This window comes from Notamacropus eugenii, chromosome 2 (genome assembly GCF_028372415.1).
Source record: "Notamacropus eugenii isolate mMacEug1 chromosome 2, mMacEug1.pri_v2, whole genome shotgun sequence".
NCBI classification, from domain to species: Eukaryota; Metazoa; Chordata; class Mammalia; order Diprotodontia; family Macropodidae; genus Notamacropus; species Notamacropus eugenii.
In genome coordinates, this window is record NC_092873.1 from 115,482,545 (window position 1) to 115,770,902 (window position 288,358).

Below are 288,358 nucleotides of genomic sequence, written 5' to 3' on the forward strand. Positions count from 1 at the left end.
CTTCTCTCTCTTTCTCTCTCTCTCTCTCTCTCTCTCTCTCTCTCTCTCTCTCTCTCTCTCTCTCTTTTTCTTTCTCTGTCTCTGTCTCTCAAGTTGCCTACTATATGCCCCAAACTGTGCTGAGTTGGATTTAAATACTAAAAAATACCCCAGTCATCAAGGTACTCATATTTTAATGGTGGACACACTGAATATACAAATATACTCATTGTATGTCACCCATTTTATATATATATATATATATATATATATATATATGTTTAGGTATGTGTATATGTATAAACACACATATACACACACATATATACACATATATGTGTATATATACATGTACACACATAGACATATACATATATATGTATGTATGTATGTATATACATATTAGAGGCTTAGTTTCCTCATCTATTAAATGGAGATGACATTATTATCTATACCACAGAGTTCTGTGAGGATCCAATGAAATGATATGTGGGTAATATCCCCCCTCTAATCTCATGTCCCAAACCATTGGCATTTTGGGTCCACAGAGGAATAGCTGCTAATATTCTCAGAGTCCTTGGAGTTGTCCTATGAGTCCTATATCCTCCATCTTCACAATCTGCTAGTAGACTCATATAACTCTTAGCAAAATATTTACTCAAATGGCAAAGCAAGAATAATAGTTATAAATATTTCCCCAAATAATCTGAACATACTCTCCCACAAGTACATGCAAAGTCCATGAGAGGAATAGTGTATATAAACTTATGAGAAAATGGGAGTGAGTTCCCATAAAGAGAACATACATGGACAGAGTAATACCTACCCCCAAAACTACAGGACCTTGATGTCCTTTCTTTCTCCAGAAGGTTCTCAGTTTTCTATGGAGGATAGAATTTGTGAAAAATAAGGTGCTCTTGGTTCATCTGGCCTGGTTCCTCAGAGGGCAGAGCATTTCAGATAGACAGATAAATTTGATGATAAGCTGGTTAAAATATTTCATTTAGATGAAAACTTGACTCTGATCTATTGATAGTATACTGAACTGAAAATGTTACTGGTCCTCACTCTCAAACTACTTTGGAGTTAACCACTTTGAATTCATCTGTATTTATTAACTAATAAATAATAGATAAAATATTATATATTGTTTCCTCCACTCAGATTCTTATGAGTAAAGATTATTTCATTTATTTTGTCTCCCTAGCACCTAGCATAGTTTCTGGGAAACAGTAAGTACTTAATGATTCTTGTAGATTGGTATATCTATCCATACTGATGTCCTAATACCTTCCAGTAACTTACACCCAAATAGAAGTTTCCATGAGAAATGATGGGCAAGTGTTGGAGGATATAGAAAATTATGCAAATAGGGATGAAGTTCCACTCTGGTACATCCTAGTTGACTGCCCTTGGATAAGTTACTAAATCTCTCTTGGCCTTGTTTTTCTTATTTGTAAAATGGGAGGGTTAGATTAAATTACCCCTGAGGTCCCTTTCCTATCTAAGTGCCTGATTTTCTTCTTCTCCATGAAGTCAGTGTTAAATCCCTTCACCTTTTTTTTTGTAGCATTTACTAAAAAAACAATTCTTCAGCATTTACCACTATTGATCACCATTCTTGGAAATTCCTCATTTTGTTTTAGTAATATTGCACTCTTGGCATTCTCTTCTCATCTCTCTTATGTGTTCTCAAAGAATCATAACCATAGGATTTCAGAGTTGGAAATGACCCGAGAAGTCAACTATCCCAACTTATGCCCAATGTATCCCATCTGCAATATACCCAAGAAGTCACTCAGATTTTTTTTGAATACCTCTAGTGATGGGAAACCCACCATTTCCTGAAGCAGTCTATTCCATTTTTGAATAGTTCTACAGGAGTTATTTCTATAGTTAGGAAACTTTTCAATCCACCAAACCTAAATTCTCCTCTCCCTTATGTCTACTCACTGCTCTCAATTTTGTCATCTGGGGCCAAGTAGAGTATGTCTAAAAACTCTTCCATATCTCAGATTTTCAAATACTCAACACATCTATAATACCTGAATCTTCTTTAATCTCCTCTTATACCCATCAGACATGCCTAGATCCTTCAAATGATCTTCATGTGACATAAAATTCTCTATTTGCATCTCTCACTCAACTGAACTTCAATCTCACATCACCAAACAACTTTCAGATATATCCATGGGCATGTCCCATTGAGAGCTCACAGTAAATATTTGCAAAAATGGATTCCTTATCTTTCACCAAGGAAGAGTTAAAAAAAGTGGCATTGGGAACAGTGTGCTAAGATTTTAAAACCTCCCTCCTTAATACGAAGGGCAATGAACAGCTAGAAGAGGAAGGAGCAGGCAAGAGAGATTTACTTGTATATCTTCCTTCCTCCATATGATTTTCCCCTCCCCCCTGCCTCCATACACATAATTGTGAGGGAGAAGTATGTGGATCTTCATATTCTTTCCTCTTTGCCATTCTAGTTTGATTTTCAGAAAATGTAGGAGCCCTCTAAAGACTAGAGCAGCTGAAGAGGGAAGAGACCTGCTTTTTTGCAAAATATAAAAAGGAAAGTACTTAAAGAGCTGATAAGAGTTTATGTGATTTTAAAAATAACAAGTAATGCATCTCCTTTGGGAATTTTTAAAATTCTCTAAACCTATTGAAAAATAGTTATTGAATACATAAAGGAATGAATGAATGAATGAATGAATGAATGAATGAATGAATGAAGTGTCCTGTTAATTCCACCTCTATAACCTCTTTAAATGAATTACTTTTCTCTGTGTCCCTATGAGACAAAACACTGTGTACCAGTAATGCTGGTACAAGCCTACATCACCTGAGATCTGCATTACTTCCGTTGCCTCCCAAAAAGGTCTTCTTCCCTGTGATCTGTTTTTCTTTCCTATTCCATTCTTTATCTGGCTGCTAAAATAATATTTCTTCTTTACAGGATTGATCCTATTACTTCTTTACACCAAAACCTTCAGCGGCATTTTATTGCTTGCCAAGAAAATTTCAAACTACTTTGCCTGGCATTTGGGGTTCTTTGCAACTTGGCACCTTCATCCCTTTCTAATGTAATATTACTTACCTACCATGCATAGTATGTTACTGTTAAACTGAACATCCCCTCCAAATATCCTTTGCTCACACAATTTCATTTAATTTGGAATAGTCTTTCTCACTGTTTACTTCCTCATCCAAGAAGACTTATCTATTCTCTTGGGTCACAAAAGAAAGTTGCTGTGAAATTCTATTTTCTGACTTAATGTCATATTCTCCCACTACAATATAAACTCCAAGAGTTCAGTGACCATGTTTTATAAAAACTTTGCAGCTCCTTCAATTTTTAAAACTAGGTTCTGTACACAATAGGTGCTTAGTAAATGTTTGAATGAATATGGAAGGCTTTTATCAAGCTATAGAACGATCTACAAGGGAGGCTAGAGATTTGCTCCTGGTTTCAGCAGCTACTCTTTCTTGGTTGTCACTAAGACAGAAGTTGCATTATTTCTCCCTATTATATCTCAAAAAAAATCTTCTAATAAATCTGAGTAAGTGAGGGAGAGGAGTAGTATGTGAGTAAATACATTGACGAACTGGGTAATATGCCCCAATCTTACAGTTATCTCACTGAAGAGTTGCAGGGTTTTTTTTAATTTGTTTGTTGGCTTTTGCTTCTGTCATCTAAGCAAAACTTCTAAGTAACCAGGATGAAGCACAGTCAAAGATAACTTAGATAGAAACATTGAATTCTGTCTCTAGACTTGTCCAGTCATACTAATGAGCCTTAATTGGCTTTACACATGTCCTTTAATCTCCATGGGCCTCTATTCTCTCATTTCTTGAATGAGAAAAATGGACTAGATAGTCTCTTAAGATCCCCGTTATTTCCAACGTTCTATCATCTCATATGCCTTAAGGAGAGAATTTCAAAACGAAAGTGAGCAGAATCCAATTTTATAAAATATATGATGTGCCAACATCTCTTATGAAAAATCACACCCTCTGCATAGTTCTGTTGTCCTTAGAATAGAGAAAAGAGTAATAACTGACATATAAAAACTCAATGAAATTCATCTGCCATCAAATTTTAGAAATTTATATTCAAATACTGTTGGCCAGAGAATCCTCAATTTTGGATCCATTCACTGGAGAAAAGAGATGAATCTGCATATTTTTATATCATTCTAAGTCAGCAACCTTTTACCAGAATATGGTGATTAGAAGCAGCCCTGATCTCATCTACAATGCTTTGCTTCTGATAAATGTTGCCAGATGAAATGATATGTCAACCTCCTGTTTCCTTTCCCTTTAACTGCAAATTTCTGATCCCTTCTCCCACCCAGCACTGAAGATACTGAAGAAAGATCTGTGCATTACCTGGTGTAATACTGATTCCATAGAAGAGCAGGAAAAAAATAAAGAAAAACATCTTCATGGTAGATGATTTCTTAGTAGAAAAACAAATATATAGATCAGCTTAAATCAGAAATTACTGTTGCAAAGAATTGGAGAGGCCTTTCATTTATAGAATTTCTGTAGAGTTCAAGTAGTTCTAACCACTGGAGCTTATCAAGGCGAGGACACAGTTCATGCATAGCTAAACATTATTATGGTCTAAGGATTCAAGAGTGGGTCCCTTAACTATCTGAATAAGACTACTTCATTATCTTTATCATTTTTCTACTACTACCACTACTACTACTACTAAAAATAATAAACGTCAGGAGCAGTGGTCACAGTTGTAGTAGTGTTCAGTAGTTTCAGTTATGTCTGACTTTTCATAACTTCAAACCGGATTTTCTTGGAAAAGATACTGGAGAGGTTTACCATTTCCTTCTCCAGCCCATTTTACAGATGATGAAACTGAGGCAAAAAGGATTGAATGACTTCACCAAGGTGATACAACTAGTAAGTGTCTGAGGCCAGGTTTGAACTTAGGTCCTCAACTCCAGGGTTGGCACTCTTTCCACTATGCCAACTAATTGCCACAATAATAGTAGTCATCTCCCTTTAAGTACTTTAAGATTTATATACAACTTTGTGGTGTAATTAAATAATTATTATTCCTACTTTTACAAATAATTAAATTAATATTAAGTGACTTTCCCATGATGCCACAGTTATTAAATATTACAAGGTCTCCAAACACAATTCAATTTCTGATCATTTATCTTGAACAATTAATTTTTCAGGAATCAAAATGAGTAATGTATCTTCAAATGTCAAAACATAAAGCTAAAAAGTGATGGGAAAGAGAGATTATAAAAACTCATTCAAACTTCTGAGTATTGTTTTCCTACAATCCTCAAGATTATGTTTCCCAGTATCTAAATGTTGAGTGCTATGTACAAAGACATGCTGAATAGGTCCCTTCGTTAGTTTGGCTGAGATTTAGACACAAAATAAATACCAAACTCCTCAATTTTTGTGTCTAAGGCTTCCCTCCATAAAAGGCGGAGGTAAGAAAGAGGGATACACTGGGGGAAGTGGAAAGGGAGATGTAGAATGGGGTAAATTACTTGATAAGAAAGAAGTGTGAAGAGAGTAAAGGAGAAGATGGGGAAATAGAGGGAAACACGTGGATTCTCATCAGAATTGGCTGAAGGAAGGAATAACGTACACCCTCAGAAATCTATCTTGCCCAATAGCAAAGTAGCAGGGCAAGGAGAAAAGAGAAGGGAGGGATGGGAGGCTGATAGAAGGGAGGGCATATTGGGGGAGGTAAAAGTCAGAAGCAAAGCACCTTTAAGAATGGACAGTGTGAAAGGACAAAGAGAGACTAGGAAACACTAGGGAAAAATATGAGGGGGGAAAACATAGTTAGTGATCATGACTGTGAAAAAGTTACTCTCAGATAAAGGCCTCATTTCTCAAATATGTAGAGAACTAACTCAAATTTATAGAAATTAGAACCATTCCTCAGTTAAGAAAGGGAGAAAGGATATTAACCAGGCAGTTTTCAGATAAAGTAATTAAAACTGTAAATACATGAAAAATGCTCTAAATCACAATTGATTAGAGGAATGCAAATTGATTAAAGGAATGCAAAGGTCTGTATCCCAAAGAGATTATAAAAAAGGGAAAAGGACCTACAAGTAGAAAAATATTTATAGCAGCTCTTTTTGTCATGGTGAAGAATTGGAAATTAAAGGGATGTCCATCAACGGAGAAATGCTGAACAAGCAATGGTTATATGATTGTTGTGGAATACTATTGTGGAATAGTATGTAAGATATGACAAGCATAACACTTTCACAAAAGCCTGGAAAGACTTACATGAACTGATGCAAAATCAAGTGAGCACAACTAGGACTGTCCACAGTGAGAACAATATTTGAAACTAATCAACTGTGACTGATATGGCTAATCTGAGCCATACAGTGATCTAAGACAATTCCGAAATATTCATGATGCAAAATACTATCAACCTCCAGAGAAAGATCTGAGAAAGTCTGAATGCAGATCAAAGCATCCTTGGAAAAAACTCCACAACTTTCTTTTCCTTTTTCTTTTTTTTTTTGTTCTGTGTTGACTTTTACAATATGACTAATATAGAACTATGTCTTGGATGACTGTGCATGTATAACCTGTATCAAATTGCTTGCCTTCTCAATGAAGGGAGAAGGGTGAAAAAGAAGGAGATAATTTGCAACTAAATACTTTTTAAAAAGTTTAAAAATTTATATGTAACTGGAAAAATAATAAATATTTGAATAAAATTAGAAAGGAATTCAATTCAGAAAGATTTTGTTGTTTCACAGTTCTTCATGTGAGATTCAAAATTAGGTAGTACTGGGGAAATAAAAATACTTCCCTTCACTTTGTATAATTAAACCTTTGATAAAGAAGTGACTGGGATTCCTATAAAAATACTTTGATCAAGCTCTGTGGACTTGCACTAAACACAATTCAATTCAATATGTATATAATGAATGTCTATAGTGTGCCCAACCCTCCTAATGAAGTCAGTATATAAAGAATAAAAACCACATGTACTTTCAGGACAGAGATTGTTTCCTTTTTATTTTCCTGGGGATGGGGGTGTGTGGCTTTGTAGACTCAACATTAGTATACCTCAACCATTACTCCTGATTACTGGTGTGCCTTTAGACATGTATTTTCTTTTTTTTTTATTATTATTTCTTTTAAGGTTTAAATTTATTTATTTATTTTTACTTTTGAACATTCATTTCCACAAGATTTTGAGTTCCAAATTTTCTCCCCATCTTTCCCCTCTCCCCAGCATGAGATGACATGCATTCTGATTACCCCTTCCCCCAGTTTGCCATCCCTTTCATCACATCCGTATCCTCTTCCCCTTTACTTTCTTGAAGGGTAGATTTCTATACCCCATTGCCTATATTTCCCAGTTGGATGGAAAAACATTTTTTAATGTTCATTTTTAAAACTTTGTATTCAAAATTTTCTCCCTTCCTCCCTCCCTACCCATCTCCATTGAGAAGGCAAGCAATTCAATACAGGCTATACATGTGTATATCCATGTACATCTCCCATAATAGTCATGTTCTGAAAAACTAACTATATTTCCCTCCATTCTATCCCATTCCCAATGATTCTATTTTCTCCTTTGACCCTGTCACTTTCCTGAAGTGTTTGCTTAATCTATCCCCTCTCTCCATCTGCCCTCCTTTGTATCACAAACTTTCTATGGTCTTCCCCTCTACTTTCCTGTAGGGTAAGATACACAATGGCATGCATATATTATTCCCTCCATAAGCCAATTCCAGTGAAGGGTAAGGTTCACTCACTCCTTCTCAGATTCTCCCCTTTTCCCCTTCATTGTGATACCTTTTTCTTGCTTCTTTTATGTGAGATATTTTACCCCATTTTATATCTCCCTTTCTCCTTCTCCAAATATGTTCCTATCTCTCTCGTTAATTTAATTTTTATATATCATCCCTTCATATTCAACTCATCCTGTGCCATCTATCTATCTATCTATCTATCTATCTATCTATCTATCTATCTATCTATCTATCTATCTATCTATCTATCTATCTATGTATCTGTCTGTCTGTCTGTCTGTCTATCTATCTATCTATCTATCTATCTATCTATCTATCTATCTATCTATCTATCTATCTATCATCTATCTATTTATCTTTCTATTTTCTCCAACCACCCTAATACTGAGAAAGTTCTCATGAGTCACAAATATCATCTTCCCATGTAGGAATGTAAACAGTTCAACTTTAATAAGTCTCTTAAGATTTCTCTTTCCTGTTTGCCTTTTCATGCTTCTTTCGATTCTTATATTTGAAAGTCTAATTTTCTATTTAGCTCTGGTCTTTTCATCAAGAATGCTTGAAAGTCCTTTATTTCATTGAATTTCCTTTTTCCCCTGAAGGATTATGCTCATTTTTTCTGGGTAGGTGATTTTCAGTTTTCATCCTAGTTCCTTTAATTTCTGGAATATCATATTCCAAGCCCTTTGATCCCTTAATGTAGAAGTTGCTAGAACTTGTGTTATCCTGATTGTATTTTCACAATACTTGAATTGTTTCTTTTTGGCTGCTTTCAGTATTATCTACTTGACTTAGGAACTGTGGAATTTGGCTACAATATTCCTAGTAGTTTTTCTTTTAGGATCTCTTTCCATAGGCAATTGGTGGATTTTTTCAATTTCTATTTTACCCTCTAGTTCTAGAATATCAGGGCAGTTTCCCTTGATAATTTCTTGAAAGATGATGTCTAGGCTCTTTTTTGGATCATGGATTTCAGGTAGTCCAATAATTTGTAAGTTATCTCTCCTGAATCTATTTTCTAGGTTAATGGGTTTTTTCCAATGAGATATTTCACATTGTTTTCTATTTTCTTTTCATTCTTTTGGTTTTGTTTAATAGTTTCTTGATTTTCCATAAAGTCATTAGTTTCTATCTGCTCCATTCTAATTTTGAAGGAATTATTTTCTTCAATGAGCTCTTTGGACCTCCTTTACATTTGTCCAATTCTGGTTTTTAAGGCATTCTTCTTCTCATTGGCTTTTTGGACTTCTTTTGCCTTTTGGGTTAGTCTATTTCTAAGGTATTATTATTTTCTGTATTTTTTTGCATCTCCTTTAGTAAGCTATTGACTAGATTTTCATAATTTTCTTGCTTCACTATCATTTCTCTTTCCAATTTTTCCTCTACTTATCTTACTTGATTTTCAACATCATTTTTGAGCTCTGCCATAGCCTACAACCAATTCATATTCCTCTTGGAGGCTTTGGATATAGCAGCTTTGACCCTGCTGTCTTCCTCTGGTTGCATACCCTGATCTTCATTGTCACCAAAGTAAGACTCTATAGCCTGATTTCTTTTATGGTATTTACTTATCTGCCCAGCCAAATACTTGTCTTTCTAACTCTTTGTCAAAGAAGGACTCTGCTTCCAGTGGGGGTGGGGGTAGGGGTTGGTATACTGTTCCAGGCTTCAGGTATTTTGTATCAGCTGCTTGATCCCCCACCACTTTTGGGCCCATAACTCCAGAATCAGTCTCTGCTTCTGCTGCTGTCACCACTGCCACCACTGGTCTAAATCCATGGGGCTGGTGCTAAGGCTGGTCCCTGCAAGACCTTGTGTTCCTCTTTTACCCAGGTCCCACAAAGTTTTCCCACTGCCTTTTTTAGTGTTTGTAGGTTATGCCTAAAAACTGCCACAGCAGCCAATGATTCAGTCCCATGAGGCCTGCCTTGGCCAGTCTGCCCAGATGCAGCCCATGCCAGACTGTGCTCTACTAGTGTGAAAGACCCTTCCTGGATATTTTCAGGATTTTCCTGAATTGGGGATTTGTTTCACTCTGTCATTTTGTGGGTTCTATAGCTCTAGAATTTGTTTAGAGTCATTTTTACAGATTATTTTGTGGGAGTTGGAGGAGAGTGCAGGCAAGTCCCTGCTTTTACTTCACCATCTTGGCTCCAACCCCCTGCTCCCTCCCACCTCACTATTTTTCTGAAGTTTCTAAAGAACTTATACCCTCTGATTCAAGAGGCATGTTTTATTTTCCACTTCACCATACCTTCTCCTAGCACACACAAGTGGTTGTCTGTTCCATCTACCTTGTTGACCCTACCTACCCCTAACACTGATCTGATGGACAGAATAATTTTTCATAAAAGATTCTTTTTGATTCAGAACTTTGGCTCTATAGTCTGAAATCAGGCTACACATTTCTTAATATCTACACACACACACACACACACACACACACACACACACACACACACATACACACCCTACATTTTCCCTAACACTCTTTTATCAAGGCTGGTATCTGCTCAGACAAAATTATGGATAAATAATCCTCATTAATTTCCTATCCCCATTTTATTAATTGGTGCTACATATTGTTCCATCTTTCCTAACACTATTCTTTGCTCCTCAGTTTTTCTCTTCATGCTGTACTTTGGCCCCCAGCAAGCCAAGGCTGTCATATAATACACATCTACTTTCAAATCAGTTGATGAATTAGATTCAGAGAATTGAAGAATTTTGAGTCAGAGAACCAAGATTCAAATCCTTACTTTGCGACTTATTGCTCATTTGACCATGGACAAATCATTTAACATCTCTGGAACTCAGCTCCTCATATTTAAAATAAGGATGGGTAGGATGGACTAGAATTCAGGAGAACCTGTGGCCTTGAGGTCACCTGTGGCCTTCTAGATCCTTAACTGTGGCTTTTTGACTGAATTCAAGTTTTATAAAACAAATCCTTTTATTAAGGGGATTTTTTCTGGGAAGCAGATTCAGTCCTCAAGACCACAGGTTCCCCTGCTGGATGAGATGATTTATTAAGATTCCATCCAGATCTAAATCTGGTCCTAAAACTAAAAGAACAAAAAAAACAACATGATATACTTCCTGCCCTCAAGTGGCTTTCATTCTACATGGTGGATTAAATATGGTGACAAACACATTTCTATTCTCAGGATTGCACTTCAGGGAAGAATGACAACTGTGGTGTAGGTTCACTCTAACTACTTCTCTGGATTTGCCTGTTTGACCCAAACAGAAAGGGATTCTTGAAAGAAGCTCTAATTTCCAGTCAAGTTTTAAAAAACAAAACCAAACCGTGGTTTTCAGGAGGAGTTGAGGAGGTGTCAAGTACAGAACAAACCCGGGGGAAGAAGCCAGAGACTGGAAAGAAGGACATGGGCTTCTTTCTATTTTGTCCTAAAGTCAAAGACTATGAATCTAATCATTGTAGGTGGAAGTTCCTACCTTGTTTCAGATGAGTAGTTATAACTCTTTCCTAACACCAAAATTACCATGGTTTAAGCTCATGATTTCCTAATTATTTAGTTCCTCATATTTTCAACATAACCTCTCTTTGATTAAAAAAAAGAAAGAGAGAGTAGACAAAAATTAAGAATCTTTATGGGAGAATTTGGTGGTCTTAGCTACATTCTCTGTCAAATGCATAACTGTTAAATTACCAAACCTATTATTGTAGTATATGTACGCAATGCACCTGCAAATGAGTGTAAAAAATAAATGATCAATGCAATCCTTTTTTTTTTTTTGCCATCCTGGCTTACAGTATCCTCTAAACTTCATCTCCTTCCATGAATGAACTAATGACTTAGTTCATCCTTTTCAGTAATATCCCAATATTTGGAGGGGTGGGGGAAGAGAGGAGCAGGCAATTTGTATATGTAGAAGCTGAGAGTTGTGGATAGCTATTATTCCTGGAATACTAGTTTCCTGCTCTTGAGTCAAAAGACAACATTTTATATATTAATTTTATGTATACTTATTCATGAACATATTTGCCCATCCCTACCAAATGTAAAATTGTTAAAGGTTTAGGCAATCTTATTCATTTTGTTGTGTACTTAAGAGCATGCTAGGCTCATGGTAGCTGCATAAAATATTTATTGGTGTGTGTGTGTGTGTGTGTGCGTGCATGTGTGTGTGTGTGTGTGTGTGTGTGTGCATTCAGAGATGAGGAGAATTTTCATGGTGACTTAGGTACTTTTGTTAATTTCCATTGTGCCATAATTTGCTACTTACTCATCACTCAGATAATGTCCATCAATATGGTGAAAAAGAAAATTTGAAATTTTAAAATTCAACCCTGACCACTGCAGCTTTTCTAAGCAACATTAGGAGAGATGTATACTGGTTGCATTCCAGTGAAGAAATTCCTTATAGCACTGGATTTATGCTTCATCAACATCCCTGCTCTGGCACTGGAAATCACATAATGGACAGTCCTAGAGATCTTAGTGTCTTTCTCCTTTGAGTGACCCTTTCTACTCAGGTTCATGTGTCTGGAGCAAATTCACTTGCTGTTTATGAAAACAGAGGAAGATAGTTTCTCTCTCTTATTGCCTTAGACTGGCATTTTTGCTCTTTTTGTTTATCATAATGACCTTATTTAAGGAACTTCTTAATGGAGGAATCTACTGAGAATTTCAAATGGGTCATTGAATTTATTTGATTAAAACTCTCTTGCTGAAACTCAGAGAGAAGCATGACTCATGAAATGAGGTAAGGAAACATTTCTCTAGTAGAGCTAACTTGACAAACTCCTCATGCACTAGATATAGATGCAACATTAGAATAGTCACATCTGGATGTGGGTGGAGTCATAGGGGAATTATGAGAATGGATCCTTAAGGACTATTTCCTTGATAATATACATACTATAGGAAAATAGGAATGTCCCATAAAGCTGGCACCAGTAAAAGGGCCCATCCATTTCTAACTCTTATTGCATCTTAGACTTCAGCAAAACTGGTCTACCTAGTCTTCCTAGTATATAAAATTCCATCTCTCACAACTAACTTTATCAACTCTGTGGTTGGAATATTCTTCTTCTTGTCTTTTAATTCACAGAAACCCTATTTTCCTTCTAACATCAATACAAACTTTCCTAATCTCCCCAGTTATTGGTCTACACCTAAAATATCTATCTATCTATCTATCTATCTATCTATCTATCTATCTATCTATCTATCTATCTATCTATCTATCATCTATCATCTACCTATCAATATCTATCTGTCTTTCTATCTACCTATCATCTATATCTATCTATCTAATCTATATATAGACATGTACATAGAGATATCTATGTCTATATAGGGGTGTGTGTGTGTGTGTGTGTGTGTGTGTGTGTGTGTGTGTGGAGGGGGGGCATTTTCCCCACATGCAATGTTGTCTTGATTTGATTTACAGAAAGTCAAAATATAGATCACTAACCTCTTCTCCCCAACTTTCTCCAATGGAAATTTTTAATTCTTGCCAGGGGTAGGGGGTAAACAGTAGTTTGAGGCCAGAGAGAGCTGCTCTGCTTTTCTTCAGAGAGGATAAAATATTAGAATTATATCAGCCTGTATCCTTAAATATTATTAATATGGGGATGTGATTTTTAGGTTAATTCAAACTCCTTATTACGGTTTATTAGTGGGGAAAGGAGGACCCAAGCTTTATATTCCAAATTTCACTACCATCCCACCAAATACCAGTTTTACAAATAACATGCAGAAAATAGAAAAGAAATCTCTTCATTGAAATTGATAGAAAAATAGAAATCAGAGAAATATACATTTGCTAATATATGCATATATATGTATGTGTGTATACAGACACACCTATACATATACATACATATGTATGTGTACATATGTGTATGTGTGTATACCAGTCAATATAGACTGAATGAACTCTCCTATTGGGAGTGAAATAGCTCAGTTAAACTACAAGAAAAAGAGAGAAAGAGAGAGAGAATCCTAGAATAAGGGAAAAATTCCCTGAAGATTCCAGTGTAGCAAGGGTAAAAAAAAGAAATGATTGAAGTGCTACATGTCAGCTTCTTCCTGGTGTCCTTCTCCCTTCCTGTCCCCAAAGACAGTTTCCTGCATCTCTTCTCTCTCAACACTGACAGCTAACAAGGCAGAAATGAATGCAGAACCCAAAGAAACTCAAGAGCTCTGATTTCTCTTCTCTCATGCTCTGGCCAAATCTGCCCTGAACCTCACACAGGTTCAGGGGATTGATCTTCAACAAGGGAGATCTCATAGCAATAGGCTTTGGAGTTAAATTACAGATGTACAGATGTACAGATATGCATATATACACATACATATGCATGCAGAAATACACATATATGCATGTAAACATGCATATACATTAAATCATGCTTGTCTATTATCTTTGCAACTTCAAATGCACACTGGACTCTTTACTCTCCCACTTCCATTTCCAATTAGCTGCTAACATATTTTTAACCCCTCAAAATGTATCATGTCTGCTGCTGTTTTTTTTCTGCCACCCTAAGAACTCTTATTTATTCTCACCTGGAATATTCCAAATGCCTGGTGGTTGGTCTCCCTGGCTCAAGTGTGTTCCCTCTCTAATCCACCAACCACACAAGTGCCATACTGATAGTTTCAAAGCATTTCTGATGTTACTTCTTTGTTCAAGAAATTTCTGTCTCCCTATTGTCTGTAGGATAAAATATACGCTCCTTTGTTTGACATGGTAAATTTTTGACATTCTGGTTCCATCTTATCTTTCCAAAATGATTTCATATTATACCTTCTCATGATTCAATATTTCAGTTAAATTGATCTTCTTGCTAGTGATATATGTACATGATAATCCATCTTCCGCCCTACCGACTGCTATGATTGGAATACTTTCCCTTCTCACCATCACCTCTTGAATCTGTTGTTCCCTTCAAGGTCAAATTTAAATGTTACCTGTTGCATTCTACTTTCCCTAATCTCTCCAGTTGTCAGTGCTCTCTCCCTTTGTCCCTCCCAACAAGTTACTTCGTATTTGTATTGGATGTATTTTCCATTTTCTTATCTGTTTATATGTTATTTATTCCCAGTTTCATGAAGTCCCTTTGAGGAAAGGAACTGTTTCCTTTCATCATTGTATATGGAAAATATTGTATATAAAATTTTGTGTGTGGTACATAGTAGACACTTAGTACCTGTTTACTGAATCGATTTGAAGTGACCTTCTTAGAGCACCTGTTGAGTAAGATTTAAATTTCTTAGCCTTATGTCATTCAAGGTTTTCCATACTCTAACATTATCTGATCTTCTCAGCCTTCTCTCATATTTTTTCCTTCTCCTATTCTATGCTCAACTATATAAAATTACATTCTATTCCCCATTAGTGTCCATGTTTTCCTGCACAAAGGCAGATGGATCTAGTACCTTTCTTTTTAAATTTACATCATAAATAGTAGTTTATCCACCAGGAAAACCTCAAGGGAAGAAACAATTATTTTCATTCTGAAATCACTATGGATCTGAAAATAAATACATGGATGATACAAACACCTTTCTGATTAAGAAATCTAGTATCCCTGCTAATTACTTCTTGTTTTAAACTTGTCCATGATGATTAGTAATGTTTGTAATTATTACGCCTCTCCACTTTGTTTCAATTCATATTTTCTCCCGAGAGTTATTTAGCAGTTACAAGAAACTGCATGCATCACCCATGGGTACATGTAGGAAACAACTGTCCATTGCTATTAGAACTTCCATGTTACTTTACAGTTAAAATGCATTCTTAAAAAATCTTTTTCCAAAGAAGACATATGAAGTAATAAGTCATTTTTCTGACAGTTCTGATATATCAATCCTTCAAACATAAGGCTGACCCTGTAAGATCTGTATTTCTCATATTTCTCATATATTCTCATATTCTCATATGACTCCATTTTCCCACAAGTAATTACTCGTATTTGGATCACTGGTGCCTCCTCCTGGTTGCTTGTTGCCCTTACTTCTACTTTATAACCTACTCTTCCAACACCCACATGATGGGACTTTTTTTTTCCTGACTGCCTTGCATATTTCTCTGAAAATGCTTCACAATTCTTCTTTATGGTTTTTATTTATTTGTGTTTATAAAAATATTTTTAGTTTGGTATTGTCTCTCAGGTTTATTTCTCTTTGGAAGTTATCTTTTCCCCTTAAATAAGAAAACAGATATGATATCTCGCACTTGAACTCCTCAAATTCCTAGCTAAGACAGTAAAAGTTGACTGGACCCAAAATACAATAGCTTGTTTGAATAAGATAATGAATACAACAACACTAGAGATGGCTAAGATGTACATGAAAGATCAGTTCTTCCCCAAGAAATGTGTTATTCAGTATTTAGGAAGGAATTAGATGACCTGACCTCTGTACTCCAATATAAAGCAGAATTTTATAATTGTGAATGGGACCTCTAAAGCAGCAGACTACATATTAAATAAACTTGCCTCCATTTCTTCAAGCAAAAATAGCATCCCAGGTCATTCCTCCACAAAATATATTAAATGTTGCGTGTGATGGGTTGTATTGGTTTCACAAAAAATGCCATCATACTTATTCTCATAGTATTGGACCTATTTCCAACCATTAGTGCATACACACACGTGTAACAGTAAAACATTAAAGTCTAAACTAGTGATAAGCATGAGCAGAGAATAATGGACTTTAGACTTAGCAGTCCTTGGTTTGAAACTTGGATCATGGAAACAAAACTGAATTTTCTGTCAGAAAGCCAGGTTTCAAATCATGCCTCTGATCCTTTCTACCTGTTGTATCACCAAGGCAATATTCACAGCACCAATGGAGACTATGAATATGCCAGCACAGTTCTGAATCACAAAGTATAATAGACTCTCCATATAGAAGGAAGAAGAAAAACATTTATTTAGACACCAAAAAGTCAAATCTCCACACCAGAAAGCCAAATCCATCACAGCAACGAAGAAATCCATCGTAGTAACTAAGAAGCATTTACATATTATCAGACCTTCCCACAAACAGGCTCCCCTAAGCAAAATGCCCTTCTCTCACAGCCAGCTGCCTGCTTCCTCTGTCCTTCCCAGCTCTGACTAGTCTAACTTCCTCTCACTGTGTTCCAGCTCTGCCTCTTCCTATTTCACCCTTCCTGCTCCACTCCTTCCTGGGTAGAGGAAGCTCCTCCTCCCACAGGCTTCATGTGACTCAGACTCATGTGACTTAGGCTTCCATGTGACTTGAGCAGGTCACATAGTCTTATTATTGCCTGGAAAAGATCTTCCCATTCCATTAAAAATATTAATTCCATTAAAAATGCATTAACAATACACCTGTGTGATATTAAATAATTTACCTAACTTTTTCAGACCTTATTTTCTTCAACTGTAAAGTGAATAAGTTGGACTAAATGATCTAGATGGAGTGGTATGGTATAATTATTAAAGAATTAGATCTAGAGACGGGAAGCCTTGGGCTCAAATTCCACCCCAGTTACTCAGTGGTGTGACTAGTGGCACATCACTTAAATCTTAAGAGCCTTAGTTTTCTTATTTGTAAATGAGGGGGTTAGAATTGATGATCTCTATGATTCTTTCTACCTCTAGACCTATATTCTATTTTAAATAAATATCTCTTTCAATAGGCCATAGATGAGCTTCCTAAGAAAAAAAGCATCAGGATTAGATGGATTTACAAATGAATTCAATTAAACATTTAAAAATCAACTGATTCTACCACTAAATAAATTATTTGGAATTCTACCAAACTCCTTTTATGAAATATATATGGTGCTCTTACCTAAACAAGGAAGAGCAAAAACAGAGAAAGAAAATTGTAGACCAGTTTCACTAATAAATATAGATGAAAATTTCTAAATGAAACACTAGCTAGGAGATTACAACAATATATCAAAAATATTATATTTTGTGATCATGTATAAACACACAAATTAACTATAAAGGACCTATGAAGTAGGATGCTATCTACCCCCAGAGAAGGAAGTGGTAGAAAAAAGCATGCACAGTATAATTTTGCATACATACACATAGATCTATATGAATATATACACATATAAATATGTATATACATACATTATGTCTGGGTGTGTGTTTGAAATGGTCAAATGGTGGTCTTTTCTAGAGCAAGATAGGCTGGAGGGAGACAGTTTGGAACTTACAATGTAACAAAAATAGATTAAATTAAATTTTAAAATCTCTTCCAGCTCTAGCTCTAATGATATTTTTTCATTAGTAAATATAAAAATGACACTTTGATCAGGTAGGATTTATACATGGAATGCAGGTTTGGTTCAAGATTAGGAAATAATTGATCATATCGACAACAAAACTGACACAAACCATATGATTATCTCAATAGATGCAGAAAAAGCTTTTGACAAAATAAAACACCCATTCGTATTGAAAACAGTGCACAGCTTAGGAATAAATGGAGCTTTCCTCAAAATAATAAGCAATATCTACCTAAAACCATCTGCAAGCATTCTATGTAACGGAGATAAGCTAGATGCATTTCAGATAAGATCAAGGATGAACGAGGATGTCCATCATCACCATTGTTATACAATACGGTACTAGAAATGTTAGTTTTAGAAATAAGAGAAGGAAGTAATTGAAGGAATCAGAATAGGTAAAGAAGAAACTAAGTTATGACTCTTTTCAGATGAGATGATGGTATACTTAGAGAATCCTACAGAATCAAGTTAAAAACTACTTGAAATAATAAACAACTTCAGCAAAATACAGGATACATCATAAACTCACATAAATTATCTGCATTTCTTTATATTACTAAAAAAGCCCAATAGCAAGAGAAAGAAAGAGAAATCCCATTTAAAGTTACTGTAGACACTAAAATATTTGGGAGTTAACCCACCAAAACAAACTCAGGGACTATATGAAGACAATTACAGAACACTTTTCACCCAAATAAAGTCAGATCTAAATAACTGGACAAGCATCAGTTGCTTGTGGGTAGACTGAGCTAATAAAATAAAAATGACAATCCTGCCTAAATTAATTTACTTATACAGTGCCAAATCAATCAAACTACCAAAAAATCATTTTATAGAGGTAGAAAAAAAAATCATCTGGAAGAACAAAAGTTCCAGAATATCAAGGGAATTAATGAAAGAAATGCTAGTGAAGGTAGTCTAGCTATACCAGATCTCAAATTGTATTATAAAGCTGCAATTATCAAAACCACTTGGTACTCCCTAAGAAATAGAGGGGTAGATCAGTGGAATAGCTTAGCTACACAAGACACAGTATTCAATGGTTATAGCAGTCTACTGTTTGACAACCCCAAGGACCTCAGCTTCTGGGATAAGAACTCACTGCTTGACAAAAACTGCTGGGAAAAGTAGAAAATAGCATGGCAGAAACCATTTCAGGTTTTTTTTCTTGTAGTTTCTCCCATTCATTTTAATTCTTCCATGCAACACGAGTAATGCAAAAATGTGTTTAATAAGAATGTATGTGTGGAAACCCCTTAAATATATAAAAATGACCAAGACTTAGCAGTAAAAAAAAAGTTTAATTTTCCTTGCCCCTAAGTATTACCTAAATGTGATGTTGTTAGAACTCCAACAAAACTGAAGTCAAAAGATTTGTGTTCTAGTTCTCTTTATACCTCTGCCATTAATTAGATTTGTAATCTTGGGCAAGAAACTTGATCTCACTGAAACTCAATTTGTTCATCAGTAAAAGGACAGAGTTGAGCCAAATGATATCCAATGTCCATTTTAGTTCTTGTCCTCTCTTATTCTCTTGAAAAACAAAATATTAATCTATGATACACACTCATCAACATGGGATAGTTAGCTGATGTTGACATTTCATCATCAGTGACAGGAGGACAAGAAGTCTGAATTGTCCAGTTTACCCAGCTTCAATTAATTGAATCATTGCCATAGCTTTCCTCTTAGTGTCTGTACCCAATCTCATTCTTTCGACTCCTTTGCATGTCAGGCTCCTTGGGCTGGATTATGATATTGAAGTTGCTTTCTGATATTCCAATGGATCTATAATCTCACTGATGTAATTATTCTGTCCTGTGGTGGAGACTGTAGACATTCATGCCTGTGCATTCTGTGTGACTCACATTCATACATTGCCACCACTTCAGTTTAGGCACTGATTTTCTCCCTTGGGCTATTTAATTTCCTTCTTTTTGTTCATCCCTTGCTCAAGCCTCTCCATACTCCAATCCAGTCATCACCCAGTTGCCAAAATGCTTTTCTTAAAACATAGATCTCAACATGTCACCCCTTTTTTCAATAACTGTCAGTGGCTCTCTTTTACCTTCAAGATTAAACATAAACACCTCTCTTGGGTATCTGAAGGTCATCTTAGCTTGATACCTCCCTATGGTTCCAGACTTCTTATACTTTTACTCAGTGTCTCTCCTCCACAGTTAGCTGTGCCTTCCTCTCTGAGATTACTTTCTATCTATTCAGTTTATATCTTGTGTGTATCCAATTATTTACATGGTGTTTTCACCATTCAAATTTGAACTATTACAGGACAGAAACTTTTTTGCTTTGCTTTGTACCCAAGCCTTTACCTACTGCTTTTCACATAGTAAGTACTTAATAAATGCTTTTTTGATGACCACCTGACAGAATCTGGGGGGTTGGGGATGTGCTTCCTTCCAATATCATTACCTCAAGAAGATTTCAGTGAAATATATAGATTACAGATTAAATATCTCTCACTCATTAAATCAGATAAATTAAGTCATATATGAAACTGATTACAATTCAATTTTTGATGGACATAAGAATTTAATTCCTAAATTTCTGAAGAAGAAAGGCATTTAATAATGAAGGAAAAGAATGACAAAACAAAACTATTTTCCTTTATTTTATCATGGTTGGATCAGCCCTGTTTGTTCCAGGGTACTTCTTTCTGTATAAGTTTGATGACATAGATTTCTTGAACTTTATCAGATGCTGGAGTTTGGGAAGAAACAGTAGTCATGAAGTCACTCTGTTTTTTGCTCCTAGATAACAAGGTTCCTAAAAGAGACAATATAAAATATATCACTTAAAATCTGAAGTCATTGAAAAACTACTGTTCTCTCCCAGGTTTTTACCTTGGAATCTAATTTTATTCCTTTCTGCCTTTCTCTTATTCTAAGAGAGAGGCAGTGTGTCAGAATGGATAAGGGAACAGCATTCAAGTCAAGAAGACCTACCTCATGTATATCATATGTGAGCTATGTGACTTTGAGTATGTCACATAATTGCATGGTATCCCTGGAAACTCTCTATAATAAGAATTTCCAGATAAGTCATCAATCAGTAATGGTTTAAAGAAATTATATGTATAGACAGTTCACCTCCAAATAAATAGAGATAGATAAAACTGAAGAGATCAGTCACTGGACAAACTGTAAGGAGAATATCTGTAGGAGAAGTAGGAGGAGAGGGAATTGAGGAGAAAATAAAAAAGTTCACCTCTATTTTCCTCTGTCATACAAGGGGTTCCTAAGGTCCCTTTTGTGTTTAACCATCTATAATTTATAATTTGATAATATACATGTGTGCAGAGAGCTTTGCTCATGTGATGAATCAAGAAGAGCCAAAGACAGTATTTTTTCAAACGATAAGATTTCAGTTTTTCTTCCTAGATAAGTCTATCTTATCAAAACATAGGTTATCTATCTATCTATCTATCTACCTGACTATCTGGCTAATGTTATCAATATATTTTACTTCTCTATGTCACAGTTTCTCTACTTATTTGCATACTTATTTGGACTAGATTAGATATCTATTGGTTGAAGACCCTTTCTGTTTAGTAATTTTTCAGGAATAAATTGTCATCCAACATAAGATAAATTTCCTCAGCCCTAACCATTGACCATTTCTTCATTATGATCAACTTTGTCTTCCACAGCACTCTCCTCTTATGGATCTACTACCTTCTTGGTCCTTTGCAGTTCCTTTTGCTGGATCAATATCTAGTTCCCACTATGTATTTACCTTCTTTTCTTCTCTATCCCCTCTCCCTTGATGACTTCATCAGCTCCCATGAGTTCCGTTATGGTCTCTATACAAATGACTCCCAAACCTATATATTGGACGCAGATCTCTCCCCTGAGCTCCAGTCTCACATTAGCAGTCTGCTGGAAATATTCACCTAGATGTCATGTTGACATCTTAAAATCAACATAATTGAACATAACATTATATTTGCCTCTAAACCTATCCCTTCAACACAATTCCCTATATTCATAGAAGATATTAATATTTTTCCAGTCAACTTGGTTTGTAAGATTGGAATTTTCCTTTGATCTTTCCCTCTTCATCACTTGTAGTAATATATCACTTACTCTGTCCTGTCCATTTTATTTCCATAATAGCTTTTGCATGTGTCTTTTCCCCATTCTCAGCCTTTACTTTTGTTTAAAACCTGTCACCTCTCCCTTCTACTATTACAATAGCTTTCTCATTGGTCTCCCTGTTTCCAGTCTTTGTCTTCTCTAACCTATTTAACAAGCAACCAAATTTATATTTCTAATATTTGGTCTGACCAAATCACTCCTGTACTCAAAAATCTTCAATAATTTTCTGTTGATTCTGAAATAAAATGCAAAAATATTTACCCTCCCCTTCCCACTTTGTCCTCAAAATGGTGCTAATTTATCTTCCATTTGAAATTATTTCCCTCATACATTTACCTTCACTCACTAACTATTCCTCATACAGTACATTGCATCCCTCTCTTCAGTAACTTTATAGACATGCTCTATACCTGGAATACACTCCATCTTCTTCTCTGCTTTGTAGAATCCTTAATTTACTTCAAAGAACAACTCTGGTATTGCTTTTTAAATAAAACCTTTCCCTAGCTCCCAGTTAGGAGGACTCCCTCCTTCTTGAAATTACTTTAAAGATACTTCATGTAAACTTTCTGCATATATATCATGTTCCCTCATCCTTGCAGGCAGACTATTTCGTTTGCGTTGGTGTATCTTTACCACCAATCGTAGTGTTTTGCACATCATATTGTTTCATATATGCTTGTTGAATCGAAATAAATTGAATGTTAGATCAATCCCTGTCAGAGCAACTGAGCAATTTCCCACTCTTCCCCCATCATCACTCCCATCTACCCATCCAAATTACCTGGTGGACCTTGAATTAGAAGGAAGAGAGCAAGCAAACTAGAGAGAAGGAGGTTCATGCCTGGAGTAATAAGACAGCAGGGCTGACAGGCTTGGAGAATAATGGTGTGGTTCAGAAGTACTCTTGGTAAGTAGAGTTTATGAAGATAAAAGGAAGCATGCACGCATCAGTGAACAGAATTGTAAGAACAAAGAGACCACAATTTCCACTCCTTCCTGTCCCCACCTACCCTTTCATCTGCCCTTCCTGCCATCACAGCCTCCACAGTTCCCTCAGGATGGGAACTGAATGGAAATGATCCAAAATATCCCCACCCCACACAGAAAACTTACAAAGTGTGGTGTCACATGGGTAGAAACTTAGCCTACTTCCAAAATTTTGTGACAATTGAGGATGTATGAATCAGACCACCTTCGTTTATATTATATGCTGACATCATTTTTTATAGAAGTAATTAGAAAAGCAACAAACAAAGCAGATAGTGTATTATCTCTGAAGTCAGAGAAACTAGATTTTTGACCCACTTTTGATGCATATTCTGATGTGACCTGGTGAAAATCACTTAACCTGTCTTGGACTTGCTTTTCTCATCTGTACATAAGTAGATTGTTACTTCTGAGGACCCTTACCATTTTAGATTTATGATCCTATAATCCCAGAAATGAAGGTTATTAGCCTAACCCTAGTCTGAAGAGGAACACTTTCTAGACTATCCCTAATGCACTGTGATTCATTCTTCACCTGAAGACCTTCTGCAAAAAGAGTACTCACAGTCTTCCAAAGTAACCAATGCCACTTGGAAAACCTCTCATTATTAGGACATATTTCTTTCCATAAACCATTAATCTTCCTGTCTGCAGTTTCTACCTAGTGTTACTAGTCTTTTCTTCTAGGGCTAACAGTATAATTCTAGTCTCTTATGTGTTTGGCATCTTTTTGATTACTTTAAAACAGCTATTATTTCAAAGAATCACAACATAACAATGCCTTAACAGTCATATGATAACCGGAATTTATATAGCACTTTAAAGTTTGCAAATTACTTAACAAATATCTCATTGAATCATTTTATTCCCATTTTACAAATGAGGAATCTAAGGCAAAAAAAGGTAAACAACTTGCTCAGGATTAAACAGCTAGTATTTAAGGGTAGATTTGAAATGATGTCTTCATGAATTCAAGCCACCATTCTATGGACTGTGCCACTGTTGATTCTTTCAACAACCTGAGATTGAATTCATATGGGCCTATTGACTTGGCTTTTCAAAGGCAAATACATGCCATATTACTATTTCCTCATCTTCAACTCCCTGTTAATTAGTTTCAAATATAGCCTATCAAACACTGAAATCACAGTACTTGGAAAAATAGAAACAAAAGGAGTTGAGTAGTTTTGGCTTCTCTTGAACATCTGTAATTCTTACTGATGTGTTTGTCCTTCATTGCCAAAGAAGACCATGACACAATCTGTGAGTAGACCTAGTTGTAACCACCTCTCCTCTCTGTGTCCCCCTCTCCTTCCTTCTCCTATGCAAAGGAAAGTAAATCTGGATGGGCAGAAGATGACTAGTTAACTTGGGGTTTACTGGCTAGATTTCTTCTTTTCCTTCTCCCTCTCCCTCTCCCTCTCCCTCTCCCTCTCCCTCTCCCTCTCCCTTTCCCTCTCCCTCTCCTCTCCTTCCTTTTCCCAAAACCTTAAACCTACTACACTCTGAAGTCCATAGATTTAACAGCACTAGGCCCCTGCCCAAGCTTCACTTAAGGACTATTTTCTGGACCCTCCTGGCTTAAAAGTGATTATCAGTAGTAACTGTTGCTGTTTCCCTCCCAGCTTGATTTAATTATTTTTTCTTTGACTCATTAAAGGTGCTATCCACTGACTACTTCTTAAAAGGGTCTATTCACTGAATGAGCATTACTTCTAAGTGAGAACCTGAATAGACCTTGACCTAAAGATGTCAAGGTCTCCCATTACATCCTGGGACATCTCCAGTCATACTAATGAATATCTGGTCACTGGATCCAGATGGCTCAGGAGGAGAAAGTGAGTCTGATGACCTTGGACAGCCCTCCCTCCCTCAAAACAAAGTCAAGTGCAAGTCATGTCATCATTTCTCTGATGGCATGGTCTTTTTCAGCAAAGAAGGACAAACACAGCAAGCAATTTTTATTGCTACCCCAAGTAAAACTTTAATACTCTCTTTTATCTCCTTGAATTCAAAGTAGCATTATTTTGTTGCTGTTTTTTTCCTCTTGGAATTCACTACCAGACTCTTCTTTTTGGAAATTATCATCAGTTTTTAACTCTTTCTAAGCTTCTAATACCCTTCTTGTAAGTCTTCTAAGATCATGCCACCAGTGCACTCTTGTATCATCCACAGCTACCCTTTCTTACTTCCATCTTCTATGTTATAAAGCAAAATAAAGATGTCAACTGATTTATGAAATCTTTATAACTAGGGTTTGTAAACTTTTATAAGATATTTTGGTTACTCTTTCAATATAATAGATTTCCTTTGTAATTTTACATATTATGATTTGTGCATTTAACAAAACATTCTGAGAGGTGGTGGGTGAGTTAGAAGGAAGAGACAAAATGACCTAGCAATCTTTATCTCAAGTATTTTGCTCAAACTGGCTACCAGATGAAAAAGGCAGAAAGATGCTCTGGGATTGAAGGGCTTAGGACAACCTGTGAGATTGAACTGAGATATCAAAATTATTAGGAGTTGCAAAATTTTAAAGGAGCAACAAGAAATACTACTGCATAGCCACAGGGTTATTTATGGATATATTACTCACTTTAAATCCCACTTTTTCCTTCGATCCATGACATTGTGCTGTCTGTCTCTAACTAAGTCATAAGGGTGGTTGAGTTTCATTGAATAGTGTAAAATGATGAAAGTCATTTTGATGGAAAGAAGCTGAATAGATTGATCAAGGCAAGAATGCCATAAAGGCTCAAAGAGAAATTAGAAAAAAAGATAGGAAGTAAACTGAAAACCAAGATTACTATCTCTTTCATGGATAGTTATTTCAAAACTAACTAAAAGTGTTATTTCTTTAAGCATATCTTATTTATTATGTTTCTAATTTCCTGAACTGAAAAGACCTTTGCTCTCCCCTATTTTTCTTTCTCTATTCTACTCAGTCTCACTGCTTAATTTGTGAACTCGTTCATACAGAAATGTCTGCCCCTGCCCCAGAGTCAAATAGTTGTCAGATTTACATATTAGAGTATTATCACTCACCTCACAATGTTGTTAATAAGAAAGCATTTTGAAAAATGTAAAGCTATATAAATCTAGATCACTGTATTTATGTGTAGTACTATTGTTATGAGAAAGCAAAACGTCTATGGCGGCAGCATGATGTAATGAGTAGATATCTTGCCTGAGAGTCAGAAAGGCTTGGGTTCATGGCTTGCCTCTGACATATATTTGCTGTTTGATCCTGACACATAAGTTGACCTCTTCGCATGAGCAGATTGCTAAGGCTCTCTGTTGTACAGCAAGGGCCAAACTTCGTCAGTGGGAGGAATTAGCTCTTTGGTAGGTCTCTACCCATAAACTTACAGTTCTGATACAAAGTAAATACGTAAATAAATGACTATATTGCTGGCCTGGCAATTAGGGGCAAGAATTATGGCCAGGAGGTGTACAGGACAGGTTAGGAAAAAATGTGAGGATTCTGTGCCTTTCTTAATTCCACAGGCCCCAAACTATCAGTAGACAGAAGAGTCCTGGGAAGTTCTAAACTATACTGACGCTCTTCACCCTGAACATTCTGTGAATACATATAACCCTCAGAGCCTGAAGGACCAGAAGAAATGATCTGAGGCTTCATGTTTTCTTTCTTTCTTTATTTTTACATATTCCTCAGTATTGTTGTTCAGTAGTGTCCAACTCTAAGTCCATGAGTTTTCTTGGCAAAGATAATGGAGTAGTTTGCCATTTCTTTTTCTAGTGTGTCCCCATTTTACAGGTGAATAATGAAGGCAAATAGGGGTTAAGTGATTTGCCCAGGGTCACACAGCTAGTGTGGCTAACACTGAACTAGTTCTAGGCCTGGTGCTCTATCCACTGAGCCACCCAGGAATACCTGTATTTTTAAGCACCCTTAACTAAAAGCTCACTAAATCTGACTAACTAATCATTATCAGATGATAATTAAGAGAGGAAGCACATCTATAGTGGCAGAGGGTCATAAAGGACAACATTAAAAAGATACTTCCAAGACCTAAGAGTCACCCCCTTGAAAGGAAAAAAGTTGCCTGCTACTCTTTGGAGATCCAACCTACCCATGTAAACAGAGGTTCAGAGAGTATCTCCAGAGTCTGTACTGCCTATAAATAAACTATCTATGAGACTTTTAATACATGTTAAAAGAAAATTGTGTAGAACTATGAGGAAAATAATAAGACAAAGGATCTTCTTCTCAAGGGCTAGTTTAAGCTACTATGTTTTAGAGGAAGAGAAAGAATGAATTATTGTGTGATCCCTTCTCATTATAGAGTCTAAGATCCATTCCATAGCCAATCTGCCTCTTTCATCCAGTTCTACTGCTTCCTTCCTTAGTATCAAGTGACCTTATTAGCAAGGTCACAGTGGGTCTGTGCAGAAGTCCTCTTCTGGATCTTGGTCTGCTCATATGTAAAATGAGATGGTTCAGACAGGATTACCTCTGAAGTCCTTTTCTGCACTTTAAATCTATGCCCCCCTTCAGATGAAGTTATAGGGGTGCCTTGAGGTTTGAAAGATGAAGTTTTAATCTGTTCAGAACATTTTGAAAATATCTAAAGCTCCATAATTTTTCCCTGCAATATGGGAAGGGGTGAGTGACTTTGTCCTTCCTTTTGTCAGAAAGGTCAAGTGCCTTCACAGAACCTTAATTCAAGGGGGGAAAAAGGCAGTATGAAAAACACAACAACATTATTTTATCAGTTGAAATTACTCTAAAGTCTTCTGTCAACTCCAGGAATTAGTTTAAAAGTGTTGACTGTTTTCATTCAGTCTGCCAACCAGCATGAAGCAGACCACCTGCTGTGAAATAAGGCAGTAGAGACCAGCAGTTATTATAGCAGTAGCCATAAGTTTATTGCTTATTGGTACTAAACTTAAATCTTAGTAATTTTGAATTACTGAGTTAGCTTAGATTTATGGAGATGCACAATCATTTAGAACGGCATTCATTCCAGAAGGGTATATTATCTAAACCAATTTTCTTATAGTGATACAATTGCAATACCATAGTTACGGTTGTATCAGCGTTTCCATTATAAAGTCCTATTTTCAGGGTTTTATAATTTGGCCATAAAAATTCTCTCCTTGTGAAAACTTGGCAAACAAGGTCTGAGTCAGAAAACTGAGATTTTGTTTGTTTGTTTGTTTAAAAGAAATCTGAAGATGGGGGAGTCGGGGTGGGAATTTGATCTAATCTGCCATCTTTGCGGTCAAAGTGTGAAAAATGCAGCAAAATATGATAAACCACAACTGTCCACCAATAAAGGCAAAATGAAATGCCAAGTTAAAATATTCATAAGTGTAGTTGGTAGAAATGGATGATGATTTAGACATGAAGTCTTCAAGATGAAGTGTTCTCAAGGGGGAAAATGATGATCTGGTATTGTGGATCCAAGCTGATGATTTTTCCAGGTGTCTAGGCAGTGTGCCTGGTGTGTGTGTGTGTGTGTGTGTGGGTCTGTCTGCGTGTCTCTCTGTCTTTGTCCTTCTGTCTCTCTGTCTCTCTGCCTTTGTCTCTATCTCTGTTTTTGTCTCTTTGTCTCTGCATCTGTCTCTGTCCTCTCTTAAGTTTCTTCATCTCTGTAAACTGAAATGATAATACATCTACCCCATAAGGTTGTTTTGAGGATCAAAGTAAATGATATGAACATGCTTTGAATAGTTAAAAAATACTGTACAAATATTACAACCCACGTTTACACGTCCTCAGGACTCTTGTACCAGAAAGGCAGCACTGCGGCTATTGTCAATAGTTCATGGGATAGGAACTCACAAAGACGTGGGTTGTTTTCTACTACTTGCTGACTGAGTGACAATGAGCAAGTCTCTTGTCCTTTCCAAGTCACAAGTCTCTCATCTGTAAAATGGTAATAATAATAGCTCTCAGTAGAGGACATTGATAGTTCCTCCCTCTCTCTCCTTTCCTTTTCTGTGCTGAGTATGCTCAGGCTTCAGAAGACACTTGCCTCTAGCATCCTTTGACATAGAAAGAAGATATGGCTTGACCCCAATGATATCAATGAAATTGCCAACACCAATTCCTGTCAGCAGATGTGGAAGCTAATTAAAGATGGGCTTGTCATCCAGAAGTCCTTTACTCTGCACTCTCTGCCAGATGCCAGAAAAATACTCTAGCTCCACGGAAGGGCAGGCACATGGGTATTGGTAAGAGAAAGGGTACTGCCAATGCTTATATGCCTGAGAAGGTGACCTGGATGAGGCAAATGAGGATTCTGTACCATCTGCTCTGAAGATATCATGAATTAAAAAAGACTGACCACCATACATACCACAGCCTGTACTTGAATGTAAAGGGAAATTTGTTCAAGAATAAATGGATCCTCATGGAACACATTCATAAACTGCAGGCAGACAAGGTCTGGAAGAAGTTCTTGGTTGACCAAGCATAAGGTCTCTGGTCCAAGACTAAGGAAGCATGAGAGTGTTGGGAAGAGCGTCGGCAAGCTAAGAAAGGAGATCACCAAGAATTTGTCCAAGGAGGAGGAGACTAAGAAATGATCCTCCCCATCTCCTCTATACACTGTACCCTTCTATTTGGCTTATACAATAAAACTTGACAGACTGTTCAAAAGCAAAAAAAAAAAAGAAAGAAAAGAAAAAAGAAAAGAAAGTTTCTCACTTGAAGTTCCCTGGAAGTTACATTGCAAAATCTTTTGCCACCCAACATTTCACACATTGTCTTCTATTGCTAATTCAAGAAAGAACTTTGAATTTGAAGTCAGGAAACCTAAGTTTGGATCTCAGTTGTTATTTGCTACCTATTAAGCACCATCTTGGGCAGGCATTATAGAAAACTCTTATCTGTCAGCCAGAGGACTCACTGCACTGTCTGCTGAGCAAGAACTCAGTGGGTATAATAGTAATAAAATGTTTTAATATCCTTCTTTCTCTTTGCTATTGACCACAAGGTGTGAAGACAACTCTCTGAATTTGGGAAGGCCAGTGGGGTAAGTTGCCCTTTTCCCAACTAAGTCATTCTCTGAGTGAATGGCTTCCTACTCAAATCTGTATCTGAGATGGAGATATCTCCTCTTTGTCAGTCAGTCAGTCATTTATTAAATTATTATAATTAAGTTATTAACATTTATTAAATGCCTACTGTGGCAGACATTGTGTTTGTGTCTTCCTTCCTTCAGGACAAGGGATTGTGAGATTTCAAAAGGTAGCTAGCATGTTCCCTCTTCCCAGGCACCTAAGCAGTTGGATTTAGGCTATCACAGGAGTTGTGACAGGAACAATGAGTAGCAAAAGGCAGCTGGGAGAAGAGATTTAGCCAGAAATAGAGTAATCAAGAGTAAGAAGAGTCCGTTTGACATTGTTCACTTTGTACTCAATGGAGGTAAAATACAAAATAATTAATTAGAACCCCTGGAGCAAACATCCCAAGCAAACTTATAATTAGCCTTTCAGCTCAATGTAAATTAATTATTTTATGATTTTATTTCTTAGTGTTTTCTTTCTGTGTAGAAATAAAATAGCCTGCCTCATATAGAATTCATGTTTATATTCTAGGTACTTATTTATTTCTTCTCATAAGCTAAAAACTCTTTGGGTAGTGCCAAAAATAGAATCTGAGGTGCATACGTGTGTGTGTGTCTTTATGTGTGTGTGTGTGTGTGTGTGTCTATGTGTGTGTGTGTGTGTGTGTGTGTGTGTGTGTCTGGATGGGGAAGGGTAACTGAAGACCTGGGAGCCTAGTTTCCTTATTGAGGAGACAGACAAGGATAGGGCAGTTAAACTAGATGTTGTGATGAAAGAGAGAGAGAGAGAGAGAGAGAGAGAGAGAGACAGACAGACAGACAGACAGACAGAGACAGAGAGAGACAGAGAGAGAGAAGGAAAGAAAGAAAGAAAGAAAGAAAGAAAGAAAGAAAGAAAGAAAGAAAGAAAGAAAGAAAGAAAGAAAGAAAGAAAGAAAGAAAAAGAAAGAAAGAGAGAGAGAGAGAGAGAGAGGGAGGAAGGAAGGAAGGAAGGAAGAAGAGAAGGAAGGCATATTTATTATCTTCTATGTTCTAGACATCACACAAATTGCCTAGGATATCTCTGCTGAGTATGGAGTGAATGATGTCAAATGGACTCTTTTTACTGTTCTTTACTCTCTTTCTGGCTAAATCTCTTCAACCAACTGCCTTTTGCTACTGTCATTGTTCCTGTCACAACTACTCTGATACAAAAATTAGGATCTTTCACTTAAAAGGCATGTATTGTAAAAGGAGAAGGCAAGGCGAGTTAATTAGGGGAGTTGTGGCCATGAAAGGGTATATTGATCTGGGAAATCATAGGGATGGTGAACGAAATTTTAGGGCCGATGATGGTTATATTCTTACCAGGAATGATGCTGCTGATTAGATTACTGTTCAGAAAGTAAGAGTAAAAGACAAAGAGAAAAGAGGAGGTGCTACTCAGCAGTATGAAAGAAAGGTGGCCAGAGTGCAACATTAATAATATTAACAATAATAATGCAATAGATGACATATGTTATGATTTTAAGATTTGCAAAATGCTTTACAAATATCATCGCATTTTATCCTTACAACAACCCTGGGAAATTAGTGTTATTATTACCCCAACCTTACAAATGAGTAAACTGAGATAGACAGAAGTGAAGTGACTTACAGAGTCACACTAGTAATAACTATCTAAGGCTGGAACTCAATTCAAATCTTCCTGATTCTAAATCAAGCACTCTGTCCACTGCAGCACCTGGTGCTAGCTGGATACAGTGAATTTTCACCAGTCAGGTGTGCTGGAGCCCAGTGTTGTAGTGCTGTGTCAGAGGTAAAAGGTGGAGTCCAACAGGAACGTTATGCAAGAACACAACTTTCTCCAAACTGATTCTCATCTCTGAGCCACAGTTATATTGTCTATAACAGGAAGAGGTCTGGAAAATAATGATTTCTAAGATCACTTTTATTTTTAAAAATCCGACGTCTATCTTGTCTGTATATTTAAGAAGATAGTGTGCCTTACCTATTTCTTCTATATTACTAGCAATTTCTAATTTAGTGTAGTGCAGATAGTGTAAGGATAGGGACTTAACTGTGGTTTTTTTGGTATAGGGAATTGAAGATAAGGAACCTCTCTTTAGCAATGCAGATTGGTACAGTATAGTCTGGGGGTGGTGGTGCCAGTATGTGTCTTTTGACAGGAAAGAAAATCTAGGTTCATGTTTCACCATTGACACATACTGGCACATACACATATTATGTAAGACAATAAAGAGTATGTCATGGTTGGGGAACTGATTGGTTTTATAACTTCATCCATTGGGGTACTTAGTACGGAAACAATATTCAATCAAATTGTACAACATTTAAGACACTTTCATTGTCTGGGACCAATCCTTGGGAGAGAAGCAAAATGAATCAACACCTCTGATATTACTGAGATTACTCCCAAGATTACATCTGAATTGCAGCTAAAAGCCATCCATATGTGTTATCCGTCCCAGTAGAATGAGTTCCATGAGAACAGGGCAATCCTATTTTCTCTTATCTGTACCTTCAGCATTCAGTACAATGCTTTGCACATACTAAGTGCTTTATTCGTTGAGAAGTGGAGCTTTCACCAACTGTCTACCCAGTAGTTTCTCAATTTCTGGGACATCCTACACAGAAAGTAGACTGAAAGCAGTTCTGCTCTGGCTTGGCTTTATCCATTGTTGCAGTCGAGAGGTACTAGGAATGGGAGCTTTGATGAGCAAGTGAATCTTAATGACTTGGAATTGCTGCCTGATTAGTCTTGATTGTTTCCTTCATTGATGTGTAATCATTTTAGACTCTCCTCTAAAGGGGCGATCAGGCTGCTATTGCTTATAATTTACTTGCTCCATATACATTACTCTACTTTAATATTCCCTTTTAAGATGAATGCCCCCAAAATGTTAATGTTTTCTAATTATCATCGTGTTCCTCTCTGCTCTATTTTGGTAATGAGGCTTGGAGTGGAAAAGAGGGGAGGGGAGGGGAGGGGAAAGAAATACTAAAACAAATAAATAATGCAAGTAAACATCATTTCTAAAATTAATGATTTCATAGACGGAAATAGGTTTTATTAAAGGTAGCTGTGATTACTTGGGGCCTTCTTTTTGTCTGGTAATAGATTAACATAGAAACAATGACATTCTGGTCAATGGAAAATTTACTAGTTTGGCTTTAACATTAAACCAAATTAATACTGATTATTTTGCCTCTGGCTGCTAATTATCACTGTTCTTCTGAAATACTTAAAGTTATAGTGTGTGCTGATCTACATCTATGTCACATTAAACTGTCTTTTTTTTTCAGTCCCTTTTTACTTTCTAGTATATGTATGCCATTAAAATTCAATGAATAGTAGAAAGAGGAAAGAGAACAAGTTTAGGGGGCGGATGGTATTCATTAGATGCTAATTTGGGGGGCATCAAGCATTTCAAGACCTTGGGGGTTTGCTAAATTCTGGGGGGAAAATCATAGAATAGTAACTTTGTGGAATTGTTTCACAATGTCTCTGAAGGTTGTGTGTTTCTCTACTTTGGTTGCTTTCTTTCTTCACACCTCTAAACTATATCTCATCTCCTTGGAAGAGCTAATCCCCTCAATTTTGGAACTCCACTCTGGGACACGACTATTATTATTGGTAAGTGAGCATAAACACATCCAGCCCATTATATATAATATGCCTGCCCCAGACCATGCTTTTTGTCTGGCTGCCAGAGGGAACCTTCACTCTCACCTCTACGTTCTTCCTCTTCCTCTGGGAACAATAATTAAATCCAACTCCCATCTCTTCTGGAAAGGGTGATTGCTTTATTTCTCTATTAATGATCCTTGGGATTCCCTAAGATAAAACTTCCTTCTGCAGCTACCATGTAATTGTATGTGTTACTTTCTATCACCAGTACCTAGCTTCGTGCTGGTACATAATAGGCCCTTAAAGCATTTTTTCCATTCATTTATTTATTCAGTTTATATTACCACCAAACTTGGAGTCAAATGACTCCAGTTCCTTCATCAATTAGTATGTTGCCTTCAGCACTTCACTTACCATTTTTTTGTGTCTCAGTTGCAAAATTGAAAGCTTCCTATTAGGTACTTCCTCTGCCAAAATACAGATGACTGGACACTGAGAGATGAGGTGATTTACCCCCAAACTGTACAGGTTTTGGTTGAGATTTATCCTTTGTTCTTGAAAAGGACCATGACATTAGGAAGATTATGACAGGACGTGCCATGCAATTGGATTTGGATTGAAGGAGAGATGTGCAACATCATTAGTCTCACTTTCTCCTCCAGAGTCATCTGGGTCCAGAAACCAGACACACTAGGTTTCAGAGGTGGACTGGAATATGTGGTCTTCCAGTGTCTCATTCTAACCACTACAGGATGCCTTCCCTACCTCCCCCAAGGGCCTCTTAGAATTCAACCTTAGCAGATTATCTCCATTATTTGACACTGCATCTCAATACATTTCTTTTTAAATGCAAATATATTTGGGCTCTCACTTTATGTAATTATCAGTCATTAACACCTCTAGTAGGATTCAAAAACTGCTTTCATCATCTTCCTGAGGCAGGTATATGCTAACATTTTGTCCCAAGAAAGGCAATTTCTAATGGCCAAAAGCTACTTAGTTGCCCAAGGGTTTACCGGCTAGATTTCTTTCTCAAAGACCAAGCCTTATACCTGATTCACTCTGGATCTCAGGGATTGGACAAAGATAGATCCCTGCCCAAGCACCTCTTGATGGTTATTTTTTGGGCTCTCTTGGCTCAGAGTGAATGTAAATTGTAACTGTTTCTCTATAGCCAGCAACCCTGAGGATCTTCCCCTCCTAATTTATTTGTTTGTTTTCATTAAATCCCTTAATTCACTTCTTAAAGAATTCTATTTACTGAATGGGCATTGCCTCACTCAAAATGAGAACTTGAAAGGACCTTAGCTTAAAAGGACCAAGGTCTCCTATTGCATTCCAGGCCATCTCCACTTACCTGATCAGTATCTGGCCATGGGATGGAGATGGCTGTGGAGCACAAAGTGAGGCTGGTGATTTTACACAGTCCTCCCTCAAATCAAAGTCAATTGCAAGTCATGTCATCATCTCCTTTCCAGAAGGAACGATGAACCATAACCACAGCTCCAGGTAAATGTTGATAGGGTAGAGATCAAGGAGGGAAAGAACTGGACTGTGACAATGCTGAGGTAGATGTTGATAGGATCATAGAACTTAGAATTAAATGAGACTTTGGAGAGACTTCTAACTTGTCACCATTTTACAGATAATAAAACTGTATTCCAAATGGGAAGTGATTGAACCAAGGTCACATAGGTCATGAACAAAAGACTCAGGAGTTCTGCTGTCTCCAAATAAACAATTTTCCTTTTATACTCTAGGAGGTGTAATGTTAATGGGAGTTAAAGATCTTCCCCACCCATTAATGGGCCTGTTGATCTGCGATGTATACCTTATGGTCAGACAGCTGGAAGCCCTGTCTGTCGGTTTTTATTTCTCTGTAGTTTCTCTGAAGTTCAGGATGCTGATTTTCCCCCTGATCTAAGTGAACAATATATGTGCTTGATTAAAGTAGATTGCTGACCACTCAAAAGTTGCTTTTCTTTTAGAAAAGCAGATCTAAACATCTGTAAAGTAGGGCCTCCTGTTATGTCAGGGTCCTTGCTGTTACAGGAGGCAATCTTGTTGAGGAACAGTTTGCACTAAAAGGCCTCTCCAGTGTCCTCCATCTGATATATTGTAGTTTTGTGACTCCAAATTCTGTATCCTTTCTACAAATAAATGCTACCTCTTCTGTCAGGCATTGAAGTATGTGCAGGTAGAGAGTGTAGCGAGAAGCCTGGATATTTTGTACAGAGGATACAAAGATCACAGAGCACGGTGGTAGTGAGAGAATTAAGAGGACACTCAAGACGAATTCTACGTCCTTAATGATCTTTCCTATTGTGGGTCTTCTACCCAATTTTCATGCAGTCAGCCACAGGAATCTGTCTCTTCACTGTTAACTCCCATTTGGTAGTCATCTATATTAGCTCCTGAGATCTCATATATTCTCTCCTCCTTTCTCTCCCTCAGCCTCAGAAGAAGAGTTGGCCCTCCTCCTTGCAACAATCAATATGGTATAATGGAAAGAGGTTGAGATTTGAAGTTAGAGGATATGAATTCGAATCTTTTTCTTCTACTTACAGACTGTGTGATTATAAGTCAATCATTTCACTTCCCCAGACCTCAGCTTCTTAATTTTTTAAACCATGGATTCTAAACCTGAGGGTCCATGAACTCCTAAGAGATTGTGGATGGATTTCAAGGAGTCCATGAAAAAGGGATCGGAAAAAAATGCATCTATATTTTCCCTAACATCTAAAATGAATTTAGCATTCCTTTTAGTGACATATTAGAATGAATAAATATGCACATACAAATGCCACACACTTATATGTATGTATATATACATGTATGTATATATGTGTGTGTACACATACACACACACACAATGTTACGAACTCTACCTTTAAATTTATGAAGAACTAGCCTCTCCCTCCCATACCTAACACCCACCATTGGAATGCAAGCATTATTAACCAGTTCTAGTCTTACTTTCTCCTGCTAATGGGCAATTCCAACTTCATAATTACTATCCTGAACTTAACCTTGGCAAAAAAATTTCTCTGAAGTCGGAGGGGAAAGTGGTGGTAGCGAGATTGAATGAGGAAAAATGAATAATGTTTCCCTGACAGCAAAATAGTACCCTGACTTGCTATTAGTTTATACAAAAAGTAGCATAAACAACTCAGTTTAGTTCTACTTTTTGGAAAGTTTATAAAAAATATTAATAATTACCTCATGAGTTAGCTCAGCCCTAGCCAGTCACTTTTGACCTACAACTTGAACCTTAGCACTTCCTTGGTCTCTGTCTACCATTACCAAACACTGTTCTGTTTCCTCGCAGCTCTACCCTACCTCTTCATAATTAGGGACAAGTGTGAGTTAAAAGTAGTTAAGATTGATCTTATTTTTTATCTGAAAATAGCCAATTTTGAAACACTATTTAAGTCAGCAAATAAGTAGCATAAAAGATCAAATAAGCTTTGGGTTTACCATATGATCTCCCAGTGGGGGGAAGAATTGAGGAAGGCAGGAACAAAAAAGATATGAAGAGATGCCCCCTAATCTCCACCTCCCTTTGCAGAGGTCAGCTTCTATGGATATGGAACATTGCATATAACATAGATTTTACTTTGCTTTAATCCCTTTATTAGTCTTACTGATTTATTTTCTCTTCTTATTTTTCTCTCTTTAAAAATTATCTGTAATAAAGGATGACTTTCTGTGATTAGGGAAGGCGAGAGAGACAAGGGTGAGATAAAGATGATATAAAAATAAAAGACAGCAATGTAAAAAAACCTACTAAAAATTAAAGTGGAAGAAAGGAAAGAAAATTACATCATCTGTATCAATCTTCTTTCAGCGTAGGTTCAATAGTGACCTCAACTGTCCCAAGACAGGAAAAGGTAAAGGGGGCTCATACCAAACTCCTCTAATGCTTTGCTAATGGACTGTAGTCTCCAAGTCAGGTATCCATTCCATCTTCTTTTGATATTTCTCATTCACTTATCTCACTTTCTCTCATATTGTAATTACTGACTCAAATACTCTGACAACTGTTTAAATAGCCTTTTCTTAAAACACGAAGGACATCCATTAAAGTTTAATCTGAATTACTAAGATTTTCTCCATCAGGGTTTTAGGTCAAGCCAGTCAACAAAACACAGCCTGATTAGTGGCATTTGCTGATTGCTGAGATATAAAATACTTACACTGAAAATTTAACAGTCAGGTCTGGGGTATGAGTTGACTTCAGTATACCTCTGGTAGAATATATTTATTCTTTTCTCCCTACCTCCACAGTGCAAGCTTCTAGAAGGTAAGACTTCTGTCATATCCACTTTGGTAGTAAACAACATTTAGAGGGTCACTTGTATTAAGTAGGTGATTAAACAAATGTAGGTTTAATTTAATTGAATATCTAGTTCTTTAGCTTAAATGGATTAAGGAAGGGTGAGGAATATTTTAGAGACAAAGACTCCATCCCAGTACAGTTTCAGAAATGGAATATGCTGTTCACCCAGCCCTTCATTGCTCTGTTTTTATTTCTCTCCTTTTATCTTGATTCTGTTGTAACAGATGCTGATGGAGTTTTTGACATTGAGAGTGCCAGATCTATCATTAATGTGTTGCCAAACTGGTGAAGATTTACTAACAATATGTTTTGCCTGTATCCGTTTACTGCTTTTAATAGAGAGACTAATTTGAATAACATCTGAATAAGAAAGATAATAATAGTACCCTAGAAGGGAGAACCAGATTGGAGTAATGAGGGACTGACCTGAATCTTCACCCTGAATGAAAACTGAATGTATTAGAATAATTTGGGAAGCTTAAAAAGTCCTGTCAATCTCCCTGCCTCCCCTGCGCCCCCATTTATATTTGACTTGCTTCTGTACCTCCTGGTTTAGGTGGAATCATGGGATATAATCATAAACTGGCATGCAAAAAGCATCAGAAATTGTGCAGTTCCAATCATGTTTTTGAGGAGTCTGAAAAGCAGACAGTTGCTAAATTCTCATTTTTGTGTACGTATATTGAATCATCCTGAAGCAGCTAAGATAGATAAAATGTTCATTAAGTTCTCACTATTTGCCAGGCACTATGGTTAGTTGAGAGATTCAGTTGCAAGCAAATAAGACAGTCCTTGACCTCAGGAAGCTTATATCAAAATGAGAGAAGAAAACACGTGAAGAGGAAATGGAAAGGGGTTGGGTGCCTTCTTGGTAGTATAGCATTAAGACAGACAGGAAATGAAATAGAAACTCTACTATTAAGGCCCAGGATGGTTTCAGGACAGAAACTAAAGATCTGGAGAAGAGATTAATAGCTAGAATGGAGATTTCGTGGTGTGGAGAGGGAAGGCAAATGGGAAGGGACAAGGAGAACTAACCTCCTCAGTTTCTCCCAGATATTGTCTCAGGACCGTTTTATTAAATTAAAGATTCTTTGGGGTTGCTAAAACTTTCTCTTTGAAAGAATCAAGTATTATTTTAAATGAAAATGAAAATAAATGCTGCAAAAGAAGGATGATGAAGCTTGACCCAAAGAAGAGATACAAGAATGCAGCTCCCTTCCTTCCTTGAAGAGGTGAAGGACTACTGCTCTGGAATGTTGCATATAATGTGATTTTGATGTATTGATTAGTTTCACTGAACATGCTCTGTCTCTGTCTCTGTCTGTCTGTCTGTCTGTCTCTCTCCCTCTCCCTCCTTTGTATCAGGGATAATTGACTGGGTGAAAGAGAGGAAAGAGCCAGATAATGGTATATGTAGGTGATATAATAGCAAAACAAAAGATATTAAAATGAATTTTAAACCAAAACACAATTACAAAAACTGATTTAATAAGAGCAAAAGAAAAATAAAAAGCCGGTGCTATCTGTCCTTAGAGTGAGATTCAACTTATCTTGTTCCTACTACCTAGTGAAGAACTAGGGGTGGGAGTTTTCTTTCAGCTGAATGAGAAAGAAGAGTGAGCTAACTTTGGAATACCTATCCAAAGAGAACTGCAGAGAGAACAGCCCTATGGGAGGTGGCATAGTTGGGGGTCCTTGGACAGTCAGATAGCCTCATGAGGGCACCAAACATTTGATTAGAGGGAAGAATGGTACAATATAATGTGGGAGAAGACAAGTTGAAGAGAGGCTGCCAAAGGCAACCTTTACCTATTTGACAACTTTGCTAAGAACCAATTGACCTGAATAAAGTTCACCTCCTGAGTCAAAGATTATTGATGCTTGGTCTACATTCAGAGAATTATGAGCACATGCATGGACCAATTTGAACATATTTGCCAATGTTTTCATTTTATGGTGTCACCATTAGAGGGTAAAGCCAGAGTTTAAAGTGGTTATAAAACTCAAGCTGTAACATGTACCAGAAAAGACCTATATTTATTTCCATATATGTTTTCTTTCATATATTACTAATCTCCATTGGGAGAAGATAATCTTAAAAATGTCTCTGAATTCTCTCTGAGACACAGACATGCACACATGTATGTCTATATCAAGGAGGTATTATTAAAGCCAGAAGGGCTTTACCCCCAGAAGGGTATAATGTAAAGCTGGCATGAGAGTCATAATGACCTGTATTTAAGCCCTGTCTTCAATCCAAGTTAGCTGGATAAGCCTGGGTTAGCCAGTTAACCTTGAATGCTCTAGACCAGTGATATGAAAGTCAAAAAGAAATGGGGACCATTGATCTATTCATAAGCGTTACATCCTGGATTCGTTTTAAAATGTAATATTATCTATTTTCAACCATATTTTTTTTTATTTTGTAAATATTTCCAAATTATATTCTAATCTGGTTTGGAGGTATGTGAAATGTTGTGGACCTGTGCACTAGCAGGTCACTTGTTTGACGCTTTTGATCTAAGCAGCTAACTCTCTGGGAAAGTAAGAATATAAGTTTCTGAATAGTTCCTGAGCTCCATTGGAAGAGGGAGACTCTTCCCTAGAAGTTCTTTACATCCATGAAATCATAGAGGTATAGGGGTAGTGAAGGAGACAGAGAGAGACAGAGAGACAGAAAGAGGCACAGAGACAGAGAGAGACAGACAGACAGAGACAGACAAAGGGAGAGAAATGGAGAATGGGGTAAAGGGAGGAAGAAGGGAAGGCAGTGAAGGGAGAGAGAAAAAGAGGGAAGAGAGAAAGAAGAAGAATGTCAGAGATGGAGAGAAGAAGGAATTAGAGAGGAGAGAGGGACAGGGGAAGAGATGTGAGGAGTGAGAGAAAGGAAGGAAGAAAGGGAAAGAGAGAAAATCACAGAATCTAATCATAGATTTGGAGTTGGAAGAAAACTTAGAGGTCCTCTAGTCCAGTGGTTTCATTTACAGATGACAAAATTGTGGACCAAGAAGTATGAGTGACTTACTCAAGATTACACAAGTATACATTGGCTGGCATAGCATTATAATAGTGCCCCAACCAGACAATGGTATGAACATCATTGTTATTGCAATAATAATTGTTCACAATTATATTTTCAATTTATAGCTTAAAACACACTTTTCCCCCTCAACCTTTCAAAATAGGTAGTATAAATAATAGTATTGCTATTTTAAAGTTATTCGTCTAACCCAAAGGTCATACAACAGGTAATTTGGGGGTCAGGGGCATGATTCTTCTGAGACTTAGCACAGTCAAAGGGTACACTATTTCTTCTGAACTGAACCATCCTGTAAAATGTCTGTAGGGTGGCCATCCAACATGCCTAATGCCAGAGAATTTCACCATTGTCAGACAGTGGACACAGGAAATCTGACTCGTCAGAAAATGATTGTAGGCATGGAGGGTTTGAAGGCTGAGGTGGGAGTTAATTCTCAGTGTTTCCCTATACTCCTTCCACCTCTGATTGCTTCAATTCCTTACCTTGCCTCAGCAATCTGATTAACACCACCCATGTTTTGGGCTTTCCTTTCTGTTCAACACCTGTGGTTCATTTCAGACCCAATCTCCATGTTTTTGCACCCTAATTTAGTAATATGAACCTATTTCCTCATTGCTCACTAGATTTATTACAATATCCTTGACCTTGAACTGCACTCTAAAAGTAATTAAGCCAGTATAAAGATCTATAAGAAGGGCCTTGATCTTGGATATCCAGAGTGCTAATACCATTCACCGTAATTCCAACTTAAATTTTTTTCTCCCTAATCCTAGGACAAAAGAAAAAAAAAGATGTTGGGAAATCTAGATTCTAATTAACTTTGCCCTCTATTTAAGAAAGGGCTATTTAACTTCTGAAGAATAGCTGGTAAGTTATTGTAGTAGCTAGTTAGTAAGGGGAAAATACTGAAACATAATGGCAGCACCAATTAAATATCAATGAAAATGCAATACAAAATTTCAAGTTAAAATGTTAGTAAGAAAGAGAGGAAAGATGACAATAACGTCGCAGTTTTATGGCCCCCACATGGACCTTTGAAAAAGATGACTGATTGGGTCGATATGAAGCAGTGCTAGTGGTGATTGGTTTTTTGTTTGTTTGTTTGTTTGTTTTTACCAACTTGTCAGTTTATCTTAAGTTGAAATTTGCTGAAGTACCTTATTTCAACGCATAATCATTACTACTGCATAATTGTTGTACTCTGTTTTTTCAGTCCAAAAATTGGTTTATAACCTTTCATTGTGTAATGATCCCATGGAATAATTCTGTTCATCACACTGCTTAAAAGGTAAACTGAGTATCAGTGTGTTCACTAGTGGCATATGGATATGCCTATCTCTCGTGAATTGGGAGCGATGAGCCTAGAATTCTCAGCACACACACATTGTCATTCTGAGAGCTGACTGGTATGATTTGTTTAGAGTACTGCAGTACTAAGGGTACTGTCACTCAATGCAATGAAGAGCCATGGACGAAATGGGAGTGGGTGAGCAGGTGAAGCTGCCATGAGTAAGTCACACGATATGGTAAGACTTGCAACTTTCTAATTTTAATGTATATTCATGAGTTTTCCATGCATCCTAATCTTGCACCAAAGATAGTTTAATAATAAATGATTTTTAAGTAATACTGGCATGATTTTTTGAAGCTTCACGTAATGGTAACATCCCAAATTTTTGCAAAAAAAATAAAAATTGGCAGAAAGATCCAGTGAAATATGGGATTTTTTTATTCCATCATCCCTTGTCCTCTCAGAGATATAGTATAAATAATAGAAATAATATTGGACCTGGATTTACAATCCTGGCTTGATAATTTATAAGATTTATGGCCATTAGGCCACACTGTTTTCCTTCTGAGTTATAGTGTCCATATCTATTAAATGAGGATAAAATAAATGGAGCAACACCTAACAAGGTCATTATGAGGCAAGTACATAAATAAACCTTAAAGTACTGTATAAAAATGAGTTTTATTACCTCCGTACAGGAAATGTTTGAAAAGACATAGGATTTTAAAGGCCCATTATGTATATTTTGGAGACTTAAATTTTCTAGTATCAAAGAAGACTACAAGATACTTCTGAGATGACAATATAGCAAAGGAATGGACAAGAGAGTAAATGACTTACTCAAGGTAACACTGATATTTGCTCATAGGATTGTAGATCTAAAGCTTTTAGTGACTGTTGAGTCAAACCTTTAATTCTGAGTGGATGAAAACTGAAGCCCAAGGAAATTAAATAATTTGCCTGAGGTCACACAGTAAGTATCAGTGGCAGGATTTGAACACATGTCTTCCAAATTCAGAGCAAGTATGTTTTTCGTTATATTACATTGTCTCCATGGTTTGAACCTTCTAATCCGAAACTCTTGTCACTATATAAATCCTTAATATACTGTGAATGGGACCAAAGCTTCCATTAGAGACGTCTGGTAGTATAATAGATAGGACACAGAGCCTGGAGTTAGGAGGACCTGAATTCAAATTTGACCTTAGACACTGTGTGATACTGGACAAGTCACTTAATCTGTTTTTCTCAACTTCCCTAACGATAAAATGAGTATAATAATAACCCCAGTTTACACAGATGTTGTGAGGAGTGAATGAAATAATATCTGTATTTAGAAGAGGCTTAGCACAGTGTCTGGCACATAGTAGGCAATTTCTAAATACGAATTCTTTTATTCTTCCCTACAGATGTACTTCAGTACAAAGAAAGCACTGATTTCCATAAAAGAACTAATCCAATGCATAATTCTGAAGTAAGGGAGGTTTGTTTTTAGGGCCCCATAAGCTCCCCTTCTTTGTACATCCAATTCCTATCTCCCATCACCCTTCCCCTTCACATCAGGTTGCAGGTGGTCGTATAAATACTCATTATCATGTTTTGCTCATTGTAGGTCCTTATTGTTGTGTTAACTGAATTAAATCTTTAATCAATACTATCTCCCAGTCAGGACACTTCAGCAGGAATTCATTCAATGTCTTTCCCTTCCTAAATAATACTTAAGGTGTGTCACATGAGATAAGAATACAAAAATTTTCTTACATTGAAACTTGAGACAACATAAGCCCGTCCTCCCCACATGATAAACTTGGGGCAATAGTACATTAAATCATTTGATATCGACAGCCATCAATTTTGTGTAATTAATCAACAAACATTTATTAAGTGCCAATTATGTAACGGACACTGTGTCAGGTATTAAGGATAAAGTCAAACCCCAAAGTCCCTATGTTCATGTAGTTTGAATTCTATAGGAGAAGACAATATATACACTTGTAGGAATATATAAAATATCCTTAGATTTCTCTCTGAGATATTTCCCCAACTTTCACTGGAAAAGAGGATAGCACAGTCATCTTGACTGTGAGGGCACAGTCAAGATGGTGGAGTGAAAGCAGGGACTTCCCTGAGTTCTCCCCCAAAGCTCCCCAAATACCTGTAAAAATGACTCTAAACAAATTCTAGAACTACAGAATCCACAAAATTACAGAGTGAAACAAATCCCCAGCCAACAACCTGGAAAGTCAACAGGAAGGGTATTTCACACTGGGCAGAGAGCAGAGCTCAGTCCAGAGTGGGCCCAACCAGCATAGAGGGACTAGCCAAAAAAAGCCTTGGGGGCTAAATCATTGGCAGCGGAGGTAGCTTCCAGACTTCTCAACACACAAATGCCAAAAAGGTCAGTGGGAAAACTCTGCGGACCCGGGAGTATGAAGTCTGGTAGGGTCCAACCCCAGGCCCAGGGTGGGGTAGGGGTGGGGTGGCAGCAGCAACAGCAGTAGCAAAGGCTTCCTCTGGAGCTCTGTACCCACAGATGTTGAAGGATCAAGAAGCTGATAAAAAAAATCACTGAAACCTGGGACAATACACCAACCCCACTTCCCACACCCACTGGAAACAGAGTCTTGCTTTGATAAAGAGTTAAAATGTGAAATGTTTGGTTGGGAAGAAGAGTAAACAGTAAAAAGAACTCAGACTATAGAATCTTACTTTAATGACAAGGAAGATCAGGGCATACAAGCAGAGATGGACAGCAGAGTCAAAGCTTCTACATCAAAAGCCTCCAAGAAGAATATGAATTGGTCACAGGCCATGGAGGAGCTCAAAAAGGATTTTGGAAATCAAGCAAGAGAAGTAGAGGAAAACAGGAGAAATGAGAGTGATACAAGAAAATCATGAAAATCAAGTAAATAGCTTGGTAAAGGAGACCCCCAAAATATGAAAAAAATAACATCTTAAAAAAATAGACTAACCCAAAAGACGAAAGAAGTCCAAAAAGCCAATGAGGAGAAGAATGCCTTAAAAAGCAGAATTGGTCAAGTGGAAAAGGAGGTCCAAAAGTTCACTGAAGAAAATAATTCCATCAAAACTAGAATGGACCAAATTGAAGCTAATGACTTTATGAGAAATCCATAAATTATAAAACAAAAGCAAAAAGATGAAAAAATAGAAGACAATGTGAAATATCTCAATTTTATTCAATCAGTAAAAAAACCACTGATCTAGAAGATAGATCCAGTAGAAGTAATTTAAAAATTATTGCACTACCTGAAAACCATGATGAAAAAGAGCCTAGACATTATCTTTCAAGAAATTATTAAGGAAAACTGTCCTGGTATTCTAGAACCATAGGGTAGAATAAATTTAAAGAATCCACCAATAGCCTCTTGAAAGGTATCCTAAAAGGAAAACTCCAAGGAATATTGTACCAAATTCCAGAGTTTCTAGGTCAAGGAGAAAATATTGCAAGCAGCCAGAAAGAAACAAATCAAGTACTGTCGAAAAACAATCAGGATAACACAAGATCTAGCAGTTTCTGCATTAAAGGATAGTTGGACTTGGGATATGATATTCCATTGGGCAAAGGAGCTAGGATTAAAACCAAGAATCACTTACCTAGCAAAGCTGAGTATAATCCTTTAGGAAGAAAAAATGGATATTCAATGAAATAAAGGACTTTCAAGTATCACTGATGAAAAGAACAGAGCTGAATAGAAAATTTGACTTTCAAATACAAGAATCAAGAGAAGCATGGAAAGGTAAGCAGGAAAGATGAATCATAAGAGACTTAGTAAAGTTGAACTGTTTCCATTCCTACATGGAAAGATTAGATAGACAGATAGATCAATAGATAGATGGATGGATGGATGGCACAAAGTGAGCTGAATATGAAGGAATGGTATCTAAAAAATAGAATTAAGTGGTGAGAGAGGCACATATTGGGAGGAGAAAGGGGGAGATAGAATGGGGTAAATTATCTCATGTAAAAGAGGTAAGAAAAAGGCTTCACAAGTGAGGGGTAAAGGGAGGAGGTGAAAAGGAATGAGTGAACCTTACTCTCATTGGATTTGGTTTAAAGAGGGAATATCGTATGCACCCAATTTTGTATGTTGCCCTACAGGAAAGTAGTGGGGAATGGGATAAGGGGTGAAATGATATAAGGGAGGGCAGATGGGGGAGGGGGTAGTGAGAAGCAAACATTTTACCCCCAGGTATGAAACTAAAGCATTTGTCTTGGTGCTTTTCTAAAAAACACAGAACGGCCAGGTCAGGGGACTATGATTTAATCCTGAAGTGGGGTAGGACTGGATTTCTTCAGAGATCCCTTCAACACACCAAGGATCCAGCTACAAGTCTGAATTCATTCCTCAATAAGACAAGAATGTCAACCTTAAAAGGAAAACCAGTTCAGAAATGCATCCAAGAAGCATAGGACTGCTAAAAGAGGGCTAAGTAATACGAACTAATTACTAGACCATGTAACAAACCTTACCCTGACTCAACCACATGAATGAAAATGAAGTTTTGAGGAGTATCTCAGTTTCATATACAAAAAACATATAGAGTATTTTGGGAAGGGAAGGACATTATCTGAGAAGATCTGGAAAAGTCTTCATATAGAAAGTGGCCATTGCTTAGGCTTGAAGGAAACTAAGGACTAAAAGAGGAAGTGATGAAGAAATGCTTCACAGACATAGGGACAGCCAGTGGAAATCTATGGAGAAGTGATATAGAATGTGGTATGTAAAGTAAGAAAGTCGATTTTGCTAAATTTTAGAATAAATGAAGGGGAATAATTTATAATAGGAATAGAAACACAGATTGCAGTCAATTTGCATTTGATCCTAACAATAATTGGGAATCAATTCAGTTTCTTTAGCAGAGAAGTAATGAGTATTAGGAATTTCACTTTGGCAGCCATGTGGCAAATGAACTAAAGAGAGGAAAATCAAGATGGGAGACCAATAGGAGACAATTGCAACAGTCCAGGCAGGAAGTGATGAGGGCATAAATTCAGGAATTGTAAATGTGTGTAGAAAGAGGTGTACTGACGTAAGAGGTTGTGTGGAGGTAGAATTGGCAAAACTTAACAAGCACTTGGGTATGTGGGGTAAAGGACAGACAAGTAACAAAGATGATTCTGACTTTGTTAACCTGAGTGACTGTAAGAATGATGGTACCTTAAAAGGTAATAGGAAAGTTTGGAAGAAGAAAGAATTTGAGGGAAATCAATGAGTTTCATTTTGTATATGTTTGCCTTTTAATAAAATTGACCCTGGTTACAAATCTCCCCTTTTGAGTCTCAGCGTGAAATGAAACAAAGGGAAGATGGGCATTAAAGATCCTTCTATGCAAACCAATCTCTGAATAAGTTGAAATAAAAAATACTTCTTAAAGTTTGGGCTGTACTGAGATACAAGAGAACTTTTTTTAAGGGATCATCATTATTTTTAGTCACAAATTTGACTAATGAAGCCACTAAAGCTGAACCTCCGCAATGGGAAAAGCAGCAGAAGAGAGCAAAAGATGCCTAGAGCAATAAACAGATTTTAATTTAAAAAAAATAATAGACCAGCAACTATCCATCTCTCCAGTGTCTATTTATGATGGATGGTCTGACAGGAGAATCCTCACAAAATTCAAAGTAATAAACAAAGCAGTGTTCTTAATATTGCCCAGTGACTTGACTGACTTTGACTTTCAGTGTTCTTTCGATTCAAAAAGCTGCAAGCATTGTTTAAAAACAAGATGATGGAGAAGACTTTTTGCCACCATTTCTTTGATTCCCTGTATTGGCCATTTCTTTCAGAACAATATTTTAATGACTCCTCAGCTTATAGCGGAACTTTTGATGGTGATACTTGATTTCCAGAATCTGAGCATTATTATTACTCTAATAATTGTGTGATCAAAGATTTATATTTAAACTTTACAATTAGAAGTTATGACAATGATAGATTAATATCTTGAAGTTACTTTAGTCCCTCAGTTCATGTACTACAACCCTTTCAATATGCTGAAAAGGAAACTGAGGCTCAGAGAGGTAAGATCTTGATCAATTTTGGGTAGTGGTAGAGATAAGACTCACCCTGGAGTCCCATGACTCTTAAGCCCACAGCTTTTTCTACTATACTATATCAGCTTCTAACATAAGCACTAACTGTTATGCATTTTCATACTATCTTTCAGTACAATCCAAGTTCAATGAGTCTTCTCAAATTTCAGATATATTGCTTCACATTCAGCTCAGCCTTCCTGCCTTTGTTCATGAAACCCTTCTCAGCATGTGAATTGCCCTTTCTTAACTTATTCATCTCTGCTTCATGAAATTCTACCCATTCTTTAAGATCCAATGCAGATACCACCTCTTCTTTCACCTTTCTCTGATCTCCTAGACAAAAGTAATCCCTCTTGTCACAGATCCTTTGCTTGTACCTCTCTCATGCAGTTATCACGTGCTGTTTCATATTGTAATTATTTCTGTATATATTTGATCACCACTATTAGATTAGATTGTCTTCAAGTGAAAAGGCTATGTCTCATTTTTTTTTTTCCTTTTCATCTAACCTAAAATACCCAGTATAAAGTTTTGAACACAGGAAGTACTCAATAAATGTTTGTTGAATTTTAATCTCTTTTCAATTAATTTTTTTTTATTTTTAGCGTATCATTCATCAACAAACAACATTTCAAAGTATGAAAAACCCCAAGACTTACATAAGAAATTCAGTTTATGTTGCATATAGATTGCTTCTGAAGAAGTTAATTTCTATTGTATTTAGCAAGGTAGTGAAAAAAAAAACTGTTCAATTTGTATTGTTTCCCATTTTGTTTTTTGTAGGTTTATTTTTAAATATAATTCCATATGAACTTTATTTTTCTGTGTAATCCCTTATTGTGTTTACTTCATGATTAGGGCTGTGGAATAAGCAGGTCATACCATTCCTGCATAATGATTGCAAAGAAGCAAAAGAGTTCAAAGTGTGAGAGGAAATGAGAAATTATATTAATGGCTAATTTCAAATTCCCACTAGCAGAAAGTAAAATTTTACCAGGTTTTACTTTCATCCCTATGAGCAGCTTACTCAGTTCATTGTCTACTTTTCAATACGCTATGTTTTTGTTTATCTCCCTATTCAAATCCCTCACACTCTTTGCCCCATTAAAACTGACAATAAAGCCATCAGATAGTATGTTTCTTTCTTATTATTACCACCTTTTCAAAATGTCTGACCATTCCCTTCCCACCTGCTCTGTTCCTGGATTCTTCCAATTGATCCTCTGTTAATTAGCAAAACTAAAAGAATAAGTCTATTCTTTGCACCAAGTTTCTTATTTCAGAAATTGCTTCCTGACCTACTGTGTTCCCTTATGAATTCAAAATCCTGGTAATATTAGAGTTCCTGCCATTCTCTTGGGTTTTTCAGGCAGCTGACTGTCAACTTAGGTATCTGTCACGAGATATGAAAAGGAACCATATCCCTGATAAGACCAGCACTTAAAATGTTATATAATGCAGAGAAATTCACAGTAAATCTTGGTGCTCAAGTCAATCGATCAACAAGACGGATTGAGTGTCCACTTCCTGTGGAATATTGGGCACTATGGGGATGGCGCAAATTATTGCCCTGATAAATTTATTCTACATAGCCATTGGATTTTATGTAATTCTTATTGTTTGCTATGTGTACTTTGTTTTACTACTATTCTCTTAATACTTTTGACTTATAAATTATTTTCTTAGTCCCCTAGTATTCAGGAATTACCAATAACCTACCTCCCAAACAGAATAAATTACTTCATACTCAACAAAAAGATAAGGCCTCTTTAATCAATAAATGTTTGAGGAAAAAAGGAAGGGAGGGAGGAGAAGGAAGGAAGGAGGAAAGGAAGGAAGGAAGGAAGGAAGGAAGGAAGGAAGGAAGGAAGGAAGGAAGGAAGGAAGGGAAGAAGGAAAAGAAGAGAGTGGAGGGAGAGAGGAAAACTTCATTGGTTTCCTGAAGATGTGAAGATAATTCAAGGAAAGAACAAGAGGAAGGAGGACCCTTTGTAGCAAATTTATGGAAAGACATAGACAAAAGTGGCACAGTATAATCAGGATTTCTTTTTACTTTTTCCTTCCTTCCTTCCTTCCTTTCCTTCCTTCCTTCCTTCCTTCCTTCCTTCCTTCCTTCCTTCCTTCCTTCCTTCCTTCCTTCCTTCCTTCCTTCCTTCCTTCCTTTCTTCCTCCTTCCTTTCTTCCTTCTTTCCTTCTTTTCTTCCTCTTCTTTCTTGCTTTTATGTAACCACATCCACAAAAACACAAATCTATAAGAGTAGAAGGAACTTCAAAGTCATAAAACGGGTTCTATAATTACATATAACAATCAATCTTGCAACTTTTGAGTTATACTAGGACACGACATTGTGTGGGTTCCTCTCTAACCTAGAATTATTTAAATGAAAATTACAATCAAATTATTTCAAATTTTCTGGTATTAATTCTGATGAGCAAATAATTTCATTGTCCTTATAAGCAGAGTAGTAGTAGTAGTAGTCGTAGTAGTAGTAGAAGTAACAGTAATAGTAGTAATAGTAGTAGTAGTGGTAGTAGCAGCAGCAGCAGCAGCAGCAGCAGCAGCAGCAATAGTAGTAGTGGTATGCTATCTGGATGTTTTTCTTTTGGTGTCAAACTTAAATTGCACTGACCTTGGAATTACAACTAGTTTCAAGTCCCAACTGTAGTACTTACTGATAATGTGAGAACATGCATAATTAACAAACATTTTGATTTCTAGTATACTGTCTTTATACTGTTGCTACTACTTGTTTTCCCTGTCTATAGGGTAGATTTGATATTATATTGAAAGATAAAGAGAAAACCCACATAAGTGATGATTAAATGAACTGTTCATTCTGGTCCTATGTGTGCAATGTTACACAAAAATAATATTCATAATAAGAGATTACAAGCAAGGAAAGAAATGCTTGAATTAAATGGAATGCATGTGGTACCCCCCATCCATCTGCTTGTGTATATGAATGTATTATGACACATTTGATTACTTATTTTACTCCTTAAGTGGGTTTTCTTTCCAGCAATCCCTAATCCCAATTTCATACCACATAGAATTTATGCAAAATATAAGTAGTAATCTTAAACACCCATTCAAGACTAACCCATCAAAAGAGCTCTTTACACTTATTTAACCATTTTTAGAGGTATCACCTTATCTTTTCACGTTCTCTTTTTCCAGTTTATATGCAGGAAAGTCCAAAGTAGGAAGCCAGAAACACTAAGACATAAAGGCACAAAGACTGGGCCACTAAATATAATATCTTTGCCCATAGAGGCTTTTTAATTTTATGTTGCTATAGAACAAAAAACCATATATAGTAGTGCCACCTGAGAAAAGTAGAAAGACATTTACTAGGTACAGTAAAAAGAAGATCACCAAAGGAAATATTTTCTTAATTTCGGACTAGCAAACCATATCACTCATACACCTGATGTGTTAAGGAATTAAAACTAAAACTAAATAAAATTGATATTAACACAAGAATAACTTAAGTGCATGTGCCTTTCATGTCAGTGTTAAAAGGAGCATAGTTGATTTGTTTTTGTTATATTTGTTTGCTTGATATAAGGCGTATATCCTTCAGTGGTGGACCTGACCTTGGCACACAATGAGCATAGTGTTCCTTACTTACTGCTACTTGATAACATAGAACGTAGAGTCCTACTCCGGTTGCATAATGTATTTAAAATTCTGTGCAAACTTAAAGCATTATTTAAGTTAATTGTTGATGGTATAACAATAGCAGCAACAGTATCTGTAGCAACAGCACTACCTTAATCTCCATCTTTACTGTCCTTTTAATTTTAATATTCTGATGATTGGTAACCAACATCAGGCTCCATAACTGCAAAGTTTTCTGTGTTTCTAGGAATCAAGATCTTTAAATACACCTTTGTCGTTTTAGGTTAACCTATATAGCATAGAATATTACATTATTTGTTTGACAGAATTGGGGGATTGGAAAAGACTTAATTCAATCCACAAACAGAAAGAATCACCACAGTAACACACCTCAGCAGCTGTCACCCAGCCTTTGCTTGAAGACCTCCAAGGAGTAGGAACCCATAATCTCCCTAGGTATTCCATTCTACATTGGGGAACTTCAAATTGTTAGGAAGTTTTCCATCTTTGTACTTCCCACTCATTTTTCCCAGTTGAAATTACAATGTTGCACAATCCTAACTTGTTCTTGTCCTAAGAGGATAGGGGTAACTTCCTTTGACTGACTACCTGCATCTTTAAAATTGATAAGACTTAACCATTTGTCCCTTTATCATGCTAAGTTTTGAACATGATTCCCTTTACCTTGGGGTAAACTGGTTGGTATACTGTATAGAAGTTGATCCTGGAGTCAGGAAGACCCAATTTCAAATTCAGCCTCAAATACTTACTCGTTATGTGACCCAGAGCCAGTCTTCCTTTGTTTCCTCAACTGTAAAGTGGGGATTATAGCACCTACCTTACAGGGTTGTGGTGAAAATCAAAAGATATAATATATAAATAAAGCACTGTCTAAATACTGGTTTCCTTCTCTTCCCTTCTCCTCTTCTCTTCCCCAGAGGTCAAGATGGGAAAGGAGAAGGATTATGCCTCCCATGTATTGGAGGAGTAAATTTATATGTTTGTGATTATGTCTTCTGAAGTAAACTTTTTTTGTGTAAAAAGCCAATAGGACTGTTAATAGGCAAATTTAACTGGGGCACTGGGGAACACTCCCTACAAGTGAGAGAACATCATCAGTGGGAACTGAACCCCTTTTGCAGAAAGCCTAGATACTACCCAATTTCCTTAAAAGCATAAAGAACCCTGGGTATGAAATATAACCTTTCTGGACTATAGGTGGTAGGTCCAGGGTAGACCATGTTACATACACATACACCACACATATATACATATGCGTATATACATTTACATGTACATATAGAAAATGGAGTTAGATATATGTGTATATAGACATATAATTGGAGATACATGTGTTTGAAATATAAATTAAAGCATTATGTTTATATATATATATATATGTGTAAAATTGGAGGTGTGAATAAATCCATATATAACTCAGAGATACTTAGAGATATATATTACCTATGTGCACAAATTAGAGATATATCACATACACACAGATGTATATGTATAAATATAAATTAAAGATATGCATATATATATACACATATGCAGAGAGAGAGAGAGGGAGAAATTGTAGATACTTATGAACCCTTCTGGCTTGTATTTCTGTTGACTGTGAGGAGATTAGAACACTAAGTGGTAGTGGGAACTGAGAGAGCCACATTGACTCAATTCTGTGAGACAACCTTATTCAGTTGTGGGAATCTTGAACAACAATAAAACACCAACAGTAATAATAGAATTGCATTCTTTGAACCTAGCCCTGTGTGTCTGGGAAGCTGGACTGCCTTGCCAGCTGTTTAGACACCATGCTAACCAGAAACTTGGTCAGATCACAAGATTAGAAATCAGATTACCCAAATGGGTATAGAAATCCATTTTACCCTATAAGACAGTAGGAGGGGAAGGGGATGAGAGAAGGGAGGGGATGACAGAAAGCATAACAGATTGGGGGAGGAGGTAGTCAGAAGCAAAACACTCTTGAGAAGGAACACAGTGAAAGGACAGAGAGAATAGATCAAAAGGGGCACAGAAATAAGATAGAAGGAAATACAATAGCAGTAGTAACTGAAAAAAATGAAACAAATTTCTCTGATAAAGGTGTCATTTCTCAAACATATAGAGAACTGAGTCACATTTACAAAAATAAGAGCCATTCCCCAAATGACAAATGATCAAAAGATATGAACAATTTTCAGATGAAGTAATCAAAACTGTCTTTAACCATATTAAAAAAAATGTTCTAACTATTGATTGGAGACATGCATGTTAAAACAGGTCTGAGGTACTGCTTCATACCTATTAGACTGGCTAATAGTACAGAAAAGGAAAATGATGGATGGTGGAGGGGAGGTGGGAAAAATGAAACATTATTGCCCTACAATGGAGTTGTGAACTGATTCAAACATTCCGGAGAGCAATTGGGAACTATGCCCAAAGTGCTATAAAACCATGCATACCCTTTGACCTAGCAATACCACTACTAGATCTGTATCCCAAAAGAGAGGAAAAAGAAGAAAGGAAAAAAAAAACCTATACGTACAAAAAATATTTATAGTAGCTCTCTTCTGGTGGCAAAGAATTAGAAATTGAGGGGATGCCCATCAATTGGGGAATAGCTGAATAAATTGTGGTATGTGATTATGATGTAATACTATTGTACTACAAGAAATGATGAGCAGAATGCTCTCAGGAAAACCTGGAAAGACTTGCATGAGCTGAGAAAAAATGAAATGTACTGTGTACAAAGTAACAACAATATTGTGCAATGATCAACTGTGAATGACGTAGCTATTCTTGGAAATTCAGTGATCCGAGACAATAAGTCTGAAGGACTTATGATAAAAAGTGCTGTCCATCCCCAGAGAAAGAACTGATGGTGTCCAAAGACAGATTGAAAAAGACTTTTTTTAAAAAAAACTTTATTTTTCTTGAGGTTTTTTGTTTTGCTTTTTGATCTATGTTTTCTTTTACAACATGACTATTATGGAAATGTTTTGGATGATTATACATGTGTAACCTATATTGAATTTCTTGTTTTCTTAATGGAGAGAGAGAAGGGAGGAAGGGAAAGAATTTGGAACTCAAGGTTTTAAAAGCAAATGTTAAAAATTGTTTTTACATGTAGTTGGATAAAAAATATAATACTAAATGAATCAAAACAGAAATCAGGTTACTTAAATTTGTGTCCTGGTTAATTGTTTTCTCTTAATTTATTGGTCCTATTTGATTAATTATTTTTATTGTATAAAAATCTGCTCCCCCCTATATTTGAGGTTCAACTTCAACTGAGGAGGTCTGGTTCCAATTTGTTATGCAATTGGCATGTGTTGCTTAATAAACTGACATGTTCAGAAGCTTGAACATTTGTTCCCTCAGTTAGTGGGCACCACTATCTTCTTAGACAATACTACTTCTAACTCTCATCCCTCTGTCAAATCAGTTGTCTAGTCCTGTTTCTTATAACTTCATAAAATCTCATGTATATGACCCATTCTCATCTTTGGCACAGCCACCACCTTGGTGGCAGACTGAATCCCCTCACATCTAGAATATTGCAGTAGCCTACTGGTTGGTTTCTCTGCTTTAAATTTCTCCCCACTCCAATCCATCTTCAGTTCTACTACCAAACTTGCCTTCCTAAAATGCAGACATGACCATATCATCACCCCATTCAATGAATTCCAGTGGCTCAGGAACATCTAAGAGCAACCCCAACCACCAGAGTTCCCCATAATCTACCCATCCCACAGCAAGGCTGTATCCCACACCCTAGGGCTATACCCCACACCCTAGGATGATACTTAGCTATGAGGCTACAGGGAAATCCTAAACAAGGGAAATCACCCAGAAGAAACTTCAAAGATATTCCATTCTGGTCCCATGGAAGTGGCTGATGCCTTCAGGTTTATACCAACCATCATACCTACCCACTCCCTTTTCCCACATACATAGAGGTATACCTAACCACATAGGCTTTCTGACAGACTCCATTTTGTCTGTAACTAAATTCTCAGCCTTTTCATAATTTTAGGATGAAATTCATATACTAAAAAAAGAAAGCTTTTCCCTTTCCATCTGAAAAAAATTGTGAAGTCCTATGACTTATCATTGGGGGAGGAGAATGAACTTAAAAAGTCAGATATCTTCTACAATCCATTCCTATCCCCAAGAAAGCAGTATCCATTATCCATCTGGGACCTGACAAATAAAAATCATCTCCACGGTCTTTTTTGTCCTATTATAACAGAATCTGCCCTGGTTCCAGGTTTTAACACTGACAAGTGACCTGCCTTTCTGTGGACAGGGTTTTATTCTTGGAATTGTAGGAGATAGGAGGAGAAAGAATTCGAGGGCTAATAGGTTTTCCAAGAAGGAGCTAGAAATCTGATTACTGAAAACTCAGTCTCCATCCCTGTAGTCCTCATTCTAGACTGATGAAAGAACCACAACAAAACTATGGGAGCTTCCCTAACTACTCTCCCAATCAGTTCTTCCCAAGAACAAAAGAGAATAGTTTCCGTTAGATGTTGGAAGCTTCACAGGTCATAAGTCTTGCACATGGTAAAGATCTCTCTTGCCATATGCTGAGCATCTGACTATGTCGTGCACTATGCTAAGAATTCTGGATATTCAGTGAAACCACAGTACAATCCAGTTTAGTGGTAAATTATTGAAAAATTTCAGCTGCTTTTATTTGTTTGTTTTCACACAACTCCCTCTTAGTTCTGCAAAAAATAAGAGTTAAAAAGGAGTTCCAAAAACATTTTAGAGCCAGTATTATTTTTTGTAATTATTTGTGAGAATTGTACCTTACACACCTTTTCCACAACACTTTCAATGAAAGCCGGGTTCACATTCATGAACTTGCTGAAAGGGCATGATTTAAAATTTTAAATAAAGTTTGAATCCTTACACAGAGGTATGTCTCGAGAGAGGGGGGCAGAGCCAAGATGGCAGAGTGAAAGCAACGACTCACCTAAGCTCCTGGACAAACTCCTCTGGATATTTCTGAAAGGAGAATCTGACCAGACTTTGGAGGTGTAGAATCCAGTGGGTGACAGACGTTAACAGATTCGGAACCCAGGTTGGACTGGAAGGTCCACGGGAAGGATCTGTTCCGCGGGGGTAAGCCCCCAGCGCACAGCGCAGCGTGGTCAGCGCAGCAGGGCGGAAGGGACCTGAGAAACCCGAGAGTGGCGGGTGAAACCAGTGGAGCAGGAGACAAGCCAAACCGAGCCGGTGAGAGCTGATGAGCGCCAGATATCAGCGCAGCAGCCCTTGAAACCTTCAGCCTGAAGACTAAACTTCGGTAAGTCACCTTTTGGAACTTCCGGGAGCTAGGATGGCGGAGTGATCAGTAAATGCTCTCTCCTCCCCCCTGATGACCGTGAAAGAACCATAAAATTCTTCCCCAGATAAATCCTGGATCAGCGGGAACAGCAGAAGGGGGCAAATAGTCTCATAACACCAGAGGCTAGAAAAATAGCAAAGGGGGATTCTTCCTATTGTGGTGGAGGCGATCTGGAAGGACAGATGACCCAGGGCAGAGAAAATTCGCACTGAGACCCAGGCAAGCCTCAGCGCCGGGAGATGGGCCCCAGGAGGGGCGGGAACATGCATTAGCTTCTAGGTGTGCCCCAGCTCTCCAGGGGAAAAGGGAAGACAATAGGGAAGCTGGGATCACCATCCCCTGACCTTGCCTTTTCCTCAGGTCAGCTGAGGAGATCTCCTGAGACCAGACCACCCCTCCCACACACCTAACAAGCTAACCCCAGGGTTGATCTGGGAAACAACAACAACAAAAAAAAAGCCTGCTTTTAGCCTAGACACATCAGCTCAATTTAAAGATCTGTACCTTCTGACTGAAAGAACCAGAAGCTACAGGACTCAGTCAACATCATGAATCGGAAAAAGCAGACGAAAAGTGAAAAATCCATAGAATCTTTCTATGGGGATAAGGACCAAAACACAAACACCAAAGAGGTCAGAGCTGAGACTGTACTTCCATCTGAAAACTCAGATGGGACTATGAATTTCTCGCAAGCACAACTAGATTACCTGGAACATCTGAAGAAGGATATAAAAGAAAAACTGGCCAATGATCTTAAAATTATAAAAAAAGAATTCACTGATGAGAACATCACTCTGAAAAGGAAAATTGAACAAATGGAAAAGGAAGTTCAAAAATTAACTGGAGAGAATAATTCCCTAAAAGGAAGAGTTAATCAAACGGAAAAGGAAACCCAAAACCTAATTGGGAAAATTGATCACATGGAAAAGGAAACCCAAAACCTAACTGGGAAAATTGGTCGAATGGAAAAAGAAGTACAAAAATTAAATGGAGAAAATATTTTCTCCATTGGTCAGATGGAAAAGGAGATGCAAAAGCTAACTGAAGAAAACAACACAGAAGTATGTCTCAAAATATTTCCACCTTGACCTTGGGCAAGTCTCTAGGCTCTAGTTTTTTTGTTTTGTTTTTTTTCATTTATAAAATAAGGGAGTTGAAATAGATGAACTCTAATATTCCTCCCATCTCTTTCTCTCTGTGAGCCTATGAATTTGTAGGAACAGAAAATGTCATTGAAATAGTCTCCAAAGTACTCTTTTCTGTGATTTGGAATTTGGAATTTCAGGACTTGAAGCCATAAAGATACTGAAGAGGAGGATTCATTGACCTCCATACATTTTTAGAGAGTTTTCTCCTTTTGACTCTTCCTAAAGTTGCAGAAGGATCAGTGACAGAAGAATTATGACAAACAATAAAATATTGAATTAGGTTAAATGAATGATTGGTGATCTTTTGTTATCAGAGCTTTTCAAGATTTGAGTGCAAGGTTGCTGATATTAATTTAAATACTGATCACAACTAGGTCAATTATGCAAGCATATGGGATGGGGGTGGGACAAAATATACCCTTTTTTCCTCCCTGAACACACACACACACACAAACACACACACACACAAGCTGCAGGCATCCTTCACTTGTACATGTGTTTGCTAGCTGTCTCTAATATATATTCAGATGTTATGCTATTTTAGATTGGTTTAATATGTCACAGAGTTTATGTAACGAGACAGGAAGTGTCACTCACATACAACTTTGGTAACCACTTTCCGCACCCCAAACACACATCTTGTAGCACACCAGGCTGTTTGGGAAATCAATCAGGTTGCTACTTGATCTCAGCATCTGAATTGCCATTGGATTCCTCTTCAAGAGGCCCATGTACTCCTTAATCTCTGAGTTGTGCAGTCCACGTAGGGCTAATCATCACATTCATCTTCCAAAGCCTAGAGTCATTTGCCAATTACCATCTGCTGCACATTTTAAAGTCATTCCTGTAATAGAGTGGCCAGACTGGGACACATTACTCTAAAAGTGTCATGTCTATGTGTCAGAGATAGTTTTAATAAGTTGAATCTAAAGGGATTCATTTAAAGGGATGCTGTATGTAGGCATTTCAACCAGGACAGCTGCATTCCTTTCTTTTGTCTACATTTATATTTTCTTTAAACTCTTATACTCATTCATGAGATTCCCAGACAGATTAAAACTTAAAATGAACTAAGAGATAAAATTAATAGTACCTCACATTGATCCAGAAGTCCACAGAATTCTAGACTACTTGATAGAATTCATGAATTAGAAACAATCTCACAGATCATCTAGTTCAAAGGATGATGTTATCTCATAAAATCCTTTCTTCCAGAGGCAACCCATCCCATTATTGAACTACTTCATTGATTAAGAGTAATAAATTATTTCTAACTATTATTATTAAGAAATTATTAATAAATAAATCACTCTGCACTTGTAAAAAAAAGCAACTAAGTGGTGTATTGGATAGAGTGTTGGGACTGAAGTGACCTTCCTGAATTCAAATCTGATCTCAGACACTTATTAGCTGTGTGACCTTGTACCAGTGACTTAACTCTACTTGCCTCAGTTTCCTCATCTGTAAAATGAGCTGGAGAAGGAAATAAGAAACCACTCCAGTATCTTTGCCAAGAAAAGTCCAAATGGGGTCACAAAGAGTTGGTCATAACTAAAACAACTAAACAATGACAACAAGAAATGTATTAAGAAGTTCTCCCTGGTATTAAGCCAAAATCTATTTCCCTCTAACTTCTACCCATTGCTCTTAGTTCTTTTCCCTGGAATCACATAGATTAAATGCAATCCTTCACATGTTAAAGGGATATTTTGACAAATGTTTCATAGAAATCAAGTTCCAGCAGTGTTTTGTTTTGTTTTGTTTTTACTATAAAATCATATGAAAAAGACCACCAGGAAGAAAAAAAAAAGATCTCACATCCTATTTTAAGATATGCTGAACAGAAAAGTACAGTCTGAGGGAGATCCAGTTCTAATTAAACAGAGAAATGTCACTGACCTTATGAGAAAGACACATTTGTGGAGCAGAGGAAAGTAAGAAAGCTTTCCAGAATTCCCTTTGCCCTTCTGTGAATCTGATCAGAATACTATATATCTGGTTACTATAGTTAACATTTCTGCAGAAACAGAAAATTTATTTTAGTTTATCACAGTCTCACAAGTATCCTGTTCCTTTACCCACCACCACACTCCATGCACACACAGCTTGGCTGTGTATTGTGGTGGCCAATGATGCCTGACTCTCTTGCCTTCATTCATTCACAAAGGCCCCCATGACTACAAAGCACTCCCTTCTCCATCTCTGCTGTTCAAAATTTTCTCTTCCTCTAAACCCTAGTCCCTCTAATCTGGGCATCTGAATGTAATGATTCTTACCTCATCCCCAAATTTTCTTACAGTTCTCTGTCTGTACCTGCCCTTTCCCCCATTACATTCTCCCTTACATCATATTTATCTATATGCATGTCATATCCATCTTATTCAATTTCCTTGAAAGTTGGGGCCATGTGGTTTTTCGTTTTTGTGGTCTTCAACACTTTAAAGAAAGCCCTGTCAATTAAGAGTATTTAATAAATATGTCATAAAGCAAACACTGGAGCAGCAAGGTGACACAGTGGATAGAATGCTGTGTCTGGAGTGAGGAAAGCTCATCTTCCTGAACTCAAATCCATTCTCACACACTTACTAGTTATGTGGCCCTGGGCAAGTCACTTAACCCTGTTTGCCTCAGTTTCCTCATCTGCAAAATGAGCTGGAGAAGGAAATGACAAACCACTCTCGTATCTTTGCTAAGAAAAACTCAAATGAATAATGAAAAGTTTGGGGAAAGAATGATTAAACAGCGATAAAGTGAATGCTACATGCAAATACAGTATTTTGTAGACCTTAGACAAAGAATCATAGTTAGAACTTGATAGAATCTTAGAGGTTACCTAGTAGAACTCCTTCATTTTAGAATTATGAAACAGAGTCAGAGTTTATGGTTCAGCTCAGAAGAGTCTATTGTTAAGTGTTCACATGAGCATATACTAATAATAATAGCAAACAATTATATAACATTTATTCTGTATCAGGCATGATGCTAAGCACTTTACAATTACTATCTCATTGGACACTCTAAAGAATCCAGGGAGATAGATGTTATTATAATCACTACTTTATAGATGCAGAAATAAGGCAAGCAAGTTAAATGACTTGCTAAGTATACACAGCTAGCAAACGTCCTAGGCTAGACTTGAAATCAGGTCTTCCTGACTCTAGGCTAGACATTCTATTTAATATGCCTCAGAAATATGTCAACCCTACGTATCAGAGGCTTTTAAATATATTTTCTTGATTTCTAGGATTAAGAAAGTGATGGAGACAATTTAACCATTCAGAGTGGAGAACCAGTAGTTAAACATTTATCAGTCTACCACTGCTAAGGTAGTGAGAGGCAACATTTGAACCAAGGTTTTCTGACTCCAAATTCAGCACTCTTTCCAGGGTGGTATACCCGAGAACACTCTCTAAATATCCTTGTTAAATTAATGTAAGTTGTAAGCATCACCACTGTGATTTCCAGGCTGATTTCACAGGACTCTTTCATACTCTGGAACAAATACCCTTCAAAATTTGATTGTGTCATGGCTGCATTGATGACTAGGAACCTGGTTGCTTTTAGTTGTCCCATCAAGAAGTGATGCATAACATTATTTTTTTTTCTTTTTTCTATATATGAAATTAGCACTCAGCACTAAAAACATTCAATCACATAAAACATGGGTCAAGATCTTGCCCCAGATTTTAGCCTTTATTGTGGTACAAAGAATTTTAGAAACTAGCCAAGAATGTGCTTTCAGGACAAAAGGAGTGAATCACAAACTTTTTAATTCTATCTTATCTCTGCTCTCCCAGTGAGCTCTGACATGACTGATAAGCTGGGGCTAGGAGAAAGGGAGGGAAGGCAGAGGTCTAACTAACTCCCAGGGGAATTTAGGTAAGTCTGGTTGCTGGGAGGAATACTGAGAGGAAAGTTAAGTGATCTTGTCTGTATGAAAAGGTTTTGCTTTTTTTTCTATGGGGAGAGAAAATGTCTGGAATTTGGAACATCATTATATATGTGAATCTATGGGGGCTGAGGACAAATTATAAGCATTTATTTGGGAATAATTTTTTTGGGTTCTGTTTGTTTATTTTTCCTCACTGTACTTAGATTAAAAGGAGTGGGACTTATTCATGGTAACACTGAATGAACATCTAAAAGAAAAGAAACAGGCATTTCTTTCAGAGAAATTCAGTGATTCTGTCATGGTGCCTTTTTTTTTTAACTTTCCCCTTCCTTCACCCCAGTGTGATAGGTTCGTTCAGAATAGGCCCCAGTGAATTCAATTGACTTTAAAAGGGTTTTTGTGTTTTATATTAACTATAGTTATACCTCCTTGGCATTTATACAGCACCTTTTCTCTAAGGAGATTAAGGTGTTTTATAAAACTGAACTAATCTCAGAATCACATGATAATGGATGTTCAATCACTCATTTTTCCATTTAGCCACTCTGTTAGTTCATCTTTCTTCTTTTTTAATCTCTCCCCACTGCCTCTCACTCCTTAATATATCAATTATACACAAACCTCACAGGGCCTCTGCCATCTGAATAAAAATTCATTAACTTTTACTTTCTAGCTTATTAACTCAGTCTTCCCCTTCCCTTGCTCCTCACTCCCCTACTATGTATAATCAGTAGTCATAATAATTTGAAATTCAGTTAAAATAAACATTTATAATTATACAAATATTACATTCCATTGAGATAATTAGCACAATGACTAGCCTATAGTTCTGTGGCAGTTCCATTATGGAATCTATGGATCTTTTCAACTTTAGTTTTGCTTCCTTTCTTGTTTATTCCCTGCTTTTTAGGGAGTAGGTTCTGTTTCCTTCTTAATTTTGTGCCAAAGCTGAATTAGTTCATAAGGTTGGCTGGTCCTGTCTGATGGGCAGGAGAGACCTGGGCCTCTTACATTTCGATTCAGGGTCCCTGCTTTTTAGGATGGTGCTTCTTCTGATCATGTTTCTACCAGGATCTTTTCCCCTTTCCTGTCTAAGTAACTACATAGTGACAATGTTTTATATTCATATATTGTCTCTCTCTTCCAACGAGTTTGTATGTTTCATGAATCATGAGTCCATATCCTTCTTGCCACATAGGGAGGGGATGGCCTAAGAAATGCTTTCTAATATGGACAATATATGTTTCCTCTGGTAACAGATAAATACACTGCTACCAAAGACATAATCTTCATGGTGAAAAAAATCAACATATTTCTGAGAATGTTCAAACCCCTGAGATGGAATGTCTTAGCCAAATATGGGGAAGACCAATGGAATTGGTCTTCCGCGCTAACTTGCTATATATTCATTTCCACTATTCAAGTAACTTTTTGCTGCATGCAAAAGATGCTATTTTCATGTAACTGGTAATGGTGGTAGTCATCTATCTGAAGAAGTAGTAGTAGACCTGGAACACCACTGCCTCTGAAAAACTAAATGTAAGCATCAGGAAGAGGCACTTAAAAGACACAAGAAGGATGTTTGTTTGTGTTCCTCCTTCGTTGTCGAAGAAGACCATGCATGCCATCAGAGAAATGATGACATGACTTGCACTTGACTTTGTTTTTGAGTGAGGGCTGTGCAGGTCACCAGTCTCACTTCTCCTCCAGAGCCATCTGAATCCAGTGACCAGATATTCATCAGGATGATTGGAGATGACCCAGGATGCACTGGAAGACCTTGGGCCCTTTAGGTCAAGGTCTTTGCAGGTACTCACTTAGGGTGAGATAATACCCACTGATTGAATAAGCTGTTTAAGAAGTAGCCAGGGAATGGCCCATTTAATGAGGTCAAGAAAAAGAAAGATGTCAGGCTGGGAGGGAAACAGCCACAGATACTATTGATAATCGCTCTAAAGCCAGGATAGTCCAGAAGAGCCCTTAGGCAGGGAGACATTGGTGCCCCAAGCTGTGAACAGTCCACAATATGTAAATGACAAGGAATTCCCCCCCCCCCAAAAGCCAAGAGTAATGGATCATGTTATTATTTACACTCATGCATAAATATCCTCAGAGAAGTTTGTTTGAAACAATAGAGGTTGAATGACTTGCCCAGGGTCACACTGCTAATAAATTTCTGAGGCTGGATTTGAACTCAGTTCCTCCTGATTTCAGGGCCAGTAATCTATCCACTGCTCTACTCATTACCCAGAAAATATTGAGAGAAATGAAACTAAGTTGGAATCTCTACTAGTTACCCTTAGATGCATCAAGCTAATTTCCAAAGTTTCGAATACTTTCTGGTTTTAGTTTAAGAAAATTAGGAAGTTATCCTCCAACTCTTTTCAGTGCTAAAGGAACAGGAATCTAGGAAGTAAAAAAGAGCAAACAGATGTCATTCTTACCTGGGGTTTTATCTTCTTCCCAACGTGATCAATTGTTTTCTTAAAAAAAGAGTATTGCTGAAGAATAGTCATTCCCAGATATAAGAAGCATCATTTTCCTCATTCTGTCCATCATGGTCTTGAATTTCTTATAACAAATAAAAGCATTTAGGTAACACTCCTGACAAAATATTCTGCCCAAGTTGTCCTCACCATCCCCCACTGAAACGCTGAGAGAAAGGAAGTGTTTCCTTATCCATAGTCAGCAGTTTTCTTTTTTTATTGAATCTACTCAGACTTCAACTTTTTAGTGACTTTTTTTAATTTACATTTTCATTGGGTGCATTATTCTTCCAGCTCTGATTATTCTACCTTACATCAGTTCATATAAATATGTCCAGTCCCTGGTTTTCTGAATTCTGCATATTCATCGTTTCTTACTACACAATATTTCACTACACTTATACATTACAGTTCTTTAGGTTACTTCCCAGCCAGTGGGAACTCATCTAGTTTCTACTTCTTTGCTGCCACAAAAGTGGTACTACATGAAATTTTGAGTTTACTTGATTATTATATTTTAGCACCAAAAAGCTTTTGGATATCTAGGGATGCCCTTCTTTCTTGAAATGTCACATCCAAAAACAAAAACAAAGTACGCTTTTACAAAGGATTACGACTTAAATTGAAACAGGAAAAACAAAACATACTTATAGGTTGCAAAATTGTCCAAACGAATACAGGACAAAGAAATCTTTCTCTGAGATCCACAGTCTAGCTAACTTGTTATAAGCTTCTGGGCTAAGTGTCCCCTTGCCCACATGACTAGTATTTCAGCAGAGGGGACAGTAGGTGGATTAAAATAACTAGGTAGCTTAATGAAAAATGTGCTGGACCTGGATTCTGGAAGAACTGAATTTAAATCCATCCTTGGCAAGATGTTTAACTTCTCCCTGCCTCATTTTCTTCATCTATAAAATAAAGACAATAATAGTATGTACTTCTTCCAGCAATGTCTACACCCACTGCTTAATCCAAAGCCAATATTCTCCCTTTTCCTTTTCTTTGTTATGCTATAACTACACTCCCAAGGAGAGCAAAGTATGCATACAAAATCAGTGTATTCAAAGTCATGCTGACATAAATTTTTCCTATTGTCATGAGTCTGGTCTTTTCTGACAATGATCCCTTCCACATTAACTCCAGGTTACAACAAAGCTGTAACAAAAAACAAAACTTTTCCCCCTCCATTTTTGTTCAGCTCTCTTCCATCTCCGTAATTTTGATCACTTTGTCCCCCTTGCCTGAAATAAAATCTCTTCCACCATCCCTTTCTACTCACCTATCTTTCTATTGTCCTTCACAGTTCAACTTAAGGGCTAATTTCTCTTCAAAGCCTTCCTTGATCTCCCATGCTAAACCACCATTCCCATAGTACTCTGTCTAGAATTCTCCTTTGCATTTATCACCTATGTCATAATTATACATGTCCATGTCTTCTCTAACTATCCCTTTCCTCATTAGATTATAAATTTCTTGAGGGTAGGGTCTATGTTGGAGCAATGTTAATACCTTCACCACTTGGTACAGAGTTTACAAAGTAGGGCACTCATCTGCATCTGCCTTCCTGCCTCCCTACTTCTCTCACTCCCACCACTCCCACCACTCCCTTGGTTTGCATAAGGACTCATACCCTTACCTGCAGGTGCTCTGTCCAAAGGAATATAAATTTTGATCACAGAAATCTCAAAAGTTTTCTTGGGGTTTATAGGTTAAATTTCTTTTTTTAAGGACCTTGCCTTAAACCCAAGTCACTCTGGCCAATAGGTCCCAGTCAAAGCCTCATTTGGTCATTCCCTGGGCCTTTGATGGCTCAGAGTGAATGCAAATAGCAATTGTTTCTGTTTTGACCAGAAACCCTGAAGGTCTTTCCCTCCCAGATTGATTTCTTTTTCTTTGAATAGGTAAAAGAGGCTGTTTTTGCCTCATTAGGGAGTTGCCTCAGACAAACTGAGATCTGGGAAAGACTTTAGGCTAATGAATCTAGGGATATTTCTAGGCATCCTGGTCTACATCTTGCCACAGAACCCACATTGTTCTAGAGGAGAAAATGATGCTCTTAACTTTGCATGGCTCTACCTCACTTAAATCCAATTCACTTGTAAGTCATGACGTCACCTTCCTGATGTCATAGTTCTCTTCGTGAAGGAAAGATAAACAGCAATCTGTATCCAGAGACAGAACTGATAAATAGAAGTATGTATAGGATGATTTTGCATATATACCTATTTGTGTCTAATGGTAGACATCTCTAGGGTGAAGAGGAGTGAAAAAGGGAAAAAAAAAATTCATAAGTTTATTATATATTAAAAGGTATAGCAAATTGCACATAGTAATTTTGCCATTTCTCATACAACCATCTTTTTTTTTAAAAAAAAAATACTGTTATGGAAATGCTTGTTTTATTATATAAATTAAAAATAAATAATATTTTAAAAAAGGAATAGGAAAATAATGTACCTTCTCTGAGAGAAAAATACCCCCAAAACATGTTAATGACTCTAAAGCGTATTATAATGGTACTTCCCCCCCATCAAATTCCCTCCTCTACTCCAGATCTCTAAGATAATATTAAAGGGTATTGACCAAGGTCAGTGGTAGAGGGAGTGAGTATCACCGCCAATGTATTGCCCCTAGAACTTCTAGAACTCCTAGATTTTCTTAATTCACTAAAAACAAACAAACAAAATAAAAAACTGACTGCTGAGTATTCATAATGACCATGCTGTGATTTCAGTAATACGGGTAAAAAAACATTTTCAGCCAAGGCAGGACAGACCCTTCTCTGCACCTTATCTTCTTAGAGAAGGGGTTGTTGTTGTTGTGTTTGACCTTCGTTGGCTAAGAAGGCCATGCCATCAGAGAAATGGTGACATGACTTGCACTTGACTTTGCTTTGAGTGAGGGAGGGCTGTGCAGGTCACCAGCCTCACTTCTCCGCCAGAGCCATCTGGATCCAGTGACCAAATATTCCTCAGGATGACTGGAGATGACCCAGGATGCACTGGGAGACTTTGGCCCCTGTAAGCCAAGGCCAATTCAGGTACTCACTTAGGGTGAGGTAAGGTCCATTCAGTGAATAGATCTATTTAAGAAGTAGTTGGGGGATGGTCCCTTTAATGAGGCAAAGAAAAATAATTAATAAGGCTGAGAGGGAAACAGCAACAGTTACTACTGATAATCACTCTTAAGTCAGAGGGTCCAGAAAATAGCCCTTAAGTGTAGCTTGGGCAGGGATTTAGTGTGGTACAATTTATGGGCTTCAGATGAGGAAACTTGTGTCTATGTTTTCTCTGAGCTAATGGAGTATCTGTTTTGAGGGTGGGAGGGGCCTTGAGAGTTGATAGAGACTGAAGAGTTTGAGGGTGTGTATGGATTTGTGTGTGTGGAGCATGCGCTGTTGGACCGTGGAAGTGTTAGGGATCGTGTGTTTAGAGTATATGTATGGCAAGGGAGTGGTGGAGTGTGGTATTGAGATGGCCCTCAAGGTTCTCAAGTGTGGCCCTTTGACTGAATCCAGACTTCACAGAACAAAGATTTGTTCTGTCTTAGAGAGTTGCCTAGAGCAATGAAGGGTTAAGTGCCTTGCTTAGGGTCAAACAGCCAGTAAGAGTCAGAGGAGAAATTTAAACTTAGATCCAACAGGTTTTCAGGTCATCTCTCTTCTAGTAGCCCTGCAGTCCGGCACATATTAGGTGTTTAATAACTTTTTTTGTTGATAGACAGAATACTCTGTTATTTGAAATTCACTGCAATGGGACTCCAACCTACAACTAGCCTTCTTATAATTTCTTTCCCCTTTGTAATATCTATGTTCCAGTCAAACTCTACCAGCAACTGTTCCTTAATGGTAATATGTATACATTCAGGCCATCCTCAATACCTAGAATGCACTCCCTCTTCATTTTCACTTTTAAGAATCTTTTTAAAAATAGCTTTGTCAAGGCTCAAGCTAGGTGCCACACATCCTTAATAAAGCCCTTCCTGATTGTATTTTCTTCCCCTTCAGTCTTCCTATTTCACTTTTGTCTGAATTGTTTGATGATGCACTAGACTTTATTTCAGTTCTGGAATAGGAAGTGATGGATTCAGATTCTCACTCTGATACCTACTGCTTGTATGACCATGGGAAAATCACTTAATGTCCCTAGGTCTCAGTTCTCTCATCAGTAAAATGGGGTTATCTGTTTAGATGGCCTCTTGGATACCTTCCAGCTTTGAAACTATGATTCTATGTAAACCCCAGCTAATTTCACTAGTTTCTCCATAGAAGGAAGAATGTTTCAATCTGTGTTGACATATGGAGTGCCCTGGTCAACAGAATCAAAGATCGTTGAAATATTAAATTTCCTATGTATATTTGGAATATGTGAAAGATTTAGGTGGGTCTGTATATAGTGTAGAGATGGCAAAGTTTTCATATCTTATTGAATCTTTAAGACATGAAGGTGATGATTATGTAATTATACAATAATTATACAATAATTAATTACGCAGTAACGTGTCTAAGATTTTTATATAGTGATGGTCTAAAAAAGCAGTGAAGGATATATTCATAATGTTAGTATATAAAAAAAGAGAGAGAGCAGGTGGATTTGGAATGAGGAAGCAGGAGAATCTGGAAAATGATGATGGACAATGAGAGAAATGTCTGTCCATCAGGAATAGAAGAAATGGTCCCCAGACACATAGTTTTCATTCTGGGAGCTGCTCTTGACATGCTTGCAAACTGCTTTAACTATGTATGGTGAATGCCTAGAATGCACTGCCTCCTTCCTTCCATGTGAGGAAATAATTAGCTTCCTTCAAAGAACAGCTCAGATGCCAGCTACCATAGGATTACTCTTCCTATTCTTTTTTGTTAGCACTCATACTTCTCACTAAAAATGCTTTGTATGTATTTTCTGTATTATCTATCATCTCCACAGAAACATTAAGTGCCATATATCATATATTTTGTTGTTTCTTCCAAGTCAACGCAAGCTCCTTGAGAAGGGAGTCTGTTTTGGGTTTTGTCTTTGAATCCACAGTACCTAGCACATAAACAATAAATGCTTCTTGAATTGTGGGCGTGAGGAGGGGAGGGGAGTATAGTTTGAAATAAGCCATTTCTTTTCTTTTTTAATCAGTTTGATACGTGCCTTTTGTTTTTTCCATCATAGGTACTTCTGGAAATGCTACAAACTCTACCTTCTCAAGTCCATCTCCACACTCCTATTGACATCCAATTCAGAGACATTGCTTGACAACATGTATACAATATTCTGCACTAGTAATCCCCTATCTCACTGCCAAGAGGAAGGAGGCACACTTCATTTGTTCTCCAAGATGCATTTTATTTTATATATTTCATATTTTTTCTTTCAATAGAAAAGTAAGACAAAGAGTCATTTCTGTCTCACTTCGTCAATGCTCTGCTTTGTGCCAAGTTCACAGTTGCATTTGAAGCCCAACCCAAGAAAATAGCAGGGGTAAGATGGACTCTGCTTTCCACATTATCTGCCACATACAGACGATATGTCCCATGTAAAAGACAGTAGAATTATAGAATGAAAGAGCTAGAAGAGACTCTTAGAGATTATCAAGTCCAACCATCCCATTTTCTGGACAATGAAACTCAAAGGGAAAATTAGAAAATTATTTCCCAAAAAGTCATACAGTAAGAAGACAGGGAGAAGAATGAAGGTTTCTTTATTACCAATTCAATACTTTTTCCTAGTATATGCATGCTTCTTGTTTATTATTATTAATATATTTGTATGAATAAGAACATCAGTACTGATAGAAAAAGCCTTGCTGAATGATGAATTTGCAAATCTGGCAGAGAAATTAAAGCAAATATGGACACACTGAGAAAGAGAAAAAAAGTTGATTATCATCACAACAACTGGAGTGATAACACATTATTATTAGTTAGATACATTGTAACTGGAAATCAGATTTGGTAACAATTCAGCAGGTGGTACTTGTGGACTTCTGCCACGTTGTGGGGAGATTTCTATTCCAATAATAAATCCCTGAAATTGCTTGGCCAAAGTAACCCATCTTGTGAGTTTAGACCATATTTGGCTGAATTATTACACAATAACTACTACTAATTTTTTTTTCTCCCTTTATGGGTTGGGGTATTCTCTTCGGGACAGCTGAGTGTTTTATTTGGCTAGCGAATCAGCCTGCCCTATCCAGTTTCTGGGATGCTTATCATCCCCTCAATGATTTTGGCTGTTTCTAGTTCCACTGAAAACTATTCAACAACCTTTTAGTAATCTCAACATCATGTTTTGCTAATTTCACTTCCAAAAATCAGCCACCCTGTGGATTTCCAATAACATTTTTTCTTTTTTTTTTTAAATCTGATCTGAGACTTATCACATAAACATTTCACAGCAGACATTGCCAGAATTAGGAATCTAGGACTATGCATGTGGTTGAGATTTGGCAAAATGTTTTCCAACACAAGACGCTTGGGCTAAGCTATTGCAAAACTTTTGTGCTTTAACCATTCAAATTAGCTTTCAAAATCAAAGCTGGAAAAGCAGTTAATGTATGTCTACAAACTTAAACTGATATTCATATGTGTTAAACTATGTTTAATTGATTTTCCACTTTGGACACTGAGAAATAGGATTTTTGATGCTCTTGAATAATTCAGAAGTTTTATTCCTAAGGCCAGTAAAAGAAGGAGGGCATGGAATGAAAAAAAAAAAAAGAAAAGAAAACAACCATAATTATTCTTATAGCAAAGGTCAAAAGGACAAGCTGGCCACAAGTTGGTAATAAGGTGGCAAAGCTGGACTCAGTGTGGTTTTAACTAACTGTGTTACATTACCTTGTTGAATTCTTTTTGCTTAAAAAAATGCATTGCTAGGCAGTTAGCTGAAAAAAAAGAAATGGGGGAAGTGTTAATTTTTAAGCAAGTTTGACAAAGATTGAGTTTCATATGACAAATATTGTCAGCAAGACAGGATTCTGTCAGGGGAAGAAGTTTAAACATTAACAATTTCTGTCAGGCTGTTGACACAATCATGGCAGACGTTTCCCAAGATGCCGAGATGACTGCTGGCATTTGTCAACAATCCTGTCATAGTGACAGCAATAAGACCATGTCTGGAAATGTGACAGTTTTGGCTTTGTGCTCCCCTGAGCAATAGCCCAGGTGTTCAGAGAAAGTGTGGGAAAACCCATATTTCTGCATTGTCATTCGAACGCAGAAAACACAGGAGGAAAATGAGCTGTCACTCCAATTCCCATGATGCCTTGCTGCTTAGCATAACTCCACAGTGCGGCCCTGGGTCCACTGGTCCATACTCTGACAGATAATTAAGAAAGCAGCAGCTTTTTCTAGACGGCTCTTCCTCATGATTTGCATTTTAGCCAGAGGCGACCAGTTATAAAAAAAACATGATGGAAAGATGGTAAGAAGCCAATTAGATGGATGGATGGCTGACTGACAGCTCTCTGGTAATACTACTCCAGATTTCAGACTACATAGCCTGGCAGTTTTCTACAAGAACCAACTTTTTTGCAGGTTGGTAAAGCTGTTAAATGTGGGGCTATATATAGAGCTAAATAATTTTTGCAAAGTTGTACATTTTCCTTAAATAAGCATGTATTCTTTTCAATCAGAGTTTGCATTAAACAAGTTTTCACAATTTAATCACAAGTTGCGTCACTGAATTTGAGCAATATTAAAATTCTAGACAACTTGTAGGCACATTAGCTGCGCCAGTGGAGAAGTGATTAAAAAACTGAGAACCACATTGGGCCAGCAAAGATAAAGTAAGTTGATGATTAGTGTCTGTGCAAATATGTCTTTTTAAACTTTGAAATGTGCATTATTTTGTTTGGAGAAATAAGAACTTAAACCCTAAACTTACCTCCCCCTCAAGCCCCAGACTCCACATACATACATTTTCTTATTTTGGCTTTTACTTTTAAGGTATAAAATATGCTTGTTTTATTTTTTTTAAGTTATTCTAGCTAATTTAGGAATATACAATAAACTGTTAGTCTCTGCCTTCCAGTTTGGCCATGATATTTCAATACCTCCTAGCCAATCGGATTCTTCTTCTCTCCTAGTGTTGTCCAAGCGCTCCGTATACCGCCATAGAATTGGAGCACTAACCATGTTTTCTGTTTGCTTTGAGTTCACATTTTATTTCATTTTTAAGCAGACTATTTGGTATAGCAATGACACTTCTCCATCTGTAGTTTGCAATGGGAGGATTCTCTTTCAAAGTCGAAAGATCCCCCAGCTTTGCTTGGGATTCAGAGCTACGGAGGGCAGGCAATTATTTCTTGATAAATGGATGTTTCAGCAAGGAACATTAACCCAAACTAGGGTTGTGATGCGTATTTTCTTCCTGTCAATAGGGAATTATCTACAAACTGAGATTGAACATTAAACCTGTAGGGGGAAGGGGAAGAGGAGGCTGATGAATAGATTTAAAAGCACATAGTTCATGTTCATTTTCTGATTTATAGTTAATGTCAAAATGTGCAAAATATATAAATCATATCCCCAAATGACAATGCTTAATGTATATTTCAACCCGTTCATGTTTTTTTCCTTCTTCCTTCCTTCCCTCCTTTCTCTCTCTCTGTCTTTCTTTCCTTGCTTTCTCATAATTTTTCTTTAATTGCTTTATTTTATTTTTATAATTATTTCAACTCTTTTCTTTTATTCTTTTTTTAATAATATACTGGTTTGGGTTTAGGATTATTGTTCTGTGGGGTTGTTTGGCCTTAAAAATTATTTTCATCTCCCCAAATGGTTTGGAATAAATGCAAGGATATACTTGTCATGTTCACTATTACTACTATGAGTACATCTTATGTAAATAGATGTAAAACTTTCAATAGCACTTGAGATTTTTTTCAACTCTATAAATTGGACTTTAAATTAGGTTGAGCTAAACAGATATAGTTTGCCATTAGAAACTGCAAGATTTGCCTGTTATGTGCAATGGAATCCAAATTGAGCAGCAATATATCTTGAAGAGATTGTGCCAGGTTGAGTTTTTCCAAAAAAAAATACACTGCATGTCTATATCCTTATAAAACCCTCATAAAATTGTTTTTATTCATCAACATATGCATTATGTCACAACTAATTTCTAATATGGGAGATAAATCCTAGCAAAAGGGACATTGTGACCAATCAATCTACCCACCCCCATCATTATTAAAATCATGTACTCAAAATTTCTGGTTTTGTGGTTCTCTCTTCTCACTTTACATTTTATTCCTGTTGAATGGTCTTCATTGTTTTCCTTAAAATGCAGTTCACTTTTTAATTCTTAGGATACAATCTTTTTATGTTTCATTTTTTAAAAGGAATGGAGGAAGTTTTTTATCTCTTAAAAACTGTCTTTTATGGAAGTTTAAGGGAATTATGAAAAGTTATTCCTGTTAAGTTTTTAAAATATAAATTTCCCTTCCTTTATAAAAATCATCCTTTTGTTTTGAATTTAATTGAATTTTTCTTTTAAAAAAAGTACTCCCTTGTAAGCAGTGGATTTTTAGAAAGAAGAGCATGCTGGCATTATTATTTATGAAAATATGTCCATTGCTTTGTGGCCAGGCATACTTGCCTGAAAAAAAATGAGAATATCGGACGCAAAATTCAAAGGCAGCTTATAAATGGTAATCATCTCAACGTTGATATTCTAGGTATCAGTCTAAGGTTTCAAGGAAGTCTGATGTTGAGAGAAATATCAACAAAGTCCTAAAAGGAAAATATCTAGTCTGTAGCCCTAAGTTTAGATCTATGTCCAGAAATATGACCTTTCACATATTTGAGCACAAAAAAAATGAGACACAGATACAGAGAGAGAGAGAGAGAGAGAGAGAGAGAGAGAGAGAGAGAGAGAGAGAGACAGAGAGAGAGAGAGAGAGAGAGAGAGAGAGACACACACAGACAGACACACAGACAGACAGACAGACAGAGACAGAGAGAGACAGACAGACAGACAGAGACAGAGAGACAGAGAAAGAGAGAGAGAGAGAGAGAGAGAGAGAGAGAGAGAGAGAGAGAGAGAGAGAGAGAGAGAGAGAGAGAGTTTTTTATGTAGTAAGCAGAAATGAAATTATTCTAGATTTGTCTCAGGTAGAGATGAGAAGAAAAATGGAAAATGAGATGATAAAATAAAAGTAACTTCTGTACACTAATAAAAGACAGTGAAACTTGTCAGGTAGGTACATTTACATAAAATCCATTGCTAAGAAGGTTCAGAATAAAAAGCTATCCCCATGTCCTAACAGATGGCCCATAGAAAAAAAGCATTGTGGATCCAGTATGTAAATGTTATATAACAAATATAAGCGTTTTTTTCCTGGTCCTTGCCATTCTCTTTAAAGAAAAAAATTCATAAATTTATATTTCTTTTGCCATCACATCATGCTTTAATTACTCTTCAAATTTTCTTAACTCCATCACAACAATCTGAACCCTCAAATAGCAATACCACATAATGATTCAGTAGATAAGAGCCTGTGAGAAACACCTCTCTCCTGCTACAGTTATGTCCAAATAATTGTGAATTGATTCTTCATTAGGAATCCTGAGTACCCATTCTGCTTTACCAATAGGTGTGATACATCAGGAATGGAATTTTACCAATTCATATTTTTTCAACAAAATTCCATAAAAAAGTAAAACAAATTGACTCAATTTTGTAGTTCATTAATTAGTCTGAAGCCCATCTAACTATTAGTTATGAATTACACATAAAAGTTTTCCACCTCTCAAGTGTAAGGAAAATCCTTGGAGCCCAAGAAAACATGTAGAAGTACCACCTGGTTTTGTGTTCAACTTTTCTTATGTCTGTGTTCATCATTCAATTCAATCTAATAACCATTTATTAAATAATGACCATATGCAGGACACTGTGCTAGGACAAGGCTAAAATAAAGCATACCTCCCCTCCTCCATCTTGAAGGAGTTTACAGTATAATAGGGAAAGGATGGAATGTGAATAATTAACTATAATGCAAGATAAGATGTGGTATATATAAGACAAGTTTGGACAAAGTTCAATGATATATTTTAGGAGGGAGAGATCAGTTATTGCTTGGATGATTAGAAAGCACTTTATAGAGGTAGGAAGTAGCACCTGAATCTGTTCTTTAAGGCAAGGAAGACTTCAGTAGGCAGAGATGGGGGACAAGATGGGGGTAAGTAGGGGCAAATAAATTTAATTTGATTATAGGATCATAGATTTTAGAGTTGAGAAAAATCTGAGGCTTTATTTAATCAAATCCTCTCATTTTACAGATGAGGAAACTGAACCCAAGAGAGTTTAAATTGTTTGTCCAAGGTCATAGAGCTCTTTACAGAGCAAAATCAGGTTCTTCTGACATCATCCAATTTTCATTTCAGGTAGAAGGTGATATGAACAAAGGGGAAAAAATAAAACAGAAGATCATCAGACAAGAATATAGGATAATTAAAAATCCAGTTTGCTGGACTAAAGTTATTTCCCTTGGATACAGCAGGGTAGATGCTAAAGTCAGGAATTTGGCCAATGGCTGTACCAGTCTTTGGCTTTGTTCCATTGCCACAGACTGTCCCCTCCTTCCTACCAACTCTAAAAAGTTATCTTGGAAATACATTCCATATGTCACAAAGGAGAATAGATGAGAGAGCGTGGGTGGCTCAAAAGCATTTTAAAGCTCACAAACTGGTTTCCTCTCTTAACCCTTTGAGTTAGGTAGTTATAATTTTAGAAAGAATCATAACAATCGTAGTGATAGCTGGCAATTATTTTTAAATGTATAAGATTTTTAAGGCTTGTAAATACTTCACATTCACTTGAGATTCACCACAGTCCTGTGATGTAGGTGCTATTATTACTTCCATATTTCAGAAGAGAAATTTGAGGCTCCAGAAGGGTTAAGTAACTTACCCTGAGCCACACTGCTAATCTGTGACAGAGGTAGGATTTGAACCAAGGTTTTTCATTAGACCACCATTGATAGTTTAAAAAACATGTGAGTTACCTTTGGTCAGAAAGCATATAAGTGGCAGAACTGAGATTCAGACCATAACTCCAAGTCCAGTCTTCTTTGAAAATCCATTTTTGTTGTTGAAATAAAAACAAAAAAAATCAGTGTATATTCCTATGTGAAACACAAAATTTTTTTTGACATGGTTTTGTTGGATGACTACTCTAATGCTAAATAAATCAGTCCAACACTTGTATCTTCAACTTCTCCTTCAGAGTGTTTAGCTTTGCAACTTGTAAAGATCTCATACTCAGAGAGGGAAAGAGAAGGCTAGTTTGGGTCACTGGGCAAATCAGCTGAAGCTTAAATGAATATAAACTAACTACTACTCTATTGCATCAGTTTAAGGCATATAATAGAATGCAACCAGGCTATTAACTTAAGTCTTGTGTTCACTCTTTTTATCTAAATATTAAACAGTGAATAAAACAGCGGTTATCTCCACTGATTTAGACTTTCAATTCAGTGAAAGGCAACTGTCCATTTGTGGTAGGGCTAAATCCTTTGCTAATAGTAATGGGAGACAGAGCAGTAGAATGGGCCAGCCTTGGAGGCAGGAAGATATGGGTTTCCTTCCTCTAATAACTACTAGTTGTGTGGCCCCTGGCAAGTCAAATAATTTCCAAAGGCCCAGGTAACTCTAAGACTTTATGTGATAGATGAGTTATTGGTAAAGAAAGTTACTTACCTCTGTTAAAAGTGGTAATCAGTGGAGGCATATATTATGCAGAAAGGGACAGATTAGTAAAGCAAAATAATAATAACAGTTATTATTATTAAGAATTTTTCTATGGAAAAATCCAATTTTTAAAAATAATCTTCATAGTCCTATTTGGATTTATTTAGCATAAGGTTATATGTATATATGTATACACACACACACACACACACACACACACACACACACACATATTTTGGTACGGCAGTCACAGACATTGTCAGACTATCCAGATGCCAAGCGGACATGAAGAAGCCCTTGACTTCTTTGTGAAACAAGGATGTTGCTCCTTCTTATTCACACAGAGTAATTTGGGACAATTCATAATAAATGCAGGTTTAAAGCTGGTTAAGAAATTGAGGATAGATAGGCTATTTAGTGAGAGGTGCAGGAATTACAATGCAATCATTATTCAAATTGGGATGTTATAATAAAAAAGCATAGCCCATAGAGAGGAGGGCAAAGGACAGTGAAACCAGTGCTGCCTCCTTTTCCATTTTTCTCCCCAGTGTCAAAGACTTGCGCTATTGAATCACTTTCTATTCTGTTCCTAGTCCTTGGAATGCCAAAGAACCTGTAATATATTTTGACTAGCTAGAGTGGTTTGGGGGATTTGTACTCAGTCTCTATTGTACAGCTGCAGAGATGCTAAAACATAAATTCTCTTAATGCTAGGATTAACTGCCAGTAGTACAAGTCAAAGCTTGTTACAACAAACTCCATCATGATAAAAATTTCTATGTAACAACAACAAAAACAAAGATTTTTCAAACCCCAGCTGATGAACAAATAAAATCTTAGGCATTCATTAAATGCCTAGTTTAACTACTGAAATTTAGACAGTCATCTTCATGTTCATGGAATGGGATTTGGCCATAATGAAAATGTTACTTCCTTTGAAAGTTTAGAAAAATAATCCCTTCAAAATTTAATTTCAGGTATAAATATGTGTCTAATTTGATCTGTGGTCAAATTAAGAGGGGGAAGCCCTGGGTTCTACTAGCTTCTGTCATGTTCCAACCCCATTTTTGTCTTTCCTTCCTCTCACCTGGACTATACTGTACAGTTTCCTAATTGATCATCTTCAAGTCTTACTACATCCTTCACAAAGCTACCAAAGCAATTTTCCTAAAGTTCAGTCTGCCCATGTAATTCTATTTAATAAATTCCACTAACTCCCTATTACCTCTAGAAATGAATCTGATCTTTTGACATTTAAGGTGTTTCACAACCCCCTTCCCATTTTATATGGTCCAGTAAAATTAGCCTGTTGTAACTTTTCCCACCTAACACTCTATTTCCCATATTCATGCCTCTGAACTGGCTACCTCTGTTCTAAGAACATACTCTCCTTCCACATCTTAGAATCCCTAGTTTCCTTCCAAACTCACTTTACTTACTACCGTCTATAGGAAGCCTTTCCTAATTCTTGAGCTACTAATTCCTTTCCCTCCAATTTACCTTGTATGTATTGTGTACTTTTTTGTATATACACGTATTTCCTGAAATAATGCTAGTTCTTTGAGAGTTAAGACTTACATCTTGTCTTTATATCCCCCAAATATAGCACAATGGCCTGGCACGTAGTAGGTGGTTAATAAAACCTTGTTGATTAATTGATTGACAATGACCTTTAAGATCTATTCTTGTTCTCATATGAGTATCTCCTTCCTTCTTCCTCTACTGAAGCTAATCAAAGATATGAAATATCTAGGCAAGAGAGCTAGAGTTTACTTGTAAATTTTAATGTCTAAAGTTTTACTTTGTTTTAAAAGGACAATTCATTTAAAACAATGCTCATGTTTTACCTTGGTATAGTGTTTAAATCTTTGCAAAGCATTTTATATATCTTATCTCATTTGATCCAAATTAACATCAATTTTCTACAACTTATAATTTATATCTGAGCCTTATTGAAAAATAGCAGAAGGAATGATGATGGTGATGGTGACCATGATGATAGATTAACTTACATTCTAATAATACTTTTATTCAACCACTAGAAGTTAACATTTATTTTGCCCACCAGTGCAATAGTTCATAGAGCATCAACTATAAAAGAAAAATATCAAGATATTTACTTGTCACCTGAACCACTTCAAATTAAAATAATAACAAGATGATGATGAAAATAAAACTCTTTATATACATCATTTCACTTAACACACAAAATAATCCAAAGTGATAGATGATGAAAGTAGTATGCCCATTTTACAGATGCAGATGTAATAACCAAAATTTTAACCCAGGTCTTCTGCTTTCAGTTTTGGCTCTGATGCTATTCTGAGCTAATATAGTGGTCTTTGCTCCATATTTAAATTTGGGCTCAAGAAGACACAATAAGCACTTGAACTATCAAAGAAATATTCTAATTCTTTTGATTACAAGCCATTTCCCAAATCCCAAATGAACTAGTTTGTTTTAGAAAGGTTTGCCAGGAGATCAGCCTTTGGTTTACCAGAAAATCCAGTTACATAAAACACCTTATTCCCCAGAATTTCCTAGTTGACCAAAGTTTTGTTGTTTGTTTTGCTTGTTTATTTTCATTTACAGGTTTAAGAGATGGAAGAAGAGCTTCTCTGAAGTATTTTTAAAATATTTACCATGGGAATGATAATGTTTTCACTACCTTCCTCACAGACTTGTTGTGAAGAAAGACTTTGGATAACCCTGAAGAGTCAAAGAGATAGTATGAACTGTTGGATATTCTGCTGGATTTGATTTGAGGAAATATGGGCTTAAATTTCACCCAAGTACTCATTAGTTACGTGACCTCAGACAATTCTCTTAACCTCTCTTGGCCACAATTCCCCCTCTATAACATGAGAGGGTAGATCCTATCTAACTGTGAGCCTTTTATATAATGTGAGTTATTATTAGATCAAAGAAAATGTTTTTGAAGACACATCGTGACCCCTTGTTAAATGATGGTATTTTCTCCTACAAACACTTGTTCTATCCAATCATTCCCTTCATTGTTCACCTCAGTACATCACCTTCCCCACCTAAGTAAGCCATTCACAGAAATTTTAACTATGTCAATATTTGGTAGTTTCATCTCCTTCCATTTACTTATATAATTTCCTAAGCACAGTCTGTTCTCTCCATGTTACTCCATCTCTACTCAAACATCTATCTCCCCTGCATAGGCATATGGGATTTTACCCCCGGGTGGGGTCTGAGCTTTTATCTTATTATGATATACTTTACTCCATGAACCTACTTCCTTCATAGGTCAGAAATTATTCTCTTTCTTACACATTGTATAACATTGTGTACAGTTCTTATTTATTTATTCTACCAAGTGTTACTGGTCATTTATATGTGGAGAGAGAGAGAGAGAGAGAGAGAGAGAGAGAGAGAGAGAGAGAGAGAGAGAGAGAGAGAGAGAAAGAGAAAGAAAGAGAGAGAGAGAGATAAACAGAATTGCAAGATTATAAGTTCAATGAGAGAACCTAACATATATGACTTGGGAAAACCATAAAGTGTCCCTTGTGTGTTCAAGTCTCACTTCTGACCCATACTGACTATATTTCCTTGGTCAAGTTATTTAGCCTTTCAGTGCCCCCAAGCAACTCTGGAAGACTATAACTTGGGGACCAGTTGCTGATCTGCATGGGTAAAAGACATTTCTTCACCAAGAACCTCCCTACACCAAAATCTCCACCAACTATAGCCCAGTGTTGAAAACATATTAGATATTCAATAAATGCTTATTGAATTGAATCAAATTATGCAAATATATGTGAATTAGGGATCTATAGTTGCCTCCATTCAATATGTACTCAAGTCAGGGAGATGGCACATATTCAAAATAAAAATAACTGTACACAGATGTTAGGAAAAAATAGAACATATTCAATGTGTGATAGTTGCATATGACTATGAGAATTCTATATGGGGGAATTAATGAATCAATTGATAAACATTTGTTAGGAGCTTCTAGAAGACAGGCACCATCTTGGTTCTAAGTTTTATACAAATACAAAAGCAAAAGTCTCTTGTTTCAAAAGACTTCATGGAGAAGACATTTTAGAAAGAAATTTTAGGTTCTTCAGAAAGGTTTAATCTGCCAATTAAAATGCATTTATCGATGTACAGGGAAAATATTAACAAACAGTAAGAAGAGTAAAGAATTCCAGATAAAAGGAACTATGTGGGTCATGAGAGGATAAGAGATGGGAAACCATTGTAAACATCTATGAATAGTTTTACAGAGTTTGTGCATGCAAGTCAGCATGATGGCACAAGTTTCTGAAAGTAAGTTGGAAACTTGTAATGGGAGATCAGGAGGGAAGAAAGTTTTATGCAACCAGAACTTTTCTCCAAAACCCCTCAAATCTTACCTGATCTATCCTTGATAAGAGGACCTGACATTCTCTGATTCTCCAACTTAATCTGAACTTATGGCTTTGAGATAAAAATTCTTGCTCAGAATTCTGTCCAGAAGTAGGAAAGCATGTCTACACCAGCCTTGATCACAAGGAATTTTCAGGGTGGCAACTGAGGATCACAGGCAACCCTAATTGGCTGACCCATCTGAACAAGAAAAATTCAGAGTTCTAAGAGTAGAAAAAAAATAAGAGAGAACAAGACCAAGGAGGCATTGAAATACGAAGATAAAATCAATGCAGAATTGTCTGGAAAATCAATGAAAGGATAAAGGACTTGCAGGGTAGAAAAAAATACATGTCCTGTCTGCAGTACAAGTGAAAACTCTGGCAGGCCTGTTTTGAACATGATGCAATGCTGTAATTAAAGCTCAAGGGAGGCATGCATAGAAGGATTCTTAATAATCAAGTATAAGAGATGCCATAGAAAAAAGTGACTTCCTGTCAGTGAAACAATTTCACAGGCACATGCTAATTTTAAATAATATATGTTCTGCAGATTCTTTGTTGAGTATGAGACTGCATCCTAGAAGCATAAAATAGTTGCAGCTGCCCACCATGCAACAGGTCAGTATTTTCTTGAATAATGACTGGGAACTGATCTAACCAGTCTGGAAAGTAATTTGGTATTATGTACTAACAGTTGTTCGTAAACTCTGACCAAGTTGAGAAAAGTACTTTTCTTATCTCAAGGTTGATTTAAAAAAATATTAACTAATTTTATATACTTTTAAAATATATTTGTTTAGCCAAAGCAATCCTACCAGTCTCCACAAAGTAGAAATTTCCCAAAACAGTTAAGCAAAACTGTCAAATAGTGTGACTATGACAGTGCATGTGAACTTCTACTTTTGTAGTTCAGTGACTGGTGACAGATAAAGAATTTATGCTTTGGCTTTGATAATGTGGTGAGACTATTATATTTTTTCTGAGTTTTATTGTCATTTACTATCATTTTTTGGTTCCATTTTATTCTACATCACTTTATCTGCATATCTCTCTGAATTGTTCATCTTCATCACTCCTCATATTGGTAATATTTTATTATAGATCATAATTTATAGTTACTCCCTCATCATTAGTCACTAATTGTTTTTCCATTTTTATATTAAAATGTTATCATTTAATGCTACATATATTTCTATACATATATAGGGCATTGTGTTCTATTGGTGACTACTTGGGAATATAACCTCAGTGGTGGAACTCTGAGGCAAAGTGTGTGAACATTTTTGTTATTATTGTTAACGATAATAATAATAATTAATAAAAATAATAATGTATTCTCAGTGATACAGGTTAGATCAATTCACAGCTCCAGCAATAGTGAACTAGCATGGATGTTGCCAACACGGTATTTTCCCATCTTTTAACGGCTACTAATTTGATTAGTATAAATTGACAGCTTTAGGCCGTTGTAAGTTTCAGTTCTCTAAATGAAAGTGATTTTGAACAATTTTTTCAGATGGTTGCTGGAAGTTTTCATCTCTTGAAACTGTTCATATGCTTTGACCATTTGGTGAATGCCTTTTTAATCTTATAAATTTGAGTCAATTCTCTGTAGATTTTGAATGTCAGATTTTTTTAAATGAAGTTTAATGCTGAGATTTTCCCTTCCAATCTATTTTTCTTCTAAGTCTATCTGTATTGACTTAATTGTGCAAAGTTTTTTTATTATACCTACCTGATGATTTATTTTTTCTCTTTTAATTTTTTTTTACTAATTGCTTCATTGCAAATTCTTTCACTATGAATTAATAAACATGTATTAAGAAATTATGTCTCTCTTTTATGAGGATAATTATGATGATACAAAGACCAAAATGAAACACTTTCTGTCCACAAGGAATTTACGTTCTGAAAAAAAGAAAAAGTTCTGATAACATATGTAACTACTAAGTACACAACTAAGTATATACAAACAAGGCAATTTGGGAAAAGTCATTAGCAGCTAAAAATAAGGAAAGGCCTCTATACTTTCCCCTACAATACATATCCAATTAAGACCTACAAGCTCTTAAGTCACCTCTGCTACTAGAACTATGTCTGTTTCTCACTTTGTCTCTTCTTCCGCTATCTACCCTATAGCTCTCCATTTCCAGAGTCTTAAATAGTGGTCCACACATCCAAACAAGGTAGTTGCAGCTTAATCTCCCTTCCCCAAACAGTGACAGGCTCCTCCATTTCTTCCCCCATTACCTTATCTCCATATTATTTGGAAAATCAGATCCACAATGAGATGTGTCCAAGGATCTAGTTTTGAAAAAGAAACTCTCTAGAAATTTTCTTGAGGGCAAAACTGATGTGTCTTTTCAGATCCTATTGTCACTCCCAAAGCTGACTTTTATATATGAACCACAAACAAGGGGCACTTCAGAAAAGAAAATCCCTGAAAGGATCCCAAAAGTAAATGATAGTTACCCAAGCTGTAAAACTACAGCCAAAAAATTCCACTTAGAAAATTAAAACAAAACCATAGAAACAGCTACAAAGCAGAAGAATAAGAAGCCTTAAAGGTAGGTGAAAGAGAACTGCAATTTCCTTACTTCAAACGGAAGACACTGATAATGAAAGCAACTCTTGTTGATATACTGCTCTAGGGTTTGCAATGTGCTTTCCTCGCCATAACCCCTAAAGTCAAGTAATAGGAAGAAAACTGTTATCTACTTTTTATAGAAGAGGAAACTGAGGTTCTGGGAAATTAAATGACTTGCCCAAGATCACAGAATTTATGTGTGTTTGAATCAGAATTTGAACTCAGGTGTCCTGACTACCCTGTGATGGGGAACTCTGTTCCAATTCCTCCTCTTAAGAGAAGAACATCTAGTCTTCTTACTCAAAAGTCTAGTTACTTATGTCTCTAAAGAGCTCCATTTCTCCCAGGAACCTTTTCAGTCCTCCAGATTCCTAGTAGTAAACCAAGGTTGAGGACCATGAAGAGAAAATACAAAGAGCAGTTAATTGTATTACCAGATCTTTCTAGTTCTAAAGCCCTGTGCCTTTGAAAGAAACGTTCTGCTATGCCCAAAGGGCTACAAAAATGTGCATACCCTTTGACCCAGCAATATCGCTTCTAGGACTGTATCTCCACGAGATCATAAAAATGGAAAAGGGTCCCACATGTACAAAAATATTTATAGCACCACTTTTTGTAGTTGCCAAAAACTGGAGATCAAGGGGATTCCCATCAATTGAGGAATGGCTGAATAAATTATGGTATATGAATGTAATGGAATACTGTTGTGCTATAGGAAATGATGAACAAGAAGACTTCAGAGAGGCCTGGAAGGACTTATATGATCTGATGCTGAGCGAAAGGAGCAGAACCAGGAGAACTTTGTGCACAGCAAGGACCACAGAGTGCGAGAGTTTTTTTTGGTAGACTTGGAACTTCGTAACAACACAAGAACTAAAAAAAAAAAATTTCCCAATGGTCTTCTAAGGCAAAATGCCTTCCACACTCAGAGAAAGAACTATGGAATTCATTCGCAGAATGTAGCAGATCATTTGTGTGTGTGTATTATATTTTGATTTGTTATATGATTTCTTCCATTTTTTTAGTTCGTCTACACAGCATGACTATAGTGAAAATGTATTCAATAGAAAAGTATGTGTAGATCCTATATAGAATTGTATGCCATCTTGGGGAGGGAGAGGGGTGGTGGAGGGCAGGTAGGGGAGATAAAAAATCCAAGTTTTATGGTAGTGATTGTAGAACATTAAAAATAAAAAAAAATTTAAAAAGAAATGTTCTAGACAGCTACTTCTTATCATATCCACTTCCTTCTTGATCCAAGGTTCTTCATGTGACCGTGAATGCCACCTATTCTTCCAGAGACTTGTCCAGAAATTTTTCTACAGAGTCTGTATTCTACAGAGTCTACTCTGTAGGAGTAACATTCCTTTACTGCTACTTAACAGTCTCTAAACACCAAGGTCTTCCCAGAAACTCCCCCTTTATCTATTCACTGTCATTTATGGGGGCATCTGGTTCCCTGAAGAAGTCAACTTAGATATACAAGTTTCTTTCTGGGGAACTAAATCTTTTGTCTAGGTGTACACTGTCTCCCATTTTTTTTTCAGATTTGGTACTTCATCAGTCTATCTGTACCTGCTCTCATTGTAAAGGTCAAGTTCAAGTGAGAATCCAAACATGAAATAGCTATGATTCAATTGATTCTTTTCCTGAAAGTGGTATGAAAAAGACAACTTCCAGGTAAATTCATATCTTATCAAAAAAGTCACCTTTGATAGAAGAGGGAATCATGAAGGACTTACTGAAAACTTCCAGAATATTCGCTCTTCTAGTTATTTCTTCCCTTTTTCTCTCTTTCATCATATATTTGTAATTCATACATATGTTGTTTATATTTCGTCATGTTTATATTTAACATATAAAAAGTAATTTATATACATGAAAAATGATGGGTGGTATGGTTTATCTGTTAGAAAGATAGCCCTAGAGCCACGAAGATTTGAGTTCAAGTTATTCCTCTGTCAAACTTCACCCTAACAAATCACCTAATCCTTCAGTGATCAAAGTAACTATCTGAAACCATAAATTGAAGAGGAGGTACTGAGTATGCTACAGGCAGGGGGACAGCCTCTGAGGCCATGTGGACCCTACCAATCATTTTCATCAATATTAATGGACAAAATCTGAACATTCCGTAACTGCATAGTACAAAAATAGAATCAATAAAAGCTTATAATAGAATCACCAAGTCTCAGGTTCAAAAAGGACATCAGAGCTCACCCTATACCTGACCAAAAATTCTGTCTATGACAGCTTCAACATAAATCATCCTCCACTTGAACATCATTAACCATGTTGTATACAAAATGTACTCTAATTTCACATTGCTTTTTTTGACTGCCACATTATACCCAAAACTCATGTGAAGCTTCTAGTCCAATAAAACCTCTAAATCTTTTTTATATGAAAGACTTGTCAACTACTTTTCCCTCTATTTAGGAAGATGAAATATAGTTTTACAAGTTAAACATAGCTTATTGTCATTAAATTGAAACATCTCAGGTTTGTCCCACAATTCTAGAATGTTGAGATTTTTTAATCTTGATTCTAGTATTAGAATTATAATACATTATAGTGCATTATTATAGTACATTAGTTATTCATGACAGATTCACAGAAGCTGAAAACTGTATAATAATGCCACCTATGCTTTCACCTAAACACCAGTGAAACAAAATTGGACCAAAGGCAGAGGTCTATGACAGTCTACTCAAAACTTGCAATGCTGATATTGATCAGAACCACTTTTTCTTGTTGTTGTTTCTAAGTCATGCAGCCAGTTCCAAATTGATGTAACTTCACTGTCATCCAAGCCAATCACTCTGTCTTATGAAAAAGAATTTTATCTTTTTTAAATAGCTGATATTCATATAGTCTTTTAATGATTAAAAAGCATTTTCATCTAATTTGATCCTTCAAGCTAGGACTTATATTGATTATTATCTCTCTTTTAAATATAAGCAAACTGAAGATTGAGAACAAGCGACTTTTTGAAGTTCACACAGTTTATGAGCATCCAAGGCATGATTGCAACCTCCATCTTCCTAACCCCAAAGTTCTACACACATTGTACCAGACTTCTGAGACCTTGTGAATAACTAAGACTACTTTATGTTTATCCCCTGTTATTTCAGTCAATTAACCCTAATTTAAAAAAAAAAATGAAGTGAGATTTGTGTAACAGGGATCTACTATTAGTCCTTGTTCTTAGGGAGTTCGTAGTAAGAGAAATTCAAATAGAATCAAAATGTTCCCAAGAAGTTACTGGGAATGTATGAAATGATCTATAAGGGATATAGTATTTTCTTTTCTTCTTGTATTTCAATTTTAGATAGCTAAGAGGGTATAGTAATAACCTGATGAATCCTGAAAATTCAGCCTAGTGGTCTGACATCATGTAAATCTGCTTTATGACTATCATACAAATATGAGCTTCAGGGAACTACTTTTTGATTTAGACTCTTCTACCTTTTATTCTACCTGTACTTCATATGCCTACTGATGAAACGTTCAATGGGGAGTGGGGGCAGTCAGCAAAGTGCCTCTCTTTAAATGCTAAGGCAAGGGTGTCTTTAAAATGCCTACTGTTTTAACTAATTCCCTATTGTCAAGTCTCAACTTTCAGAAGAGCACTAATGAATTGGAAGACCAACAGAGTGACATGAAGACTCAAAATTAATTGGCACTGAAGGATCTGAGGCTTTTTCAAACACTGTGATATATTGATTAACAAATCCTTTCAGAAGAGAACCTCTTTTAGTGAAATTTCCCTCAGTGAAGAAGGGACTGGCTGGTTGGGATGCTGAAGAAGAAGATGAAATAGTGATGCTGCCTCAAGTAAATTTTTCCTCAGAGCAAGCTGTGGCTCACACATATGTGTGGATCTATCTGGAAAACTCACATAGTGCTGTCACTTGGGAATGGGAGAAAATACAAGGTGAGGAAGACAGAAATGTCTTCCAGGAAGGTCAAAAAGGAGGAAAAGCCAACACCTTTCATTTCCTTTTGGGTAGGAAAAGAAGGAGAATGCCAGTGCAATGCCCCTATGATATTTAGCATTTTTATTAATAACTTGTATAAATATATGGATGGCATGCTTATTACATTTTTAGATGACAAAACCCTCAAAGGAATAGATAAGACACTGTTTGACAGAATGAAGATTTAGAAAGTGCTTGTCAAGCTAGAAAATGGGGCTGAATTAAATAAAATTTATTAAGAATGAATGTAACATTTTACACTGAGATTCAACCAATCTACTTCAAAGACACAACATAGTAGACGTGTGGCCAAAAATCTGTTCATATGAAAAAGACCTACAGGTCTTAGTGGACGGTAAACTCAACATAAGTCAACAGCATGATATTATCGTCATGAAAACTAAGACTCTTTCTGACTGCATGAAGAGAATCAGGATACTAAATGAGGGAGATAAGAGTCTGATACATTCTTTTCGGGTTATATTGTGGATGGAAGACTATATTCTCTTCTAGGTATGATATTTTAGGAAGATTCTTTATAGAGTACACTGAGTAGATATAACAGCAAGTGCCCTAACAAACCTAGGATGACTTGCTAGCACAGATCCTTGGATCTGCTTTTCTTAAAATAAGCAACTTTTAAGGGGTCAACAATCTTTTTTAAATACTAGTTCAGGGAAAAAGTCAGCACCCTGAACATCAGAGAAAATACAAGTAGAGAAAATACAAACAGAGAAAATACAAGCAAAGAAATTAGCATGAAGACCAATAAACAGGGCTCTGACTGACTGAATCAAAGCAGTATTGCTACACACTTTACACACACCACGGGATCAAGAGGGCCTTTACATCTCAGCATTTGGAGGGTCTGAACACATGGCTACTCAAAGTCTCAACCAGGGAATCATAAAGTCCTTCTCATAAGCAACCTCCCAAAACAAAATATCAACTTTAATGTTAATGAAATTTATGTTCATGAAAGATCTTCCCTACCCAATATAGGACCTCAGATTAGGTGAGGCTTGTTTTGCAGGAAAGCCTACATCTTTTGTTAATTACTAATGAGTAATCATGAGGTTCATGCCCTCCAGGAAAAGTGTGTATTACTCTGAGGTGAGGTTTTGCTTTGGGGGGCTTCTTTGGAATAAGGTTCCTGTGGCAGATGAGGCTCTGGGTAGCTGTGTACTCCCTCTTGGTTTTGAAAACCCAGATGTTGGTGCTTCTCTCTCTGGTAGCTGTGTATATATGTACTGGTCAGATGGTTGGATTTATCTGTTGATCTGTGATGTTTATATTGCTTATGGTCAGACAATTAGGAACCCTGTCTGTTTGTCTTTATTTCTTTGCTTGTATTATCTCTGTTGGTGAATGTAACTAAAGTAAATTGTTGACTCCTCAAAAGTTGCTTTCCTTTTAGAAAAGCAGATCAACAAACCTATACAGCGGGCCCTCCTGTGCATGCCGAAGTACTTCCCGATATACCAACTCAGAGTATGTATACACTTCTCTGAGCCAGAAGGCATCACAAGACTCATGATACAATGCCTAATCAACTTAGTACCAAAAGTGTGAAAGCCTTCCCACAAGCAATCCTCCCCTAAGCAAGCTTCCCTTAATGGGCTCCACGTGAGGCCTATTAATGGACAGGGAAGATCTTAAATCCCATTAACATTACGTTAATAGGCCTCGGAACCCATTAAGGGAAGCTTGCTTAGGGGAGGACTTGCTCCTAGCAAGGCTAATTTTTTTTTTTTTTTGTAATTTCTAATCAGGCACTGAGTCACGAGGGTTGTTATGCCTTTTGGCTCTGAGAATTTTATATATATTCTGAATTGGTAATTTGCTTTGGGGTTTTGCTTATGAGAAGGACATTTTGATTCCCTGGATGGGACTGTGAGGAGACCTTTGTTAAGAGCCCCCTAACTACTCAGATGCTGTTGGTGCTCCCCCATCCAGTAGTGTATGTAGTTGATAGTATTACTTTGTCAGAGAGTTGGAACCCTGTCTGTTGGTCTTTATGCTAATTTTCTCTGTATTTTCTCTAAGTTTAGGGTGCTGATTGTTCCCCTGAACTAGTGAATGTAATTAAAATAGATTGTTTAACCCTTTAAAAGTTGCCTTTCTTTTAAGAAAAGCAGATCAAAGGACCTGTGCTAGCAGCCACCCTGGGTGTGCTAGAGTGCTTGCTACTACAGTAGGATAATCAATAAAATGATCTTGATGTCATTACTAATGAGGATTGATAGAAGGAACTGTGGCTGTTTCACCTATAAAATGAAAGATTTTTTATTAGAGAGGGGGGAACCATCTCTGATGACATCAATTATTATCATTTTCAAAAGGAATTCGACTCCTCTTGTTTGATCCCAGAGAAAGGAAACAGGAGCAACAGGTTGAAGTTGAAAAATATGCTTAGTATAAATATAAATATACATTCTTGTGAGATACTTTGTTCTGTGAAGTTCAGATGAATAGTAGAGCAAGTTGCCCATCAGAGATAGTGGTGGGTTCTACCCCATACTGAACTTCATGAAGTTTTTGGAAGAAAAAAGAATGTCAAAGCCCTCAATTCCTGAGTTGTGAGTTGTCTTGGACAGATCTATTCCTTACATATGTACTTTGCCAACAATGTATTTTAAGTTTGTATTGACTCTTTCCCCTTAGACTCTATATCATTGAGGGAGAGAACATCTCAAGATTCTTAGAGGCTGGATTTTTTTAAGTGAAATCTCTAGAGTAAATGCATTTTTTCAAGAGTTATTTGAGTCTATAGGCTCATTATTAATGGAAAAAAACAGTGGAAGTTCATGAGATACAGCATTAGCAGTAAACATCTATTGATTTATCCCTATGATCTGATTCAGCAGCTAACCTTCAGGGACTGTTGGAGTGCAAATTGGGTTAGTGGTCTCAATGGAGTGACCCTTCTTGGACATTTCTAAACCATGCTGCCTGTACTCTAGCCACCACCCTCAACCCCTCTTCCTCTACGAGTGGAAGCTTTGACTCTGCCCCTGGGATACCTCAGTTCTGATAGGTGAACTTTTGCTCTTTTTTGCCCAGAAGCAGGTTTCCATTCCTCTTCCTTGTCATCTACACACAATGCTGATGCAATTTACATTCCTCCCTTTTCCAACTACCTGGACTAGCTTCCATATTTTGTCTTTTCCTACTAGCTCCTTGAGGCCAAGTACTATATTGCTTCCTTATTGTGGTATCACTAATACTTAGCACAGTTTTATTGGTAAACCACTCCAATATCTTTGCCAAGAAAACCCTAGAGGGGTCATGAAGAGCACAGTTTATCCTTTATCTCTGTAAGTCTGTCCATCTATTATCTATTTTTCTACCTATGATATATCTGCTTATGTAAGGAAAAACATATATAAATGTACTTACATGAATCTGTATACACATAAATATGTTTATGTGTGTATGTGAATTCATGTCTATGTATATATGTATATCTACATGTGTGTATGTGTGTATTTTGCCAAGGAATGGGGGTGAGAGAGGGGGTATTGTTGGAAGTCACAGCTTGTGCTTTCATTGGTATAGAAAGCTCTCTGATGTGAAAATTCCCTTCAACAATACCATTTGGAAAGCCATCGGTAAACTCTAGTTTTAAAGAAGTGCCTGCAACACTGAAAGATTAAGTGACTTATCCAGGGTTAGTGAAACCATAACTAACATGAACAACATTTATTATATGTCAGAGGCAGGAATGGACCTTAGTTTTTCTTAACTTCATCTTGGATCCTCTGTCTGTTAAGATATCCTGTCTCTCATTGATTCCCCAATACAGCCATGCAAATATGGAATTAATTTCCAAAAGAGATAGCAGGTCCTGACTCACAGTAAGTCCTCTGACAAAAACTGGATGATCAGTTTTGGGTAGATCCTAGAAGAGAAACTTACACAAGTTTAGCTTGGACTGTTTGACCTTTCAACTCATAATTCAAATGGAGGTTGGATGAGTAGGATTCGTTGGTGGGGGAGTGATTATGATAAGTGCAATTCATTATTTGGTAAGGTTTGGGCTACATGGTTTCCATGACCTTTGGAGATTTCATAATGCTAAATAAGATAGTTGAGCCTTGCTATCAGTAATGGAGAATGGAGAGAAATTGGAAGAGCTACTCAGTGGTGTTACTTGAGAGAAAGCATGTTGGATTACAACGAAACCTGGACTGAGCCCTGAATCTGGAGGCTTGAGAGCTAGGCCCATAATTGCTACTTGGTACCTGTTTCATCTTGGAAAGGGCCCTCATTCCAGAGTCAGAAGACCTTGGTTCTAATCATACCATGGAAGAGAAATACCTGTATGAGTAACCATGATCAAATCTCTTCACCTCTCTGGGCTTCAGGTTCCTTGACTACAAAATGAGGGGGTTGGACTAGACAGTCTCTCAGTTCTCTTCCAGTTTGAGATCTATGATCCTTTCATTGTAGCCATATAATTCTTTGACTTCTTCACTGGGTCAATATATTTGTACCCCTCCATTCTACCAAAAAAAGAAAGGAAGCAAGGAAGGAAGGAAGGAAGGAAGGAAGGAAGGAAGGAACGAAGGAACGAAGGAAGGAACGAAAAGAAAGAAGAAAAGACAAGAGACAGGTCTTTTATCTTTAATTTATTTTTCTATACCCTTACCTATATCAAATCATTTGATTACATATCAAATCTTTCTAAGCTTCATAGGTGTTTTTACATCTTGCCTTCAGTGAACATTACTTAACATTAAGTTTCATCAAATACTCAACAACCTAGATAAACTCAAAATCTCTGCTACTGTTTGCAATGACCAAATGGAAAATCTAATTGTCAACCATGAAAGTCCCATATTGTCCTATTTTAAAATTCATTGATTCCCTATCCTGTAGCTAATCAATCAAGGGCTATATTCTTGTATCTCTGACTTTAAAATGATAGAATCACTACACATCTAAAATACTCTATTTGGTTTTCAGCAGAAGGAAGTATATCTATCTATCTATCTATCTTTATATGCATCTCCCATGAGTTTCAGCATCATACCACTTAGTGTGTGTGTATTTTTGTGTGTATGTGTGCTTTTCTCCTATTGATTCAAATCTCAATATCCTTAAAGGAATTTTGATTTCAGACCTGATCTAAGAAATATGCTTTGTGTAGACTCTTACAAAAGGAGTTTGAACTGATAGTTTTAGACATCATGACACTAAGTCAATAGTTGTTGTGACAATCCTGCTGAAGGCAATGATTTCCTCATTGTAGACATGAAATCATGAGTGGGTTTACTATCCTCTTTTCTATATAGTTGCTTTTTCAGCATTTTCTTTAATGGTCTTTCATGGATACCCTTAAACTGACAGTGGGTAGCACCCAGGTCTCCATTACAAGTCCTCTATTTTTTCCCTGTTTACCTCTCTATTATGTGCATTTCCCTGTTAAATATTTTCCCTTTGAAAAAGAAAATTGACCAGTTTCTCAGTAGAGGCTATAAGTGGAGGATGGAGTGTTCTAAAATCATGAGAAACTATCATTTTATGCAGGCCTATGCATATAGGATGGCTGTAGGAAATTCTTGGTCTATATATCAACTTAACAGAAAGAGATTCATGTTCATGAAGCTAGTTGGAGGGAATGTGGAAATGAACTATCTCCTGACTTTAGAGTTTCTCCCAATCTGCCCTCCCTTCTATCATATCCCTTCTTTTTCTTATTCTCACCCCCTCTATTTTCTTGTGGAGCAAGGTAAACTTCTACACCTCACTGCTTGTATGTTTTACTTTCCAATTATATGTAAAAACAATTTTTAACATTCATTTTTTAAAACTTTGTGTTCCAAACACCTTCCCTTCCTCCCTTCCCACCCATACTCACTGAGAAGGCAAGCAATTCAATATAGGTTATACATGTGCAGTTATGTAAAACTCTTCCATAAAAGTCATATTATGAAAGACTAACTATATTTACCTCCATCCTATCCTGCCCCCATTTATCCTATTCTCTCTTTTGACCCTATCCCTCTTCAAAAGTGTTTACTCCTAATTATTCCATCCTCCCATTTGCCCTCCCTTCTATCATTTCTCTCACCTTTTGCTTAGTTCCCTCCCCCTACTTTCCTGTAGTGTAAGAAAGATTGTCATACCAAATTGAGTGTGCGTGTTATTCCATCCTTAAACCAATTGTGATGAGAGTAAGGTTCACTCTTTCCTTTCCATCCCTCTTCCTCTCCATTGAAAAAACTATATCTTGCCTCTTTTATGTGAGAGATAATTTAACTCATTCTATTTCTCCCTTTCTCCTCCCAATATATTCCTCTCTCTTCCCTTAACTTTATTTTTTAGATATCATCCCTACCTACTCAACTCTCTTTTACGCTGTGTCTATATGAATATAGTCCCTCCAACTACCCTAATAGTGAGAAAAATCTCAAGAGTTACAACTATTATCTTTCCACGTAAGAATGTAAACAGTTCAATTTTAGTAAGTCCTTTATGATTTCTCTTTCCTGTTTACTTTTTCATGATTCTCTTGATTCTTGTGTTTGAAAGTCAGATTTTCCATTCAGTTATAGTCATTTTAACACGGATGCTTGAAAGTTTTCTATTTCATTGAATGACCATTTTTTTCCCTTTATGTATTATACTCGGTTTTGCTGGGTAAGTGATTCTTGGTTTTAATCCTAGCTCATTTGACCTCTGGAATATCATATTCCAATCCCTCATAATGCAGAAGCTGCTAGATCTTGTGTTATCCTGATTATATATCCACAATACTTGAATTATTTCTTTCTGACTGCTTGCAATATTTTTTTCCTTGACCTGGGAGCTCTAGAATTTGGCTACAATACTCTTAGGAGTTTTATTTTTGGGATCTCTTTCAGTAGGCTATTGGTGGATTCTTTCAATACTTTTTCACCTTCTGGCTCTACAATATCAGGACACTTTTCCTTGATAATTTCTTGAAAGATGATGTTTAGGCTCTTTTTTTGATCATGACATTCAGGTAGCCCAATAACTTTTAAATTGTTTCTCCTTAAATATTTTAAATTAAATATTTTCCAGGTCAGTTGTTTTTCCAATGAGATATTTCAAATTGTCTGCTATTTTTTTCATTCCTTTAGCTTCATTTTATAATTTCTTTATTTTTCATAAAATCATTAGCTTTCTTCTGCTCCATTCTAGTATTTAAGGAACTACATTCTTCAGTGAGCTTTTGGGACTCCTTTGTCATGTGGCTCATTCTGCTTTTTAAGGCATTCTTCTCCTAACTGGCTCTTTTGGATCTCTTTAGGATTAGTCTATTTTTTGAAGTATGTAGTGTGAAAGTCTTCAGTATTTTTTGGGTTTCCTTTAGCAATCATGTGACTTGTTTTTCATTATTTCCTTGCCTCATTCTCATTTCTCTTCCCAATTTTTTCTCTGCTTCTCTTACTTGATTTTCAAAATCTTCTTTGGGCTCATCCATGGCCTGAGACCCATTAATATTCTTCCTGGAAGCTTTGGATAGAGAAGCTTTGACTTTGTTTTCTTCTGTTTGTATACTTTGGTTTTCCTTGTCACCAAAGTAAGATTCTATAGTCCGATTCTTTTTCTGTTTTTTGCTCATTTTCCCAGCCATTTACTTGGCTTTTGAGCTCTTTGTCAAGGTCGTTCTTTGCTTCCAGTGCAAGTGGGAGGTGTACTATCAGCTGTTCAAGTGCCTCACAATCTGTGGGCCTAGAGTTCCAGAAAAAGTGACTACTGCTACTGCCCCTGCCACTACTGCTGCTTTCCCAGGCTCCTCCTCAGAGTACTCCTCCACCCCCTCCACCCAACCTTGGAGTTGGGGCCTGACAACTCTACTCCCACAGGTTTTTTCCACTGACCTTCTAATTTGTCCATAGGGTTTTGGAGTTGTAAAGTCTGGAAACCACCATAAGTGCCTGAGATTCAATCCCCCAAGGTCTGCTGAGGTCCTTTCTGTGCCCATGCAGCCCACGATGGACTTCCCTGCACTCTGCTTCCAGCATGGTGACCTTCAAGGCTGTCTTGGGCTGGATATTTGCTTCACTCTGTCATTCTGTGGGTTGTGTAGCTCCAAAATTTGTTTAGAGTTATTTTTTACAAGTATTTGCTGGGTCTGTGGGGAGCAGTAGCAAGTCCATGCTGTTACTTTGCCATCTTGTTTATGCCCCCTCCCTTACAATAACTGTTGAATAAATTCCCATCATTTCCTAATTTCTCTAATATCTACCATAAGCTTTTCAAATTAGCTTTTAAAAACCATTCATAACCTTTACTCAGTCTTTTTGTTTTCCCAGTCTTATTGCACATTACTCCCATTCCAACCTCTCCAGCCAAACCAACATCCTATCTGTTCCTCATACACACCACTCAATTTCCTTCTCTGTGTCTTTGCATTGACTGGACCTCATGCCTGGAATGCACTCCCTTTACCTTCCACTCATCAAACCTCTTTCTTTGTGAGGCAGAGCCAAGATGGCAGAGTAGAAGGATGGACTTTCTCTAGCTCTATGCCCGTAGCCCATAAAATACTTGTAAAAATCACACTAAACAAATTTTAGAGCAGCAGAAGTCACAAAACAGCAGAGTGAAAGAGATTTCCTGCCCAAGACAGCCTGTAAGACTGACAGGAAAAGTCTATCACACCAGGTTCAGAGCAGAGCACAGCCCAGCCTTGACTGCACTGCTCAGCATGGACAAGACTGGAGCAGGCTTCAAGGTGCAGAGTCAAGGGTAGCAGCTGCAGTTCCCAGATTGCTTAACCCACAAATAACAAAGATAGCTTCAAAGATCAGTGAGAAAGCTCTTTCACCTGCACGAGAAGGGAGCAGGGTTCAGCCCTAGCCCTGGCCCTGGGACAGTAGCAGCCACTGAGGCAACAGCGTCCATTTTTGGAGCCCATGGCCAAAAGACCCTGGGGGTATTGGACAGCTGATGTGTGTCTCAGTTCTGAGTGGGGGCCAGGGGTGAGGAGGAGAGTTGGCATGGTGGAGCTAGTGGAGGCTCTGGAGAGGGAATCCTACTTGCAGATCCTGGGCAGCAGAAAAACTTGTGGTGGTTCCCAGAGGAGAAGAGTAAACTCTTCTCCCTTGATTGTGCCACCTTGGAGGAACTGAGAACTTGCAGATCCTTCGAGTATACCCTTCACTTGACAAAGGACTCAAAAGTCAAGTACCTGGCTGGGAAAATGCCCAAAAAAGTGAAAAAAAATAATATTAAGGAAGGTTACTTTTTTGGTGAAAAGGTATTTTCTTCCAACCTTTCTGAGGAGGAAGAAATAAAAGTCAAAGCTTCTACATCCAATACCTCCAAAAAAATATGCAATGGTCTCAGGCCATGGAAGAGCTCAAAAAAGATTTTGAAAATCAAGTAAGAGAGGTGGACGAAAAAGTTGAGGAGATAAATGAGAGCAATACAAGAAAATCATGAAAAGAAAGTCAATAGTTTGCTAAAGGAAACCCCCCCAAAAAATTCTGAAGAAAATAACATCTTTACAAATAGTCTAGCCCAAATGGCAAAAGAGGTCCAAAAAGTCAATAAGGAGAAGAGTGCCTTAAAAAGCAGAATTAGTTAAATGGAAAAGGAGGTTCAAAAGCTCACTGAAGAAAATAGCTCTTTCAAATTAGAATGGAGCAGATGGAATTTAATGACTTAATGAGAAACCAAGAAATTACAAAACAAAACCAAAAGAATGAAAAAAAAGAGAAGACAATGTTAAATACCTGGAAAATAGATCCAGGAGAGGCAATTTAAAAACTATGGGATTACCTGAAAGCCATGATAAAAAAAAGACCCTAGACATCATCTTTCATGAAATTATCAAGGAAAACTGCCCTGATATTCTAGAACCAGAGGGTAAAATAAATATTGAAGGAATCCACAATCACCTTCTGAAAGAGAGCTGCAAAGAAAAACTCCTAGGAATATTGTAGCCAAATTCCAGAGCTCCCATGTCAAGGAGAAAACATTGCAAGCAGGTAGAAAGAAACAATTTGAGTATTGTGGAAATACAATCAGGATAACACAAGATCTAGCAGCTTCTACATTAAGGGATCAAAGGGCTTGGAACATGATATTCTAGAAGTTAAAGGGACTAGGATTAAAACCAAGAATTACCTATCCAGCAAAATAATATAATACTTAAGGGGAAAAAATGGTCATTCAATGAAATAGAGGACTTTCAAGTATTCTTGATGAAAAGACCAGAGCTGAATAGAAAATCTGACTTTCAAACACAAGAATCAAGAGAAGCATGAAGAGGTAAACAGGAAATAAGGACTTACTAAAGGTGAACTGTTTACATTCCTACATGGAAAGATAATATTTGTAACGCTTGAGACTTTTCTCAGTATTTGGGTAGTTGGAGGGATTATATCTATATCAACAGAAAGCACAGGATGAGTTGAATAGGAAGGGATGATATTTAAAGAATAAAATTAAGTGGTGAAAGAGGAATATATTGGGAGGAGAAAGGGAGAAATGTAACAGAGCAAATTATCTCTCATAAAAGAAGCAAGAAAAAGCTTTTTCAATAGAGGGGAAAAAAGAGCTAGGTGAGAGAGAAAAATTGAAATTTACTCTCATCACATTTGGCTTAAGGAGGGAATATAACATTCATACTCAATTTCAAAAATCTATTTACACTACAGGAAAGTAGGGGAGAAGGGGATAAGTGGGGTGTGGGGGGATGATAAAAGGGATGGCAAATGGGAGGAGGGAGTAATTTGAAGAAAACACTTCTGAGGAGCAACAAGGTCAAAAGAGAGAAAACAATAAATAGGAGGCAGGGTAGAATGGAGGGAAATATAGTTCTTCTTTCACACCATGACTACTATGGAAGTGTTTTGCATAACTACATATGTACAACCTATATTGAATTGCTTGCCTTCTCAGTGAGGATGGTGGGGAGGGAGGAAGGGAGAGAAGTTGGAACTCAAAGTTTTAGGAATGAATGTTGAGAATTGTTTTTGCATGAAACTGGGAAATAAGAAATATAGGTAATGGGTATAGAAATCTATCTTGCCTTACAAGAAAAGAGAGAATATGGGGATAAGGGAAGGGAGGGGTGTGATAGAAGAGAAGGCAGATTGGAAGTAGGGGTAATCAGAATGCATGGAGTCTTGGGGTAGGGGAAAGCAAGAGATGGGGAGAAAATTTGGAGCTAAAAATCTTATGGAAATGCATGTTGAAAACTAAAAATAAATATACAAATGAACAAACAAACAAATAAATAGATAAAGAACTCTCTCTTCCTTCAAGTTCAATCTTTCTCAGCACCACTTTCTGCATGAATCTTTTCCTGATCTCAACTTCTAATTCCCTCCTTTCTAAACTGCTTTGAATTTAAATACTTTGTATTAATTTGTTATCATTTTATTTATACTAATCAACATATAATTCAATCAGTCAACTAGAATGTATTAAGAATTTGTTATGTGCCAGGAATTGTGTTAAGTACTGAACATACAATATGTACTTGACATTTCCATTAGAATGGAAGCTAATAGAGACTAAAGATTATTTCATTTTTTACGTCTGTTTTCTTGCACCTTGCAGTGTCTGGACTATATTAGACACAGTTTTTCAGTAATAGATGCAGTCAAGTATTCACTTAATTTCTCAGTTTCTCATTCTTCATTTGTAAAATAAGAATAATAATATTCAAATTAACATAATTGGGAATATTAGGAAAACAATCTTATAACCTTTTAGTGCTGTATGCATGTGAATTACCATCATCATCTTCTTTTCCTTCGCCTCCCTTCCTTCCTTCCTTCCTTCCGTCCTTCTTTCCTTCTTTCCTTCCTTCCTTCCTTCTTTCCTTCCTTCCTTCCTTCTTTCCTTCCTTCCTTCCTCCCCTCCATCCTCCGCCTCTCTTCCCAATCCTGACACTAATCTTAGCTGTATTATATAAACTATTCTTCCCTCCCTCTCCTTGGTTCCTCAATTAATAAATGTTTCCCTTCCCACATACAAGCAAAAGAAGCAAAATTCCTCTTGAATATATATATATATATGTATATATATATGTATGTATGTATGTATGTATGTATATATATTCGTATACTCCTACACATTCACATACTCCCCTTCCCAAGCCTTTTATTCTCTAGGCTAAACATTCACTATTCAATTAATCCTCATTGAGAAGAAAATCAAGATCCTTTGAAAAGCTATTATCTGTATACATTCAGTCATAATCATTATTCACTTCTTCAGTTGTCCATTAATTCCATGTAGTTCTCTTGAGTTTTTGTACATGCAGAATGTGGCGAAGTTGAAGGATATTCTAGATAACACTTTGTCATGAAAAAAATATAAAATTGCTTCTGAAATATTGAGGAAAATGGAAGAGTTATATCAAAAATTCAAGCCAAACTGATTCTGATTAATGAAGAAAATGAGGGGATTTACAGTACATTCCCACATCAGTGTTGTGAGAATGGGGGCACTGTCCTCATGGATCCTGCTCACTTCATAACTCCAACCACTGTGGCATCTTTTTTATCCACAGCCTCCATCTAAAAGCCAGGAAAAACAAACTCATTTTATATCTTCTTATTGACAGAATTCATGCTAAAGACCCTTCATGCTTTGTGTCTGTTTAAAATGGACTGAAATCCTCCTATGGGGGAGAAGAAAGAATCTCCCCAAAGTCATGGAATTTAAACAGAAATTTAGATCAGATGTTCATAATCACTGCCTCCGTTTTTCTGGCTGTTGAGGTGAAGATCAATGTTTGTGAACAGCTGGTATTTTTCTGCTACTGAGGTTTGTTTTTAGCACATCTCTGGGTATTTCGACCAGCAATCAACAGGTCTTGCTCCCCCTTTAAAATAAAATTCTCTCTCTTTCTCATGTTAGCTAGAAGATACATTAATGCAGTGCCAGCCTGAGTTATGAATTTATTAGATCTTTGTATCATTAGAGTTATAAGGCACCTTAGATATTATCTAATCCAGTCCCTTAAATTCTGTGAGGCAGCATAGATAATTGTTAGCTGTGGTGATTGTCGAAGAGTCACTTTATATTTCTGAATTCATTTTCCTCTGAATGTGAAATGGGCATGAGAGTCATAGCGTCAACCTCATGGGGGTATTGTGAGAATCAAAGGAGAAGACCATATTAAATATGTTTTGCAAACATACATTGAAGAACCAAGGCCCTAAAATAATCTATCCAATGTCACAAAAATAATTAGTTTTCACTGAGACTACTTCGGACATGTCAACTTTCTAAAGTTAACTTAATGAAACGACTAGATTTCTTCTCCCCAATTTTTCTTGTTTATATCTTGTTTGTACATAGTTGTTGGTCCATTGTGTAATTCCTATTAGACTGTGAGCTCCTTGAGAATAGGGACTTTGGGAATCTTTTTGTTGTTGGTTGTTGTTTTCATTTCTTTGGGTACCCAGTATTACCAGAGTGACTGGCATATAGTAGGAGCTTAATAAATACTAGCTATCAGTCAATGAACAGGCATTTATTAAATGCCTAATGCTGATTGATTGATTGAAGTCATTTAAATGTTTTAATTATTAAATGCCTGGCATTGTACTATGTGCAATACAGGAACTCACAGTCCCTGATTCTTCATTCACTACACCTTCCATTAAGCTACTCAGAAACACTGATTTTCGCTTAAGGAAAAGAGTGTGTTATAGGAAATAATCATATCATTTAACCCTCCCAAAACTGGTACCAATCAATCAGGAGAGAATGGCATATGTTGAGTTATATATTCATTCAAGTACTAATAAGTACCAATTATGTTCATAAAACTATGTCAAAAAGTGACAGGTACAGAAAGAAGTATAAGATGCAAGGCTGGTTTACACAGCAGAAGTATTTGCATAACCACTATTTCCACTTCACAAAGTTGTTCTGAATATCAGGAGGATCAAATAGTAAAATATATTTAAAGTGCTCTATGACCTAAAGAATTATTTATTTTTCAACTCAGGGAGAATGAGAATGCACAACAACCTCCCTAGTGAGTAGTATAATAGTATGTTATAGTGGAGAGGAAAAAAACGTTCTGATGGGCTGCAGAAGTTTTAAAAAAAAATGAGAAGTACGCAGAAAGGGCAAAGTTATAGTGGTAAGGCTGAGCATGGCATGTTTAAGAGAAAACAAGGAGAAAGATTCACCTAGAACAGATAATTCACTCTGAGTTTATTGTTATAGAAGGCTGAAAAAGCAAGCTAGATTCAGATTATGGATACCTTTCATTAGCTAATGATATCGTAATTATTCCTTCTTCATCCATTAAATGACAAATACTTATTGAAGACAGAACCCTGCACCTGGAACTTAACCCATTCTGCCTCTGTCTCCCCTTTGAGTACAGGAAACTATGAGCAATACATCATCTTAGGGAAATAGAATAACTCAAAAGGAAGCTCTAGAAGACATGTAACCTCAATTTTATTTACAATTTTGCTTTCAGTTCATCAAAGGATCCTAGATCCAGAGACTGAAGGGGCCATCTAGTCCAATCATTCCACTGTAGATAAAGATTTTGGGTTTCAGGTTTACCAAAAGTAAGAGAGGTAGTAGTGGCAGAGTAAAGATTCAACCTATGGCTTCCTAGTTCATCACATATTTTTTTCCATTCTACCATGGTTCCCTCCCACCTGGCAAGGTCCTTAACTTCTTTGGTTCTTATTCGTCTTATTTAAAAATGAGAGACTTGGAATAGATGTTTATTAAGGGCCTTTTTGGGTGAGTCTGAGGATTGGAGGGAAAATGTAAGAGGTATCTCTAATCCATAAGAGTTTGATAATCATTGGCTACAGTGGAACATTCAAAATATTTTTTTAAATCACTGCATTATCTTTATGATCATTCTGTCTGTTACCAAGCTTCTGATTATTTGAAAACATCCAGGTTATTTGATGAATGTTTCAGTAACCTGAAACCCTAAAGGGTTTACTGTGTGGGAGCCTGCACATAGTCACAGATTCATCTCTCAGAAATCAAAGCACAACTGATATGGTTTGTTATTATTATCATCAGATCACAAATCTAGAGATGGAATGGTCCTTAGGGACCCTCTGTCTAATTTCCTCATTTTACATATGAGTAAACTGAGGCCCAGGGACATTAAATGTCTTGCTCAAATAACAAAAGTAATAAAAATTAGAAGATTGGGAGCCAGGTCCCCTTATTTCAGTCAGTGCTATTTCTACATACTATATTTTTTGAATGGTTTATTTCATTTGTTTGCTTTTTTTACAGATAAGAAAACTGAGGCCCAGTATGGTTAAAGGATTTGTCCAAATCTACAAAGCTAGTTAGTATCCAAGATAGGATTTGAACCTGGATCCTCTGATGCCAGAGCCAGCACAGTACTATATCTTTGAGTGGTTCACTTAGTTCGATTGTATTGAATGTTGCTTTTTTTTTCTCAGAAGACAATTGCATAACTGTTACTACTCAAGCAAAACAAAGGCAGGTTACCTGATGATTTGCAGAAGTGGTAAGTAATTGTTTCTCATATCACAGCATTAGGCTTTCACTTAGCTAGTTAGTGGCAGAGCCAGGTCTAGAACTCTGGTCTCCTGATCCTGTAGTCCATTGCCTCACTTATTGGTCTTTTTCCTTTAATGGTCAAAGTCTTCAGAATTCTTAACAGGCATTTTTCACAGCTGTCATTTCACTGAGCTTCTCAAGTACAGATTTAAGCTAGGGATTCCCATTTCATGAATCGTGTTCTTTTGTCTTTTCATCCCTGGAAAGGCTTTCCTAATGCTTGCACCCCAACCCATCTCTCTAGTTTCCAAAATGAGATACCAGTAGGTGAATTTAGTCCTTCGAAAGGAAGCCCTCCTTTATTGGAAAGAGATCTTATCACCTTCCTGTTCGGTGACATGAGAGCTCTCTATCTGCATCCCCAAATAGCATTAGCCTTTTCTGATTCAATATCACATCTCCACCCAACTTGCAATATCATGCTGTAAATGATCCACCCTCCTCCTATAAAACTCTTTGACACTATCATTTTCCTGGTTTTCTTTTTGACTAATAGAAACCAAACACTCGAGTATGTTGTCGCCTTTTTTTTTTTTTTGTCCAAATGAAATCTCATTTTGTCATTTCCAACTCCTACTTAAAATCACATTGGATGGGAACATAATGAGGGTCTCTTAATCTGTTGCTGCATATTTCTTTGCATCTGTCTAAGCTGGGTAGAGCTCAGAGGAAATACTTTTCTGGTAAGGGATATTTTTTCCACTAAAAAAAAGAAAAAGGGACAGAGAGAGAGAAGAACCAGAAAAAAAAATCTGGTGCCATGTTTTATAAATTGACCTGACTTTTTAAAAAATACATGCAGCAAATCCAGCCCAATTACAGAAATAGGAAGCTCATACCAGCCACTCGCTCCAGCTTGTTTTACTGCATGTAGGCAGTCTGATAAGCATCAGCAGGACAACTGTTATATATTTTATAGGGGAGGAAGAACCTGCTTTGGATGACTGTGGGCATCTTGTTACATCCCATTCCTAAATCTGTCAAACATCTAATGACAGCTGGAGCAGAAAACAATATTTCACTTGTTCAAGAACAACAAGGTCCACAAGTTTTTTTTAAAGCTATTTTTTCCAAGCTTTTGAATGGTAAGGGGGCAAGCTACAGGATATACCACATGTTCTTGTAAACCATCATAAAATATCAGGCATGTTCATCTTCCCCAGGACCAGTCTGCTCTATTCTATATTTCAGTTCCATGTAACACAAATACTTCTACTAGAGAAGTTTAACAAAAGTTGTACCTGTTTGAAGTTATTTCAACTGCCATAATGCAGGTGCTCCTCAGGAAAGCTGAGCCATTGTGATAATAAATTTGAGTGAGCTGGAAGTCCATCTCTTGTCTCTTGATGTCATTAAAAATGTCAGCGCATAGACTTCTGAATTAATATTTTAGCCAGAGTTTCTTTCTTTGTTTCCTTGTTTCTTTCTTTCCCTTCCTTCCTTCCTTCCTTCCTTCCTTCCTTCCTTCCTTCCTTCCTTTCTGTCTTTCTTCCTTCCTTCCTCCTTTCAAATTTGTCTCCAAAAGCATCTATTAAGTATCAATTTGGAAAGAAGCAGAATGGGACAATGAAGTCATAGGTCTAAATCCCAATAAAAACCCAAAAATTCTGTGTGTATAAACACATACAAGATGTTAGAGGGGATGCAAAGATGAAATGATACAATGTCTGATATCAAGAAATTTATAATCTAATAACACTACAATAAAAGGCAGAATGTGATAACTGTAAAAAAGAGATCCAAACAAAATGTTATGAGAAGTTTGAGAGAGAAGAAATTACTTCCAACTGGGTAGTATCAAAGGGAACTTCAATGAGACAATCACAACTGAATTGAGTCTTAAAGGATAAGAGGAATGAAGGGGTCCATAATTCTTTTTTGAGTTTCAACAAGTATTCATGTGCTATAATTTCTTGCCTCTTCAAACACCCGACACAGACTTCATGTTATGTTATCAAGTTTCACATAGATGCCAAACTAATAATCATAAACATAGAACAGATAATGTCACTATCCTTCTCTAAGAAGAGACAATGACTCTCTATCCTTTCCAGGATAATACAAAAATTTGTTAGCATAGCATTAAAGCATTTTAAAATTTGCCTTTCTACTTAACTTTCTAGTCTCATTTCATATTTCACAGTGGCAATATGTAACAGTAGTACCCCAACCTATACAGGGAGCCTGCTATCACAGGTTCTTAGATTGTAGATGATAAAAGGAAAGGCAACTTTTGAGGGGTTAACAATCACTTTAATCAAGCACAGATATCAGAGAAAATCAAAATCAAAATTTCAGAAAAATCAAAAATCAACAGACATCATCACAATGGTTCTTTCTACCTTCCAAACTACCTGACCATTGACATACATATATCTTTACCAGAGAGGGAAACACCAACATCTAGGTTTTCAAAAAGTGGCAGGGGGGAGGGGGGAGGTCTGTTTAGCTGCTTCTCAGAGTCTCATCTGGCACACAGACCTTCCAAAAACTATGCCCCAAAGTAAAACCTCATGCTCAGAGTATTTATACACTTTTCAGAGCCAGAGAACATAACCCTCTAACCCACTACTTCAGTAGAAAAAAAAAATGTACTTGGAACCCTCCTACAAAACAATTCCCCTAATCAAGCTTCCCTCAATGGGCAGACCCATCAATGAGTGGGGAAGACCTTCTTTAATAACATTATTCAGTCAGAGGCACTTTTAGTAAAGCAAAACCAGCAAAATATCCTAATTTGATTGCTATAACATGACAGCAGAATGGAAGTTGTATGGAGTAAAGAAGCCCTGGGTTTGAATTCTGTATCAAGCTTTTACTAACTGGGTGACCCTGAACAAGTTAATTAACCTCTCTGAGTCACAGTTTTATAATGACTCTAATTTGTAGGGTCATTATGAGGATCAAATGAGATAATATCTCTATATTGCTTTGAAGACCCTAAAGTAATAAAGAAATATTAGCATCATCATCATCACCATTCTTCCCTTCATCATCATCATTATTGTTATACTTAACTTACTGTAGTCTCTTTATTCAATTGGAATGGCCTTCTGACTTTTCCCTATGCACACTATTCCATATCTCTTCTATTTGTGTATATTCTCCATGTCTGGAATGCACTATCTCCTCATATCTCTCTGGTAGAATCACTAACTTCCTTAAATATATCAGCTACAACTTCCTACACTTGGCTTTTCTTGATTGTTTCAGTTAATGGCACACTATCTCAAAATCACTTGATTTCTATAATACTTTGCATTATTTCCTGAATACTTTTATTTACTTAGGCATTTACATACCTAATTGATTTATAATCAATCTTTTTATTGGAATGTAAGCTATTTTAGGGCAGGAATTCTTTTTTTTTTTCTTTTTTTTTGGCTGTATTTCTAACACTCAACTCTATCCTTTACACTTTGTGGGCAATCAATAAATATCTGTTGAATGTAATTAAATGGATATAAAGACTGAATTTTTCCATATAAACACTTGGGAAAGCATCAGTTAGGCTGAAAGGATAGCCATTTGGGACACTTCTCAGGGTGAAAAGCTAAAGCACTCATTGATGCACAAAGGTTATACTAGAGAGTTGCCACTGGCTACAAGCTAAATAAAGAATACAATCCATCTCCTGCTGTTCCAGGAAACTACTCACCCTGAGTATAGTTGATGTAATGTCGAGAACAGCTGATGTAATGTTGAGAACACTTGATAGGGAATTAAAGAACCGGGGATCAAACTTTGAGACTTAATACCTGTATAACTTTGTCTAGATTATTGCCCCTTTTGGGGCCTCAGTTTTTCTGTAAATTGAGGAGGTTGAACTAGCTGATCTCTAAAGAACCTTCCAGCTGTATGGCTGATGATCTTACTTGTTGTAAAACACATTCTGTACCCCACCCTTCCTTTCTATAAAACATCTCAGCATCCTGGACACAGAAAACCTTGGAAATCTTCATTTTTATGAAGCCCACATTTTAAAGTGCATAGTATTAAAGACCTTTCTGTGATGAACTTTTTGGAAAATATGGACAAGATTCACATAGTATGGTCATACACGAATGGGGCATGGTCTATAATTCAGGAATGTAGAACCTGTGGTCTCAAAGCCACAAGTGGTGGAGAAAACATCCAAATGGATTAGATTGCATATTCATTTGAGCATATGGGTGTTAAAAACAAACATTTTCAGAAAAAATTGAGACTCTCTTCCTCGTTTTTTACTTAAATCCTGAGAAAGAATTCCCCAAAAGTTCAAATCGGGTAGCCCTGCCATAATATAAGATCAGCTCCCCAATAGTCCACCGAGCCAAACTTTCTTTCTTTCTTTCTCTCTTTCTCTCTCTTTCTTTCCTTCCTTCCTTCCTTCCTTCCTTCCTTCCTTCCTTCCTTCCTTCCTTTCCTTCCTTCCTTCCTTTCCTTCCTTCTTTCCTTCCTTCCTTCCTTCCTTCCTTCCTTCCTTCCTTCCCTCCTTTCTTTCTTTCCTTCTTTCTTTCCTTCTTTCTTTCCTTCTTTCTTTTCTTTCTTTCTTTCTTTCTTTCTTTCTTTCTTTCTTTCTTTCTTTCTTTCTTTCTTTCTTTCTTTCTTTCTTTCTTTTTCTTCTCTCTCTGTCTCTTCCATCCCAAATCATACCAATATTTTACTAATGAAATATTCACGCTCAGGGGATGAATAACTTGCCCATATTACTGCCAACTCTTGAAGTAACATCTTCTGATTATCAGTGTATATTATTTCCATTATACAACAGTTGTAGAAAGAAGATGTTCTTCAGTGCACATTGTCCTGCTTTGTCTAGGTGGAAAAAGAGAATCAGGCAGATGTGAACCCAGTAGATTTTAGGCTTATAGATAAGCAGCCTCTAAAGGACTTGTATGACTTTATACTATATACTGAGGACACAAACTCAATTATCTGATAACTCCTAGAGCAGGTTGCAGTTCTATTTCCTTCCCTGTCATACTCTTTCATTGTGTTCCTCTAGTCTTCATAGAGATAGTAGTTCTAACCAAACAGGAGAAGCCATTCAGTTCATAGATGACCCCAACATGCAAATGAAGCTGCTTAGCTGAGGTACTCATCTCAGAGAACCAGTTGTCCCTGGAGATACTGAGATCTTTGAATATGCCACTGGCCCAGGGTCAGGCAGGCTGTTAAGTTCATTTTCCTTGCCTGTAAAATTAAGAAGACAGTGTAGATGATTTTTAAGGTGCTTTGTAACTCTCCAGTTTGAGAATTCCATGAATGCTTTAACAAAATCCTTACATTATCCTTTTTTGTCCTCTCAATTTTGTATCTTTTTCTCTCTTCATTTATGTCCCTTTTCTCTCCATGTATCTTCAAATCTCTCTCTCATATGTCAAGGACAAAAATCATCCAACAAAATTCCACCGGAATTACTCCCTCCTTACCTTTGTACACTGACATTGCTAGCTAATAGAAAGAAATTGCATGAAGATAACTATTAATCAGGTGACATCACCACTCCATAATCTCCTCAGTCAATTCAGGCCAGCGGAAAGAGATCTGAATATGAAGTGAGAGAATCCTGCTTTTCATCCCCTCTCCAATATTTATTAAAGACCTATGTGACGCTGGGCAAGTCATTTAACCTTACTTGACCTTAGTCTCCTCATCTCTAAAATGGAAATAATAACAGCACCTCCCTCTTAAGGGTGTTGTGAGGATCAAATGAAATAATGTTTGTAAAGTGCTTTGTAAATTTTAAAGTGACATACATATACACACATATATTAGGTATTATTATATTGCATCTATGATCCTTTGAACTTCCATTTGTTTGAGGCAGTCTGTTTCAGGAGAAAGAGTACTATGAATTAAAGTTCTAAGACCTAGACTCCAAACTATATTATACTACTTGCTGTCTAAACATTGCCTTGATACCCTCTAATACTCACATTCTGAATGTATAAATTGGGGGTGTTGATAATTGAGGCAGCTAAGTAGCACAATGGATAAAGTGACAGACTGGAATCATGAAAACCTTAGATCAAATGTAGCTTCAGTTGGTATCTGTGTTACTCCAGGAAAGTCACTTAATCTCTCTGCCTCATTGGTAAAAAAGGTAGATGATAATAACAATTTACTTTCTGGGGTTGTTCTGAGGACTGAATGAGATAGCATATGTAAAGCTGAAGTGCCAACATGATATTCACGGCACCTACAGCAGCCATGAATATCCCGGCACAGTTCTGAATCGCAAAATACCACAGACTTTTCACATGGAAGACAGAACTAAAACATTTATTCAGATATCAGAAAGCCAAATCTATCATAGTAACAAAACTCTATGCACAATAACAATGCAGAGAACAACACCATCCCCAAGCCTTCCCCTTGCTAGGCTTCCCATAAACCAGCTCCATTAAACAAATCACAAACAGACTGCCTTAACCAAAATGCCCTTCTGAAACTCACAACCAGCTGCCAACTGCCTGCATCCTTCCCAGCTCTAATTGCTGTCATGATTAACTTCTCTCAGCTATGCTCTAGCTCTGCCTCTTCCTCTTCCACCCATTCAGCAAATGCCTCCCACCACAGACTCAGGCTTGTGACTTAGGCTTCCATGTGACCTGGGTCACATGGACATTAATGAATATGAAAATCTCCCCATTTAAATTACTGTTGCAAAAGTGTTTCACAAAACTTAAAGCACTGTATAAAAGTCAGTTTTATTATTATTATAGGCTTATTTAATGTCATTGTTGGAAAGTGCTTTCTACTCTACTTCATACTTGAATAACAATAACCTCTATGAAGTATGTGCTAAATCCTTTTGGGTAGCTAGCTCAAGGCTAATTGTTACTGATGCAGAACTGTAACCCTTTGGGAAATTATTTCTTACCAGAATTTGTTTCCAGAGCTCTGGGTCAGGAAATGTTTCTGCAGCATCTGGTGAAGAGATTGCTTGGGACTCCAAAGCAGACTAGAGGTTTCAGGTGCTGCTAATACAGAGGTTAGTGAACACAGGTACCATCTCACCTCGGTTTCAAGAACATCAGTGAGGGGAAAGGTGTGTACTTCGGTTCAAACACATCCTTCTTTTGACTACTTCTAATTATTAGAAAGGTCTTCCCCTCATCACTAGATAAAATCTGCTTCCTTTTAGCACCATTTTAACATCTCACTTCCTCTGGGAGGTGAGTTCAATCCTCTGGGACCAAGAAGTATTACCTTGAAGACTGTTGCAGACATCAAATGAGATCATGCTTGCTAAAATCCTGTAAGTTATAAAGCCTCACAAAACTACTGGCCATTATCAATAAATGCAAAATATGACAATGAAATAAGAGAGATCTTTCTTTTGCAAGTGACTTATAGAATAGATTTCAAGGCTTCACTCTGCAAAGTCAATGAAGTAATCTTGGAAAGTTTTCTTAATAAAGTCCACAGAAATCACATTTAGTGTACTGATGCTTGCATTGAACTTTGTTTCATTTACCATGGCCACTCATTCTCTATCGAACCTTTTCTCTATCTTCTACTGCTCTTGAAACAAAGGGAAACAGAGACTTTGACCACATATAAATAATATTTTCCTGGAAGGCAAGTGGGAATAGAAAGGGCAGGCAGATTACATATTACTTTTCTTTAAAATAGGCTTTTTGATTTCCTTAGGAATCCTTTCTGCTTTGCATTAAGTGTACTTATAGTTATTGTTCTCCAAATACACTGCACTACTCAGTTGGCACGTGTACCAAATTGTCTTTTGTTGTTTACCTTTATTGCAGACCTTATTTGTATGTACACATAACTTAATTCCCCAATTTGACTTTCTTAAGGATAGTTAATACCTATCAGATATCTAGGTGGTACTGTGGATGGAAAGCTGATCCTAGAATGAAGAAAACTTGAATTCAAATCCAACCTCAGATACTTGCTAGGTGTGTGACCCTGGGCCAATCCCTTAACCTCTGTTTAACTCATTTTCCTTAAATGTTAAATGAGGTTAATAATAGCATTTACCTCTTAGTGTTGTTGTCAGGATCAAATGAAATTTTATTTGTAAAAGTGTTTAGCACAGTGCCTGACGTGTAGTAGGTGCTATATAAATATTTATTTTTTTCTACCTCCACTATGTCTGTCTTCCTGTTTCCCAATCTCTCTCTTTATATACTTCTTCATATATCCCACATTATCTTTGTGATAGCATGCAATAAGTACCCAATAACTCTTAAAAATACCTTGATTTGTGATCCTCATAGGGTCTCATCATATCTCTTTTTAGTACTTAAGTACACAAATATATTTATTTTCAGGCCTGATATCCTGAACACCATATTTTAGGAAGGATGAGAATAATAAAAAATTTGTCACCATAAGAAGTCCACCATAAATGTCCTTGAGACCATAACATATGAAGATAAGTTGAAACAAATAGATATGTTTAGCCTGGAGAAGACTTAGAGTTGGTCATATAGTCCAAACTCTTCATTGACAGATTAGAAAGGAGAGGCTCAGAGAGTTGTTATTTGCCCGAGGTCATAGAGATAAGGAGGTATAATTCTAAAGAGAGTTAAAGATCTTCCCCACCTATTTATGGCCCTGCCCATTAAGGGAAGCTAGATTAGAGGAGTTTTGTTGTTGGAAGGCCCACACCTTTTGTTAATGAGGCACTAGTTCTCTAGGGTTGTGATGCCCTCTGGCTCTGAAAAGTGTATAAATATTCTGAGATGAGGCTTAACTTTGGGGTTTAGTTTTTGGAAGACAGTTTGTGTGCCAGATGAAACTCTGGGAAGCCAGTAAGGAGGCCCCCAGCTTTGCAAACCCAGATGTTGGTGCTTCTCTCTCTGGTAACTATGTATGTATATAACGGTCAAACAGTTGGATCTGTCTGTTGATCAGTTATGTATGTATTGCTTATGGTCAGACAATTGGAAGCCCTGTCTGTTGATCTTTGCTTCTCTGTATTTTCTCTGAAGTTCAAGGTGCTGACTTTTCCCCCTGAACTAAGTGAATGATACATGTACTTGATTAAAGTGATTGTTGACCCTTCAAAAGTTGCTTTTCTTTTAGAAAAACAGGTCTAAGAACCTGTACAGCAGGCCCTCCTCTGTATGTTGGGGGAGACTGGAGGGAAAGAGCTAGGGTTAGAATCCAAGTCCTCTAACTGAAGATCTTAGACTTTGCCCACTTTTTCATTTCATATGGTTAGTGGCTTTAAAGACTGTTAAGTGGAAGGAATAGAATTAAATGCTAGAATTTGCCGATGCACATTTAGAAGCAATGTAAAAAAGCACTTTATAAAATTATAACCTTCCAACAATGGAATTGAGTGACTTGGGAAGTAGTTGCATCCCTTTCTATATAGGTCCTCCAATGAAGGATAAATAGTCACTTATTGGAAATGTTATAGGAAGAATTCTGGTTCAAGTACAGTTCATACTTTCAAGTCTTTGAGATCTGATAAAAGCACACATAGTATGTGGCCAGAGCTAAATCATGAAATCTAATTTTCCATCTCAAACCATGCCTGGTTGTGGGCTCTGAGGGAAGACAATGAATCCCAGTATACATTTGTTTCTTCATCCCAGCAAGTTTAGACAAAAGAAAAATGGCTCAAAAGTGAAATGTGGTACTTTTGAGATCTTTGTGAAGAAGTTAATTTTGCAAGCCTTTACTATTCCTATATTGTTATACGCATTTGTAGATAACATCTGTGCATTTGTATCCCAGTACCAAGAATTCTAAATAAACACTAGGATTACCAAGGCAAAAAACAAATTCTTTACCTTCTAAGGAGCTTATCTTCTCTGGGTGAAAAGGCTGGCTAAATGGATAAGTAAATAGAAAACATTTGCAGAGTAATTTATATATAAGATGGAATCCTGACAACTTTCTCACAACTTGGGGTGGGGGAGGGCAGAGAAGAGGAAGAAAAGTCTTTGGCCTCAAATGGCACTTGAGCCGAACCTTTAAGGGAACTAGAAATTCCAGGAGATGAGATGAGAAGAGAGAGTATTTCATGCACAGGGAACAAATAGCCAGTGTGCATAGACTGATACTACGTGTATGGAAAAAAGAAAGTGAACCAGTTTGAGTAGAAGGCAAAGTTCATGATGGGGAGTAACATAGATAGACCAGTTTAGATTTATGTGGCACCACAAGGTTTACAAAGAAAGCACTTAGTGGAAATATTTCTACAGAATGGTGTTAGATAATAGAACTTAGAGTTAGAAAAAAAAAATTGAGACCGTTTAGTCCTAACTCCTCATTTTACATTTAGGGAAACTGAGATCCAGAATGACAATATGAATTCCTTAACTTCAGATGGGGATCAGAGCTGAGATCTGATTCCAAGTCCTCTGACTCCAAATCTGGGGTTTTTTTCTCCCCTCACAGTATCATTTGTTTCTAATTGATCAATTGCTAAGGAAATTCGAAATTCTTTATAAAACTCACCAGGGAAGAAAATCCTAGAACTCATCATTCTGTCAAGTTGCACTTCCCATGTGGTCCACAGAGGTTTGGTAGATAGATTTGTCTTCAATCTTCTGTGTAAATTTTTTGTGTAATTTTTGTGCAATGTATCTAAGCTGGAGAAACCTTTACAAATCAATAGATATCTGTACTGGCAATACAAAAGTGTTTTTTGTTTTTGTTTTTTTAAGAGAATCTGACCCGAAGAGCTTATACTCTGATAAATGTGACACAAGGTAGGATGTGAGAGACAGAGAAGAGATCCAGACAAATCACTTAAAGTATTCGAAGTTATAGATAATCAAAATTCAATTTAACTCAATTGTGGTATTCTCTGGTAGAGGCAATTCAACATGGTGCCATTAGCATCAGGAAATCAAAAACCAAAAACAAACAAACAACAACAGAAAATACCCTTGACTTTCAATCCAATGTGACCCTGGGCAAGTCTTTTAACTGTCCTGGACCTCAGACTACTTCTTAAATCATAGATGATAATGATATGTTTACATATGAATACAGTATAACGTCTTCTATACTTTTCATTCTTTGAATGTTTATAGTCTGATAGATTTAAAAGATTTATTAATCTCTTATTAACTAGGTTTAAACAATAACAAATGAGTAATTTACAAGTTTTTTTCTTCTTTTTGACTTTTCAGAAAACAAAATTTAGCATATTGCTGTTCGAGCAAGGTGGGAATATAATTCTAACATAAAATTTAAATGGTCATACAATAAAAACTGACCACTGTAGCTAATGTAAAACTTAATTAATTGGTACTAAATTAGTTTAGAATTTATTGTAATTTGGACCAGGCTTTGGTGCCAGTTTATCTTTGAATTATCTACAGGAGGAGGAAAAGAGTCATTACTTGAGTAAAATAAATCAGATTTTTAGTGGTGTCACAGTTAGTCTTAAGAGAATGAATTGGTTTTAACAGCCTTACAAGTCTGCAATGGCATTCAAAACAATTACTATGTCAAGGTAAACATTATTTGCTCTTCATTAAAGCCATTCTAAATTTCTCTTTTCTGACAAAGCATTTTGGCAACATACTACTGCATAAGTGGAACAAAATTGAATTAAAATAACAAAATTGCATCAAAATTATGCAATTTATACCTCATGAATAGAAAGAGACTCTTCTCCTATTATTGATAATCTAGGAGAAACTTCTTTTATTAGACTGATTTCCCCAATGCCTCATTTTTAATAAGGAGAATTGATACAATGATACATCCAAATGCAAGACCTCCGTATTTGTACCATCTAGTCCAACCCTCTCATTTTTCAGATAAGGAAATGTAGGGCAAGAGAAACTAAATATCTTCCCCAAGATCACAAAAAGAGTAAACAAAAGAGCTTAAATGTAAAGCCAAGTCCAAAGTAAAAATAATACAGAATTTGTTTGGGTTTTTTAATAGAAGCTCTCACTTATATAACTTAAGAGGAACACACATTTCCCCCACATAAACAATGAAGCTATCATAAGAAATAATTCTAGAAATTCGGTTTTGAAATTTGGCAAACTATTCTACTTTTGAGGTGATCTAACTTCAACACAAATTCCAGTTTTGAAACTCCTACCTAGTTTTAAGTGCTGTAAAATACTCAGATGAAACACTAGGTGGCACTGTTGTCACAACGAAAACACTTTATCAGGTCACTTTTACATATCGCACAGAAAGTGGAACAGATCTCTTCCAGCTCCATGTAAGTTCACATCTCATTAGGAGCTTTTCTCTCCCTTCCTTTTCAAATTTGATTTAAAAAGTATCTATAATCACCAGAAACTAGATTAAAATTTGTATTTAAATCTGCTGTTCAATAAGAGGTATGAGCTTAAAAACTTCTGTAATAACTTTTTAAGGAAGCAATTGCTATGCTGCAGTAAAATTTCTATAGAGAATTTTTAGCCATTATGAAAGAATACTGTAGATTCTTCAGTTCACCCTTCCCCTCCAGTCTCAGCTGATGTCCAATAATGACCTATATTTTTCATTTGTTTACTTGGATTTCCCCCCCAGGAGCCCTGGCTAAAATTTGATGAGATGTTTTATAATCTCAGAAGCAGGCCTCAATTCTTTAATGATATGAGAAGAAGTTAATTCATCATATCTTTTGACTGCTACAGAAGAAAGCAGACCAGGAGCATCGACTATGACAGCAGCCACAACCAAACCTTGAACCAGTGGAGTTTCAATGAAGAAGAGGCAGCCATATTCATCAAATGATCTAAGGAAACAAAGCACTTATTGCATCATCCCTAAATTGGGAAAGCAGGACTGACATAACTTTGCAGATACGCCAGCCTTCTCCTCTGAATTTGAGAGAAACTTAGTCATTGGTATATAAAAGGTTATATAAACCTATGTTTATCTCAAAGCAGGATCTTAAAGTAAATTGAACAATGAATCTCAAAATAGAAACAAAACCATTAAACATTCAAAGAAATCAAAGTGTCAAATTACTATTTTTTTAATTGAACCATGCATGGAACTTGCTTATTAGCCCCACCCCAAGTATCAAGTGACTCAGATGCAGGCATCAAACCAGCCTTCTTGCCATCCATCCTGCCAGCTCTCTTCTTACCTAACCCTCCACCTTTTTCCATATTTTGCTCTGGTCAAAGTAATCAAGTCAGTAAAAATAGTGGTTTTTGCTCTTGTTTTGGGAAATGGCACATCAATTGATTGTCCACAATATGAGCTCACCATCACTGGAACTTCAAAGACCAAAACACCCTTCCCAAGGCTCTAATTCCTGTATGTGTTGTCTTTCCTTATTAGAATGTCAGTTCCGTGAGGATAAGGACTTAACTCCATGACTGGCACACATTAAGTGCCTGATAAATATTCACCCAACCCCAACCTTTAATATCTTCTCCAACTGATGAACTCAGATGTCAAAATTTCCTCCAAAATTAAAAAAAAGATAATGGAACAAGTTTGGAGAACTTTTACAGGGAGAGATTCTTTCTGTCCTTATAAATGGACATGGAATCAAACTTCATCCATAGACACTCTCATGAGCTGATCTCCAGGGGTCCTCTAGATATCTCTCAAACAGAAGCTTCTTCCTGGAGTTTCATGCCCACATAGGCTTCAGTCTACTAACTTTCCGCAAATGTGAGATGGTATCATATTTTTTTTAATTAGTCTTTAATGGTGGGTGAGGAAGAGGATTTTAAAACTGATAGTTTAATCTATGTTATCACCCCCTACTTCTCCATTTTGTATATTCATAACTGATTGGCTTATGTTCTGTACTTTGAGCACTGTAATTTAATGTGATTCAGTGACAAAGGGCACAGCTTTATACGAATTAAATGAATAAGTAAAAGTAGATATTTCTACTCAATGATTTTAATCCTTCTGAAAAGACATATATGCCCCTGAATACTTTTTTTTTGTTTTGTCATGATCATAATTATTTTTGTGTGTATTTGAATATAAAACTTTAAGGAATGTTTGGTGATTTGTTCAATGTATAATACAACAATAATTAATTAAATTTTCAAGTGTATATTAAAAAGCTGCTATGTTCCAAGCACTTTATTAAGAGCATGAGATATGAAAAAACACAGTAAAGCAATCCCTGTCTTCAAGAAAATTATATTCTACTAGGAAAGATACAATATCTGCATGACAAGCAAATAGGAGAGAACGTTAATAAGTAGAGGGGGGAAGTCAACAGAGCTCTAACAAGAAAGATGTTTCTTTCTAGGAACCTTGAAGGAAGATAAAGATCCAATACCTTGTAGGGAGCTAGACAAAAGGGTCACTTAACTAGGCATTCTGTGTGAATGCGAAGTGGAAATCAGGAGGAGGAATCAAAGGACAACAAGTGGGAATATAAAAATGAGAATTCTTGTTCTCTATCACATCATTCTCCAGGCAGAGATAGAATGGTCTCTGGACGTTCCTTTTTCTGCCTTTCTTGAGGTGCAGCAATTAGAAGTTGAAATATAAGCACACACTTTATTTTTGTAAAAGGTGTCCATCAATCAATCGATTAAGAACATTTCTTATGTCCTGTGTTCTAGATGTTGCTCCAGGTGCTAAGGATCCAAAGACAAAAAATGAAACAGGCCCTGCTGTTGAATACCTTATAACCTAGTTACAGGATAATATTGGAAAAAAGAAACTGGCAGCTAGGGAATGGAGAGGGGGAATCACAGGATAAAGTTTCATACAAAGAGTTGAGTTTTAGCTGAAGCTTAAAAGAAACTAGAAATTCTAAGAGTTGAAGGTGATAAGTGAGCTCATTCCAGCCATAGGAGCCAGTGAGAACACAGTCACAGATGTAGAAAATGGAATACCATATATGAGGTTTGGCATATACTGTGTATAAGGTCAATTTGGCTGTCCCTTAATGTGCATGAAGTGATCACTCAATTAACTGAACATAATCTCATGGGAAAGGTACTAGTATTAATGTAGACTTTCTTCCAGAAGGTAGAAATTTAGCCAAAATTTGAAGGAAGCCAGAAAAGCCAAGAGATGGAGGTGAGGAGGCAGAACAACACAGGCATAGCAGACAGTCAATGAAAATGTACAGATTCGAAAGTGCGTTGTTTAAGGAAGAGCACAGAGCCTAGTGATATTGTATTGTAAGGTTTGTGGAAGATAATAAAATAGGGGAAAAAGAGAATGTAAAGTTATCAGGTTATAAAGGATGTTTGATCTTGGAGGTAATGGGGAGTCATTGTGGTTTATTGATCAGGGGAGTGCCATGGTCAGACTTGGCATTGTGTCCAAGTTGTGAAAGACATTAAATTCCAAACAGAAATTTATATTTGATCATAGATGCCTTAGCAAGCCATTTGGGCTAAATGAGTAGGGGACAGCTATAGTCAGATTTGTGCTTTAGAAAAACTTCCTTGTCCATTGCATGGAAGATGGAAGAAGGATCATAATGAGGGTCTGAACTAAGGTGATGTCCACGTGAGTGGAAAAAAGTGAACTGTTATGAGACATGTTTTGGGGTTAGAAATGACAAAATTTACAAACCTGGTAGAAGAGTGATTACCATTTTGTTCCCAATATTATTCCTGATGAAGTTCAGTATTTTGTCAGTCTCCTAAGGAACAACATCAGTTTGTGTTGGTGTCTGGAGAGTAGAGTTCTAGTCTCCTACTGAATAAGCTGTAAGACCATGGTCAATTCAATTAACTAGGGACTGACTGAGTCTTAGTTTCTTCATTTGTGTAATGAGGAAGTTAGACTAAATAATCACCACAACCCATTCTAATGCCTGGTTATATGAGTTCTCTTGTAGTTCACAACCTATTTGCATACAAATGCAATTTAGGTTATATTTCTATTATTATTTAAACACACTGAAGCATAACTGCTACTGTTCTGCTTCTATGAGATTGTCTTGATTCCATTGCCTTCCCCACTAACCCTTCCCTTGCCCCCACCAATCTTGAGTCATCTCAGAACCCATTCTAGAGGACAGAGTAGCATGAAGAGCTGCCACCACTTGGGAAAGGGGCACCCTCCCTATTACCTTTCCCTTCCACTCTGGCTATCTAACTGCTCACATGCCTTGGATAGCATGAGGATCAACAATCTCATTTCTTCTGATGAGAAGGTGAGGCAGCAAAATTTAGCATTTGCCTTACTTCTTTGCCTTGAAGTTCCTTCACTCTGGATAACAAACTAATGAAGTCTGATTTTATAAGTTTAAAGAAGTCCTGATATGGAAACTCTTCACCAATGTAGATCAGCAACTCATCTGCAAGTTAGCCTTATAGATTTGTCACAGGGACCACTGAGAAATTAAGTGACTCATTGATGATAACACAAATACCATATGCTTTAAAAGCAAGGCTTAAACCCAGGCCTTCCTGTCTCTAAATTTAGTTTACTCTCTGCAATTACACAGCAACTTTCAAACTCTCTTCTCTTTATTATAGATTGTATCAGGTAGATTCAACTAATCTCAATACCATATATTTAGAGAAAGGTTCTACAACAGAGGCACAGGGGAGACCAAGAGGATTGACCTCCTAATCAAAGCTAGTATTTATTTCCTCTCAGGTTCTTTTTTTTTCTTTTTCAAATAAAGGCATTTATTTCAGATAACACATACCCAACAGACTCCTTTGCCCCTGAAGGGAGATGCAGCCAGAGGGAGACCCCAGCTTAAGGGGGGCTGGCAGCTCCCTAAGGGAGGGAGAGACCACTCAAGGGAGAGGGAGTAGCCCCCCAAGGAACTGGGCTGCTTAAGGGGGACGTCCATTAAAGAGAGATGCCCATTAGGGCAGGCCCCCATTAAGGGGGCTTCCTCTTAGCCTCTTGAAGCACTGAATACTAAGAAAATATAATATAGAATTTGATATATTTTTTTCTGTTTTCACCACTTTCTGATTAGCAGAGTTTTTCTCCTTGAGCAAGGCTTGATTTAAGACCAAGATGAGACCCATAGATCTCAGTTGAAAAGCTATTCTTACATCCTAATACAAACAAGAGATACCTTCCGCACTGATAGAAACACCACCATTACCACACCACCGCCACTGCAACAACAGCAGCAGAAGTAAAATAATGATGAGACAGAATATTGGACAGCAGAATAAGTGAATGCCAAATGGGCAGGACCATAATTAGCTTTATATAATAGCCAAAGCTTAGACATTGCAGACAACCACCTAGATTTTTTCCAAGGTTCGCCTTTGGGGGGCAGGAGGAAGGGGTGAAGGGAGGAATTGTTAGAATTGTCAGGAACAAGATGTAAAATGAGTTGTTGATGCTAGAAATGTGTTACTGTCCTGGCATAATGAGCATTGTTCCCAGTCAGCTTTCTAGTGATGACCATTTCTGGCCATAGTTCAGAAAGCTAAAGTGATCTTAGTCTACACTGAGAGGCAAAACCTCTAGGAATAAGGAGGTGATAATCTCACTATACTTTTCCATAGGCCTGTCACATCTGGAATAATTTGTTTGGGTCTGGGCACCAAATTTATGATAGGATTTTATAAAATGGAGCATCCAGAAAAGGGGGATCAGGTTAGTGAAAGCCATAAGTCCATATTATATGAGAACCCATTGAAGAAACCTTTAGAAATATTTAGCCTGAGTAAGACTCAGGGATGTGCTTTAGATGAAAGGGGAAGAGATTGAGGAGAATGACAGCAGTCTTCAAGCAAATTTAGGTTTAATGATTGGGGTTGGGAAGTAAGGAGTAAACAACTTCTCAGCAACTAGGGCTTTCTGAAAATGGAATAGGAAGCTTTGAGAATTAATAGCTTCCTCCTAATGACAGCTGTTCAAACAATTGCTGGACAACAATTTGATAAGAGTGTTGAGGTGGGGAATTCTGTTTAGGCATGGATTGGACCAGATGGCTGCTGTGGTCTCTTTCAAATCATAAGTTCTATGGTTCTGATGTTTAAACATTCTAATATACCAAAGACTCTGGTACAGACTATACACATTTCTATGGATGGCAGCTACAAAGATTGATTGCCACAATTAAAATAACACAGAAAATAAATTCTTGAGATACATTGGTAATTCAAATGGTTTCAACATCTGAAACTTACATGACTTTGCAGTAGAAAGAACATTTGACAAAGGTATATTATCATATACTTTGCCACCATATACGAAGGAACATAGGACCTTTCCATTTGACTTGTGGATGAATCCTCCTATATGTGTTGCCCTCCTTCATTAGAATGTGAGCTCCTTGTGAGCAAACAATGTCTTTTCTTATTTTTTTTAAATCTGTAGCTAGCACTTTGCACAAAATAACGGCTTCATAAATGATCAGTCGTTTATTCATTGTCTTCACATTAACTTTAGACCTCCTTTCGGTAAGCTTCATTCACTTCAGGAATAAGCCATTGGCTCTCAGTGTTTAGCTTAGACATTTGAGAAGGAAGCTATTGAAATACAGGCCTTATCAATGTGCTGAGAGTAAAGTAATGTCACTGAAGAAAAAAATTAATCAAAGTGAATGAGCTAGGTTATATTATTTTGACTCCAACTCCCACAGCATGTGTCTAAGCCGCCTGCCTGCTTTCCCCCTTTATCCATGCTCTGTTCAGCTCCATCTTTTATCAGCTTCATCGGTCAGGAAAGTAAGTGGCTGTTGTATCAATATATTTCTTATATTAAGACCATCTGCCAGCTCAATTACTTGAATAGATTTTCACAGTGTGGGATTTCTCAGAGGAGTAATTCTATCGTAAAGCTGAAGAAATTATATAAATGGCCTTCTATGAGACTGAGAAGAGAGAAAAATTCAGGTTGGCAGTTGCTTTACAAGGTGATGTTCCAATGTATTATTTTTTTTTTTACCCCCTCCATCCCTAGTCCTAGTCTAGCCACTTTAAAGTAGATGTGGGGGGATATCATTTAGTGGGATAAAAGAGTGGAAGAAACCACAGCTAGGAGTTTCAATCCTGCCCATGAAATTCGTTTTATGACTTTAACCAATTTGAACCTTGTAGCAAAACTGGCACATATTTCCAGTAGCCCTTTTCACACGTTTATCACTAAATTGTCATTTTATCTCCTAGCCTCTAGTATCAGAATCATAGACCTTCTGATTTGAAGAGGGCCACCGCAGCCATCTGGTCCAGCCCGTGCCTGAACAAAAATCCTCACTACAACACTCTTAACAAATTGCTATCCAGCAATTGCTTAAATAACTAATCAGGAGAAATCCATTAATTCTCAAGGAAGTCTATTCCACTTTTGGATAGCTCTAGCATTACTCATTCCTCTAGACCACACACTCAGTGGTCCAGCCATACCAATCTGCTTGTTATTTCCCTCACCCAATGCTCTAATTCCCTTCTCTGAACCTCTACACTATACCTCTCCCCCTAACCCAACTCTCCCTCTCTTCACCTCTGTCTCTTGGAAACTCTAGTTTCTATCATGAATGAGATCAAGTGCTACCTTCTGTGTAGGCTTTTTCTTCATTACCTTAGCTGTTGTAGCTTTCCTTTTTAAGGTTACTTTTTAATTGTGTGTGTGTGTGTGCTTGATATATACATGCATACATGCACATACATATATACACATATATTTGTATATATATATGAACATGCTATATATATATATACATATATATATACACACACACACACATATAGAAACTGTCTCTTTCTTTAGCATAAATACTTTTGTAGCCTCAGTGCCTAGTATATAGTAGGCACTTAATACATACGTACATGGATAGAGTTCTTGATTGCTTATAAGGAAAGAGCTTTAGATGTAGTATATAGAAAGCTGAGCCAAATGTAAGTACGATCAACACTTAGTTGCTATATAATCATTCATGAGTCACCTACTTTTAGTCTCAGTTTCCTCATCTGTAAAAGGGTGATGGTGGTAATGATGTCCCTAGTACAGAATTTTGGGGACTATTTTGAAGAACATATGAGATAATTAGGAAGCATTTTAAGGTTTTACTGTATGCCAGAAACATTTAAAGCACGGTGCAGGCTTTAAATTCCTATGTAGATTTTAGTCATTATTACTTAAGGAATAGCTGAATAAATGAAAGAATAAATATTGAATTAATCAGCAGTAAAAAAAAAAAACAACATACTGTACAATAGAGGTTCTCATATGTTTTGATCTCAAGACCTTTTAATGCTCTTAAGATTTATTTAGGACTGCTCAAAGAGCATATTCATGTGAGCTGTATCTATTGATATGTACTATTTCAGAAATTTTTAAATGATAATTCTTAAAATATAAATTTATTTATAAAAGAACAGTAATAAATCCATTAAATGTTGATAGAAATGATATATTTTATGAAAAATAATTTCATTTTCCAAAACAAAAATATTGAGAAAAATGACTTTGTTTTACATGGTTTATAAATATGTTTAATGTCTGAATTATTAAAAAGTCGGCTATATTTTCATATCTTCTTTTGAACTCAGTTGGTCGTTTTGGTTAAAGAAGATGAAAAAAACCTGAGACTGCTCATTTAGAAGAAAGAATAATGGACCTGGAGTCCGGAGAAACTTGAGTTTGAAGCTGCCTCTTCTATTTAACAGGTGTGTGACTAAGGGTAAGTCACAAAGACTCTCTGCATCTTTCTTTCATTATCAGGAAAACAAACATAACAATGCCTGGAGTAGCCATCTCACAGTTTTCCAGTGAGGAGGTAAATGCAATGAGTTTTAAAGGCTGCAATTCAAGTTTTCGCTCTACCTGAATTCTACTTACTTACATTTGCAATTCCATGCATACATGTAGGTCTCTAGACTCTCTCCCACTGTGAAGATGGCAAAGAATAATTCTGTACCATGAGGGAAAAAAATAGAGTTTGAGAAACACGGTGGTGATGTATTTAATGTGCTTTGAAAACTTTGAAGTAGTATACAAATGTCGGTTATTATTAATATATCTTAGCACCTTTCCAGCTCTTTTATTTCCAGTCACCTCCAAATGTTGGGGAAATATGAAGCCATTTTTACAAGAGGCCTGCGAGATACGAAGTCAGAGTTAGAAAAGAGGACTTATGAGGAAAGGCTAAAGGAATCAGGGTTATTTAACCTGTCTGAAAAGAAACAATTTGTATGTATAGGAGGGATTAAGACATAGTTGTTCTTTGGGAAAGAACAAGAGGAAATGGGCTCAAATAGAAGCAGAAGAGATTTAGGTTGGGCATACAAAATTATGCATTGGATTTCAGACTTGTAAAAACGGTAGGCAAGATTACTGATAGAGACTCTGGAATTGCCTTTCTTAGACATTTTTAACCAACTATTTGAACCAAATAGAATGTCAGTTCCTATTTGTTTCAAAGAATACTTTGATACTCCAGTGTTATACTTCAGGAATATGTACATTTATATAAATTTAATACTGTTCAAATTGGTTCATTAGTGTTAGGGTAAGCCTGTTCATCTGTTTGATGGTACCCTATTTGATGTTAGAATGAAATGAGGCATTAGTAGGTCATTTAACAATTAACTAAAGAAGGTTTGCTTAGCCATAGTGTAGAAAGTAAATTCCACATGGCTATTCCATTAGGATATTGATAGTCAAAAGGTCTTGAGGTCCCTAATTCTATTGAGGTGAGTCTTTATGCCCTAAAATGATGAGGAAGCAACACCAGTATTGCCAAAGGTTATCAGGAAACTGCATCAAGACAGGCACAGATTGAGCCATAGACCAGTCCATTCCTGGGGACAGCATTGTCACCAGTGAGAGGGGAAATAATAAACTAGCTTAACTGATCCAAGGCAAAGAGGCAGAAGGAGACTATTATAGATAGTAGTCCTATCAGAAGCAAATACTATATCCAAAACAAAACAACCTAAAACCCCCAAACAAACAAAACCTTCTGTTTTGAAGGTAGTTTAACAAATTAACAAACATATTAATGGTTCAGAGTTGAACAAATTACTGTAACCCGTCAACTTTTATTTTAAATAATTTTGTTCAAATAAAATATTAAAGAAAGTATTACTGAATACTGAAGAGCTTGCTTTGATATAAGAGAATATTTACTAACAATTTACTAACTCAGGTGTTGCAGTGAACAAAGCACTGGTCTTGAAATCAGGAAGACTCATCTTCATGAGTTCAAATCTAGCCCCAGACACTTAGTGAGTGACCCTGTGTAAGTAATTTAACCTTGTTTGCCTCAGTTCTTCATCTGTAAAATGAGCTGGGGAAGAAAATGACAAACCACACCAGCATCTTTGCCAAGAAAACCCCCAAATGGGATCATTAAGAGTTGACATGACTGAAACAGCTGAAGGCCAACACCAACAATAATGAGTTAGTCCAAAGGATTTCTCTTAGGAGGTGGCAGGTTCACCTTCACTGGAGACTTTGAAACTAAGATTAGATGACTCCTTGCTATAGATGATGGAGAGGATATTTCATTTTACAATAAAACAATACTTTTCAACGTTTTTTGTTCCACAGAAACCTCCCAAATGCTGGAGAAATTGTAAGCTATTTTCAGAATAGCCTCATGAGATAGAGCTGGATTCTTCTCTAACTCTGAGATTGTCCCATTTTCTCTCAAAACACTATAAAATCCTTGAGGGCAGGGATGGTTTTATTGTTATCTTTGTATCTTTAGCACCATTCGTTGCAGTACTTAATAAATGCACATTGATGGATTGATTCCTCTTTTAAGAAATGAATAAATGACCATCTGCCTAGGGTGGTGTCAATGCAGATCTGCCTTAAAATAGAGATATGAAGCAGCCAATCTACTATAACAGAATTTAGAATCATTGGAGACCCTAGAGGAATCCATCCAACTCCACTTTTCCCTTAAAAAAGAATTCCAAGAAAGAAGAAGTAATATGATTAAGGTCACATAGATATGAAAGTAGCAAAAGGCAGGATTCGAACTTAAGCCTTCTGACTGCAAGTCCAGTGCTCTTTCCAGGTGCATTCATTAAGAAGCTAGCATGTTTAAAGTATTCTATTTGGAGAACACACATTTTTTTGGGCAGAGGTTACCAAAAAAATCAGTTAATGAAGAGACTTTGTCATATCCTTTTGCATTCCCCAATTTTGCTCAGGCTAGAGTTGTAACTAGCACAGGACTTTGGCCTAGGGAGTCTTACAACTGAGGGGCATGAGTCCTACATGCTCTCATCTAGCTTTCATCTCCAACTGGACATCTCCAATGTCCAGTTGCCATAATGTTCCTCTCTTGGGGCCATCCCTGTCTTAACTCCTATAAAGATAAATGGAGATAAGGGTCCTGGTGCAACCACACTTTTGGCTAGACTTTGTTCGTCCCCACTGCAGAACACACTAACACCCCTGCTTAACTATTTTTAAGCCTAGGTTTATATATAGATATAGATATATACATACACACATGTTATTATATATTATATATATATGCATAACACTCACATATGTATGTATATATACATATACATATATATACATGTATATATATAAATAAAATCCACACCACTATACACAGGGAAATGCCTACATTTATGTGTGCATATATAATATAGATGTATATATATGTGTATGTTACATATACATATATAGATACACATTCATATATGTGTAGGTATGTATTTTCTAGTTACCATTCTAGCTCAGTTATGTACTCAAGTGATATAAAGTAGAGAAGACAAACCTCTTATGTCCAAAACTAGAGAGAGCTCTGTGCAGGTTCAAGCATCTGACAATGTTACTCCTTTAAGAGACTTTAAAGGGACATGGTTGACACATGAACACCTATCAACATAGGACAAACTGTCATTTCATGATAGGCTCTGCTTCCAGCTTCATTTCATATCCCCAAGTTTCCTGACAACTCTGCCTCATCCCCATGATACCGCACAGCTTGACTTCTACTTTTATCTCCTGGTTCCAACACAGTAGACCAAGCCTCTGCTGCCACACTTGCTACTCCCACTGGAGGCGTAACTCAATAATACTTAGTACTTGATGGTTTACAGAGAACTTATCTTACAACAACTCTCTGAAGCAGGTTGTGCAATGATTATCCTCATTTTATTGTAGATGAGAAAGTTTAGGCTCAGAGAGGTACAACTGGAGAGTACAGAACTTTGCCCCAAGTCCCTATATCTGCTAGCACATTTCCTCTCCAAGGTTACCATGTACCTGTTCTGAATATGCCTGGTAAATTATAAATACCAAAAGTTTTATTTGCAAAAGAAATTCCAAGCAGATATAAAGTAACTTGCCATCTGTGTAAACATATGCATACATGTGTACATCACATGAAAATATACATGTGTATGAATGTGCACATGCACATGCACAACATACATATGAGGTATACACATGCAGCAGGAGGTGTTCAGATACAAGACCCTCTCTTTTACATTTCAACGTGTGAGTCTTTGTCTCTTCCAACCTTCAATTTTATTGAAGTCTTAAATAGGGCACATCTTTTCATATGCTATATAAGTACATGCTGCCTTAATCTTCTATAGAATGTTAGCTTTTTAAATGAAGGGACATTTTCATTTTTGTCTCCCTGGCATTTAGCACGGTGTCTGGCATATAATAGGCTCCTAGTAAACGTTTGTTGTTCGATTCTACAGAAGCTTTTCCCAACCCTTTTGACTTTTAGAGCTTTCTGTCTGTTGTTTCCTATACATATGTATACTGTAAAAAGCTTGTTTATATGTACTTTTTTGTCTGTCATCTGTCCCATTATTGTGAGAAGGGACTGTCTTTTACTTCTGCTCTCCCTCCCTCCTCCAGTGTTTAACAAGTGCCTGGGACACAGTAAGTGGTTAATGAATGCTTACGGAGTGAGTGATTAATACGGAGGTGGGGCGGATGCCCTTCCTTTAGACAAGGGAGTGCTCCTCACCCCCAACCAATACACTTGAGAAAGAGACAGAGCCAAGTAGTGGACAGAGAGCTAACACTGGAGTGGGGAAGAACTGGGTTTTCACTCTGCTTTAGATATTTAGAAGCTGTGCTACCCTCAGCACATGGGTTTGACTAGATAACCTCAAAACTCTCTGTTATCTCAAAATCTGTTAGTTGTATGATCCTACCTATGATTTTTCTAGTTCTAAAACTAAGATTTATGATCTTCCAGAGAAGAGTAGCTGTCATGTCATTTTTCTGGTGTCCCCTTTCCACTGAGAAATACTGGCTGTGACACCTGACCTGGTGCCCAGTGCATTCAGGAGAGATGATAAGATAGAATATGAAACATTTATTAAACAAGTACTATATGCCAGTTGTTTATGGGCTAAGATCTAGGGATACAAATGAGAAAAAGAAAGATAACCTTTGCCATCAAGGAGCTTAAAATCCAAAGGGAGAAGATGACATGTGATAGGAAACTGAAAAGGAGGTAGGTAGAGAGAGGGTGCCTGGCATGTATGCATGAATGATGATGACGACGATGACGACGACGATGGAGACAAAACCAACCAAATCAACACGTGGCAAATGAGCAGCTGGTTGGGATTTGGAGTCTTCTATAAACAAAAGCTACAGGAAGTGGTTTTGTTCTCCATACCTTCCCCCATCCCCACTCCAATCTTTTAATTAGAGGGTCAGAAGTAACTAAGGGTACTGAAGAGGTAAGGAGAGTCAGGATTAGTATGGTGAATCAGTGGTAAAATGTTGGCCAAATGACAAACTCAATCCCTATCCCATGCTCTTTTGCCATCTCCACACCTTTTCCATTCTTTTCTTTGTATACATCCTCATAGGATCACAGCTCGAGCTAGAAGGGATGTAATGGGTCATCTAGATAAAACTCTCCTTTTACACATGAAGAAAATGAGACCTAGGGAGGTTAAGAAATGTCCCCAAGGTTACACTGTTGAGATTTGACCTGAGATTTAAACCCAGTTACTCTAACTTCAGAGTCAGTGATCTTTCCCTTGTATCATACCATCTCAACCAATGACAGGAAACTCCCTTTTATCCTCTGTCTCCTCTTTAAATGTATCTTCCTTTGCCTAGTCCTCATAGAAACTTGACTTACTTCTGAAAACAGCACATCTTTTGGCATCCTCTGCAAGTATATTTGTTCCTTTTCTCACACCCTTCTCTGGCATATAAGGCCAGAAGTCAACACAATACTTGCTCCTAAGTGTAATTTTCAAATCTTCTGTTTCTCATCCTCATTTAGTAGCCACCTCTCCTTTTCATCCATTCAGGTTCATAGTTACTGTCACTGACTGTTCTCAACTCCAACACTTGTCCCCTTCAAATACCCTGGACTTCTGGTGTCTCAGCCTCCCAAAATTCCATTCTTCTTTCCCTCTCTAATCTATCTCAGTCTTGCACAGGAATGGGAAGACCTCTCAAACCCTTTTCAATTGAGTTTGTTCTACGTACAGAATTCCTAATCATGATTCTGAAGAAGGCTTATATCATTCATTCAGGGATAAACAACTAGAAAATTCAGGGTCTGAGATTCAAAGCTTGGTTCTTTATGACTCTAAATTCAGCACCTTTTGTGCTATAATGCACTGCCTCTCTGTTCCTGGTCTCTTCATTTGCTGTCCTTCATCTTTATACATCCAAGAGTGGGTACAGACTACAACATGCAGACAAGGCTACATGTGGCTCTCTAGGTGCTCAAGTGTGGCCCTTTGACTGAATCCGAACCTATTTGTCCTGTGAAGTCTAGATCCAGTCAAAGGGCTGCACTTGAGGACCTAGAGGGCCATGTGACCTAGAGGCTGGATTTTTCCCACTCCTGCATCAACTATTGCTTATTTTCCTCATTGTTGTTTCTGATCCCAAGTTCCAACTCCTATACAATAGTCAGCCACTTTTGACCACTAATTGGTTGTGTGGTTATGAGCCCCTTGCGTAGCTGTCAGGTTTTCCAGGGAAAATATGCCATGATAAAACCATAAACTTCAATTATTCATTCTTTTCGTTCATTCATTCAATAAATAGTTATTCAGTAGCTACCATATGAATGAGAAAAGTAATGTGTCATCATCAAAAGTGGTCTCATCATCATAAAGACCAGGGTTGTGTCTGGTTATATGATTCTGGGTAAGTTAATTAACCTCAGTGCTTTATACACATCTCTAAGACAAAGTTGTAGTTGTGGTTCAGTCATTTGTCCTTCAAGTGCAACCATTTGTGATCCCATTTTGGGGTTTTCTTGGCAGAGGTACTGGGGTAATTTGCCATTTCCTTCTCTCTACCATTTTATAGATGAGGGAACAGAACTAAACAGGATTCAGTGACTTGCCCAATGCTACACAGCTAGCTGTCTAAGGCCAAATTTGAACTCAGGAAGATGAGTCTCCCTAACTCCAGGCCTAGCATTCTATCCACTGCATCACCTAGCCACCCTAAAGTTACAGAGAAGATAGTAAGGCACTTGCTAGGGATTCTCTATACCACTGATATCACATGTCCAGTTAGAAAAGCAATAACAAGTTGGCTTTAAAGTTATACTAATACATTAATAGAAAAACAACTAAATACTGTGTCTGATAGTCAGACACACCTGTACAAAGGGAAAAATTGAATGGATGTCCCAGTAGCTCTACTCTTGACTACATATTGCTTGTTTCAATCTCTATTTTTTTGTTGTTGTTGTTTTAAAGAATAGAAAAAAGCAAGAATGTGTTTGGGATTTTTTTAGCGTATTCTTGCCTAGAAGCAGAAACAGGAAGTAGACAGCTGAATGAATGTCCATTAGAGATAAATACAGAGAATTAACTTTATTCAACGGTTCAGTGAATAAATAGCATGAATCTTAAGTTGTATCCTAAAAAAGCGTTTTTTTTTTTTACTGAGATACAAGTATATGCTTTTATAGATGCCAAAAAGGCTCATATAACCCCAAATTTCTTCTACCAGTACCCCCTGTGGTAAAAAGTTCTCTTTTATATTTGGTTTGAAATTGTCACTACTTTCTCTTTTCTAAGATGTATAAGGAATTAATTCAAATGTATAAGAATAAGAATTCTTTAACTGAAAAAATGATCAAAGAAAACACAAAAAGTACATTTTCAAAGCAAAAAATGTAAGGCTATCTCTGTCAATATAAAATGCACTAAACCACTAATAATTAAATAAATACAACTAATCTTAAACCTGAGGTTTTATGTTAAAACCATCAGATTGGAAGGCAAATTTTAAAAAAGGAAAATCACACATGAATGTTGGTGAGTGTGGTAACGTACTGTTAAAAGAATTATGGATTGGTACAGGCCTTTGGGAAATACATTTTTAACTATACCCCTAATGTTACTAAACTTTAAATATGTTGTAACCCAGTGATATGACTACTAGACCTATTTTGCTGAAAGAAAGGAAAGGAAGAGGGAAAACTGTAAAAAAATATTTATAGAAACATTTTAATAGGAGCAAAGAACTGGAAACTAAGAAGGTCTCCATAGACTGAGGAATGTCTAAAAAAGTATAGTATATAAATGCAATGGAATAGCATGTGGCTTAAGGAATGATGAAAGAGACGGTTTCAGGAAAACCTGGGAAAATTTGTATGAACTTACACAGAGTAAGAAAAAAAGGAAAATAATTTATATAGTAGCACATTGTGAAATGCAAACAACTTTGGAAGACTTAAGAAACTGATGAATTTAATAACCAACCACTATTTAAAAGGACCCAATGATGATACATGCTGCTGTTTTGTTCATCCTTTGTTTTAAAAGAAGACTATTGCTATCACAGGGTGATGTCTTGACTTGTGCATGAACTGTATTTAGGTGAGGCAGAGTTGCACAAAGTCATCAGTCTTACTCTCTATTCCAGTCATCTAAGGCCAGTAGAAGAAAAGTCAAGATGAGAGCCAACAGCCTGGGATGTAGTGGATGACCAAGCTCTAAGTGTTCCATAGCACCTGTTTCATCTGAGTTTCTGGCCATTAAAACAAATTGTTCTCATCTGCCCACTATTCAGGGGGAGTCTTGAAATGATTGGGACAGACATCCTCCTAACTCACCAATGGGTTTAAGGGCTGCTGGTTATCTTCAACCTGTTTTAGCTCATTGTAATGGGAGTTAAAAAGTCTTCCCTGCCCATTAATAGCACTCTGTTGGGGCTATTAAGGAAAACTTGATTAGGGGAAGCTTGTTTTGCATGAAGGTGTACATCTTTTGTTAATTGCTAATGAGTCCCTGGGTCATGAGGGTCATGCTGTCATAAGGACAGATCCCCCCACCCCTTTGAAACATCGGCGCTTCTTTCTCTGGTAATGACGCATGTATCGTCTCTGGTCAGACAGTTGGAAGCCCTGTCTGTTGGTCTTTCTGTTTGTAATTTCTGCTTGTATTCTCTCTGAAGTTCAGGGTGCTGCTGACTTTTTCCTCTGAACTAAATGAATGATATGTGCTTGATTAAAGTAAGACTGTTTATCTCTTTTAAGGTTGCTTTCCTTAGAAAAGTAGATCTAAGAACCTGTATCAGACTGTCATCTGGGTATGTCAGCATGTTTGCTGTAGCACCCATCTATTGATACATTTTGCCACAGTATGGGTTGCCGTGTAGGCTACTGCTTCTTATAGCCACAGGTGAGAGTTGGGTGACCAAATGTGGATGAATAGCCATGGAAAGGGCTCTGCAAAGTCTCACAGCAGAAATGTTAGTCCTCCCTGGAAACCCCTTACATCTAGCCACGTGTTAAAAGAGAACAGAGGCTTTTAACATGCAAAATGATACACACACACACACACACACACACACACACACACACACACACATATATCTCCAGAACAAAGGAAGTTGAACTAAATGATTTTCCAGTTTCCTTCCAACCCTAAATCCTATTATTCTATTCTACCATGGAAGAAATTGGCAACATATCCCATTGGTCCCTAAGAGGATGAGATAGAGGGAAAAAAACATTGATCTGTGTATGTATAGGAAGGGTGAGAAAAGGCTTTTGTAGAGGAAATGAATATGGACAAGAAGAGCAAGAATAAAGTACTAGGGATGTCTATTTATTGGAGAGAGAGAGAGAGACAGACAGACAGACAGAGACAGAGAGACAGAGAGAGAGACAGAGAGACAGAGACAGACAGAGACAGACACAGAGAGAAGAGGGATAAGGTTATCAGTTCAAAGCCATACAGTGCATTTATAACTATCAGATCCACCTCCCCCATTTTACAGATGAAGAAACCAAGGCCCACAGAAGTTATGCAATTTGTCCAACATCATACAGGTTCTAAATGACAGAGCTGGCATTTGAACCCATAGCCACTGATTCCAAATGCAATATGACTTTCCTATCCCTTAATTTCCTTAATTTATTTCCTTAATTATCCTTAATTTCCCCTCCCTCATATATTTGCCTGGGATTAGTCCTGTCCTGGCAACTTTACTCCCTGTCACTTCCTCTAGCCATGCTTCCTTCTTAGGTGTTTCCCTATTCTTTATAGATGCATGAATACACAACAGTTATGTCAGCAAAGATTTGTTAATTAATCATGAATGGCAATTTAGAGCAGAACTTTGGAAGCTTGTAGTTTGACACAAAGAAAGTAGGGGAGGATGAGTACTCTAGGCAGGGTTTAAAATAAGCAGGAGCTATTGAATGTGGGTCAATCAAGTTTGCCTGCCTGGAGAAAGAGTACTTAAATAGGTTGTTATAAATAAAGAAAGTCAGGTGGAAGGTGGAAGTAAAAGGCAATTAGGGACCAACTCAAAGGTCATATATCTAGACCCTTGATCATGTTTGCTTAAGGATAACATGTATTAATTGTCCTGAGCAAGATTACACAGTTAATTTTTGAATACCTTTTTTAAGACCACTGATGGCTCATTAGGGTACCTCTAGTTCCACTGATCCTATTGGGGTCAGCAATACTGAGATCAATCACATGTAATTCCTAAATGATCAGCTATTTAAAATATTATCACCTAGAGAAGTCAAAGAATAGGGTTTTTCATCTGAGGTTAGATTTCAGGGGGTCCAAGAACTTGGATAGAAAAACAAATTTTTATTTCTATGTTTTCTTTTGTAACTATATATGTATGTATGTATATATGTATGTATGTATATATGTATGTATGTATGTATATACATGTATATTATTTTATGCAGTTTAAAGACATTATTCTGGAAAGAGGTCCATAGACATCATGAGACTGCTCAAGGTGTCCATGAAACAAAAAGAAAAAAAAAGATAAGAACCCCTACATTAGAAGCTTCATGCCTTGTATATTTTTTTCTAACAAAAATTTCTAAGTTCTTGATGGAAGGAAGAATTTTTTAAACCTAATTACTATAAAGTTATCTCAGACTAATGGAATTCACCATTTTTCACCCTAAATCATTACAAATGTTGTGACATGTCTAAAAATGTTTCTATCTAAAAATGTTTCTGTCTCTCCTGTTTTATCTTGCCCTTAAACTATTTTCCTCTATAATTCAACCATGCTCTTTCAAAAAGTGGATTGTCCTTTTCCTTTCTAGAGCACAATTATTATTGTTTCAACCTTGACCTTGACTTCATCAAGGAGTCAAAAGCAGATAGTCTGGACCTGATCCTTTTGGGGAAACTTTATAACAGTCATACACATAGATCAGGGAAAATTAAATTGGTTGGGGGTGGGGAGACAGAAAAACAGTTTGTCACTCACATCAACATATAATTATGTTATCTTGGTCAAATTCTTTTAGCCTCTCTCAATGATCTCTTGGGCCCCTTCCAGCTATAAATTTACAATTCTGTGATTTTTGTGAGTTTAAAATGATCTCTCAGTGTGGGGTGGTTGGAAGGAATCCTGGACAAGAAATCTAGAAATCTGGATTATAGCCCTGGCTCTGACACTAACCATGTGTATGATTTGAAGCCAGTGACTTCACTTTTGTAGTCATCAATTTTCTCATCTGAAAAAAATTAGGAGACTAGAATATGTAAATCCCTATCGACCAAGAGTATGCTGGAGCCTGATCAAATCGGCTCTGAAGAACTAGCCAATTGCTGAATTTTCTAGCATAAGCATTAATACTTTGGAAATCAAAAAATTCTATGAATTAAGGCTTAATTTTTTTAAATTAATTTATTTGGTTTCAGTTTTCAGCAATCACTTCCATAAGTCTTAAATTTTCTCCCCCTTCCTCAGCACTCCCTCCCTGAGATAGCATGCAGTCTTATATGGGTTCTACACATACATTCTTATTAAATACATTTTCACATTAGTCATGTTACATAGGAGAATTAAAATGAATAGGAGGAACCATGAGAGAAACCAAAACAAAACATAACACAAGAGAAAATAGTCTGCTTCATTCTGTGTTCTGATTCTATAGTTCTTTCTCTGGATATGGATGGTATTTTGCATCATGAGTCCTTTGAAAATGTTAACTTTTTGTTCTGTTGGCCAGTTGGACTTAAGAAAGTGATGAAGAAAATGTTAATCATGCTAATATCATAATAATAAAATTGGAAGTATGATATATGCATGTGTATGTACATAAAATGTGTACACTAGATATCATGTGCATATTTATGTGTCAATATATTTACACATGTACATGCATACATATGTGTGCATGTGTATATATATGTATATATGTGTGTATATATATATATATTCAATAGCCTCTGGCAACTTGCCCCTTGAAACAATTTTTTATTACTACATGTTATAGGTCCTCATTGGTATTTCAGAAGTTTAGGGTATAGCACAAAAATACTGAACTCTGAATCAGATGATATTGGTTGTAATCCCAGTTTTAATGGATGTTAAATTAACCAACTGCACAATGGATAGAGGGTTGGAGTCAAAAAGACCTGAGTTCAAATCCATCTTCAGATACGTAATAGCTGTATGATCCTAGGTAAATAATTTCAGTTCTCTCAGATTCAATTTCTCCATCTGTAAAATGAAGCACTATGCTAAGTTCTGAGAATACCTGCCCTCCTCTCCCCCTAAAAAGGCAGAAGATAGTTCCTGCCTCAGAGAACTCTCACAATTTAACAGGAGAGACAAAATGCAAACAAACATACAAAGACAAATAATATAAAGGATAAATAAGAAACAATTAGTAGAGGGAAGACACTAGAATTAAGAAGGGTCAAGAATATTTAAAGGAAACTAGAGAAGTCACTAGACAGAGGTAAGGGAAAGTATTTCACACATGGGAGAAAGCCATCTATCTATCTATCTATTTATTTATCTATCTATCTGTCTGTCTGTCTATCTACATCTTTATAGATGTTATATTATTATTGTCTGGGAAAATATCTTCATTTTTGTGATCTTATTTCCTCATCTATAAAATTAAGGGAATAGGTTAGATATAGAGGTTCTCAACCTAGGGTCCACAAACTTTCCAGAAATATATATTTTGATAAATAATTCAACATAGTTATGTTCTTTTTTTACTCCTAAGCATTTGATTTTATTGATTTAAAAAATATCATTCTTAGACTGGCTTCAGAGGCTTTACCAGATGGCCAAATGTGTTTAAGACACACACAAAATAATGCAAGAAATTCTGGAATAGATGGTCTCAAACTTCCTTTCCAGTTATAAAATACTTTAGTATGAAGAGGAGAATTGTGTATACGACCTTAAGATCAACATTATTTGGCTCAGTTTCTTTCTTTGGGGTTCATTTGATCTCAGGATCATGGAATTTGGACTTTAGAGATTATTTAGTCCAGTCCTCATATGGTACAAATCAACTCTAAAATGGGGATAATAATAGCACCTAATTCTCAGGATTGTTGTGAGGATCAAATCTGATAATACTTGAAAGGTGCTTATTTAGCTTACATCTTGTGTTGTCTAACCATAGAGATATATTGAATGAACATTTAAGTGACTACATAATTATAACAAATAGCATGTATGTAGTACATTAAGGCAGAGTATCAAGCTAACATGTGTGATCTCATTTAATTAAAAATAGTAGTAGCATTTAAGGTTTGAAAAGAACTTTACAAAAATTAACACTTCTGACCTCATTTGATCCTTCTAACAAACCTGTGAAGTAGGTGCTATTATCATCCTCATTTTACAGATGAGGAAATTTAGACAAAGAGAAGGTAAGTGACTTACCTAATATCACAAAACTGATGTCTGCTTGAAACTCATGTCTTTCCGATACCAAGTGCAACACTCAGCCATATAGCTATCTGTTACCTTCAGTCTACTATGTTTTGAGGATACAGTAATGGAAAGCAACAAAGTCCTTATCCTTAAGGATCATGTAGACTCAAAGGGGAACCAGGGCTGGTAACAAAGAACTATAATAAAAGTTAAACTGTGATAAGTGCAAAGAAGATTCTGAATAGAGAAGACTGAGAGTTGAATCTGCATGCTCAACTGAGGGCTCCTGAATTCCAATGTGCATGTCAGTTTAGTAGACAAAATTGCCCACGGGGGGTAACACATTGCACTTTGATTTATGCTTTGTGCTGGATGACTTATTCCTGCCACTGCAAAGTTGGTTTCCAGAAAAGTCCAACATGTTCACTATAGTGTCCTAAAGGTACTAGGCTGATTTCATACTTTCCCCTACAGAAGTATGAAACATGGTATCTCTTCAGGAATTTTTCAGACTGCTAGATTCTATCTTTTGAGATTTATATTTATTAAAAATATTTAGGAAAAAAAGGAGTTTTGAAGCCCCTATCTGAGCTTTTGCAAGCTGCTATGGCATGTTTTGTCAGTTTGCATCCATTACCATGAGTTTTGTCAGCAATATCTAAGATAAGTCAATTCAAAATCTGTTTCTCAAGTAGAGAAAAAAATACATTTTTTAATTGCTCCTTTTTCTGCTACAGGACTCAAATAAATGATAATCTCAGAAAATGCCAAAAGAGTCTAAGAACTCCTAAAGCTAGCTCTGCCACAATGATTAATAAAAAATCAAACTCTGCAAAGGAAGACTGATTCTTGGAAAGAATGGCCAAGGTTAAAAAAAATTGTAAATTCTATGGAGAATAACTGCCAGAAAACATTAATGAGATTTCCAAATGGAATTTCCAAATAACATGCAAAGAATTTCTATAATATTAAACTGAATAGACACAAGATATATATATATATATATATATATATATATATATATATATATATATATATATATATATATATGTATAAAAGGCAAATGTGTGTGTGTGTATATATGTACATTTTCCCTAATTGAACCCCTCCTTTTTCTTTCCTAAACTCGCCATCTCTGATACTCATGTGACAGATCATGGAGGAATTATTATTTGAATAATCTCATAGGAGCTATTTTCTTTTCTGGTCCTCTAAATTGATCAGATTATCTGTTCTCAAATTCATCCAGCCTTCTCCTACTTTTGTGCTTTTGCTCATCTCCTCTTTTGTCCATTCCATTGCTTGGAATTTCATCTTCTCCTATCTCCACCTGACTTTAATTCCCACAAAGGTGCCACCTCCTCTATACTTCCTCTGTGCTCCCCAGCTGAAATTTCTCCTATCTCAGAACATTCATAGCCTTTTATGTAAGTCTCTCTGCTTTGAATTCATCACTACATGTCATGGCTATTTTCATCCTGTCTTATGTCTTGTATTAGACTGTAAGCTTGCAACTTGAAAAGAAATTATATAGCTACTTCTCTTTTGCATTGATATTATTCTATTTTGCATTATAGTTATATTTTCTTCCTCTCATCCCTCTTATTAGATTGCAAGTTCCTTGAAGCAGGAACTGTGTGTTAATCTTTTTCAGCTCATGGATGGTACGTAGTAGTAGTAGTAGTAGTAGTAGTAGTAGTAGTAGTAGTAGTAGTAGTAGTAGTAGTAGTGGTGGTAGTAGTAGTAGTAGTAGTAGTAGTAGTAGTAGTAGCAGCAGTAGCAGTAGCAGTAGCAGTAGTAGTAGTAGTAGTAGCAGTAGCAGTAGCAGTAGTAGTAGTAGTAGTAGTAGTAGTAGTGGTAGTAGTAGTAGTAGCAGTAGTAGTAGTAATAGTAGTGGTAGTAGTAGTAGCAGTAGTAGTAGTAGTAATAGTAGTAGTAGTAGCAGTAGTAGTAGTAGTAATAGTAGTGGTAGTAGTAGTAGTAGCAATAGTGGTAGTAGTAATAGTAGTGGTAGTAGTAGTAGTAGTAGCAGTAGTGGTAGTAGTAATAGTAATAGTAGTAGCAGTAGTAGCAGTAGTGGTAGTAGTACTAGTAATAGTAGTAGCAGTAGTAGCAGTAGTGGTAGTAGTACTAGTAATAGTAGTAGTACTAGTAATAGTAGTAGCAGTAGTGGTAGTAGTACTAGTAATAGTAGTAGTAGTAGTAGTAGTAGTAGTAGTAGTAGTAGCAGTAGTGGTAGTAGTACTAGTAATAGTAGTAGCAGTAGTAGCAGTAGTGGTAGTAGTACTAGTAATAGTAGTAGCAGTAGTAGCAGTAGTGGTAGTAGTACTAGTAATAGTAGTACTAGTAATAGTAGTAGTAGTAGTAGTAGTGGTAGTAGTACTAGTAATAGTAGTACTAGTAATAGTAGTAGTAGTAGTAGTGGTAGTAGTACTAGTAATAGTAGTAGTAGTAGTAGTAGTGGTAGTAGTACTAGTAATAGTAGTACTAGTAATAGTAGTAGTAGTAGTAGTGGTAGTAGTACTAGTAATAGTAGTAGTAGTAGTAGTGGTAGTAGTACTAGTAATAGTAGTAATAGCAGTAGCAATTTATATAATACTTTAAAGTTTACAAAGTGTTTTAAATATATTTCACTAGATCCTCACAATAACCTTATAACGTAAATGTTATCATTTTTTCTTAATCAATAGGTAAGGAAATGGAACCTGAGAGAAGTTAAATAAATTGCATAGGACCACATAGCTAGTATGTGTCATAGGGAAGACCCAAACTCATCTTCCTGACTCAAAGGTGAACACATTAGAAAATTAATAAATATTTAATTTAATACTATGAATGTTAAATAATGTTAATATATCTGTCACATAAATTTTATAAATGTTATTCATCTCACATAGATTATGGTAATGATGGCATTTATTGTGACAGCCAGTATGTCCTAGTAGAAAGAACTTTGAACCTGGTATCAGAAGAGCTGTGATCAAATCCCGGCTTTGCCACCAATAAGCTTTGAGACCACAGGCAAACCTCATCACGTTCCTAAGTCTCATTTCCTTGTTTATAAAAGATATAAAAATATCTAGTCTATTTCACAAGGTTATTGTAAGGAAAGCACCCTGTAGATGTGAGCCATCATCCCCTTAATGCTAGTGTTCATGTTTAATTAGCACAGTGCCACATGCAAAATAAAGTACTTAAGAAAGTCTCAGGACTGGTATGGTCATCTGTGTTCTTTCTCTTAAGTATGAACTTTGTTAGGGCTTGATTGTGCTTCTGGATTACATCTAATCAGCCATCAGTACTAATTAGGGTGTGTTATAAACCTTAGAAAGAGTGAAAAGAGTTTGTCTAATGTTGTTAGCTCTGTACCTCAATCCCTACAGTAATATCCAGGAAACTGCCATTAATCTGCTATAAAGAACAAACCTTTAAGGAATATCAGTGGTCCACTTTTCTCACCATCAGACATTTTCTTGTCTCTGGTTTTTCAGAACACTGCCTCTCAGATGGAAGCTTCAGCCCTTTGCAAACGTCTGTCAGATGTACTTGGGTCATGCAGAAAAACACTCAACTTCAGTGATATTTACACCCCAGTGGCAAACTTCAAGTATGATCCAGTAGTGATGTTCCCCAAACAGGGCTGAAACTGCCTTCAGAAGCCTGCTAATGCTGCTTCATTACCAGGTCCAATGAGGGAGACAGACCAGTTATCTTTGACAGTTCAAATGGCATATTTTTTTTGTCATTGTGTTTAATTCAAAACTATACGTGGACAAAACTATCCAAACCTTTCCCAAACCCTTATTATGGGTTTATTGTGGGTTTCAGTGTTGTCGCTGGTATTTTTCCCCCTCTTTAATAGGTGAGGCAGCTGACAACTGAATTAGTACTCTCTTCTTAGTATGCCAGTGGCTCATGACAATAGCCTAAGGGGGAAGATATAGATAACTGAGGAGATTTTTCACTGTTGTGATATATTTTTTCATATGGCTAATAAGGCAATTGAAATGACATTCTGTCACAGTGGTAGAATTTAGGAAGTTTGTGATTTTCTGTGGTGCTGCCACTAGGAGGAGATACAAAGAAAAAAAGAAGGAAAGGAAGACAGAAAGAAAGAAAGAAAGAAAGAAAGAAAGAAAGAAAGAAAGAAAGAAAGAAAGAAAGAAAGAAAGAAAGAAAGAAAGAAAGAAAGAAAGAAAGAAAGAAAGAAAGAAAGAAAGAAAGAAAGAAAGAAAGAAAGAAAGAAGGAAAGAAGGAAGGAAAGAAGGAAGGAAAGAAGGAAAGGAGGAAGGAAAGGAGGAAAGAAAGAAGGAAAGAAAGAAGGAAAGGAGGAAAGGAGGAAAGAAAGAAGAAGGGAAGAAGGAAAGAAAGAAAGGAAGAAAGAAAGAAAAAAGAGGAAGAAAGAAAGAAGGAAGGAAGAAAGGAAGGAAGAAAGGAAGGAAGGAAGGAAGGAAGAAAGGAGGAAGAGAAGGAAAGAAGGAAAGGAGGGAAAAAAGAGTGAAGGAAGGGACAGGTAAAGAAAAAGAGAGCCAGAGTTGGAGGGAAGAAGGAAATGAAGAAAGAAAAAAGAGAAGCGGACAAAGGAGGATAGAGAGAGGGGGGAGGGAAGGTGAAAGGGCAAAGAAAAAAGAAGAGAGATTTAAAAATGGATGCGACATTCTGTAAACTTGAATATGTTTCAGATTTGATAAAATTAGCTCTGTGCTGCAAAAGATCATCTATGTTTAATGTATGTAAATGTGGAGGAAATGTTCAATGTACCAAATCTGCTATAGGGGAAAAAAGAGGTTAAGTTTAAACTTGCTTTTCTAAAAAAAAAAAAAAAATGTCTTGAATATGAAATCAGAGAACTAATAATTGGGTTTCTTTTTTTCTTTTTTGACTTTTTAAATTAATCAATCAATTTTAAGTTTTCAGCATTCATTTCCACAAGATTATGAGTTCCAAACTTTCTCCCCATCTTTTCCCTCCCCCCACCCAAGACCCTGTGCATTCTGATTACCCCTTTCCCCAATATGCCTTCCCTTCTATTACACCTCTCCTTTCCCTTATCCCCATCTTCTCTTTTTTCTTGTAAAGCAAGATAGATTTCTATACTCCATTGCATGTATTTCTTATTTCCCCATTGTATGCAAAAACAATTCTCAACATTTGTTCCTAAAACTCTGAGTTCCAACTTCTCTCCCTTCTTCCCTGCCCATCCCCACTGAGAAGGTAAGCCATTCAATATAGGTTATATATGTGCAGTTATGCAAGACTTTCATAATAGTCATGTTGTGACAGATTAACTATATTTTCCTCCATCCTATCCTGCCCCCCATTTATTCTATTATCTTTTAGGACTAATAATTTCTTACTAGTTCTTCTACTTGTGTTCATCCTTGGCTAAGTCCCAAACAGGATGGCGAAAAGCTTTTAGTTCACGTTATATAAAAATATGTTGAAAGAAGCAATGATATTAAGTCTGGAGACTTAATAGGTCTGATGTGGAAGGTGGAGAGAAAAGGCAGGCAGAATGAATGCCATATTCAATTATTTGAAGGGTTTTTATATGGAAGAGCAGTTAACTTGTTTAGTTTGTCCTGAGATAAAACCAGGAAGACTAACTAAAAGGCGTAAAGAGGCAAATTAAGTTTTGACATATGAGAGCAGTCCAAAAACAGAATAAGTTGCCTTGGGAGGTATTGGGTTCCCCCTTATTGAAGGTCTTCAAGCAATGATAGAGTAGGGATTCATTTTAGTTATGAGTTAGATTAGATGGCTTCCTAAGTCACTTCCAAATATCTATGATGTTGTAAATTTTCTGGACTTTAATTTTTTCATCAATGAATTAAGGACATTATATTGCTCAATATCTAAAACATCTTTCAGTTCTAAATCAGTAATCCTAGCCTATAAAGTAGACTTTATACATATACCCCCTTCTCTTTTCTGATCCTATCACCACCATGGTGTAGGTCTTCATCACTTCAAGGATAGATTATTTAATATAATAGCCTTTTGGCTTGTCTGTCTGCCACAAATCTCTCTCCACTTCAGTCCATTCTATACAGTTATTAAAATGATCTTCCCAAAGCCCAGGTATGATCATGTCACCTTGTCTACTCAGTAAACTCTAGTGGTTCCTTATCACCACCAGGATCAAATACAAAATCCTTTGTTTGGCATTGAAAGTGCTTCACAATCTTCCTGCTTCTTATATCTTACTTTCCACTCCCCCATGTTCTCTTTGATCCAATAACACTAGCCTCATAGCAGTTACTCATACACGACACTATCTCCCGACTATGGGCATTTTCACGTGCTCTCTCCCATACCTGGAATACTTTCCCCCCCTCATTTCCACTTCTTTACTTACTTCTAATTCCAGCTGAAATTACACATTCTATAGGAAATCTTTTATGGTCCCCTCATTCTTAGTGCCTTTCCTCTGAGATTATCTATAATTTATCTGGTATTAGCTCTGTGCTGCAAAAGATCAGTTATGTTTAATGTCCTTATATCTCCAACACCTATCATGATTCCTGGACATTATATATTCTTTAAAAAATTACTGATGATTACTCAAACGAATTAGCTGAAAAATTCTTCAGCATTTTCTTTGCAAGTTCAAGATCTAATGTACACTACAAAGACCTTGTCCTGGGCTTTCTCATATTCTCTCTCTACACTCTCAGTGATCTCATTCCCCCACCCCTCCCCACTGGATTCAACTATCATATCTGTGTAGATGATTTCCAGCATCTCTTGAGTTTTAGTCATTCATCTCCAACTGCCTACTAAGTATCTCTACTGGGCTACCCTATGGGCACCTTAAATCCAACATGTACACAACAGAACATTGTCTTTTTCCCTTCTAAACTTACACATCCTTCTGACTTTCCTTTTTCTGTTGAAGGTACCACCATCCTGATAGTGATCCAGGTTCACAACTTTAGATTTATCTTTGACTTTATTCTCTATTCTGTCCATATCTAATCAGTTACCATGTCTTTATGATATTATCTTCTCAACATTTCTCAAATCTGTTCCCTCCTCTTTACTCACATAGCTGACACCCTGGTTCAGTCTCTCCTCAATTCTTGTCTGCTTTGACATTTGCATTTACATGACAATAGTCTACTACTGGATCTTTTTGCATACATCTTTCCCCATTTTCATTCCATCTTCCACCAAACTTTCAAAATGATATTCCCAAAGCATAGGTCTGATTACATTGTCCCAAACTCAAGAAGCTCCAGTGGTTCACTATCATCATTAGGATTAAATATAAACTTATCATGTTCCCATGTAGAGAAATTCAATAAGTGGCCCCAGCTATCTTTCCAAGGTGACTAGATCTTGATAGTCCCATCATATATATACAACATCTACATTCCAGTCAGACTGAACTATCATTGCCCTCCCTATGGGCTTCTATAGCACCAAGCAAGTTTGGATCAACAGAAGCACAAAAATACTCAATTCCCATGTTGCAAATAGTGACTAAAAATTCTAATAATTAGTGCTAGAACTAGAGTGGAGCCACAGTCACTTTGCTCCAGGATACCAAATGCAGAAGGTGTAAAATAGACTAGGAGATTTTTCAGCAGCACAGAAATGAAATGTCACATAGGGAGGGCAGCAATAGTTCAGTCTGACTGGAATATAGATGTTGTATGTATGTGATGGTTCTGAGTGTTTTTGTGCTTCTGTTGATCCAAACTTGCTTGGTGCTACAAAAGCCCATCTTTCAACACCATATTCTCCCAATGGTTCTAAGCGATTGTGGATTATGGAGCTCTATGATCTCAAAGGAATCAAACTGCAGGCAACCCCAAACTACAATTTAATGATGTGTGGTCTAGAGCCTATTGTCTCTTATGGCTTTCATCTATGACATAAAAGAAGTCATTATGTATAGACATAATCAGAAAAGTGGTTGATCAGTCACATATTAAGAAACGTGGATTACATATGGACTGATCTAATGTTGCACTGATATTCATGAAAAAATACTAATTTAGAAACAATTTCTACTCTTTTGTTTTGGGTAGATCTTCTATAATGGATTAATAGGGGCAAGAATCCTACAGAATGAGAAGGCATGGATGCTTGGTAATCTTTACCCAATGGAAGAAGTCCACACATGGATGAGGCATTGATCTACTTCAATATTATAGTAAACCTTAATAAACACAGTTGTCAGGTATGCATAAGAAATAGGAAACCAAATGTTGTCTCCTATTCTTCGTTTAAGGAAATGTCATTCTGTGGATCACATTAGTTTTCTTTTAGATGCACAGTAAGTTTCAGTGTAACCATCTTTATGAGATATTTACACACAAAACTTCAAAACATAAGAACCTCAAAATAATAAAGAATGTAACAATCTAAAAATGAGTGAGAAGTAAGAATGCTGCAGAACATTCATGAGAGGTTGCAAAAGTTAATGTATTAGAAGGATTCATATGCATACATATCATGTGAATTAACTCCTTACAACTATTAAATAATGGTACTAAATCTCTTCTCTGAGTCTGGTTATCACTGGATGAGCCAGAAAGTGCCCCTCTTCATGCTTTCAGTTCTAACTTATATATAAACTAGCTGGAACTATGGTATAGTAAAAAAAAAAAAAAATAAAGCGTGAGGTTTGCAGATGGAGAATTTGAGTCTGGAAACCTAGAACCCAGGTTCTATTCCCTTTGTGAATTTGGGCAAGTCATTTTATCTTCCTAAGCCCTATCTGCTAAATGAAAGAATTGGATTAGGTGATCTCAAAACTTCCCTTCCACTATTACCTTATCATTATTTATCTATTTATTATTAAATTATTTGACAAATTATTAATCTACTATGTGTTAGATGCATAGCTTCCCAAAGGAGCTTACATACTAATGACAGAAAACAACACGTAGATGGAACATTTATAATATCTATACAAAAGACTTTTTAGAGGACAGTACCAGCAACTGTGAGTGCAAGGATAGGTATGGGGTCTTGTAGGAGGAAAAACTTGAGCAGAGCTTTGTTATTCTTTATGAAGCTAGGGAGTCTGTGGTGCAAGATGGAGTATGAGTATGTACTGAACATGGGGGGACAGCCTGTGTGAATGGATAGAGATGGATGGTGGAATGTTAAGTACAAGAACCATAAAACAGGCCATGTTGACTAGAACATAGAAGCATGGAGGACACCATAATTAGCCTGAAAAGGTAGATTGGATCTAGATTGTGAAGGGTTTCAAAAGGCAGAGAAATTTGCATTTTCTCCTAGAGATAAGAGGAAGTTGTTGAAGATTCTTGAGAAGGGAATTAATATGGTGAGACTTGTGCTGAAGGACTGGCAATTTGGTAACCATATTGGAGAATAGAACGGAGAGGTGAGAGACTTGAGATGTAACAGGGTCCTGGACTAAGATGGTACCAATGTGATGGGAGAGAAATTGACTGATGTGAGAAGTGTTGTGAAGTTAGAAATGACAAGATTAGAATCTTGGTAGAACTACGATTAACATTTCATACCCAACAGTCTTCCTCTTGATGTCCAATAGAGTTTGGAAGGGATATCAGAGGCCATCTATTCTATCCTCTCTTTCCTTTCCCTTATTTTACAGTTGAGGAAACTGAGACTCAGAGAGTTAAGTGATTTATCCAAGATCACTCAGGTAATATGCAACAAAGATAAGATCTGAAATCAGATCCTCTAATTTCAGAACCATGGTGTTTTCCACTGTATCATGCAGATTCCCCTATCCTAATATTAGCTCTACTTCATTTCTAATTTCATTATGAACTGAACTATTCATGAACTACTTTGTCAACCAGGGAAGTAACTGAATAAGCTGCAAATATCAACTCTACTGCTTATTTTTGTGTGATTCAGGGCAAATCAGTTCATATCTCTGGGCTTCTATTTTGGAATCTGTAAAATGAGGAGGACTGACTAGATAATTATTTTAAAATCTACAGTCCAATGATGCTGACAACATGACTTTTGGAAAGAATCATCCATTCAGTATATCGGTCAGGTACAAATCTGAATAAAAGTAAAACAGTTTGGAGTACAAACTTCTGAGTTCTAAGCACTGTTTGGAACAAAGTGGGACCGTGAGCTCACCATTACTTTTGTAATGCATTAATTGTTTTACTTTCTTCCGTGCTGTACATAACCTAGAGACATACCAAATTCCTGCCCTCAAGGACCTTGTACTCTTTCTTAAAATTTGGAAGCTACATTAGCATTTTAATGATGCAATAATTCTGTGATGCTCTGAGAATTGCATTGCTCAAATGGGTACAACAGCTACATTTTATTGTAATGTACATTCAATGACAATCTGGATTGACATTAACACAACATTTGCCAGTAGGAAGTGGCTATTAACATTGATATATGTGTACAAAAACACCATACTCATACAGAGACCATGTTTCCTTAAAGCAAACATTCCAACGACTGCACTTTTCAGACAGCACCTTGTGTCTCATATTTTTTGGAATTATCTAAGTTTTAGTGCTCAGAATTGCATTAATGTGGCAGAATACAAAGGTAATCCTTGTTTCCAAATAAGAAGAAGTTTAAATCTTGTCTAATGGATAATATCACATTTGAAAGTTCTGATTCAGCATTCTGAAAGCAAACTAACTTAATGCTTTACTCTTTGACAATAATAAGATATTTTCCTTGGAAACACACTGATATGACAAGACCTTTGATTTCACTGTGATAGGGGGCTCCCTATGAGGAATTTCCCCTACCAATACAGATAAGTATCTTCTCTGAAATTTATAAGTTTAGATAGGTGCCCAGACTATTTGAGAGGTTAAAAGACTTCACAGACATTTTTCCAAAGTCATACAGCCAATATATGGTAGAGGGAGAGTTTGGACAGATATCTTCTTGAATCTAAGGCCAGAACTCTAACCACTGTACCATTGCCTTCCTTTATAGAGGGCAGAAATAATTTCCACAGTAATCAAACAATCATTAGTCCACAGGATTGTTTTCTTCCATATACATATAGCCACAAAATCATACAAACCTCCCAATTTATAAACATTCATAATATTAAAACACAACTAACAATTATATATCTTATTGGCTAGAGAGTACTTTCTGAAACATAATTTCATGTAATGTTTACAACAACCCTGCAAGGTTCAGGTACATAGTGTTCTTTCAGTGAAAGAGGATGCTGTAGTTCAGAGAAACTATTTAACTTTCAAAAGGTCATACATTTAGTAGTTGGTAAAGTCAAGATTTGAACCCTGAATTTCTAATTCCAAGTGCAATGCTTTGACACTCCCAACCAACCACACTGGCACATTGCATGAGAAATGCAGGGAGTTGAAAAGCCTTAGCGTCATTTTGCTATAAATTTATTTTACCAAAGTAAAGAAGTAAAGTACAGCAAACTGGTGCTAAGACTTTTGGGACACTATGTATAGGAATGGGTAGGAACTATAATTTCTGTTGTATGGTAAAATCCTGAATGAAGACACTCTGCCCCTCTCCAAACAACAAGCTTGCATCTTCTCTGAAACTTATAGTCTTACATGGTTGCCTAAGGCATTCAGAAGTTAAATGACTTGCCCTGCCTGATGCAATCAGTATATGTCAAAAACAGGACTTGAACCCGTATCTTCCTGACTGAAATCAGCTCTCTGTCCTCTTCATGGCTGCCTCTGTCTCTGTCTGTCTGTCTGTCTGTCTCTCTCTCTCACACACACACACATACACACACACACACACACACGTGTGCACATACCCCCCCACACACACTCGTATTTTTTTCTTTAGAAAAATATATTATCATATACATCATGTACACAAGCATTTTAAATGGATATTTTATATGAACATTTGTTACCAATAGATTACAGAAGGAAATCAAATGAAGTAAGAAAATAAAATTAACAGTCATTCCCCATCCCATCCTCATGGGAAGTAGCACTCATACCTGATTTTCTGTCTATAGGGTGTAGCTCAGGTTACAGACAATGGCAGCAGCAGGGCAGCTCCTGTTTATTTCGAAGGGTTACCTCTGCAGCCAAATCCTCCAGCCCCCTGACACCACCTTCCATTTCAATGGACTTCTTTTTGTTTGTTGTTTCTCTGCTCATCTTTCTTATTCTTGTGAGCTTTGATGTCTCTAATCCTACTGATCCAAGCAGGTGACCAAACTTTCATCCATAATCTGTAGCATTCAAATTAAAGGAATGGTTTATAGATTCTGGGATTTTCTGCGCACCTCGGGTAAATCCCTCTCAGGCCCCTCATGAATGGATAAACCCAAGAGCAGAGTGTGAAGTTAAATTGATCCCAATCAATGTGCCATATAAAATCAGATTGTTTCCACTGCAAGTCAACAAACAAATGAACTCTTTTTCTTTCTTTCTTTCTTTCTTTCTTTCTTTCTTTCTTTCTTTCTTTCTTTCTTTCTTTCTTTCTTTCTTCCTTCCTTCCTTCCTTCCTTCCTTCCTTCCTTCCTTCCTTCCTTCCTTCCTTTCTTTCTTTCTTTCTTTCTTTCTTTCTTTCTTTCTTTCTTTCTTTCTTTCTTTCTTCCTTTCCCCTTCCCTTGCTCCCTCCTTCCTTTCCTTTCTTTCTTCCTTTTTTCTTTTTTCTCTCTCCCTTTCATCCTTACTTTTTTCTGTCTTCTTTCCTTCTTTTATCCTCCTTCCATCTTTCCTTTGTTTCTTTCCATCAATATTCCTTCTTTCCCTTTTTTATTTTTTCCCTCATTTGCTTTTTTTAACTGCTTTCTTCCTCTGTTTAATCATCCTTTCATCCTTCATACCTTTTTCCTTCTTTCTTTCCTTTTCTCATAACTTTAGGCTGAAATGCTATTTCCATCATAAAATATGACTGAAAATTAAAATATTATTATTGTTAAAGAAACATTAAGCTTTTACCATGTTCCAGACTCTGTGCTAAAATGCTAAGGATACAATGCAACACAAACGCATGGTTACTGCACTTTAGGATCTCACTTTCTAATGGGTAGACAATATGCATCAATGACTAAATTAATGAAGCATGTATTAAGCTCTTACTATGTGCACACTAGTATATAAATGACTAGGTACACATAAAGGTAAATGGAAGACCATGTCTGAAGGGATAGCACTAGCACATGGGGTTACTAGGAAATGTGTTCTTCAGTACTTGGGATTGCAGTTGTGCCTTGAAGGAAGCTGCAGAAACTGGGAAGTAAGAGTTGAGGGCGTACAGCCTAACATCCTTCATTAAGTATGATACCATCTTTACTTTTCCACAAAATCCATTTTCATATCTTTCCCTTCTATTGAACACTTCTGAAACACACATGCCCAGGTTTGTGTTACACTAAGAACAAATATGATCATTTTCACAGGAAAGTTGTATACATCTTTAAAGAAAACAGATAGGATGGAAATAAGTTCTCTTTCTCCCAGTCACATTAAACAAAAAGGTTAAGCCCCTACTGACAGGAAAGATGTATTTGCAAGTGATTAGTTATATTTCTATCATAGTGCTTGCCTGTGTTCTTCGTTTGATGTTTAAACAAAGCTCGTGAACATGCTGGGTTGTATTCTCTGATGTTGATTTATAGGTAGAACTGAATTCTAAACACTAAGTCGGTAGGCAGGCTTTAATAAAAGGCACAGACTTTCTTCCCGCTGGTTAGTGTGTGAGGGAGCTATATTGTTTTAGGGCCTCAATCTGTCAAGAGCAGGTGTATAATAGGGGAGTCCTTCAGGCACAAAGACCTCAGCTATCCACAGAGGGCTAGCTGCATTTTGCTATATCCGAGGCCAACTTGTATTCAAACACCTATAATAAGAGATGGACAGGGGTAGATTTGATTTTAAAATATTTTTACTAAATGATGATACAGACCCATAATTTGGGCTAGATAGAGCCACAAGGTGCTACAAAAAGGCATTGTGAGACTAGGACTTTCCATGGAAAGTGTTAGAAGGAATACTAGTAAATGAGATTCAAACTAGGAGAGTCTAATACACATCAGAAAGAACAGTTTAATAAGTCCTCATCCATGCTGATCTAATGGTTTGCTGGTTGACATATCTCAGTGAGTCAGTGGGTAGAAATCTAGGCATCATTGTGCCTGACCAGAGAACAAAACTAGTTGAAGATAAAGCAACAGAGATGTTGGACTAAATTAGGAGAGGCATCCACATCTGGCAAAACCCAGGGAAGCATATATTGCTATTATCATCATGTAAGTATGATAAATGGCCTTCCTTAACATTTAACTGTGGGTGCATCAGCTCACAGGAAATGGATCAGGCTGTGTATCCATGATACCCAGTAACCACATAAAGAAATAGCCAGGCATCAAGATTTTGCCATATAAGTGTCTGCCAGATATTTTCACTTTTAGTCTAAATTGTTGGCACTTAAATGCACTGATATGAATGATTTTTTTTCCTTCTCAACTCATTGTAAAATAGGGATAATAAGAGTACCCTCCTCACCAGGGTTGTTGTAAAGATCAAATTAGAAAATATACAAAAAGAGCTTTGATAACCTTAAGCACTCAGCCAGTATCAGTTATTATTTTTGAAGCCCCTCCAATATCCTAAACTCCATGAGAATCGAAGCAGTCATAAATTCTGAGAAGTTTCAGTGTTTCCACCAAACTAAATTTAGCTGGATATATGTGCGTATATACACATTTGTATACATATCATTTCTTTATATATAAACATATACATAGATATACATATACCAATATATGTGTATATACATTTATACTTACATAAACATATACTTAGTAATGACCTGTTATCCTTTCCTGTTCATCTCCATTCCCCATCCTCATCATGTCAATAGGTTACAAGAACATATATTATTTGCCTGTTGCCAATATATTGATAATTCCCACAGAAAGTTTCCCTTGAAAATGAAGATCAAAATGGAATATAAATGAGTAGCTTAAATTTCTTTTATTCTTGCTTATTGGTTAGTACCAGACCCAGGACTTCTTGATTTTTAGCCTTCAGCATGTGGCTGCAACATTATTATTTTTTTTCAGTTAGTGGCATGTCTATGAAGGGAAGACTTTCCTGACTGTCAACAAAGCAAAGTCTCTCTTCATTTCTATTTTCAAAATTTTAAGAACTGGGACTAGACAACAAATCACTGTTTTTCTGACAGCTTAATCATTGGTAATAATTTGTTCTCTTTTTTTGGTGTGTTATTATTGTTAATTTGTTAGAAGGCTGGGAGACTTCACTTCTAAAATTAAATTAATTTTCATTAATTATTAGTAAACATTTATTAAGCATTTGCAACTTGCCAATGATCACGCTATTAGGGGAGACAATATAAGCAGCATAAATATTTATAAGGACATAGAAGATATGTTCAGAGTAGGTAGAATATAGCCTTATGGGGGAGAGTAAATTTATTAAAAATAATAAAATTCTAGTAAATAGAGGAGGCAGAAAGGCGATATTTGACCTAAAAACTGAAGGAAGTCAGGGATTCTGAAGAGGCAGAAATGAGAATGGAAAGCATTTCAGGGAGGGGGACAACTGTGTAAAGGCAGATGTGAGAATCATCATGTATATGAGGACCATTAAGTAGTCTAGTAGAGCTGTAGGGAGTAGAGAAATGCATAAAAAGACAGGAAGGATAGGGGGTGACTAGATTTTAAAGAGCTTGAAGTGTCAAATGAACCACTTTATAACTGACCCTTGAAGTATTAGGGGACTACTGAAATTCATTGAGTGTATGTTGGTGGAGATAGGAGGAATCAAAGCCATACATTAAGGAAGTCACTTTTCTGACTGTATGATGGAGTGACTGAAAGGCAAAGACATTTTGGCAGATCAATTAGATGGTTACTTCAGTGGTCCAGATGAGAAAAGTGAGGGAGGGCCTAAAGTAGGAAGGTGACTCGGAGTGGAGTCTTACATGAGAAATGTTGCAGAGGTAGAAATGGCAAAATTTGGCAAAAAGTTTCGCTTCATAGAGTGAGTAACAGGCTCTTGTGCATTCAGGATACCAAGAAAAAAAGAGGATGACATATATTCTATCCCATTTCCTCTTTTTTTCTCTTCTAGATCCCCTTACTGAGAATCCAGAAGCTGTCCTAATTTGTCTTTAGACTTTAAAGTTATCGTAAAATGTATCCACATGGGCATGAATTTTCACAATCTCCTCAATGCTCAATATCTTAGATGAGCAGTTCAACGAAGTGTGTACATGTAAAACGGTCTTGAATAATAAAGTCATTTAGAAGATTCATTAATACACAAGTAGATGTTACTTTATGTATATGCACTGTTTAATGCAAACATTTCTATCTGCAATTGAACTTTGCTATACATGGATATTGCACTTCTAGTTACATGACCCACAAAACACATAGCTAACTTAACAGTGATTCATCTGACAAAGCCTCTTAGGATATGGGCAAGTATTTTGCATACTTAATATGCTGGGTTATAATGTTTTAGCCAATACAAGTCGAACCCTATAATTTTATAGCTGGAAAAACAGTTATTGTTGTTAGTCATGTTTGCCTTGTCATAACCCTGCTTGGTGTTTTCTTGGCAAAGATATTGGAGTGGTTTGCCATTTCCTTCCCCAGCTCATTTTGCAGATGATGAAACTGAAGCAGTGTTAAGTCACTTTCCTAGGGCCACATAGCTAGCAAGTCACTGAGGTCAGAACTGAATTTGGGAATATAAGTCTTCCTGACCTCAGGTCCAGAACTCTCTCCACTGTGCCACCTAAGTGACCTAAGCAAAGCTACTTAACTAGATAGTAGCCACAATGAGAGGTTTAGTTTCGAATGGACAGAATTCTGTGCATGTGGGTCAGTCTGTACAAAAGCACAGTTAAGGTAAAAAAGAAGTATGCTAATAAGGCTGGACCATAGGGTATGTGGATTGAAGTAAAGTATAAGAAGATTGGAAAAGTCAGAAGGGATGAGGTTATAAAGAGCTTTATTCACCATGCAAAGTAATTTCTAATTAAACCGAGAGGTAATTGGGAAGCAATGGAATTTGAGTAGGGGAGAAATACAGAAAAACCTAGGTTCTAGGAAAATCACTTTCATAGTGTTGTGCAAAGGATTTCTTTTATTAGATCTCTAATTTTGAAAGCTTTTCAATCCATATATTTGGTAGATTAAAAAGTTCTATATTTCCACATCTATTTAAAATATTTTTGAAGTTTTGTTTTGTTTTTTTTTTCGATGGATCAATGTCAAAACCTGGAAGTTATGGACAATATTTCTATTTATAATGATGATCCAAATTCAGTACACTATATTTGTCATCCATTAACTTATAAAGGATAATGAGTTTCCAGTGTATAATCAGTCACTTAATCATGCTTTTCTAGTATCATGTACTTTGTACTTGTACCTTGAAATAAGAGTTGGCACAGTTTCTTCTATTTAGTTTCTCATTGTATATTGATTAATAGCTATTGTTATTATTATAATTTTTATTATTAATAAAAATACATGGTATTAATATAGGCCTTAAATATGTTTTCAAAACATCTTTTTCTACATTATTTCAAATCGTGTGTGTGTATGTGAGAGAGCCTGTGTGTGATCCTAAACAGACAAATAGGATTTTTGGACTAGACCAACATTTTGTCCTCCTTGCCAAACTGACCTCCTTGCCAAATGGTCATTGGCATAAGCAAAATCTGTGTTGAAAATCTTTTAATCTGATCTCATGTGCAAGCCCTAGCCCCAATCTTTGGCTGATGATTAGTTTGTTTTGACTAAGCCATTCACCCTGGAACTTCTCTCAGCACCTGGAATTTTCTCACCCTGGAATATCTCTTTGCCTTCTTGGGCCTTTCTCCCATTGGTGAGTTCCCTTCCTAAAAATGGAGGCCCGCATTTTTGAGATGGCCTCAGACTTGCCATGTTTCATTCCATTCCTGGTTGTGCTTCTGACTCTTTGGACCTTGCCACCTCACCCCTCACAACCTTTTTCAGTTCCCTTGTATGTGTAATCTTCCCCTGGTGGAATAAATATTATCAATTAATATATACTTATTCATTATTAATTAATTAGAATTTATTAAACTCCTTGAAAGGACAGTATTTCTTTTTTGCTATTATTTAAACCCCCAGTGCTTAGCACTGTGCCTGGCACATATGGATAACTTTATAAATATTTTTTATTTAAATATCTGCCTGGTAGTTCTAACCAACATGTTATAATGAAGTTGGAATGGATAACAGAACAAGTAGACAGGGTGTAAATCTTTTTTAGTTTACTCCCCACCATTTTCATACAGCTCCCTAGAAACATTATACCATAGTGGTATTTTTATTAAGGTTGCCCAGGGGAATAGAAGTACTCATTTCTCAGAGCCACAGAAAAGTGACAATCTCAAACACTTTAGTTTATAAACAACAATGTACGTGTCTATTTTTAAAGCTTTCCTATTTAATGTTTCAATTAAGCCACTTAATTTCATAACAAAGTATGCCTTAGGGTCCTTTATTAACTAAAGTGTTCCCTACTTACTCCTAACTCCAAGATTTATTCTGGATGCCAGGTGATTTAGAAACCCCATATCTTGAATTAGTCTTCTCTCGAACATCCCTCAATCTGACATTACTAGGGTGATATTTTCCCCCACGGTAATTTGGATATGGGAGATCTAAAAGTCTGCTTGTATTAAACTAGTTAGAGGAATGGACTTCAGACTTCTAAAATTCTGCAAAGAAATCAAATCAGGAATGGGGAAAAATAATGAGAAAGTCAGGATGCCTTAGTGAGCAGCCAGAGTCGTTTTATGAGGAGGTTTCCCTCAAGCAACCAAACCGAGCCCAAACAAGCCTATTTCTCTGAAACTTTCTCTTCTCGCCATTCTGTCGCAAAATACATTGTAATAATATCATAAAACAGCTTGAGACGAAGAAGGATTCTGATTGACTGTTCAACATTCCAAAAGGGTAGATTAATATCTGTGAATCCCACAGCTGAAGCATTTTAATGCAAACTTGCAGTTTGAAGGAATTGAAACAGTCCGCCAAAATCATTTATTTATATATAGAAAATAGGGTGGGGGGAATAGACATTTCATAATAGCAATGATTCCAAGGGATGCTGTTATCATGAGATAATCACATCCCATGGGCATAGCAGCACTCGACTGTGTCCCCCTGCCTTGCATTGCTCCAGAGGACTGATTATCTCATGATAATAACCCTTATCGTGCTTTCGTGGGTAACAAAAAATATATATATATACTTTCTTCCAAGTTCTTTGGGCATCATCTAACTTTGTTTTCACCTTTGAGTTTTGGTCACATGCGACTTTACTCCTTGGAAGAAAAAAGTTATACTATTCACTTAGTGCTTTTCTCTTTCAGAAAAGTGCAAAGGGATATTGTGGCTCTATTGATCTTACCGTAAAAAAGCAGAATTTCAGACAAGCACAGGTCTCCTGAGGCCTGTGCATGGAACATCCATACCCACAGCGACATTTTCTAAGACATCTAGGCTGGCTGACCAGCTAATCCATTTTGGAGAAATATATATTGTGTAGCATAAAAAAAAAAAAAAAAGAGAGAAACAACACACACACACACACATACATATACATATTATATATATTTGCCAACCAGTCAATTTGTATTTTCTATACACACATACATATGTATATATGTATACACTATATGTACATAATATGTAATATAAAATTCATGCACACATTTGTATATACAACTACATATACTTAAGTCTATATGTCTCTCTGTATTTGTCTCTCTGTCTCTCTGTCTCTGCCTCTCTCTCACTGTCTCTGTCAGTCTCTGTCTCTCTCTCCTATATTCAGAGGCTAAGTGCTATCATGTCCAAAAACCTTAGCAACACTTTTCATTGCCAACATCAACCCTATGCTATTCAAAACATGGTATGAACCAATTTAAGACAACTTCCTCCCAAGTTGCCATCACTCTGCCCAAATGCCAGCAATTTCTTCAACAAATCGAACCCATATTGGAGCTACTATAGCTGGAGTATAATTATGTCTCTGAAGGCATAATAGGAAAGAAATGTTGAAAGGCACTAGCAGAAAAGCGTGGAGGAATAAAACATAGCAAGCAAAAGACTTGAAGTTGGAGATAAAGACTTCTTAAAGAAAAGGATAAAGAAAGGGCAACATGGTGGATAAGGGAACAGTCAGTGCAGGAAGACCGGAGTCCAAATCCTGCTTTTCATGCTTCCTGGCCATGTAACCTTTGACAAGCATACATAATCTCTCAGGGTCCTATGCAAATCTCCAAAGCTATGAATTAGTTTCATAGGAATTACAAATCTCTTTTAGTGGACAGAATTCCACAATCATGAAATCACAGGTTTACTTCAAGGCACGGAAAAAAAATTAGCTAACTGACATATTATATAAATCAAATGGTTGTCAGACCATGCTCCAGGCAGCCTCATGTTATAAGAAATGTGAAACAAGTTGGGAGAAAATGTCTATGCCAGTAAAACTAAACTATACACACATATGCATAAATACGCATGAGCGTAGAACACATACACACAGACTTGGTACATACAATAACTTTTCAGGATTCAATTGAGTTTTATTTCCTCTATTTTCTTTCCAAATTTCCCAAACCTTACCTTAACTCAAAACACAACAGTATTTATTGCATGCGCTGAGGTTCCTAAGACCAGAAATTATCAATTATATTAATATGTTTGATGCTAGAAAGACTTTTATGCTCAAATATATTTGTAAAAAAACGTAATAAGTCTTCCATGAAGGATTCTGATATACTGGAAGCTTTCCTCTTATTTTTTTTTAATATCTTTGTGGTACTTTGGAGCTGTCTGAATTTTTAAAGGCCATGCTAGCTGAAAGCAGCCTTCAAGTGTGGTCTTTTGTTATTGTCAGATGTTTTTCAATTATGCCTGAAACTTCATGACCCCATTTGGGGTTTTCTTGGCAAGGGATACTGGAGTGGTTTGCCATTTCCTTCTCTAGATCATGAGGAAACCAGGATCACACAGCTAGTAAGTGTCTGAGGCCAGATCTGAACTCATGAGAATGAGTTTTCCTGACTCTAGGCCCACTTCTCTATTCAATGCCACCTAGATGTACCAATTATGGTCTTAGTTGTACTGTATTTCTTCTTCTCAAGAATCAGTTTGCTAAGAAGGAAAAGCTCATCACTAGAAAGCTGACCACCAAGTGTTCTCTTTTTTTCTTGGTCCACAGGCACTCATGAAATTGACAACAAAACAGAGCTTTTATGATATTTAAACATGCATTTTAATTTTTCATGTCTGTTTCTTATGTAATCAAAATGCAGTAGTTGTTAGAATGCTTGACTTGCAATAAAGATCAATCTGTCTTAAAATCACACAGTTCCTACTTAGTAGTTGCGTGTATCTGTAAAATGGAGACATAATAGTAACCCCTATATTACAGGGTTATTGTGAAGAGGAGAAGAGAGAGGAAAATAGAGACAGAAATAGAGATGGCTTTATATATATATATATATATATGTATATATAAATATATTTACACACAAAATATATATACACATATGCATATATATACACATATACATGTGTGTATGTATGTGTATACACACACATATACAAATATACACATACATACCTATACCTATATACGCATACATACATACACACATGTAGTGCTTTCCAAATTTTAAAGTGTTACATAGTTGTATAAATGTGAGCTATTACTATCATTATGTATCCTTTTATAGGCAGGGTACCTTGGATATTTGCTACGTTGCTTCATGGATTTTATTTCAATGAAACAAATCTATTCTGAAGGCATTCCTTTCAATTTTCTCCAAATGTACTTATAAAAAAAATGTTACTCTCCAGTTGACATTTGTGTGTATGTGTAATACACACATATATACATGTACTGCATGTACACATACATTAAATCTAGAAACATCTTCAAGATTCATTTCCCTTAAAAATAGGAATATTTGACAGGAAAGTATAAATGACATTAGCATGACCTCTGTAAACAAGTTGAAGAATTATTGTTGTTGTTTACATTACAATTACTCGAATTCAATACAGTTAAGGGCAAGTACTTAGGCAGAAGCTTTGAAAAATGATGTTCATATATGTAGTTTTACAGGTGAGGAATGACTTTAGGGGAAAAGTGTTTTATTCTTAAGAAGCACAGATGTAAAACTTGAAGGGGACCTCATTGTTTATCAAGTATAACTTCCTATTTAATAGATGAGGAAATTAATTACATATATACATATACATATGTGTGTGCATGTGAGAGAGAGAGAGAGAGAAAGAGAGAGAGAGAGAGAAAGAGAGAGAGAGAGAGAGAGAGAGAGAGAGAGAGAGAGAGAGAGAGAGAGAGAGAGAGAGAGAGAGAGAGAGAGACGGGCTTGCTATGTGCTAGGCACTATGCTAAGCACTTTATAACTATTATCTCCTTTGATCTCAACAACTATTATTATTATCCCCATTTTACAGATGAAGAGATTGAGTCAAACAAAGGTTAAAGTAACTTTGCTAAGGTCACAGACCTAGGAAATATCTGAGGTTATATTTGAACTCAAGTCTTCTTGACTCCAAGTTCAGTGCCCTATCCACTGCATTTCTTAGATGTCCTTAACTTGAGGCTTTTGACAAGATTTTATTGTTCGCTAATATAAAGATGGAGGAAATGATTACTTTAGGCACATTTTGAAGGATAAATAAGCTCTATCAATAATGTGTTTCAGACTTTTTCCATCTTTTATTTACTTAAGGTAAGGTCTCCTTTAATGTGCCTTGTGAGTGTGGTCCTAAGGACACTTGTGCAAGGAAGAGATTCAGTTTTTTATCATCAGCAAAATTGGTTAGTTAGTTCTTATTAAATTAGTCAAAAAACGATCTGTTTACATATGTTACTCCTGCTTCAAGTGACTATATCATAGGTTGATATTGTTAACATAACTTTTAGATGCAGACAGAATGTGGAAAAAATGACATTTGGTGTTGGCAGTTGCGAGTGACAGTTGAGAAATATCTTTATGTGAAGAAGCTCTCCCTCTGGAACCATGGGGAAGCTAGAAGGGGGAAGGGGGAGATGAGTTATCTATGATCCAGGAGGATCTATGAAGAATTTGTATTATGAGTGTCTTTCCCAAGGGAGGCATGGAAAAAGAGTGTGGTTTTTTACATTTTTCATCTCTGAGGATCTACTTGATAAGGTGGAGAGAACTGGAAGTGTTAGGATGAGAAAAGTTAAAGAGATGTTTCTTGTCAATCTTGAAGGGAAGTAGAAGATAGCATAAAATAAAAGAATTCAAGAGATACCATTTTCTTAAAAATGATTTTCAACATTGTCTTCTGAAAAGGTTTTAAGAAAAGACATTTAATTAGCATCTTTAAAGATACTGATTGGAATAGCACTGAATTTCCAGAGAAAAGGATCAACTGGATATTTTAAGGGGCTGAAATAAATATTTTTGGTGATATCGGTCAGAGTCAAAAAAAATTTTCTCTATCTCTGCTTGTTCCTTCTCTTTTATTATGGTTGTAGTATTGTTCTCATATGTTATTGAATTTTATATATTTTAAAATGTTAATATTTATATAATATTTATAATCACTGAAGAGAGGGTCAGTCACTTAATGATGCCAAATTTACATGGGGCTATATGAATTAATTTAGGTCCTTTATTTCTCCCAATGGGTAAAGGTTTAAGGAGATGGAGAGGACACATGACAGTGAGACATCATTACCTCACACTCCAGTATTTGGGGGAATCCTGGTCAGAAAAGGACATCTGAATTAGATTCATTTTTAATCTGATGATTTGTTTAGTCTCATAGACCTTCCAGGACTCTGGAATGTAATCAAATTGGCCTTCATCTTCCACCTCCACACCTTTTCACGGGCAATCACTTATGCCTAGAATGTATTCTTTTCTCACCTCTTTCTCACGGAACTCCTTTATGCCTTCTAGTCACAATTTAAGAACCTCTTTCTACAGAATCTTTTCTTGACTCTCTTACCCCAAATTTCTTACATAGGTATGCTGTACATAGGTACGTATGTACTTGTCTCCTGTTTGAATGTTTCCTTTTTGAAAACAAGAATTATTACATTCTTTGCATGCACTTCTATCAGTACCTGGAATAGAACTTGGCACGTACTAAGAACTTAATAGATACTTGTTGACTGATTAATTGATTGATTGATAGATTGTGTACAAATCATGTCCCACAACTATTTGAAAAAAAGAAAAATTCAAACAAAAGTATTTTATATTTTCTTCTGTACTGTCCACAGTGCTCAGTGACTGAATTTATGTCATATCTATAACAGCAAAAAAACAATAGATTTTTTTCAGTCAACTTAAAACTCTTTATAGGTAGAACCGAGGCATTTCATTTGGTTTTAGATCAATTCTTATGTGAATTATAGGATATATGTTTGAAATGAACCTTGAACATAGTTTCCACCAACTCTCTTATTATATAGATGAGGAAACCTTGGGACTGGAGAGGCCATGTGAGTTGCACAAGGTAACAAAGACAATTAACATTAAGACCTTATTCTGTGGCAAGAGCTAGGTTAATAAAAAAAAAAGATGAAAAAAGTAGACTTGAGCTGATCCAACCATCCTGGAGAGCAATTTGGAACTATGTCTGAAGGGCTAGAAAAATATGCATACCCTTTGACCCAACAATGCCGCTTCTAAGGCTGTATCTCAAAGAGATTATAAAAACGGGAAAAGGACCCACATGTACAAAAATATTTATAGCAATTCTTTTTGTGGTGGCCAAGAACTGGAAATCAAGGGGATGCCCATCAATTGGGGAATGACTGAACAAGTTGTGTTACATGAATGTAATGGAATATTATTGTGCTATAAGAAATGATGAAGAGGCAGACTTCAGAAAAACCTGAAAAAAGACTTCTATGAACTGATGCTGAGTGAAGTGAGCAGAACCAGGAGAACATTATACACAGTAAGAGCCGTAGTGTGTGAAGACTGTTTTTGATAGATTTAGCCCTTCACAGCAAGGCAAGGACCTAAAACATTTCTAAAGGGCTCATAATGCCAGATTCCATCCACATCCAGAGAAAGAACTATGGAATCAGAGCACAGAATGAAGCAGACTATTTTCTCTTTTGTTTTTTTCATGGTTTCTCCCATTTGTTTTAATTCTTCTGTGCAACATGACTAATGTGAAAATGTGTTTAATAGGAATGTATGTGTAGAATAAGATTGTATGCCATCTTGGGAAGGGAAGGGGGAGGGAGGAGGAGAAAATTTGGAGTTTATGGAAGTGATTGTTGGAAACTGAAAACAAATTAATAAATTTGGAAAAAAGTAAAAGACTTTTAAAGAGAACTCACAAGGCAACCACTCAGAAGTGAAAAGAAATGACACAAGGAAATTCTCAAGGTCTCTCAGAATAACTTTGAAATCAACTGTGAGGAATGGAAGATATTGGCACAGGATCACACAGCAGGGTGTGCCTACATTAAAGAAGGCATTGTGCTCTATCAGCAAAGAAGAGTTACAGTATTTCAAAAGAAACTTGAGATGTGCAAATTTAGAGAAATTTCCACTTCACATGCTCATATAGACTATAAATGTGCCCAATCTCTGATAGAGGTCTAATCAGCCATGGCCAGAAACACTGTCCCTTGACCCCAACCTGTCATTTTGTTCTTCTTTGAGCAGGAAGGACAACTAACTAATATTGTTACCTTCATTATTTAATTTACATGCAGAGTACATCATACTAAATGATAAGTTGGACAAATCAAAAGCCTAAATTAAGTTTGCCAGGAGAGATAGCAACAATCTCAGACATGCAAACAATAACACTTCGATGGTAGAAAGTGAAGAATTAAGATACCTTTTGATGAGAGTGAAAAGTAGATGTAAATGTTGGCTTGAAGCTTAATACTAAACAAACAAAAGCAAGATCTTGGCAACTGGTCCCATTACTTTCTGGCAAATATAGGGAGAAGAAATGAAAGCAGTGTTGGGCTCTATGTTACTGGGCTCAAAGATCACTAAAGACCACAACTGCCACCATGAAATTAAGACTCCTTCTCCTTGAAAGGAAATCTTTGGCAAATCTGTACAGCATACTAAAAAGTAGAGACATCACCTTACTGACAGAGGTTAATATAGTCAAAGCTATGTTTTATTTTGTTTTTGTTTTCCAGTTTTGGTATGGTTGTAGCTGTGAGAGTTGAATTAGAAGGAAAACCAAGCACCACAGAATTGATGCTTTCAAATACTGGTGCTAGAGCAGACTTTTGAGACTACTTTGGTCAACAAGGAGATCAAACAAGTCCATACTTAAAGAAATTATTTCAGACTGCTCAGTGTAAGGACAGATACTGAAACTGAATTCTAAATACTTTGGCTACATAATGTGAAGACAGGATTCACTAGAAAAGACCTTGATGCTGGGAAAGACTGAAGACAAAAGGAAAAGGGAGCATGAGATGGATAGAGAGTGCCAAGGAAAAAACAAGCATGGACTTGAACAGACTTCTAGAGAGAGTGAAAGATAACCAGGACCTGGCGTGATATAGCATGGGGTCACAAAGGGTCAGATATGACTGAACAACTGAACCACAACCAATCTCTTTAATTTTCTTTACAACAAAACAAACAAAAACCTTACAAACCTTTTATCATGAATTCAGTACATATCCAAATATCCTAACCTTTTCTTTACTTTTTGAACTTAGTCAGACTGGAAATAGGGCTTATCTGTATCCTTTTTCTCTTACTTCCTCCTTGATATTTCTTTATTCTTACTAAAAAGTCATATGATTTTCAAGAAGCTTGTGAATGAGAGCAGAGCAAAGATTTTCGTTTCGTGATCTTCATTATGTAGAACATAGCAACAGAATTAATAAATATAAGCTATGAGGATGGAAATGAACAGAAGACAAATGCTCCCTTTCTCCTTGAATTAAAATTTATTTATCTATGCAGATCATAGACATTGGCAAAGGGAAATAGAAACTTGATATTAACTCAAGTTGTAAGCAAAACTAATTTCCCACAAAAAAAAAATAATTGTTTCCTATGAAGTGCTGAGGATTCTGGAGTGAAGGGGAACAGAGGCCAGATTTAGGAAAGTTATCCTAGGAACCCCTAATCTCCAGACCTGCTCTTCATGACTGATTTCGTGCTACCCTTTCCCAGAGTTCTTTCTTGTTTCATGCACTCCCCACTATTCTTGGAATCTTTCTTTCCATTTATCTATCCTATTCTCTCAGTTTAAGAGATGACAGTCTTTTTAGTCTGACACACAAATTGTGCAAACATACTCATGATGATACCCTGTGAGATGTACTAAGGGTGTCTTGGCAACTTTTCAACAGAGGGCTACTATGACAATACCCCTGCCTTCACTTTCTAATCAAGATGATCTCCCATCTTTAGGCTGATAACACCATATTGTTGTCCATTTTTTTTTTTTAGTTCATCTTCCTCCTCACTGAGTGATGGGGAAAATAAATGAATGAATGATAAAAGCATTTATCTAAATTTAGAATTGGGCAAGTGGAAGCTAATGACTATGAAACATTAAAGAATTAATCATACAAATTCAAAAGAATGAAAAAAATGGAAGAAAATGTAAAATACTTCACGGGGGGAAAAATGACCTGTAAAACCAATCCAGTGGAGACAATATCAGAATCCTTGGACTACTTGAAAGCCAAAATCAAAAGGAGGACCTGGAGAGCATCTTTCAAGAAATTTTCAAGGAAAACTGCCTTGATACCCTAGAACCAGAGGGCAAAATAGGCATTGAAAGAATGCACTGATCACCCCAAGAAAGGGATCCCAAAATAAAAACTCCAAGTAACATTATAGTCAAATTTCAGACCTATCATGTCAAGGAAAAAATATCACAAGTAGCTAGAAAGAAACAATTCAAATATCAGGGAATTATAATCAGGATTACACAGGACTTGGCAGGTGTAACATTAAAGGATCTGGTATTTTCACTTATTCCCTCTCACCTCCCCTTTCTTCCCCTCCACTGTAAAAGCTTTTTCTTGCCTCTTTTATGTGAGATAATTTACCCCATTCTACCTTTCCCTTTCTCTTTCTCTCAATAAATTCTCCTCTCACCCTTTAATTTAATTTTTTAGATATCATCCCTTCATATTCAACTCACTCTGTGCCCTGGGTCTATATATATTCCTTCCAACTACCCTAATAATGAGAAAGGTCTCATGAGTTACAAATATCTTCTTTCCATGGAAGAATGTAAACAATTCAACTGTAATAAGTCCCTTATGACCAACAGGTCTGTGAGCTTAATGTTGGCAAGATGCTTTCTTTGTCTGATTGCCCTATAAAATCATATAGGAGGAAAACCATGGAGGAATCCGTGGGGAAAACCACAGGGAACACATAGGGTAATCTGTGTGTGCCCCAACTGGCCCCAATTGAGGCTTGAGGGGATTTAGGGGAGTGCACAAATGTGCCTGGCTCCATTGCGCCGTTGAGACATAGAAGTGGTTGCCCCCCCTTCTCACTGGCCCCTGAGGAAAAGGTGATTAGGGAATGCTATAGCAGCTGGTTCTCCCAGTAACCACTTGTGAAGATTAGAACAAAGTAAGATTATTAACCCCTCCAAAACTGTTTGCTTGTCTGACATCAAGAGTGAACTTGTTAGAGGCTGGAGACTGAAGTCTCCAGTGTCTCCTGTTTGTTTTCTGTGAAACAGAGGGAGGAAGAAGCATTTGGAAATCAAAATCTTGTAAAAATAATGCTAACATTTTTCTTGACATGTACCTGGGGAAAAAGATATTTAAAAAAATAAATAAATCCTTCAATAAATAAAAAAATAGAAATAAAAACATGCATAGTATTGCAAGGCTACCATTATGACTTTAATGCTGCTTTTAGATGAATTTGTATTGTATAATTCACATCTACATACATTTCTTAAGGAAAAAATCTCACATGGATGACACAGTATATAGAAGTCAAGTTATGACATTGTTGATTACTTGCTTTTTAACTGGATATTGATGAAGCGATTGATTGCTAGGGAACTGACAAATGTGTCAATGGACCTTTTTACTGCTTATGAGGGTCTGTGATCGACAGTTTGGAAATGACTGGAGTGCTCGTTTCAGAGTATGTAGAGGCTAATATATATATATATACATACATGCATACATACACATATATGTACATACATCACATATATGTACAATATATGTGTATTTTATATATACACATATATAATACATACATTATATATATTTGTATAAAGAGGCTTTTTGGCACTTTCTAAGATAGGAGTTTTTAATCTGCGGTCCATGGATAGGTTTCGAGGATATGCTGACATTGTATCTTGTTCTGATTCCCCTAATTGCCCTTTCTAGAAAATCTGATTAGTTAGTATAAGGTAACAATAGTTATAAGGTAACAATAGTAGGAAGTAAGATTGCAAAAAGAAAACAGAGAAGGTGCTTATGTACTATCCCATAAATTAAGGGTTCATAAACGTTACTTGCAACTTTCTGATAAATTAGGGCATTATAGGAGTCACTAGCAACAGCCTTATAAATTAACTGAGACCACATCTTGATACTATGTGCTGAATTAGGGAAAATCAGCTAGACCTTAATATAATGGCCTTTTGGTCCCATTCTCAGTCTGTAGGCTACAGATAGGTACCGTAGGTGTATTATATTATCAGTAGTGTTATGCAGATGAACTAAACCAAAGGGGTTGCTGATAAATTTGAAATGATGCTGTGTTAACGAACTGAGTCAAAAGTGTCCTCCACCACCAAAATCCTGTTCAAATGGGACCCCAAATTTCTGCCCCCTGAGCACTCCTCCATCTCTTACTGGTCCATGTTGCCCCAGTGCTCCCAACTCCAATCCAATTCATGGTTATGTTACTATCTGTACCTCTCTCATTCCCAGTTGTCTTCACCATGCTGCTTGCCTGCTCCACCACCCCATCCCATGTCCCCACAGCAACTGCCTCTGTATCATTCTCTGTAATTTATAAAATTGTAATTGAAACATTATTCCCCACTTAACTACAATACTGGTCTTTTTCAGTGAGTATTCAATGAACCAAGCTTTGGTTGCTTTGACCCAATGGGGCCCCCTTGTGGTTCCCTTCCCTTAGTTTATAAATTGGAAGAACAAGGACTGAGATTAAAAACCCTGGCTTCTATCGCAAATAAGCATGCAGTTAGGAATGCCTTGGTAAAAAGTCAGGGTAGGCAGGTGAACTTCACGGCCTCTTTCATGAGGGAATTCCTCATTACTGGATTGCAATAAACCAATCAACAATTCAGAGTCAATGAATTTGGATGAGAATATATGTGTGTGTGTGTGTGTGTGTGTGCGCGCATGTGTGTATGTATATACTGCATACACACATCACTTTATTTGTTCTACTGAAATTTAGCATTTCCTCTATGTAAAAGTAATATTCCAAGTGTTTTGCATAGCTACATATGTAAAGCCTATATTGAATTGCTTGGCTTATCAGTGGGGATGGGTGGGGAGGTGGGAAGAAAAAGTAATTGAAATTCAAAATTTTAAAAGTGAATGTTAAAAATTGTTTTTACATGCAATTGGAAAATAAAACATACAGGCAATGGGGTATAGAAATTTATCTCTCCCTATAAGATAGATAGAGTGAAAGGGGATAAGAGAAAGAAGGGGTATGATAGAAGGGAGGACAGATTGGGGGAAATGGTAATCAGAATGCAGGCTGTTTTGGGGTGGGTGGAGGGGAGAGATGGGGAGAAAATTTACACTTAAAATATTGTGAAAGTGAATGTTGAAAACTAAAAATAAATAAATTTTTTAAGAAATAAAAATAATATTCCAAGAAAAAAGTTGGTTTTACTAAATTTTCAAAGGAGTCCCATAAAGTTTAAGAACACCTACAGTGAGATTTTTTTTTAAGTTTATCCAAAATTTAGGGGAGATTAGGCCTGACAAATAATTGGATGACATATATCCACTTCTCTGTAACTATCAAACATATAATTCAAATATAAGGACCAAGTAAGCAGATAAAGTAATGGAATAGATAGAAAGACTATACAGTTCAGTTCCCCATCACAGCTACCCCATACACTCGAAAATATATCAGAGCAAACTATTAAGGCAATAAGTGAATTTTAGCTCATCTAACAAAACTCAGACCAGGAGGGAATCCATAAGACCTCATGAGAGAGCAAATAGATTTGAATACACTGAAAGTACAGAACTAACTACCCAGAAAAAATAGCAACAGAAGCCAAGTGAATACAAAATAGGGCAAAGTAGCCCTAGACATTCCATATAGAACTAAGAGACTAAGCCAAAATGCAATTTTGGGAAATAAAGCTAGAAGAATGATTTTAAGAAAATAAATTCCATTATAAAAAGCTATTTTGGTGACAAAGATGTCTAACAAAAACTCAGAAGAAAATGACTTGAAAATATCTATAAGCAATGACATTTTCACCTCTCCGCTCACCCCCAAAATATCTTGGATTTAAAATCAAGTAGAATTCTGGGAAGAAAATTTTGAGAATTAAAATGATTTGAAAAGTTATGAGAGTGAGACTTCCTGGTCATGTGACCCACTGGCTATAAGACTAGGCAATTTTTTTTTTTCTGATTCTCACAATCACTCAAATTTCTCCAAAACAGAAACTGTGTAGCAAAGGCAAAATATCTTTAGGACATTTGCAACCAAAGGAAGGTAAAAACTAAAGGAACTAATGCCTACTTTGAAATCTGTACCACTATATTCACTGCATAACAAGCAATTCAGAATAAGGCTCTGCTAACCATCTTTATCTAGAAACTTTCAATGAAATGAAGTCCCACACTTGACCCCAAGTCAAACTGTAATGAGGGAACTTGTGAAAATGAATAGAACATGGAACCAACACGGTCTTCCTGAATAGTTTAAAAGAGAAATGAGACTTCCAAGAGCCAAGGTGGTGGAGTAAGTAGGAAATTTTCTGAAACCTCCTATATTCACCTCCAAACAAGTATGGTATCTCAAAATGAGCTCTGGAATGGCAGAACCAACAAAAAAGATGGGGTGAAACAATTTTCTAGCTTAATACAACTTGGAAGATTAGCAGGAAAGGTCTGTCTGACTTGGGAAAAAAGAGAGCGCAGGCCAGTGCAGGCCGCATCCTGGCAAACCAGCAGCAGACCCTACCTCAGTAAGCCAGTGGAGGCCCTGAGGCCCTGAGACCTAGCACAGGTCAGTCACAGGGGCACCCCTTCCATGCAGCCCCAGTGCAGGGCCACTCTTCCCCTTTCCCACACCCTTGCAGGCCTTAGTTCCATACGAGGTAAGCTACCAAGCCAGAACTTTGCAGCATCACTCGGTACCAGTCACTCCTCGCCACTTCTGGGGTACAGAATGAAGTTCCCCTGTACTCCTTAGCATGGCACCAAGTGAACAACCTGATGCCAGTACTGAGCCCACCAATGTGCTTCAGCATAGTATTAAGCAAATGACAGACACTAACACCAGTAACCTTCCCCCCACCAATCTCAGTGCAACACCAGGTGAACTGTCAGACACATGTGACCCTACACAGAACTAGCCACACCCCCAACCCCCACCTCAGAGAGCAACACCAAGAGAGCCAACAGATATCTGCAACCCCAGCACAAAATGAGGGTACCCTGTGGGTCTCAGGACAGCACCAACACAGAACTAGACAGAAAGCTAGGACAAAAGAAAACAAGAAGATCAGGACAGTACTCCTTCCACCCCAGGAACAGAATTCAACTTTAAAAGTCATGAAATAGGCTAGAAAAGATGAACAAAAAAAACGAACAAAAAAAAAATAAGAAGAGGAAGAAGCTGACAGTAGAAAGTTATGATGGTGACAGGGGGAGATCATGACACAAACTCAGAACAAGACAACCATGTCAAGATGCCAACATGTAAAATCTCAAAGCAAACTGTCAATTAAACATGGAATGTTATTTTCCAAAAGGCAAAGTTGATGGTATTATAACCAAGAATTACCTTTCCAGTGAAACTGAGCGTAATTCTTTGGGGGAAAAATGGTCATTCAATAGAAGATTTTCAAGTTTTTCTGATGAAAAGACTAGAGCTGAACAAAATAGTTGCTTTACAATTTCAAGACTTGAGAAAAGCAAAAAGGGAAAGAGAAAACATTTGGTATTCAATAAGGCTAACATGGGAAGATGATACTTGTAATTCTTAAGAACTGTATCACTATTGCTGCAGTTAGATGGAGTATACATAGAGAATGTGGGCATAAGATAACTTTGAGAGGATGATATTAAAAAAATAAGGGGTGAAAAAGATTACACTACAAGCAAAAGGAAGGAAGAAGTAGAACAGAGTAAATTATCTCACATAAAGAGGCACAAAAAGACCTATTACAATGAAGGTGAAGAATAAGAAGGAGAGGTAGGCATCACATGAACCTTACCGTCATTAGAATTGAATCATATACACACTCAATTGGGTGCATAAATTTATCTTACCCTACAGGGAAGTTGGAGGGGACAGAGTTTAGTAAAGGGGGGAGGGGGTATGAAATTTTCAAATCAAATGTAGAAAGACGGAAATATTAAACCTATACTTTTTAGATCATAATTCAATAAAAATGACATTCAATAATGACCAATTGAAAGATTGATTAAAATTTTATAATCTAATCTTAAAGAATAAGTCAGTCAAAAACAACATAATTTCATCAAAGAGAAAGACAAAAATGAGACAGCATGCAAAAATCTGTGGGATACAACCAAAGCAGTATGTAAGAAAAATTTATATCTCTAAATGTTTGCATCAAAGAGAGAGAGACAGAGACAGAGAGAGGCTCATGCAACAACTAAAAAAAAAACTAGAAAAAGAACAAATTAAATTCAAAAAATCTCCCATTTAACATCAAAGTGGAAATCCTGAAAACACAAAGGAGGAATTAATAAGTACTTTTGAGCTGATAAATAATATTAGGAACTGATTTTATGAAATATATACATAAACACAAATATATGTATATATACACACACACACACACACACACACACACATATATGTATAATTTGTTAATTTGGTTTATAAAAGAAAAGCAAATTTCCAGGTGAATTCTTCACCAATGAAGAGAAAATTAAAGCAATCATTAGAAAATATTTTGCCCTGTTGTATGCCAATAAATTGGACAGTTGATGTGAAATTGATGAATATTTATGAAAATATAAGTTGCCTAAAATAACAGAAGGAGAAATAGAATATTTAAATATAACCCCATCATAGAACAAGAAATTGAATAAGCCATCAATGAACTCCTTAAGAAAAAAATTTCCAAGGACCAGTTGGGTTCACAAGTGAATTCTACAAAACATTTAAAGAACAATTAATTCCAATGCCATATGAACTATTTGGAAAAATAGGCAAAGGAAGAGTCCTACTAAATTCTTATTATGGTTCGAATGTGATGCTGACACCAAAACCAGGAAGAGCTAAAACAGAGAAAAAAAAAACAAAACTATAGGTCAATTTCCCTAATGAATAGTGGTACAAAAATCTTGAATAAATATAAGTAAGGTGGTTACAACCGTATATCACAAGGATTATACACTATGACTAAGTAGGATTTATATGAGGAATGTAAGTTTTGTTCAATATCAGCAAAACTATTAGCATAAATAACTGTATCTATAAGAAAACCACCAAAATCATATGATTATCTCAATAGATGCAGAAAAAGCTTTTGACAAAATACAGCATTCATTGCTATTAAAAACTCTAGAGAGTATAGGAATAAATGGATCTTTCCTTAAAATAATAAGTAGTATCTATCTAAAACTATCACTAGGCATGATCTCTATTTGGGATAAGCTAGAAGCGTTCCCACTAAGAACAGGAGTGAAGAAAGGATGCACATTATCACCATTTTCATTCAGTATTGTACTACAATTGTTAACTCTATCAATTAGAGTAGAAAAATAAATTAAAGAAATTAGAATACACAATGAACAAACAAAACCATCACTCTTTGCATATGATATGATGATATGCTTAAAGAATCCTAGAGAATTAATTAAAGCAGTACTTGAAATAATTAACAATTTTAGCAAAGTAGCAGGAAGGAAAATAAACCCACATAAATCACCATTATTTCTGTATATTACCAACAAATGCCAGCAGCAAGAGTTAAAAAGAGTAATTCCATTTAAAATAAATGTACACAATATAATGTGCTTGGGAAACTGCTTGCCAAGACAACCCCAGGAACTATAGGAACACAATTACAAAATACTTTTTTATACAAATAATGTCAGATCTAAAAAAATGGAAAAAATAGATTGCTCATGGGTAATATATATTATCAATATAATATATATAAGCCAATATAATAAAAGTTGCAATTTTCTCTAGATTAATTTGCTTATTCAGTACCACATTAATCAACTACAGAAAATATTTTGTAGAGCTAGAGAAAATAATAACAAAATTCATCAGGAAGAACAAAAGATCAAGAATATAAAGAGAATTAATGAAAAAAATGCAAAAGAAGGTGGTCATGTCAGACTATATCTCAAATTATGCTGTAAATCATCAAAACCTGGTACTGACTAAGAAATAGAGCGGTAGATCAGTGGACTAGATTAGGTACATAAGACATGATAGAAAATGACCATACTAAGCTAGTGTTTCATAAACCAAATTTGAAATATGAAACTTCAAAAAAAAAAAAGAATTTTAAAATTGTCTTTTCATTTAACTGGAAAAAATAAAATACTTTTATATTAATTTATTTTTAGTTTTCAACATTTATTTCCACAAGATTTTGAGTTTCAAAGGTTTTCCCCATCTCTCCCCTCCCCTCCTCCAAAGCAACATGCATTCTGATTACTTCTTATCCCAATTTACCCTCCTTTCTATCATCCGCAACATGCACTTCTTGTATCCATTTCCCTTTTCTTTTCCTGTAGGGCAAAATAAATTTCTGTACTCCATTGCCTGTATATCATATTTCCCAGTTGCATGTAAAAACAATTTTTAATAATTGTTTTTAAAACTTTGAATTCTACACTCTCCTTTCCTTCCACCCCACAAACCCTACTGAGAAGGCAAGTAATTCAGTTAAAGTTATACATGTGTAATCAGGCAAAACACAAAACACTTCTATAACAGTCATGTTCTGAAAGACCATGTTTTCTTTCATACTATCCTGTCCCCCCCCAACTTATTCTATTCTCTCCTTTGACCCTGTCCTTCCTCAAAAGTGTTTGCTTCTGACCACCCTCTCCTCCCATTTCCTTCCCTTTTATCATTCCCCCCCCCACTCTTATCCCCTTCTTCCCTACTTTCCCTTAGGGTAAGAGAAAAAAGACAATACATTTTTAAAAAGGAGTTAAATAAGGACTGCGAGAGAAGAATTCATGGCCTCAATAAAAAAAAAAAAAAAAAGACTGGAATCTGTGATGACAGCTCTCACCAAAGAAATAAAAGAGAAGTCAACTAATGAGGAACACAAACACACAGAAGTACAGGAGAATGTAGAATAAGAAAAGCAAAAAAAAAGATAGCAAAGGAAAGAAAACTTCTCAATTCAAGTACAACATATTGATCTTTAAGACAATGCAAAGAAACAACCTAAGGATTACAGATCTTCCTAAAGAAAAAAAAAATACTTATATGCCATAATGCAAAAATTAATACAAGAAAACTGCTCCAAATTTCTGAATACAAGTTGTTTTCCCCCTGAATAAAATAACTGAAAGACATCATAAATTGTGTCCAGGAAAAAAAAAAAAACTCAGTGCTGCAAACATCCAGACACTTAGTTATCAAATTTAACAATTAATTCAGACATTAAAAACTCTGTGACCAGGAGAAAGACTTTTAAATGCTAAGAAAAGGAAATTTGAATAACTCAAGATTATTCTTTACCCACTGGAAAACATAGGAGGGAAAGGAATAATATGTTCAGATGAGCAATGGAATTCAGGATTCACCATAAACAAACAAACAAAAATAATATTCAACAAAAAAAGGATGTTTAAAAATTGTTAGAAAGAAAACCATGGTTGAAGAGATTGCTTGCTTCTCAAAGACTCTAGACAACAGCAATGCAGAAGAAATGAAAAACAAATTCAGTAGCTCAGGTCAGCAACAGCAATAAAGGATAACTGAGAAACTAGTAAGAAACTGATAAATTTTCTAAATGTATGCAAGAAGACAAAAGTAAAAATATAAGTTTGTAGGAGGCAACAGTGAAGAGCCAAGCAAAGGGCTTTATGGACAAAATCTGGAGACATCCTGCTTACCAGTGTATCAGTGTGTGTGTGTGTGTGTGTGTGTGTGTGTGTGTGTGTGTTGTACATGTGTTGATATATGTGTGTTTTATTTTGTCTATGGGATTATATTACTGGCCTGCCTGATGCTCCTCACATATTCTGTGCTTTTACACAAGCTAACCCACATTCACAGAATGGTATACATCTTTAACACTGTCTCCCAGAATCCCTAGACTGATTGAAGTGGGAAGAGATTTGGGACAGAGAGATCAATTAGAATGCTACAGCAAGAGTTAAAAAAGAGAAGTGATGAGGACCTGGGTTAGGGTGAAGACTGCATGAGTGAAGAGGATACATATGGGAGAGATATTGTGGAAACAGAAATAACAAGATTTGTCAACTAAGTGGATTTATAGAGTGAATGAGACATAAGTGAGCATGAGACAAAGTTGTAAACATAAATGACTGGGAACATGTGATGTCGTCTGGAATTATGGGACATTTAGAAAACAAATGTGTTTTACCATTATAAGCAAAAGAAACTCTAATCATGGAGGTTGGTTCACAAAAATAAGTTTAATAGGAAACAAGGGGTAAGAATGGATAATTAGGGTCGGGGTGAAAGAAAGAAGTAAATGTCAAGGGAACAAGCATGTAAATTTAAAAACAGTGCTATAAACTTTATATAATCTAAAAATAATCTGCACCTAAATCTATAATGGAAGAAGGTTAACGCTGATAAAGTCTAACTTCCAAGATTTGTAAAAAATAGGTTCAATTTTATAAAAATAAGAGTCATTCCTGAACTGTGAAATTCTCAAAGATATGAAGACAGTTTTCTAAGGAAGAAATACAAGCTATCAATATTCAAAGGGGGAAAACTGCTCAAAGCACAAATAACTAGATAAAAGCATATTAAACCAACTGAATTAAGATTTCATTCCCATCAGGTTGACAAAGTTGACCTCCTCCCACCAAAAGAAAGGAAAATAACAAATGTTGTAGGTAACTACATTATTAGGCACATCAATTAATTATTTACGGACCTGTGAATTGGTATAGCCATTTTGGAAAGTAATTTTGACCTATGATCAAAAATTTAGTAAACTGTGCATATTATTTTACCTAGTGATAACACTACCAGTTCTATGCCCCAAAGAGATCAAAGAAAACGGAAAAAGACCTATATGTAAACAAATATTTATAATAGCTTTTTTTTTCCTGTGGTGACAAAGAACTGGAAAAAAACTGAGTCAGGAAATGGTTGAATAAATTCTAGTATATAAATATAATGGAATACTATCATGCTGTAATAAATGATGAAGAGGACAGTTTCAAAGAAAACTGGAAGACTTGCATGAACTAACAGAATGAAGTGAGCTGAAGCAGTAGAATACATAGTATAACAACACTGTAAATTTTAAAAATTCTTATCAATGCAATGACAACCGCACTAGTCTACATTGTTGTTGTTCTTGTTTGTCCATTCTCAAGAAGGACCAATCACATCAGGAAAGTGATATCTTGAAAGTGAACTGGAGCAACAATCTGTGAATAGTCATAGTTGCCCCACTGGGGACCCAACTGGCCAGTTTCATTTGGGCAGTCCTTCCTTCCTTCCTTCCTTCCTTCCTTCCTTCCTTCCTTCCTTCCTTCCTTCCTTCCTTCCTTCCTTCCTCCCTTCCTTCCTTCTTTCCTTTCTTCCTTCCTTTCTCCCTGAGGATCTTCCCCTTTCAAATTATTTTTTTCAATAGGAAAATGAGGACATCTTTTGCTTGATTTCTTCATTAATCTTAAATCACTGAATGAGTATTGCCACAGACAAACTGAGACCTGGGAAAGACTTTACCCTGAAATGGCCAAGGTCTCCCACTGCATCCCGGCCATCTCCAGTCATGCTGATCTATGTCTTGACTCTGAAAGAGTAAGTCTAGTGACTTTGCACAGCCCTGCCTCACTTACTTAAATCCAATTCACATACAAGTCAAGACATCTCCCTTCCTTCCCTCCATACTTCCTCTCTTCCTCCTTCCACATGGGGAATCATACACTATTCTAGAGGACTCATATTGAAACATGCTACCTATCATCTGACAGATGATGAATTGACCTGCATATCCTGTTATGTATGTATGTGCACATGTATGTATGTGCATATATATGTGTAAAGCTAGACATAGATATAGCTAAGGTCAGAATTCATTTTCTTTGTGCATATTTGTTTTTTCCCCTTCAGGTGTAAACAAGAAGGAGACAAAACTATTTTTGTTCATTTAATTTTTAAAATCTATTTTTTAAATGTAAGGAATAATAGAAAACCTAGAGTCAATATATCACCAAGAATTTACTAGGTACATTTTGCCAGGCACTGTGTTGGACACTGTTGTTACAAAGACAAAAATTAAATGGTCCTTGCTCTCAAGGATCTTGCATCTTATTGAGGCAACATGTACGTACATAGATGATTGTAGATTTGGAGGCAGAGATCATCTTGACCAGTCTTCTCATTTTGCAAATAAAAGAACTCAGGCCTAGAGTACAAATGACTTGACAAGGTCACATAGCAGCAAGTAGCAGAGCTGAGATAATAACTCAAGCTTGAGGATTCCATTCTTCTACAGTTCAATCATTCAGCAAGTATTTATTAAGCATTAAGTTATTTCATTTTACATCAAAAGTGAAGTACAAGCAAAGCTTAGGGAGGTACAGGATTCCTGGCTCAGTAAGAAAGGAGATGAAATTCAGTTTTACGCTGATAGTAACAATCCAAAGTGCTTTTATGATTCTCTGAAAGCTATTTATGGACCGAAATCCTATGGTGCATCACAACTACTCTGTGCTGATGCAGCCACATTGATTTGTGATAAGGACATGATACTAGAGAGATGGGCTGAACACTTCCATGGTGTTCTCAACAGAGCATCATCAATTAATGCTGAGGCCACTGACCATTTACTTCAGGTTGAAGTCAATCCCTCCTTGGTTGAACCTCCAACTGAAGAAGAAGTTTTGAGGGCCATTAGGCTCCTTTCCTGTGGCAAAGCACCTGCTGCTGATTCTATTGCAGCTGAGATTTACAAGGTGGGGGATCATTGTTCATACAAAAGCTGATTGAAATACTTCAGGTTATATGGCAAGAGGAGGTTATCCCCCAGGAGTTTAAGGATGCCTCCATTGTCCATCTCCATAAAAGGAAAGGAAATAGATTGTCCTATGACAATCATAGGGAGATCTCTCTCTTAGTCATTGCTGGCAAGATTCTTGCTCGAGTCCTCCTTAATAGGCTGATCCTTCACTTGGAAGATGGGCATATACCTAAGAGCCAGAGTGGCTTCAGAAAGGGCCGAGGAACAGTCAAGATGGTGTTTGCTGCCAGACAACTCCAGGAGAAATGCCAGGAACAGAAGAGAGATCTATACGCAATGTTTGTAGATCTCACCAAGGCCTTTGACACTGGTAGTAGTGAGGGTTTATGGAAAATTATGTCAAAATTTGGTTGCCTAAAGAAGTTAATTAGTATTGTACGTCAATTTCATGTTGGCATGTTTGCCTGGATTCTGGATAGTGGACAATGTTCTCATACCTTCCCAGTCACCAGTGGGTGAAACCTGGCTGTGTGCTTGCTCACATGCTTTTCATCATTATGTTTTTAGCCATATTGTCAAATGCTTTCAATGAGGATGAACATGGCATGAAGGTCAACTACCTTACTGATGGTAAAATCTTCAATTTGAAAAGGCTACAAGCCAAGACCAAAGTGGAGGGAGTGTTGGTGCATGATTTTCTGTTTGCAGATTATTATGCACGCAATGCAGCCACTGAAATTGAGAATCAACAAAGTATGGATCAATTCTCTGCTGCCTGTGCTAATTTTGGCCTAATAATTAACACCAAGAAAACACAGGTGCTCCATCAGCCACCACCATACCATCCACATGTGGAACCAACCATTACAACAAATGGAGAAGTTTTGAATGCTGTGGATAAGTTCACTTACTTTGGTAGTGTACTTTCCAGGAATGTACACATTGACAATGAGGTTGATGCATGCATTGCCAGAGCTAGCTCAGTATTTGGGAGGCTCTAAAGAAAAGTTTGGGGGAGAAGAAGTATTAGACTGACTACCAAACTGGAGGTTTACAAAGCCACTGTGCTGATCTCATTGTTGTATGCCTGTAAAACATGGACAGCTACCAGCACCATGCCAGGAAATGGAATTGCTTCCATTTCAATTGTTTTAGGAAGATTCTGAAGATCACCTGGCAGGATAAGGTACTAGACACTGAGGTCCTTGCTCGAATTAAACTGACAGTCATTCAAATTGTGCTTCAGAGAGTGCAACTCCAATGGTCTGGTCATGTTGTTCAAACGTAAAATATATGCTTGCCAAAAAGACTATTTTATGGAGAACTCGCATGGGACAGGCTATCACATGGTAGTCAGAAGAAGCGACACAAGGGCACTCTCAAGGTCTCTCTCAAGAACTGTGGATTTGATTGTGTGACATGGGAGACACTGGCACAGGATTGCTCAGCATGGCATGCCCACATCTTTGTTCTATGAGCAAAGCAGAATTGAAACAGCATAAAGGAAACGTAGGATGTGCAAATTTGGAGAATCCACCCCAAATGTTCACATGAACTATCTACCCAATCTGTGGTAGAACATTCCAAGCTCATATTGGTCTGATCAGCCACAGCTGGATACACTGAAACTTGACTTTATCATGGCGATGTCATTTTGGCCCTCTTTGGGAACAAAGGAAAACCAACCATTAAGCATCTAAAATGTACTAGCTATTTGTTGTTTTTCAGTCATTTCAGTCTTGTCCAACTTTTCTTAATCCCATTTCGAGTTTTCTTGGCAATGATACTGAAATAGTTTTCCATTACATTTGCTAGCTCATTTTACAGATGAGGAAACTGAGACAAATTGGATTAAAAGACTTGCCCATGGTCACACAGCTAGTAACTGTCTGAGGCCACATTTGAACTCAGGAAAGTGAATCTTCTTCACTTCAAGTCTGGCACTCTTTTCACTGTGCCATCTAGCTGCCCCATACTAGCTCTTGTGTTAGGCAAATGTTTACAAAGATTACCTCTTTGTTTTCCAATCCCATAACATTAAATCATGAACAGGGAGAAAATCAAAAGTAAAAGGGCTTTTGGAAATTTTTTCTGACCTCATGTGAATAGGTAAGCCTCCAGCCCCCAGAAAGGTAATTCTTTGTGATAACAAACTCAACAAACCTTAATTTGTGAAACTATGGCTACTCCCTTACCCCCCTCCACTCCAGGAAAGTGACCATTGCCCAAAGATGAATCATTTCAGCCCTCTCATTTTATAGGCAAGAAAATTCCCCCCAGTAAAGCTGATTGTGGTGAGTCCTTGTGCCTTACTCTTTCACTGTGAGCATGTTTGCTAGGTATTTTTAAAGCTAATTCTGTCCTGAAGTTTAACCTTTTTCCTTGAAGAGAGGAGCAATATTTAGCCCTTTTTGACATTCATGGAGAAAAGTGTACCCACAAGATACTGACCTTTGGTGGAAGACAGAAATCCTGGAACATTAGCCCACAGGTGCAGAGATGGGGAATGAGCCCAAAGTCATGCAAAGAGCAACTCATGAAGGATACTGGAGCTGGAGGGGAGAGGAAGAGCTGCATCACCTGGTAGTTTCTTATTTTAACAAGCTATTGTTGTTACCTAAATTTTAAGCTGAGTTGCAGTTACAGACAATCTAGCACCTCCTTTGAAACAGTCACTTGCCCCTCCCTCCTTTGTATATAGATTCAATCAGCAGGGCCTGCCCTAACCCTTTAAGATACTTGGAAGAGCATAAAGTCATTCTGTCTCTGGAGTCCAAAGGGCCTGAACATACACAAAACCCTTTTAGAGGTAATTTTGCTCAGTCTTGGTTATTGCTTTGCCCCATCCTGTCAATCTAGGTTCCACAGTGACTTCTTGACTTTCTACACTACCTTATGACTGACCTTGATCACTCCATTTTGCCTTGGTTCTTTGACCATGTTCCTTGATGGGTTTCAAGATAATTTCTTACTACTGCTCGTGCAGAATTCAGAACCTTGCTTATTTTGTTACTTCTCACTTTACACAGATTCCCCAATAAGACACTGAATTTCAATTTATGGCTTTTATTATAACCGTATTTCTCCAGCTATGCTAAATAGTGTGGTCCTGGAGCACGTGTGACCCAGATTTATCTGCCATGTGTCCTAGTTTTCTCTTCCAGTGTACAAAACAAAATTAATATCAACTTCTAGTCACATTATTAGTCTTATGGCCTTGATAAGTAAACAGTGTAAAGAGCACTGACTCTAGAGTCCTTGAATTTGTCTCTTAACCTACTTGTGCCTCAATTTCATCATCTATAAAATAAGGAGCTTGAACTGAATAAGTTTCCTTTCAGTTCTAGGGCTATGATCGATCCTATTATAAAACCATCATCCTTAAAACCTTGTAAAATTAAATCAATTATCTTTTGTTTTGAGTTTGACATGAGTTTCTTTATATTTAAAAACTGAGACTCCATTAAATCTACAACTAAACACTTATTTCCAAAATGAAGGGTTTTAATTTTCAACTCATTTATGTAACAGAGTAATTGACAGGTCCTAAATTCAATGACTGATCAAGAACTTCCTAACTCAAGCTCCAACCTCTCCCACTTCCCTAGGTTTTCTTTGAAGTCTTCAACCATAATGAAAGCCCTTGAGGTTGATTTATCATAATTTTAAAACTATAGATTTATATAATGTGAAACTACTTTAAACATATGATAATCATCTCAGGTATTTTCACCAAGGATAAGAAGAGAGTTTCTCCTTCACAAAGACTGGTCAAAGTAATGAGTGAAACATTTCCATAACTCTCTAGTCACTTTTTGCAATAGTTACTTTTCCAGGCCACTAAGGGCCACTGGCCAATACTCAAGCTTTGTCTAACAAAGTTCTCAGCAAGTGCTTTTTTTTTAATATAAGGCAGACTCTGGAAGAACCAGCTCCTATCACATCCATCACCCCCTGCTTAAATAATAGAACCTTAGGACTGCATATGTCATCAGAAACAAAAGTGAGAAAATTCCATCTCTCTCCCATTTCCTGCTCAGCTGTCAGTCATGCATATGCAAAGACATGCATCCCAAGCAGCATCAAACTTAAAGTAAGGCAGGTATTTGTTCTATGACATTGTCCTGTTTGTGAAGACAGCAAATATTAGTTTACAATCAGAAATGATTTCCCTTCTCTACCATAGCTCTTTGTTTTCATATCACTTAATATATTCTGTCCCAAGCACTTTCTTCGACAGGAAGTCTTCTATGCCCTTTCCCCATATAGTTCCTCTCCCAAATGTATGCACCGACACATCAATTCAACATATTGGCCATCTAATTACATGTGAAAAGTTTGGACAATAAACTTTTTATTTCAGACATTTTGTTTTACCTTGTAGGAATTGTCAGGCTTTTGAGAAATCATAGATCTCATTCAGAATAATGCTCTGGAATATAATACAACCATCACAGTAGCATATGTAAGCAGGATCATCTGGAATACCAAAATGTCTAGAGGGCATTGCTGTTTGATTTTGACTCTATAGAAATGCATTTTGTGATAGTGGAAAAAAAAAAAAAAACCTTGAGTGAATACGTAGCACTCTCTTTAATTTCTGTGTGTTGTTAATGATAATACTAATAATGATAATGATGAAAACTTACATTTATATAGCACTTACCATATGCCAGGCAACGTGCTAAGTGCTTTACAATTATTACCTTACTTTATTCTCACAACAGCCTTGGGAGATAGGTGCTATTACTATCCTCATTTTGCACATGAGAAAGCTAAAACAAACAGAAGTTTAAGTGACTCATTGAAGGTCACTGTGGTACCAACAAGATATTCACAGTGTTTATGGTGACTTTGAATATGCTGGCATAATTCCACATGGAAGACAGAACCAAAACATTTATTTAAACACCAGAAAGTTGAATCCCAACACCAGAGAACCAAATCCATCATAGCAACAAAGAAATCTATACACAGTAACAATAGAGGGAGTACCACCATCCCCAAGCCTTCCCCCTGCCAGGGCCTTCCCACAAACAAACACAACTCCCTGCCTGCTTCCTCTCTCTCCCTTAGCTCTAACTGCTGTGTCCAACTTCCTCTCAGCTATGTTCCACCCTTCCTGCTCCACCTATTAAGCAGGCTCCTCTCACCACAGAAATAATGTGACTCATACTTCCATGTGACTCAAGCAGGTTTCATGGATTAATGGATAGGAAGGATCTTCCAATTATGCAAAAATATATTAACAGTACAGTCACACAACTAGTAAGTGTGTAAAGCTGGATATGAACTCAGGTCTTCCTGATTCTAGGCCCAGTACTATATTTACTGCACCACATAATTGATCTGATGGTAACTGAACAGAGTTATCTCTTTTCGTAATTATCAAGGAGCCTTTCATGATCTTTACATCCTTGTAAGAATTTCCTTTATCAAGAATAGCCTCTAAGGTTACAATTTAATCTAAAAAATTCAGTCATTTTTTTTCCCTTTTTATTTTTTAACCAATCAGTGTCTATGCTGTTGAGTAAATTTGGTGATTATAAAATGTGGTCTCTTTTTGAAAATAGTAGGCAAAAGCCTGCCTATTCATTTTAAATATTTACTTTGAGTATATTTTAAAATGTTTGCACTGGAGGAAGGATCAGAAAATTTTGAATTAGAAAACAGCCTAACATACTGACCCTGGACTAGACCCATGTCTAACCCTGGACAATTCATTTCAGCTGTTTATCAGTTTCCTCATATGGAAAATAGGGTTAGTAATATCTACCTGCCAGGGTTATTGGGAGAATAAAAGAAGATGGCATTTTAAAAATGCTTGGCAAAACTTAAAGTGCTATATAAATGCTACCTATTATTACTACTTTGCTTAGTATTAATATTATGTGTGGAAATTCTTCTCAAAAATATTTTGGGAGGATGGGAATTTAGCATGATGATTCAGTCATTATTGATATTCACTTGATCCCCATTAAGTGAAATAGTAACAGTTTTTGTCATTTTACCCCTTTTTTGATATATACCTTATAAATATCTTTCTGTGCTCTCAAGATACTATTGCCCTTCAAATATATTTCTTGGGTAAGTACCTGATCTAGTCCAGTTTCTTTTCCCAACTTTGATTCTTTAATGCTATTTCAACTTCCTCAAATTGGGCATTGAGATTGAATTGATGGGACTGCCTCGTCTTGGTTCTTGGATCACTAATAATGAAAACAAGTTGTTATAAATATATCTGCAAATTCATTCTACCTTGTATTGCTTTCCTCCTGTCATTTTCTCCTGTGAAAATCCTTGGAAAAATGTGATTTGGGAAGGCCTCATACCCACCCTTTTACAAGCTTTAAATTATGCTGCTTTTTTCTCTTTTTAATTTGAGACAATATAGATCATTCACTGTCCTCCTCTGTTGCTTTACAAATAAGTTTGTATTTTAAAATTTTACTCTTCAGTGACAATTTTTCTCTGGTTGACGAGTGTATTAAGAGCTTAATCACTAAAGTGATTTCTGGACTCTGATTGCTAGTTATGCCTAATATGCCAGTTAACCACTTGTAATTATTGGTAATAATTAAAATAGATTTGTCTTTTTGTCAATACATTTATCCTTTTCCATTTTCATAATTAACAACCCGGTGTAACAGTTGTAATTAAAACTTTTATAATTGGTCTCAGAGTCTTATTTTTCATTTTTTCTTTTTATTTTAATTGATGTTGAATTTTGCATTTGTTTCAACTAGTCAATTATCTGACTAGACACAAACAGCTGATTCTGATATGACTCAGTAGCTGATCATTTCCTGTCAAGATACTTTTATTATATTTATTGATCAACATGCCCAGGTTCTTTGAGTTGTCTTCCAGAACCAAACAGGAAACACCTATTAAACATCAATTGTGTGACAGCTACTGAAGATACAGTGATTAAAATTAAGCATGCCCTCAAGGTACTTATAATTTATTAGGAACTTACATAAGTAGCAGCATTTATTACACATAGATAAGAGGCTGCTAAGTAAAGCATAAGGCTTTAGAATTTTTAATTTTTCAAACTTACACAACTTACTGCCAACATAGTTTTCACTATCCCACTATGCATCATGCTTCCCATTGAAATTACTGGATATTACAGAATATGTGAACTAAGTACTGAGTACTGAGTACTGCGCAAAAGTCCTTCTAGAATTTCTTCTATTACAGATTTCATATCCCAGATGATACATAAATCACAGTAATCTTCATGGTGGTATTTTTATTTAGTCAATAACAAGCTCTAAAAGATGAGATGATATGATTTCCCATGAAATTATGTTGCTAATGTTGTTTTTATGCACATATGTATGATCCTGGGGAGGTGGCAAGATGTTCAAGTTGGATGGTGGGATGGGTTGTGACATATAATCTAGAATTAATTGTGTATAAGTAAGTTTGCACCCTCTCACATAACAAATAGGCCATCTTATTCTCAGCGTAACTTCCAAAGTTGAGTGGATTAACTTTTGTTAGTATAGAAGAATAGTCTCTTTAGGTCCAAAAGCTTTTGCTCCAGATAAGGAGAAAGGATAGCAACAGAGTAGAAGGCAAGACTTGCAAAGTAGACTTCAAGTGGTCATTTCCACTATACAATTTTTTTTTTTTTTGGTATATCACCTATCCACAAAAGATAATGAGGAAAAAATGTTTTGCGTGTGGACCCCTAGAACTACTAATTTTTGTCTGCTTGATGTTAAGAGCTGGGATATATATATATATATATATATATATATATATATAGTCAGCACCCCTTTAAGAAGACCAGAGTAGATTATTAACCCCTCCAAAGGTGTCTGCCTGCCTGACCACATCAAGAGTGAACCTGTTAGAGTCTGAAACCTCCAGTGCCTCCTGTGTGTTATCTGTGAAACAGAAATATAATATCAGAATTTTTGGAATTTAGGCAAAGTAATTCCTAAGGGAACATTTGTATTTCTAAACACTTTGGTTAACAAAATAGAAAATGAAGAGATAATTAGCAGATGATGCTACTAAAAAATAAGCAACCTCTCCCCCAGGAAAATCAATAAATTTTAGCACGAAAAATTCCAAAAATCAAAAAAGATAGAATTGAAAAAAATTAGTTGTCAAATATTTATTTTAAAGAATAATAAAATAAGGGGAGGATCCAAGATGGCAGAGAAGAAAGATACACATATGCTAGCCCCAAACTCACAACCCATAAATTACCTGTAAAGAAGAACTCCCAACCAATTCTGGAGCAGCAGAAGCCACAGAACAATGGAGTGGAGGAGATTACTGTTCCAGAGAGACCTGAAAAACTGACCCAAAAGGTCCATCGCGCCCCAGACGTGGGGCAGAGCCCAGCCCTGTCTTGGCCATGCAGCACCGGGGGGAGCAGATCCAAGCAGGCTTCAGGGACAGAATCTCCAGTGGCCACACAGGTTCCTCCACTCACAGGCACCAAAGGTCAGTGAGAGAGTCTTTTCAGGTGGCCAAGAGGGAAGTGGGGTATCCCCATAACTCAGGACCCCTTGGGAGGCAGCAGCAGAGGTGGCAACTGACAGGGGCTTTCAAACCAGGCAGGAGCTTGGATCCATTGTTGAAGGTCTCTGCATAAACCCTCTGAGGGAACTGAGACCCATGTGGCAGCCCTGCCCCCATCTGAGCACCTGAACTTAATCTCACACTGAATAGCAGTCTCACCCTAGCTGAAAGCCCGTAGGCTGGGAAGAAGCATTTGAATCTCAGACCCCAAGCTCTGGCTGGGCTAATCTGGAGGCGAGGTGGGTGTGAAGAGGAAGCTCAGAAGTCAAGTCACTGTCTGGGAAAATGCCCAGAAAAGGGGAAAAAAATAAAACCATAGAAAGTTACTTTCTTGGTGAACTGGTATTTCCTACCTTCCTTTCAGGTGAGGAAGAACAATGCTTATCATCTGGGAAAGACATAAATGTCAAGGCTTCTGTATCCCAAACATACAAAATAAATATTCAATGGGCTCAGGCCATGGAAGAGCTCAAAAAGGATTTTGAAAATCAAGTTAGAGAGGTGGAGGAAAAACTGGAAAAAGAAATGAGAGAGATGCAAGAAAAGCATGAAAAGCAGGTCAACACCATGCTAAAGGAGACCCAAAAAAAGGCTGAAGAAAATAACACCTTGAAAAATAGGCTAACTCAATTGGCAAAAGAGGTTCAAAAAGCCAATGAGGAGAAGAATACTTTCAAAACCAGAATTAGCCAAATGGAAAAGAAGGTTCAAAAGCTCACTGAAGAAAATAGTTCTTTCAAAATTAGAATGGAACAGATGGAGGCTAATGACTTTATGAGAAACCAAGAAATCACAAAATAAAACCAAAAGAATGAAAAAATGGAAGAGAATGTGAAAGATCTCATTGGAAAAACAACTGACCTGGAAAATAGATCCAGGAGAGATAATTTAAAAATTATGGGACTACCTGAAAGCCTTGATCAAGAAAAGAGCCTAGACATCATCTTTCATGAAATTATCAAGGAAAACTGCCCTGAGATTCTAGAACCAGAGGGCAAAATAAGTATTGAAGGAATCCACTGATCACCTCCTGAAAGAGATCCAAAAAGAGAAACTTCTAGAAAGATTGTGGCCAAATTCCAGAGTTCCCAGGTCAAGGAGAAAATATTGCAAGCAGCTAGAAAGAAACAATAAAAGTATTATGGAAATGCAATCAGGATAACACAAGATCTAGCAGCTTCTATATTAAGGGATCAAAGGGCATGGCATATGATATTCCAGAAGTCAAAGGAACTAGAACTAAAACCAAGAATCACCTACCCAGCAAAACTGACTATAATACTTCAGGGGAAAAAAATGGTCTTTCAATGAAATCAAGGACTTTCAAGCATTCTTGATGAAAAGACCAGAAGTGGAAAGAAAATTTGACCTTCAAACACAAGAATCAAGAGAAGCATGAAAGGATAAACAGCAAAGAGAAATAATAAGGGACTTACTAAAGTTGAACTGTTTACATTCCTACATGGAAAGACAATATTTGTAACTCTTGAAACTTTTTTCAGTATCTGGGTAGTTGGTGGGATTACACACACACACACACACACACACACACTCACACACAGACCACAGGGTGAATTGAATAGGATGGGATCATATCTTAAAAAAACGAAATTAAGCGGTGAGAGAGAAATATATTAGGAGCAGAAAAGGAGAAATGGAATGGCGCAGGTTATCTCTCATCAAAGAGGCAAATAAAAGACTTCAGCGTAGGGAAAAAGAGGGGAGGTGAGAGAAAAAACATGAACCTTAGTCTCATCACATTTGACTAAAGGAAGGAATAAAATGCACACTCATTTTGGTAGAAAAACCTATCTTACAATACAGGAAAGTGGGGGAGAAGGGGATCAGCAGGGTGGGGGGATGATATAAGGGAGGGCAGTGGGAGGAGGGAGAAATTTGAAGTCAACACTCTTGGGGAGGGACAGGATCAAAAGAGAGAATAGAAGCAATGGGGGGCAGGATAGGATGGAGGGAATTATAGTTAGTCATACACAACACTACTATTTTGAAAGTCATTTGCAAAACTACACAGATATGGCCTATATTGAATTGCCTGCCTTCCCAAAGAGAATGGGTGGGGACGGAGGGATGGGAAGAAATTGGAACTCAAAGTTTTAGGAACAACTGTTGAGTATTGTTCTTGCAACTAGGAAATAGAAACACTGATAATGGGGTATAGAAAGTTATCTTGCCCTCCAGGACAAAAGAGAAGATGGGGATAAGGGAAGGGAAAGATGTTAGAAGAGAGGGCAGATTGGTGATGGGGCAATTAGAATGCTTAGCGTTTTGGAGTGGGGGGAGGGGAGAATGGGGAGAAAATTTGGAACCCAAAATTTTGTGGAAATGAATGTTGAAAAAGTTAAATAAATAAATTAATTGAAAAAAATCTATATCAACAGATGGAGAAAAAGTTTTGACAAAATATGAAACCTAATTCTGCTATACATTAGAAAACTTTCAAAAAAATAGATATTTACTTAAAATGATAAATAGCATGTGTGTGGGAGTGTGTGTGAATAAAATTAAGAGCTATCATAATTGCAAATAATGTATTTCACAGATAACACACAGGAGGCACTACAGTTTTTGGATTCCAGCCTTTAACAGGATCACTCTTGATTTGGTCAGAGAGGCAGACAGTTTCAGAGGGGTTAATCAGCTTTATTCTAGTCTAGTCTTCTCAAAGGGTTGCTGATAATGGGAGCATAAACTCCTATATCATTCTCTAATTACTCTTCTTGTAGGGGTCAACAAGAAAAAGAGGCAACTACCCCACATTTTGATGGCGTCAATTGAGACAGACACAGCTTGTGCATTCCCCTAAATTCCCTCAAACTTCAATGGGCGCCAGTTGAGGCAGGTACGTGCTTTCCTCTATGCATGTACATGCATTCCTCTACGCATTACCCAAATGGGTTCCCCCATGGGTTCCCCTATGGATTCCCTACAGTTTTCCCACTCACTGACCAGTGCCCAGTTACTTTATAGGGCAATAGACAAAGAAGGCATCTTGCCAATATTAAGCTCACAAGTTAACTTTAGCAATATTATCATTCTGCACAAGCATAGTAAATATCACACTATGTCACCCCTTATGGCACAATCTCAGTAGGATTATCTATCACTATGATTCTAGGAATTACTATCTAAGATCTTTGGGGTTATTCTGGGAATTATTATCTAATACCTGGAAACTAGACATTGCCATGACCATGGATCCTGAGAAATTAAACTCTAACACGATAACAAAATCTTCCTTAAATACAATTCACCCCTCCAGGGTCCTGGCCTTTACAATCCAAACCAGCATCATTTTGGCCCTTATGATCTACACAGATTACACCCTTTGGGGTCCTTGAGCCAAGAAACTGAAGCATAACATTCACATTCCATAACAACAATAACAGTAAAATAAACTGCAGCAACACAGACATTGCATTGGGCATCATATATATAACAGTAATATACTGCCAGAGTAGCCCCATAGCACATACAGACAAAAAAGTAACTTGTCTTTTCTTAAAAAGTATGACCACAAGGCCTAAAACAAAGCATATCATTCAGAATGTAATATAACACTCAGTATGTAACGTAGCACAGTATGTAACAGCATACATCTCCCTTGTATATTCTTTGGGGACCTAAATCTTTGGGGAGTGAGCAGCCAGCTCCTCCTCACTCCAGGTACTGTCTAAAGGACTGTCCACAGTACTGCTTATACATCGGGGTCCTGGACCAGGGTCTTTCTTAACACAGCACACCCAAGGGGCATCAGGGAACATAACACTCTCCACCCCTAGGTCACAGTTCATCTCTAGGCCACAATAGGTTATAATACCCTCAATCAAAGCAGAGGGTCCAAGTCCTCTTTCTGAAAGTCCTCTTGGGGGTGTTCTCTCCTCTTAGGCTCCCATGATGCGAGTGCAGGCTCTCCCCTGGTATTCTCAGGTGCATGTATGCTCAAATGAACCAAAAAGTCCAAGTCCTAGTGTCATTCCACCCCTCACCAAAAGGTCTGGGGGGCAGCTAGGTGACAAAGTTAACAGGGTGAGCTCCCAGGGGTTATGGCACTTCCTCTATCTAACCATAGACAGCTCTACCCCTGGATCCCAACTTATCCCAGGGAGACATAGCAGGGAAGCACACTCAGTCCTCCTGCCTTGCTGCAAAACTTACTTGACCAGGAGCTAAATCTTGAACTCTGTGGTTCCTCCTCCTACAGATCTGGGGGCTGATCGATCCCTATTCCTTCCAGGGTCTGGAGGCAGGCTTCAGGGGCTCCTGTCCCCACTTCTGTCTCTGACCCACACTATCTCAATTTTGAGGCAGTTCTTCTTCCCTCAGCCTCACACAGGGAGAGGTCACTCCATCCTGGGCTCTGGGCACAGCACACTTCTAGGGCCTCTAACCCTCTGGCACAGTCCAGAGAGGGTCTACTCTGACCTGGGCTCTCTAGCACTCTGTACTGGCTCTGACCATGGCCTTGGCTCAGAGACGTTCAAAAGAAACTTCTCTGGCTCCTTCTTTATCTCTGTAGGAACTTTAACACTTTCCTGTACTCTAGGCTTCTCCTTTAGTGCAGCGAATTCAGAAAGAACTTCTGCTCCTACTTCTCTAAAAATTCTTGGAGATTTAAGAGGAACTTCTCCCATGTACCTTTCCCTTCACTACAATACATCTCAAGTTCTCCTCCAGCTCATCAAATAACTCTGCCTCTTGAGCAGAGGAAATAATAGCTATCCAAGCTCTAAGAATTTGGGTCTCTGTCTCTAACACTTCTCAGGCTTTCTCACATACCTCTTTTACCTCCTGTTCCTGGGATAAATCAATCTGAACCTCCCATAACTGGGCTTCTATTGACCACAGCTTGTCAGCATTTTTTCTCACAGTGGTTAACTTTAACCAGACTATAACACAAGAGACTGAATTGCTGGCTCTACTCCCCCACTCCCCAAGGTCATCTTTTTCTCCTGGAGCTTCTGCTCTGGCCTGTCTCCTCAGGAGGACCAGTGGGGTAGGCAGGGGAAAGGAGGGATTATCTCCCAGGGGCCCTGCTCTGGCACCAAGGAAACCACTCCCACTACTGTTTCTGCTTGGGCTGCTTCACAGTCACTGCCTCCACTGCTGGACCTATTTCTCTCTGGGCTGGTGCAGGATACTGCTGCCTCTGCCAACGAACACTCCCATACCAGTGGGGTGAGTCAGTCTGGGTCTCCCACAAAATTTCTACAATTCCTGCAGCCTTTCTAGTTCCCTTCCTATCAAAGATATCCGCAATTTTCAGCAAAACTTTCTCAAAACCTCTAGGGGTAGGGTGCACATCCTCCCACTCCTGGGAAGGTGTCTGTACTCCATCTTCCTAAAGAACTATAGCTACAAAAAATAATACAGTAACTGGTAAATCTCCAGCAACTATCCCAATCCCACTAAACTTCATCTCCTTGTCTTTAGTCTGCATAGATCACATTCTCACTGCCAATTGTTCCACAGGTAACACACAGGAGTCACAGGAGGTTTCAGACTCCAGCTTCTAACAAGTTCACTCTTGATCTGATCAGACAGGCAGACACCTTCAAAGGGGTTAATAATAGCTTTGTTCTAGTCTATTCTTCTCAAAGGGTTGTTGATAATTGGAACATCAACTTCTACAGCATTCCCTAATCATTTTTATGGTAGAGGCCTGTAGCACTAATGGGATACCCACAGCAGGCACTATGGATATGCATGTGTACTTCCAGGGTAAATTTGCAAAATATAGACTGTTTTCCTCAGAGACAAAACCAGAATATTTATTCAGAAAGACAATTCCACCATGGTAACCACAAAGTTTGTATACATTACCAGTAAAGGGAACACAGCCATCCTCAAGAATTCCCTGCATCAGAACTCCCCACAAACAAACTCGCTTAGCAAAATCACTCCCTCCCCCACTCATACTAGCTGTTCTGCTCTGCCTGCTGTCTCTCTCAGTTCTCCCCTTCCTGCTTGACCCATCTGGCAAGCTCCTTCCACCATGGACTTCATGTGACTCAAGCTATGGGCTGGGCTGAAACTCAAAGCAGGTCACATGGACCTATTAAGGGACAGGGAAGATCTTCATATTCCTTTACCATTACAGGGCCAACAAAAAGGGGGAGGCAGCTACCCTTATACCTTGATGAGGTCAATTGAGGCAGACACAGATTGTGCACTCCCCTATATCCTCAAGCCTCAATGGGGGTCAGTTGAGGCAGGTACATGCATTTCTCTATGCATTACCCAAATCTCAAAAGGGTGCCCTCTTGATTAATAGGGCAACAGACAGTTACCTCATAGGTTAACTTTTGCAATATCGTCATTTGGTGCAAATGTACTAAATATCAATTATGCCACCCCTATATCTGACAGTGCAGTCTCAGTAGGACTGCCTATCACTATGATTCTAGGAATTACTATGTAAGATCCTTGGGGCTATTCTGGGAGTTATTATCTAATAACTTAATATGAGACATTGCAATGGATTCTGAGAAACTAAATTCTAAAAAGGATAACTAAATACTTCTCACATACACTTTGAATGCAGAAAATTAACAAAAAAAAAAAGGCTTGGCACAAACAAATCCAATGAAGTTAGGAAACAATTTGGGTGTGGGAGTTCTTGCAGCAATTTTTCTTTCATAAAAGTATAAGCATGATCCAAATATATAGGAATGAACCATTCTCTGGTTGATAAATAGTCTAAAAATATGAACAGACATTTCTCAAGGGAAGAAATTCTGGCTATCTATTGCCACATGAAAAACAAATATATACCAATTTGCTACTAATTAGAGACATGCATATTAAAAATAAAACAACTCTTAAGATTCCAACTCACAGCCTAGTGTGATAAAGATGACAAAAAAGGCAACCAACAAATGATGAGGGGTTGTAGGAAAGTAGATATATCAGTGAACTGCTGGTAGATGTGATTAAGTACATTTATTCTGGAAAACAATTTGGAATTAGATGCAAAAAGTTACTAAACAGAGTATACCATTTGGAAAAGGTGCTTTGTTTTTGTTGCTGCTGTTTAGTCATTTTTCAGTCATGTCTGACTCTTTGTGACCATTTCAGAGTTTCTTAGCAGAGATACTAGAGTGGTTTGCCATTTCATTCTCAGCTTATTTTACAGATGAAGAAACTGAGGCAAACAGGGTTAAGTGACTTGCCCAGGGTCAGACAGCTAGTAAGTGTCTGAGGCTAGATTTGAACTCAGGTCTTCCTGACTCCAGGCCCAGTAGTCCATCTCATGTGTTACATAGCTGTCCCACTGGGAAAGCTTCTATGTGTACAAAATAAATATTTGTAGCAGAATTTTGTGTGTGTTTGTGATGACAAAAACCCAGAAATATGAATGATACCAATCAAATGGGGAATGGCAGAAAACGTTGTAATGCATGAATGTTATGAAATATTATTGTGATGTAACAAATGATCAAAAATATAATGTAAAGGAGACATGCAAAACAAAAGGATGAAGAGTGAAGTAAAGCAAAATCAGAAGAATGATTTACAGTGTAACAATATTATAAAAATGAATAGTTTTGGAAAAAAATTAAATTGGTGAAAAATGAAATGAGTGGAACAATTTATATTACATCAACAGTACTGAGAAGACAAATATATATATGTATACATACATATATATTATATGGATATCATAACTACGTGTGTGTGTGCGGTGTATGTATGTATATTGTTTCAGTCATGTTTGACTCTTCATGACTCTATTTTGGAGTTTTCTTGGCAAAGATACTGGAGTGGTTTGCCATTTCCTTCTCTAGCTCATTTTATAGAAGACAGAAACTGAAGCAAACAGGGTTAAGTGACTGTGACTTGCCCACAATCACATAGCTAGTAAATATCAAAGGCCAGACTTGAACTCAGGAAATGAATCTTCTTGACTCCGGGACCAGCACTCTGTCTGTTGAGTACCTAGATGTATACATATGCATATGTATGCATGTACATATGTGTGCATAGATGTTTGTATACACACGTGTATATAAATATAAATATATATATGCATTTTAAAAGGAATTTATTTTTCCATTTATTTCTCAGTGGGGTGAGAAGTGTAAAATAGAGATAATATAGATTTCTATTAATCAAACTTGGTGAGGTTGAGATTTGAACGGTGCAAATGCAAGATATTATGTGAACTTTTAGATGAAGTCTCTTTATTGTTATTTATATTTTACTTCACTACAGGAGATCTCTCATAGAATGAGGATAATCTGTGAATGTTTGTAATTGTAATGTTAAAAACAAAACAATCAATACACATTTCAAAACCAAACCAAACATGAGGAAACTGAATTTGGATCCAATTCCTTTGATTCTAAAAATGGTTTTCTATTATAATGCTGCCTTACTCTAGACCATCATCCCCACTTCTTAACGTTCAGCCTATTTATGTATTCCTCATCTATCATTGAACAATCACCCTAGGTACCTTCCTCTGACTTTTCCTAGTGGTTGAGAAACGAAGGACACTCAGTCAAGTCTTAGGATTAGAAATGAAATCCTGAGCTGACCTTGGTGTACACTAGCAGTGTCAAACTCAAAATCAAACAGGGACCATTAATCTGTGCATAGGGATTCCTGTGGGTCATATATTGAATTCTTTTTCAAATTTAATGCTATATTTTATAGTAATTTAATTTGTTAAATATTTCCCAATTACATTTTAATCTTGGGTCCCTGAACTAAGGAAGGTTGCAGGCCTCATGCAAGCCCCCTTCAAATATCTGCAACCTTTGTTCCACACCCCACTGTCTCCAACTGATTTTACTCCTTATGTCTTTGCCCTACCATAGTTGCCATTTACATCTGTAAATTTTATCCTCTGCTATGCCCAGTGAAATAAAAAAAATTCATCAGGGAATTTGCTTCCAGAGTCTGCTTCTTTTGTAAAGCCCTACAGATTCTCCAGGATCCAGACATCATCTCCAACCCACTCTACTCCTTGATTTCTCTAGAGAACTGGAGGATTTTCCCTTTACCACAAAGAAGGAAAGTTTATTCTCTATTATAAATAAAAATTTAAAAAAATACCAGAGGCAGAGCCAAGATGGCAGAGTAAAAGCAGAGACTTGGTAGAGCTCTCCCCCCAAGCCCAGCAAAATACCTGGAAAGAATGATTCTAAACAAATTCTAGAACTGCAGAACCCACAGAATGATGGAGTGAAGTAAATTTCCAGTCCAAAACAGCCTGGAAGGTCAATGGGAAGCATCTATCACATTGCACTGGGAAAGAACCACAGTTCAGTGTGGGCTGCACTGGCAATGACGGGACCTAAGCCAGCCTCAGGGAACTGAATCTCTGGTACCTGTGGTGGTTTCCAGACGTCACAACAACAAAACACTGATGACAAATGGGAAGGTCAGTGGAAACAAAACCTGGGCACCTGTGTGAGAGAGTAGAGTGCTCAGCCTCAGGGCAGCAGAGGTGGTGGAGGAGACTGCAGCAGCTGCAACAGGAGCAGCAGAAGTTGCTGTTTCTGGAGTTTTAGGATTGAGCAACTGACAATACATTGCCACCCCCACTGGAAGCAGAGAACTACCTTGACAAAGAACACAAAAGTCAAGTAAATGGCTGGGGAAATAAACAAAAACTGGAAAAACAATCAGACTATGGAATCTTACTTTGGTGACAAGGAAGACCAAAATATACAAACAGAAGAAAACAACAAAGTCAAAGCTCCTACATCCAAAGCCTCTAAGAAAAATATGAATTGGTCTCATGTCATTAAACAGTTCAAAAACGATTTTGAAAATCAAGTAAGAGTAGAGCAAAAATTGAGAAGAGAAATAACAGCGATGCAAGAAAATCATGAAAAAAGAGTCAACAGCTTGCTAAAGCAGACTGCACCCCCAAAAATACTGAAGAAAATAACACCTTAAAAATAGACTAATACAAATGGGAAAAGAGATCCAAAAAGCCAATGAGGAAAAGAGTGCTTTACAAAACAGAACTGGGCAGATGAAAATAGATGTCCAAAATCTCACTAAAGAAAATAATTCCTAAGAGATTACAATGAAGCTGATGGAAGCTAATGACTTAATCACAAATCAAGAAATTATTAAAGAAAACCTAAGGAATAAAAAGATAGCAGACAATGTGAAATATCTCATTGGAAAAGCAAATGACCTGGAAAATAGAGCCAGGAGAAAGACAGTTTAAAAATTATTGAACTACATTAAAGCCAAGATCAAAAATAAAAAGAGCATACACATGATCTTTTAAGAAATTACCAGGCAGAGCCAAGATGGCAGAGTAGAAAGACATATATACTCTAGTGCTTCCCACTCAGCCTACAAAACACCTGTAAAAAATGACTCTCAACAAATTCTAAAGCAGCAGAAGCCACAGAACAACAGAGTGAAAGAGGTTTCCAGCCAAAGGTAACCTGGAAGGCCAAGAGGAAAGGTCTATCTCACGTAATGCTGAGCAGAGTAGAGCCCAGCCCTGGCCATGCTGAACTAAAATGAACAGGACCTGACCAGAACTCTGGGGTAGAGTTCTCAGCAGGGAAGGTCCCAGATATCTCAACCCATAAGCAAGAAAGAAAGCTCCAAAGGTCAGTGTGGGAAGGCTTTCCCAGCAGGGCAAGAGGAGAACGGGATTCCTGATGGCAGCAACAGCAGCCACAGATGGCAGACAGCTACAGTGACTGGGAAGCAACCTGGGTTCACTGTACAGGCAGTTCAGTTTAAAGCCTCTGGCTGTAGGGAGGAGCTGATCTAAACCTCAGCCTTCAGTGATGGCCCCACCCCCACCCAAATCCTCGGGTAATCAGGCAGCTGAGTTCAATCTCAGCCTTGACCAGGATACAGGGGAGAGAAGGGGCAATAGGACCATCGTCTTGACAAAGGTTTCAGAAGTCAAGTAACTGGCTGGGAAAATGCCAAAAAAGCGGAAAAAAATAAGACTATATAAGGTTACTTTCTTGGTGAACAGGTGTCTCCTCCCATCCTTTCAAATGAGGAAGAAGAAGGCATACTGTCACAGGAAGTCAAGGCTCCTTTCTCCATGGCCTCCAAAGTGAACTTAAATTGGGCTCAGGCAATGGAAAAGCTTGAAAAGTGTGTTAGCTGCTTGCTAAAGGAGAACCAAAAAATTGCTGAGGAAAATAACACCTCTAAAAAGAGGCTAACTCAATTAGAAAAACAGGTCCAAAAAGCAAATGAGGAGGAGGTATTAAAAAGCAGAATTAGTCAAATGGAGGAGAAGGTTCAAAAGTCTATTGAACAAAATAGTTCTCTCAAAGAGAGAACTGAGTTCAGGGAAATTAATGACTATGAGATAAACCAAGCAGTAAGAAAATAAAACCAAAAGTTAGAAAAAATAGAAGATAATGTGAAACATCTCATTGGAAAAACAACTGATCTGTAAAATAGATCCAGGAGAGACAATTTAAAAATTATGGGAATACCTGAAAGTCATGATCATAAAAAGAGCTTAGATATTATCTTCCATGAAATTACCAAGGAAAACTGTCCTTATATTCTAGAACCAGATGGAAAATAAATATTTTTTTTGAAGCATACTACTTTTTTATACTTCATTTAATACTATATTTTCTTGCAGTTTTTTGTCTGTGTTTTCTTTCACAACATGACTAATATGGAAATATGTTTCACATGAGTGCATTATGTATAACCTATATCAAAAAGCCTGCGCTCTCAATGAGAGGGGAGGGGAGCAAGGTAGGGAAAGAACCTGGAACTCAATTTCATTTTATTTTATTATTTTTATTTATTTATTTATTTATTCATTTATTCATTCATTCATTCATTCATTTATTTATCTATCTATCTATTTACTTATTTTTTAACTTTTAACATTCATTTTCACAAAATTTTGGGTTCCAAATTTTCTCCTCCCCATTCCCTCCCCCCACCCCAAAACACCCAGCATTCTAATTGCCCCTATCACCAATCTTCCCTCTCTTCTATCATCCCTCTCTGCCCTTGTCTCCATCTTCCCTTTTGTCCTGTAGGGCCAAATAACTTTCTATACCCCTTTACCTGTATTTCTTATTTTCTAGTAGCAAGAACAGTACTCGACAGTTGATCCTAAAACTCTGAGTTCCAACTTCTCCTCCCCTCTCCCTCCCCACCCCTTCCCCTTGGAAGGCAAGCAATTCAATACAGGCCATATCTGTGTAGTTTTGCAAATGACTTCCATAATAGTCGTGTTGTGTATGACTAACTATATTTCCCTCCATCCTATCCTGTCCCCCATTACTTCTATTCTCTCTTTTGATCCTGTCCCTCCCCATGAGTGTTGAGCTCAAATTGCTCTGTCCTCCCCATGCCCTCCCTTCCATCATCCCCCCCACCCTGCTTATCCCCCACTTTCCTGTATTGTAAGATAGGTTTTCATACCAAAATGAGTGTGCATTTTATTCCTTCCTTTAATGGAATGTGATGAGAGTAAACTTCATGTTTTTCTCTCACCTCCCCTCTTTTTCCCTCCACTAAAAAGTCTTTTGCTTGCCTCTTTTATGAGAGATAATTTGCCCCATTCCATTTCTCCCTTTCTCTTCCCAATATATTTCTCTCTCACCACTTAATTTCATTTTTTAAAGATATGATCCCATCCTCGTCAATTCACTCTGTGCTCTCTGTCTATGTGTGTGTATGTGTGTGTGTCTGTGTCTGTGTGTCTGTGTGTCTGTGTGTAATCTCACCCACTACCCAGATACTGAAAAGTTTCAAGAGTTACAAATACTGTCTTTCCATGTAGGAATGTAAACAGTTCAACTTTAGTAAGTCCCTTATGACTTCTCTTTGCTGTTTACCTTTCCATGCTTCTCTTCATTCTTGTGTTTGAAAGTCAAATTTTCTTTTCAGCTCTGGTCTTTTCATCAAGAATGCTTGAAAGTGCCCAATTTCATTGAAAGATCAATTTTTCCCCTGAAGTATTATACTCAGTTTTGCTGGGTAGGTGATTCTTGGTTTTAGTCCTAGTTCCTTTGACTTCTGGAATATCCTATTCCATGCCCTTCGATCCCTTAATGTAGAGGCTGCTAGATCTTGTGTTATCCTGATTGCATTTCCACAATACTTGAATTGTTTCTTTCTAGCTGCTTGCAATATTTTCTCCTTGATCTGGGAACTCTGGAATTTGGCCACAATGTTGCTAGGAGTTTCTCTTTTTGGATCTCTTTCAGGCAGTGATCTGTGGATTCCTTGAATACTAATTTTGCCCTCTGGTTCTAGAAACTCAGGGCAGTTTTCCTTGATAATTTCATGAAAGATGATGTCTAGGCTCTTTTTTTGATCATGGCTTTCAGGTAGGCCCATAATTTTTAAATTGTCTCTCCTGGATCTATTTTCCAGCTCAGTTGTTTTTCCAATGAGATATTTCACATTATCTTCCATTTTTTCATTCTTTTGGTTTTGTTTTGTGATTTCTTGGTTTCTCATAAAGTCTTTAGCCTCCATCTGTTCCATTCTAATTTTGAAAGAACTATTTTCTTCAGTGAGCTTTTGAACCTCCTTTTCCATTTGGCTAATCCTGGTTTTGAAAGCATTCTTCTCCTCATTGGCTTTTTGAACCTCTTTTGCCAATTGAGTTAGCCTATTTTTCAAGGTGTTATTTTCTTCAGCATTTTTTTGGGTCTCCTTTAGCAAGGTGTTGACCTGCTTTTCATGCTTTTCTTTCTTTTCTCTCATTTCTCTTCGCAGTTTTTCCTGCACCTCTTTAACTTTATTTTCAAAATCCTTTTTGAGCTCTTCCATGGCCTGAGCCCATGGTATATTTATTTTGGATGTGTGGGATACAGAAGCCTTGACTTCTGTGTCTTTCCCTGATGGTATGCATTGTTCTTCCTCATCAGAAAGGAAGGGAGGAAATACCAGTTCACCAAGAAAGTAACCTTCTATAGTACTATTTTTTTTCCCTTTTCTGGGCATTTTCTGAGCCAGTGACTTGACTTCTGAATATTCTCTTCACACCCACTTAGCCTCCAGATCCTCCCAGCCAGTGCTTGGGGTCTGAGATTCAAATGTTACTTCCCAGCCTCAGGGCTTTGGTGGGGGTGGGGCTGCTATTCTGTGTGAGATTAAGTTCAGGTGCTCAGGTGGGGGCAGGGCCACCTCACGGGCTCAGTTCCCTCAGGGAGTTTATACAGAGACCTTCAACAATGGATCTGGGCTCCTGCCTGCTTGGGGAGCCCTGGTCTGCTCCCACTTCCGCTGCTGCCTCCCTAGGGGCCCTGAGTTATGCGGGCACCCCACTCCCCTTTCGGCAAGCTGAGAGGACCCTCTCACCAACCTTTGGGGCCCATGGGCAGAGGGGCCTGTGCAGCTGCTGGAGATTCTGTCTCTGGAGCCTGCTTGGATCCGCTCCTCTTGGTGCCATGTGGCCAAGGCAGGGCTTGGCTAGGCTCTGGGTCTGGGTTGCGAGGGACCTTTGATGTCTGTTTTCAGGGCCCTCTGGAACCGAAATCTTGTCTGCTCCATTGTTCTGTGCCTTTTGCTGCTCCAGAATTTGTTGGGAGTTCTTTTTTACAGATATTTTATGGGCTGTGGGTTCAGAGCTAGCGTATGTGTGTCTTTCCCCTCCGCCATCTTGGCTCCATCCCTCAGGAAAATAAATATTGAAAGAATCCATCAATCACCTCCTGACAGAGATCTGAAAAAGAGAAACTCCTAGGAACATTGTGGCCAAATTTCAGAGTTCCCAGGTCAAGGAGAAAATCCTGCAAGCAGCTAGAAAGAAACAATTCAAGTGTTGTGGAAATATAATTAGGATAACACAGGATCTGGCAGCTTCAACATTAAGGGATCAAAGGGCTTGGAACGGGATATTCCAGGAGTCAGAGGAACTGGGATTAAAACCAAGAATCACCTACCCAGCAAAACTGAGTATAACACTTCAGGGGAACAATTGGTCTTTCAACGACATAGAGGACTTTCAAGCATTCATGATGAGAAGACCAGAACTGAATAGAAAATTTGACTTTCAAACACAAGAATCAAGAGAAGCATGAAAAGGTAAATAGGAAAGAAAAATCATAAAAGACTTTCTAAAGCTGAACTGTTTACATTCCTACATGGAAAGAACATATTTGTAACTCTTGAGACTTTTCTCAGTATTTGGGTAGGTGGTACATACATACACACACACAAACACACACACACAAATGTAGACAGAGAATACAGGATGTGTTGAATCATAGGAGATGATATCCACAAAAAACAAAATAAAATAAAAATGAAGGGGTGAGGGAGGGAAATACTGGGAGGAGAAGGGGAGAAATGGAATGAGGCAGGCTATAACTCATAAGACAGAAGAAAAAAATGTTGTTCAATTGAGGAGAAAAGGGAGAAGGGGAGAGGGGAAAAGTGAAGCTACTCTCTCCATATATGGTTAAGGAGGGAATAATATGCTCACTAAATTTGTTATGAAAATCTATCTTCCACTATAAGAAAGTAGGGGATGAGGCAACAAGTGGGGTAAGAAGAATGATAAAAGGGAGGGCAAATTGAGGAGGAGAGTAACTAGAAACAAACACTATTGGGAAGGGACAAGGTCAAATGAGGGAATAAAAAAACAAGGAGGGATAGTGTAGGATAGAGGGCAATATAGTTAATGTTACACAACATAATTATTATGGAAGTTTTTTGCAAAATAACACATATTTAGTTTATATTGAATTTCTTGCCTCCTCAGTGGGAATGGGTAAGGAGGGAGAGAAGTTGGAATTCAACATATTAGAAATGAATGTTGAGAGTTCTTATTGTATATAACTAGGAAATAAGAAATACCAGTAATGCAGTATTGAAATTTATCTTGTCCTACAAGAAAAGGGAGAAGATGGGGATAAGGGAAAGTTGGGGTGTGATAGAAGGGAGAGCATATTGAGGGAAAGGGTAATCAGAATGCAAGGTATTAGGGAGTGGGAGAAGGGGAGAGATGGGCAGAAAAAAATTGAATATGTTACAAAGTGATGTAAAATCAATTAGCATTAAAACAATTGACTGAATTAATTATTGAGACTAAATCAGTTTTCTAGAGGCAGGTAACCTCAGGTAAAATTTGGCATTGATGGAAAAGTTAAGGTTTTAATGGTAAATTTGATTTTATGATTCTTATTTAATCAGAAACTAGAATATGTATAGAAAAACATGTAAGCCACTTAAGACTTTCCTCAAAAGATGGTCCTAAGCCAATGTGAAATTATAGTCATATCTGAAACCTGGTTATTGGAACTTGCTGTTTTAAGATTTTATGTTACTATTAACTGATTGTTCTTCTGAGTCTAACTCCAGATATAGGTAGCAAGAAAGGAGGTCTGAGCCTCTAATCCATGATGCCAGCAAGACTGTGAGATGCTGGTATGAACTACAGAAGGTAATGCCATGGGAAGGGTGGGAGAGCAGCTGTTCAGCCTGGGCTGTGGAAGGATTCTCCTGACTCAATTTCCCCACTGACACCTGGAAGACTTTAAGCCTGAATGCAAGTTGACAATCTACTCCTGCCTGGAATTGACATGAAGTTGGGGAGATATTGTTTCCCTGCAATATCCCTACTCTTGGCGGCAATTTCCTATATTCAAAAGGTTTGTAAGCTTAATACTAGATCCATTAAATTATAGATTGTTGGTAGGGGAATATCCGAGGTTAAGTCTAAAATTAAGCTATTAGACTTAGGACTTTAAACCAATAACAATAAGTTAGGGTCCTTCAATTCTTAGTAATAGGGTGGAGACAATTAGGTCAAAGCCTTGTGAAGTTAGCATACACAGTTCTTATTTGTGTCTCAGTTGGTTAATGTTAAAAAGAATTCATTTGTGTTCTATATTGTAAATACTTTAAAAGAAGCATCTCTTGACCAAAAGTTAGAGTTGTCTTATGTGATATAAATTGTGTTAAAAATGAAAAAAAAAAAGGAATTATCAAGGAAACCTGAAGTGATATTATAGAACCAAATGGCAAGATAGATATTGAAAGAATCCACCAATCACCTCTTAAAAGAGATCCCAAAAGAAAAACTCTTAGGATCATTGTAGCAAAATTCCAGAACTTCCAAGTCAAGGAGAAGGTACTGCAAGCAGCCAGAAAGAAACAATTTAAGTGTTGTGGAAATATAATTAGGATAACACAAGATCTGACAGCTTCAACATTAAGGGATCAAAGGGCTTGGAACAGGATATTCCAGGAGTCAGAGGAACTGGGATTAAAACCAAGAATCACCTACCCAGCAAAACTGAGTATAATACTTCAGTGGAATAAATGGTCATTCAATGACATAGAGGACTTTCAAGCATTCTTGCTGAAAAGACCAGAGCTGAATAGAAAATTTGACTTTCAAACACAAGAATCAAGAGAAGCATGAAAAGGTAAACAGGAAAGAGAAATCATAAAGGACTTACTAAAGTTGAACTGTTTACATTCCTACGTGGAAATATAATATTTGTAATTTTTGAGACTTATCTCAGTATTAGGATAGTTGAAGGAACTATATACATATAGATAGAGGGCACAGGGTGAGTTGAATATGAAGGAATGATATCTAAAAAATAAAATTAAGGGGTGAGAGAGGAATATGTTGGGAAATGGAGAAAGACAGACATAGAATGGGGTAAATTTTATTTCACATAAAAGAAGTAAGAAAAAGCTTTTTCAATGGAGGCAAAGAGGGGGGAGGTGAGAAAGAAAGAGTAAACCTTACTCTCATCACATTTGGCTTAAGGACGGAACAACATGCACACTCAATTTGGTAGAAAAATCTATCTTACACTACAGGAAATTAGTGGGGAAGGGGATTAGCAGGAGGTGGGGGAATGATAGAAGGGAGAACAAATGGGAGCAGGGGGTAATTAGAAGTAAACACTTTTGAGTGAATAAATAGATGGCAGGATAGAATAGAGAGAAATATAGTTTGTCTTTTACATCATGATTGTTACACAAGTGTTTTGCATGACTACACATGTATGACCCATATATAATTGCTTGCCTTCTCAGTGGGAATGGGTGGGGAGGGAGGAGGAAGGGAGGAAGGGAGGAAGGAAGAGAAGGTAGAACTCAAAGTTTTCAAAAACAAAGGTTAGAAATTGGTTTTACATGCAACTAGAAAATAAGACAAACAGGTAATGTGGTGTAGAATTCTATCTTGCTCTACAGGAAAATAGAGGTTAAGGGACTGAGAGAAGACAGAGGTGTGATAGAAAGGAGGTCAGATTGGGGGAAGGGGTAATCAGAATATACCATTTCTTGGGGTGGGCAGAGGTGAGAGATTGGCAGAAAAGTTAGAATGCAAAATCTTGTGGAAATGAATGTTGAAAACTAAAAATGAATAAATTTTTAAAAATCCATAAATACATAAAGAGGAGAAACACTAGAAAAAACAATCTATTAAAATGCCATTAACATTTTAATGGGCAGCTCTTATCTCATGAACTGAGTATTTAAGAAATGCAAAAAATATTAGGCAATACCTGTGCTGCAAATTATGACATGGAGCTTTCCATTAAATTGCATCAAGATTTTCTCAAAATAGATTCACATATATCACTGTTTTCAGTCTTAAAAGGAAGGAGGAAAATGTATTCAACCTGCCACACAACACACTGCAGTGGTCTCATGATCACAACACAATACCTTGGATATGGAATGAGAAGTCCTGGGTTTGAATTATAGTTTTGCCACCTGCTAGTAATGTGATCTTGGGCAAGTCACTTCATCTGTCTGGTTCTCCATTTTCTCCTCAATGAAACAGCCCCAAGTTACTTTCAGCACAGAATTTATGATCTCACCTGACACTTATTGCTATACTATAGTGGAAAGAACACTGCATTCAGAGTTGACAAGACAATTTCAAACCTTCTCACACTTATGAGCTGTAATGGCCTGGGCAGTACTTTTCACCTTACATGCCACATGGCATAAATAAAAGAACGATAAATTTGCATTCAAGAATCTCTGGGTTCAAACCTCGCCTCAGACACTAACTAGCTATTTAAACCTAGGCAAGTCATTTAATTTCTTTTGGCCTCAGTTTCTCATGATTGAATTAGACTAAATGTATTCTAAGTACTCTTTCAATTTGGTTTGTGAACCTAGGAGCCCTGTGAGTCTGCTTCCTTATCTGAAAAGTGGAAGTAATAATAGCTGAGAAATTTGCTTACCAGAGAGTTTAAAAGATCAATGAGAAAAAGATATATAAAGTTATTTTCAAAGTTCAAAGCATTGTATAAATAAATATCTGCTATTATGATGTCCACATAGCAGCTATAGAAGGCTTTGATATTCTATTATTCCCACCTCCCAACAGTCATTCTATGAGATCTATCACAATTCAGTCTGCATATTTATAGAATAAAGCACCTATATACCTTTATAACTGTATATATATATATATATATACATACATATAGTATATATCATATGTTAACATTCCATATAATGCATGAAGGATTACATGAATTCATTGTATATTGTTTTAGCCTTCTTTTTCCAAGCTTTTCTCTGTGATTCAAAATCTTACACATAAAAGTATAAATTTAGTGACCCTCATTGTAAAACATAAGAATAATTAATAGTTCCAAACACAGCTGTCCTAATTAATGAATTAAGAACTCTTTCAGTGCATTAGTGTGCTATGGATGTGATTCTAAGGTCCAGAAAGGTTTTTCATCGTAGTATAAGGCAAGTTTACGTTGGTCTTATCAACTGAAAAAGCTTTTGAGAAGAGATCCAAGGACAGAATGTATTTACTGAGAAAGGATCAACGTAGCTAAGACTCAACACCAAAAATTGGCTAGCAGATGAAGACTTTCTCCTATAAAATATACACAAAGAGAGATGTAGGGTTTGTGAACTGCACTAGTGTGGGAATACTAATACTTAGGAGATTATAGATCTGTTGCATTATCTAAGTAATTATAATTAATGCCAATATATTTATAGATTTACATCACAAGGTGGAAATGACATTTCACATGATTTGTAAAACAGATATGTTGGAAGATTGGTTATTTCTAAATAATTTATACTGAGATTTCCTTAAATCTCAAGTTCTGTCAATGAATTTGTTTTTATTTTAATTTTATTAAATGGCACTTTTCAAGAAAATATCAAAAGAATAATGTGGGGTTCCCCTGTATTTAATCTGAAATAAATTATTCTTTGGAAGTCATAGAATTCATGGATTTGTTAAGTGTTATTCTGTGACTGAGGGCATTTAACTGTCAATCATTATAACGCATATGTTTATTATACATAGAGGTATTCACACCTATATGCATGGTGTGTTAGAGATAGGTTTCTTTTTTAAATTTTACTTTTCTGAGCATTCCAGGATGAATATTGTAATATAAATATGGAACAATTTTAAATATTTTATTATTTTTTCAGGGTTTAATTTTTAGATTATTTTTTTGTTCCAAATTGTCTCCTTCCCTCCTCTTTCCCCTCAACACATTGAAAAGGAAAGAAATATACCTATTATACATATGAAGTCATTGAAAACATAGCATGTTGCAGAAAAAAGCAAGAAAAATAAAGTAAAAAAATAGGCTTTGATCTGCATTCAAATCTCTCACATTTTTTTCATCAAGAGTGCCTTGGAATTAGTACTGATCATTGTATTGATCAGAGTATCTAAGTCTGTGACAGTTTATTATCTCTACAATATTGCTGTTTGTCTACTTCTGCTCACTTCACTTTTATCTGCTAATAATTCTTCCCAGGTTTTTCTGAAACCATTTGTTGTTGTTGTTATTCAATTTTTTATGACTACTCATTACTCCATTTGAAGTTTTCTTGTCAAAGATACTTGAATGATTTGCTATTAACTTCTTCAGCTCACTTTACACATGAGGAAACTAAGGCAACAGGGTTAAGAGACAGGATCACATAGCTAGTTAAGTATCTGAGGTCATATCTGAACTCACAAAGATGAGTTTTTTTGATTCCAGGCTCTACATTCTATCCACCATACCACCTAGTTGCCCCCCTGAAACCATTCTCTCTCATCATTTCTTACAAAACTATAGTATTCCATTATGATCACATAACCACAATTAGCTCAGCATTCCCCAATCAATGGTCATTTCTTCCCTTTCCAATTCTTTGCCACCACAAAAACAATGGGAAGTTTTGAGGCTTTACGTTCTAATTAATTTTAGTACCTGTCTATTAAATATATGGTATATACGAAATGTTCCTTCATGAAAATTTTTGGGTTAACATGATTACTGGGCAGGATACCCTGCTAGTGAGGTCTGTCTGCCATTAGGACAGGTTGCACCATTTTTTCCCCTCTGATACTCAACAGTTTTAACAGATGCTCAACAATGGCAGTGGTTTGAGTGTCGGATTTAGTGTGTGGAAGACATGAGTTCAAATTCTGTCTCAGACACTTAGATGTGTGAAACTGAACAAGTCACTTAACATCTACCTGCTTCAGTTTCCTCTTGTATGAAATGGGGCTTATAATAAAACGTACCTCTCAGGGTTGTTGTGAGGATCAAATGAGATAATATATGTAAAGTGTTTTGCAAGATTTAAAGAGATATCTAAATACTAGCCTTTAGCTACTTTTATTTAGGTGATGGCCTATCTGAAGTCAGGAGAATGTTCTATGTGACTTTTAAAGTCCCCTTTCTACCCTATATTCTTAGTATCTGTAAAAAAAACAGCACACAGAAGTAAATGCAAATTCCATAATTTCCAAAAGGACAAGTCCTGTGATCCCTTCATTAGGCAGAGAAGGGGTCCTTTAACTCCCCATGGGTTCATGGCTAGATTTCAGGGAGTCTGTGAACTTGGTTAGAGCGGAAAAAAATACATCGTTATTTTCACTAATTTTTAACTGAAATTTAACATTTCCTCCAATTATGACTTTTTAAAACATTATTTTGAGAAGAGTACCATAGGTTTCACCAGGCTGTTGAAGGTGTTATATGATACACATAAAAAAGCTTAAGGACCCCTAAATAGAGAATTGCAAAGTAAAGAAAACCTGTGGCCCATCTTCCTCAAGGGAGGTGTCATCATGGTGTTGTAGTGTGGCTATGGTCGACCATTAGAACTAGGCCACCTGAGCTGCCATCCTCCTCCCTGACCAGTACCACTTTAACCTGCTGGACCATAATCCCAGCCTGGGAGGCGCCGGACAATGCCTCTCCCCAGCGCCTCCGCCCTCATCGTCATTCTGCCCTCGTCCTGCCAGCTCCCTTTTCTTTCTAAAGGTCAAACCGAGGTCTGAGCTCCAGTGCTAATGGGTGCTCACCGTCCGCTCCCTGCGCCCGCCACTGCCACAGCACTTAGGCCCCTCAACATCAAGGCCCAGAATCCTTCTTTCTCCCCCTCCATCTTCTCCTCCCCCTCTTCTTCCTTACCTCCTTCCTCCCCCCCACCCTCCAACCTCCTGTGCTTAGGCTCTCTCTTTCTGCCTTGCAAATGACTCTGAGGAGCTGGGCTGGTGGATTTTTTTTTTAATGCACTCATTTTTTTTTTTTTGAACTGGGCTCCCAGAGAGCACTCAGGGCTGCCGCGCACTGCTCAACGCCTACCTGCTCAACTGCAGGGAAACAAGCTTCTGAAGGCTTTAATGGGATTTAGCCCGAGGCTGTTTTATTAAGACGTCGGCTTTTTCCGCTGCCTCTGCAGCTGACACCATTCACTGTCAGCTGTCCCCTCCCCGCCCTCGCCCCTCCTGCCACCCCCCCCAACAATGCAACAAATTACCCGCTTCATTTAGTGCTCAGGGCTCGGCACAGGCAAATGGGGGACACAGGTCCACTGGGCCAGATGAGGCTGGGAAGGGGCTGCTTAAGTGGGGGCTTAAAGGAAGGTGGGGAGTGGGGGAGAGAGAGAAGAGATCAATACCACCGGGACCAGCTAACAATCTATTAGAATCATATTTAGTATTAACTTACTCCCACATGGAGGTGTATTTGCATACTTCATTTGCATGAGGGTTTCATTTAGAGAAGCTGGTTTCCAAAGTACCATCTAATTACCTTCACTATGGAAGGTACGTTGTCCAGCCCTGGGCTGGAAAGGAGATGCCATGTGGATAAAAGAAACAGATAGACAATGAGCGTACATGGCAAGAGGCATCACAGAGTCAGAGCTTTTGGCAAATGCTTTGTGTTAATAATACTCTACTCTTTTTTCTCTAAAAAACGAAAGAATTGGATGGGGAGGGGAGACCCCACAGGTGACAACCAAAATTACACCTTGGCTCCCATTTCATAATTTTTTTTCCTTAGCAAGGGTAAATTAAGCACTGAAAAACAAGAATCACGGTCTAGCATCATTTGATCACCTGTTATAGTTTCATTTTGAACTGTATGTATGTATGTATGTATGTATGTATGTATGTATATGTGTGTATGCATAACTACACCACATATGTATGCGTTTATATCTACCTATATTCATCTCTAGACATTTCTGTTAAAAAGTTTTGGTGTGGGGAACGTAGGCTTTACTCTCCATCATGGATCTAGCTGATTACTAACCTGAATATCAAGAATGTCTTGATTCCTGAGTATATAATTTAAAAAAAAATTCATAAACTTTTCTTTCGAGATAGATGAAGAAGCATATGGGTCACTTCTCCAGGTGCAATTTCCACACATGCAAAATTAAAAGATTGGATTCCACTTTTGCCATTTACTACCATGGTGACCTTGGAAAGGGCAGTTTAAGACTGGAGGCTCTCCTTTCCCTATTTATAAAATTAAGACTTTGGATTGCATGACCTCTCAGGTCTCTTTTGGGTTCTAAGTTTATGATCTTAAGATGAATTGGATTCTAAGAACTATTATGCCTTTAAATTTAAGATTTTAGCATCTAAAGGCCCTTCCAACTCTAAAGTCTGTGATTCTATGAAGATATGTCACCGTATCTAAGTACAGGGAACGTACCTATGTTTTCATTGGTGTAAGACACTCTGAGGGTAAAGAAATTTGTCTACCAAGACAGATCAGTATCTCCTCTGCAACTTTTAGAGAGTTGCCTAGAACACTAAGAGGATAAGTGACTTGCCCAGAGTCACATAGCCAAATTTGTGTCTAAGGCAGGACTAGAATCCAGTTCTTCCTGGATCTGAGGATTGCTTTTTGTTCATTAACTCACACTGCCTCTCAACAAATATATCTCATGAGAGAAGAAGCAGATATTACTTCTGGCATTGCATCTTGCTCATGAAGATATCAACTTACCTAGGAAGAGGAAGTTGTCAAGGTAAGTGGTCATGCCAGCTCAACTACTTGAGAAAAGGAACCAATTTTGATGAATCGTACTTGGATTTCTCAAATGTTCCTAGCCCAGAACATGGGTTTTTTGCATGTTCAAGTGTCGCTGTTTGGTCCAGACTGGGGTCTTCCAGAGGAATATTAGTTTCCATCTTAGGTAATATGCTCTCTTCTCTGACCTAATTAAGCGCATTAAAACACACACATACACACATGTATTCATTTACTGCAAATATACTATGTGAAAGGCACTGTACTAGATGTTAAGGATTAAAGATAAAATGAGACAACCTATGTTCTCCAGGAACTTAGTTTATAGTAGTGCAGTTATGACATGTATGTAAAAATGTGATATGAATTAAAATATGTTCAATGAAAATCAAGGGTTCATAAAATAGAAAAAAGCTAACATATATATGTGTATATAAATAATATATATATGTTTATATATAGTGCTTGAAGACTACAAAGCACTTAATCTAATGCTTTAATCTTTACAACAACCTGAGAAATAGGTACTGTTAATAATAAAATTGCTAATAATCAGAAAAATTATTAAATTTATTGTGGTCATTATCTTTTAAAGAATCTTATGACTTTTAACATAGGCAGGAAGGCACTGTCAAAGGAAAGTCTTTAAGGTATTTTTTTTTACAATGAATTAAGTATCTTTTTGTAGTCAATAAAAGACTTGCATTTTTGTACTTTTTTATCAATCCTATGACTGCAAATGGTGTGCTGTAGAATATAATTTATGAAAGTCCATCTCCTTCTTGTAGATTTATCATGAATGTCTTTGATAGATGTGTAGATTATTTTAGTAAATATTTTGGAAAAGGGAGGTACATGGATTAATAGCTATTAATAGCATCAAATTTTTTCAGTAATAATGTTCTATGACTTTTGTAAGCCTTTTATATCCCTCCATCTTTAAAATATCTTAAGAAACATTGCCTTAAAAACTATTTTTTTGTGCATTCAAGGTCTAGTTCAGCTATGCTCCCTACCTATTTTTTAATAGTATTTCTCTAATCACTTGTATAGCAAATAGGGTTCAATGATGTTTGTGTCCAAATGTCTTGTCTAATAGAGAACTTTTTTTTTAAAGATATCTTGTCAGATCTTTTCTATTTTTCATCTCTTTTTTTGTCCTCTTTCCAGTTTCATCCTTAAATGATCTTCAGATGATCTGATTTATTTGTATCTTGCCAAGCTTTCTGTAACTTTTTTCTCTCCATTTTTTAAGATTATGAGATTCCTAAACTGTTCTCCTCCAGAAGTTAGTCATAAAGAAGTTAATATTCTAAATCATTTTTTCTTTGCCTCTCAACTTTTTCCGGGGTACTTGGAAGAAAAACTGATTTGTTTTTTAATTACTCCATTGTGGCAAGTAATGTACATTGGTTAAAATTCCCTAGGGAATGGTGACAGTCTCCATGAATGGATATTATTTTATACATTTTCCATTTATTGGCATACTCAGTTTGTTTAAATAGGTCAGAACAGAGTTGTTTCAATTACATTCTATATTTTTATCTCATTTCTCTCTTCTAATTTTGTTTTAGTTTTTATTATTACTCTGAAAAGTCACTGATTGGATACGATGGGGATAGACTGATTTTAAAATTATCCAAAACATCATCTCCTGCCTCCTCAAATATTAAAAAATGCTTTTTTGGAGTATGTGTTATTATTTGGTGTTTACTATGATGTATAGGTGCAAAGCTTCTTTGCTCTTCTTAAGTTTGAATTTTTCAATTCTATATTCTTGAACCATATTTTTCTAACAACATTTTCACTCTCTTTCCCTTGCTGATACTCTCTTTAAATTCACTGGGTAAGAATGTATATGTTAAATTAATTTGGAGAAACATATCATATTCTTTGTAGAATTTCTAAACCTCATTATCCTGGCAACCAACAACACACAAACTGAAAATATTTTCCTAACCATCTTTCTACAAATACCTACCTCCCATGAGCACTGTAGAATAGGATAGCCAAAATATTTCATGGGATTATATTTCCTTTGTATGAATGATTAAACAATAACCACAAAACCTACAAAAAACAAAACAAAATAGAAACTCTATGCAAATTTCTTTATTTGCTTCTTCCAGGAGATCCTGTGAGCCATCCTACATACTTCGCTACAATTTCCGTGTGTTATCTTGCTTTGGTTTATCATGGAAAAAAAGAGGAATGGCATGATTCAGTTCCTCCAGAAATGTCAGCTTGTTGATCAAGGCACAGGGATCTCACACTGAAGCAATTATCATATGAACTGTATTTTTACTTAGTCAGAAATTCTGATTCTTAATACCATGTGCTCCATTTTTTTCCCCTTTCATCACTATCATGGCAAAAGAGGGAAGAGTCACAAAGAACAAATGATTATTTTGCATTTTTCTTTGTTTTTATGGATTTCCGTGAGCATTTTCATCATGATGAAATTCTCTATGTCTCTTAAGATGATACTTAGAAAGCAGGTATGATTTATTTTCAAGACTTGACTTAAGGCCTTTCTAAAATGGTAGAACATATGAGAGATTGCAATCCATTATAGTCACTCTGGAGAGCCTGGTGTCACATCTACACTACAAGGAAGCATTAGAGTACGACTTTGTGAAGGACAAGAGACATAAAATTAACAAATAACTGTACAAAATAATATGTGATATGAGTCTAAATGAGTGGTACTGACAATAGCAGGTCAAAAATGTCCATGTTTTGGGGAATTTTATCTTGAGAAAAAGGATAATAAACAGCTATTCTCAATCTCCACTGATGACCAATTAAGAGGAAATAGATTTAAACTTCAACTGCTGACAGTTGTAAGATATTACAATGGATTACCAAGGGAGATCATATAATCACTTTCCCTATAAGTATTTTAAAAATAGTCTGTCAGTCATGAAATTTTCTGCTTTTCTATCGGCACTGGTTCCAGAGGAATTTGTATCAGCTCAAACTAGATTCATCATAGGGGCATAAGAGAAATTGAGCCTATGGCAAGGTCTGAACTCTTGATTTAAAATATATATATATATATATATATATATACATACATATATTTAATATTTTATTTTCTCCAATTATATGTAAAAACAATTTTAAACATTTTTGAAATTTTGAGTTCAAAATTGAGACAAAACAGGAAAAGAAAGATTTCTTTAAAGTGTCTTTCAATCTACGTTCAGACTTTTTTAGTTCTTTCTCTGGAGATGGATAGCATTTTTCATCATAAATCTTTCTGAATTGTTTTGGATCGTTGTATTCCTAAGATAGTTAACTCATTCACAGTTGATCATACAACATGGCTGTTACTGTGTGCAATGCCTTCCTGTTCTGCTCATTTCACTTTGTATCAGTTCATGTAAGCCTTTACAGTTTTTTTTTTCTGAAACCAACCTGCTCATCATTTCTTACAACACAATAGTATTCCATTATAGTAATATACCACAACATGTTCAGGAATTCCCCAATTCATGTACATCCCCTCAAATTTCAATTCTTTGCCACCACAAAAAGAGGTGCTGTAGATATTTGTATAACTTCTTTTCCTTTTCCTTTTTTAAATCACTTTGGGATATAAACACAGTAGTGGTATCACTGGATCAAAGAGTACCATAGTTCTATGTCCCTTTGGGTAATAGTTCTGAATTGCTCTCCAGAATGGCTGAATCAGTTCACAACTCTACTGACAGTGTATTATTGACTCAACTTTTCTGACTTCCCCTCCAACATTTGTTATTTTCCTTTTCTGTCATATTAACCAATCTGATAGCTGTGGAATGGAACCTCATAGTTGTTTTACTTTGTATTTCTCTAATCCATAGTGATTTAGAGCATTTTTTCACATTACTATAGGTAGTTTTTATTACTTCATCTGAAAATTGCTTGTTCATATTCTTTGATCATTTATCAATGGGGGAATGGTTCTTATTTGCATAAATCTGACTTAGTGTATTGGGAATATATTTTTGTTTATTGTTTATGTAATTTTGCTCCTTAATGGGATGATTTTTCTCCATCCATTAATAGACCCAAATGACCTATCTGGGTCACATGGAAGCTATACTCTGAGTCACATGGAACCTGTGGTGGGAGGAGTTTGCTGAAAGGGTGGAACAGGAAGAGGCAGAGCTAGAGCAGAGCTGAGAGGAAATTGGTCAGAGTCTAGTTAGAGCCAGGAAGGATACAGGCAAGTAGGCTGCTGACTATGGTGAGTGAAGCAGATAGATTGTGATTTGTTGGAGCTGGTTTGTGGGAAGCCCAGCAGGGGGAAGGCTTGGGGATGGAGTTGCTCTCTGCATTGTTATTGTGTATGGATTTCTTTGCTGTTACAATGGATTTAATGTTTTGGTTCTATCTTCCATGTGGAGAATCTGTTGAATTTCATGATTCAGAATTGTGCTAGGATATATATGACTGTGGTGGGTAATGTGAATATTGCATTGATGCTACACTTAATTCTCCATATGTTGCAAAAATGAGGTCTGTATCAGAGAATTTGCTATTTTTTCATAGCTATTGTTACTAACTGTATATTTCCCTCCATCCTAAACTCCTGTTTATTTCACCTTCTCTATATGCAAAAGTGTTTTACTTCTGCCTGCTGCCTCCTCCATCTGCCCTTTCTTCTATCAGCCCCACGCCCTTCTCTTATCTCCTTCCCCTTTTACTTTCCTGTGGGATAACATCCCCAACTGAGTTTTTATGCTGTCCCACTTTTGAGCCAATTCTGATGACAGAAAGCTTTAAGTACTCTCTCCTCAATAGTCTTCTCCTCCACTGTAAATGCTCTTTTGCTTCTCTTTATGTGAGATAATTTACTCCATTCTACCTCTCCCTTTTCCTTTCTCCCAGTGCATTTCTTTTTCTCACCTCTTAATTTAACTTTTTTTAGGTATCACTACATCATATTCAACTTACATTCATGTCCTGTCTCTCTAAATGCCCTCATCATGAGAAATTCTTAGGAGTTACATGCATCATCTCTTCATGTAGGAATGTAACATTTCAGCCTTTTTTGCTTGTCTTGAATCTTGTATTTGAAAGTTACATTGTCTATTCAGCTCTGGTCTTTTCATGAGGAATACTTGAAAGTCCTCCATTTAATTGAATATCTATATTTCTCCTGAAAAAAATATATTCAATTTGCTCAGTAGATGAATATTGGTTGTAATCATCATTCCTTTGCCCTCCAGAATACTACATTCCAAGCTCTCTGACCATATAATGTAGAAGCTGCTCAATTTTGTGTTATCCTGACTGTAGCTCCCTACTATTTGAATTGTCTCCTTCTGGTTTCTTGCAATATTTTTTCCTTGATTTGGAAGCTCTCAAATTTGGCTATAATAGTCCTGGGAATTTTCATTTTGGGTTTTCTTTTAGGAGGTGATCAGTGAATTCTTTCAATTACTCTTTTACCTTCTGGTTCTAGGATGTCAGGGCAGTTTTCCTTGATAATGTCTTAAAAGATGATGTCTAGGCCCTTGGTTTGAATTATAGCTTTCAGACAGTTCAAAAATTTTTAAATTATCTCCCCTCAATCTATTTTCCAGGTCAGCTATTTTTCCAATAATATATTTCATATTTTTTTCTATTTTTTCATTCTTTTGATTTATATTTTATTGTTTCTTGATGTATCATAAAGTCATTAACTCCTACTTGCCTATTTTTAATTCTGCCCCATATTTTCTTCTGTGATTTTTTTTTACTTTATCCCCCTTCTCCAATTTAGTCAATTTTACTTTTTAAAAGTTCTTTTCTTCAGTGAATTTTTGAAAGTCATTTTTCTTTCCATTTGACCAATAATACGTTTTAGGGAGATGTTCTCTTCCATAGATTTTTGTGCCTCTTTTACCATTTGACTTATTCTGTTTTTTTTTTTTAAGGTGATATTTTTGTCAGTATTCTTTTGCACTTGTTTTAAGGTGTTGACTTTTTTTCCTGATATTATTGCATTATTATCATTTCTTCCCCCAGATTTTTCTCTATCTCCCTTAATTGATTTTTAAAATTCTTTTTGTGCTTTTCCAGGAATTCATCTAGGGCATGAGACAAATTCTCACTTTTCTTTGAGGCTTTAGATGTAGCACATTTGACATCGTTGTCTTCTGGTTTTGTGTTTTGCTCTTTCCTGTCACTGTGACAGCTTTCTATGGTCAGGTTCTTTTCCTTTTTTTTCTTTTTTTGCTCATTTCCCAACCTATTTCTTGACTTTTAAATTTACATTAAAGTCTACTCCTGCTTAGGGTGGGGAGGGAATATTGTCCCAAGTGTGAGGTCTTCTCTTCTGCTGTTTTTATAGCTATTTCTGTGTCCGTAAATTTTCCAAAATGGTATAGTCCAGGGGTGGGCAACCTATAGCATGTGGCCCTCTAGATCCTCAAGTGCAGCCCTTTTGGACTGAATCCAAACTTATAAAAGTTGGACTCAGTCAAAAGGCTATACCCAAGGACCTAGAAGATCACTTGTGGCTTTGAGGCCTCAGGTTTCCCACCCCTGGATAGTCTAATGACCGGTGTGTTTATTATTTTCCTGTCTTGTGCTTTGGTCTGTGAGTGACCACAGGCTCTCTTTTGTGTCCTGGAAGTGTGACCAGGGTTCCCATACCCTGCAGTTGCAAGGTCGTATGTGTTGGTGCTCTTTCTTGCCCTGTTACTGAAACACAGGGCTATGACCCAGATCCAAGTATGGGCAACATGACAGAGTCTTATACCTGGTTTTAGCAAAGGGACCCTTATAATATCCTTCTGATCAGTTATCTGTGGGGTGAGAGCTTCAGAAGCTCCTGCCAGTTCAGTTACCTCCAAGACCTGCTGCTGGACTGAACTCCACTTTTAGCCTTGTGTTACAAACATTTCCTGCCAACCTTCTAGGTTGTCTTGGTCTGGAAAATTATTTCACCATGTCCTTCTATGTATTCTGCCACTCCAAAATTCATTTTAAGCCATTGTTTAAAGTTGTTTGGAGGGAGATTTGGGAGAGCTCAAGCGAGTCTCTGCCTTTTCACCACCACCTTGGCATCAGTTGCACTTAGATTCAAATCTAGCTTCAAATCTGCAGTGACCTTTCTGCATACAATCAAACACACAAATAAATGTATGTAGACACATGCACAAATGGGTCCCACTTTAAGCTCAGAATAAGAGTATGACTGTGATTTGAGGATGACTTTTGGATAAATTTTCTAGCCAGATGTGGGTGGGGGTAATAGAAACTTATTAACTGTGTGACCCTGAGCAAATTGTATAACATCTGTCAGTCTTTTTTCCTCATCTGTAAAATGAAAGTCATAATACCATGTATCTTTCAGGGTTATTGTGAAGATAAAATGAGATAATATTTGTAAATTGCTTTCCAAACCTTAAAGCACTATATAAATGATATCTATTATTGGGAAGGAAAGGAAGAAAATAAGCATTTATTAAGTACCCACTATATACCAGGCCACTGTCCTAAGTATTTTAGAATGATTATCTTGTTTGATCCTCACACCTCCATTTTACAGTTGAGGAAACTGAGGTGCAGTAACTTGCTCAAGGTCACACAATTAATAAGTTTGAGGCCAAATTGGAACTCAGTTCTTTCTGATTCCAGGTCCAGCACTCTATCTACTGTGTCACCTACCTGACACAATAGCAGTAGTAATAATAGCAATATAATTTTGAATGGTAAGTAGAACTGGGATGCTAAGTCATGGGCCCCTAAAACTGGTAGAATACAATCAGTGGGACTCTAATTGATGAAACAGAAAAGAAACTCTCCAATTGCTTCAATGTGCTGGAGAACTCTTTTCGGGGTGGGGAGAAAGGATAAAATGAAATAGGTTTGAGTCTCAGTTGGTGAGATCAGACTGTAGGACAAGATGACCAATGAGATTGTTTCTCTTGACACTGTAGGCACAATAAAACCTGCTTTGCAAACTTTTATATTTGCTTCTTCTAGGAGAATATATGAGCTACCCTACCGGCAGCTTCCTCATGCCTTCTGCCTTGAGTCAGAGTAAGAAAAAGTGGTTACTTCGTAAGTGTGTCAGCATATGGATCACTGCAAAGAGGTATCATATTGAGATAATCCTCATATAGTTTGCCTTTTTTTAGTTGGTCAAAAAATTTTGATTCTTAACAACTTTGATCCCTTTTTTAAGCCTCCATGAATATACATACATACGATTAATGAAATAGTCTTCTAGGGACTTGGAAGAGTATTGGTAAAATTGTACTCTCTAAACTTAATATGAAGAAAGTTCTGTATTGAAATGTCTGCCCTCTCAGGTATCAAAGAGCAAACAATCTTCTTACCTTCATCCAGGTCTTGATCAACTAAGATTAGGAAATTTGTTCTTGTGTTTAAATCATTCCATTGCTCTTCCTATTCCATCTTCTCCACTTTTCTGTGTGCCCAGTTATGCTATTGAAGCTAGTCATTGTGTCAATTTGTTTTTACATTAATTTGGAGAAGTTTTCTAAGAAAACCATCATTTCATTAGATATGGGGATGCTTTCCCTTTCTCTATGCTAATAGTTATGACTTTAATTTCTTTCAGTTGTTTTATTACTATTGCTAACAGTTTTAAAAATCTTGTCAAATACTTGTCAGGGATGGGGAAGGAGAGTATCCTTGTTTTATCCCTATATTATAAAAACTTTTTGTATTTTTCCATTAAGAACAATGAAAACTTTTGACTGAGATATTTTTATTATATTAAAATGACATTTCTATCACTATATTTTGTTTTAGCATAAGTTATGTAGTTTGTCAAATATTTATTTTATCTATTGATATAAAAGTGTTATTTGTTATTTTTAAAAATAAGATTGTGCTAAATATTTACTAAATATTGAATCATCTTTGCCACAAATCCAGCTTAGCCCTAGTGAATAAAGTTTAGAAATTCAGTTGTACCATTTTTGCTAGTATTTTATTTAGAATTTTTCCATCAGTATTTATTGATGATATTAATCTATTGTGCTTTCTCTGATTAATCCCTCACTATTATAGATGCATTCAAAAGCTAAGAAAGGAATTATCCTTCACTAAAAAAAATGTTCTTTGTAGTAAAATGGAAAAAAATGTCAAACTAAGAGTCAAGAGTCTTGAGTTTAAATCTGAGCTCCAATATTATATGACCACAATAAAATCATTTAAACTTTTCTCACATTGGTTTCCTTATTCATAAGATGGGAATACTTGAACCACTTAAGTGGTAGGTCTCTTTTTGAAAAAGTATTTTGAAAATCTATGACTGCTATAAAAATCTGATTAATTATGAAATTTGCATGATGCATTCCAAAATAAGCTAGATTTGGATGAAGAAAATCTAGTGTCAAATTCTGGCACCCATCTAAAATTCAGTATGCTTTGTAACCTCTCTGAGTCTCTCTGATCTCATTAGTATAATGAAGATGTTGGATGAGATGATTTTTAAGGTCCCTTTGGTATTAAATCGATGGTGCCATTATGCTTTGAGATGTCTCCTAAACTTGAAAAGTACTAAGCCTACCTGAGATATACATTGTAACCAGTGCACACAACTATAATAACCATTCACATTTCCCATCCTGCTTTGTTAAACTATAAAACATTTACTTTCTCTGGCTTCTTTAGCAACTCTGTCTCGGGAGTTCAAAGTTCCTGCTAGGTTTACGCTGTGGATTAGGGGCAGAGGATTTCAGAGGAGCAAGGTACATTTGATCCGACACACTTCAGTACTAGTTAAAATCCTACCTTTCTTCAACCTTGCACTTGTGTATATACATATTAAAAAAATTCATTTCAACTCTAATCTCTTTCAATTAAGAAGAAAAGGTTTGCCTTCAGGTTTGTGAAATTTATGACATGAAACACCTTCGATATGCTATAACAGTTACACTGAATTTTATTTAGTATTTTGATTATAAATTAGGAAAATGGTACATTAACTCTGTTCTGAGGGTAAAATAAAAAAGGTTCCATTTATTTGCTGTTATGCAGTGAGTTTTGCAGCATATGTTATATTTATAATTGCCTTATTAAAACTTATACATTGTAAGTGATAATAATATGGCCCGCTGGCTATAAAATCATCAAAATATATAATGGCATTTTAACTTTGTTGTATCTATGAATGGGAATTTTTATTTTTAGGGTTTATTTTTGCTAATGTTTTTATCACAGGTTTGGCAAAAGATAGAGAGAATCATGGGAGTGCTGTTCTCATTAACAGTTTGGTGAATGAGGTTAAGAGAAACAAGAGACCTAAAAACAAAAATGAAGATTGCTAATAGGAAATAAATAGCCATGCTTAGATTGCAGTGGGTACTGCACTCTTAATTTCTTAAGCATGTCTAGGAAATAAACAAACAAAACAAACATAGCCAGGCTAGGCCATTGTGACAGAAGTTGTACCTGTCTCCTTTCATCCCCCAACCCTGCCCATACTCCATGCCACCGCCTATTAATAAAATTTTGATAAGTTGTATCAGGACTTTATGAAGAAGCAAGTGGATTGAGAACACCAAGTAATCTTAGAAGCCAGAATATAAATTCCTTGGGAGCAATGACTGACTTGATTTTCCATTTGTATCAACACTTAGCACAACAAGTGCCTAATTAATGCTTTTATTTTTCTGGTTTCATCTCGCTCTTGGCCTTGTTTCTGACTTGCTGGAGTTCAAAATCATGCCTCTACTGCTGTCTTCTCCTGAAGTTCTCTAATCATTTGGGATCACCTTATCCTGGATCATCCGATGATTCTTGGCACCTGCTGCCTTGTGGATCAATATCCCCCACAAGGCTTATGCTGCCCTTCTATGGAGGCTCCTCCTGGAGCCTTGGTTTTGTGAAGGGGCTCAGACTGGTCTGCCTTTATTCCCTTCCCATTTCTGTTCCTGACCTTTTCAACTTCAAAACTACAACCTGACTTTCAGCACTTTAATCCATCATTCCCTAGCCCCTTCTAATTTTCACCTATGTTTTGTGTATTGTCTTTCCTATTAGAAAGTAACCTCTTTGAGGGCTGAGAATAACTTTATTTTTTTCTTGTTTTTGAATCCCCAGAACTTAGCACAGTGCCTGGCACATAGTAAGTGCTTAATAAATACTTTTTCCCCTTCCATTCAAATTTTCTTTTTCTGTGTATTCATTCACTCATTAAAAGTAATAGACATCATGATAATATTTCTTCTGTGCTCATTTTCAAATTGTTGACAAGCTGCATCTTACTTAGGTTCACTTTGAGTCAATCCATTGCTCTTTGTGTTTAAAATTTTGATTCTTCTAAGACTTTGGTATTCTGTGATTTGCATCTATACTGCATTATTCAAAGAATTATGTTGATAAAGAAATAGGTTGTTGCATCAATGGGCAATTTAGGATCCTTGAAAGAAAGGAACTCGTCTGATCCCCTAAACCAGGGGTTCCCAAATATTTTTGATTCATGAATACCTTTAGCGCTATAGGAAATCCTGTAGGCCCATTCTCACAACAGTGCTTTCAAATATATAAAATAAGATGCATAGGATTAAAGAGGAAACGTTATGATGAAATGCAGTTATTAGAGTTACATATTAAAAAATATTCATAGACCCAGGATTAAAATCCACTTCTCTAAATTCTCTACTTCCAACCTTCCCTAATTCTTCTGAGTCCTGTTATCATCCCTGTCACCCAGGCTCATAACTTAGGAATTATCACTGACTCTTTTCTACCTCTCATCTTCCCCATCTAATTAGTTGCCACATCCCATTGAGGTTACCTCTACAACATCTCTCACATCTATCCCTTTCTCACTATCCACCCAGACAGACAGAGACAAGAAGTCAGGCCCTTATCCCTACTGAACTGGATAGTGATAATTGCTTCTGAATGACTTTCTGACTCTAGTATCTCTCCTTTCCAATCTGCTGTTCATATGATTGACAAAATAATAGAACCATCATTGATTTATAGTTAGAAGTCACAATTTCAAAGGCATTTTAATTCAGCACCTTCATCTAAAATCAAGGAAACACTGGAACAGGGAGGTTAAGGCTTAAGCTCAGAGGAGTGTTACGTGTTAGAGGAAGGCACTTTGTGTTTCTAATGAATAGATCTTACCATTTAACTCCACTAAAATATCTTAAGTGATTCCATCTTTCAACTAGTATGAAATAAAAGCTACTTAGTTTGGCACATAAAGTTCTCCACAGTTTGTCTTTGACTTGCTTTTTCAGTTTCATATACTCTGTGATTCAGCCCAAATGAATTACCAACTTTTCACCAAAGATAGTATCCTTCCATCTCTATGGTTTTGGACAAATAGTTCTCCAAGACAGAGATAATGCCTTTAGAGCCCTTACCTTCTTTCAAATCTCAGTGTAGGTGGTATTTCCTTCGTGAAGTATTCCCTCAGTGACTTCTCCCTCCCACTCCACCCAAAAGGCATCACTGCTTTCTGTTTTCTCAAATGTCCCTTGATCGCTTTTCGTATAATTAAATTTTATTTTTTTTCAGTCAGTAAAAATTTACCTTCTCTCCTTTTCTCCTTAGTTGATAATACAAGAAAAACAAACAAAAACCTACACAATTAAGCAAAACAATTTTCTTATTGGCCATGTCTATCTGTCTGTCTAATCTCCACTCAGAGTGCAGAATGAGATATCTCTCTAGAGAGCTAGATCAATTTGTTGATAGATAGTGATATCTATAGATATCTATACCTTTGGATATCACCACATGAATGATCAAATTGTAGATAGAGATATCAAGAGGCAGATATTTATAGCTATCTCTCTAACTTTATATAGAGAGATGTCTCATTCTGAAAAGACTCTTTAACCTCTCTATCAGGAAGTTGGTAGCACATTTTATCATTAACCCTCTAGAATCATAGTTGGTCATTAGATTAATCAAAGTTCTTTAGTGTTCAGTCTTTCAAAGTTGTTTGTTTTTATAATTTAAATATAACATGTTCAACCTTTTCTCAATTTATGGGTTTTGATTCCACTCTCAATCCAATTTTTTGTTGCTTCAACAAGTTATAAATATTTTACAAATTCTTTGAGTTTGAGATACATATATTTGTGTATGTATGTATGTATATATATATAAAGACATATATACACACAGATTTATATATATATATATATATATATATATATATATATATATATATATATATATATATATATATATGTATTAGGATTAACAGCTATTTTAAATGCCCCTCGCACTAACATTCCTTTTTCTTTCCCTCCAGTTTCCCTGTTGATTGAATCATATTTCTACATTTAAAATTTCTAATGTTTCTAATTTTTTGTGTTCAGTGTGTATATTTTTCCTTCCTTTAACCAGTTTGTGAAAATGAGGTTCAAATGTCCATAACTCGCCTTCATCACCTCTTCTTCCTCAGTGATACAGACTTCTGCCCCAATTATGTGAGAAAATTTCACCTGACCTTCATTTCCCTTACATCCCCCCAGTCCTCCTCGGGGTATTTCTCTTCCACTCTTCAGTTCTTCTTTTCCATTATCAGCTCTGTTTTTTTTCTTCTTCTTCAGGAATGTTTGATCTATTTCATTTTGTTGTTTCAATTTTATCCAACTCTGTGTGACTCCATTTGAGGTTTCCTTTATAAATATAATGGAGTCATTTGTCATAGCCTTCTCAAGCTCATTTTACAGATAAGGAAACTGAGGCAAACAGGGTTAAGTGACTTGCCCAGTCTTACACAGCTAATAAATATTTAAGTCTAGATATGAATTCAAGGAGATGAGACCCAGCTGCACCACTCTATCCACTGCACCATCTAGCCTTATTTCATACCCTGTGAGTTTTTTGGTTAAGTCTTTTTCTGTAAACATATATCTTTTGCTTTGTGGAATATGATATTCCAAGCTCTCTGATACTTTAAGTGGTGGTAGTTAAATCCTGTGTAATTCTCACTGTTGCTTATAGGTATTTAAATTCTTTCTTTGTGACTGCCTGCAGTGTTTTTTTTTTTTCTTTGACTTCAATGCTCTGAATTTTGGCTATAATATTATTGGGAGTTTTCACTGTGGGGTTTCTTTTAAGAGATGATAAGTGGGTTCTATTTCCATTCTGCCTTTGAGTTCTAAAAGACCTGGGCAGTTTTCTTTGGTAATTTCTTAAAATATAATGTCTAGATTATTTTTTCTTATGACCAAAATATTCAAATAGTTCAATTATTGTTATTTTATTGTTATTTTTTCCTCTTCTTACTTTCTAAGTCACTAGTTTTTGTAATGAGATACTTCATGCTTCTTCTATTTTTAATTTTTTTTTTTACTGTTTTAATGTTTTCTATTGTCTCATGGAATCATCCTCCTTTATTTTATACACTCTAATTATTGATGTGTTTCTTAAACAAGGTTTTGAATCTCGTACCAGGCTGTTAATTCCTTTAACAATTCTTTCTTCCGTAGCTCTTATGGACTAATTTCTCTTCTATTTTTCCTCTAGTATTTTCATATCATTTATAACAAATATTTTAAAACTACTTTGAAAAAATATCTTGCTTTATTTCTTCAAGGAATTATAATTGAATTTTGGAAAAGCTATGTTATTCTTTTATACTTTGTGCTTGTAGATGTTTTAGAGTCACAATCTTATTTCTGGGTTTGTGTCTTGAACATTCCTGTCACCATTTTTATGCTGATTAAAAAAAAATTTGTTGGCTTCTTCTTCCAGCCCGTGATGTGAGTTTGGGCTTTTTGTTAAGTCCAGTCTGCAAACTTCTAGAAAGTGGTTCTGAGCTGGAGCTTTTAGTTCATTCTTGGAAGTATTGAATGCTGTGATATTCCAGGCTTTCATAGGAAATTTGAGATTTGCACTTGTACGTATTCAGTTCTCCCAAAATGATCTGATCCAGCATAAAGTCTGATCACTATCCCTCTCATTCATGTTCCTCAAGTTCTTGACCTAGATTTGGATCTGAGTAACAGTAGATAACTGCTGGACTAAGCCATTGTCAGTAGGAATCTACTGATTCAGAACGATAGCACTGTATAGACTTCCATTTTTTCTGGAGTTCCTTTGCTGATTATTCCTCTTCAGGCTTCAGATAGGGCTAACAGCTGGAACTGAGATTGTACTCCACTCCAGGATATTAGCAACACAGCTTCTGCTTGCTTCTGACAATCCTCCTTGCTCACTGCACAGGATGGGGCTCTCAAACACTCCCCTTAGACTTCCACCTCTGATTTCCTCCTCTGTTCACCAAAGATCTGTGATCTGGAACTGGACAGTCAGTGATAAATTTGCTAGTTGGTAACTCTTCCTGAATCCCACACTAGAGTTGAGACCTCTACGTGCTATATATGATATCTCTTCTTTTCTGAGTACATAACCTTTTTGGGGCCCCGGAGTGTTCTGACCATGATCTTCATCAGACCCTTTTCACAGACCACTTGGTCTGTCTCCTTATGCCAACCTGAATTAGAAAAAAAAATGATTCCCTCTTCTTATAACTCTTTGATCTCCCCTGCTACTTGTTGTCAAAACCCATCAGGAACTTTCTTATGGCCATGTTTCAAGTTACTTGAGGGCATGGGCTATTTCACTAATTATTATCTTTATATCTCCGCTAGCTACTATAGTACTTTGCACATATTAAGAGCTTGAAAAAAATGTTGAAATGTTGGAACTTCATAAATACAGTTTTCATATGCTTTTAATAAAAAGGTAGTTTCTATGGTATATGAATGTAATGGAATACTATTGTGCTGTAAAAATTGATGAGCAGGTATATTTCAGAAAAACCTGGAAAAACTTATATGGACTGATGGTGAGTGAAATGAACAGAACCAGGAGAACATTGTACACAGTAACAGGTACATCATGCAATGACTGACCTTGATAGACTTAGATCTTCTCATCAATTCAAGGATTTAGACAACTCCAAAAGACTCACAATGGAAAATCCTATCCATATCCAGGGAAAGAACTTGGGGGTCTGAATGCAGATGAAAGCATACTACTTGCTCTCCTTTTCTTTTATTGTTTTGCTTTGTTTCTTCTTTCTTGTGGTTTCTCCCATTAGTTATAATTCTTCCTTGCATCATGACTAATGTGAAAATGTTTAATATGAACATAAAAGCAGAGCCTATATCAGACTGCATGCTGTCTTGAGGAAGGGGCAAGAGTGGGTGAGGGAGAAAATTCAAAACTCAAAATCTTGTGGAAGTGAATGTTGAAAACTAAAAACAAATACATTAACTATATTTTTAAAGAGATAGTTTCTAGACCACAGGAACAAACTGATTACCCCTCCTCTATCCTGTGCCCTGATTTGACCACACTTAGAGGTCAGGGCTTCTTGTTTTACAGGGCATTGACAAGCTGGGGCACATCCAGAGGTAAATGACTGGGATAATAAGGAGACTCACAATCTTATAATATCAGGGTCAGCTTTTAAAATTATACATTTAACTTGAAAAATAAGAAACTTACAAGGGTTATGATTATTCTCTTGAAGTATTTGAAGAGCCCTCAAGTCAAAAACCATAAGGAGGAATTTCCTAATTCTTCTAGCTATCCAAAAATGAAACTGGATGTTTAGTAAGGAGTAAATTACCTGAAGCAAGCCTTTAAGATGAGAATGGATGACATAATGACTATCAGTGTTCCCTGACCAGTATAGGTACATTTTTTTTTTTCACCTGATGTCTATAAAACGAACATCCAGTAGTTAAGGACATGATAGTCTCTTCATGAGTTTGTTCAAGCATCAAGTCCTAATGCTAATGTAAAGTCCCACTGTTCAAGGGCTGGTCATTTTTGGAGTAATCTGGTCACTAAAGGGTACACTGGCAATTTAGAGCTGAAACTTATTCTCAAGAATCTTATCAAAATAAATTGATCTATGATTACATTTTTACTTAAAAACAAATTAATCTATGACTACATTATTACTTGGAAGTAGAAAAGGAAAATCAAACAATAAACACTAACCACCTCTTACGTTAGAGCCACTGTGCTATGTGCTGATTCAGCATTAACTATTAAGTGAAATTGGGGAGAAAATAATATCTCCTGTTAAAATGGTTGGAAAAAATTCATGGAGTTTCTGGGGTATTAGAAGATATATTTTGGAAAATCAGTTCAGTTATCCCACCTGTTTCTTAGTATAAAGAAGATGAAGTCCATCTCAGTCTTCTTCCCAAGTTGTTACCCTTGTCCATAGTTATGCTTAATAATAAATTTACATGTTTCGTTCATGGAAAGAAAAGCACTGAGGAAAAGCATTCTATATTCTGGCCAAACTTGCTATTCCTTGAGGTAAACCCTCTATGATCTGTCTTTGTGGATTTTTAAAAATTCTTGTGACTGGAATACACACCTGCTTCACATTTTTAGAATACCTAATTTCTTTCAATTTTTAACCCATGTGTCATACGAGCCTGGAGTTAAGAAGGCTTGTGTTCATATTTGACTTCAGATATTTATTAGCTCTGTGACCTTGAGCAAGTCATTTAACTTCTGTTTGCCTGAGTTTCTCCAACTGTTACAAGGGGAAAATAATAGCACCTATCTGCCTGGGTGGTTGTCAGGATCAAATGAGATTATGTTTGTAAAGTACTTAGCATAGCATTACAATTCCATTACAGGATTTTGGCAGCTAGAGAACGTGACTTTGAAATTCCAAAGCAATAGGGCTTCTCAATTCTATCAGTACTTCATAATTTCCTATTCTACCAATTTCCCTTCAGGCAGTACCAGATTGCTAAAAACATCTATGACCATGTGCCTAGATGTCTCCACATTTAGTGGATCCCATGTTGTTACACCACATCTGGGATATTGTAATGATTACAATGATAAGATTACTAGAGATCATGCCATATGATGATCTGATACAAAAGCATTTATTAAGTAACTATCATTTGCTAGGTGCTAAGCATAAAAAGGCAATGAAAACATCTGACCTTAGGAAACAGAAAATTTGAGAGACCCAACATGTAAATAGATAAATATACACATAATTCTATGAAGAGAGATGAAGCACCAACAATAGAAGGTGAAGGAAGAAATGGAGAAAAAGGAGAAAGAGGAGGAGAAACATTTAAAATGCTAAGCACTTTAAATATACAATCTCATTTGATCCTAGGAAGAAGGTTGCTATTATTATTCCTATTTTATGGCTCAGGAAACCCAGGCAACCAGCAGTTAAATGACTTAAGCCCTGGCCACATAGCTAATGTCTTAAACCAGATTTGAATACACATCTTGCTGATTACAGTCTCAGTGCTCTATTTACTGAGACACCTTGCCTCAGGTAGTAGGTGGCACATGAGCTACACTTTGAAAGAAATTAGATATTGTAAGAGGAAATGAGAAGAGGATATATTCCGAGGATGAGTGAAAACTTTAAAAAGGTACAAAGGTAGCACACGAAAAATCTGATATATGGAATGATAATTTTGCCTGGAACATAGAATTTTGTGAAATAGTCCTTGAAAGATAAGTTATAGCCCGTTAAGGGTGTTATATGTCAAACTAAAATGTATTTTATCTATCCCAAAGACAATAGAAAGGCAATGTAGGTTATTGAACTGAGAAGTAGCATGGTTAGTCTTTTGCTTTAGAAAAATTATTTTGACATCATAGTGGAGGATGGATTGGGAAGAAAAGATTCTGAAAGGCAGGAGTCCAATTAGATGAGTGTAATAGTCAGTCAGTAGTTACTAAGCGTCTACTGTGTGCCAAGAACACTACTGAGCTCTACTGAGCTAAGACCAAGAAGGCAAGAAAGGCAAAAGATAATCCCTGTCTTTGAGTTCACAATCTATTGGAGGAAATAGCATGAAAACAAGCGTGTACAGAGAAGTTATATACAGGATAAATTGGAAATAGTGGACACTAACATTAAGAGGAATCATGTGTTTTGTAGAATGTGAGGCCTTGAAGTCAGCTAGAATCCAGGACCTGGAGGTGAGGAGGAAGAGTATTTCAGGGATAGAGGATAGCCATTGAAAATGCCTAAAATCTAGCAATGAAGTGTCTTACACAAGGAACAGAAAGAGGACAGTGTGCCTGTTTCACAATATACTTGAGTGGGGAAAAATTTAAGAGAACTGGAAATGTAGAAGACTGCCAGATTGGCAAGGGCTTCAACTACCAAACAGAGGATTTTATATTTGATCCTGGAGGTGATAGGGAGTCCCTGGAATTTATTTAATGGAGGAATAAGAGTAGGAGAGAGAGACACGGTCAGACCTGTGCTTTAAGAAGCTTAATTTGACAGCTAAGTGGAAGATAGATTGGAATAGGAAAGAGATAAGGAAGGACTGATGTAGTGTAGTAACTATGGGAGTAAAGAGATAAGGATGGATTTAAGAGATTTGGGGCTAAAATCCACAAGACTTGGCAACTGATTAGACATGGATAAAGACTGGGTGAGGAAAAGGGAATGTTTAGCTTAGAGAAGAAAAGACTTGGGAAAGATAGCATAACTTTCATCAAATATTTCAAGTCATGATAAAGAGAAAATAGATTTGTAAGAATTAGGAAAAATGAATGGAATTAACTTCAAAGCAAGGAAAAATTTCCTTAACAATTAAAAATATCAGAAGGTGGAACAGGCTGCCTTGGGAATTAATGAGCTTTCCATTATTACAGGTCATCTAACACATGTTGGTTGGCCACTTGTTGGAAATGTATAGCAGAAGGATCATGGACCATAGTCCTTCCACAACATTCCCCAGTAGAAGCCAAACCCACATGAAAATGTAACGGGATAATATTTAACAAAATAAATAAAAATGCAATGGAACAGACCTGCACTTGTAAACTTCTTCCAGCGGCAGATAGGGTAGACTGGAGACAAAATGAAGTTAATTGGTTGCCCCGGGTCACATGAAGGTTAGACTAGAGACAGAGGAATAATGGTCGCTGCAGGCCAAATGACAGCCACCCAAAGTCCTTTAGCTGGTCTGCAATAGAATATTAACAACATTAATATGTGTTTTTGCAAGTCACTGTGCTGATGACTGGGTTTCTTGTGTGTAATTTTGTAGTCCCATTTCTAGTTGAGTTTGACATCAATGCTCTAGAGAATTTTCTTTCTCGTGTCAAAGTTGGATAAGGTGAATTTTGAGGTTTCTTCTGGTCATATATATATATATATATATATATATATATATATATACATATATATATATGTATATATATATACACACACACACATATACATATACATATATGTATGTATATACACACACATATACATATACATATACACATATGTATGTATGTATGTATGTATATGTATATGTATGTATATATTGTCATTCCATGCAAGCCAAATTGACTTCTGTTTGTGGAATGCATGAAACTTGGTTTCAGCTACATGTTCATTTGGTGGCTATGTGCCTCCCTCTTCATAGTATTTTACTACTAATAATACCTAACATTTATATAGTGACAATCATGTGCCAGGCTAAGCACTTTATAAATATCATCTCATTTTATCCTTATGGTAATTCCGGAAAAGAGGTAGTATTACATTCCTTTTCTGTAGATGAAGAAACTGAGACAAACAGAGGTTTGTCTTTACTGTCCAGGAGCCCAGTAACTACGCTTCTTGCCACAACCTTGGAAACCTTAGCCTCTGAGTGTAAAACCAGCCTGTAGGTGAACACTAGAAACAAGTGCTATCATGTATATTAACACCTACTCTGGTCCAGATGCTATGCTAAAGCATTTTGCAAATATTATTTCCTCTGACCTTCACAACAACCCTAGGAGGAACTTAGATGATTAAATTGGGGCAAATAGAGGTTAAATGACATGCCCCGCCCAGATAGTACAATTTGAACTTAGGTCTTCCTGACTCTAACCCTGCTTCTTTATGTGCTACATCATGTATCTTCCCAAATGCTATGCTTCTTGCCACAGGTTTGGAAATATTAACCTCTAGGTTCAGAACCAGCATATTACCTATAAGTGAACTCTATGCCTAAGAAGTAAATTCCTCTTAAAGTCAAAAGTTTCTGAAATCTCTTTTCAAGCTCAGACTAATCATTATTTCTGTCATTCTTAAACTCTGGATAAATATTAATAGTTGAACTTCTCTCTTTGCTCTGTTGTGTTCCTCTTCCACCCCAAGCCATGCTTTCCAGGGGGTAGACAGTGCTGATATAATTGTATGTGAGACTGTCATTCTGATGTTTTTGTAAAAAAAAATTCTTTTGTCAAGTTTTTTTAAAATTTAATGCCATATTTTCTGCCTTTTTTAATTCTATATCTATTATGCTTTTATTCAAATGTATGTTTTTATTTTCCAAATCTAGTTTTGTTACAAAAGTTACAAGTCACGGTTGTCTTCTAAAAAAATCAAGCTATTAATGGATTTTCATATTTAAATCTTAAGACAAACTGAAATTTTAGGACAGTTTATCAAAGAATATACATGTAGAATATATATAATATATAGAACTTTGTTAACATTAAATACTTTATAGATTTTAGCTATTGTCTTTATCATTATTAGAGTAGCAAGTGCATTTTTTGTTCTAAAATTTCATTTTTAAAAAGCCATTAATATATCTTATATATACATTTATTTAAACATAATAAACTATAGTGAAAGACTCCAAAGCTTTAGTTCCTGGGTAACTTCAGAGGGCCATCATTTTCCACTGTTTTTGTGGGGGAACAGGAGTCCAATATCTTTCCCTTTCAAAAGGGAGACACTGGGGATAAAAAGGTCTATTGCAAACTATTTGTGGAATGTCAATGTCATTGAGAAAAATATGAATTTGTTTCATATCTTTCTCATTCTTCTAAGAGTTTTGAATATATTATAGATATTTTCGCAGATGACCCTGCAACTGTGTCAGTCAGTGTGATACAGGGGAAAGGGTGCTCTATTTGTACTCAGTAGACCTGGGTATAAATCCTGACTCTGTTATATGTCATCTTTTTGTTATTGGGCAAGAACCCCCATTAGCCTCAGTTTTTTATCTGTAAAATGAGGGATTGTATTAGCTGACTCCTAAAGCCCCTTCAAGCTATAAATCAGAGGTTCTTAACCATTATTACTCTGTTCTTCTATAAGCATATAGATAGGTAGATGGATAGGTAGATAGATAGATAGACTTTAATTTTTAAAAAAATGGCTTCCTTTGTAAGAGTATGTATTTTATACTTTGCATTTTAAAAACATTCTGAGAAAAGGTCCACCAAAATGCCAATATAAATTATAATCACAAAGGGAGGGGGTAATAATATCTTTTTTAAATCTCTAAGCTTATGAATCAAGTGGTAAATTTTATTCTTATTTAGCAGATTTGATAAAAGTTGTTTTAGCCAATGTCCAGATGTGCCAAGTCTTCTTGGATGCTGTAAAATGAAGACCTTGTCTACCTAATTCGAGGAGGAAAAAATTCTTACAAACCTCAACTCTCCAGTTAGTGTAGGTCTAATTTCAAGTGTGTGCTTCACCTTTACAGTGGTGCAGTAGCCAAGAAATATTGAGCAGCCACAGGAAATAGTGGAATTTTCAAGTAAATCACAAGAATTCAAAGTAAACCAAGTAGGGCACACTCTGAGGGACACTGTACCGTGAAAACAACTGAAGCACACCACGCTTTGTCCTTTAGGTAAAACACGAACAAACCACAACCTTTGAAATGTGTGAAAGAATCAGAGCGTGATTCATTTATTCCAGGGTCACTTCTAGCTTCAGCTATCAGGTGAAAAGAAAACACTTGAAGTCATAAATTTTCTTTTCCACTGCTGCTAAAAACAGACTTTCCATGTCCCCCTCATCTCTCAAGCCATCTCCCTGCTTAAGATGTATACTTTTCAAGTCTGGACTCTTAAGTCATATCCAATAGTCCTTTGCCAGCAGAGTGATTCATCAACAGCTCACTTGGCCTTCCTTCCATTTGTTATCTTTTTTTAATTTTACAAAGGAAATCACTCAGGGGCCAAGGAAACTTCAAAAAGATTTGAAAGAAGAACTAAAGTCCCCCAATACCCTTCTAGAATACCAGCTGAGCTAAAACTCTTGTGAACTGTCATTTAATAATCCACAAATATAGACTTATAGATGAATAGCTTTGAATGATCTGGGAAAAAACACTTTCCATTTATATATGTGCACTTTTTACTTTTCCTGCAATCATTCTTTTTCTTCATCTTTTTTTTTAACCAGCTAAACAGAATTCCTCAATTTCATAAATTATCAAGCTGCTTGGGATGCATAATGAATTGGATTGTACTGTGCCATATTTATGAGGGTTATTCATGCACAGTATGAGATAATCATAAATTATTTTGTTAACAAAATCTCTTGAGAAACCATTTAAAAAGCATCCCCTTGAGTAACTTCCTTTGGCATGACTGATGTCTGATATGATTTTTCCTATTGGTTAAATGAGGAATGAACTGTTTATTACATTTATAATTATAAGTAAGACCCATCTGCAGAATATTGAGCCAATCTGTGGAGTAAATATAAAGGACTGTTTGAATTCAAAATGTTCAAGAAAGTTTGGGTGAGAGAGGGTAATGGAACATCTAATGTCTTGATTCTTTAGGTGCGGCTTCACCCATAAGTCACATCTGCATCTAGTCTTACTTCTTGCCTAACACACACACACCTGCACAAAAGCTAAGGATTTTGTTAGTTTCTGGAGCAACATAGTTGTATATATCATTTTATTTTGTTTTTGTAATGGACAGGTCTAAACAAGGTTCATGAAAATAAAAGTGAGACCAATGAGACTTTTATTTTTCCCCTAAAAAATGGAAGTCCAAAATACATCAAATACCCTTTAATTGGGATTGGAAATATTCCAAGTTTGACTTTCAAAAAAGCTTTGATTTACAGTAGTTCATGTTGGGCTCATGTTGAGCCTGCCAAAAATCCAAGCTAGATCAGAGCTTTTTTTGAAATAAACACAAGCTTAATCTGATGTAGGTATTTCAAAACTCCCACTGCTTTAGTTATAACATCATCTGTTACTGAATGATTTATAAATCATCCCTCTACAGGCAAATTTCTACAAGATTAAGGGTGAGATATTTTAACCTAAGGACACAAGGACATGTCTAACTTCTGTATTGCAATTAATTCATTCCTGACACATTTATAGGTCAACTCCACCTGGAAGTAAATCTGTGAGCAATGATGTGTTTTCTTTGTTTTCTTTCAGGAATGTGACGCAATCTGGACTTTTTCAGCACCCAAAAAAATATTTTGTCTAATAATGTGACAGTAACAAGGGCATCGTACTTGCTGGCACATGGAGATAAGTATGAACTGCACATGAATGCACAAATCCATGCTATGCCCTTCATTTACTCTCTGCATGCTTATGGTTGTCAAATTCAAAATGTTATTCAAATTCAAAGCTACTTTGAATTAACTCTTGATTATTTTCCCTAGTTAAAGTTGTTGCTCCCCCCTTATTGCTTCAAGGACCCATGATTTTATCAATGTTGGTATTCCTTCCATGAATATACATCTTAGTAGGCAACTTTTATGAGTTTCTGTGTCAAAAATTTATATCAGCTGGTGATGAGCCTTTTCAAACTGGCTAAATTGTTACTATGATGTAGTGCTCTAGTTTGTGAGGTGAATAGGAATTTATACCTGAGTTCTAATGGAGGTGGGAGGAGAAAGTAAAGGATGACCCAAATTCTTACATGGAGATGGTAAGATTCTTCCTGAGAACATAATATTCTTTTCCTGATGGTCATCCGCCATAATGGACACTGGTAATGGTATACCCCTTCTCTTGGTTTGAGTGATCCACACAGCCAGAATGTCCTCTGAATCACTACACAATCTCCCCACCTCATCATATTGTTGATCCCATACCTGAAGTCTTTCTAGTTCGGTAGAACTTGCAAGAGGAAAGCTCACCTCTATATCAGGGTGGAGATCAGGATAGAAATTTGATGGAGAAATTTCTCTATATTTTAGACAAATTTTCTTTGAATAATTGAGAGTTTCCAGTATTTGGTATTCAGTCCTATTTTGATAAGCTGATCTAGTTCTTATAATTTTCATTATGTAGTTACATGCTGCCAAGAGAATCTGGATGAAAAGTGAAAAAAAATAATTAACCAAGTTTAATTGCTAAAGCCTCTCAGAAAAAAAAAAAATAAGCAGGAGACCAAATGCCTTTTTTTAGCCCTTTCCCAAGGTCTCCTGAAATATCTCTGGGTGACCTGAGCACTCATATCACTGACATGAGATAGGGAGCACCAAATCTATTTCTTCCAAAGTAATAAGGTATCATCAGATATTGTCATCTGCTACCACTGCGTTCTCCATTTCTCCATATCTACACTGTCCCTATAATCTCCAGGCTCCACTCATTGCCATCTGACCTACTGATGTAAGCAAGGGGCTTTTGAACCTTATTATCCCCTCTCACTATGCCCTGGGTTTCCAGACTTTTCCATCTACCCTATATCTGCATTTTCTTTTACATGTTGTCTCCTCCAATTAAAGTGTGAACTCCTTGAGAAGAGTGGCCATCTCACTTTTTCAGTTTTTATCCCCAGCACTTAGCACAATGTTTTGTTCTGAGTAAGTGCTTAAAAATGCTTGTTCATTTATTCATACATACTTTCCTTCATTTTTTAAAGCCCTAACCTAGGATTAACAGATACCCTTTCCCAGATTTGGCTACACCTTTCCTTGAATAAAGAGGTAAGTAAAAGTAAAGCCTGAAATGGATTGCAGATACATATACAGAAATTTGGCTTGATAATTTTCATCTTTTTTAATTCAGTTTTTTTACAACTTTCAACTTGAAGTTTTTCATCCCAATACATTAAAATTCCATCATTGTCTCAGTGTCTCAATCACTGCTTATTTTCTAGGAAAGAAGAGTACTCAAGATGGCACATCCTCTATGGTGACTGATGGTAGTGACAATGTTTTTAACTTACTTGCCATTATAGAGCAACATTTTTTTCTGCTAGCCAAGTAATGGGATGAGTGGAAGAGGAAAAAAGGTCCTTGGAGAACTTGTGATAAAATATCTGTTAGGTGTTTAATAAGAATGTATATATATAAGAATGTATATATATATATATATATATATATATATATATATAAGAATGTATATATATATATATATATATATATAAGAATGTATATATATATATATATATATATATATATATATATATATGTAGAGTCCATGTAAGATTGCATGCCATCTTGGGGAAGGATGGGGAGAAAATTGTGATTGTTGAAAACTGAAAGCAAATAAATTTGAAGAAAAAATATCTATGTTGACTGCTGTCTTGAGGTCCACTGCCAGAAAGTTTAGCCACCAGGGGTCACCACCTGGAGAAAATAAGCACACCTCAGCCCATATTATGCTGGAATCTTACATACGAAGAAGTATCCAGCTGGGAACTCCTGGGTAACTTATGCCCACAAGGTTCTATGATGGAGAGGATTCTGTTATGTAAGAACTCAGACCAGATAGACAGACAGCTAGCTTGAACTGCATCTGTCGGCTTTTTGCCAATTTCTGATGAAGGAAAAAATTCTAGCAGAATCAGGGTCATAGATAGTTTTGCAATGAACCCTCTATAGAATTTTCTGGTAAGAATATAGATGGAATAAGCTACGGAGAAATAAGATAGGTAAATGCTCCAAGCCATGATATGAACCCTTCTTATGAAAGAAGTGCAGAACAATCAAGTTATTTGCTGCCTCGCTGGGGGCAATTGCTATCGTCAGTAACAGACTCCAAACTGATCATTATTGTTATGCAGTTATACAGTACTTTATATTTGCAAAATACTTTACACTAATTTTTAAGAGATATTCTTCTCAATAACCCTGCAAAGGTCAGAGCATCTCTAAGAAAACAAAAACAAAGGTAATTTCTCCCTCCTGAATATCTAAGAAATAAAACTTTTATTTTTAGCATTAGAAAAATAAAAGCACTTTATGTTACAACTGGTTCTGTTCTCAAGCTCCTGCCCTGGTTTAATACCATGTCATTGAGATTCATGTTGTCATTTAACTGGAGAGCCTGGTACAGTAGCAAAGGAAATAAGAGTATAAACTAGCAGACTTACAAGTGGGAAATTCAACTTTCATTAGCAATCATTTACAAACTGCCTTTGCTCCCTAATTATTAAGAAGTGAATGGGCTGAAGGTGGCAGATGGGTGGGATTACAATGTTGATTCTGGATAATAATGGAAGAAAAATCAAACTTCAGCCACCTAGATAAGACTAGGTCAGGAACTCCCCATAATTTCAAGTCACTGGGCAGAGATTCCAAGAGTTTCTGGTCTCAGCGACCTCCTATCTCTCTTTAAGGAAAAAATTCTTCAAGTTTGAGTTTCCCCAATATTCACTTTATTGATCATTGAAATGTAATCAGTCTGGTAGAGATTATATCCACATGACTCAATCTAAAGTTATTTTTTTAAACTACTTTCCCTGATCTCCTCAACTGGAACTCATTGCATTGGGGGTGGGGGGCGGATGGTAACCCAACATTCTACAGGCCTTCCATCCTTTCTTCTAATATCATCAGGATATCACTGGAGGCCTTTGGCCGTTCACCTATCATCGTCCACTCATGACATGTGACTAATTCCTTAATGGCACCATTTACACCTAACCTACTTTGGAGTGCCTCATTTACTTTATGTTTCAATTGCTTACCCCTACCATGTGCCTTGTCCACATGTAATAATCATTTTTAATTCATGTGAAATTATTACATTCAGTTATGACAGTGGATCATATTACATATAGAAGAGACTTAAGTAAATACTTTCTGAACTGGATCAGATCAGATTGCATGTCAAAATCTAAAGTTATCAAGATTTATCAAACATAGACTACATATTGTCCTTCTTACACCAAATGGAGACATTCCTTATGATCACAATATTGTCAGATGAACCACAGGAGACAAAAGGAGTTCCAATATAATTAGCTTGCCTTTCCCTAGCCTCTCATCCTGACCTCCTATCCTTAAACCCAGCTGTCATAACTACATATCTGAGATAGACTTTTCAATAACCCTGTCTGCTTGGAGTCACAGAGACAAATCAAAACTCAAATATGGATCTGTTTTATTTTCCTATCATACTGTGACTCATACAAGTTTTATAAAAGTAAGCTCGATGAGAGCAAGAATTGCATCTTGCATTTCATTTTATCCTGACTTGACAGGTGTAAAGGAAGGGCTTAATAAATCCTTATTGATGGATCCAATTCAGAAAGAAACTAGAATTGTTCAGTTTACAAGACACAGATAACTCAATGGCCAAAGAATGTTAGAAAGTATATAGTTCAATTCCATAATTTTAAACTGAGGCCTAAAGAGATAAAGAAACATGTCCAACATTAAATAATAAATTAGGCCAAGATGGAGGAGTAACAGCACAGACTTGCTAGCAATCTCCCCCTAAACCCAGCCAAATATCTGTAAAAATTATTCTAAACAAATGCTGGAGCTGCAGAACTCTCAGAATGGCAGAGTGAAGCAAATCTTCAGCCCAAAACAACCTGGAAGGTTGCCAGAAAGTGTCTATCGTGCTGTGCTGGGAGCAGAATGAAGTCCAATGTGGGTCACTCTGGCTCAGAAGGGACCTGAACAGGCCTCGGGGGCACTGAATTTTCGTTAGCTGAAGTGGTTTCCAGACTTCACAGCCCAAAAACGCTGAGAACAAACTGGAAAGTCAGTAGAAAAAAATCTGTGAGATCTGTGTAAGTGAGTAGAGTGGTCAAGCCTCAGCCCCAGGGTGGTGGAGGGGTGCAAGAACCCTCAGAGGAGTTCAAGGAGGACCCACAGCAGAGGCAGAAGCAGCAGTTGTTTCTGGAGCTTTAAGTTCACAGATTGTGGGATGATCACGTGGCTGACATTGCGCACTCCACCCCCATTGGAAGCAGAGAACTACCTTGACAAAGCACTCAGAAGTCAAGTAAATCACAGGGAAAAGAGCAAAAACCAGAAAAAGAATCAGACTATAGAATCTTACTTTAGTGACAAGGAAGAGAAAATACACAAACAGAAGTCAACAAAGTCAAATTTCCTACATCCAAAGCCTCCAAGAAAAATATTAATTGGTCTCAGGCCATCGAAAAGGATTTTGAAAATAAAGTAAGAAAAGTAGAGCAAAACTGGGAAGAGAAACGAGAGTCATGCAAGAAAATAATGAAAAACGAGTCAACTGCTTACTAAAGGAGACCCCAAAAATGCTGAAGAAAATAACACCTTAAAAATAGACTAACCCAAATGATAAAAGAGATCCAAAAAGCCAATGAGGAGAAGAATGTCTTAAAAAGCACAATTGGTCAGATAGAAAAGGAGGTGTGAAAGCTCAGTGAAGAAAACAATTCCTAAAAGATTAGAATGGAGCAGATAGAAGCTAATGACAACGAAAAATCAAGAAATTCTAAGCAAAACCAAAGGAATGAAAAAATAGCAGACAATGTGAAATATCTCATTGGAAAAGCAATTGACCTGGAAAATAGATCCAGTAGAGACAATTTGAAAATTATTGGACTACCTGAAAGTCATGAATAAAAAAAGAGCCTAGACATCATCTTTCAAGAAATTCTCAAGGAAAACTGCCCTGATATTCTAGAATCAGAGGTTAAAATAGATACTGAAAGAATCCACTGATCACCTCCTGAAAGAGATCTCCAAAAGAAAACTCCTAGGAATATTTTAGCCAAATTTCGGAGCTCCCAGGTCAAGGAAAAAATATTGCAAGCAGTGAGAAAGAAACTATTCCAGTGCTGTGGAAATACAATCAGGATAACACAAGATCAAGCAGCTTCTACATTAAGGGATGAGAGGGCTTGAAATATGATGCTCCAGAGGTCAAGGGAACTACAATTAAAACCAATAATCACCAACCAGCAAAACTGAGTATAATACTTCAGGGGAAAAATGGTCTTTCAATGAAATAGAAGACTTTCAAGCATTCTTGATGAAACAATCAAAGCTGAATAGAAAATTTGACTTTCAAACACAAGAATCAAGAGAAACATGACAAGGTGAACAGGAAGGAGAAATCATGAGGGACTTACTAAAGTTGAATTGTTTACATTCCTATGTGAAAAGGTAATATTTTTAACTCGAGACTTTTCTCAGTATCATGGTATATACATATTGATAGAAGGCACAAGATGAGTTGAATAGGAAGGGATAACATCTGAATAATAAAATTAAGGGTTCAGAGAGGAATATATTGGAAGAAGAAAGAGAGAAACAGAATGGCACAAATCATCTAACATAAAAGAGGCAAGATAAACTTTTTTAATGGACAGGAAGAAGGGGGAAGATAAGAGAGTAAGAGTGAACCTTGTTCTCATTGCATTTGGCTTAAGGAAGGAATAACATGTACACTCAATTTGGTATGAAAAACACTACAGGAAAGTAGGGGGAAGAGGATAAACTGGGGGTAGGGAGATGATAGAAGGGAGGGCAAATGGGAGGAGGGATTAATTAGAGGAAATACTTTTGAGGAGGGGTAGAGTCAAAAGAGAGAATAGAATAAATGGGGTGCAGGATAGGATTGAGGGAAATACAGTTAGTCTTTCACAATATGACTATTATGGAAGTGTTTTGCATAATTATACATATATAACCTATATTAAATTGTTTGCCTTCTCAGTGAGGATGGGTGGGGAGGGATGGAGGAAGGGAGAGAGGTTAGAACTCATAGTTTTAAAAAATAAATGTTAAAATTTGTTTTTACATCCAAGTGGGAAATAAGACATACAGGCAATGTGTTATAGAAATCTATCTTGCCCTACAAGAAAATAGAGGGGATGGTGATAAGAGAAAAGAGGGGTATGATAGGAGGGAGGGCAGATTGGGGAAAGTGATGATCACTAGAATGCATGATCTCTTGGGGGGAAGAGGGGAGAGGTGGAGAGAAAATTTGGAACTGATAATCTTGTGGATGTGAATGTTGAAAATTAAAAATAAATAACTTTAAAAAACTGATGAGACAAAATTTTAAAACAAAATAAATAAATGATAAATTAATGGTCAATCTTAGATTAGAGGATTCTAATCTCAATCTTATTGTTTTAAGATCTGATGATTAACCATAGAATCAGAGTAGCCCAATTCCTTCATTTTACAGATAACAAGTATCAATCAGCTTTATTCTGTGCAGTACTTTCATGTTTGGGATGGAAATAAAACTCAAACTGACACCTATTTTTCTCATTTGTACTTTCAACAAAACTGTCCTTTAAATTATTGTTATTTTACAGATCAAGAGACTAATCCTCAAAGAGTTCAAGTGATTTGTCTAAGAATTCATAGCTAGCAAATGTGAAAGATGGAATTAGGTTCCAAGTCCAAAATTCTATACATTAAACATTGTTTCAGTGGAGGCACAGAGAACTTATGTGACATGCCCAAGGTCACTCAGAGAGTAAAGGATCTGAGCACAAATCTTTCACCAAATCCAGGGCCCTTTTCATTTTCCCACACTGCTGTTCATTATCTACAAACAATGCAATACGTTACCATCCTGTAAGTGGTGGGATTATTGGAAGATTTCCCTTTACTACTTTTTCTTTCTATATCAGTAGGCAAATATATCTTGAAACTAGATCATAAACTAGATCATACATTGCTGGAAGAAGTTTTCTCCTTTGCTAGAATAATGGTTTCTTTCAATTTCTAAGCTCAGTTATATAAACAAGACAGAAAATTCTGATGTGATTATTTTGTCTGGCATGTGCATAGATAGGTGCCCACAGTCCATTTCCCTCAATTGGATCTGACCACTCAGAAAGACTTGAGCAGTACAGAAAAGGTATTATTGCCACTAATAATATTTTAAGCAACTAAAAAATTGGACAAACAAAAAAGATCACCTAGGGACCCTTATAAATAGTGTGTTTACTGATATATTCAAATGGTTATTAAAACAGCTCTGCACATTGTGATTGAAAATATAATGCTTTCCTTTTTAATAATGTGTGTTAATAATACTGATGATTAAAGAGAAATAATCATATAAAATTTCTGCAATGACTATGTAAAGTAGATTTGCCCAAGGGCAGTTTGATGTTCCAAGAGGCTCCATCCCCCAAAGACTGTCAGGTTTTCCAATTGCTCTATTAAGAGCATCATACATCTTTGTGGGAGATGGAGTCATCAAGGGAGAAATAGGGTGGGGGATGGGGACCCAGAGTCCCGTATTTCCTTGGCAGGGGATTGAGGGAAATATCATCTACATTCTGCATTCTCTTTGTGGGGATTGGGGATTAGGCCATTTGCTCCCCTGGGTAACTGGGCAGCTGTTACCATACCATCCCCATGGCTATATTTTGATTTGGCAGATGACAGAAAAGGATGTAGCCTTGTAGGCCTACAGTGAGTACAGAAATGAAGGCAAGAAGCTTGTGGAGCAGGGGCCCCATATATGTATATATGAAATATCTTAGAAATATATATATATGTATATATATATATATATATAGACACACATATATGTGTGTATATATATGTGCATATATATATCCTTTTCTTTTCTTTTCAATAGATTAGATCTTATAATCTGACAGTTTCTAGGAAAATTGTTTCTGGCTGGGAGAGAGGTCGGCTGTGTCTGTATGACATCAGGCATTCAGGTAAAAGACAAATACTCAGGCAATTGTTTTGATGTTTCCAAAATATCTAGATATTTAGTTTTGTACATGTGCACAATGAGGTTCCAACTGACAACCTGAGATAGTATTTACATAACTTCACTCCACAATGTCAGAATATTCATAATCTAGTAATTCTTTTGTTTGGTGTAGTGCAAAAAGATATACAGATAACTAATTAATGCTTTCCTCCTTCCAATCCTTCCTTCTCTCTCTCTTTCTCCTCCCTTTCCTCTCCCTCCTCTTCCTGTACATCTCCCTTCTCTCCCTCTCCATCCTCTTCCTGTACATCTCCCTTCTCTCCCTCTCCCTCCTCTTCCTGTACATCTCCCTTCTCTCCCTTTCCCTCCTCTCCCCTTCCTCCTCCCCACTCCTTCCCCTTCTCTCTCTCTCTCTCTGTATCTCTTTCTGTCTTTCTCTCTGTCTCTGTCTGTCTGTCTCTCTCTCTTCCCTGCCTTACACGATGAGAAAGTTTAGGAACAGGATAGGTAAACATTTTGATGAAGAGTGTTACCTAGAATCAAATGTATGTTGTCTGCCTCCAAGACATAAGAACAAATGCTCTTTTCATTGTGTCACTCTGCTTACTGAGTTGACCTTATACCTGAAAGGATATTCCATAAGAATGCATACTTGACATTTATGTGTATATATAAAGGTTCAGAAATTAATGTACATCATTTTCAGGTGCTTTTGTACCTTATCATAATAATTACAATTACATTTCCTTCCCCCCGCCCCGCCAAATTCTTAAAGAACTTTAAGCTATGTCATGCCCTTGTAACATCTTAGGTAGCTACAAGTCAATTTTGTGTCTTAATTTTCAGTTTATAGTTATTTTATAATATCATAGGTTTATGGATTTGGAATTGAAAAAGTATTAAGATCTTTCTGAAGCAACCTCATTTTCCAGATGAATTAACTGAGATACAAAAAGTCAAGTGACTTACCCAAGAGGAATAACTAGAATGAGTACCAGAGGCAGGATTTGAATACAGGTCCTCTCTTTCCATTGTATTATGATGCTATATTCACATTTTTATCTATACGTGAATGGATGTTCAAATGTCCCTTTTGTATCCATCACAGCACCCATTAGGTGTTGTGTTACTCTCAGACTATATGATTAAATATACCTGTAAATATATGTAACAGCATCTGATTGATTGTATGCACTGATGGATCAAAAAGATCAAACATCAAAAAGAGAAAAATGAAAACAATTGGATCCCAGAAACCCCAGTAATCTATATGTGCCCCTACTTTATGTGGCTCTTTAAGTTTTCACCAGGAAATAGAAAGTTGAGTTCAAAGTGCAATGAATTTTTCCTACTGTCTCCTAAAATGCTGCATGTTTTTAAGTTTTCCTTTGGGGGAACCTCTATATTATTTATGGGAAACACAAGAGCACATATTTCATTATGCACTTGGCAAAATGGAACATTCTTCCTATAACTCTAAAATCCTATATTCATGAAATGTGACCAGTTCAAAGAAGTCATACTAAAATCATGGTGGACTCCATTACACTACTAGCAGCCACTTTATTTCAAACATGGAAAGTGAGTTTGCAATTCTGGAAGCATGAATTAGAAGAATCATTCACTTAAGCTCAAAGGAACTGTTGTATGTAAAGTGTTTTGTAAACCTTAAAATGTTTCTAAATGTCACTTATTATAAGTAAATAGAAATGTGTAAAAATTGCAACTTTCTTATCACAAATTAAAATACTTTCTGAATCACTGTTGGCAGTTTGGAGGCTGGAAATTCAAGACAACATGGATTGCAATTACTGATTCCCCTTCAGGTATTTATAACATTGCCAGAAGATTTTTACTCTTTGCCCTCCAACCTAATAAGTCTGCAGAAAGAGGAAAATAAAGATTTAGTTTCTGAACCACATGTAAATGTAGGTATATGAATATATATATAATATTTACATATAACATACATCATTTTCTCTCCCTCTCTGTGTATATGTGTATAATATACACATGAGACAGACATTTTGTTTTATTCTCTACCTCACAAGCTTGTCTTGAAAAATAAGATATACAAATATGAGTTATCATTATCATCATAATTTATGAAATAGAAACAATAGAGAAAGAGACAAAGGATAGGTGAAATGACCAAAGGAGAAGAATTGAGTTAGAATAATAGATCTATAAATAGATCTGTTGAGAATGCTATAACTATTGGCACTCATATGAGAATGAAATTATGTAGGGCTACCTAGAAATTTTTTTTTGTATTTTACAAAAAAAAATAAAGTTTTATTAACGTTCTTTAAGAAAAAACCTTGCTGTTTGTTGACATTGACTAATTCCCATCTCAAATCCTTCCTTGCAACAAAATAGTGTGGTTTAAATAAAACAATTAACACGTTGGCTGTCAGATCATGTATTTCTCATTTCACACCTAAACTCTAACACCTTTCTGCTCAGATGGAAGCAGCAGGCTTCATCATCAGTCCTCTCAAGTTACCATCAGTAAAGTGTTTTACAAACTTCAAAGTGCTATATAAACACTACTATTACTACTACTACTACTGCTGCTGCTGCTGCTGGTGCTGCTGCTACTACCACTACCACTACTACTACTACTACTACTACTACTACTACTACTACTACTACTACTACTACTACTATTAATCTACTATCTAGCTATACATATACAGCATCAAGCATTTATTAAGAATGTACCAGGAACTCTGCTAGGTCTTAGGTACACAAAGACAAAAAGAGAAACAAAAAAAAAATGTGTCTTTTCACAATAAGCTTATATATAAGGGAAAAGAGAAATTTATAAAGAGAAAAAATGTATACACATTTAAGTAAGCAAAAGGTTAACATGAGTTGAATAAAAAAGAATTGTCAAGGCACTAGTAGTTGGGGAAATTAGGAATGAACTCATGCAGAAGAAGGTCATTCGGGTGAATTTTGAGAAGAACAAAGAGGTCAAAGAGAGAAAGAAGAGAAAGGAAGCTTCTATAAAAGCAGGAGAAGAAAAATGAAATGTGACAATGTAGGCCAAATGAACTGGAATGCTGAGTTCACGAAGGATAGTAATGAAGTATGTGAAGCTGAGAAATGCAGGCTAGAATAAAATTATAAAAAGAGTTTTAAATGAATAATATATCAGTATTTAAAGGATCTGTAATTTTGGTGGGTGTAGTTAATATCTCCATTGATAGAGCTTCCAATGAATCCCTCTATATCATAGTAAGAAGTATACATGAGTTGCTGTGATTGAATAAATCATTACTCTGCAGCCAATCTGGTTATATCTCTTTATGAAATCACAGTAGGTAACAGACATGCAATTCTTTTCTAGGAACATGTTCAAATATTATCCAAGTTAGTGGGATATGCCAAATGCTGAGCTCCATTGGCATAGTCTTTGAGGACTCATGATACCTCTATACTAGCAGAAAAGTAAAATTATAGTGGAAGATATGATAACAAAATACACATGAAAATATAGATTTATACGTACCCATGCTTACTGAGGTAAATCTCTTCTAACCATAGGCTTATAAAGTTGTCTTTTTTTGGGGGGGGGGAGTCCCTGTTAGCAATCTTCCAGTCTTATGGTAACCTTAAAGGATATTAATGGCTTAATTGCTGCTTCTCATCAGGGAGGTGGTAGACTACTAGTGTAGGATAGTTCATTTGCTATTAGACATGGGAAATACGTTGAATTGTTTTGCTTAAATGTACTTCTTTGCTGCAGGAGAGGCTGTTTCTGGGTGGGTATTGGGAACCACTAAGAAATGAGAGCAATGCTTTAAAAGAGCATCAAACAATACATTTTAAGCAAAAAAAAAAAAAAAAGCAACAACCTCTAGTTCTTCCTACAGAATTTTATGTTCACACGAGTGGCGGTAGGTGAGGCATTCTCCAAACACTCGAAAGACCCATTGGTCTAACTCAATTCTTCTTTATATGCACTCTTTCCCTACCATTTGTTTATTTCTTAACAGATCCCAGCTCCTGTTATGAAATATATTAAAACTAATTCACTTATATATCACTTTTCATAATAACCATGTGAGGTAGCTGAGGAATATATTATCATCCCCATTTTATGGATGAAGAAACTGAGAATCTAAGAGGATATGTGATAAACTCCATGTTCAAACAATAATTTTCTGAGACAGCATTCAAACTCTGGTCTCAAAGACCATCTCTCTACAAAAATATTTGACATTTATACTCAAGATTGTCAAAGTACTTTACATATATGATTCACACATATACATATACATGCGTATAGTATCTTATTGATCACAACAGAGTGCAAGAGTCTTGAAATAAATGTTTTTTCCCTTTACATTCCCAGCACCCAACTCTATGTCTTGAATATCATATGTGATTGGAAAATATTTGTTGATCAGAGACCTTAGAATATTTCTCTGGATTAAGTGTCATGGTTGTTATTATGCTTATTTATCAGGTAAAGAAAGTGAGACTCAGATAAGTTAAATGGTTTGCCCACAGTCCCACTGCCATTTTTAGAGAGAGGATTGGAATCTGAGTCTTTGCTGATGCCAAGTCCAGGATTCTATCCACTACACCTTGCTACATCTCATGATGATTATACATTATCAGACTCTCTTGGGAGGGGATGCATTCTCACATTTGTTGAGCACTAGGACTTTCCCTATTGAGAAGTAGGTGACTTTTTTTTTTCTTCAAAATCCATTGCCTCTCTTTTGAATATTGCTCTTCCCCTCTCAGTACCCACCCATATCCTTAATCCCAATACTCTCATGCTGTCCAGGCTCTCTTTACTGCCCTCCTGGCTTCCATTTACAATAAGCCACCATAGATTTGCTCTGATTTAGCTGTATCTCCATATTCCAGACCTTTCCCAATGACCTCTTCTCCTTCAAGACTTATTTATCCAGAGTACTATTACCCTAAGAGTCTCATTGTTTTAAGCCAGCGATGATTAACTGTTTGATCAAAAGGATTTATGTAAATGTGTTAATAAGTTATACTTCCCAGAAAGCATATACATTTCATTTGGGGCCTTCTGAAACATGAGCCATGGACGTTTTAGGGACTGTGAGAAGTGAGAGACATATTTGTGAAAAGGTCAGCCTTGTCTTCAAATCATACAGCAAAGGCAGCCCTGTGTATTTTTTTTACATAGAGTCATAGTATTTTAAAGCTGTATGGAACCACAGACATTGTCTTGTCCAGTATTTCCCAAACCAAAGTATGTTGAGGAGAAATAAACAATCCAAGTTCTCTACCACGTGCCCCTCTGAAGTGTCATCCATAGATATCACTCACATCAGGAAGAAAAGGGAAGAGGAATAAGGCCAACAGTATACTGGGACCAAGGCAAAGAGCCAAAGGAGTCAACTTTTAAAGATATTATGAGGTTATATTTTTAAATAAGAAATATTGGTTTCACTGTGTTTATTGACTTTGGTTTGGTTTCCTCAATCATAAAATTAGTTGACTGAATTAGGTACTCTCTGAGGTATTCTCTATCTCTCCATCTTTGACTGTATTATCTAATGACCTGCATCTGACATCCTTAGTGACAGGAATGTAATTTGATCACACATGTTTTGGGTAAGTCTTCACATACTTGGGCCAGACACCCCTCCAACTCACCAATGAGTCTGAGACTCCTTAGTTACCCTCAACCTGATTTGACCAGTCTGCCAAAACGGTTTACCAGGGTGTGGCCCCTGCAGCTTCTTGGAGCCACAGGTCAGAGCTGGGTGGAACAGGTGAACACCAAAGGTGGAAAGAACCTCAAAAAGGACTCAGCAGCCATCACACCAAGATACTGGTTCCCCTTGAACACACCCTACACCCTAACCTTATCACAATGCATATATCTATGCTGCAGTGCAATGCAATACTCTTATCACTTTGTTTCAGAGATATCTTTATACATGTTAATTTATTACGTGCTTTAAGAACACAAGAAACTCTCAATTTGCTTTTGCCATTTTTCAGGAAAAATCTTTCTAGAGTTGCCTTGAGCTATTTGGTCTTTCATTCCAAGCACATTGGAGTTTGTGGGTTTTTATTTGGATTCTTCACAATGTATCAATTTTTAGCTTTTTCAATAGTGTGCATTAAATGTTTCTTAAGATGACTATGGTGTAACATGTTGGTTACTCTAAAAACCTTATCTGATAGTATTTTGGTGCAGAGAGGGCAGACAACTGCTAAAGTTGGACCCAAGATATGAACATTTTATTACAGGCTAGTACAATTTCCTAATAAAACCAAAAACATGCTACCAGTTCTAGGCAAGTGTTTCCTATTGCTTATTGTCAACCATATCAACTTCAAATTACACAACAAGATTTTGTGTATCAATGCAGGATAATTATAATAAATAAATTTATTCCTAAGACTGAATTGGATGACAATAGCAAAAAAAGTGAGGAATTACTTAAATACGAAAAGGTAAAAAACTGTAACTACGGGCATTGAAAAGCTGCACCTAAAATCAACTCAAGAAATATTGGCTAATAATGAAATGGATGGTGAAAAAAGTGTTAATGTCTCAAGTGATTGTGAAAAGGAGATAGGCATGTTTAAAACTGAATTTTAACAAGCTATTCTGTAGCAGAAATGAAACCAATAGGTCAACTATACCAAAAATTGTAGTGTGAAGAAGTTGGTTTCTGCTGTAACAATAGGAACATATGAATTCTTGAATAATATTTGACAGAGTATAATATAATTTCAGGACTTGCATATTAGAATATATTCTATAGTCATTTACTTGATTAGTACCATAGGAGGAAAAGTAAAGTTATTCAGGAATATTCCCAAGGGTAGAAATCAAATGTCACTATGAACAAAGTGGTTTGACATATTTACTAAGACTTGCAGAAGCACATAGGAATGTTCCATGAATATCTCCGTAGTGTGTACCGTATACAACTTGAACATCATATTGTTGGATGTAAGATAACAGAAAAAAAAACATGTAGAATAGAATCCAGGAAACACAAGCATATCAGAAATTCTTGAAACTCAATCAATAATTCAAAACAACAATTCAACATTGACCCAGAATGATTCTATAAAGGCTTAAGAAGAAAAAGCAATAGAGGACAATAAGAACCCTCAAAGAAAGATAATGTGGAAATTGTCCCATCATTTGGTTAAAAAAATGACAAAAAGGTTTTGACTTGAATGAAATGCAAAACCAAAACTATGTATGCCATTAGTATAATGAATGAATGAAATAAGTATAGTCTAGCCTCCTTACCAAACTATAAAGTTGAAGGTCCAGATATTTAATCATATCTGGATTTAACAATATTTTAATATTTAATCATATTTTTGTATTCAAATGCCTTAATGGTGCATGAAGTACTAGTAAAACACATTATCACCTTCCTCTCTGACAAACTCTTAATCCCATCTTTCTTAAGAGAAGTTATGCCTTGTTTATTAGCCAACAACGAGAATATCCATAGCTCTCTAGATAAAGGCCAATTACCTGTTTATGCATTACAAAGTACATAAATAGCACACTCAATTTGTATCACTCAAAAATTATAGACAATGATAACAGAAAAAATATGAAGCCCTCAGAATAAAAAGAATGTACCTAAAGTCTCAGGGTTTTCAGAAGTGATCCATTATTGTTTCTTCAGTTATTGAATAAACCACCTGAAAATATCATTAATATTTCTACCATTTTTTGATTAACATAAAGCTTGTTACTTTGTTGTCTTCAATGTTTGATCAAGTTCTAAGGGCTCCACAGAGCCTGCTTCAGCCACCTTTGTGGCTTTTGGGACAAATTGTTCTCATCTGTCCATTCTGTAGGAGAAATATTCACATGCTTGGGGTAAACATTACCTTAAGTCCTTGATGGTATTGAGGCCTGTTGACTATGCTCAACCTAGTATAGCATGTCTCTGAATATGATTTTACTGTGGTGTTGCCAGCTCCTATTGTGTGCTACGGATGAAGGAGGACACCAAAGGTGAATGAGCAGCCCTGAAAAGAGCTCTACATGTTCTCACACAAAAGGTATGAGTCCTCTCTGAACACCACATACACCTTAATTAACACTTGTACATCAGTTAAATGTATATTTTTGGTACAGCAAAAATGAACAGGAAATACTTTGTCTCAAAATTGTCCAAACAAAAGCACACACAATGTTAACAAAACACAAGATTTATCACCCTAAACAGTGACAGCAATTTTGTGATTCAAAAAGGATGTAGAGGCTTGAAAGTTGTTCTCAGAGTATCTGAATTTTAAAAGCCTAAAACTCACAAGTATACCTCACTGAATTTCTTTAATTTAACTCTAAGTGTTTTATGTCTGTATGAAAGGTATGAAACTGTTAAGATCCAAGGGTAGAATCAACAGGTGTATTTTGAGACTTTCACATACGGTTAGCCACAATGTGTTGAAAAAGAAACTTCAAACAGATGACTATGTCATGTGATTTTATTAATAGAAATGGAGAAGTTTATGAGAGTGAATCTAGATCAGATCATTAGACAACAGAAAATACAAAAAGATTTTCCTTAACGAGCCCAGGCATTGATAGAAGCTGGTTAAATGATGCAGTAATATATGCCATGTAACATCAATGCAGGTTGCAAAAATTTATCCTGTCCTAGATAATTTAAGACATGATTGGGTGACTAGAAATACATAATACAAATATACTTTCCTTTGTAACCTAACAGATGACAAACCCCAATATCACTAATAGAGATCTCCAAAGATCTCAGATAATTCAATAAAAATCATACTAAAACAATATTTTGACAAACTGTACTACTGCCTACAACTGCCTATAAATACCTTTGATCATGAAAATTTAAGAACTTTTTTTTTGTCAGATGCTAATCCAACAAATACTCAGAATCTCTGTGCTACATGGATTGAAGAACTTTTACAATAGGAAGAAATTAAGGCCATGAAGGAATAGGATCAGCTACCTAACATTCCCATTGTCTTTCTGCTATTGGAGTTATTCCAAAGTTGTTTTCAGTGAGTCTACAGAAGATGAGCTCACATTCTAATACTCCTCAATTACAAAAAGTGATCAGTTTACACATCTGTCCAAAAATCCACAGGAAATGTACTGTACAAGAATAATAGCAGGATAGCAAGGTGTTCTTGGACTATTTCAATATGAAATCTATCCAGAAAGGTGAGAACTAGATTTTCCTAACAACTGTTATTGTTCTTATTGCTACCACAGGGAAGCCTTTGTCATGGAAGTGTGCAAACTTGGAGTATCCTGGAGCACTCTAGAGCAGAAATGACTGTAGTGCTCTTGATTTTTTCCATCGCACTCCTATGTTCCAGCCCTTTCCTTCAGCAGATATAACCGAATTCTTTAGAGGATGAATCACACCTAACCTATTCCCTACTCTTCTTAGTTATGAATAATCCCATAGACAGGGTGAACTGAGAGGGCAGAGCCAGAGTGGAGCTGAAGGGCTGCTTGCTCTCTGGAAGGTGATTGAAGTGGCATTCCGGCTATGACTAATTCATTTAGTATTCAAAATTTAGTGAGGAACCCTTTGTCACACCATCCATCCCAAATAAAAGGGAATAAAAATAAAATAAAAAACCTGTTTGATGCCTGAGGCATGTTTCAGTTTGTTGTTCAGGTCAGTTCATTTCAGTGCTTAATTTGTGGCACTTCATTTAATGGAGTCGTTTAACATCAAAATTTTTTTAGAGCAATTATAAAAAAAAAAGAAAACTGAACAAACCTGGTTTCCTGGGGTTAGTTGCTGACATTTCAGAACAATGAAGTCCCTCTTGCCAACTCAAAATATTGTTGGTGCTTAGAAGGCAATTAAATGAAATTAAATATGGTTTAGAGAAGAATGCCTGTATTTTTATTAATTATTTAGATTTCTATTGACCACTCAAATTTCCAATATGTGTAGTGGGAAAAAATTTCCATAGCAGGATGGGAAGGAGCTGATTATTTTCAATTAGAGCTGCAAAGTGCATTGGAGGTCATTTCATTTAACTCCCTCATTTTTCAGATGAAGAAAAGGAGGTCAAAAGGAGGAAAATGATTCATCTAATTTCACTTATCTAATTAATACTAGACCCAGGACTAAAACTTAGTCCTAGGTCAGTCTTCTTTCCATTATAACATGAAACTATGAAACTAAAGAGAAAGAAGATATGTGATAAAAACATATTAAATGTAACCAAAACATATAACTCATACTTCAGCTACTTATCCCAAACCATTGTTCCCTTACTCTATTCAAAGAAGCCAGGAAAAAAAGAGGCCAATAGAAATTCATAAGCTTAAGGTGATGATTGCTTACATAATCAATAGGTCAGATCTCCCTCTACTATAATATTTTGTTAAATAGATGTGAAAAACTATGAATTGTAAGCTCTGTAACAGTAAGTAGCTTGTTTTCTAAAGAAGGGAAATGCAGAAATGAAAAAGAAATGGAAGACAATTAAAAAATGAAAAGAGAATTGTCCCAGTATCAATTAAAGCATTGAAAAAGTGAACTGTCCCATTACTTTCTGTATTCAATAATTACCCAGACTGCTCCCATCAATGTCTTATTAGACAAGATAAATGTAAGGGAGTATATGTATGTCTAAGTCTAGGACACATGTGATTGGTCAATGAGTGGTAAATATCTTTATGACTCAGTACACAGACAGTTTACATAATACACAGCTGGTTCAAACTAATATTCTATAGGTACAGCTGACTATTGTATCAGAAAGAGAGAGAAAATTTGCTAGGGCAGGCTGTCCTTGAGCTGAGAAGAAACTTCCTGAGATAATGTTTAGAGGCTAGGGAGAAATGTGATTTTTAGAGAGAAATATGATTTTGGAATTGGGATTCAAGCACAGACACCCAAGTACTCCATCAACTGTTAGAGTCAAGTTACGATAGATTCAACTGTGGCTGATCAGACCAATAGAAGCTTGGAATGCTCTACCACAGGTCAACTACACATAGTCCATGTGAACATTTGGGTGGATTTTCTATATTTGTGCATTTCACATCTCTTTTGAGCAACTTAAACACTGCTTTGTTTATAGAACACAGCACCTTCTGTGATGAAGGCTGAACATGTTGGGGACCATTTACACACACTCTGAACCATCAAAACTCAAAAATTGAACAAGTGAACCTTGGGCTCAGAATTATTGCTGGCCAATCAATGAGAGCTAGAGTGATTCAATTTTAAGGCATGGTCAAGCAATTCCATCTGAATCCCAGTGGGCTTTATCAAAGTCTGTTTTTTTCCAGTACAGTATTTCAAGAAATGATAAATAAGCATACATGGGGCAAAAGAGCTAATTGTCCCAACTTTTTTTTAAATGATAGAATAGATAAGTGGTGAAGAGAAAAATAATCTAGTTCATAAACTCCAAGATATCTTGTGAGGTTTCAGTGATCAAAATTTACATTCCTTTGGCCAGAACATCCACAGGTAATGGAGGGAGAGGATAAAAAAGAGGGAGGGGAAAGAAGCAAGGAAGAAAACTGTTGAGGAACGAGGAAAAAACAAATAGACATAAATAGATAATAGATAATCAATTCAATAGAGTGTATGTGTTCATTGAGTTACTATTCAGTATATTTTCTGCAATCAGACAAAAAAGGTAGCATGGTATAGTGGATAGGAAGCTTAAGAGATAGTAGGAAATGGGCTCAAATTCCTTCTCTGATGCATACTCACTTTGTGTCTCTCAGAACAGTTACTGGTCGTCATTAATCATATTTCCTTAAAAGGGGCTCCTTATTCTGATGAAATCTCACACTCAGATCCATCAAAGAGCACCTGACAAAAATGAGCAAAAAGACAAGATCAGCCTGTAAAGAGTATTGGATATGAAGTCAGAAGACTCATATTCAAATCTTACATATTTGAGGGGCAAATACCATTGGTGTTTGGAAGATATTATGTCTTATGGTTATGGTTAGTATGTTCATTTGTTGAGTGACCCAAGTCACTCAACAAATATATAACAAACCTGAGTTTTAGTTATGACCTATTATGATCTATGCTTACTAATCAGTGTATATGACACCACTCCCCTTCTGTGTTATTTTAAAACTAGCACCTAGAATATGGCATTTATATAGTAGGTCCTCAAATATATATATATTGGAGTAAATTGGTTATTCTTTTGCCTCCTTACCCTCTTAGTTTATGTAATTGGAGCATATAGGCAGAGTTGGAAGGGAAAGTAAAGGGTATAGAGTCCATTCCACTTATGTTATAGGTCAGGGAAATGTGTCCTAGAGATCCAAGATTAAGGAAAGGAACAGAATAAACATTTATAAAGTGCCTACTAAGTGTCAGATATTGTGGTAACAAATCTTTAATTTAATAAACTATTTAATAGTCACAATGACCCTGCAAGGTAGGTACTATGATTATGCCTATTTTACAGTTGAGGAAACTGAGGCAAATAGTGACTTACACAGGGTCACAAAGGTAGTAAGTGTCTGAGGTTGGATTGGAACCCAGATCTTCCTGAGTTCTAGGACTAGCACTTTATGTACTGTGCTATCAGTTGCCTCTAGCCTTCACGGTTTATTGAACAGAATCAGGAACATCAGTATTCAAATACTGTACTTGACACTCTTTATACTACTGTAGGAATTTAACTTATTTACTCTGAATTCTGGTTTCTCCATGTGTAAAATGGGAAGGTAGAATAAGATGATAAATATTAGCTGTGATCTGCCTAGGGCAAAATTCCATGGCACTATTACCTTGTTATTCTTGGAAGCTTTGTTTCTCTTAATGAAGATAGAGATTGACATTTTGTTTTTGCTTCTGTATCATACTATTGACCAATATTGAGCATCCAGTTCATTCTAACCCCTCAGATCTTTAGTGGGAAAATCTTCTGTCCAACCATGTGTTCCCTGTCTTATACTTAGAAAACTGAATGTTTGAACCCAATGACTAAACTTTACATTTATCTTTATCTCTGGTCAATCCTAGCTTCTTTTCATTAGTCCTATATTCCTGATAAACAAGGTCTTTTTGGATCCTGCCTGCTATTCAGTGGGTTATTTTTCTCTCCCCTTTTGTGTCATTTGAAAATTTGATAGTTGTACTTCATATGCCTTCATTCCTATTAATATTCAAAATATGAAGGAACACTAAGGCTGAACATAAATTCTTATGCTTCTCTATTAAAACCTTGTGAAATTATAAAATTAATCAAATTAATGGTGACTCTTTGACTTTGATCATTGATCCAGCCTAGAATCCATCTAGTTTTATTGTCATCTGTTTATATTTCTTTATTTTTTCACAAAAATAGAATGAAAGACTTTGTCAAATTCCTTATGAATTATATTATTTCTCTAATCTACTAGTTTGGTTTACTTGTCAAAAAAAAAGGAAATCAGGATAGTCTTACATAAATTCTAGATGAAGTCATACTGACTTGTTATAATGACTGCTTTTCTAGTTTTTCATTGACCATCTCTTTAATGACCTGCTTTACATTGTACCAGGAATTGAAATAAAGTTCACTGAAGTTAATTTCAGATTCTTCTTTTTTTATTTCTTTTTTAATATTAAGATAGTATTTGACTTTTTCTAGGCCTGTGTTAACTTTCCCATTCCCATGATCTCTTAAAGGTTACTGACAGTGGCCTGAGGAATTTATTCCCAAGGTATTTGAAAAGGCCTTTAAAATTTCAAAGTCCTTTAAAATTCTTTGCATAAAAGATACTCAGACAAATTTCTTTGACTACCAATTTTCCATAACTGTGCATTTATTGAAGGATAATCTGTAAGAATATAAAAGACATCCTTGATAAAGGTAAAAGAAGTATATTCTACAGTGAAGCACAGCCTGATAATCATTTGTTTCACTGTGTAGTGAAAAATGTATTAGTGGTTTCAAACTCAAATAGAAATGGATACCTGCAGGCTTCTATTGATGATGAAAACCACAAATTAATATTATCTATGTTGTTTTACATATTTATTTTGTTAAGCATTTACCAATTCCATTTTACTCTTCCACTGGTACTTTGTAGTTGATTGTGACTGTGAGCCAGTTTGACACCTCTAGTGTAGAGAAAACATAGTCCCTTTATGCTTCTTGTTTATTGATTCTAAAAATTTATTTTGATGAAGTAATGTACTACCTTCAACAAGGCAAAAGGCTTTCTTAGAACAAAGTCTCTCTTGTGTATGTCAGTATCATACAAGGCTGAAAGATTCAAATCGATAACTCTGCTCAATAGCCTTATGATTATTAATATTATTGAGACATAGTATCCAAGATTATAGATTTAGAGTTGTAAAGGACCTTAGAAGCCATCTAATCCAACCTCTTTATTTTATAGATAAGAGGTCAAGTGATTTAAAAGAAAAATAAGCACATACATACTGACCAAATATATTTGCCACTCATGGATTAAATCCATCAGAGTACATATTGAAAAAAAAAGAATTCCTTATAGGCTGTGATGTCATCAGATCCTCCCTTTAATCCATGAAATGGCACTGTGTGTATTAAATCCTAGAATATTTGCAGATACTTCTAAATGAGGCTCATATTTACTCAAAAAGTTTGGTGTAATTGTATAAATGAGAAAAATTCCTAGGTAAAGAAACCCTATCAATGAGACAATGATCTACAGTTAGAAGAAAAACCCATAAAAACTGGTCCATTAGTGTATCTATCCTTTATGACTACTAAAAATGAATTATTATTTGGACACAAATTTGAAAAAGAACGTGCCTAGCATGCTGCCTGGCACATAGTATGTATTTAATAAATGATTTCTGATTGATTGAACATCAATGTAAAGGGAAGAAATATATCATCAGAAAAAAATTAAATTGTGCACTTCATTGATCTCCATATAATGTGATCTCAGCATGATGTATGGTAAACCTGGAGTGGATTTATGCAAGGACATGAACATACATAATTGGAAGGTATTGAAAGCATTGTGATTTATCCATTTGGAAGTGGTGTGCCTTGACAGAGATAAAAGTTGTCTTGTCCTTGATTGTGCAGTAGAAATTAAACAGGACATCCAGAGCAGATCGTAAGCATTCCAAGAAACCTCCATAGCTGTGTTCTTATGTAACTGGCACTTATTGATGCATAACTACTTTTAATTAATAGCTAAAATTGTAATAGTTATCTATTTTTTCTGTTTTCCTATTTTAAAAAAGCATCTTTTATAAAGAAACACGTTCAGTTTTTCTGACTTTTCTCTTTTATATGTGGTTAAAAGTGCTGTTTCTAATATAATTCTCTCTGTCTCTTATCTATTTTTGACTCTGTAGAACAATCCTATGGAATTTCTCTGATAACATGTATCAAGGCTGTCCTTCCCACATGTAATTTTAGCAAACTGAAATGGAGTTGGCATCATTCATCTTTTCTCTCAAAGAAAGTAAGGAGAAACACGTGAAGTAACTGCAGAGCCCCTGAAAGCAAGAATCTCAAAGAGCCCTAGTGCCTTCCCTTCTCCCCCTCACCACCTCTTCCTTATGCCAGTGTAGGGCACCCATCTCTGCCACTGAGGAGAGTCCCAACCCAATGGAATTTGGAACTTGGGTTACAATGTTAATAAGATACAAGTCCAGGTAGAGGAGGGAGTCTATATTGCTGCACCTCCTTTACCCAGCTCAGAGCAAAATTAGACTCCAAAGAAAGGAGTAGAGAGGTGACTTTCTATGAAGAAATTTAATTTCTCTCCTGATGGAGTCTCTGGCACTGAAGGAATGACTAATACGAGATATGCCCCCCCTTCTCGCTGCCTGTCCCAAAGCTATCAATTCAGTCATTAGGTTGCCTGAGTTTACTGTGAAGATGGTCCTGCACATGCTGCATATATCCAGAGGCATTCTAAAACCTGCTCATACTAGCTCAAAAAGTTGATTTTAAAATTTTTGACCATTTATATCTTGGAAATCAATAAACCTGACAAACTAGACTTTGATTTATTGTTTTGTTCGTTATTTCTGGATGTAAGATATTGTTGGGAAAAATGTTAATAATGAGTATGAAACTAAAAAGTGTGTCACAGGTACAGATTTTTCTCAATGAACTGATAATTAAATACTTACTGCTATACCACTGTATGTATCAATTATTCAACCAACAATCATTTGTTCAGCATTTATTGTGTGCAAAACACTATGCTAAGTATGGTGGATACAAAGAAAGGCAAAAAAAGGACCTGCCCTCAAGGAACTAACATTCTAAAAGTGCAGAAAACATGTTAAGAAACAGATACATACAAGATATATACAGAAGAGATAGAAACTAACCTTAAAGAAGAAAGTTTTTTTTTCTTTTCTTTCACAGAAAAAAAGAAACTTCAGCTTATTTAGAATGGTCATAGTCCCATTATACCAAAGAAAAACAGTATAAAATTGTTCACTAACCTGAAGAACAAGTAGACCGCAATGTTGGTCATGGTGAATGACAATGCAGATATTAAGGTATCCAAGATATTTCTTGTTTTTAGTGCAGGTATAATTATCACCTAAACCACATGCAAGTTCAGTTTAAAAGCAAGTCTACAGCCTTTCTACAAGCGTGATTTATCTGTTTCTTACTCTCCAAAAGTAAATTTTATTGAACTTATCTTCAAACAATGATCCTGAGGGCAAAGGAGTTGCTGGTTTATCTCACTAAAACTCCACAGTCAGGACAATTGGTGAATGCCTGACAGGCAGGTAAATACCATATGACAATAAAAATTATGAGCTTATTGGGGTACATCCAATAACTTGATATTGTCATTATTTGTATAATGCTTTGTTTTCTCAACCTTTCTTCTGCCCAAAGGGAAAAGACAAGGCACAAAAAAGAAGACAAAAAGATGTCAGAACCTGATGTAATGATCCCAAAGTTGATCATGGGTTGGAGGCAAAATAAAAAATTGCCAAAAAATCAGAACAAGGATTCTAAACAAAATCAGAATAAGAATCTGAGAGAAATTTCACAACCAGTTCCATTCCAAGTGTCATCTCCCTTTTGGATATACAAAGAGGAAGCATCATGTTGTAGATATAGTGCTAGACATGAAATCAGGAAGACTTGGGTTCAACTTAACAGTTAATAACTATGTGACACTTGGAAAAATTCCTTAACTCTGGATCACAGCTTCCTCACCTATAAAATGAAAGAATTCAACTATATGACCTCTAAGGCCCCTTCCATCTCTAAATCTATGAAAGCATTCCCCAGTAAATGATTTAACAGGAAAGATCCTTAGTGCTTAAAACACCTTAAGTTAAAACTCATGGTAGAAGGGTTTCACTTTCTTCATGGTAAAAAAAAATTTCCCTGGTTCTGGAGACTCTCTAACTGATTAACAAGGTTCTCTGGAGCTGAAGATTTCTCCAAACCAAAACAAGAAGTATAAAGCTAAGATACCCAGAGTCAAAGGAGGAAAGTGATTCTTTACTGAGGACTGAAGATCAGAAAGTGACTCCCAAGAAGCAGGGCACCAGTATTTACTACTCATGACACCTTCCATCTACTTTGTATGTATCCTTGATTTACTTATGCATTTGTATGTTGTCTCTGACATTAGAAGGTATAACAGCAAGCATCCTGGCATCCAGGATGACCTGCTGGTACAGGTTCTTAGATCTGTTTTTCTAAAAGGAAAGTAACTTTTAAGGGGTTAATTTTTATTTACTCTTTATCCACTTATCTACCTTAGAGAACATAATTAAGCAAACAATCATTTATTAATCATTAAGTAGATTTCTGGTATGTTGTTAATTGTTGGGCATACAAAACAATTAAAAACACTAACTGCCCACAATGAATAATGGGAAAATAATATGTAGTATATATAAATGGATTGCATTGCTTTGGAAATGCAAAAAAAAGGAAAAAATATTTGCTCTAAGACAGTTTAAGTTTAATGATTTTTCAGATAATAATAATAGCAATAATAATAGGCATTTGCATAATGCTTCAAGGTTTGCAAAGCAATGTACATATATTATGCCATTTGACAAACAAATCTATGACTTAAGTACTAACAGCATTAATATTTTCATGTTGTCTTCCCCATTAGAATATAAGCTCCATGAGGCAGCAACTCTTTTCGGCTTTCTTTGAATATTCATTACTTAGCAGAATGCGGGTGTAACACCTTTATTTTAACAAAAAAAAACCCCAGGTTAAAGGACCAGAGGTATTTTTATACTCATTTTAAAGAAAAGGAAAGTAAGACTGAGGTAAGTTGAGTTTCTTGTCTATTATCACAGTTGGCAAATGTCTATGATGGGATTTGAATCCAGGTTCTCTTCACTGTAAGTCAGAACTCTATCCATCTGTCACGAGTCCTCCATATATCAGTAAATACTGACTTATCATGAGTTCATTAAATACATATCAATTGAACGTTGGATGACCATTTGATTTGTTAAGGAATTCAGTTTTGTTTGCTTTGTTTTGTTTTGTTTTGAAGGCTACTCATATTCAGCATTGATTAACCAGAACTATAATCACTTGCATCTTATTTTGCTTGCTAGGAGAAAAAAAAAGTATGTGGTGAGGGAAAAAAAATAATCTATTGCCTTTGCATTTTTTCAGGTTTCTGTGCTGATTAGAATGTAGTTAGGAGATGGTAAATCACCTGATTGATCACACAATGGCATTTTAACATCAGAGTTTCCCAAAGGAGGCATTATACCTTCAAGAGAGGGAAATGGAAAAAAAAAATTATCCTGGCATGTCAAGCAGGATGTCACTTACACTCGATTGGCCACATCATCAGGGTTCTCTTCCATTAAGCTTTGTGTCAGTTCAGAAACTTTACATGTGAGGCCACGTGTAGCCGTCTACCACTGCTGACTGCCCCGGGCTAGCCCAAAGTACCAATCTTGTCATTGGTTTTCCAGAAAACCTCAGTGAGAATTAGTTGCATATGCTGGCCAGCCTCACTATATGAGACAAGGTTGTGGTTTTATTTTTACAATCAACCTTTCACTAGACACTTACCATCTTTGACACTTATACATAGACCATGGATAGAAGATGGAGAATGTTTGGGGAGAAAAAGAAAATTATAACCCACTTTGATATAGAACTTTAACATTTACAAAGTATTTTTCTCACATAATCCCGAGAGGCAAGTAGGTCAAATAGAATTAAAGATGATTCAGATTGGGAAACTGAGGCTCAGAAAGGGTTGGTAACTTACATATCATAATCATAAAGTTGGATAAGAATCAGGGGTGGAACTTGAACTAAGGTCCTTTGACTGCAGATTCACACTTCTTTCCAGTGTACCATGTTCTTTTTTGAAGCAGTCAAGCAGGCAGAAAGATGGGCAGTCACAAAAAATGTTTTGATAGCTTCCAGATTAATAGAAAAAAATTGATCGTTTTCTGTTTTTGTCCATATGCTATTGTTTCTCTTATAGTTTGATGTTTAGTTTGTAAGTTATTTCAGACAAACAAAAATCAGTTTCATGGATCAGCAACATCTTACCTTCCCCTTTTTGGACCTGCTGGGTGGGGTAGTATCTGTTTTCTTTTTACCTTCATATTTCCCAAGTCTAGCATAGTGCATATACTTGCGAATTAAATTGAATTTTTTCTTTATTTATCCTAAATGAAGGGTTTGTGTGGCTGTGGAAAAGGACCTTTTACATAAGTAGGGAAATGGATTCATTATCAGGCATTGTCAGAAACCAGAAACAAACACTCCCCACTGCCCTTCCCCTGCTGTCCAGTTACTTTACATTTCCTTGTATTTGAAAGCTTTTTTGTTAAAGAAAATTTTATAGCAAAGTGATTTTCATGGGCATTCCTATGTAGCCTGATTTAAAAAAAAATTCTATAAAAGGTTCCATTTCAGGTTTGTTTCTATCTTTCATTCTTTCTTCTTGCATCTTTGCATTTGCTCATGAGCACCAGAGGGGGTACGATGGACAACGCAGCAGACCTAGAGTCAGGAAGATTTCAATTCAAATTTGACCCCTGAAATTTACTAGCTGTGTGACCCTAGGCAAGTCACTTGACCCTGTTTGCTTCAGTTTCTTCATCTGTTAAATGAGATAGAGAAGTTAATAGAAAACCACTCTAGTATCTTTGCCAAGAAAACCACAAACTGGATTATGAAGACTCAGACATCACTGAAACAACTCAACAATAAGAACTAATTAAAACATATTATAAAAATAAAGGTATGGCTGAGTGGATGGAGAGCTGACCTGGGAGTCAGAAATATATAGGCTTAAGTCCTACCTCAGACAAATATTGCCCATGTAAATCTGGGCAAGTGACTTAACATTTCAGTGTCAGAGGCAACACTCTAGATGCAAGCCATTGACAGTGACTCACTCTAGCAAATACATGACAGCTGAGACTAGAAACCAAACTTTTTGATCTCGGATCCACTGTTATTCCCATAATACCATGATATCTCTGAAATGGCCATTTAGTTTAATGTCTTCATTTCATAGATAAGGAAACTGCGGTTTAGCAAAGAAAAGTGATTTGCCCAAGGTTGTAAAATAAGTTAGAGAGGCAACTAGATGGCACAGCATATCTGAATTCAGATCTTTTCTAGTTTTGTGACCCTGGGCAAGTCATTTAATCTCTCTGCTGCCATTTCTACATCTGTAAAAAATAAGTAGGGGGATCATAACAGTATGTACCTCTGAAGGTTGTTGTAAAGATAAAATTAGATAGTATTTGTACAGTGGTTTGTAAACCTTAAAGTGCTATCTAAATGCTGTTATTATTACTGTTATTTTAATCATTTTAATGAGAGCTGTAATTCTACCCCAGTTGTGCTGAACCTACCTCATACTCCTTTACTCATGTGTATCTCATTTTTTATCTCATTAAAACAACATTTATTAAGTGGCTGTTATTTTCCACACATTGTGTTAGGTGCTAGGCATACAACTGATACAAGCCCTGTACGCAAGTAGTTGACCTCATTACTTCTTCACATCTCTACTAAATTGTGAACTCATCAGAGCTGGGCTTGTGTTTTACCAATGTTTTTTATCTCTGCCTACTCTTAAGTATTGTACATAGTCTATTCTTAAACACGATGAACCCACTATTTCATTGCTGTGGGTATTCTCTCACCCAATGCACACCAATATAAATCTATCTATTACCATCCTGTGTAATTTTTTTCCAGTTTTTTTCTCCAGAAATACATTGGAGTCTTTCCTATGGTTCTTTTTAATATTTTGTGGATACCAGTGTAACACTTGGGCTATCCATCTGTCATCCCACACTAGTAGTTACTTAATAAATATCTGTTGACTGGAAGCTAATGAATGAATGAATGGTTAACATATTAACACTTATCAATCACTAAAATTATTTCAGGGAAATGCGTTGGCTTCTTGAGAGGGAATGGGATATAGATTTTAATGAGAGATTTTCAGAAAAGGTATGGAGTATTACTGTGGATGGTAAGGAGGAGACAAAGGGCTCTGGGAGTTGGGAAAACCAGGATAAGGAAAGTAATTTGCATAATGATCAAAATCATACAATAGAAAACACTTAAGGTCTCCATAACTCTTGATCCATAGAGTGACCAGAGGTAACATCAATCAAGTTTATGTTGAGGTATGATTCCTGACTCTGTAATGAAAGATAATGGACAGTTGTAAAAGACAGACATTCATTTCCAGAAATGGCCAATGCATTTAATAAATTAACAGGTAAATATTTATCAAGAAATTACTATTTGCTGATTGCAGTGTTAAGCACAAAAATAAATCAGATCAAACTTTCAAATAGTTCAATTGCATTGATTTATTTTAGTCAGCCATCAAACAGTCATTAATTGCCTACTGTGTACCAGGAATTGTGCTAAATATTATGTATACAAAGAAAAGCATGAGATAGTATCTGTTCTGGGAAGGTTTACAGTCTAATGGGGGGGCAACATGCATATATATATATATATATATACATATATATACATATATATATATATGTAGAGAGAGAGATACATACATGCATACACATAAAAGTTGCATATATATGTATATATATATGTGCGTGTGTGTGTGTGTGTGTGTGTGTGTGTGTATGATAAAAAGGAAATAATCAAGAAAATGAAGGCACTAGGATTAAGGAGGCCAAGAAAGACTATCTGTAGGAGGTAAGATTTCAGCTGGGACTTGAAGTTAGCCAGAAGGCAGAGTTGAGAAAGGAGAGCATTCCAGGAAGTAGGAAGAGTCAAAAATTGCCCAGAGCTAAGAAGAGTTAGAGTGTCTAGTTTGGGATTCAGCAAGGAGGCCAGGAACACTGGTTCAAAGAGTAAATAGGGAAATGTATAAGAAAACTGGAAAAAATGGGTGGGTTAGATTATGAAGGACCTTATGTAAATAGATGATTTTTATTTCATTCTGCAAGCATTAGGGAGCCAATAACATTTACTGAATAGAGGGGGTGAGATGGACAGACCTGCTCTTTAGGAAAATTACTCTGGTGACCTAATAGAGAATGGAATTGAATGAAGAGAGAACTGTAACAGGCAAATGAATTAGCAGACTATTGCAGTAGTCCAGGTATGAGGAAATGAGGACCTGTACCAGTGTGGTGGCTGCATCAAAGAGAAGAGAGTGCAATCAAGAGATGTTGCAATGGAAAAATAACAGATTTTGGCAACAGATTTTATATGACTGTACTTATTTCTTATGAAGAAAGGTGATATTGGAGAGAGGAAATCATTGAGAAGAGCAGTGATTATTTTTTTAAAAGTAACAACTGGAGATGGAGCCAAGATGACAGAGGAAATGCTTTATCCCCAAAACCTCCAAATACCTTTAAAAATGACTAAACAAATTACAGAGCAGCAGAACACACAAAAAGATGGAGTGAAACAAATTCTGAGCCCAATACAACTTAGAAGGTCAGCAGGAAGGGGCTGTCCCACCTGGGTGAGAGTGGACTGCAGTTCAGGACAGGCCATGCCAATATAACCCTAGCCCAACTCCAGCCCCAAGGCCTTGGGAGTGCCTAAATTAACAGCAAGCAGGAGTGACAGCGGTTGTTTCTAGAGTTTAGCCCACAGATGGTAACAGGGTGGAACAAGCGGTCAGATGGAAATTACAGGGGTCGTTTTGCTAGCACTGAGGCAGGACTCTGTTGCTTTGCCTATACTTGGATCTGAGTCATAGTCCTGGGTGGCAGTCCCATGGGGAGGAGGAACACTAGAACATCAGAGCTAGAACATCATAGGGTCCCCCATAATAGATGAGGGACCCTCCTCACAGTTACAGGCAGAAAAGAGTGCTTGTGGTTACTCATAACCAGAGAACAGGCCAGGAGGGCAGCAAATACCTTTCCTTATATCTTACCACCTTGGAAGAACTAAACACTTACAGGTCCATAGAATCTGAAAACAGCTGCACAAACCCCCTGATGCTTGGAATAGTTCTCTATCCACCATGGAAGCAGAGCCCTTCTGTAACAAACAGTTAAAAGGCAAGTAACAGACTGAAGAAATGAAGATACAATAGGAAAAAAACCTCTGACTATAAATAGTTACTATGGTGACAAGGAAGATCAAAATATACACTCAGACGAAGAAAACAAAGACAAAGATCTTACATCCAAAGCCTGTAAGAAAAATATGAATTGATCTCAGGCCATGGAACAGCTAATAAAGGATTTTGAAAATCAAGTAAGAGAAGTAGAGGAACAATTAGAAAGAGAAATGAAAGTGATGCAAGACAGTCATGAAAAACAAGTCAACAGTTTGGTAAAGAAGACACAAAAAAATGCTAAAGATAATAACACCTTAAAAAAAGACTAAGCCAAATGGTAAAATATATTTTCATTTCATGAAAAAAATATTGTCCTAATAACTTAACCTATGAGAGATAAATCAGAAAAAGAAAATGATAAATCGTTGTCTATAATGAATATTGATGCAAAAATGGAAAAAGGCTTATAATAATATAATTAAAAGTTTATTTAAGATAACTGTGTCTTATTTGTACTAGGAATTTAGGGCTAATTGAACATTTGGTAAACAATAAATATAAAGATTCCCATTAATAAAAAAAATCAATAAAATTCTGTTAAATCTTTGGGCATTCTATAGACTGTGCTTTAGGTGTAGTTGTCTATTACTAGAAAACATTTTAAAAACAATATAAATCATAGAAATAAATAAACATTTCCTTAAAACAATAAACATCATCTTTCTAAAGCCAAGAACTAGCATTATCTATAGTGGAGAAACACTAAAAGACTTTAAAATAAATCAGGGTAATTAAAGGATGTCTCTTTCTACCACTGCTAATATAGTTCTAGAAATGCTAGATGTAGCAAAAAACATCATAATAATAATAATAATAATAGCAATAACAAAGAAATTGAGAGTATAAGTATAAACAATGACTAAATTATTATTTGAAGATGCTACAATTGTTTACTTAGGGAAAAAATAAAACCACAATTGAACTAAAAGGTAAATTGAAATAATAACATCAATAAAGTAGCAGAATTAATTACATACCCAAAATCATTTGTCTTTCACAATATTGCTAATAAAGCCCAGCAGGAACAGATTTTAAAAAAAGAAATCTCTTTATAAATGAGTATAAAATGTACAAAAATATCTCACAGTTTACCAAAGTAAATCAGGACTTCAGCACATTTTTTTCTTAAATAGGATAAATAATTAGGGCATTTTAATTATGTACAACTGGGTTATGCCAATATAATAAAAATGGTGATACCATCTAAATCAATTTACAGATTTTTTTGCCTATCAATCAAACTACCAAGGGGATACTACATAGAACTAAAAATAAGTAAGTAAACAGGCAAATAGATGAATCAAATGAATGAATCAATGAATGAATCAACGAATGAAGGGAAGGAGAGAGGGAGTAAATAATTAAATAGAAAAATAAATAACTAGTGATCTAAGAACAGCAACTACTGGGAAAATTGGAAAGAAGCCTGGAAGAAATAAGGTTAAAAGTGTCCTATGACATTACTGCTGCTTTTGTCATTATTGTTGTTCAGTCTTATCAGTCCTATTCAACACTCTGTGACCTCATTTGGGGTTTTCTTGCCAAAGATACTAAGTGGTTTGCCACTTCCTTCTCCATGTCATTTTACATATGAGGAAACAGAGGGAAACTGGGTTAAATTAACTTGTCCAGGATCACACAGGTAATAAATATCTGAGTTCAGATTTGAACTCAGGAAAATGAGTCTTCCTCACTCCAGGCCCAACATTTTATGCACTGCGTTAACTAGCTGCCCATGTTATGACATATACCAACATAAACTCTAAATACATAGATTGCCTATGTTTTAAAAGTTGATTAATGAAGTAGAGAAAGACAGAAAAAAGAAAGAAAAAAGGAAAGAACAATAGAAGGACATAGCTTTCACAACTATGGCTAGGGGACAATTATTACCTAAAAAAGAAATAAAATTAAAAAAATAAAATTAAATAAAATTGAAAAACTCCAACATTTGGAAAATAATTAGAGTAATCATTGGATAGGAATGATAAAAAATCTCCACATCAGATCTCCCTGACAAAAATCTAATAGACATAATACAAAAATAATTGATATAAATATATGATTGCCATTCTCTACTAGATTAATGGGAGAAGATATGAATAATCTGTTCTCAAATGAAGAAAGGCAAGCTTTTGATAATTATATTTTAAAAATGTGTCAAGACACTAATAATAAGAGAAATGAAAATTAAAATAACTCTCAGCCATTAGATTTTCAAAGATGACAAAAGAAGAAAATAGCAATTGTTAGAACAGTTGTGGGTGGACAGGCACATTAGTTGGTAGAGCTATAAATTGGTTTAGCCATTCTGAAAAACAATTTAGGACTATGTCCAAAAAGAAGTTACTAAACTGTACGTTTAACTCAGCAATGACAATAAAAAAGTGCCTCCAAAACAAATGTAAGTCAGAAATAGAAGATCCATGTATAATATAGACACACACACATATACATATGTATATATATGTATACTCATACATATACACAAATACATATACATACACACAGGCTCACACACATGTATACACACATAAGTGTGTTTATATTTCAGTACTTTTGGTTTTAGAGGGAAAACAAAAACATTATTTGGGGAACAAGTTGACAAATTATAGTATGTGAAAGGAGTTTCACCATACTCTGAGAAATGCTGAATATGGGTACTTAGAACCTGAGCTTACTTTGCTGGGTTCCTATTTCTGGCTTCCACTTTCTTTAGCATATCTATATGCAGACTCCTAGCATCTTGGCAGTTGGCTGTCCAAAATTAGGGCAGTGAGTTGTCTTGTCTCCCCTTTCGGGGTTTGACTATACATACAGCCCTCATTATTTTGTACCTCATGACACCCTTTACCCAGTCAGGATGCTGTCACTAACTACTGCCTACCACCATATTTTCTCATCAAAGTCTTCTAGTGGGTACCTCAGCTTAGGGCTTCTGGGTTATTTACTTACCTCCACACCAGCTTCTTTGGAAAGATACCTCTTCTAATATATTTTTTTCTAGATTCTGGTTATTTTATCTATTTAGTTCTAGGTTTGATGAAGGAGCTTACTTCAGTTTCTTCTTGAAATTTTTAGTTCAGAGGGAGTGTTATTTTTTAGTCCAGTGCTCTTTCTAGATCATTACTAAGAAGAAACTGAGAAATGATGAATATGAAAAATGCAGAAAACTGTGGCAATATTCGTATGAACTGAAGCAAAATGACATTAGTTGAATCTTTAGAACAATTTATATTGTGATCATAATATACTATGAAGGGAAAGAACTTCAGAATACCTTGGAATTGTAACCAAAGTAGAGGCCAATCGTAATTTCAAAAGATTATTAATGTAATGTGCATCCCATTACTTGCCAGAAAAATGATAGACGAAAGGAGTGTTTCTTAAACTTTTTTCCACTTGCAACTTCTTATTGCCTGAGAAATTTTTATATGACCTCAGTATATAAGTATGTGAAATAGGTATACAAGTCAAACATTTACTGATAATAAGTCATAAAATTTTTTAAAACAACTCTTTATTATAGATATAACTTACCATTTATTAAAGATGAAAGCCAATTTGCATGCTAACAAGAGGATGTACTTGTTTGTTTTTACATAAATCTTGGTGGAATATTTGGTACTACAGGATGTAGAGCATTTTTAGTGTTTTTCAAATTTTTTGATTTTATGATAATGATAATGCTATTTGCATAAATATATAGTACAAAATGGCAGAATTATGTTTTGGACCATTTTGGAAATTGTTGGAAATTCTGTCCTAATATCAAGCTAAATTTCATTTAATAATTTTTTAGGAAACTCAAGTTTTAACCCTGCCTTGCTTGATAACTTGGAAAATTCTTGAACTTATAAAGACAGATGACTGCCATTTTTAAAATTTCAATTAAGTATGATTTATAAACCCAACTTAGTTTTTTAGAATCAAAAAATTTGAAGGGGAGTGTTTGTGAGTTTTTATCTCTGGGCACTTCAGATGATCAATTATAAATTTTACAATTAAATCTTTGGCAAGGTTATTTTCAATCATAAAATCGTCTGTAGCTGTGAACATTGATAAAGAACCAATTCCACCCTATTCATCCATAGGTTAACTTTTTTAATAAAACTTTCAATTTTATCTTTTAATAAATATGTTACAATATTTTTCCTTGAAGGAACATGTCTAAATCATTAATTTTTTTGAAAATATCCAACAAATAACACAGTTTTGAAAGTCATTGTGAAAAAAATAATAAAATCAGATTTCTGCTCAATCAAAAATATGTTAACCTTAGTCTTTCAATTTCAATAGTCTGTTTAAACTTTGCCTTCTTGAGAGTCACCTTACCTTTGCATGTAGTAATATTAAGCTTTTGTAATTGGAGTCCATGTCTTTCCCAAGGTTTGAAAACAAACCACTGTTTGGCTTTTAATGAAGCTAATTATTTTGATAGTATCATGAAGTATAACATCTAACTGGTGATTATTTTGGCTACAAATGCCTCCTCATGGATTATGAAGTAGATAAAAGTGAGATGTTCGTTGCCACCAGCTTTATCTTTTGCTACAATTTCAACATTCTTGCCTATCATTGCTCCAGTACTGTCTATATAGACTCCAATGCATTTTTCCACTGTAAAACTTCACTTGTGAAAAATGCATTATCTTTAAGATATATCTTACCCTCTTGTGTGTCCTTTCAAAAGGCAACAAAATAATAATTCCTCATGTATACTTCTTTCATAAACATATCTTGCATAAAGCAACAACTGTGCCATGTTAGAAATATTAATTGTTGTTTCATCTAACTAAATTGAAAATTTTTGGTAAGCCTGGTAATAAGCTGAAGGAAATATGGAAGAAAGGAGAGATGGGAATAAAGGAAGGAAGGAAAGAAGGAAAAAAATCTTTAGATAAATTTCTGGTAGACAATTGATGATTAAGGGAAAGATCTTAGGAGAGTGACTAGGACTAGATATATTGATTTGTGAAGTACGTGCACAGTGATGATAATTAAATCTATGAGAACTAATGAGGTCATCAAGACATGGAATACAATATGAGAATGCCCAGGATAAAGCCTTGAAGTATACCCAAAGATAGGAAGCCTGATAAGAATGATAACTTATCATCATCCTCAAGTGATATTGAGTAAGAGTGTTAAATGAAAGAATATTCAGGAGAGGTTACTCAAGATTGTCAAATACAGGAGAGAAGTAAAAAAACTGAGTACACAAGAAAGATCATCAGAGTGGTCATTTAAGAAATTATGAGTAACTTTGGAGGGAATAGTTTCAATTAAGGGAGAAAGTCAAAAGTTAGACTGCAAATAGGTGAGAAACTAGCAAAAGGAAAGGAAGGAGAAATGGGAAAGGTAGATAGCTGTGCCTAGAAGTTTGACTGATAAAGATAGGGGTGATATTATAATATGATATTTAGACAGGATGGTAGAATATTATGAATTATTTTTAAGAATATGTGAGAGATTAAAGATTAGAGATACTTATAACAGGGGTGATTAAGGTAAAAATCTTATGGAAAAAATAGGCAATGAGATCAAATACACATATAGAGGGCTGGACTTTAGAAACTCCATCATCAGAGACTTGAGAAAAGGAAGATAAAGAATGATTATGCAAAGGTAACAGAGGGGAGAAGAAAAAGATCGTTGAAAATTACCTCAATTTTCCTAGTAGAATGTATTGAGTGGTCTGTTGTGCAAGTTGGTGGAAAGAAAGAGATATGGGAGACTTGAAGGGAGAAGATATTTGGAATAACTTCTTTAAAGAATAATTAAGAAATCAATTAGGAAGTAATAAAAGAATTACTTTGTAGTAGTGAGTACCCAGTTGAGACTAGATCCCATACTAACATAAATATTTACTATTTGTATGACTTCATTTGGTTGAATTAAGTAGCATGTGAATAGGAGCTGATCAAACAAAGGGCTCATGTTTTTTTCCTTAATTTTTTTTTTTTGCCTTCCAAATTCTCTCCATATCTCCAGCCCTTCTCCCACCCATTGTGAAAGTAAGCAATATATCAATTATACATGTGAAATTATGCAAAACATATTTTTATATTAGCCATCTCTGTCTGTCTCTCTCTGTCTCTGTCTCTCTCATTCACTTACACATGAAGAAACAAGAAAAAGAAAAAAAACATACTTCAATTTTCATTCAGAGTCCATCAGTTCTCCCTCTGAAGTTGGGTAGCATTTTTCATTGGCTTTTTATTTCTTAAACATGTTTCCCTATTAGTCATGTAAAGAAGAATTAGAATGGAAGGGAAAAACCAAGAGAAAGAAAAAAAAAAAGAAAAAATAGTATGCCTTGATCTTCTTTCAGACTCCATAGTTCTTTTTGCTGGATATGTATAGTGTTTTCCATCTTGACTCTTTTTTGAATTCTGCTAGATTGTTGCATTGTTCAGAAATTGTATTGCATGGCTCTATCAAAGTTTGTCATTGCAAAATGTTACTGTTACTGTGCAATGTTCCCCTGGTTCTGCTCACTTCTCAGCATCAGTTCATGTAAGTCTTTCCCAGTTTTTCTGAAGTCCCCCTGTTCATCATTCTTATGGAACAATAGTATTCCATTATATTCATAGACCACAACTTGTTCAGACATGCCCCAATATTGACGGGCGTTCCCTCAATTTCCAATTCTTGGCAACCACAAAAAGAGTTGCTATTAATATTTTACATCTACTATTCCTTGCTCTCCTAGTTTGCTTTTAGTATCCTCCTAATTTATATCTAAATTGTGTACCATTTTAACTTAATCTTGGTGTACAGTATAAGATGTTGGTTTATGCTTATTTTCTGCCTATTTTCCAGATTTCCAGCAATTTTTATCAAATAGTGAGTTCTTATCCCAGAAGCTGGAGTCTTTGTGTTTATCAAATAGGAGATTACCATAGTCATTGACAAATGTGTCTTATGTACCAAATTTATTCCACTGATCCACCACTTTATTACTTAGCCAGTGCCAAGTAGTTTTGATGACTGCTGCTTTTTATAATACAGCTTTAGATCTTGTAGGTCTAAGTCACCTTCTCTTGCATTCCTTTTCATTAATTTCCTTAACATTCTGGACCTTTTGTTCTTCCAGATGAATTTTGTTATTTTTTTCTTGCTCTACAAAATAATTTTTGGTAGTTTGATTGTTATGGCATTGAATTAGTAAAATGTTATAATTTTTATTATACTAGCTTGACTTGCCCATGAGCAACTGATATTTTTCTCAATTATTTATATGTGACTTTATTTGTATGAAAAATGTTTTGTGAATGTGTTCATGTGGTTCCTGGGTTGGTCTTGACAGGTAGATTCCAAAATATTTTGTACTGTCTATAGTTATTTTAAATGGAATTTCTCTATCTCTTGCTGTTGGACTATGTATATACACATACATACATACACATACATAAGCATGAAAATGCACATGTACATGAACACTATACACATATGTATTCACACACATGCACACACACATATGTGTGTGTATGTATACATGCATATACACATACACACATATATGTCCTCTCCAACTATTCTAATACTGAGAAAGGTCTCATGAGTTACAAATGTTATCTTTCCATGTAGGAATGGAAACAATTCAACTTTAATAAGCTCCTTATAGTTTTTATTTCCTGTCCCTTTTCATTCTTCTCTTGATTCTTGTATTTGAAAGCCAAATTTTCTATTCAGCTCTGTACTTTTCAACAAGATTTGTTGAAGCCCTCTATTTCTTTGAAGTTCTATTTTTTCCCCTGAAGTATTGTACTCAGTTTTGTTGGGTGATTCTTGGTTTTAATCTTAGTTTCTTTGATCTCTGGAACATCATAATCCAAACCTTCTGATGCCTTAGTGTAGAAGCTGCTAGATCTTGTGCTATCCTCATTGTGTTTCCATTATACTTGAATTATTTCTTTCTGACTACTTGTAATATTTTCTGCTTGACTTGGGAATTTTGGAATTTGGCTGCATTATTCCTAGGAATTTTCCTTTTGTGATCTCTTTCAGGAGCTGATAGGTGGATTCTTTCCATTTCTATTTTACTCCTGGTCCTAGAATGTCAGGGCAGTTTTCCTTGATAATTTCTTGAAAGATGATGTCTAAGCTCTTTCTTTTATCATGACTTTCAAGTAGTTCAATAATCTTTAAATTACCTCTCCTGGATCCATTTTCCAGGTCAACTGTTTTTCCAATGAGTTTCTATTTTTTCATTCTTTTGGTTTTCTTTTATAATTTCTTGATTTCTCATAAAGTCATTAGGTTTGTTAGCTCCATTCTAATTTTTAAGGAATTATTTTCTTCAGTGAGCTTTTGGACTGCTTTTTCCATTTTGACCCATTCTGCTTTCTAAAGCATTCTTCTCCTCATTAACTTTTTGGACCTCTTTTGCAACTTGCGTTAGTCTAATTTTAAATCTGTTATTTTTTTCAGCATTTTTTTAGGTTTCCTTTAGCAAGTTGTTGACTCATTTTTCATGATTTTCTTGCATCACTCTCATTTCTCTTCCTAATTTTTCCTCTACTTCTCTTGATTGATTTTCAAAATCCTTTTTGTACTCTTCCATGACCTGATTCATATTTTTCTTGGAGTACTTGGATACAGAAACTTTGGCTTTATTATCTTCTTCTGGCTGTATCTTTTGATCTTTCTCATCATCAATGATGGAAGAAAATACCTCCTCCCCAAGAAATTAAGAATCTACAGTCTGTTTCTTTTTCACCATTTTAAATGCTCATTTTCCCATCCAATTACTTGACTTTTGAGTTCTTTGTAAAGTCATCATGGGACTGGGACAGGGTCTGGGCCTAGGAGTTGATTATGCTCACCTTTCAGTCAGGTGAAAGACCCTTCTCACTGACCTTCAAAGCTGTCTTTGGTGTTTGTAGGTTGAGAAGCCTGGAAATTGTAGCAGTCACCAGCTATTCAATCCACAAAGGCCTGCTCCAGCTCCATTCATGCCAGTGTGGCCCACACTGAACTGCACTCTGCACCCAATATGGTACAATAGACCCTTCCTATTGCCCTTCCAGATTGTCTTGGTATGGAATTTGCTTCAGTCTGTCACTTTGGGGCTTCTTCTGCTTGAGGTTGACAGTGCTTTCTGTGGAGAAAGGTCTAAAGCAGGCCTGATCAATATCACCCACCAAATGTGTTGGGGTGACTATCTGGTAACTGGGTTCCGTGGCCAATTTTTGTGTAGGTATCATGTATCTCAGAGAAAAAAGTATATATTCCTTTGTATCCCCATTCAGTTTTCTCCAGAGAATTACTGTATCTAATTTTTCTAAGATTCTATTCACCTCTTTAGCTTCTTTCTTATTTATTTTGTAGTTAGATTTATCTAGTTCTAAGAGAGAGTGGTTGACCTCCCCCACTAGTATGTTTTCACTGTCCATTTATTCCTTTAATTACTTTAACTTCTCCAAGATTTTGAATGTTATACCATTTAGTGCATATATGTTTAATACTGATATATCTTCATTATTTATGGTACATTTTAGCAGAACGTAGTTTCCTTCCTTATTTCTTTTAATTAATTCTATTTTTGCCTTTTCTTTGTCTAAGATCAGGACTGCTATCTGTGTTTGTCTTTACTTTAACTAGAGCATAATATGTTCTGTTCCAGACTTTTATCTTTACTCTGTGTGTGTCCCTCTGTTTCAAACATATTTCTTAAAAACAATAGATTGAAGGATTATGGTTTTTATTACACTCTGCTATCCAATTCCTTTTTATGGGAGAGTTTATCCCATTCACATTCACAGTTATGTTTACTAACTTTGTGTCTTTCTCTCCATCCTATTTACCCCTGTTTATGCTTCTGTCTCTCCTTTTACACTTTCCTTCCTCATATGTGTTTTGCTTCTGACCATTGCCTCCTTCAATTTGCCCTCCTTCTGTCCATGCCCTCCCTTTTTCTTTCCCCTTTCTCTTCCTACTTCCTATAGAGTAAGATAAATTTCTGTACCCAATTGAGTGTGTATGTTATTCCCTCTTTGTGCCAAATCTGGTGAAAGAAACATTCAAACAATGCTTAACTCCCTCTTTTTTCTCCTCTACTGTAATAGGTCATCACACCGTTGTATGCATTTTACCCTTTTCTGTCTCCTTCTTTCCTCTTCTCTCATTATAATCTTTTTTGCCATTTAGTTATATGTTTTTATCATCACATCAAAGTCATTCTATACCCATGCCTTCTTTTTATGTATACCCCTTCTAGTCATAATAAAGATCCAGGTCTCAAGAGTTACAAATATAACCTTCACATGTAGATAGGGTGTAAACAGTTTACTCTCCTTGAATATTTTTCCTGTCCTGTTGACCTTTTTATGCTTCTCTTAAATCTTGTATTTGAAGATGAAATTTTCTCTTCAGCTTGGAATTTCTCATCAGGAAAATTTGGAAGTCCCCTATTTCATTGAATGTCCATCTCTTCCCCTGAAAGATTGTGCTCAGTTTTGCTGGGTATTTGATTCTGGGTTGCAATCCAAGTTTCTTCGCCTTCTAGGGTATCACATTCAAAGCCCCCCAATCCTTCAATGTTCTACATTGAAGGTCCTGTGTAATCTTGATTGTGGTCTCCTGATATTTAAATTGTTTCATTCTGGCTGCCTGCAGTATTTTTTCCATGACCTGGTAATTCTAGAATTATCTACCATATTCCTTGGAGGTTTACATTTTGGGATCTCTTCAGAAGGTGATCAGCAGATTCTTTCAATGACTATTTTGTCCTCTGGTTCTCAGATCTCAGGGCCATTTTGCTTGATAATTTCTTGAAACATACTCTCCACTTTCTTTTATCATGGATTTCAGGTAGACCAATGTTTCTTGTATTTTTTTGGATGTATTTTCAAGGTGAATTGATTTTTCAACAAAATATTTTACATTTTCTTCTATTTTTTTCATTGTTTTGATTTTGTTTGACTGATTCTTGAGGTCTCATAAAGTCAGTAAGTTCTGCTTGCCCAATTCTAATTTTTAATGATTGTTTTCTTCATTTAGTTTTTTTTTTTTTACTTCATTTTCCATTTGGCCAGTTTTACTTATCAAGAAATTCTCTTCAGATAGTTTTTGTACCTTCATTTCCATTTGACCAGATCTAATTTTTAAGGAGTTACTTTCTTCAGTAGATTTTTGTTTCATTTGGTCAATTATGGTTTTTGAGGAATTGTTTTCTGTAGTTAATTTTTATCCTTTCTTTTCCAAGCTGTTGACTCTTTCTTGCATACCTCTCATTTCTTTTCCCAATTTTTCTTTTATGTCTTCTTAAATTTTTCCAAGAAAGCTTTTAGAGTTTGCAACCAGTTCATATTATCATTTGTGGTTTTGGATGTAGGTGTAGTGATGATATTGTCCTTTTCTGAGATTGTGTTTTTATCTTCCCTGTCTTTTTTTAATCTTGTTTTTATCTTCCCCATAACAATTCTATGGTCAGTGCTCATTTTACTTCTTGCTCATGATGTTTAACTATTTCCTGACTTTTGAAATTGAGCTCTGCTTCTTAGGTACATGGGGCACTGTCCTAAGCTTCTTGTGCTAGGGTCCAGGGGCCTAGTTACTGACATTGTGTTCTGGGGCCTCAGGTACTATCAAATCAAGACTGTAGGGGTCTATTAGCTTACTTGGTGCTGGTCTAAGGTCCTAGTGGTAATGTCTGACTTGTGCTAAGGTCAAGTTTTTCTGCATTTCCTTGTGGCTACACTGAATCACATAAAGGTCCTCCACTACAGGATGCTGGCCTATCTGGGACAGCACTGATGATTCTCCAAGCTGCAGTCTTCTACTTCCCTTGGTTTTTCTAAGGCGTTTGGGAGATTCTGGTGTTGGTTTTTACCTATTCTACCACCCTGAGACTCAGGATTTCCAACTGATTTTCTGGGGTGGATCTTGCTGCAGGTTTTCTGGGATGCTTCTTGCTCTGGAATGTGCTCTTCTTTTACTCAAGTGAAGCAGACATTTCTTGCTGATTCTCCAAGTTTCTTGAGCTAAGAAACTTTTCCACCATATCTTTCCACTGGCTCAGCTGTTTCAGGATCCTTCCTGGGGCACTTTTATTTTTTGTTTTTGTTTTTAGAGGTCAATATGGGAAGGTGTCATAGACTTACTGCTTACTCCACCATCTTGGCTCCCAGAAGTCAGCTTTTTTCTAAAGAAAGCATTGATGCCAGTTATTTTTTAAGAGAAAAGAAAGTTTAACAAGAAAAGTAAAAATGTTTTAGAAGTAGAAAAGAAATAAAAAATATAATCAGGAACTTCTATATCTAATTACATGCATCAATTAAAAATTTTAAAAGAATATTTATATATTTTATATATAGTAAGAGAACAAAATATATAACAAGATATAATGTAAAATGCTAGTAAGAAAAAAGAAATAAGCAATCTAAACAATAGAATCTATAATTCAAACAACAGAACCTCAAAAAAACCAATCAGAAAAGCCACAAAAAAAAAAATCTACCAAAAGATGCAAAGAGAAAGTGGGTAGGGGGCAGTCCATGTCCAGATTAATTTACAAGTAATGTCTCTCATTTATTCATTCATTCACTCACTCATGTTTTAAAGGACAATTACAAACATCATTCTCTAAACATGTAAAAGAAGGGGACTTACAAATGTGTTCTATTAGATAATCATTCTAACGTCCATTAAAGAAGGGGATAAAATAGTAATAAATTTTGATGCATAAATATATTTAAAAATTATGTTGTTATATTTCCCTGTTTTCATTGAAGGTACCTTAGTGTTATCAGGTTGAGGGGATACTAGGAAGTATCTAGTATCCCAACAAGTTGTGTCAATAAATGGTTGAGAAATGGAAAATCAGACAGGTTGACAGGTAAGTAGGTATAGATAAATAGATAGACAATAAACAGAAAAATAGATACATAATAAAGGATTTTGACTACATTTAATGTACCTTCCAACTCCATAAGCCGTCATTCGTGACAAGAAGTCTGAAAAGTGGGCTGTTAAGGGAGAGTAGTTGGCTTTCCAGTGGTTTCTCTGTTCCTCCTTGAATTGGAAATTCTACCTAGTCAAAGACTAGGACATAGTAGAAGCAATTAGCTCAATCATTAAGTCTTGATCTCAGTCTCTGATGACTCCTTTTTTTTCTAGAGTGCTCATAAACCATTGCTTTAACAATAATATCTGCTATTTTTACCAAAAATTGAAGCAAAATTCATTAATATTATTTGAAGTTTGTCTTCTTTACCTCTGAACACTTATGGCAACATTGACCAATCTCTAGCCAAAGGATCATAGGATTAAAAAGAATAGAACTAGAAGGGATCTTACAAGTCATCAATGTCAACCTTCTCATTTTACAAAAGAGAACTGGTACAGAAAATTTAAGGTATTGCTTCTACTGGAAGTTGGCAGACATTTCTTTCATTCTCCAAAATGTTCAAATGCCTGCAACCACAGTTTAGCAACAAAATTGACAAATACCCTGAGATGAAATTTGTTTAGGCCTAGTAAGATGAAATAATTTGGGTAAGCAACATTCTTTCTTTATATCTTTTTATGTTTATTTATTTATTTTTAGTTTTCAACATTCATTCCCACAAAATTTTGAGTTCCAAATTTTCTCCCTATCTTTCTCTCCCCACACTCCAAAACCCTGGGCATTCTGATTACCAATTTCACCAATCTGTCCTCCCTTCTATCACACCCCTCCCTTCCCTTATCCTCATCTTCTCTCTTTTCTTGAAGGGCAAGATAGATTTTTATACCCCATTATCTGTATTTCTTATTTCCCAGTTGTATGCCAAAACAATTCTCAATATTCCTTCCTGAAACTTTGAGTTCCAACTTCTCTCCCTTCCTCCCTTCCCACTCATCCCCACTGAGAAGACAAGTAATTCAATATAGGTTACTTATGTGCAGTTTTGCAAAAGACTTCCATAATAGTCATGTTGTATAAACTAACTATATTTTCCACGATCCTATCTTGTCCTCCCATTTATTCTGTTCTCTCTTTTGACCTTTTTCCTCTCCAAAAGTGTTTAATTCTAAATACTCCATCATCCCATTTGCCCTCCCTTCTATCATTTCCGCCTCCCACCCCACTTAACTCCTTCTCCACTACTTTCCTGTAGTGCAAGATAGCTTTTCATACCAAATTGAGTGAGCATGTTGTTTTCTGGTTAAGCCAAATGTAAGGAGAGAAAGTTTCATTCTTCCCTCTTACCTCTCCCCTTTGCTCCTCCATTGAAAAAGCTTTTTCTTGCCACTTTTATAAGAGATAATTTTCCCCATTCAATTTCTATCTTTCTCCTCCCAATATATTCCTTTCTCACCCCTTAATTTTATTTTGTAAATGTCATCCCTTCCTATTCAACTCTCCCTTTACTCTCTGTCTATATATATGTGTGTGTGTGTGTGTGTGTGTGTGTGTGTGTGTGCATGTGTGTATTTGTGTGTACAATGCCCTCAACTACCCAAATACTAAGAAAAGTTTCAAGAGTTACAAATATTATCTTTCCATGTAGGAATGTAAACAGTTCAACTTTAGGAAGTCCTTTATGATTTCTCTTTCCTGTATACCTTTTCATGCTTCTCCTGAGTCTTGCATTTGAAAATCAAATTTTCTAAAGTCCTCTATTTCATTGAATGACCATTTTTTCTCCTGAACTATTATACTCAGTTTTTCTGGGTAGGTGATTCTTGGTTTTAATCCTAGTTCCTTTGACTTCTGGAATATCATATTCCAAGCCGTTTGATCCCTTAATGTAGAAGCTGCTAGATCTTGTGTTATTCTGATTGTATTTCCACAATACTTGAATTGTTTCTTTTTAGCTGCTTGTAATATTTTGCCTTTGACCTGGGAACTCTGGAATTTGGATACAATATTCCTAGGAGTTTCTCTTTTCTGATATCTTTCAAGAGGTGACCAGTGGATTCTTTCAATATTTACTTTTCCCTCTTGTTCTAGAATATCAGGGCAGTTTTCCTTGATAATTTCATGAAAGATGATGTCTAGACTCGTTTTTTGATCATGGCTTTAGGTAGTCCAATGATTTTTAAATTGTCTCTACTGGATCTATTTTCCAGGTCAATTGTTTTTCCAATGAGATATTTCACATTATTTTCTACTTTTTCATCCTTTTGGTTTTAGTTTATGATTTCCTGGTTTCTCATAATGTCATTGGTTCCCATCTGCTCCATCTTAATTTTGAAAGAACTATTTTCTTCAGTGAGCTTTTGAACCTCTCTTTACATTTGGCTAATTCTGCTCTTTAAAGTATTCTTCTCCTCTTTGAGTTTTTGGACGTCTTTTTCCAATTGAGTCAGCTTATTTTTAAAGGTTTCATTTTCTTTAGCATTTTTTTGAGTCTCATTTACCAAGCTGTTGACTCGAATTTTATGATTTTTTTGCATCGCTCTCATTTCTTTTCCAGATTTTTCCTCCACCTTTCTTATTTGATTTTCAAAATCCTTTTTGAGCTCTTCCATGGCCTGAGACCACTACATATTTATGTTGGAGGCTTTGGGTGCAGAAGCCTTGACTTTTATATCTTTCTCTGATGGCATCCATTGTTCTTCCTCATCCAAAAGGATGAAAGAAAATACCTATTCACCAAGAAAGTAGCATTTTATAGTCTAATTTCTTTTCCTTTTTTTTTTTTTGGCATTTTCCCAGCCAGTTACTTTACTTTTGAGTTCTTTGTCAAGAGGAGGGTATACTCTGCGGACCTGTAAGTTCTGAGTTCCTCCAAGGTGCCACAGTCAAGGCAGAGGACTTTGCTCCTTTCCTGGCCTTCACTCTGGTCTGGGAGCAACCACAGGCACTCTGTTCTGCCCAGGATCTGACTGCAGGGTTCCTTGTTCAGGGCCTCCACCAGCTCCACTGCCAGGACTCTTCCTCAACCCAGAAGAGTTACTCACTGCTGAGATCTAGATCCGTGGCTCAACTCCTCCAGGGTCTTTAGGTGGAAGGCTCCAAAAATGGGTACTGCCACTGCAGTGGCTGCTGCTGGTGGATCCAGAGCATGTTCCTTTCTCACCCAAGTGAAAGAGCTTTCTCACTGACCTTCAAAGCTGTATTTGGTATTTGTAGGTTGAGCAGCCTGAAAACTGCTGCTGCCAGTAGCATCCTGAAGCCTGTTCAGTTTCCTGTCCCTATCATGCTTCGCAGCCCAAGCTGGACTGACTCTGCTCTGAGCCTGGTGCAATAGACCTTTCCTATTGGTCTTCCAGGATGTCTTGGGCTGAAAATCTCTTTCAGTCTGTTGTTTTGTGGCTTCTGCCACTCTAGAATTTTTTAAAGTCATTTTTACAGATATTTTATGGGCTATGATGGGAAGCTTCTACAGGTCTGTCTTTCTACTCCCCTTATATCTTCTAATTACCTTGAATTTCCATACCCTGTTAATCAGTTTGGTTCCATGTTTCCAATTTATTGGTAATAAAATATTTATTAAATAAATTCTTCATCAACATCATCATAATTATCATCATCTTATTTTTCTGTTAGTGAGAAAGAAACTTAGAATAATGGACAAAATCATTCTATTTGTGAAAATAAAAGAATGAGAAAATAAAGGCTATGGACAATGCAAGATGCAAGAGTAGCATTAGCACAATACAAATAAGTAGCAGATATATCTTTTTTTTTTTTATCGTTGTGATCTGGATGTGCATATGAGTCCATACCCATTGAAAACTGGGAAAGGTGCACCAGTGTGGGAAAGAAGGATAAAGTTTGAAATAAGATCCTAAGGAATAAAAATGAGAAACCAGCATGTATCAAATCTCAGACTGACAATGCAACTTCAATGCCACTTGATTTTGAAGTCATATAGATTCCTGGAATCAATGTGAGGTCATTTGAGGATCAAAGATCTATTTGTAGTTTGAGGCCTAAGCTCAGCCAGGAATCTTTTAGGTCATTTGAACTATAATGAAAGGCAAAATGGGGTGCATTGTAAAAGTATGATGTTTTGCCAGAATTAATACATTTAGTAAAGAAAGTGGGAAAATAATCTCAACACATTTCAGAGATAATACACTCATATTGGGTGAATAGTGGAGAAAATGTCTTCTTGCTTCATATTCCAATGTCTGGAAAGCATGATAAAATTTCTAGCATAGTAGATGATAAGACTAGAAAGATCAGCTCAACAGTTTCTAGATTTTCTCTCAGTATCTGCTTCTCTCCCTTATCTTAGTCATGAACTGAGGTCCTGTTGTTCATCTCTCCTCAAATTTCCTCATCCAACATTAAGGTTGCATCACATAATGTCTTTGACCATCTTCTTCACATAGCTTCCTTTCTCTACTTTAAGAGAACTCATACATGCACCCTTCTAATTTAACCATTAAGTACCAAAGGCATACTGTCTTTCAGAAACTAAAGTGTTAAAAACTTCATTCAGGCCTTCAGAGTCTCATGGGAAATGCAATACTTTCCCATGGATATGCTTTTATTATATCAAAGTGTTGTGCAAGGGGTTAGATTGAAGTTGGAAAGCCCAAGTCAGAACAGAGATTTTAAGGTAAGAAAATCTGTATAAAATCAGGAAGAATCCTAGGAAGAATACTAGTAAAATGGCTAATTGGCAAAATCTGCCCCTCTAAATCTTAAGTGTGTGGTATTATCTTTTCACTGGACAACAACAGTAGAGCCCTGATCTCAAAGCAAAACAGATATGGCCTAAGCCCAAACTTGCCTAAGAAATGACTATTCTCCCTAGCAAGAACGACCCTGTGGAATTATAGCTGAGTCTACCCCACCAAAATCTGATTCCATTTACCCAAAAATTCAATCAAATGCCTTTTCTGGCTGAATTGACTGGTGAATCCCATCAAAATCATTAATTTGGCAATCCTGTTTAGACACAGCCTTTGATTCTTTGCATGGGAGAATTTGAATTATTCTGAAGAAAAACAAGCTCTGTATACAAGGTGTGATAGTTATTTCCTTATTTTCATGTAAAACAGATACCTCCAGTATGTGTTTCCCTAAGGGCAAACAAAACAAAACAAAATAAAGCAAATCCTCCATGTGATTGTGTATAGCTGGAGAAGTAAAAATAAAGAAAAATAAACAAAACAAAACATTGGGTTCGTTCCAGCATATGTTGACATTAACAAAACTATTTTTGTTATAATATTGAAATACTTAATAGACTGATGAAAAATGGTCTTTGTATTTCTTCTACTATATTAAAATTGTCATGAAAGCAAATTCTCTGACAAACGTGCTAACATCTCACTATGTAATAGAAGAGGAATCAAGAATAGATTTCTTTAGCATCAGGAATGTTTAATTTGTGTGACTACACATACACAAATATGTGTACATGTATGTACACATATATGCAGTAATTTTCAGGTGAAGATGTCTCTGATCCAGCATAAAAAAGACACACTTTGAATATGTTTTTTCCAGTTATGAAGAAGGGTTTATGCTTAGTCACTTGTACCCTTATCAAATTCCCCCTTATCAGTGTTGGAAAGAACAACACAGTATAGACTGAGAACCAGAAGTGACCTTGCAGAGTACCTACTCCAGTTCCATAATTTGATATATGATTAAATAGATTCAAGGAGGTTAAGCAATTTGGCCATAAACACATCATAGTTAGTATTTGAGCCCAGGTCTATTGACTCCAGAGTCAATGGTATTTTTAATTGAATCAGGATTTAAACTAATGTTGAAATTTGTTCATTGTCTTTGTCCAATTTAGAAGGAGAAGTGGTGGTGAGAAAATGTTAATATTTCAATACATTCATCCTTATAGTAATTATGACTAAAAAGAAAAGTAGCTCATGAGTTCTGTCCCCCTAGAGAGGAAGCATTCAAGTAGGTTCATCATCTCAAAGTTGGAAGTGATTGCATTCCTAGTTGAAGATAAAATTATTTCTGATTCCTAATAACTTCACTCATGTCTTTCTTACCATAGTTTTGATCTTAACTTTTGCCATTACATGGCATAGAGAAGAGAGATTTGGACTTGTCAGGAAGACTTGAGACTAGATCTTGCCTCAGACATTTACTAGCTGTGTGAGTCTGTCCAAGTCACTTTACCTCATTGTAACATGAAGGGACTTGATGGTCTTAAAGATTTCCCTCAAGTACATGATCCCATGATCCTACGAATGTGACCAATAATGATGAGGTACTCTTATGAGAAGTATCCATATAGTGAGAAAGCTCATATTACTGAGTGGAGAGCAATCAATCTAATTGATCAATAAATATTTTAAGTACCTACTATATGCCAGGCATTGTGCTATGTTGAGTGGAAAGTAAAATGGTCAAATCCTCTAGTATGTATACTGTTTGGTGTGGGTGGAAAAATTTTGCATTTTTAAAAAGATCTACCTTGGAGAACAAGATTTGAGGGATGAGCTGGGAGAATAAAGCAAACTTAAGGAGTCAGTGAATGGAAATCACCAAACAGGATTAAGGAGGGCCAATGGTCGATAATCCAGGAAAAATAGCCTTGCTATCCAAACAGATAGGAAAGAGTTAATGTTCACTACAAATTTGGTTCCCCCACATTTGGCCAGTGGATAAAGATAAAGCACAAGCTGCAGAACTATACAAGGGAAGCCCATCCCAGGCAAATTAAACTACCAGAAGCTTTGTAAAATGCAAGCTGTTAAACTTCATATATCTTCCTGTTACTCCCCCTTTCAACCCACTGTCTGTTTTCTTGGAGTGCTTCATAGCAAATCTCCTTTAAATAAGTTAAGATTCTGGAAGGATGCTCTTAAAGTAGAATAAGTAAAGTATTGGCTGCCTTTTGGGGGGGGGATGTGGGGGAGGGAGTCTCTTAGAACTTCCTCAAGGTTCAGGCTACTTAAGGAAGAGAAGGATAAGAGGTGATATGGGGTAATATCTTTAATAAGATTTTTCTCTTAGGACTACTAGTCATCACAGTTAGAAAAGGGAGTGAAAGGTTTTCTAAGTCAATATTCTGCTTACAAGGATCAATTTCTATTTGAATTTGACACTATTGCTTTGTATACACAAAAATCTATGTAAGATGAGTCTCATAGAATGTAATTATGTGTATACATACATTCCATATCTCTTAACTTGAGTGCGTTAGGAGTTCTAGTGAAGGAAGGAAAAAAAAAGTGCGGGCAGGCTCTCTTTCTTCAGTTCCACTTTAATGCCATTTATGCTCTCTGTCCAGGCTTCAACCCATAAACACTCTTGGGTAAGGGTAATGGTAGTAAAGAGAACAATGATATGTATTAAAAAAAATAAAACCAATCTGTTCATATTTCACTGGACTCAGCCATCGCCATATTATACTAAAGCAACAAACTAGACTGCTAAGAAAGTGATATATTCCAAGTTCTAAATACTATTTAATTATTCAGCTTAATTGCTATTACACATCCCCCCTGTAGTGTTTCTATTACCCATGTCACTAGACAATGGCTGAGATCTGTGAAGTGGAGCTGGTATGTCATTTATTTTCCAGCAAGAATGATCATAAATACTTTAAGAAGCTGAAGGTGGCATTCATTCTCTTGAAACAAGGATTATCAAGATTGACGCATACCTTTTAAAACTCTATGTTTCGTGCAGACTCAAGCTCTGTGGCAGAACACAATTTAGTAGGGTTGAATGAACATAGAGCAAAAATGACACCAGTGCTTACTCTTTTTTATGATTGGAACAAAGACTCCAAGACATTAAAAATGTGCATGCATATCTGTATATATGCATTTCTGTATATATGTTTGTGTAAAAGTATGCATATGTGTACAAATATATATCCACTTCAGTTTTTCACCTGGGGTAACAGCTGCTGATAGGAAAGTAGCCAAAGAAGAGTCATTTTTTCAAGTATCCCATTCTGAGAAAAGAAGTGGAATTATAATAAACTAAATAAAAATAACGTATCAGACCCAGTATTTTTAGGGTTCTGCTCTCTAGGGAATTTCTAGTATAATGGAAAGAGCATGACAGTAAGATCCAGGATGACCTGAATCGTAATTCTGCCTC

General features: G+C 36.4%; 2 long non-coding RNA genes and 1 pseudogene across 4 annotated transcripts; 2 read left to right on the forward strand and 1 right to left on the reverse strand.

Annotated features, from left to right (window-relative positions):
• Window positions 1–20,418: 20,418 nt before the first annotated feature.
• LOC140526303 (uncharacterized) lies at window positions 20,419–192,037 on the reverse strand. The gene is made up of 3 exons (XR_011974314.1): window positions 191,171–192,037; window positions 180,899–180,999; window positions 20,419–20,795 (listed from the first exon to the last, which is right to left on the reverse strand). It is a non-coding gene; the product is annotated as an uncharacterized lncRNA (long non-coding RNA).
• On the forward strand, window positions 28,434–30,116 carry LOC140523660 (large ribosomal subunit protein eL19-like; annotated as a pseudogene).
• Window positions 72,111–118,161, forward strand: LOC140526302 (uncharacterized). Of its 3 annotated transcripts, none has more exons than XR_011974311.1 (6): window positions 72,111–72,547; window positions 82,634–82,701; window positions 85,386–85,647; window positions 86,218–86,350; window positions 104,055–104,122; window positions 116,650–118,161. It is a non-coding gene; the product is annotated as an uncharacterized lncRNA (long non-coding RNA). The 3 variants fall into 3 exon arrangements; XR_011974312.1 differs by lacking the exon at window positions 116,650–118,161 and adding an exon at window positions 111,047–111,146; XR_011974313.1 differs by lacking the exon at window positions 104,055–104,122 and having other exon boundaries at window positions 72,125–72,547.
• Window positions 192,038–288,358: the final 96,321 nt, after the last annotated feature.